General features: G+C 41.7%; 1 protein-coding gene across 1 annotated transcript; it reads right to left on the minus strand.

Moving 5' to 3' along the window:
* Positions 1-13,544: 13,544 nt before the first annotated feature.
* CREB5 (cAMP responsive element binding protein 5) lies at positions 13,545-233,960 on the minus strand. The gene is made up of 11 exons (XM_050891560.1): positions 233,949-233,960; positions 229,631-229,702; positions 226,386-226,479; positions 217,247-217,368; positions 185,101-185,273; positions 82,770-82,896; positions 80,509-80,619; positions 22,241-22,564; positions 16,705-16,932; positions 15,590-15,698; positions 13,545-13,793 (listed from the first exon to the last, which is right to left on the minus strand). The coding sequence occupies exons 1-11, from the start codon at positions 233,958-233,960 to the stop codon at positions 13,630-13,632; spliced, it is 1,536 nt and encodes a 511-aa protein (XP_050747517.1). The 3' UTR covers positions 13,545-13,629.
* Between the last annotated feature and the right edge of the window lie 24,242 nt (positions 233,961-258,202).

Raw genomic sequence — 258,202 nt, forward strand, 5'->3', positions numbered from 1 at the left:
CTAGACCTCGCCCAATGTGCTATGGTTTTGCAAAATGCCAGATATTAGCAAAACTCCCTTTGCATTTAGTCTCATAGAGCATACAGAGTAATATTTCTATATAAAGTATTGTGATATTGACTCTCATATTTTTTGTAATTTTAATATTGCAAGTGTCAATCAGGAAGGAGATTGTTGCCTTTATTACAACTAATATAGAGCAAAACAAAGAACTTTTTAGAAAATGAATATGCTCTGGGGAAATTCAATAAATCTTTGTTAGAAGAAAAAAGGTCTTATATATAAATATATAAAAGCTTGCTGTGTATTGTGCAAAAGTCGCTTACTGCTAAAGGAGTAATGCATTGTAAATCAACGGTGGGTCCCATAGCACATTATGGCATATTTTATTGGGTTTTTACCTTAAGGTAAGGTCTTTTATTAAGAGTATATAAGAGCACACTCTGCTGAATACCTTGTTTTTCACAGTGCTCTATACATAATGGTTTTTTTTTATTTGCTTCATTAAACATTCCTGTAATTAATGCATTTAATGGGAATCCAGCAGTAACAAATATAAAATTTATTGTGGTTTTAAAAAAACCCACTTCAGTTACTAGATTTTCCATTAGCAAATGGCGATGACCAAATTCCTCAAAATATTTCTGCACTCACCCCAGAAATCTCCTGCTAAAACAGGTGATGTTTTCAACTGTGTAATGGGAAAGAAATGCCACATAAATAATCCTTGTGAAGGACTCAGTATAAATGTAGAGGGAGAGAGCACCAAAAAGTGTCTTTAAAATAATCCCCAAAACCCCCTGTTTCAAGCTTGATAAGAAGACGTCTGTATTAGCACTGGAGCTTGCCGGGTGAGTTATTAGGTGTTGAAAACCGTCTAGGAAGTCTGACCCATCAGAATTTGAATGTAAAAGGCAAGTGACAACTGAATACATGAAAAGCCTTAGAGCCCAGTCCCAAAGCCCTCCTTCCCCGCCTGAAAAGCCCGTTTATCTTCGGATGAATAAGAGTTACAGAATTAGAACCTAAGGAAAAAATCGGTGGTATCCGTGGCCAAGGGAATGTCTCCCTCCCACCCGTTTGATTAGAACCATGTGCAAGTTTGGCTAATGAGACTGCAGGGCTTTCCCCTCGCCTCTGTGGATGATTGTGGCATTTTATTTGAGTGCCGATATGGTTTCCCATTCCTGTTCCTCGCAAGCTTTTGGTCTGGGCAAATAAAAAAAAGAGATGTCAGAACAGGAGAATCTTTTTACAGCGTATAAAAATCTTCCCATCTAATCCAAGAGGAAATCGTAATGTGAAGAACATTGGTGTTTTAATGGCCTCCTAATGAGGACGAGCTTGGCCAGAGCTTTGAAGAAGACAAATGGAAAGCAAAACAGCTCATTTCTCCTTCAGGGCAAGGATCATGATTTCTAGGGAGAACTGCATGGATATGCCTTCAGCAGGTAAAGCTTCACCTGCCTGAAGTCTCCTGGCAGGGCCCTGATGTACGGGCTGTTGGCAAGAGCAGGAAAGGGGGGTAGGAAAGTCGGGGGCGTGCTCACATTTTCTGGTTTCTCTGTCAGTCTATTCCTCTCTGCATGCTGCTGGGAAAAATGAAGACAATTATATTTACCTAAATCCGTGGGTAATTAAGGCACTAAATTAAAGCCCAAGAAGCACTTGAAACTCTCTGATGAAAGAGCCCGTACACGGACAGCACGCTTGTAACGTAAGGTACTGGGGATACACAGCAAATATTCTGTACAGCCACAGATAGGTGATCACATCTAATTTAAAAGCCCTCATTATTCCCTCCTGACAGGCTTGGATGTTTGCCTGCCTAGTTCCAAGGCCAGCGTCGACCCATTTAAAATTAATATTTTTCATTCCTCTCTCCGCCGCATGCATTTAAAAGCTGTCCTTGGCTTCCCCTCCCAGCTGCTGGCTCTGATTAGCCCAGCAGCGGCTCACGGGGCTCCACTTTGTGGCACCGGTGGGATCCTACTGCTCTCATACCACGTTAGAAGCAGAACTTTCCTTGAAAAGGGACTGCTTTGCAGTGGCTTCAGCAAGCCAAGGGGACTTAATTTCTGACTGGGAAAAATGGGCCTTTCTCATCCTGTCCCAGAAATGAGCTGTGAGTGCCAGGGCTCCGTTCGGTGTCGTGCTTCCTCCTACGGCACCATCCCTTGGCAGGGCTCAGCCCCATGCGCTCCGTGCGCTCGGCCGGGGCTTGCAAGGGAAGGAGAAACATTTTTGTGAGAGGCATCGAAATGGTACCTGCTTTTGCTGCTGCAAAAAGGACTTAGTGCAATTCTCCTTAAGTGACATGCGGCATAACATGGCAGAGGAAATTGCTGTCATGAAGATACGCCTGAAGGCCTTCCTAAGCAATTAAAAATGTGGGTTCTGCTCTGGAAAGCAACTGTAAAAAGAAGAAAAAAAAGCATTGTTTTAATCAGCAGCTTGGGTTTTCCTCTATCTGCAGAGTGAGGTTTGCTGACTCTTTGAAGGCAGAGAGCAGGTGATGTTTTAAAGCTACTTTTGGCTTCGTGGGCTTTGGAGGGGAAGGACAACTCTGGGTGAAGCCTTGCTGGTGGGTCAGCACCAGAAGTGCACTCAGGTGGGTAAACCTCACAGGGACAACAGGGCAGCACCACCGCCACTGATGGCACAAGCTGTGGACACCATCTCACTCGCGTTCCCATCTGGTGCCCTGGGCACAGCCCGGGGGTACAGCTTCACCACACAGCAACTCAAAAACATCTTGGCCATCTCCACCTCAGTGCCTCCCCTGTGCTCTGCTCACTCCCTGCCCACCCACCTGTGGCTCCTGCCTGCCCTCGCGGGGCTCTGCACGCAGCGAGCTGCATGGGTTGCCGCACCAGTTTGCTACACTGGCAACGCGATCAATACCTTCTGCTGTGTTTCTCCCTGTTTTTAGTCAGTCAGATTGGCTTGAGGACAGTCAGGCAAATGACAGGAGCTTGGTTTAGCTCAGCTCTTGCAGTGTGGTGGCAGGACTCACCTGCAGCACCAGAGCCAAGCGGGTCAGTACAGTGGGACCCCCGCAAACCTCGCTGCCAGCGTGGCTAGGATGCTACCACATTGTATTGCTGTGGAAATGTGGGGCTGTGGGTGTCCTTGCAGGCCCTCCACCTCATCCCACGGAGTACTAGCAAAAAGAGGTAGCAGGAACACCTTCGCAGAGAGCTAATAGTCCCTCAGCTATTTTAGGGGATTTGCTTAGGATTGCAGGAATTGGGCGCAAAGGGGCTGTCAGTGCAGCTTGCACCTACTGCAGCTGAATGATAAAAACTTTGCCTCTAAAGGCAAGCCACCATTGCAGCAGGACAAAAGCAAAGCTACCACTCCCTCATCCTCCCCATTCAGCTTGTAAAAACTGCCTGGCTTTAACTTTAATTCTGACAATTTAACTTCTAGATCAAAGTGCAGGGAATAGCTACAGCAGAACGCCGACAACAAAAAACCCGAGCCAAAACAACAGCCGGTGTTGTGATACCAAACACAATCCTGTGTAACCGGAGTCCACAGCCATGTCCCACTGTGGACGGTTCCTTTTTCTCATCCATGGCCATGTGTTGTCTTTGCAGCACAGCTTCTTGAAGCTAAGAAAAACTTTTACTAAGCTGGAATTGGCTCAGCCACCTTATAACACAGAATGAAAATGATAAGTGAAACAAAAGAGAAAATGCGAGGAGGATATAGAGTCCTTCCATACAAAGCCTCCTGTCTTCCTATGTGATCCATTATAATCCAGAGGGCCCCAGATTTAAGCTAATCTGTTTCTGCCTTTATTTATTTTTTCTTGACTCAATTTCCTACATGAACTGGCCAGTTATGTCAAGTATTTTTCTTTCTTTTAAGTTCACTTGCTGTCAGCTGAATGCAATGCCCAGTGAAAACACTTGCTGACCTGCTGTGTACACACATATGCACGCACACATGCACACATCTCTACCATCTGCATCTATATATATCGTCTATATGTATCTATATAATCTATGTCTGCCTATCTATATCTGCCTGTCTATATCTATCATCTATATCTGTATCTAAATCTATATCTATATCATTTGCTTTTAGAGTGGGGCACACAGGTTGCAAATTCCTCGAGCCTCTGCAAAATATGCCTTCGAGCTCCCCTCTCTTTTGGGAAAAGCAGCTGCCCCATTGCTTCTAGTTCAGGCTGCTCTGGCTTGCTCTGCTGGCAAGTCCTGGGGGAATGGGCTGATCAGGTTCACTAATGGTCGGGCTCTCGTGGTATTTGCTTACCTAACACAATCAGAACACGCGTCTTAAATATTTTATCAGCTTTGCGGGGTCATTCTCATACCGTGGCATTGTGTTGCACTGGAGAATAGAGCAGGCTGGAGGAAAAATGGTGCTCAAGAGTGCTGCAGAAAGAGAGTTTTAAGCAAATGGCAAGCACTAATGCCCTGCTTAGAGCCACTAAAACAAATGTCCCTGTTGCAGCAGGGCAGATCGGAGGTAAAAAGAAGTTAGCGCAGTTGCAATAACAAAGCAGACCAAAGAATTGAGCAAATGGCCCCAAACCCTCAGTTGCTGTCTCTGATCTGAAGGGTGGTGGTGGTCCTGGTTTAACTTTGATCCCTCCTTTCTGACTCTTGATTAATTTTTTTACTCCCTTGAAACTAGTTCTCAGGAAGTTTTGTGTTTAATCTCGTGCTTATTCCCTGTGGGCCAAGCTCTCGAATGACTGTGAGTAAAACCTTTCTGTAAAGAAAGCGGGTGCAACAGCATAATTCTGGGGGTAGTCTCAGAGCTGGAGTCTCACGTAGTGGAGCCTCAGCAGCCAGTAGCTATTGTGGAGAGGAAAACTGGTTTTACCCCTAAACCGGCCCATTGCCTGCCTTCAGCCGGGCAGTGCTGACTCCAGGGTGGGCAGGGAGAGCTGAGAGGTAGGTCTGTACTGCAAGTCTTTGCTAGAGCTGTGGGTGCTGATGGGGGGAGCATAACCAACCGTGCCATTTCTGAGACTGTCCCCAAGTGCTGCATGTGGGGAGATTCCCCAGGAGGGGGTCAGACTTGCTTTGGCTCTTTTGTGCTGAGAGACAGTGTGATGTCAGAGAGCTTTGCATCCTTGCATGTTCATTGTTCCCTCTATCCCAGTATTTTTTAAAAATCACCCCAAAACTAATAAAAAAAGCACTCATGTCTGCCTACTTCCCCATCCCCCTGCTGAAAGGTTTCTTTAGCACAAGACCACTTCCAATTTCTCAGCTCCTGTCTCCGTTTACACCTGGGGTCCTTTGGGTTTGACCCCCGCCCCTAGCCCCACACCCCTTTTTTTGGGAGGTGTCTGCTTTCTCCAGATGGTTGTTCCTGATCTGTTATGCTGCCTGCTTTTTGGCAATGCCTTTGGGTACATACGATGCCCTCCATGCTAGCTTATCATCCCTACCCAAACTCTGTGCTACATTGCCATTAGTTTTGAGTGTCCTTACAGCAAGTAGCTGAGGCTGCAGCCTGTGTTCGGGAGAAAGCTGGGGGCAGGTTGAGAGGCAAAGCGGGTCCAGCCAAAGCACGAGGGGCTGGTGTGGCAGGGGGAAGGAGTCTCTCTGCACCACTGCTCCAACTGATGTAAGCTGGGGCAACCCTCTTGCTGATGCAAAGCGTCCTCAGCTCAGTCTAGTTCTGGCTGCATCCCTGCAAAGGAGAGAAGGAGCATGCGCTCACACTGATTCATTTTTTCTCTAATAATAACTTTGTTATGATGTCCAGAGCAGCCCAGAGAGAGCAATAGTAACAGTGGACTGCTTGGAAGAGGAACAAATATTGCGATCAGGTTTGGGAAACCATGAATCAGCTGTAAAGGGCAGTGTTACCTCAGCCTGAATACATCTTGCTTAGCTCATACTGTCAGGTGTAAATATAACTGTGTGGACAATAAAATAGTCCTGTGATATGCCTTCATGAGAGGCATCTATTTTTACAGATATGATGATCCTCTTTCAGTATTTGGTCCCAGAGCAAGAGCCCTGCTGTATAAACACAGGTTAAGCTGTGGCATGACAGCACTGCTTTAAAGGTGATGCAGGAGTATATGGCCTCAGAAATGGCTCCAGCTAATGCCATGCCTTGATGTTTGGGGAAAACATCTGCTGTACCCCCTTAAAGAGGGAGCCATGTGCGTCCACTGCCCCATCTTCCAGCTTTTACAAAGGGAGAATGGGAACAGGGGCATGGCTCTGCCTTTTTCCTACCCATTTTAGGAGGGTGAATGCTCTTGGCCAGATTTAGCCTCTTGAAAAGCAGGGGGAGAGCAGCAGAAGCTGTGCCCATGCCAGGGCCTCCAAGGGAGAAACACGGTCATGCCGCATGGGGCCAGTCTCCTGCAGCGTGACACTGTGACAGAGCACTTGCGGGCGGGCTGGTCCCCGTAGCCGAGACTGCACCTCTCAGGTATCGAACCCCATCGGGTCAGGCCATCGCTCTGGGACTGCCAGCAAGGTCATCAAATTGCATTAATCTAAACCTGGCTTTCCCACTGGAGAGATGGGTCCATCCTGACTAACTTTAGATTACAGTTTACGCACTATTGTGCCAAGGCCTGTATTGGACCAATTTATAGTGAGAAATGAGGTTGGCAAGATAACAGGGGCATCACAATTAGAGCTAATTAGCCCAGCAGGAAATCCATTTCCAGGCAGCTTTTGGCAAGAGGTAAGGTTGGCGGGATAACAAGCATAGAGTGTATTTTGATATAAGCACACTCCAGCTGCAAGGAAAAGTAAAATAACAGCTTGTCTCATCCTTATGCGGAGGCCTCACGTCAGGCTCCACCACGTAAGTCTTTTTGTTTGAGGCTTTGCAGCCTCCCTGCTTGGAAAAGCTTCAGAGAACTTGTTCTTGCAAAGTCACCTCAGCTGCTGGAGGGCAACGGTGGGCTGTAAGGTCTGCACAGCCTCTTGCTCCTACTGCCAGACAGGAGGATGCCCAGCATTGTGGTCCTCCTCCGATTTCGGGGGAGATGAGGGATTGCAGCTCAGAATAGAAATCACTGACGAGTAGCTTGGTTTAATTGCAGGAGTTATCTATACCATAAAATGTGCAGGGTATAGACACAGCCAAACTACTGGAACTATTTGTATTTGAGTGCTTTATTATATTGGAATTGCGGTGATATTATTAACATTTGTACAAATGCACAAAATTCCTGTCTCTTCTAGCTAGAGAGAGATGTAAAAATCTGACCTAGTTGAACAGTCTCAATGAACTCATTGTCCATTTGTAACAATAATGGGTTCACAATGCAACAAAAAGCTTAACATAAAATTAAACATATTAAATGCTGCAGCAAGTATTTACACTTATGTACCAAAAAAAAAAAAAAAAAAAATTATCTCCCTCCAGTAAGGAAGGTGGTTGCTTTACAGAATAAAACAGACAAACACAAAACCTTTGCATACAATACAAACAACCTCAAGCCCAAAACTTACTGTGACAGCACCTTTTTTTAATATAATATATATATATTTATATATAAACTTCGATAGTTTAGGCTTACTCCAAGCAGTGCTAAAAGTTCCTTAAAACCAGGACAACGGCAATAGTCCGAAGAAGCAACGTTCACCGATGAGTGCTACCCAGTGTTTGAACGGAGCTGCTACAGAGAAGGGTACAGAGCTCACGGCCATGGGCTGGGAAATACTTGGGTCCCAATGATAAAGTCCTTGGCAAAACTCTCAGTGGCAATTATTCAGAAGAGCGAATACACTTTTCGTGCAAAATAGTTTGTCTTGTGGAAGCACGGTAAAGGTTGTCTCTGACAGGGATCTCTTTGCAATCTCAGCTCCGAGGGGTGGGGAAAACATTTCTCTGGAATTTCCTAAATTCCAGCAAGGAAAACATTTCCCTTGAAATGCCCTAACAGCCCTCCCCCGTCCCTCGCTTCCTGACACGGCTGCAAAGCCAGAAGGAGCTTTCAGTCTTCATTCAGAAGGCTGTTGCACAGATTTTTAGTCAAGAAAGAGATTTGGCTCTAAGAGTCTCACGGCATGAGATGGCATGCTCTTACCGTGGGCTTCGGGAACAGTTCCACCAGGTGAAACTTAACATCACTAACATTTAATTTGCATAAATATAGAACTGGAGATCCTGAATCCCAGGTATTACACATTGGTCTAAACATAGCAAGTTGCAATTATTGATTCCAGTCCAAGGAGAGCCTGGGAAAGGATCAGATTTCCACTTAGAGAATCAATCTTGTCTGTGAGTGTGTGTGAACACTGACATTTTTGGCCTCATGCAGTTTAGGATTTGCTATAAAGTCATTTTGAAAGCTATGGAAAACCAATAATGGTAAGCAATTTAGCTCTTAAGTGTAAAGCCACTTATAAAACTGAGATAACTGTAAGCTCTGAAAAAAAAAAAGAGGTTACGGATGTAAACAGTCTCTTTTGTCTTTGCAGTAAGATGATTATTTCAGATGTTGAAAAATTGAACAATTTTTTTTTTCTTATTCTTTTTTTTTTTTAAAGGTGCTGTCCCTAGTCAAGTTATAAGGCAACATATTTTATTGATTCAGAACTCTAATACATAGTATGGCCACTGTTATCACTGCAGCCTTGCAGCTACCGTGAGTTGGACAACAGTCAAAGTGCATGACAATGCACAACAGAGCCAGTCTCCTGACCTTACGATATACAGGACACTTTGGTTCTCGGGATGAGAGATTATAAATGTAGCTTAGATGCTGCCTCACACACTTTGCATAATAAAACATTTATATGCTGTCATGAAGAGGGTGTAAAGTCTAAGTCACACTGCAGACTGGCTGTTCTCAGCTTCTCCGTTCGGGCAGGTGTGAGAGACAAGTTGTAGATATGCCACCAGTGAAAGCATATAAATGTATCTGGTGCAAACCTTTTACAAGAGTATTTATAAATGATTCAACAAGGGAGAGCAAGAAAGAGAGTGAGAGCTAAAGTGCAATTTTAAAATAATATAAATAATTGAAACGTAGAAATAAGATACTAATTAGTTGTAACTGGTTTTGTTTTATAGGCACAGTTTAGTTTTTATGTCTACAGATCAATCTTTTTCTCTTCTTCCCCCTCCAGTAATTTTCTCTGATGTATAATGGAGTTTCAATGGTCTAACTCTAAGGAACACTGCTCAGTAAGAGGACAGAAGAGGCAATGATAAGGCAGTATAGTGCAACTCACTATGTGATATTAGAAAAGAAACAAGGATGGGGTTAGATCTTCGGTGGTGATGTATAAAATCAGCCTTAAAAAAAAAAGGGGGGGAGGAAAAAAAAAAGGACAGGCTTTCCAGTTATATGTTGACCCGTGCTTTCTAAAATGAGAGAGCACATTTTCCAATACAAAGGAAACAACTGAAGGTTCATAATTTGTTTTGCTGTTACCAAAAAAAAAGAAAAAAGAAAAAAAAAAAGCAGATGCTGCTTTAAGGAAAACATTTAATTCTAGGAATTTCTGTACAACTGACCTCAGCAAGCTTTTCCATCTTAGATGGATAACTTCTGCTTGAGACCCTGGAAGATTAAGATGCACACACACCTAGAGTAGTTTATTGCAAAACTAATATTGTAACTTAAAAAAACAAACAAACAGATTCTGTACAAGAATACTGTTCAAATGGAATGTGTTAAAATAACATTTATTAATAAATACTTTATAAAATTCTATGTGAATACTAAATTAATAGATTCCTGTTTTAAAATTGCTTTGGTCCTCATGAATTTTCATAAATTCACTCTATACGCTTTTTTTTTTAAAAAAGGTATTAGCTGCTAAAAAGCACATTTTGCCTAAACTAAAAGGCTAGTTTTCAACACTAAATATTGTTGCTTAAAAAAATATGAATCCTCAAAAGTTGGGCATTTAACAACAGTTATAGCTGGCTTGTTAGTTAACAGGACAGAGTCAGTTAACACACTAAATCCACACGCACTGAGGCACTGAACCATTGACTTTCCACTAGTCAGAAGACGGGCAGCAGACATTTAGCTTCATAGCAGGAATTAACTCCCAACAGCATGAAATTCTCCATAAATCATCATCATCATCATCATCATCATCGTCGTCGTCCTTATAAAACACACCATGATAGCACACAAACTACTTGTCTCCCACAGGCAGCGTTATGAATATGGCTTGCATAAATTGACTCAGGGAGGAGGGGCCGGGAATGAAGGAACCGGATCACAGCATCGTTTCTTTCCGAGCAAAGTATTGCAGTTGTCCGTGGCTGAGATTTCCAACGTGCTTCCGATGTCGCGCGACGAGAGATGCCGTCCGCAGAAATACCTCCTCCTGAGCAAGGCGCCGGCCGAGGCTCACCGCCCTGCTAGTGCCCGGGAGAGCAGGCGAGGGAAGCGGTCCGAGTCATCCGCTGGCGACGGGCTGGATTGGTGGGGCAGGAGGAAAGTGGAGCAGTCTCCAGTAGTAGCTCGTGGAAAAGCAGGATTTCTCCTCGACGGAAAGAGCCCGGGAAGTGCATTTAGAGTGACGTGCTTAGGAAGAGGCCACTGCCACCGACCGCGCAGCAGAGGGACATCCCGGGGACAGAGGGGCAGGGGCTTCTCCCGCAGCCCTTGCTCAGGCAGCCTCCCGTGCCTGGCCGGACCGGCAGCTTGAGGAAAGGCTGCAGGATCACCCCCCTGGAAAACAAGAGCATTTTAATGTGGAAGCAAATCTGATGAATAATATAAGGTGCCTGGTACGGTTGGTCCTTTTACCGATGATATAGCCGATATAAATATGCTGTGTGTTGTCTTGGCCTGTGAACCTGCGACAGAGTTACAAGAAGCAATAGCAAATAGCTTTTCATCCTTTACTTACTTCCACATCACTAGCAAGGATTATACCTAAAGGCCAATAGTATAGAGAGGAGACATTTCATTGTAATTACACATTTAGGCCAACATGTGTGGTTGGCTTGCCTAGTTAGCATTAAAAAAAGAAATAATTGAGCTATATATAATACACATCAGTCAAACTGTCAAGTTGCTGAATTTAACAAAACTTAGGCAAGGTTTTTGTATTTTTTTTCTTTTTTTTTTTCTTTTTAATGTAGAGGCTTTCAGTTTAACAGCTAAATATTTTAATTGAGGAGACTGAATAAAATGAAGCTAAACCGTAATTCTAGTGCAGTGTAGCTCAACTGGGTATTCTAATATTACCAACAACTTTGATTTTTATTTTTTAATGTATTTAAGTGCTACCCATATAGAGGGAAAGTTTTTAAAATTAACCCTGCGATGGCATTTTCTTTTTCATAGTGAATGATGAAATTCAGACACAGGGGAACTGCTTATTTGGTTTTTTTTACATAGTGGATACTCAGCTAGAACATTTTGCTCGACTGCATATTTGAAAAAAGTTCCCTTGGGAGCCGTGATGAAGCAAAACCATTTAGCTATTACAACTGGAGATTAAAAAAAATTATAGATTCAGTATTTAAAACACTTTAAAAGTATATGTTTGTCTAAAATATAATAGAAAATCCTTTACATTTGTATTTTTCGTAATTTTTTTTTGGTTCTTAGACTATATAATCAAGTCAAGATTTACACTGTACATTAAAAATCATCTTCTTTTGAATGTATTTGCATAAATGGAAAGCGAGCTGTTAAAGAAAAGAATACTGATAAAAAGTTAGTTACCAAGATAAGAACTAATTCGGAAATGAATGATCCTCAGAATTTTGCTTTCCCTTCCAGGTGGGCCCTGCTCCTTACGGTGCCTCATGCTTCAGTTGTTTCACTCTCCCTCCCGCACAGAGAAGAGCCACCCTTTTAAACCCACGACTCCTCTAAAAACCAAAGACACAGTCTTAGAGGAGGAGAACTTCGCTTCAGAACAAAGCGTGTTCAGGGCTAGAGGATTTGCCGGGAATAACGTGAATTAGCTTTTGCTATTAAAGATGCAGCTCAAAATGTTTGAGCATTTCTCACCAGCTCGGAGCCCGCTCCCCGGGTAGGCAGCGGGCGGTTTTGCCGCTGACAGATTTGAGAGCAAAATCAGGTCCCAATATACAGCAAGGCAGCGTAATTAACTGGCATCATCTCCGTCTGATTTCCCCATCAATCACTGGTACCACTCGGGGATGCAAATCAGCTGCGCTGAGGGGCAGGCCCAGAGTCCAAACAAAAACCTTAATTGTGGCATAAGGCTCTTTTCCAGACCCTCTTTGCAGGACTGAATTTTATCCAGAGTGCAGTGGGATTTGCCATTCTTGCAGCGCTTTTTAGTGGCTGCATGCCTTCTAAAAATTATTTAGCGTCCTAATGAGACAGTTCCTTACCCGTGGTAAACGGGCGTTAAGTGCCATTAAAGTCAGTGAAGCTACACTGCTGTCTGCCAGCTCGGAATCGGTCCGTGGACGCTTAAAGGAACGCCTGCAGAGAGCAGGTCTTTCCCTGGGAATTAAAAATGGCATTTTTCCAACTGGTCAGAACCGTTACGCTGATTTGTTTCTCATTTATAGCCCGTGAAACCTGAGGCTGTTAGCTTTCGTTGCTAGAACAACGCAACAGGGTTAGGGAACAGAACTTTTCCGAATTATTATATCCTACATGGATTTTTCTATGTTAATGACTGGCAGTGCAAAAGAATTGCTGTGATTCTCAGGTGTTGCTCGCTACGCCTGTACTGCACCACAGAAGCTTACAGGGCTGCTAGCATCAACACAGCTGGCTCTCAATCCTGCTTCACCTGGGGCTGCACTGCTTTCGCCTTTCGCTGTTTATTAAAAACACTAAATCAGGAGCATTTCTACTTTTCAAAAGTGAAACGCTCAGCGCAGCCCAGCTGCGGGTGAAGACCTAGTGAAAGCAGCAGCTGCGCTGACAGTTTTTAGGTGGGCTTGAAGTTTTTGCTTGTTCATCACCGTTCTTTGAGAAAAAGAGAGGGAAGCGAGAACGCCTTGGAATGAAAAAAAGCAGGAAAAAAAATCTGGGGGATGAAAAGGGTTTGGGAAGGGAAAAGGAAGGTGTAGGAATAACTGGAGGAGAAAAAGGCCAGGGTAGGGGAGAGAGGAGAAGGGGGAGAGCTAGACAAAAGCGCACGTTATTTAGGCTTGATTTTGTCCTGATAGCCACATCCTACATAACCGCTTTGAAAGAGGCTCTGAATGCAAGATGGGGTCTGCTGATAGCACAACGCTAACTCATTTTTTATTATGCTGTCAGCAGATGCCCTCTCTCTATATTTATAGCCTAATTACTCCTAGTTACCTACGTATGACTCTGTTTAATACTTTTCATGCCTCACGTTGGCTAACAAGCTGCAGTTTAACACAACTCCATATTTCTGAGGCTTCAGGCTAGATTGGTGAGAAGGAAATGTGACTATGTACAGAAACAGTTAGGTTTATAAACAAGTAACTGGTACCAAAAAAACTGGAGAAAGCACCAAAGCATTTCTCAAGCTGATAGCATATTAATTGCATAACTCCCTTTTATGTAACTAAGTATAAAAGACATTTTAATAACTATAAAAATGAAAGCCAGAGTCTTTCAAGAACTGAGGAATCTTCCAGGCTTGAGTTACGGTTGCAAATGTCCTTAGCACAGAGGACGCTTTGATACGCTACCACACTCCCCTAGCAGTTTCTGATCAACCACTTTTAAAGGATGGGGTTGATGTCTGTTCTGTGGCTGGCGAGCTGGGTGAGAGTGGAGCTTCCCACAACGTCGCTGACGGAGGAGGAGGTCGTGATGGTGTTGTGCTGGATGACTTGCTGCTGGGAGCAAGCTGGGACCGGGCTCGCGGGAGGACTGCTCTCAGGACCTGGGAAGGGGGTGAGGGCACAGAGACAACACACATTCATTTTTCCATCCGAGTAACAAGCCCAGGCTGGGTGACACTCCTGGAAAAGGGATGTACTGCTACAGCAGCAATACTAACAACCTGAGGCATGCACAAGTCCCAGAATTTCAAAATACACAGTTATCCAACACTCCAACACTCTCTGTCTTCTGATCTTTTGCAGGTTTTATTATTACTTTTTTTTAAGCCAGCTTCTCTGATATCAACCTGACTTCAGGGGTGGGACCTTGAAAAAAGTCCAGGACCTTAATGATTATGAAACCAATGTCGGGATAAAAAGTCTGATATCTTAAGGTCTATAAAATCAGTTGGGATGCTTAAATGCTTTATTTGCTCCAGCAGGAATCAAAATTAGAGTGCAGTGCACTGCAGCACAGAAAATCTAATTCAAGCAACAGTTGATAGGCATGTAATGCAATTATGTATTTTTTTCTTTGAGTACTGTTAAAGAGCCAGATGCATAGTGATGCAGAGGAGACAGAAATGGGCTCTATTTTAAGAGAATGCCACAATCTAGCAAATATTAACCCTGAGGTTTTTCTGAGCTGTTCTAGAGCCAAGCAAAGAATTTGTCCCTAAATTACCACACTCGTAAAATGCATCAACTAGACAGAATCAATTCAACATCTCCATTAGAGGATGTCCTGGTTTCGGCTGGGACAGAGTTAACTCTCTTCTTAGTAGCTGGTACAGTGCTGTGTTTTGGATTTAGTGTGAGAATGATGTTGATAACACTCTGATGTTTTAGTTGTTGCTAAGTAGCGCTTATCTTAAGCCAAGGACTTTTCAGTTTCCCGTGCTCTGCCAGCAAGCAGGTGTGCAAGAAGCTGGGAGGGAGCAGAGCCGGGGCAGCTGACCTGAACTAGCCAAAGGGGTATTCCATACCATGGAACATCATGCCCAGTATATAAACAGGGGGGGTTGGCCAGGAGGCGCGGATCGCGACTCTGGCATCGGTCAGCAGGTGGTGAGCAACTGCACTGTGCATCACTGGGTTTTTTTCCTTCCTCCCCCGCCCCCCTTTTTTTTGTTATATTCCTTTTCATTACTATTATCATTATTATTATTTCATTATTATTATTGTTAGTATTGTATTTTACTTTAGTTATTAAACTGTTCTTATCTCAACCCACGAGTTCTGCCTTCTTTCCCGATTCTTCTCCCCATCCCACCGGGAGCAGGGGCAGGGGATGGGGAGTGAGGGAGCGTCTGTGTGGTGCTTGGCTGCTGACTGGGGTTAAACCACGACAGATGAGAATTTTTTGAAAAAAAAGAAAGATAAGAGTTAAAAAAGAGTTAACAAACCTTGAAAACCTGCGTCACACCTGGTCTGCGCCACTGTCAGAGCACAGTACCATTTTCGCTGGAGGGGACTGTAATGTTTTCCTTTTTAACTTTCCTTTTGAGAGTTACTTTAAGGTTCTGGCAGCGCTGCACCCAGGAGGACTCTTGCAGGTTTGGAGCTGTGAGTTCAAGCGGGATCCTCCACAGGGGAGCAAGCGTCCATCCGTGTGCATCTCCTTGCGGAAGGGAGGGGTGGGGAAGGCTAGCTCTGCTGTGTGGGATGCAAACCAAGGCTTTTTTGGTTTTGAGCGGGGCTGGATAAACAAGGGCAGGAGATTGGATGGCTCAGATGATGTTTGAGAAGACAGGTTCAAGTGGTAATTATGACCGACAAGGGGTTCTGGAGGGAAGAATTGGAAACTTTGCTTTCCTGTGAGGAGTGTGGAGACAGTGCAAACATACCAGCTACTTACTTAGATATCCTTGCGATTCTTTCTGCATAGCTGTTATCGGACAGTCTTTATGTGTTAACAATAACTGTTTCAGCTGTGCTACCTCATTTTTCAGCATGGAAACCTCGTTCTAGAAAAGAAAGAGAGGGTTTGGTTTGCCACAAAGCTTAAACCAGGCTCTTCTGCAAAGTTTAAACCCAAGAACACAGAAACTGCTCCACAACTTCAGAAGAACTGAGCAAAAATGGCACTCGGTGCTCATGTGCTGGGTTTATGTTAACATTTGTCCGTGACAATATTTTATAAATTCTTCTGAAGGCAATTTGGCTTCCAGATTTGGTGACATAAACTGACAAATGAACTAACTTCACAGCACCAGAGATACTAGAGGCAATGTTTTAATCCACTTGGCTCTCTGCATCAGGACAGGGGGGCCAGAGCTGTGGGGGCAAACGGCAGCCTGCCGTGCTCGGGGGCACGGTGGCAGGGCTGCTGTCACCTACAGCGCCGCTACGGCTGGCACCTGGGTGCTCCTCACACCTCAGAGTGTGTTTTGGGGGAGTATGTTTTGGGGGAGTGCCATTACGCAAATGGCCTTTCTGCTCTTGGCAGCACACAAGCACACCTCTGGATGGGGCAGAAGTACTGTGCCCACCATAAGAAGGGCAGCACTGTAAGAAAGGCTTTTATTATCATATTCAGGGTATTTTCATCTATCTATTTCATTTTGCTTACTGGTAGACTGATCCAGTTACGCTCCTATCTTGCTGGCTTTGAATGAGGGTTTAGCTACATGCCCTGCTCTGAAGAAGTCTTTTACAGCCGAGTTAATGGCACTTCCAAAAAAATCCCCACAAAAAGCAGTGACAAGAAAAGAAAATAAATACAACTCCATCTAGCGAAGGCTTCTAAATCCCAAGACAGCTTTTTCCTGGCTTATCCCGCTAACGTGTAATTATTTCTTTAATTGAAGCACACACATCTTGATTAATCGACTTTGATTATGCCCGCGCTCCCGCTAGGAGCCGGCTGTGCAGGGGCAGCCCCGAAGGCGGCGAGGGCCCGCCGGCACCGCCAGCCCCTCCAAGCACAAAGAGCCCCTCTGTGTCCTCGGGGGTGCAGACAGTGGCTCGCACCTGAAGCTGCATGTTTGTCTGGGTGAGCTCTTCTGCTTTCTTTTCCAGTGACATCACCCAGACCTTCCTCTTCTGTCTGCAGCGCGTGGCGGCGGCTCGGTTCCTTTCCAGAAATTTCCGCCTCCTCTCATCCGGGTCTTCGTCCACCACCCTCCTCCGGCGACCTCCGGTCGGCTGCGGCGGCTGTATCGTCTGCGTGGGCTGCATCTGCTGCGCCGCCGGCGAAACCTGGTGGGGAAGAAGAGGTTTGGCAGGGGGTGGTGAGGGGGGAAAGTTACAGAGGGGGATGCTGAAATGGGAAGGGAAATCTCACATGCTCGTCCTGCTCCCCGGCGAGGTCTGCGACAGGCGCAAGTCGAAAGGCTGCGCCAGATGCCAGTGAAATTAGCTGCTGGCAAATCCTTACCGTGGTCAAAGGGGAGATTTTTTTGAAACGATCCTCTGAATATTAGTAGGGAAAATATTTTTCCCCTTACAGTTAGTTATTAAAAACATTCACTTAGGTACTTTCTCTGCCACCACCTATTTCAAACCTGAAATGTCAAGTTTCTCTCAGCAACTGTTTTAATCAAAGCAGAGGACTGCAGTGGCCTTATTTCTGTCTCTCCCTCTTCCCTCCCCCCAATTGCCTCAAAAATTTTAGGACATTTCTATTTCACATCCTCCCCCATCTCCATCTCACGCTTTACCACCTCTGGAGACAGGAGCTGCAGCGCTCTTTGCACCTGAGTGGAGCTGGGAAGCTGCGGGCTGGGATCATGCAAAGCCAGCAGACCTCGGTGCCCCTCAGCTGGGGGCAAAAGAGAGGATTTAGGTACCTGAACTCAAACTTGCATTTTGGTATCCCTGCACTGCATGGAGAAGGGATATGCCCCTTATCAGGCAGTTCCATTTGACCCCCGTGGATGCTATACTCCTTTTTATTCAGCACCCTGGCTTTGACAGTAGAGGCACACCACATCCAGCCCCGCTGCTACAAAACTAGAAAAATATGTATTTATGCTTTTTCAAGTGCAGGAGAGTATTGATCCTGCTCCTGAGAGTAACTGGCCCATGCCATTACAGAAAAGGCGCGTGGTGGGGGCAGCCCCACGTAGTCTGTGCTCCGACTCCTGGGCGGATGAAACACATACCCACGTCCCCGTCAGGAACCAGCATCAGACTTAACGTTCAGCTGCCTGGGAACAGCCAGCTTTTGGACTGCTTTCCTGCCTCTCTGTGGCGCCCAGGCCACGGGGCTCTGGACTGCGCTGGGGGCTCGGGAGCCCGTCCCACGGGTCCCATTGCTCAGGCCCAGCGGGAGCCGCTGCCACTGCTCACATTGCTGCCGCCGCTCCGACACAATATCTGGAACAATCTGGAAACCTGAATTGTTGACTCAAAATTAACCCTCTTGTTCTGGCAAAGGCCCAAACCTCCAAGGTGCTTCCTTTTGACTCCAGGGAGTGGACGTACTCAGCGCTTTGTCAGACTGAGCCCTGAATTTCAATTGCAGCAATTAACATGTGTTTGCCTAACACCTCTGTCTGTCTCAATTAAAATGATACTATCGTCTTGCGAGGTCGATTTTCTGTCTAGAATCTCGCCACAAACTGCAAAGAAGAATTTGCTCCCTCCCCCAGCTGACTTGTGTCAATTAAAGTGGCAATTTTACGTGTAATTATTCTGTGCATCTGATAACGCTTTTTGCATAAAGCTGAATTTATTCCCAGCTTTATGTTGCACAGTCAGGGAATCTCTCTCGCAGGAGCAGAAAAATGTTTTAAAAAAATAACCTTCTAAAAATAAATAAGCCACCCTGCACTTTCTGACTGATTTTTAAAATTTCAGCTTGCATTAACTCCGTATGTTTGCTGGTAAAATCTCCGACCCTCCATCCACACCTGGGGTTGGAGTCCCAGGGCTACGGCAGCTGCAGTGGCTGCAGCCGCCAGCACCACACAGGACCGCCAGCCAGCACCGCGCAGGACCGCCAGCCAGCACCGTGCAGGACTGCCAGCCGTGGCCCCCGTCCCCGCCAGCATCCCCGGGCTGTCGCCGGGAGATCGCTGCCGAGGGATGCCAGCTGCTCCCCGTCCACCAGGGCCGGGCACACCGCCTCTTTAGCAATATGTCTGAGTGCTGAGGCATCAGAAATCCCTTTTAATGTCAACATCTCATCAAAGGCCTTTCATTTTCTCACATACAACACCTTTCCAGACTTCAGAGGTCTGTTATTTATATTTCCGGACACCAAAAGCTTTCCTTATCCCATTTCTCTCCTTTTTCATTCAGCTTTAAAAATTCTTGTTTCTTAACTCAGTGCGGTCTGCTACACAGGCAGAAAAAGGTAACTATACAATTCCTTTTTTTTCCCCCTCATATGGTCATTTTCTCCTGAATAACTAGGGAGTCATTTTGTTTTCAGAATGTACCAGTCAGTCTTTGGGCAGTCAGAGCGCGTGTTCAGAACAACAAAATCTTCTCTCCATCTCTGGCAGATATTAATTATAAAGGTTGCCATTACATCACTAATAATGTCACGTGGGATTATTAACTGACTCTTACTAGATAGCTCTTAACCCTGAAATCTGTTAGGCTATATCTTAGTAACTGTCTAAGCATCATTCTCTAGCAGGATTTCGCTGCCCTGCCTAGGGACATAAGAAAAAAACTGAACATATATTAAAATTGAGGTTAATATTTTTTTTAGAGGATGCTAATCACATACCCATAATGAAGACAAACGTAGGACAGCTAAGAGAATGAAACAACATCCAAACCCCTACTCTGCTTAAGCTATCACTCCGGCAAGTTTGATAGGAAGAAACCTTCATGGGACCAACACAAGAATAATAGTATCATTTTTGTAGTAGTTGAGGCAACATAGCTACAACTTGATAAAATATCTTGCTTTCTCAGAAAGGTACCTATCAAAAGGTGATTTCTACTTTTATGCTTGATCCAATATTTTTCTCTGTTCTTTGTGACTGACCACAAAACTAACACCCGTTTACTCATTCTACGAAAGCATAATTCATTGGGCTCCTGTGTATCAAAATGGTAGCTGAGAAGCACGAAATGATTCTGACATTTCAGAAGGGTGTGGTGTAGACTAACAACAGTCTTGGCACGGGAGCACACGGCTTACAGCAGCGTGGACCATGCTGTCATTTGGCAGAAGGTTTGGAATGGAAGAATCTGGCTCAGAAGAATAAGAAGGTTAATAATTAGTAAAACGCACCATAAAATTAATGTCTGCTGGAGCAATGTGACCCCCAAAGAGGCCATTACCATGGGGACTATGGATGAGCTTAGAAAGTAATAACCATGTGGTTATTACTCAGCAAACCCTTCTTTTCTCCCCACTAATGCATCTGTTCAGAAATCACTATTGCCTTCACATCATGAGAGCAGACGCGCAGCAAGAACTCTGCTGCCCGGGGAAGCCACTGACCCTAGGATTCATACTCCATCACCCTCCGTTCCCATCCTCTTGGGGACACTTACACCTATGGACAAAGTGAAGACCTCCTTGATCCCTGATGGGGCTTGTTGCCTCCAGTGACACGCTGTGCATGGCAAAGCTCATCTCACTGCACAGGCCCAGCTCCAGAGACTGTGTGGTGCTGGGACACAGGGTGAATCTGACATAGCTTTGTGGCTGCCAGTCAGCCCACATACCCTGGTGCCCGTATCTCTTCTTGCCCGCCTACGAGTCTTTGGGGGTGCCTAGCTAACAGGGAACACAAAGCACAAGAAGTCTAGGCTGTACTAACTGGAATGAGTGTAAGAAAGACACGGACCTGCTTGAGCGGGTCCAGAGGAGAGCCACTGGCTCATTGATCTTATCCTTAAAACTGGGAGGTTTGTTTTCTCTGGTAACTGTTTTCTCCTCACCTGTTAAAAGTGGTAATATGGATGTTTTGCAGCAGTGCTCCATACTGTGGCATCTGACTCCCTCACCTGCATTAACATGTTTATCCTCCCAACCCCTCGGTGAGGTGTCAGTACTATTACCCTTGTTTTAAAAGTCTCAGAGAGGTTAAGTGACTTCCTCCATCTCATCCATGGAGTCCTCAGTCTGCTAAGCGCAACTTTATCCTTACTCTCTCATGGATGTCCAAGACAGCCATTAGGTTACTTTTGGTTTCTCTGTTATGAGATAATGTCTTTTCATTGGAGTTTTTAAACAACTCCAAGGAAAATAACTTATTAACAGATGGGAAAATAATTGAATTCACAAAGTAAAAACTGAACTAAACTTAGGAAAGCTCTGGACGTCTTCTCACAGGGGAGTCTGCCGCTCTCTTATTTAGACTGTTTCTCTAAAGCTGACAATTCATTTTACATTAGCAAATGCTTTAGGGAAATCCCATGTGCTTGCAGCCTCTGCAATAATAAAGCTAGATGTTAGTAAATAGTTAATGTTGTGGGACACTGGGATGTCAGCCAAATCCTCTCATTTTCTTTAATGTTTTCTAAGAGCTTGTCTGAAAGGTATTTGCAAGCAACACAATACTTCACAGATTGAACTTCTTATGGCTGGCACTCCTCTTTGTCCTCATTCTATGCACTGCCTGCTTGTCCTCCTTAAATTTGCTCCCCAGACCTGACATGTTACAGTCACTGCCCCCAGAGCTTTATTTTTCTTGTGCAATCCTGATGCAGAAGCCTATCATCTTAAGACATCAATAGAATTCCTCTTAAAAATGACTCTGCTGAAGTCCGTGCTCGCTAGTTCATTAGTTCAAGAAACATTCAGTTCAGATATCGAATTATCCAATTGCTGAAGCCAATATACCTGGTCCAAAAATTGAGACCTCCATCTCATCCAGTGGAGACCTTCACTGAGTTCTCATCATCTGAATCCAATTCAAAATTGCTTTCCTGATTTAAATCTCTCTCCTTCGACTGGCTTCACCATCTTTTTGTCCTGTCACAACATCTACCAACTATTGCCTGCACTCTCAGCTAATCTTGGCTTTCTCTCATACTCTGCAGATGGGGGCTCCTATCCCCTTCACAGGGTCTGGATCCTTCTCCTCTAAGCCAGTGTATCTTACCTTAGAACTACCTCTACTATCTCCAGTCTTGAACACACCCCCCCACACACACCAGTGCCATTTTACTTCACTAAAGATTGTGCTATGTACTTCTGCAGGTAGAACACATACAGCTCTTTAAATCTTGGCCTGAGAAGTTCAGGTTCAGGCACATTAAGCAACATATATAATATGCTAATCTCCATAATAAATCTCATCCATAAAAGGATACGTGGCAAGTTGCAGAGCTCAGAGCACTGAAAAACCTTGGAGCTCCTTATAAAGTAAGATATTACAAACGTCTAGCCAATTAAGCAGCAAAACAAGTTGTTGCTTCACTCCGTTTTCTGAATAAAGTTTGCACTTCCCCACTACCGGTGGCAGACATTTATGAGTAGCCCCAGGGGCTTGTATCTAACAAGACATGCATGCAAGAAGAAACAATACAGTGATCAGGCTTTAACTCCACACAACAGCAAAACTCAGCGATGCAGCATGGCATGAAGGTCTACCTGTGCTTGTCCGCCTGAGTGCAGCGGGGGGTGCGGTGAGGTCTGGTGATGTGCCGGGTGTGCGTGAAGGTGCGAGTGAGAGTGGTGGTGGGGATGATTCTGCTGGTGATGAGGCTGAGGATGAGGATGGTGCGCCGGATGCTGGTGCTGATGCGGGTATGAGTGATGAGGTGGCAGTGTCTGGTGCTGATGAGGATGTGAGTGCATATGATGGTGTGGCGTCTGGTCCTGCCGCGAGCTCATCATTTCCATCATGTGGCCCATGGTGTTCATATTCCCATTCGACATGGCGGCAGGATGATGAGTCAGTGCTGCCTTCAGTCTCTGGAACAGAACAAGACAGAAAATTCAACATTCATACATGATGATCTGAGCAATTAGAAGAAGATTTCTGCTGTTGTAGAAATGGCGCCTTGTCCTGTGTTTTGAGATTTATTTAGTTTTTTTCTTGGTGTTCCCTTGATAGAAGGCGTCTTATTTCAGTTTGAGAAAGAACATATTCTTGGGCCCTAATCTAGTTTTCCACTGTAAATATGTAAAGACATAAACATCTGAACTGAAATTTAACAGTTACACATTTCCTACTGTGCTGCTGAGGAAAAATAACTGGCTCTCATCCTTTTCTCTTTGGCCAGCTCAGTGGTGTTAGATTCATCAAGCTTGTATTCTTGCAACTTTTAAAAAGGAAAGTCTGATTAAAACAAAGATGAAACAAAGTTCCCCTCTTGTTTTTACTACAGATATTATTTAAAAGACTCATTGATAAATATATGGCACTGTTGTGTTTTTCAAATTCAGGCTCAAATATATTCTACAGTTGTATTAGCACCCAACCTGTTCTTTCATCAGAAAGACAGGAAAATAATGAGGGTGGCCTCAACCTGACCCTCTTTCTTTGCTAGAAAGTTCAAACATCTGCTGTGTTGTTATCGCATGCTAATCCCTCTCTGTTTTGTACTCCTCGTGTTTTGTACTGTCACTGGATTGGGCCCTGGAGTCCTGACCAGGGCAAAACTCTCTTTAATATCAATTATATTCGTTCACTTTTACCCAAACACCACCAAAGGGCAATGGGAAGGGCTGCCGCATTTTGGACTGCAGGACAGGGCCCTTGTGTACTAAGGCTATGGCTGAAATACAGAGAAAGAAAGGTTCCCTTTCAGTGCAGTTACAGGGTCATCCCAAAGCTGTGAGCTGTACTGGCATACAGATACCTCGCTGGTGTCCATCCTACCCTTGGACTACTGAAATCACCAGTGTCTTAGAAGAGTGTGCCAAAGGTAGAGCCTGACAGATGTCAGCCAGGAGAAGGGCTCCTTCCAAACCCATAGAAACCTCCTTCGCATCCATGGTTCTGCGTCTTGCTCAACATAGAACATTCTTTACAGGCAGCCACCCAAGACCTCTTAACCTCTTACATTTTTGAAGAAGTCAACGTAAGCTTGGTTTACTCTCACCAAATAATTAGTCAGCAGAAAATGGTAAGATAAAAATGGAAGGAAGGAGGTCCACGGTGTCACTTGATGCCAGACTAGCATGATCTGAATAACCCATCAACTAGCTTCACAATTCATTATCCAGCCAGAGGATATAATGAATAGCAGATAGCTCATCAGTAAGAGATGCCACCTATAGGACAGGAAGCAAGAAACAGCAGTGGTACAAGGAACAGAGGTGTGCCTTTCCCCATACCAATATCTGTGGGTCACAGATGATGGTCAGAAGATCCTACAAGCCAACGTGCTATCGTGCAGGAGAGCAATGACCAGATTGAACTGGTCTTTAAAGCATCATTGTCTTTAATGCAAAGCGAGTGACTGCCAGGACACTCAGAACCTACAGATGGGAATTTCAATCTACTTTATATTGAAATAACATCTGTCTGTGCAACTCCACTGCAAGGCCACATGTAAAGGCTCCTATGTTCAAAGCTGCTACCCTATTGTTTTGGTGCACCTGGCAGTGAGGAAGAAACAAATTCTTAAGGAGAAAAAAAAAGAAAAATATTAGAGAAAAAAAAGAAGGTTGTGGAAGGCAAAAAGAAGTAACAGGGTCAATTCAAAGTGTCATCCTCTAATTTTTATATCCCACATGTTTTTGCAGACTTCATGAAGGTCATTTCACTGAGACATTCTAATAGATCCGTTAATCCAAATTTGGTGGCTTATTTCACTAACGATCAATTGGTTGAACAAGACTTTTAAAAAAAAAGAAAAGATACATTTGCAAAACGCATCAGTGCCTCAGTTTGCGTGAAGGAAAACTAGACTGATGACTTTGAAGAATTTTCCTTACGAAAGCCTATCAAACCATGACCGCACTACGGCATGTGTCACAACCTGATGATCTTCTCAAAAAGAGATTGAGGCAACTATGGCAGCGAGGTTAAATACCTCCTTCCCTACCTCAGAAGTCAGAACAGAGCTCAATCTAATATCAATAGCAGTAACCCATCCTGGGTATAAAATGTAGGATTTGAGCAGCTGTTGGCCTTAACATTTCTGAATTCAAGTGCCACCCTGGTTACTGCAAGCAGCACTTCACAATGCTCAGAATAACTGGTGTTACCCAGGAGTGTATTAGGAAAAATATGGAAAACAACACATGAGTAAGTCAAGTCGTTCTGCACGTCATTCTTCTTCAAAACTCGCTAAGACCTTTTTCATGGGGCTGAGCCACCACGCAGATCTAAGCCAAAGCACCACCAAAAGCTGTCGTAACTTTGTTTTCTGAATGAAAATGCAAAATAACCAAGCTCTCATTAGCCAGCAGTTTTATGTGATGAATACCTAACAAAATCTACCAATGCTATATTTGTCAAAGACCTCTGAAACTCAACTACAGCATGTCTTATTCTAAACTGCAGACTTTCAAAGCCAAAAAAAAAAAAAAAGAGGGGAAAACTTAATCTGCGAATCAACTTTTTTTTCAGCTGTAAAAACTGTGGCTTATTAGTGTGGCGCGACTTCAAGGAGAATAAATTATTTTGTTTTCTTTCCATAGCCCCTTCTACCACATCCATTTATTTGAGATAGCAAATCAAGAGAGACAGTGAGAGGCCTGACATGCAGCTGGTTTCAGTCAATAGGGGTCATTTCCATTTGGTCTGTGTATTTTACAAGCTCCTTGTTCACTGTTCCCAATGGGAGGGTGGGCCAGCTGCCCTGGATCCTAGTCCTGGTAAGAAACCAGCTCTCTACCTCATCCTGTCCCAGCGCAGCAACAGCCATCGCCCGGCCCTTGCCTCCCTTTAACTTCGTGCTTAGATCAGCTCCGCAGCAGCGAGAGCCTTGCCCTGCACACGCACCCGGAGCAACATTTATCTTCCATTAACCAGTCGCTGCTGCCCATTAGAAACATTTGGGGAACGATAAACATTTTTTTTTTCGTTTGGTCTTCAGCGAGATCAATTGTTTTGAATGTTTTAGTTAGAGCACAGGGAGGGAAAATCACCAGAACTTGGTGAACTCTTTGCATTGAGTATGTGTAGAGCTGGAAGGGCAGGCTGCATTTTTGTTATTGTTCTTTTTATGTGTGCTAATTGCAAACAGCTGTTTTAGTTTAGTGTCAAATAAAATGTGATGGCATCAAAATTGAGCTTACTGGACTGACTACATTAGCAAATCCCCTCTAGAATGAAACGATAACCCAGAACCCAATCCTGCGGCCGTTCAGTTTTTCAGGAACTCTGTGACTGACTTCACCAGAGCCTGCGAGTACCTGGCAGTTCACAAATTGGGGCCGAAACAGAGGACTCACTACTCAGACCTGCTCTCACCAAAACCTGAAATTTCTGCTAACCTCAGTGGCAGTGTTTTTTAGGGCACAATCCCTGTTCTCTCCCTTTTATAGTGCAATTTTCAAAAAAATCCCCACCAACCTCAAGCCAAGAGAAAATGCAGGTGCTCATCTTGCCTGGCTTTTGGCCCTTACTGATTTTTTTTATTATTTCATCAAAGTAACGTAGTGACCAACACCAGTTACAGCTGATTTCCACTCGAACATGACATTTCCATTAATGGCTGTCAGTGACACAGACAACATGAGAAATCTTTCACAAAGAACAGCCTGCTTTGCCTCTGATCAAGTGAATAAAGAAAATTCCCTTTTGATCCTACAGGAAGCCAGAAGCACATAAACTCTCATCTTTGATGCTTAGAAGGAAATAGAAACAGTGGATATTAATGCACCACAGGTATGAGTGTTGTGTTCCGTGTGCTATTGCTCATGGTAATGCCCCTAATTGACACATTTACTCTGAAGCCACCCCATTGAATGTCATATGAAGTTAACACCTCAAAGAAGTTATCATTGTACCTGGAATATTGTTTTTTATGGAAACAGACAGTTTTCACAGTGCTTCCTCCATCTACAGCCTGATATCATGGTGCAGTAAATTGCTTGACGTTTCCTTTTATCAGCATAGATCATAATTTATTTGCTGAACATCTCTGGGCAAACCTTAAGTCTGCCAAAAATCGGCTACAGGCATTTGAGATCATGAATGAAAAATAATATCAGCTTCTGTAACACTTCTGCAGTTCAGGATCTTGCTGCTTTCTAATTTTTCTCTATCATGACATGTATTTCAAGGTTGCCTTGGTTTTTGCCCCACCTTTCTTTCTCCAAAATTGCTAGTGAAAAACAGACAGCATTTTTTTCAGTTTGTTAGAAGAAAAAAAGAAAACCAAAAACCTGTAAATTTGGAGGTTGCTTTTCCCACAAGTAAAAACTCAAATAATTTTGGGGTTTTCATATGTATATAAATATTTATAATATTTATAGCATGTTATATTTATAGTACAACAGGCTACAAATATTAATTGTATACCATAATCTGTATATGACAATAAACTGCAACTTTCTCCCATTTATTCCTCAGCAGAGAAATGACAAAAATCTCCTCCAATTTTACAGATGTTATTACCTGAGTGGTCTGTGCTTGCATCAAACAATAGGCTATTATATCATCCAGATGAATTTTAGGTTGGGACAGACAGGGAGTGCTGGTTTTGAATAGGATTGAATTGTTCTGAATAAGTATGCATTGCTGCACTCAGAAAAAAACTCTCTTCCCCTTCTGGTCTGCATGCCCAAATCCCACTGAACTAGAGAAGAGAGAAGACCAGCTGTAGTATCAGCTTAATGTCTGGTATATTCTTATCAGGAGATTATATCAGACCCCTGTAGGCAGATGGAATATGATCTCAAAGAGATTTTCTTGCACTAGTGATTGTGATTCTAGTCCCTATTATACAGGGGTGTAATAAGTTCCCCACAGGGGACAGAAGAGACTAGAGAGGGGTGGGAAATCAAAAAAATACAGACATCAAGCATCCCCACACATCTGCAGTTAGGTAGCAACCTCAGGGTAAAAGTCTTGATTAGCCAAACTTCATGGCAAGCATACCATTGACTTCAGTGGCACTAATACTGTTTTCTCATCTGTGATGGTCAAGTTTTCTTTTTCACTCGTGCTCCTCTAAGCATCATACCCAAGATGAATACACGGAGTTAAGCCGGTGGCAGCTAAAGCTGCAAACAGAACTTCACCCAGCGTATTTCAGAGCATCATACTGAATTTTATCCTTCCCTCCAACTATGACTGCGATGAGAGAACTTAAGCATAAATGTCACTCAGGTCTTTTATAGTTGGCTGCTTACAAGCATTTCACAGTGTAAATAACAGAAACCACTCTTTGCAAATGTTCCACTCACATTCATAAAAGCAAATTGGAGGCGATTCATCTCAAGCCAATAAGTGAACTGCAGATACTTAGGAGCACATTTCAGAGACTGGTGATTAGAAAGTCTCTGACGCCACATTAAATGCTTGCTCCTACATTTCTTGTGCAGTAAAATACAGTCCTGCATATTGACTGAAGGAGTAGTGAGAGGTGTGCAAAGGACATGAAATCCAGAACCGAAGTGACACATTACACTAATGTAAAGAGAAAAGGGGGATGCATTTAATTCACAACTCGCCAGTAAACAGCGCCAAACTGCTAATCTTCTAATTATTCTCAGGCTGTTTGGCAAATCTGAATTATACTTTTCCCTTCCTTTGTGCTTTCTTCTCTACTTAGTCGGATTTTGTAACAACACGAACAATGGATCGTCATCCAGCCTACAGTGCAGCTTAGCCTCTAATAAAAACAACAAATTTGCTCCCTTGTCCTTCCAAATGCAAACTGAATTAAACTTCAGCAGAAAGCAGCGAGAATCAACTGCAAACAATCAAAGCGGCAATAAAACTAACAGACACCATGCTGCTCAAGGACGGGTCAGCTGCAAGAGCTGCTTCAGTGTCCCTGAACTCGGGGCACGGAGGAGCTCCGAGCAGCCACGCTGCCCGGTGACATCAGTCCCAGTGACACCTCTCCAGACGACTACTAGTTTTAAGTAACCCAATGCAGGTCACAGCCAGGGTGGCCCAAGGGTACTCTGCCAGAACTGCCATCTTCAGGTGACTGAGATTTCACTGAGAACGGCCACGGCTCCAGGGACAGCAGAAAACACAAGTGAGTTTACATCCCATCTCCACCCAGCAATTTCCTTCTGTTCATCTCAAAGCACCTTGCAAAGGAGATAAGCATCATTATCCTTGTGCAATGCACCACCTTTTTAAGGATTAGAGATAGAAAAATACTAAATTCTCCATTCCTATTCTACACGCATTTTTAATGAACAAGTAAATTATAATCAAGACAGAAAATACACTGAAAGTACGGTTTGTGCTTCTCACTATATACTATTTCCTGCATGAATCATTTCTCAATGCAGTGTTAAACAACTGGATTTGATTTGCACAGGAGTCAGGAAATGTAAAGTTCAAAAAATCAAACCCCTAATTCCCACCAAGTCTAAGTCAATCTCTGCGTGTGTATCCATGACAAGGGATATTTAATTATGTAATCACACAACAGACAGCAAAGTGATTTATTACTGGCAAATGGCGTCATATAATTTCAACATACAATACCAATGGAAGGATCCAAAAAATACAACCAACTTCTGCCTGATTTCCCTTCTGTGTGCCAGAGTCCAAAAGGAAAGCTGCTACTTAGCTGCTACCTACCCCTGGAGAGGCAGGTTTCTGACAGCAAAATGCCTGACACTTTGGGAATTAATTGCCTGTGCCTGCTATCAGTAGGCAGGCACATACCTAATCGCCATCCTAATTTTCCAATTAGACACTCTTTTGCTTAGTTATTCTGCCAGATTCATCTATGGGATATTCCCATGCATGCTAGGTTGTCACCTGTGGAAAACACAGAAAAAGGAGGTGACAATAAAATCACTCAGTGTTAATAGCACCCTGCAAGGCAGTGGGAAAACTTGGGCTTGGGGGGACCCGAGTCTGTACTGCCCATCTTCCAGATCTACTCTCTAATGCCTGTGTTACAGCTCATTCCCAAGCTGAAAGACCACGGACTCTTTCTTCACATTGGACATAAAACACTTTGGCAAAGCCTCTGGCAAAGGGGCTGGAGCTCAGGTCTTCCTCACTCCTGCAAGCAAATGCTGTAACCAGGTTTCCAAAATCATGTTCCCATCTTCTAGTACAATGCATGTGGGAAGTGCTTGTACAGTGCTTGCATTGCTATATATATATCTTGCCTGAGCACAGTGAACATTTATGAATGTATTAATTGAGAAAAGTGGGAATGGATTTCAGAGGAAGTTTGGGGAATTTCCTATACAAGCCAGATACAGAGCAAATCCTCAAACTGGAGCACTCTAACACTAGAAGGAACACTGTGGGTTTGGGTATTTTAATCTGTACTCAGAGATCAGATGGCATTAGCACCGCAAAAATCTCTCTCTGCAGAATACTGCTCTGAAGCCTCGAGACCCCTTAAGGAGTTTCTTGCCGAGGATGCAAGTTGCTTGCTTTCCTTTCTCCCTCTCACGAGCATAATATATACACCAAGGACATGAGAAAGGCAGGTTCAAAGTCTTTCTCTGTCAGATTTCTGAACTTTCATCACCTACCTCTCACTAAGGTTGATTTTGATTAAGTCATTCATATTCAAAGAAAAATGCCATCCAAGTATATAAAACTTGGGTGGTTTTTTTTTCCTTCACTGGTGTGATTTTTGAATACTCGTTTTTCCTGGATTAAACCCAGCACATTTAAAGGGCTACTAGCAAGCCAGAAATGGGATACATGTGCACTTAAAAGTGCTTTGATTTCATCCCAGATGTGCAGTGCTCAAGGGCGTACACACACACACACACGCACACACACACTGACTGCGTAGAGGATACGATCTGATCTGTAGATTTTGTTTCAAGATTATACCAACCAGACTCTGAAACGTAAAACCAAAGCCCTGACCACTTACAGCCATTAGGGATCCCAGGGCTCTTTGTGAAAGAGTATTGATGTTCATTAGCCTATTGGCCTGACTGGAGAATTCAATGTAGGTAATTAGACATTGTCTCATTGCCACGTAGTTTCAGGTGAAGTTATTTTTCTCCTTCGTTTCTAAAGTTAAGTGATGGCTGAAACATATTTAAAGCATTCATGGATTTTTTTTTTCTGAAGAAATGACTAGAATTTGAAGTACAGTACAGGGACATATAAAATGAGAATGTTCTTATGGGATATTTCACATTTTTTTACAGCATCTGTCCCAAAAAAATGAAAATAACATTTTAATTCAGCAGACAGCTTTCAATTATCTGCCTGTGAAAACCTAGTGACTAGTGACTTCTTAAATACACGCACTTAGGTGTGCCATGTAGTACATAGATACAAACCGTAAAGAGTGTGAACAGGTTCATTTAGTGTCAATTTTCACTGTTATAAAATAAATATAATCTATGCTGAGAGTTATCTGCATGGATATAATGAATATTCAACATTCAAACCGTCCTTTTACATCCTCATGCAAGGTCTCTTACGCCCTCCCACCTTTCCCCATATTCTCCCCCGACTTCATCCCTCAGGCTGCTGCCCTCCACCGTGCCCCCTTTGTTCTTCACCTGCAACGCCATCCCCCTTCGCCCGTACGCAGCTCCAGTTGCTGCCTTGTTTTTCACCACCTTGCATGTATCAGCTGCTTTTAAACAGCAGTATCTTGGGTCAGACGCATTGAATTTCAAAGCTACTTGAGGCTCCAGGAACAGCAACATTTCAACCCTCTACCAGATATGAGCTAGCTACTCTATCAGTGCCACGAGGTTTTTTAATACACTTTAGGATAGCTACAGTGTGAAACAAGAGATAAAAAGAATCAAACGCCCAACTATTCTTTTTTATTGGAATTAGTGATTTACACTAATAGGCTTTACTTTGTGTTTGAAGGGGCTAGGAACGCATCCCCACACACTTCCCATGGCTCAGCTGACAAGCAGTAACTTACTAAAATGCAATATATCAGTTGCACACTCTCTTGCATATGGTATGCTTACTCTTTGGCAATACTGCTTTTCAGAGCAACGTGTCAGAGCCAACCAAAAAAACAACCTTCCCCAAGGAAGGGAAGGATGCTGCCTGCTTGGTAAGCCACTGACTCATCCTGCCATTTCTGGACAGCTGGATTTGGCTTTCCTACGGCACGTACCACAGGATACAGAACAAATTTGCACAGATAAGGGGGCTGGCTAGACCCACAGTTGCGATGGCTGTCACACGAGCAGGATTTCCTTTTCGGCACTGAGTGACAGGTACAGAGTGTCCTGCCTCGCTTGACTGTGGACTCTTCCCTGTCCCTCCTGCCCAAGGGAAAGAGGGCAGAAATAACCACTTAAAGGCAAATTTCTGGCAGAGGTGCCCTGCCTGGGGACAGGCAGGCAGAGGGTCCTTGCAGCACCCTGCACCCTGAGGGAGGCAGAACGGGTTGTGTGTCGGGTGAGCATTCCCCACAGGGATGGGGTGATGCTAGACCCAGACACCTCCCCATGTACCAGAAGCAGCTGCCAGGATCGCAGGAAAAGGCAATTCCTGCATACTGGTTATCCATCCATGCTCACTGTCCTTCACAGCATGGACAAGTCTTCTGAAAAGCACGTCAGGGATCCAGCTGCTCCTGCTATTGCCCTACCTTCCTTTTTTTAATATTTGTGTACTTCTACTGAGTGTGGGAGAAAGGCATAAATACCGTCTTGTTTTGGTGCTTAACACATCTTCCTGACTCCTCTCCAGCCTTGCCGACAGCATTATCCATCTTCCTGACACCACCATTGTCTGATTCATTTGACATATGCACTAGAAAAAAATGTCATGTTCTGAACAAGAACATAATGCTGTGATCTCATTCCCATCTCAGACTCCTCAGCGACTCCACAGCACTTCCCATTTCTTGCTGCTTCAGAAAAAGAGGGACTGGGAAGCTTTTCCAGCTTGCTCACTGGGCAGCTTGTAGAGGAGATGCGGTGAGGGAAACCAGGCCAGCAAAGGCACACAAGCACTTACGAAAGTATGTTGGAAATCAAGGTAATGCCACAGAAACTTCAGCTATTTACCTCCTCCCTAGAGTGTGAAGCAGCAAAATCTTTCTCGTCTCCTATTACTTAGGGCTGTTGAGGGACTCTACATAGATATGTGTTATTTCCAAAAGGGAACAGCACTTTGAGAGGTGATGGCAGGGACTGTATTATGGAAATCACTGAGCCCTTCTGTCTCACCATTTTCCTCTCTTTTGAAACAAAAAAGCCTCATGCACTACCCACCTCTGTGACATTCAGGACTAAGGGTTATGGTGAAGTTCCCCCTTTCAGCTGGCACGCCAGCAAGTCAGTGTAAGGCTTCCTGATACCTTGCCTCATAGAATCACAGAATAGTTTGGGTTGGAAGGGACCTTTAAAGGTCATCTAGTCCAACCCCCCCTGCAATGAGCAGGGACATCTTCAACTAGATCAGGTTGATCAGAGCCCTGTCCAACCTGACCTTGAATGTTTCCAGGGATGGGGCATCTACCACCTCTCTGGGCAACCTGTTCCAGTGTTTTACCACCCTCATCGTAAAAAATTTCTTCCTTATATCTAGTCTGAATCTACCCTTTTTTAGTTTAAAACCATTACCCCTTGTCCTATCACAACAGGCCCTGCTAAAAAGTTTGTCCCCATCGTTCTTGTAAGCCCCCTTTAAGTAGTGAAAGGCTGCAATAATGTCTCCCCGGAGCCTTCTCTTCTCCAGGCTGAACAACCCCAACTCTCTCAGCCTGTCCTCATAGGAGAGGTGTTCCATCCCTCTGATTGTTTTTGTGGCCCTCCTCTGGACTCCCTCCAACAGGTCCATGTCTTTCCTGTGCTGAGGACTCCAGAGCTGGATGCAGTACTCCAGGTGGGGTCTCACCAGAGCAGAGTAGAGGGGCAGAATCAGCCCTGACCTGCTGGCCACGCTGCTTTTGATGCAGCCCAGGATACGGTTGGCTTTCTGGGCTGCAACTGCACATTGTTGGCTCACGTCCAGCTTTTCATCCACCAGTACCCCCAAGTCCTTCTCGGCAGGGCTGCTCTCAATCCCTTCATCCCCCAGCCTGTATTGATACCGGGGGTTGCCCCAACCCAGGCGCAGGACCTTGCACTTGGCCTTGTTGAACCACATGAGGTTCACATGGGCCCACTTCTCGAGCTTGTCCAGGTCCCTCTGGATGGCACCCTGTCCCTCAGGCGTGTCAACCGCACCACTCAGCTTGGTGGTGTCTGCAAACTTGCTGAGGGTGCACTCAATCCCACTGTCTACATCACTGATGAAGACATTAAACAGTGTCTCCTCCTGTTTGGTCTCACCCCTCGTTGCCCCTTGTGTGCGGCTTCTGTCTCGGCCACAGGAGTTCACAATTTAAGGGCAATTAAGAGGTTGCTGTGCAGTGGCAGCTGAGGCACAGGCCGTCTTGCCCCAAACACGTGCCCCGCGGTCCCGCAGCCTCCATTCCTCTTTCCCAGCGAGCCACGGGAACGTCAGCATCCCACTGCCGCCTACAGCTTTAATAACCCATTAGCGGCCTGGCCAAATGAGTTACTCTCTCACGGCTACTTCTCTTTGGAGATCTGCCAAAGGAGAAAAGACAAGGAGCGAGGAGGGTGGAGGCAAACCAAATCAGGAGCTTGGGTGGACAGGGGAAGGGGAAAGTGGGGAGAGGAGTTGGAAAGAAAAGGCTGAGGCAGATAATTTTTTCATTATTTCCCTGCGGTTAAAGCATTGACAGATAATTTATCACACATTTTGATGGTGCTCCAGCTGGCAGGGAAAAGAGCTATCTGTTTATTAATTCAATTAGACTGCTTATTTATCAGCGGAGGGTGAGAAGGTGCAGTCACAGGCCAAACTGTGCCAGTCTCAGACCGCCTGCTGTCGGGCTGAGAGGATGACCGGGAGTGGGAACATCCCGCCCCGGCTGCTCCTGCCAGTGCACTCATCACTGCATTATCTCAGGCCTCCTGAGGTAAGAAAAGGAAAAAAAAACACCAAAATTTAACAGCATACATGATGCACATCAATGAATGCGCAAGGCAGGCTTACAACCGGAGCCGCACGGCTTTGCTGCCACCAGGTCAGTGCCCTAAAAGTATTTGTTATGTCTGACATTCTGCCCAGAACTGATTTTTTAATTCATTAAAATGGATGAATACACTTTGAATTTTGAGTTCAATGGGGAAAGTGTTCAAACCAACCATTGTGGTTTAACCCCAGCTGGCGACTCAGCACCACACAGCCGCCATACAGTGCCAGGCTGCCGGAGGGGGTAGGAGATGGCAAGTAGGGTGCTGCCCAGGTAGCCACCAACATTTGCGATCTTTGAAAAGGGGACGTTTGCGAGGGAGGAGGAAAACAGAGTGGGAAAAAAAGGCTGGCCTTGGCCATAGAGAAATGCCCTGAACTAGGAAAAACATTTCGGAGGGCTGGGATAGCGGTGAGGCTACAGCAAGGCCTCCCTCCTCTCTAACTGCTGGCAGGGTTAGTATTGCTTTGGTTTTGGGCAGCGCCAGGTATTGCTACAACTTTCCCTCGGCTCTTCTTCAGTCTGCCCTGCTCCATCCATGGCCCACTTCCTTGCTCTATGGGGCTACCTATCTAGGACTACCAGGTTTCTCTCCCATTCACTAAAGAGTCTAAGACTTCTGACTCTTGAGGCTCCAAATTCTGAAAATGTTGTGCAAAATGCTCCTTGGAGCTATCTGAGCTGAGATGTTTCTAACAACACAAAATATGTGAAAACATCCACAATGATGGAGAGCAATTTCCCTATAGCCAAAAAACTCCCTTAGCTTTAGAAACTGCAGACCATAATTTCTAAGCGATTTCAACGCTGTCAGAAACAGTGTTTATTTTTCTCTTGCTGCTTCTATAAACCATCCGGCTTCCTTTTCTATCACACATAAACACAGTTACAATATAGATGCACTGGCTTCCAGTTCAGCCCTTAAAAGACACTGTGTGGCTTCCCATTCATACAAATAAGTCCTGTGACGCTCTGACTTAAAAATGAGACTGCTGACAAGCACAGAGGGGTCTCCTTGGGATAACGCTAGGACGCACATGCTCTCAAATGCTGCTGTCGTTACTGTTCCCATTTTGTTCCTTCACTACCGGATGTTTAAAGAAAATTTGCATTTTAAAATTTATTTTTTTCTTTTCTTTATTTCTTTAGAGGCATTCTTTCACCTTCTGAAATCTTGCAGGATGTTTCAAGGCAGGACACCATATCAAATTAGGATGGCAGCGAATGTTTCCACTGCAGATGAGCTCACAGGAGTCTTTAACAAAAGGTTCGCTAGAAATGCATCCCCTCCGCCCCCCAGCTCCACGGCCAAATTTGCCTTTCAGCCACTCCTAGCTGATGATTAGTTTAATATTCTGAACCAAGATCCCACCTGACAGATGATTCCACTACCACCGATAGTTTAGGCCACATATCAACATTTTATAAATTCTTAATTTTCTCACTGCAGCCATATTGAACAGTTTTGTGCAAATGAGGCTTATAATTACCCAGATAAATCAGTCCAATGCAGTATTTCTTAGGATCTTTCTCAATTTTCTCCCTGGAGGATGGGATCCCATCTGCTTCGCTACATTCAGGCTAATTGAAGGGCACTGACTTTTCCAAATGGATTCATTAATTACTCTAGCCAGATTCTCTGTGAGGTTCTTCGTTCAATGGGTGACACTTGGGCTGTACTATACCATCCACCCATGTTTAGCAATGTTGCTCTGATTCTCAGCTACGAGCTAAAACATTTGCAGATGCGTTGGCAGGAACGGTTCTGGCCTTAACTGTACAGTGTTACAAAACAAATGTAATTCCGCTTCTCCTTTGCTTCTAATTTAATATGCATTCAGAGTCTATAAATATTGTAACCACGACTGCTTCAATATGTTTTACTCCTTGCCATCATAAATATAAGCAACTGCCCCAAAGAAGAAACCGTAAGTTACAGGTATTGCATTGCCAACAGCAGAAAAAGAAGAGAAACAAGCATTTACTGTCATGTTGCAGAAAATCTGGTATGTGTGGCAGCATAATGTGAAATTAAACTATTAAACTTAAATGCAAAGCTGTCCTATATAATTCTGGGCCTGTGTAGATTTTATTTAACACAGCAGCAGCCTGGGTTTTCAATAAACTCACGTGTAATCATATTGCTCACTCAAACATCTGGCAGACACCAAAGAAAAATAAAAAGCCATCTAGCAAAGACCTAACTTAGGTGAGGAAGGTGGTGGTGGTAATCTTCAGATAGGAGCAGGCAGAAGGGAACCTGCCAGCAGTCGCAGAGTCTGGCTCTGCTGGAAGGTTTATCAGCTTTCCCCAATAGCAGGCACAATTTCACGCTACTTACTTAAAATATTTTATATTCCGAGCGCTTGGTTGGTTAATTCAGGTCTATGAGGCAACTGGCCTGGGAATCGGTGACACAATCTGCTGTGAGCGAACAACAAGCCTTCACGCTTTCCAGGAATCCCAAAGCATTTTGTAAACATCGGACCCAACTGTGGAAGTTGCTTGGCCTCTTTGCATGGGGCCATGCTGCCGCACCTCACACTGTTTTAAAGGTGAACCCAATGTCACTAAATGTGGTGGGAGACCCAGTTTACAGATCAGTGAACTAAAACTCTGAGATTGCCCCAATATCATAGAAGCCCTTAGTGGCAGAGCCAGAAACACAGTCCAAGAGCTGACTTGCTTACAAACAGGGAACAGTCCTGCTCCCTTTAACTCTTTCCTGCCGATGATACTGCAAGTCCCCAGGATGCAGTGAGGGTCTACCTTCTTGTGCCTTACTAGAGGCAATAACTCTGCTTACGTCTATGAACAGACAATAGAAAAACTATATATATATACATTTTAGCTTTAACTATGTGGTCGCTTTGGGCAGTTAATGTCATCCAAACAAAAATCTAATGATACAACTCATCTAACAAATCAGTGAATGTATAATTCTTCTCACATAATGCGCCCCTGACCTAAACAAATTACTCAGATAAGTAGATCATGTACACAGGGATGTAGATAGGGCCATGGGGGTGTATGCAGGGATGTACTTTGCTCTACAATTCAAGAAAGAATTTCTCTTCTCTGCCATCCTTTCCTTCTTAGCTCAGCAGCTGTGCTTCCCCAAAGCTCTGACAAAGATGGACTTGATAAGGAGCTTCTTTTTTGGGACAGAAAAGATATCTCTCACAACTTTTCCCTCTGATTGCCAGCTTATCTCTTCTAAATGAGGTACCCCTGCTCTCTCAGCAGCTAATAAATTCATTCCTTCACTGGCCAGTACAGCAAGCTACGCACCTTCAAAGAGAAAGTCTGAAGCAACTCTGTCATCACCTGGCAGGACAGAGTTATTCTGAATTTGAGTGGTTGGCTATTTGATTTTTTTTTCCCCTTCTCATTTTGTTTGTCTCTCATCTCTCCCTGGTTTATAAACAACTGTTCAGCGGTCAAAAAGCAGTTCATAAATTGTTCACAAAGAAAAGTAAAGCTAAGCAAGGAGCCCATATCTTTTGCTGCTTATTTGTTTTTTTCTCCAGAGCCGGTGCTGGCAGACGAAGCGCGGCAGGCAGGCAGGCGGGCAGGCAGGCAGGCGGGCAGGCAGCCCCCCGCCCCTGCCCTCCCCTCCCGGCTGGATAGGGGCTGGCCCGGCAGCTGCAGGGGAGCTACGCTGATATATGTCAGCTGAGGACCTGGACCCGTCAATCCGAGTCCATGCCAGCGCTGCCGGTTAGCACCGCATCTGGTTGTGTTTGAGTTCTCAGAAGCCAGCCAGAGACATTTTTGTTTAGGTTAATATATTTTATCACCTTTATGACAGTGAAAATCTATAGCTCGAGTGCTCCAGTTCTTAAGGGGGGTGTTCAGGACCTATGAATCGCAAGGAACGTTTTGCAGCAAGAAGGACACTCCATGTGTTTTGCAATGTAAGAAATCAGTCTAGACATTACCAACTTTTAAAAAACAATGTTGAAAGCAGCCTGCTAAAACTTTTCTGAATTATTTTTTAAAAAATTCAAAAACAGCTCCACATGCTCAAATGAACTTGATCATGAGCCAAAGACAGTAAGCTAGTCTCGGCCCTAACTGCAGCAGTGTTACACCTTTTTATTCTGGAGCTGAGGAATATGACATATTATATACACCAGTGAATTGTAAAGTAGTTAATTTTCTGTGCAGCTGATAGGAGTGATCGATTGGGCTCACTCCTTACAACTGCCTCACCTTCTCCCCTCTCCCTCTCCCTTCTCCCTCCCTACCCCAGACATGGCTCAGACCACAACTTCCATCAAGTCACATACGCAATTTTAGTGAAGAGCTTCACAGGACAGCAAGCAGGGCTTCGTGTTTGCTCTGTATTTAAGTATTACAGCCAGTTTTGCCCTGCATGGCTCTGAATCAGACCATAATATTATTTCCTATCTCGAGCCCTTTTCTGTTGCAGTTGCTTGAACTACATTGCTATTTTATTTCACATTACGTTAGAGGTGGAGGGGAAAATGTAACGGGATTCAGTGGCAGCTAAAACTGCCTGCAAGTTGTTTAAAATTTTCCCTAATTCTTTCCTGTCAATTTTATCGGCATCTTTTTCCTGTTATAGTAGCATTCTGAAATATTTTAGTAAGATTCAGAGACGACCTCACTCGTTTAACATCTTTATTTTTTTAAAGGAGGGTCCAATATAATTTCACCAGTCTTCAAAGTCCATACTTCCAAAACGCAATTTTTTCCACTATCTTCTTCTGACTGAAAACCATGGAGGCACAGGTGAATGTGTCTTTTTGACCCTAAAATCACTGTATTTTGAGTAAGAAGTAACGTTATCAAGAGCAACATGCATCTGACAGGATTTGCCCACAAAAGGAATAATAATGATTTATTTTAAAAGTGTTTTGTAAACTGGTACATGCTTGGGTGGACCAAATTATATCCACTTAAACTAGGCATATACTAGTTTAAACTAGAATTAGACAAATCTCAGTAGCTGCTTCCAGAGGGTATTATTATTAGCCATGTTGATTTAAAAATGAAACTCATCTTTGTCCATATACTAGACATACTGTGATTTATTTTTATTTGGTCTTTTCCTCCTTTTGATTCTGAAGGTTTAAATTACTGGAAAATAAGTAAGAATATAGTTTGAAGTAACAAAATCTTTGCCCATGATGTCAAACTACACAGCTAATGTCGCAGCCTATCTGCAGTGTAGCATCTGACATGAATCCTACTTTCTTCAAAATTTGTTTCTCTCACACTGTGGCAAAATAGGATAAATTAAATATACCACAGCAGAGATACTGGAAGAATTCACTTCACGTATGCAGTTGTTGCCCTGGGACAGCTGAGTAAACAGCTTGCAAAAGTCTGTTTGAAGACTGCCAGCTAGTTACACCCATAATTTCATCTCTATTAACAAAAACAACTCAAACTGTCGCAATGCCCCAAGTTGATTACCAAGCATCTAAATTATAGACTGTTGCTTGAGTAACCCTCTGCAGCAGCAGGGGCTGTGTTTTGATACCCGTTCAATACTTCCCACCTTGCTGATTAGTAGAATATCCATCAAAACCAGCAAACGCATAGGAAAAGATACAGAGAGGTTTTGGCAATATTATCCCATGACTGACAGAAAAATAGTTGTGTAATACTGTTCAACTCAGTGACTCAGAATAACAAGTCTTATAAATATGTCCTTCTGAGCTGGATATAGAACAATCATCTGGGGAATGAGAGAGTGATCTGGGGGAAAAAAAATCCACAGTAACTGTTTTTGCAAATAATGCCACCGTCATGTTCAAATAGCTGGTGTTTCTGGTGCGGTGCTCAAGACCGGATTGGCGACACGGATACCTGCACGGGCTTACTAAACTTCAAAGTGATGTGCTGACAAAAACTAGAAGGCTGCTTGGGCTGTGACACCAGAACTGGAATGGAAAATAACAGCTTGCTGGTGACCCTCTTACTGGAAATCTGAGAGTCCCTCACTGAGACTACCCGAGTGAGTTATTCTGCACTAACATGAGGATCAAAATATGGCCAGAAATCAGTATCAGCAGCTCTGCTTGGTGACTGTAATGCACAAAGCACAGGAAGAGCTGACCAAAGCCTTCACTAGCAAAGAAGGAAACTCCATTACACACGTCAATCTGCCAATGGAAATAATCTGGAGTGGGGGTAAATACCAAAGAAATACCTGGGAATTATCAAAGAGTGGCTTGAGTAATTTTCCAAATTAAAGTGATGGCTTTGTAGGCTTTTTATACTTCAGTTTAATTTCTGTTCTTCCTTTTAAGCTTCATTAATCAAACCAAACAAAAAAGCTTGTACGAGGACTCCATGGATTCACATCAACTTCAAACTTTGGTCTGTTGACTCTGCTTGATGAAAAAAGGCTTCACTAATGCAACATCACACTAAATTATAGAATCAGAAAATTAGACCAAGGGAACCCAAATTTTTCTTTGTGGAAACAATATGATGGCTACCGTGCAACGCAGCAACACATACGTGCACTGCAATACATTCAGGCATGGTATTACATGTAAGCACGTTGCACTACAATACATTGACATCTGCTACTGTGAATGTACCAAGTCCTTTGTAACACATGAAAAATTGGGGAACTGCAAATATCATGTGAGCCATATGTTGGGAATCCCTGATTTCAGCATTGGTTAACACAGCTACAACATAAGCAATCTACGCTTCAGCAAAATCTGAATGACCATCACTCTCAATGTTTGTAGCAATTTCCAGTTCTTTTGATGAATAGCCCTTATAAAAATACGTATTTTTAATCATACTGAGTTTGATTAAGTTTTTAACTGCAAAAGGCCTGGCAAGATGAATGAAGACTTCAGACAAAGATTTAAAAATTATGCATTCAAAGAAACATGCTCCCTCCTGTTCAAATTTGTCTTTCCACATTGTCTTAACATATTAAGAAATCTTAACACATTAAACAGAAATTGTGCAATAATTTTAGAGATTAATGACAAGAGTGGGAGAAGACAATGACTTTTCTTTGAGAAATTATCTGGAGGCACTTTGCCTCCAGTCTCCAATTAAAAAGAAACCACAGAACACCTTTTATCTTCCCCTATTTCAATTTCTTCCTCAAAATACTGTGCTAAAGCAGTATCCCGGACCAAAAAACAGGAATGAACTAGATAACGTGAGCAATCTGGGTAATAGGCTTTACGTAGTCCACAGAATTTGAGCATGATTGTGCTTATTTCACAAAAGCTATGTCGGTGTGCATTACACTCTGAATTGTATAGACTATATGCAAGAGGTGCAGCAAACGGAACAGAATTATGTATGCCTCTGTGTGTATCATTCCCACCAAAACCAACTTTTTTGGCTAGGTTATGGTTCTCCAATACAGATGTCCCATGCAAGCCCAAGCCCAGCCCAACGTGCCAGCAAGCATCCCAGAAATTCAACTGTTCATACTAATGGTGTGACACAGAGTTTATATGCGTTTTGCAGGTCACCTTGCACATTGCTCTGATGTGGTTTTGCCTTAGCTTTGGAAGGACAGTGAGATACGATATTAGATTGCAAATGATGATTGCGGCGTTTAGAACAGTGAAGGAGAATGGGTGATTTGTGTTGTCAGTGATTGTGCATAGAGATTACAGAGGTGAATCGCTGCATATGTGTCTGACAGTAGTTGAACTGAGTCTCTCCATCTTTCCCTTCATGCTTTTATTGACTGGACTCAAGATTGTACATTTGTGCACACACCCGTGTGTGTGCGCCTTATTCATTGTACCCCCTCTGACCTGCCCGCCTGTAAAACCCTCCCTTGTGCCCCCGTTCAGCCCCTCGCAGGTCCCTGGGCAGGGCTCCCGCCATCTCAGCATCTCATCCTGCAGCTGCTGCAAAGCAGTTCAAGGTCACTAGGTGGACAGCAGGCTGCAAGCACAGTGTGTTATTGCTACCATGGCAGTTCAAATGGAAATATCTGCGAGGTTCTTCACAAGCCCAAAATTTCCATAAGGTTCACTTCCAAGCGAGTATAGAGTATACGGATGGAGTATGAAAACAACGGGGGCGCTTGGTAACGTTTATAGTTGTTGTGAAGGCAGCAGCTGAGTGAGAGCTCAAAGAGTTGGCACAGGATCTCCTCCTCCTCCTCCAGCCTAGCAAGGAAAAGACATTACAGGAGCGGGGGGGAGAAGGTGGGGATTTACCACTGCGGAGGAGCTCAGCGCTTGAAGAGTTACGAACTTGCCGCCCATCAAGGGTAGGACTCTGCTGTTGGACACAGTGACTGCAGCGAGTGAAATGATTAACCAAAGTTACAAAATAAGGAAAATAAGGCACCAAAAAGCTGTGACCCACCCACTCAAACACATATGTGAAACTATAAATCAAACACTAACCGCCCAGCAAATTGGCAGTTGGCACTATAACGTTACATGCAGTGCCAGCTGAAGGCTTCCTTATATGTTTTGGGTTAACTTTGTTTTTTAAGGTCTTTGCCACAAAAGAAAAGCCTTAAAAATATACGTAAATGCAGCTGAATTTAGGACAGGAGAACAAGAATAAAGAAACTCTAAGAGAGCAGCAACGCTACCCTACCGTCTATTGGCTCCCACCGTTACCTTCCTGTAAAACCCCGGTGAAGAAACTAAAGGGAATTGGGTTCAGCGTCTCTGCCAATCTGTCATTTCAACAGGAAGCACTTTCTGCCATGCAGTAATAAATGTTTCTTGCTGGCAAATTCACTTTTTTACCACCTCTAGCGTCTCACTAGGACTGGCGGCAGACAACTTCACCAAACCTTAAAGCCAGCCTTTTATAACATCTACATAGTGTCTTCTATCGTAACAGCATTTAAAAAAAAAAAAAGCAAACCTTTTAAGTTCTCTCTTTCCCAGTGCCATTGGTGAACTTTAATGAGATTTGTGGTCCAAAAGGCGAGTTTTGTTCTGAATTTCCTACTGAATATATTGGCAAAACAACAGCTGTTGTACAGTGCTAAGACTGTCTCCTACCCACCCCCTGCTTTGGCACCGCTCGCTTGGATGTGTTGATTCATACGTAGGAGAAGGGGAAAGCACTGGACCCACTGGCTGTAGAGCGTAGGAAGGAGGTGCGTCTGCCAGCAAATCTCTAGACTTTGATCACTCCTACTTATTTGCCTCTGTCTCCCTGCTGCACTCATTTTGCCTACAGTCATCCCACCTTGGCAAGGGTGCTTGCAAAATCTCATAAGCCAAGCATAGTCAAGCCTAGTTAGTATAGAGATGGGAAACCTCCAAGGAAAACCTAGCTACCGCAGGAAGATATCCAGCTGGCATGCTGCTTTCTTTTTTAGCAAAAAACAGTCACCCAGCATTGCGTGGTGGGTGAGGGGGCAGGAATTCGGTGGTGCAAAGCATTTTTTCCTCTCTTCTTTCAAACTGAAGCCTGGTTCACTTATAATCACTGAAGGACCGTAAGAATTCACCTAGAACAGTTCCATGAAAAGAGATATCCAGGTGAAAATCTAACCTGATTTGTATTCTACCTCCTTAAAATTATGCCTGCAAATCCAAAACACACGTCCCCCTTTCCCATTTTAAGATAGAGTGGATTCGATTCTCTCTCTAAGAAGCTACAACATTTCACCTCAAAGGGTTTTAGTATAAAAAGTCATTCAAGCTCGCTAAAGGCTTCGGCATGAAATACAACACATCTAACTCTTTTTGCATCTCGTGTAGTCATTTGGACCCATGTAAAATGCAACATCCCACCATCTGAGCAATGAAGATTGCATTTTATGTAAGTGGAAATAGTCAATGCCAGATGCCCATAGAGTGAGACCCAGTATGTCCTGAAGAAGTGTTACTCAACTGGTGGTCTACAAGACATCAGAAGGTGGTCCTTGAAATGCATTGGAGACACATACACATATTCCTGTGCAGCTGGGAGGTCAGTGTCTATAGGCAGGACTCTAGCTGGGAGTCAGTGCCCGATTTGTGTTAGTGTCTAATTAACATGTTTGTAATTAGAGCAACAGAACTGTAATTTCACAAAATAATATTTAGTTTAGAATAAGTGTTGCATATCTCATCTATCACACCACGGCCACCACTGACTTCCCTGCCCCACAGCTAAACAACAGTGGGATGCAACATTATCTACGGAGTTTGTTCGTAACAGTGAGATGCCCTTCCAGTTTAAAAATGTGAAGAATCACTGCTCTCCAGAAACATTCAGGGGATGCTTTAGTAAAGGTTTGTGTTCTTGGTTCATCCCACCAGTATGAACATCTCCCATTTTATGGGATTTGCACCTCTGGGTTTCTGTTCTACCACCCACAGTCACTGTAATTTCCTATTACTTCAGCATCCGCCCACGGGTTCTCTGAACCATATATTGGGCTCTTCAGGCACCATGACAATACTGATGCATAATAATTACATTACTATACATTTGCATACCCACCCTGCCTTCTCCAGCAACTCCTGAGCTGGGGCAGCAACAGATTTGAGCTTTACCAAGAGAGTCACACTGTGACCAACTGAGGATGCTACTTTGGTCCTGGTGGTGTGCAGGGGACGCGTGTACAGAAAAGCCCAGCACTGTTACCACCGCATACATTTTCATTTCCATCAGAGTGGGAAACTTTTCATTTTCAGCAGAGCGTGACTCAGAAGCCCACTTCTTGATAGAAAGGAGTCTTTAATTTTGTTTTTGTCTAATCAAAACCATGCAACAGCTACATTTCACCCAATTTGCTCAACATCATGTGAAAGTGTTTGCAACTGTAAGCAAAGCATTAAAAATATCATGAAGATTAGCAAGGGGAAGATGGGAACAGCCTGGCAGGATGGTGGCTGACAGCTGATATTTATTAGGACTGGATGGAGCAGTAAGTTAACAAAACCTGCCACTTCAAAACAACCAAAACCAAACATGTCCCGAGGATCAGAATCCAAACTGGGAAAGGGAGGGGGTGACAGAGCAGGCAACCCCTCCCCGCGACTGCTCTGACAGCTTTTGCTTTGGGATATAGCAAATCTTAGCACACAATGTACCAGAGCCTCATTATTGAAAACATCACAGCTTGCTGAGCGTACTAGTACATATGAAGTTTACAGTAACTCCATATTCCTGAGGAGTTCTCAAAAATTTGACTACAGGGCTTGTATTACAGACCTATTGTCAATAAACTACGTATTTAGTATGCCAGGGCACCTAAGACAACCCAATCCCCTTCAGTCTAACACAGAAAAATGCTAAGCTTGGGAATTATAATGATATTATCACTGTTGCTGTGTAGTAACAGGGGAAAATACTGACTTTCAGTGATCTCAGATTGTTAAAAATCTGTGAGTAATTAAAATTAATGTGGAAATTTCTGCTAGACTGCTTAAGAAATAAAGAAGCTCCTTGCTAACACTGCTGACTCTGATGATAAGTTAAAAATTTGCTGAGGACATCAGACCATGAGAAAAAGAGACAAAAAAAAATTAAAGAAACAGCTTTTTTTTTTCAGTGGCACATGCACAGCCTGTCACGGGCTGGCACACTGTCATATGCAGTATCGTCTTTTAGAGGCTACAATTTTCACTTGATCTTTTAAAAAGAAATATAGCTAGAATCCCAGTTGGGGGAAGAACGTTGATCATAACATGCAAAAATGAATAGAAATAGAACTTTTACTGAGTGATACTGCAAGGTTATTTAAAAAATCTTTTTACTGGCAAATGCTGTTGGTTATAGCCAAATCTTCCCTTCTGTAGAAACTAAGAATAAAGTTAGAGGTAATATGTTAATCTAATCACTCCACATGAACCAAAACCACAAAAAAAAATAATTCTAGCATTTCTTGGTAAGATTTACCCTCATAAAAATTATTTGATCCAATTTTTAAATTTGTGCTAATTCATTTGGAAACAGTGACCTGTTTCTGCTTCCATCCAATCAAAGAAAAAAATTCCCAGTAGGGCAAGGGTTGAACCATTTTACTTTTAAGTTTATTTTTTCTTGTTGTATTTAATGTTCTAACCAGACGTCCTACAAAATAAACTACAACAAGCTTGTCTGGACATTTAATAAGGGCCAGATTCAGCAAACACCAGCTAGTAAATTTAGCATTTAATGGGCACAATTTGTTGGCCCTATTTTGTAAAAAGAAAGACGCATATTCAGGGAAGGCTATTACATGCAGAGATGTCTCAGAAAGATATTGCTAAAGTGTACATCAATTTTCATTTATATGGTTTAATTCTTGGATGTGATATCTTTATTGTGTAGAGACTTGCACCATTTCAACTTAACAACAACTATTTTTGAATATTTCCAAATAGATAATTTCAATAGACTTATTCCATTATAGCATTTTCAAAGTTCCAGGCTGTGTGGAACTGGCCATGAAAGCACCCAGCTAATGTGGCATTGAGGACCTGATCCCACTCCCCGTAAAGTCAGTGGAAAGACTTCAGCAGCACTTGGACCAAGCCTGTTATATGAGGTGAATGAGTAATAAGAATAATACACAGAATGATTCACATTTAATAGGACTATTGTCAAAATACAATGCAAGCAGGAGTTTCGGATCCCTTGAATGTCTGTCAGTGCACGTCTTTTCGCCCGATCCTCTCTCTTTATTTCTTACTGCAAACTAGATGGCAAAGTAAGACCAAGAAGCTGGCTGCAACCACCGCTGATCACCAACAAATGAGCAAACACACAGAGTTAAGGGTGATGCTCCCTCCTTAGCCCAAGCTGGGTTTTGCAGATCTGGGGGGTGGGGTGGGGTGGGGAGGTGGGGTGGGAAGGGGAGTGCCGGGGTGTTGCACAGGGCCAGGACACAAGGTCAGACCTAGGTGTTGTGGGCAGATGCTCTGGTCAGTACTTTGCACATATGCTGCCCGCACTGCCCCTGGTGCAGTCTGGTCCTCCTAAGTCAGTCCTTCAGTCTCGTGTTGGGAACACAAAGACAATGATAAAGTTTGCTCAAATCGGGGAAGACTGCAGAACCAGGCTGAAGAGGCAGTGTTTTCTCATCTCTCCTGCTAGCAAACGTGTTTGCCTCTGTGAGTCTATATCGCCCCAATCAAAATTAGTGCTCCTATGTGCCACAGTGTCTGGGCAAATGGTAGTAAAGCACAGCTCAGCTAGAAATTAGATCCCGGGCCAAGAAGGACAAATGCATAAAATGGAATTGGTGTAAGAATCAATCTGTTCACCCACTTGCTTTACTAGGATCAGAGTTATAAAAGAGACGGTAAAGAGCTTAAAAGGGACTTTCTGAATTCATTTAGGTAGGAAAAGAGTAGGAAAAGAGAGATTTTCATCACTTACATTTGAAGGAAAAAAGAGAAATTAAAAAGGAAGAACATAATCAAGTGCATTGCAATGGATATTTAACAAAGACATTCAGGGAATGACCGCACATACTGCAACTTATTATATTGTTTTGATTTTTAAAATGTAATTTTGACAATGCAATTGCTTTAACTGTCTCTAGTGATAGCAAGTGCTTATAACTATTGCTTATATTACAGCAAGAGCCCTTTTAACATCTGAAAACAATAAATAGAGCACTAAAAGGCAACCTGTGCTTTCAGCTCTTTTTGATTTAACAACCCCAAACAGCACTCCAATGAGTAATACTGGAATAGCCAAAACCTGACATTATCTCATGTTGTTGCCATTGTCTAAATGAATAGTATATGCTGAATTTTATAAAGAGAATATGAATAGTAACAGACTGTATAAAATATTTATCTATGATAGAAAAGGTAAAAGCCACATGATACACAAATGGGTAATGGTGATTTATATAATGCTCACTGAGTGTAAATGACCCCACTAAATCTCATTATCCTAAGTATAGGTATAAATTCCTAGGTGACAACTGAAATGTGGAAATAGCAGAAGCATTATAGATCTCCGGTCCCCAATTACTCTAGGTAAAGTATGAAAGATTTTTTTATTAAACGACAAAAGCATCAGAGAAAATAGCGAGTAATATAGTAGGTAAAGACTTTATAATCTACTGCTTTGAACTTCTTTTCATATTAACAGGAAGTGAAATCTGGGTCTGAACTCCACATAATAAACTTGACTTTGTTCCCACTGACATCAGCTCCAATTTTGCTTCCAACCTTCATGGGAATGGACTAAGTGAAATAACACATGAAACAAATTACTCTAAATATGTATTTACCAATTGTTTTTTAACACAGCCTTTCTGAGGTGCTGAGAAGTAATAGCAGAATTACTGCTAAGACTCTTAACAGTGACAGTGACTCTTAAGGATGTATACTCTCCTGCATGCAAGTGCATGTATAGACAAACAGAAAAAAACGTAAAAATTTTAATATAAACCTACAGCATTCACTCTCTCTAAACTCAGAGACTGATGAAACACCTAGAACTTCAATGAAAATGAGTGTGCAATCACATCATACACCTAAAGCAGACTCTGGCAGGAATCATCTCTTGCACAGACATCTTCCATATTAACAGTCAGGTTGCACAGATGTAAAATGTACCAGTTTGGCCCATTTTATTCAGCAGCCATCCCATAAAAATAGGATTTATCTTACTTCACTTCCACAACAAGAAAATTTGTCTAACCCTGTCACCTAAGCATCCTTTATAGCCTAGGCAAGGGACAGGCACTTCCAGAGAGCGATTGATCCCACCTAATTTCTGACATTTCTTTCATCCCATCATGCTTGGGACATCTGCACTTGAAATGCAGCAAGTCAGAAGGTGTGCCCAGCTCTACAGCAGAGAGGACTAAGGAGGAGGACCTGGCAACTACTATGGTCAGTTATAATTTGCCTGCGTTCGCAAGCACACAAGTTTGTACAGTCCTTCTGCATTGTTGTCTAGCCTGATTCATTTTGTCTACTCTTGTAAGTATCAAAATTTCTCCTGAAGTTGACAAATTAAAAGAAAAGGGAAACATGTCTCTTTTTTATAAAAAGATGGTAACAGACATGTTTTTTGTGTTTCTTTCGTATAAATGAGAGAGGAACAACATCACTGGGTTTCAGTCTATATCAAGCCTGATACGCATCAGCCTCTCCCCTCCTCCCCCTCAAAATAAAGCAAGCAGTGATATTTTCATCTCAGTTCATATCACAAATATGATCTGAATTTTATGTATGGTAGAACAAATCCAGAAGAATTGCAGCAAGGCTGCAAGCATGTAAAACCAGGGTGAGACCAAATTTTGTCTCCGCGTATGCAAGCGGGGGTGTAATCAATTTCTATATACCTGAGAAGTTCAAATACAAGACACAGCTGCCTCACAGATGCACTCAGCAACCTCAACCTATATCCCATGTGCCACTGAGTCGATCTGTTAAGATCAGGATAAATACCCACGAGAAGGTTGCTTTCAATTAAAGTGCCCAACGAGCTCTTCCAAGTAGTTTTGAAACGGACACAAGAGTAATTCTTAAATTGAATTCCTTTCCTGGGTTAATTGCATTCTCCTGAATTAGCCGCCGGCTATCTGTATCTATACCATACAAAGTTTGTGAAATAAACATCCAAACTCCCCATTTACCATTCTGGATCTTATATAAATAAAGCCCTCTTCATTTAATCACACGGATTGTTTAGGTTGAATTAGTCAAACCAATAATCTGCAGAGGTTTATTCAGCTCTGGCAATTACTTATCAATTTGCAAAGAAGTCTGGGGAAAAGAAAGCAGGGCGGGGGGGTGGGGTGGGGTGGGGGTGGTATGTAAACAGATACCAGGGCTCTTCTCGCAATTCCAAAGGAAATTTGGGATTGCAAAGGAGAGTAGAGATCCAGCCTCCGGTAGGGGCTTGGGTTGTAGAGCACCAACCGCTCTGCTGAGGGACCGCTCAACCCAAGCAGCGTTACCACGATTTCATAAACCTGGACATCGGTCGGGCTACGCAGAGGTAGCAAGGTGGGCGCTGGCTGCCTGTGAGCTGGCTGTGAGTCAGGGCACTACTGTCTGTCAGGCAGTGCGGAGCGAGCGATGCTCCAGCCAGGGCTTGCAGTCAGTTCTCAGAATATGATTTCAGGGACCTGCCAACTGGAGCCAGAGGCCAAGTCCCGCTCGGTTGACGCCCAATTACTTGCAGACTTTGCCTCCCTCGTTTGATTCTCCCTCGAATCTCCTCCCCCAGGGGAGGCCTTAGGTACAAACGCTCCCACCTGAGCAGATTTGAAGGGAAGGGCCGCGACGGATTTGTCCCCCATCAGCTCTTTTAGCAGCTCCCTCCCCACAAGCAAGCATGCTGCCCTTGGCACGGTCCCCGTCATGACTGCACGACAGCAGATATAGGAGACGCCTGCTGCTTCAAGACCTCCCTAAGTATCCCCAAAAACACTAGCAGGGTCCCAAGGACAAGAACGCCCCTCTCTAACTCTGCACTGCCCCACCACCGCCCTCAAACCAGTGCCCAGCACTAACCTCACAGAGGTCTTGGAGCTCCAGTGAGGGGAAGGGGCAGACACGGGGCCACCGAACCTCCCTCCATCTCCCGAAGGGAGAGTTAGTGATCAGGGAAAGGCAAGGGATGACCACGGTCTCTGTTTTTAATAAGGCAGAACTCTTGCTTAAGAGGAAATCGTTTTATGGACCATCTAGGCCTGGTCTTGAAACCTTGGCAACGCAGCGTTCTAGACCAACTTTCCTAACTTAAACCTTTTGCCAACAACAGAGATGTTTCCATGAAACAAAAGGAAAAAACACACCTCATGCATAGTTTAAAGTCACTTGTAAAGGGAATGTTTTTGGCTTCTCTCCCAGTTACTCAATATGTGAGCTCTACGACTTGATCAGAAAGAAAAAATAGGGGAAGAAAGGGCAATGCATTGTAGTTACATTCCTGCTTTTGCCTTTTGGGGCTGTAAGAAAGAACAATTCATAATTGTTCCAAATAACTGTTGTCAAAATACTTTCCTTTTTTTGGCAATGTAGACATTAATTAATTACATCTGTGTGATTCGGGGGGGATCTCTCACTTGCCTGTAATACCTCCGTTACTTGAACTAAGCATCGTTAGAAAGACATCAGCCCCTGTAATTTGATTTCTATGCTGGTATTGTATATTTATTCAGTAGCTTTGCAAATACAGTTAAGCTCCCTTGTGTTGGAAATATTATTTACAGAATGCCTTATAAGGGAACAGTTTGAACTGATGTATGCAGAACTGTGTGAAGTCAAGAGACCCAGAGACCTCTGGTTGAAAACCAAATTAAACCGCTGGCGACATCTGCATAAGTTCCCCGGTTTCCCACCTTGTCTAAGCTCTCCTCGGAAAAAACCTGACCCAGGCTAAATCCAAAAGTCATGAAGAAATCCCAAGTCCCAATCATCTCAGTCTTTTCACTGAAAGAGCAACTAATGCAGTGTCCTCTTAGGGCAGAGGCCCACGGAGAGGGAGGCAGAGGGACGCAACCCATGCTCAGAAGGTGCCAATGCCCTCCTCGTGCCTCTGGGAAAGATACCAGTAAAAAGGAAACTGGAATGAAATGGTTATAAATGGCAGTTAACACCAGTTAGGGAGTAAGATCTGCTGCTCACAGGGGTCAGAATTAATCTAAAATTAGGGTCAGTAGTCTAAAATACGTATCTAGATTATTTCTGCACAGGGCAAACCATCCCACATCTCAGGGATGAATTACCCCCTGGAAGTGATTACAGCTTGCAGGAGGAGTTTAGTCCAGGCTGAATGAGACAGCTAATGCTAGGTGACAAGAGGCACACCTTTCATAGCTCAGCTGGCTTCGACCCTTAGACTCGGCAGTGACAAGTTCCATGTCCCAGTACCCCAAATTACACAGTCTGGAGGCCCGTGCCATTTTAAGCAGACATACGTGCCATAAAATCTAACCTGACATTAGCCTGCACGACATGACCTGATTTGCTGCTGTGCCTTAGCGTCCTTGCAGGCTGACATGCTTTAATGCTTCACGCTGCCAAAATGATACAGTAGCTTTTATTAACAAAGTTAATGCCAATTCATGACAAAGAATGTTAGAACTATTACCCATACTTAGTTGAATCCCTTGGGAAAATATCTGAACTGTTTTAGTAATTAATGGCTCACCATCATGCAAAATGATAACAAAGACCAGGAAAGCTTGCATAGGAAATCACCCTTGAAATAAACTTATGAGGAGGTATGTTTGTTGTTCAAAACACATTTTCCACAAATAAATCAAAACAAACCCAGAAGTTCTGCGTGGGAGGGGAGGAAAAGGGAGGGGGAACATATCTGGCGTTTACACATTGAAGCCCATCAAATAATGGATGAGGAATCAGAGCTGACATCATGGCATAACCAACAGTCTGGGACCTATTTGCATGTGGTTAGGAACTAAATTCTCCTCTGCTGCTGATGTCATTTGACAAACTTGCATTAGTGATGTGGATTGGCAGGATTTCCTTTTTTTCCACATAATAAACACCCATGGCATGCCGCAGGCCTACGGGAACCTGGGCATGTCAGGAACACTGCAAGGATGTGAGGTATTGGAGAGGAGAACAATTCACACTCCGGGGCTGCACATGCACAGGCAGGGAGCGATGACACCCACTGCCATCCTCCGTATGCACCGGCAAGCACTCCCTCAGCCCACGTTCAGCAACAGCAAACAGCGTGACATTTATAGAGTCAACGTATTTAGTAAGCAAATACTATAGTTAGTATGCAAAAGAAACAAACGGGGTGATTCCTCTTTCACCCCTCCAGGCAAAATAGCTCAAGCCGCATGAATGCATAGAGCGTGTAAACCAATTAGGCACGTAGCGCAAAAGCTGCTGTGGTATCCGAATACCCCTCTGCATGACATCGGAGCAACCAATACCAATTTACAGTCACATTTGCTTTCCTATGCAATTAAATGAAACAGTCTTTTAAGTAAAAAAAACAGCTAAAAGTAGAATTGAAGTTTACTGTGTTTCTTGTTTATTTATAGCTTTATTTTATGCATATGTACACAGTGTCTATATACATTTTTTCCAGCATATACTAGAATTATACACTGAAAGCTTTAAAACATCCTGACTGCTTCGATTTCAGTGTACTGTGACAAGGAAAAGCTATGTAATTAATCATGCTAATTCAAATGAGAATTACTTTTTGGTTGAACTAGTGTTTTTACAATTGCCTCCAGACTTTGTGCTTTTCATTAATACTATTAGCGCTATGGAATTACTTACTCCTCATTTTATATACGCTTTTCTGTAAGTCAACTAACAAAACTCATTAGTAGCTGTGAAAGAGCATATTGATAGAATAAAAATATCTAAAATAGTTTTGAGAATTCTCAGGCTGAACCCTATATATCATGGGGTTTCACTTAGTACTCCAGGCCCTTTTCCCTAATATAAATAAACTTATGTAAAATTGAAGGTTTTTAAACTTGCCTTTAAGAGACCATACACTTCCTGAATGAACCATTTTTAAATTACACATAAACACATGTAATCAATCTTTACTACGCAGCTAGGAATTTAGCATATGGTTGGGGGGGGTTATGTTTTTATTTTTTTAAAGCAGGCACTTGGCACTTGTGGATGAAAACGTACAATTAGCAACAATAACCTGGACTAAGGCAAAAATCAAACTTTACAGTATCCTGCAATGACAGCACCACTGTAAGAGTTAAATAATCCAACAGCAGCAGCTATACCCAGTGAGGCCTAGGCAGAATTTGGATTAACAGCTTCACAAAAGCAGAGCAAAGGTGGGGAACATTTTTTGGGTTTGTTTTTACTGTTTTAAAGATTATGGGGCAGAACCGCACCTGGAGCGAGTGGACGAAAGCGCACTGAAGTCAACCAAACAGTGACAATTTACATTTGCCTTGGGAATATAAAACCACGTATAATTTGCAAGAGCGGCTGAAGATGTTGAGCATATCACGCGCGACGTTTCCGAGCGCTCCCCATTTCTGTAACACTCTCGGGTCTTCCCAGACCACAGGCTGCTCAGCTGTGTCCCTAGCAGGGCTCTGAGCTGCGGCAGGCAGAGCTGCAGGGCACACAGGTGGAACAAGGTGAGAGTTCTCCAAGCACCCCTGGGATGAGCTGGGGACGACGAGTTCACTGGGATTCATTTATAGCTCGTCCTGATTGCCTGGAGGTGGGCTAGGCAACGGAGACCTCTGCATCGGGGCCAGGGGAACCAACCCTGCTCTGCTCTGTGAGCACAGAGACTCGCCAGTTCCCATGTGCCTCAAATCTTTCGGCCTCATCTCCTGCTCCACTGCCTGGGGGCACCAGGGTCTCAGGGAATTTCATCTGGGCAGCACTGTATTCCTCACGCTCTGAAATTCACCTGCAGCAGCTACCTGACCTGCTGACAATGCAGGGTGTTGGAGCAGGAGAGGGAGAGGGACAGGAAGGTTACGCAGCAACCAGGCACCACTAAAAGACATCGTATTCCTGAGCAACAGCCTAATACCCTCTCCCACCATAGGATCAGTGTGTTTGGAGCACGCCATCACACAACTCTGCACCCGCATGCCTGCTCTCGTCCCAGACCAGCATAACACAGCCTCATGCGCCCGATTTCCAGGGACTTGAGAGGTCTGCATAAATACAAGAGCAAATAAAAAGGGGGAAGCCGAAGGATGCTAGTACACATGTTTAAAGTAAGATTCCTCGAGGCTTCGTCGAGAAATGCATGTAAAAATTCTATGGAGTTTTATTTTTTGGAAACTGCTATCCTGCAGGTAGAAACAGATAGATGGTGCAGGAACATCACAGACCAAGATATAATCCTGCTCCAAATTACATTCACTGATCCTGTACTAGCACAAGGGTGATTACACCGAGGACAGGCAGGTAGCTTGGCTGGGACTGTTTGGTAGACAAAAATCATTTAAATTGCCCTGGACAGAGGCTGTTCCCAGTAACACCAGTTTATCCATCTCCACCAGCCCCCCCCAAATGGGGCCCCTCCTGAACTGCCTCTTTGTAAATTTAGTTCTGTATTCCTAATCCATTAGTTTCCTCAAAGTTTAATTACTTCAAGGTTCAAAAAAAGGAATGCGTGCAAAGAGGAAAAAAAGAACCTTCTTAAAAGTGAAATCAAAGCTGCGGGAACAGCACTCAAAGCTGAATATCCCTGTTTATTTACAGAGCGGGTACAACACAGACAACAGCAGTCTGAGCCCTCCCTGCTACTTGCCAGCTTGCTTTAACGCCAACTTAGGAGGACCACCCAGGCGAGGGTATCGCAGGCTCGGTGCCCACACAGTCTTTGGCCCTGCTTCTGAAGCTGCCAGCAAAGATGCCAATTAGGGCCAGCAGCGATTTGGACACCTGTCTGCTCTGAACCCACGTAAGACCACCAACTAATGCTTTACACGCAGGCTCCAAAAGCAGCTATCACTTTCCAGCTCGACTTCTGTGGGCTGGATTTGAACTACTGACCTGGAAGCAAAAGGCTCATTTATGCTCGGGCTGCAAGAGCCTGAATTCCTCCCCCTCCACTTTCCGACTCTCAGCCTTTCCAAAGTCAGAAAAAAACAGGACACACACATTTGGGAAAGCAGCAACGGCCACCAGAAAATATAATTAAAGCATAACAAGGCTGGGCTTTAAAATGCATATTAAGACAAAGGGAGGTTTTGGCGGGAGTGATGATGATGGGGGAGGAGAGGGGATGCTGACAGGTGGCCAAGGGCAGGAGGAGGAGGAAGGAGAGGGAGGGCAAGCCGAGTGCCTGCTCCTTTCGGCAGCCCTGCAAGTTTCCTCTTGCTTCTGCCCCATAACATTTCCTTTCCTAGAATAGAGTCAGATGCAAGTTACACCAAAGGACAGAATTGGAAAGAAGCACAAACATTTACTCTTTTGTGTTGCATCTACTGTGTTCTCCCAATAAAAGCAACTTGTGCTGCATGTCCAGCTTCCAGAGACTGAATGTGGCTTATTCGAAACGCTACCTGGATACTTGGTTTTTGCCCACATCTCTCCGGACACCCTTTTCCTTTTGCAGGGTCTTTACACATCATGCTTTTTTTCTTCTCTAGTTTCTGCTTCATTTATTCCCCTACTTCTATGTCATTTTTCATCCCACCATCACTCTCTCTACCACCTGGGCTCACATCTCTCCCTCCCTCTCTCCTTGTGCTGCCACAATCCCAAACTCCCAGCTGGGGCAGAGAGGGTGAGGAGAAGTGCCGATGTTAGTATGGCCAGACCAGGGCAGGCCAGCAGCAGCTCTCAGCCTGCCATGTGCAGCTCCAACGCTTATGAGTAAGTAAGTAAGTCGGACGTTGCGGGGGCAGGAAAAACAGAAATCATTTTGGTGTTTGGGGCATGCATGGAGCAGAGATAAAAGAGCCTCTGAGCTCCTGTTTCTACAGGGAGGACACACACACGCTGTCCTGCCTGGCAACCCAGAATGAGCAAGGTCTTGGCTCAGGTAACCAAATAATGGCTAGTTTTCCCAGGGAAAAGGCTCTCCAAACTTCTCTGTCTGCCTCACCAGCTCCTACCTGGTTTTCCGGTGCTGGGCAAAGATGAGGGTACCGAATGAGCAACGAAGTCTTTCTAAAACTTTTACGATTTTACTTTGATAACACTTGTGGCTCAACCCACTGCCTGTGAGGTGAGGAAAAAAAAAAGAAAAAAAAAAAAAAGCCAAAATGGGTGAATAAACCCTGGTGTTGGCTTGATCAGAAGCCTTCTGCAGCAGGAACATAGTACTGAGTGTCCTGCTTCCAGAAACATCAGATGGCATATCAGTCTGACCTCAAGGTTATCAGTGGCTGCCTGAGGGGAAGAGTTTGATAGGTGAGATAGAAACAGGCCACTCTGGTAAGTCTGGGTCAAGAAGAGTGGTGCATTCACTGCCGCACAACATGGCAAAGGCGATCATGAGCAAGAAGGTATTTCTATTTCGGACAAATTCGTTGGGAACTCATGGAGCCGCACTGGGAAGCCAAAGCAGCAAGAGGTGGCATGGGATTAAAACAGAGCCCCTTTGGCTCCCACGCTGGGTGGTGAGGCTGAGATGGACAGTCTTGTTTGAAATAGCAGCTGCTCCAACGCAGGTTTGTGAGCTTGGAGAGCCTTGCGGAAAAAGGGCGAGAAGGGCTTGCTCACTAGGCAGGTTTTTCCAAGTTCTCAGAGCTCTAATTATGATGGTGGGCGAGGAGAGGCGATTTGCCAGTGTACCCTTGGCAACTTGTTTATATGGCCTTTAAAGTTAATACAAGGAATAGGTAAAATATGAACTGACATACGGATTTAGCAAATCTCGCACACCTTCAAACGCTGCTTTGCTATGTCACCCTTCCACTGCCCAGCTCTCAGACGCACGCACCAGGATATGCCATACTGTATATTTGTAAGAGTTCCCACTAGGTACAAAGGTGACGCCAATAGGAAGCCATCAGTCTTTATAAAGTTGAGTCATTTCTTTTTAAAAGAATGAGGGGGAAAAAGTCCTTTGATGGGCCAAACACTGCTCCCCCTGATGCTGGCATAAATCCTGAACATCAGTGAGTATTACAAAGGGACTGCTCAGGATTTACGCCACATAAGTCAGAGCAGAATGAGGCCTGATAACTGTTTATTTTTTTAAAATGAAGGCTTTAAAATAAACCATATGGATTTTCACTTATATTAGATGTGTAAAGAGGTCTCTGAAGAGCAGTTTGTAAAAGCAGAGGAAACCATATACTGTGCATCAGACCATACAGGAGAGCCAGGAATGCATCTAGACCCCTGCGAGAGGCATTCAGCTCTGCAGGCAGTGCCCGCGGCGACTCTGGCTCGGGCAAAAGCGCTGTATTCCTTTAAGCACAAGCTGGTGCACCATGTAGCAGAGAGGCTGTAGATTCAGCTGTGTTCTTACCTCACTTTCCCTTCTGCAGTGACCTCATCCTGTTACAATGCTACTATTCATGCAGATGGGGTGGAAGACTGCATACAAAAGTTTCATTTAGGCACATAAACATGAATATTTAGCCTGTTTGATTAGAAATGAAAGCCAAATACTTCTACTTTTTGCAATCTGGGAGAGACTTTTAGATTTTTTAGTAATCCTGATTTTACAGGCCAGCATTGAAAAACAATATAATGAACGACATGTAATAATTTCTCTGATAACCATGTTAATATCCTTGTCCTCGGTGATCCCACCGCAGCTTCTTTTGCTTAAAAATATTAATGAGAGAGGGAAAGAGAGCATATGCAAACATGTACCAGGAGAAGATAAAAGATTGATTAAAAAACCCCAACCCTGATTCTGATTCTCAGCAAGTGTAAACTGATGTTGCTGAAGTCAACATAGCTCCATAGATACTAGATTTATTCCTTGCTGAATCTCTAACCCCAAATGGCTAGTAATATATATGCTATTTCACTAAGTGGTTACCATGTCCCTCTCTGTGACTCCCAGGGTTTGTAACCGTGCATAATGATAGTGATGAACACTGAATATTCCACCGTTGAACTTTCTGAAGCTCGGGGGATGAGTGCTTACTCATGCCACTTGTATCAGTCACCTGGCTGGGGAGCCTCGGCTGTCCCCAGTCCCGTGGTGCCACCAGAGAACCATCCAGAGAACCTAATGTTAGACTGTAATTAGCTCTTAACCTAAGTGCTCCACTAACTCTATTAGGAGCTTTGGCTCCTGATTTAGACAGGTGTCTCAAATCGGGCTACGTAAATAAACCCCAGATAGTTTCCATAGCTAGACCTGACACTCCACCAATTTCAAATGAAGAAGATGAGCAATTAAATCCTTTTGCACCCTATTTCCTCTGCTCGGCAGTTCTCAGCCATAGCTACCTCCCTGCCATGTCAACATCTCAGTGTTGATTCTGAACAACTCCATGGGGTATAGCTGACTGTATCTCATGTACTTGGGTGGTTACTACTACAGGGCTTAGGTGGTCCTATTGAATTCTGCTGCCCATAGTTTTTGCTGTACCTCTTTATAGTAAAGGAGTTTCTATCACATGTTGCTCTGTATAAGCAATCACACAACACAGCTGGTGGGAGCAAATTGCAGCAAAATAGGACTATTTACAGAAATTGTGACACTTTTCACTGCTCCAGAGTAAAAGCACTCCAGTTTTGCATGGGTGTCCAGTAACACTTTGAGTCTAAGTTCAAATAAACACATCACAATTTACACACATAGTGCATTCACTATGACAGCTATTCATGTGTGGCCTAATCATAAACATATTACAAGTAAAAGGAACGATTTAATTTGACTTGGGTAGTCCTAGGGGTTGTTCCCATTACTGAAACATAATTTACTTTGGCGCTCTTCAAGTGAGCCCTGATGCCTTTCTGTGTTCACCTCACCTTGTTGCACTGTACGTGTCTTTGCAAATTCCCATCCTCCTTCAAAAGTCACGTTTCTGCCCGTAGCTGAGATGATTGCTCTCAAGTTTCCTCCTTCCCCTTTAAAAGTTTCCTTGTTTTACATCCTTCTTTGATGGTCTTTTACCTTCATCCTTCCCAGCTCGTTAAAAAAAACAGAGGAGTGAGTTGAATTTCTGTCCTGTGAGCAGTTCGGGAAGGCACAGAACTGTCCACCACAACTCGGGAACTGAGGTCTGTCAACACTTCATGCGTTGCTGACCAACACTGGCTAGGGAATCAGCAAAATATTTTGCTGCTCCTCCCTGCTCTCCATCCATGGTAATCTTTTACTCCCTTCCTAACCAGTCTTGCATCCCTAGACAGCCCCATCAACATCTGGAATCTACCCCATTCTTTGCAGCCAAATCCCAATGTGCGGAACCGCCTCAGGTTCATGAGAACATTGCCCGTATCAAGATAAGAATAATGATACGACCAAGATAATGGTTAGCTCCCAAATGGGATCTTGATGTCCATGAAGACTAGCACCCAAAGCAGACTGAAGCTGACAATGGCTAAACACCAATATAAAATATCCTGGGAAAATTATCTCCTGTGATTCACCTGCTAAATTACAGCTCTTATATCTTGCACTTCCTGCATTTGCAGTTTTCCCACTTACTGTCAAGGAGGGACGGGGTTATGATGAGAAAGGGGAACAGCAGACTTGGACTCTGCAAAGCAGATCTGAGAGAAGATTTTTGCTATAAATTTGCTAGCCAGTTAATTAAACACATCTTTACAGGGATCTGAGTAGCTATTAATCTCAAACCAATGATGTTTAGAATTTTACAAGCAATTTGGTTTGATAATTTACACAGACTCCTTCAGCTGTCTTGCTGAAGCAAATCCACCAGTAGCATTTATGAATTCACGTTTCTGGATGGATTCTGGATCACTCTTATTCCGGAGCAGTGAAAAGTGTCACAATTTCTGTAAACAGTCCCATTTTGCTGCAATGTGCTCCCACCAGCTGTGTTGTGTGACCGCTCGTACATAGCAACACGTGATAATAACTCTTCTGTTATAAAGAGATAGAGTCACAAAAACCCCTCTTCCTTTCATGTTTGTCAGCGTATGCTGAGGTGCTGAGGGACACCTAACCATGTGGTATGCGTTGCAAACCAGGTCTCCTTCTTCACTGGCTAGTGGGAAACGTTCACTGGGTCCCTACACACGTTTTGGCATCTGGTAAAGGTTTAAGAATTCCTCATCTTCCACTCAGAGAATCATCTTTCAAATCAAGATGAACTCTCAAAAGATGACAACTCTGACCCAAAAAGCATTTCAAATGCTGCACTTGCAGAAAACTGATTGTTGCAAGATTCCACTGTGATGATTAAGCGAATGTTTGGGAAGACCCTGAAAACTGCAGAAAAGAAAAATTTGGTGTTGTTATTCCATGTAAATTCATCCCCGACAGATTAGATTTTACCCAGTGGCATTTTCAATTACATGCCTCAAATAAGGTTTTAATTTAGATTTAGTAAGACAGTTATTGCATGCTAATTAAATACTAATGGATTATTAAAAACATATTTTCTGCAGGTTTAACAATCCCGTAGTAAGCACATCTATGTAAACCTGAATACACATGGTTTTAATCAGTCATTGGAATTAAGTTAAAACATAATTGCTGAAAGTTGAAGTATGTGATTGGACTCAAGAAGACAATTACAGTATGTCTATTACACAAACATGGATTTGATGGAAGAATTAATAGGCAATAATTTTATTTATCTGCTAAATAATGGTATTGATTTAAAAGTATTCATATGTCATACGTATTAACTGTATTTAAATAAAAAAAGGATACAGAAGAACAAATACATTGCATTAAGCAGACTCACACAAGGACTGGTCACTAAATTGCATTTCTTTTAAAAACGATTCTCGGCTGAAAGACATTTCATTATTCTTAGACATAGATTTTTGCTTAGAAGTAGTACAGTGCACTTTTTATATAGTGTCTGTTAACAAAAATATATCTTTATCACTTGCCAAGAATGATGTCACATTTTTAGTCTTTGGCCAATTCCTTAGCCAATTGGAGTCTACTTCTGAAGCATGTAAAACTATTTATCTTTCAAAAAATCTGGCAATCTCATTGAACACTTCTACACATATTGATGCATTAGGTACCCCTAGCAACCCTGTAAACAGAAAATAATCTGGAGGATTATCTTAACTAATGAGATAATTTAGTAATTACAGGTATTTTAATTAGCATTGGTAAAGACATCCTTAAAAAAATTTTATTGTTTAATGACCAACCATCCTCTGTTGCTCCAGATCACAGAAGTTACAGTAACAGGCTGCCCCACTGAAGTCCTTACCATGCCTGAGTCCATGCCGAGAGGATACGGGCACCGGAGGAAGCCCTCATCACAATACCTTTAATTAATATTTGGAGCTGTAGAACGACAGTTACGGAAGCAAACTATACGCACTGAAACTATTACCAGCTTTTTAGGATATTTTTACATTTCTCTGCACTATTGACACAAGCCTGCAAATATAAAGCAATCATCAAGCCCATCTTTCTGCAATGCAGGGATTACCAGCATTTGTTAATCTATTCATACTTTCTGCTCTTGGCAGACCCCTTTCCAAATCTTTCGCAGAACCATCAGCTTGGGAAGGGAATAATACCCCTTTAGTTGCACCAGCACAGAAGTGGGAAGGAGGACTTTCACAGCAGGAACCTCCTGTTAAATACCTTGGCACAGGAGATGCCAACATAGCAGTCAAAAACTAATCACATGAAAAAGGAAAATTAATTTGGTGGTCTCACTGCATACGCCAGTTGTGAGCACTTTAAAGCTGCTCTCTGGTTCTATGCTATGGCAGTAGGACAACCGCTGGAAAAAAAAAAGGTGTTGCAAGCCAGACTAGAGGTACCTTGGCAGGCTGTGTGGGTAAGCTTGCATCGCTCCTGCCAGTACTACAATTATTAGATGCTATCATCCCCTTGCATTCACTAGTACATGCAAACTTTTAAAACAAACAAGCAAATCAACCACACAATGAAGTAATGGGCTGTTTTGCATCTCTCCTGGCATGGATACAACCTCATTCATCTGATAGCCACGCTACTGAAACCAAAGCACAGAAAACTCAAAGTCAAACAAATGAAAACGCATAGACTTATTCTTGTACTCACTCTCCCAGACAGCGCAGGAAAGGAGAGACAGTACAGAACATTTGCAGCGGTATCTATGGGATGACAAGCACTTAAAACCATTCCACAGCACAAGCTCAGAGCTAGCACTTGTGCCAAGTTTCAATGACATGCTTCAGTAACACGAATTGCTTACTGTTGGGCTTCATTTAACCATCCTGTTTCTAGCAGTTCTCTGAACTATGGATTCTTCTCCCCGAGAATACAAAAGCCCAAGGTATGAGTTCATTGCTAAAGAACGAAAGCATCTCAGCAGCCCAGGCTGCCTGGTGATTTGCTGAGCTCCTCTGCGCCAGTTGTGAGTTTTCTTCTAATTTAACTGTTAAGGTTTAAGCTAAAAAGAATCCACTCAGTGAAGCACTCTATCTATGCAAGCATGATCCTAATCCAAGCCAGGAACATCTCTCAATAAGATTTTTTTTTTATTTAATTGAGGAAAAGTAGTGCTCCTAAAACACTAGTGTTTGCAGTAAAGACTGAGTTTATTTGGATTTTGTAGAAACGCTGTGGTTTGGTCTCACCTTTAGGAGAGATGTAACTAAAGCACCTTTTTTTGCTTTTTATGAATCACTAGACAGGCAACAGGCTTTTTCCCATAGAAAGCCACATTTGCCTCAGTGCTCCAAAGCAATCTGTAAAACTGGCCTCTATCACTGACTAATTATTACTGTTAAGCAAATGTTTTTCTAATGCTTATATCTGAAGCCATCAGACAAACTATAATTTGTGACCAGCCTTTGTATTTGGTAATAGCCTAACGTGGTGGAGTCAGAATCCATTCATTAGCTCTGGCAGGCAGCTCCAGCGTTCTGTGCAAGGAGCAAAGATTAATGCGGACATTGTACTCGGGGTGGCCCTCGTACTGCGAACCCCATGGTTTCAGCTTCATTTACGAATCCAGAAATCTTTTTTTGTTTGCTCAGGAGTAACACTGTTAGTGAATTAAAGCAGTGATATTTGTAAAGAAACTTAACCATGTAAGACAACCCTGATTTTTACATTATTTACACATAAACTATGATATTCATCGTACTTAATTTAAATTATATGCCACTAGCTGTTCCCCATCTCCAAAAATGCACTGGGACAAATTTTTGATTGGAATGTGACTGACAGGGGTGGGAAAGGAAATGTTCCAACTTAGTAATGTGAGTAATGCCTAAATGCGAAATAGTAGCATATTCCCAGAAAACCATTCAGAACTGATGAAATTCAGGAATATCGTTTGCTCTATCTTCTTCAAAATAGGCAACCCTGTAGTAAGATGTACTGTACTTTCCTACATTTCCAGTTTGCACTTTGTGTTGTTAGCCAACAGTTTATTTCTGGCCTTTTGAGGTGGTTTAATTTATGTCATACTTTTCATCCTAAATATTTGTTTCTTATTGTAAATTTATCTTTTGACAGCGAAGCTCATGCTGACAGGGAAAAGTAATTTAATCGAGTAATTTAAGGCTTGATTCCCCAAACTACTTGAGCATCTGCTTAATTAGATTCTGAAATCACACTATGAAGAAGCACAAAGACTCGTAGTCTAACTGTGAACTGGGATGTTTATTGTCTGGGTTCTCTATGTTTTCATTTCACTCTATATCTGCCATCTATTAGCCAGGCACAATATGTAAATGTAAACATTATCTGAATTGAACTGTAAATACAACACACAGTTATTCTGAATTAAAGTTTAGTAGATTGCAAGAAAATAAGATATCCTGAGAATACGATGCTTAAAGTATCCCTGCCTTTTGAATGTATTCATTTAGCTTAAAAGCAAAACAGAGATAGTGTATCTCTTGCAGAGCTCATCAATGACACCAGACAGACTACCCAACATGTTTTCAATAGCATCTTCTTTTACTGAAACAAAAGGACTGAAGAAAAAGAAAGCATTCAACTCCACTCTTCCTTCTATATAGAAAATATGTATTCTCAAAATGCACATCATTTGGAAGGAAATTGTCAGGAAATTATGAGTTTGTCCATAATTTCTTAAATTATGTGTTTGTTCATAGTTCCTTTATGTGCAGAATTGACAGGAGTTACACCAGTGTAATAAATTTACTTTTTCTCTTCTTTCTTCAAAGCCAAAGAAGTTAAATTCCAGTCACCGTTATGGCCTCAGGGAATCTAGGGTTTCACTAACACAATAGCAGTGAGTTTAAAAAGTCTAAGGCACCCCAGGAAAGCCACGAATAAATGTCAAAATATCCTATTTCTCTACTGTGTATGTTTCTCTATCTCATAGTAGCTTTATTTCAAGTAAACTTCATGTACAGGTTCCTATTCCTTTGAACTCAGTTTGCATCACTAGAAGTGCATCTGTAAAGTCTAGAGTCCTCTCTGATTGTCCTACTGCATGCACACCCCCAACAGCCCCCTGACCCTGCACATTAAGACTCCCCCCATCCTAAACAGCCTCCCCTGAGGGTGGGGAATCTTTCCATTGCTCAGGGTAGAATTAATGTGTTTGGGAGGCCAAAAAACCCCACACACCTTAGTGATATCCAAGAATAATGCCTAAAGAAGTAATAGCTGCATCCCCCGTGGCCACATGAGATGACATCACGGGTCCTTCCAGACCCGGAGCTGCTGGTTCCCCTGGGCCCCGCCGATTCAGAGGTCTTCCTGAATTGAACATACAAGTGATTTCTGCCCTCCGAACATCACCAAAGCCATTAATCATGACCTCATGGTACACACAAGGAGGAGAAAGAAATAGAAAGTGCCAAACTTATCTTTTAAGTGCCTTTTGCTCTTTCCAAGTATTTCTAGTAGAGGCAAGGCATTTCTTCAGTGCCTACTTCTCCACTGTTCTTTTAGCAATCACCAAAGAGACTATATAAATATATATATATATGTATATACATACACATTATTATAGAATGAAAGGTAAGAGGACTGATCTAAATGCATCACAATTCAAGCAAGCTGAGCTTTTAAGCCGATGAGGTGTCAAAGCCTGCTCAGCGTTTACACACTGTCAGAGCAGAGCTCGGAGCATAGACTTGCTCGGGAGCATAGACAGGGAGCAAAATTAATCTGGGAGGACCACATGTCCAGTGAAGTTCATAGAAAGGCTTTGTGCATGCCACAGTGCATCAATAATATACCTTTTGTTAGATGTAATAAAGTCTTGGCAAAGACAGGTGATGACTCAGGAAGCACAAACAAATATAGAGTCTCCGAAAAAGTAAGCAAAACAACTCCAGCCAGTTTCAAATTTAAAAGAAATATTACCAAAATCAAAAGCAACATCTGGCAACTGGTTTCCCCACCACCCCAATTTAATTGTGACTGTGCTCCATTAGTGTTTAGAGATGGCTTTAGCAAAGTCCAAAGGCCATCAAAGACAGACAGTTTGGAGCTCCTACCCTCAGACAACTCACGGATCATTTCTCCCCTAAGGAAGCTTTTGAACATAGAGTAGAAACACTCTCTACGAAGTTTCCAGAATGGAAACCAAAATATTTCTCTGAGGATATTTTTCCTCTACTCTTGGGCTGGTAACCTGATGTGCACCTTCTCACTTGAACTTTCTTCTCCGGGTACTGGCGTGGGCACAGCCTGTCGGGTTGCTGACCGCGCAAGAGGGTCTCAGAGCAGCCGAGGTGGCTGGCTCACCTCTGAAGGCAATGCAGGCAAATCTGATTTATTTTGCATTTTAAACAGACCACAAACACGGACACAAGAAGCTACCACATCTCAGCTGAGGGAACAGATTAGGCTGTTCAGCCTCCATCCTAAGAGAGCGTCTGACTGCCTTAACAAGAGGGCTCCACCACGCCGCATGGGTGAGCGCTGAAAACCTGAGACTCTGCGGGTGCTGTTAGGAGCTGACACAGGAGGTGTTAGCCTCGCCTGTGCTGTTGGGTCTCATGTTGCAAAGGGGGTGGAGATGGCAGGCAATGTGGAAAGCAGTGGTCAGCATTGGGCGTTCTTCATCTCCTAAGCGTTGCTAATGCATGGTATTGCAAACAAGGTCAAATACGTGAAGTCAAAGGACACGGTTTCTATATGTTCTGGAGGGGGCTTTTACAGTTACTCTAACTGAAAATGTGGCTTTTCATATTCATTTGAAGAAAACAACACACGTACTACTAATAACTTAGAGTCATCAAAAAGTACTAGGCTATTAATTCATCACAGTGACATGTCTCAGTAAAGCTTTGGAGACAGAGAGAGAAATACCAGTGGAAGACAGTCAGGTTTTATGGCGGTGGTGTTCCTGGGCCAAATTCATCCTTTGTGAAACTGTGCTGACACCATTAAAGACACCCCGCGGATGAATTAGACTCATTACATCTTACATTACATAATGAGATCTGTATAGGGGAATTTCTTACAGTTTTACTGCTACAGCTTCTAATGTTAAATAGGATTTGTACATCCCTAACTTCAAATGAAGTTTCCAAAGTATTTTAAGGCACACATCACCTAGACTACGTAAAAGTAATTTATGAAACAGGTTTCCAAAACATACATGCTTCGGTCTTTGGCCCGGGCTGTTTCACAGCATTGCTATCCGCTGTTAAATTGCTGTCGAAGTCCCACTCAGGACAAGACTGCACTTCTCAGCTGGAAGAAGTGAGCCCTAAGAGATGAGAACATGAAAGCTGCTGATACCTTGTGATCTCCAGAGAACAAAAAGCAAGTACGGTCCCCATGGCCAATGATAAAATGAGGCATTCACACACTGAAAAACTCTTCCCAGCAAAGCCATCTGAAGCCATCTTCTTTTAGGTACCAGAGAAATAAAATGCAAGGCACAGGACTTGTCCTTCCCACTATGGGTTAAACCTGGGTAAAACGGGGTACATCCAATGAACCTGAAGGAGGAGGTGAAGTAAGACTGCCTGTATGGTTGCAAGCTCTGTGCTGCTTTCGAGCCTCCAGAATAAAGCTCAGCTTGACATTGAAAAGCTTTGTAGAGGTTGGTCATTCTCTCAAACTTGACACAGTCATAAATCTAAGGCACTGTGCAGCCAGGCACAGAGTTGTTTTTTTTTCCAGGATGAGAACACATCTGAAACAACACGCTCAGACAGTATGGTATTATTTACTTACAGCTGAGCTTAGGAGATCGGGTAGCAGCCTCAGAAATTATCCCAATTATTTGAAATTGCAGTATAGTGTAAGAATTCTGTCAGGAGAGAGAAGTGCAAAAGGCAGAGCAGTGGGAAAAATTAAGATGGCTTTTTTTTTTAATAAAGCAAAATGAACCAAGGCAAGTATTCAAAAATAAGTTACTAAAAACCATTTTATAAACTAGCTTTAAAATCTCTTAATAGCATTAGCTTACCTTCTGTTGCGTCTGAAGAAGTATATATGAACCAATAATGTTCTCATGAGATTTCATTACTGAAAAGGCTCATTAGAAAAGGCATTAAAATACTAATTACCTCATAAACTATTTAGTTGTGTACCCACTGGGATAGTACTTACGAGTGCTCAAGCTCTTCATAGATCCAGCTAATCAATTAATGCTCATTACAACCAGAAAGAGTATGCAGACTGCAGCATGCAGGAGAAATAAATAAGTCAGAGGTTAGCAAAGAAAGTGACTTGGCTGTAATTGAGCCTTCCTTTGTAACACAACTGTTGTCTGCTACGATTTAATTTTAATCAGCCTTTTTGGTACTTCTGGTAACGTGACTCTTCTCGGCTCAAGAATCTCAGCTATTGTTATTGCTCCTTGAAGTACATAATTTATTATGGGAGATGATACATCAAATGCTATGTGGAGATTCAAGTGGACAGGTATAGTGTTCACTGATACCATGCTAACATTACCTACTGGCTGTGTAAACGAAGAGGAGAGGGGCTTGGGGGTGTGTCTTGGGTGGTTTTCTCCTTCAAAGAAGAGGAGCAGACACAGAGACACAGATGCACTGCCAGCTTTTCCTGCACATGCTCCCACAGAAAGCAAAGCCCAACACCAGCGACTGCCTACCCTCCGCCAAGGCTCGGGAAGGGGCAGGAGATGTCTGCCGGTGAGAACTGGGCTCTCACGGTGTTTTACAAACACCATGGGGGAAGGGGTCCTGCTTTATGCCCCGCAGAGATGGCACATACGCTCCTTCACTTCAGGAGCACCAGGCCTGCGGACCCTCTCTCCTCACCGGACATGGTGGCCCAGTATTGACACTGGAAGTGCCTGGAGCCTGGATGGAGCCTGCTGGGCCCCTCTCCTTGCCTTTTGCCTAGGCCCCTGCAGGGAGGCTTCTGGCGTATGTGCTGTCACCATTAGCCTTGTGTGGATAACAGTCCATCACTTGTGATGCTAACATCCCACTCAGAAACAAAGGATGGAGATCCGCCTGCAGGCAGCCCATGACTTCAGGCAAATGCCATTTCCCAACCACGGGAACATCATGATTTCTCCTGTCCTCTAACAGCCAGGAGACTGGCAGTGTGTTTCTGAAAGAAAGACACTTTAGGAAATGTAGCCCTCAGCACAATCTACAGCATCCCTGGTTAAAGACATCCAGGACTTAATCCTGGTTGCTTATCATCCCCTTCACACATGCAAGTCAAGAGAGCTTCACTTCTGCTTGAGACCTTAAAAATCTCTGCCGAAAGGTCTTACATGCTCCAGAGCAATGCATGTTCATGGTCTCTGTTGTTTTCACTGTGGAGGGGACAAACCAAAGATGGGAACTAGTAAAGTGAGGAACTTTAGAGCTACTTCATCCAGCTGGTCATTGCCCAGGTTGTGGTGGTCAGGAGCCCCATGGCTAGCCTAGCTCCTCATCTAGGAGGGAAGCACATGCTGGATGGGTACTACAAGTCACAGCTATGCTATTTGGATTTTTGTGGGTAGTATTAAACTAGCATCATATATACCAGTTTTACTAAGACTAGCAAAGACACATCTTGAATTTTAAGTGTAGTAGCAAGGGAAGTTTTACTTTTTAAAATTTTAAAATGGGATCAAGCTACCTTGTTTTCTGAAATGAAGGATTTGGGTATCCTTGGATAATCCCAGTAACCACAAATTTCACCAAGGGCAATTCATTCCTATTTTAATTCTCAGCAGTGATGCAGTTATATACCACTTTTCGCATAAACCCTAGATTACCTCTGGGAACTCTTTATGCAACTAATTCAAACATTGCTTGGATCAAGTTTCCAATCAAACTAATCCACCACTAACATCATTTAGAAGACTGACAACTCTCTGCAAATTGATGTAGCAGAACAAATTTCCCATTCTTCGTGCAAATGGTAGTCATCCTAAAAGGCAGTAAGTGGTTTTTGGATAACACACCTGAATTTTCAGTTATTTATTGGTCTTCAACATTCTGAACTATTTCAGGAAAAGCAGTTTCTGAACAAAAGATAAGGTAATGCACAAATAAATAGATGGACAAAGTTAGCCAAATAGGCATAGATAAGATTATGCTTGCACAGCAAAAGTGCATGGAATGAAGGAGGAAAAAAACCCACCAAAACCACAGAAAAGAAAAAAATTTACACACATGCACATGTGCACAAACATGCACACCTGCAGACATCTGACCAACAAAGCTGGAGCTCTTCAGATTGTTAGCTGTTACTATCCCCTACCACTGCCTCTTTTTTAAATGAAGCACTCAGAGAGCCCAGATTTTGTACACATCCAGATATTAATGTTTTGGCAGGATTTTTTAATTTAAGAGGATTCCTAGATGATGAAGTTAGAGCAATATCTGTTACAAAAACCCAAATACATAGTCTTCTCTCTGACACACACACACACTGCACACCAACACCAGCCTTCAGAGCAGCTGCACACATCCATCAGATGGAAAGCAGATCAGGACTTCACCCACTCTTATCCTGGGTATCTCCTGGCTGCTATGTTGGCAGCCAAAACAAAGTTCACGCTTAAACTCATGCTAAAGAGCCTCTGTTAACAGTCAGGGAACACAGTCCATCCTCTTTACATATATTTCTCCTGAACCACAAGCAGCACATAAAGCAGACTCTAGTCAAATCCAGTAATGATGCTAGGTATTTTGGGAAGAAAAAAAAAAAGCAAAAAGTTGGCACAGTAAGGCAAATGTCATACTTTGGTGTATAGTGGTGTTCTGTCAGAAGCCAGACATATTAAAAATATTTACATAATTTAAAATAATTTGTACAGGTCTAGTAAAGTCTATTTTGGGCTTTGGGCTTTAATAAAAGTTTAAACATTTGCTAGATCCCATTGGACTTCATGTGTAACCTTGGCATTTGAGGGCAGTATTGAGGATATGCCATTACTAAACTTTTCATATTAGTATGAGTGTGAACTGAAATACCATAATAAAAATATAACAATATTTCTTGCGACTTGAAAACAGCCATGGACTTTATATGTATTTCCAGATGGGAAACTAAAAATGTACTCTATGTTTGCACATGTATACTCAGAGGTGGCTTTTAGTCTAATTTAAACATTCCAGAATAATGTGGCCTAAATATAACAACATGAATCATCCATCAGTTTCAAAGAAATATCTGGCAATTTTTCATTATGAATCATTAGGGACAGGTACCAATACCCGTCACTGACTGATACAGGAGAGTCAAAAACTCCCAGTGATTGCTTGGTATGATGAATCAATTATAAAGATCTCCTGATATTATTTTGGGGCTTAGAGAAAACAATTTATCTTTAAATATTACGTAATGAACACCTATAGGAAGCAGAGTTGAAAAATTAAGTCACCAAAAGTTCATATAAGATGCTGGAAGAGTTGGCAAAACACCAGCGTGCAAAAAGAAGAGGCAAATACGTACTGTAGTCTAAATAAAAGAATAACATTAAAACCAAAAGCCAAAACCAACAAAATGCTTACCTGGCAGTATCAAACTGTGGAAGGGCCAGAGCTTGCCTAAAGGAAAATTTTGAGATTCAGAAGTATAAACTAGGTCCTCAGTTGATGCAAAAACCACACAGTTCCTCTGAAGTCAATGAATTTATACAGGTTTACAGCAGCTGAGGATCAGGGCTAAATTTTAAAAGTAATCTTTGACTATACCAAAAATGTTGCCTCTGATTTTTTAAAGCTAGAGGAGTGTGAAATTCTATTTTAAGCTGCTTATGGGGCTTGTTTCCTTTCTGAACACTTATTTTAGAAAATTAAAATGGAGAGGAGAGGAGAGGAGAGGAGAGGAGAGGAGAGGAGAGGAGAGGAGAGGAGAGGAGAGGAGAGGAGAGGAGAGGAGAGGAGAGGAGAGGAGAGGAGAGGAGTTGAGCTGCAGTGAAAAGGTGGCTATTTTGTTTTAAATAATTTCCAGTAGACTGAAAAACAAAGCTACAGGAATCCTGGCTGCTGTTTTTCTATTTTACAAAAGCTTTCTCTTTTTTTACAACATAACTTTAAGACCAAGCTTTCATGAATGAAAATGTAATATAATGAAGGTAACAATCCTAAATTAAAGCACTTCCACACTGATATTGTTACTAAATGAAGAATTTGATACTATCTTAAAATAAGATTTTTAGAACATTTTTCAATATGGTAATGAGTTGGTTTCAGTGTGACTTTAATATATAAAATAGGAGAAAAAATAGCACATCTATGACTAGAAAAGGGAGGTTTTGCATAAATTAAATTCTATTCCTAAAAGACTGACAGTGTGTTAGTCAAATCTTTAAAGTTCGTCTTTAAGTGGTCAAAGTCCATGTTCCTCCTGCCTCTGCAATACTAATGGGAAATGATTCCAGTGATATCAAGTATTTTGCTGTCTTCTTTGTAACATAAGTCACTTAAAATGCGATAAACTAGCTAAAGCAGGGTAACTTGGAGGTGCCCACATTGTCAGAGAAATTGCAATCAGTCCTCAGCACATGAGCAACAAGCTGTGAGTAAAGACTGCTCAGGTCCCCCTGGGGGGTCCGGTAAGGTGGGCTATGCAGTAATTGTAGTATAAGGAGGATACAGAGCGCAGAGGACATGACCAACTACACTACATCCCGTGCAGTCTGACTACAGAGCACATTTGGGAAGATTATTCATAGCATTTCATGCACTAAAATCTCAGATAAACATTGCTGGCCAGCAATTTGCTAGTAAAAACTGCAAGTGGAGCAAAGTTTGCTGTGTAAGTGTTTCCAGGGTGGGAGACCCAGCCTGTCCCAGTTTTTAAATTACCTCCTTGATAATTCTCCGAACATAAATAAGAGAAGTTGCACTAACGAACATCTGGAAGACCGTATATAACCCTCCCACTGCTGAAAAGTGTCACTGGCCATATCTGACAGAAGAAACAACAAATGCTGTGAGCATTTCCTCAGACTGAACACAGCTTGTAGCAGTATTTCAAATATGCCTGTGATCTTAGAAGGAGCTCTACAGGGGTATTCGTTAGTTCTGGTTTGGATATGGTTGACATTATGTGAAAGTAAGTGCTCTCCTGAGATTTCAGTGAAAGCCACGATGCCAGGGAAGCTGATCTCACAAGGCTTCCATCATCTCAGATGACAGAAGTCTCAGAAGATCAGTTAATTTTTGTCATTCTGAGCCAAAATCTCATCAGTAAAGTTCAGGAAACTTCAGGGGCATTAAATCCAAACACCAACCGTCACCTTCATTTGGATTTGAATCCTAAATTTGAGCCTGCACCCCCTGTAAGCTTGAGGAGTTCAGAGTCTCCCCATTCTTTCACTAGTCCTGAAAAAACACTATATTTCAACAATTATATTGATATTACCAATATTAATAATTAATATTAACTTGAAAAAATACATATACATAAACTCTACTCAGACAGAAGTTGTGTTTTCTGGAAGTGGCAGCCAGAAATTCTTCTGTGCTTGTTTCAGCTCTTCCACTGACAAATTGTGTGGCCCCTAGTGAGTCACTTCACTTTTCTCTCTCAGTTCAACAGTCTAAAATTATTTATCTCACAGGAATGCTATCATAATTAATAAACTACTTCATTAGCTACTGCATAGTTTTTAGAAAATGCTTTTTAAGCCTGTCCATAAAGAAGAGATTTATTGCCATGAGAATTTTGCTTCCAGCTCTTGTGTCCTCGGTGGTTAAAATATGGAGCTGGTAAAGTGTGTAACACCATCCCCTCCGCCCCAAAGCCCATCGCTTGTCATGAGATGCACTCGTACATCCCAAGCAAACGCTGGGCTTAATGTGCAAAGGCCTGAAGTGCAAAACGACTTCCATTATTCATGGCTCTTGCAAAAATCTTGGAAAGTGAAAGCTGTACATATTCCAAGCAAAAGACTGAAATATATCTATGCGAAGCAGAACTTCCCTGTAACGCAACCTTGTTCTTATTTTTATAATTTCCTTTTTCCCTGGCTTCGCTACCATAAGGACTTGCTTTTACTTGCATCAGCTCCCACTGACACACAACTTCACACAAACAAAACCTTTTCTGGGAGGGATGGATCGGCACCAAACAAGTCACCCTCATGTATACGGATGCATCTGACTTAAGTTTCAAAACCTTACAACACACAAAAGCCAGCAGTTCATGTCTTGGGCTACAGCAAGCAAATATTAGGATTGTATTTCAATTATTGCTATGGTTACAAAATCAGGGTGGACACTGGAGGGAAAAGGAGAAAGAGAAACAAATCTACAAAGACGGTAAATCCTCTGAGGAAAGAGAGGGTGGTGGAGAAACAGAGGGAGAGAGAAAGGGTGAGGGCTGGTGGGTGGGGGAGAAAGCGAGGTCATTTTAACACCCAGCAGAATTAAGGCAAACAAAATAATAAAAATCCAAGTTTTTCTAGGGAAATAGTGCTGATAAGATCACCGCAGGATAAAGTGACACAAAGAAAGAAAAATGCAAGGAATTGTTACAACTTGTGTCTGCAACAAGCAACGCAATTTGTATGCACTCGGGAGAAGCGAGATCAAATATTCAACACGTATTTGCAGCAGCTATGAGTAACTGAACAGGCTCGCTTCTCTATTGCACTTATTGAGCCACTGACAGCTTAAGAAGAATTAGTTCCTACCCAGTCTAGTTCATAATCCAGCATTTAGGCATGACGGGTACAAGGTCCTGTTTCAGTAAACAAAATAAAATATGATTAGCTTCACCCATCACGATAATACCTTAATCCACAGCAAGGCATACTGTCTGCAGGCAAAGCTACTGCCGGGGGAGGATTTTAAAGCATAGATCAGGAGCACACTGAAAGGTTGGCTTTGGGGACTTTAAAACATAAGCGCAAATATAACAGGAGATATAATTTCAGAACAGTGAGGTTTGTCAACAGTTGCAGAAGCTCCGTGTTTTTTAACTATTTAACAGTCCCTTCCTTGAAAACATTTCTCAGTTACCGACACAGGAAATTTTGTCACAACTCTTTTTTTTAATATTAGAAGGCTTCACTTTGCACATTTTTTTTTTCTTACACTGCTTTCATTTCTTTATTGTGAAGGACAAGATGAGCAATTGCTGTTGAAAGCTCTGCAGAGATGCGACATTCTTCTTTCTGCTCAGTAGTCCAGAATCCGTGCGAAGAAAAGCCTTCTGGCCCTGAAGCAATGCGTCTTGCTCCACTAAAGCGACTCCTTTCCCAGACAGCTCGATAGAAAAACATGGACTTCAAACCGTTTATTATATTTAACGAAGTATCTTCAGTCACAAAGTGTTAAGTAGCTAAACCTAGAGCTTCAGTGGCTCTGATCCTGCCTGGACTGCCTACGCCAGCCTCCTGCCTGAAATCAGTATGGCAACCTCGCAGACTTGGGTCCAGAGCTGGCACCCAGCGGGATGTCCTTCCCAAGGCCACCAGCTGTCCCAGGATGCCACTGCTGCTAGGGCAGCGCTCTTGTTTCCGCATCCAATGGCTGCTGCAACGGCTGAGCCGAGTACCAAACCGGGGCCGGGGGTAAAGGCTTACTCCAGCCGTTTCTCCCTTTGCACCAGTTGCACCATCACAGCTCACAGGCACGGAAATGCACGTCATTTGTAAAACAAGAAGCAGCGGAAGACTCCATCCAAACGCAGACCCCAGTCCGCATCCGAGGAAAGCTGGCCACCTTTGCGGCCAAGCCGTTCCCGCTTGGCTGACGTGCCGTGTTTCTGGAGAAAGTGAGCAGTGCCTGTCTGACAGCCATATGAAATGCACCCGGGTCCCCGTAGCCAGTCCTGCCTTTCCGCTGGGATGGAGAGCTGAGTGACGCTTGGACCGGGATTTTCACAGCCACCAGTAGGATCTGGACCCTTAACTCTCATTAAGTTGAATAAAAATTAGTGCTGATGACAACTGGCTAACCGCAGTTTCTTTCACCTCTCTCTTCCTCCTCCACCAAAGCTGTCCAGCATTCTTAGGTAAATTATGAGGCTCAGTTAATATGGATATTTTACCATTATAATTAGAAACATGCTCATTACTGGTTTATTACTTTTCTTTTCTGATTATGTTTTCACTCTTACATCGAATAGACACTTTCAAATTAATTTTCTGTTATTACTATTCCTCATTATTACTGTTCAACCTAGTAATGCGTACAAGGCAAAACCAATAGCCCACAACCCTATGTACTTCTGATATGGAAATAATTTCTTTTCTTTTTCAAAGAACCATACAGATTCTGTCAGGAAGGCAGGCACAGCCAAGCCACACATACTACACTTTATTTAATTTTTATAAAACTACATATCCAGCAAGGGGCAGATGGAGAGGGTAAAAGAAAAAATTAACAGGTCAAATTGAAAACTGTATTTTTAAGTTCAATTATTTTCATTGCCAGCCTGCTTTTTATACCTCCTTTCAGAGCTCATAAATCTCTACAGGTAAAGATCAATGCCTTGCAAAATTCAAATAGAGAGGCATCAGCTCCACCGAAAAGACCTGCTATCACGCAGCCTTCCAGCGGTTCAGCGCACGCTATTTATCTTTCACCCCGGTAATCCACACGGTATTGCACTTCCGAGTTATAAAACCTTGAATACTCTGAAACTGCAAAACCAAACTGTATGTAAGCAGTATATTAAGGCAAAGGCACCACCACCAATTCCGAGTTCATAATATTCTCAGCCTACTGAACCACATGTTAATATGCTACACGTGCTATTCTGCAAATTTTTACCACGTACACTTAGAGCTATATGTTTCCTCCACTTTCCAATGCAATATATTTTAATACAAAATCAATGTGTGTTTTTTGGTGGGCAGCATAAAGGTTTTATCCGCTCAGCTCTGAATCTAAGGAGAAAGCAGTATTGATTTAGATGTTCACTCATTCATTTACTAGGACAGTTTTAAAGCATTAGGTGATAACCTAATTGAGAGGCACACTGTGAGGGAAACTGAGATTGTTGTGATAAATTAAATCAGTTCTGGATGTCATCTACAATACTTTAATATTTGAAGGAACATTCTCCTGAAAGAATTAAACAAGGAAACAAGCATCATGGGTGGCAGAGTGTGGCTTTCTATAAATGCCAGGTAATACAAGCTGATTAAAATACGTATAGCTAAATAAATTGCTTATTATAGAAAAATAACATTAATGCAACACATATTCTATATGTGTCTGTAGATGTGCTTGTATATCAGATAATGTATGTATTTATCAGACTGGCTTCCATTTCCTACTACAAACTGATTCCAATCAAGGGTGTGAATCTTTTGCCATCTATCTGCTTTCTCTAAAAAGCTGGGATCACACAGCATCCATACTGATATTATTTATTCATATTTATTTTACAGAAGCAAATTAAGTCACACGCATCACCAAGTAGTGTTACGACTGCTGCATACCAAATCACGCTTGCATTGCTTAGGTACATACTTTCATGAGGCCAGAAGGATTTGGTCTCACATCTGGGCCTCACATCTAGAGGAGCCTCTCCTGCATTCTCTCATGTAGGCACAAAGAAAATGCCATGGATCTGGATGGCTGATGAATCAGGCCCAAAGTCTCCCAAACTTCTCCAGTTACTACAGTCATTAGCTGCAAGCAGCTTAGATGACTGCCTAGTGTTCCACACATATATTCTTCGCAGAGTGGGGCCAGCCAAAGAGAACATAGGCAGTGCTGGATGCACCAGCAGTAATAGCATTAGCAGAATCTAGGGAAATCTGAAATTCCTTCCTAATGCAGGACGCAATCGGTAAGGTACTAAGCACCCTCGTTTTCGACTTTTTTTAAAAAGTTGCCAGAGTATGCAAAGTCTCGTGCTTTGAGCACGAAGCAAAGTGAAATAGTTAATAATAAGAACAAACATGCCTGTAATACAGATGATTCAGATTTAAAATTCATGAACTTACATGTAAGAAATAATTTTGCTCTGAGTATTTCCTACATTTTTTCCACTTTGTCTTCATGTAGAGTATTGTTAACAGATTTGTATTCCTCAAAGCAGTGGCTAAACAAAGGGGCTTTTTATATTACATGTGTACTCAAACAGAAACGGAGTATAAAACTAGCATATAGAATTTAAAAAAAAAACCCTGCCTTTGAAAAGAAGAAAGGTCCTGGAGCTCTGAATTATGCCTCTTACTTTTAAGAGTTAATGCGTGTAGATTTTTTCCACCTCTGGAAGAGTGGCAGAAAACCTCTGAGAAGCAAAGGCGCTGCTTGTTCACCATACCGTGTTTTGGAACCGATAGCAATTTCTGTCTGAAGGAACCGTGCCTTCATACGTTAGGTTTAGGGACAAAACCTGCTTATCCAGATTAAAAAGTAATTTGTATTAATGTGCAGTTTCAGCTATTAAAGCACAGAATTCTCACTACATGCATCAATAATTTAATCTTGTTCTTAAGTAGCCTCACACTTCCAGTAAAAAAAAGACAGGGGGGTGTGGGGGGAGAGTAAACTACAGAACCTTTAGTCCCCAAAACAGATGCCAGTTTTAGATTTATTCAGCCAAGGAGTATTTAGCTTGGCTCAGCTATGCTTGTGTTGAAAAAACACTTGCCTATTCCAAAAAGTTTTTAACAAGCTTTGCTGCAGATGCTGTTGCCATTTGGCATGTCACCGTCACTGTGTGGTACAGCAGAGAGAGAACTCTTGACCACAGGTTTTCCTTGGCTGGGGGAGCCAGCGTTTTTGGCTATCGCTCTTCTTCTGGCCAACTGGCTGCATGTTTACGGAGTGTGGTTTTAGACGGGGTGTTAACAGAGGTTGGGTTAACAGCCTAACCCAGACCAACAGTGAGGCGAAGGCATGACCTATCCAATCTAAGAAAACAGAGATAGAATAAACTCACATATGTTGTTACTCTTAACCCATAGTCTCTTGCATGCACCATACCTATAGACAGGAAGATATTTTTCTTTGCCTCAGGATAGATGACAACAACTTTAAAAGCTGTACCAGTCATGCAAAGTAGAAATATATAAACACATGTGGTTGCTTAATCTTTGTCGGCTTGATTTCATTCTCTCACTTAGGACAATTTTACCTTGGCGAAATGCCACTGAAAGAAGTTCAATGAAGTTACTCCTGTTTTCCACTATGATGAGATACCTTGAGAGGATAAAAACCCTACAGAGTTAAACTGCAAACTTCTGTCCTCATATTTCCACTAGCCAGCAAATGGCAGTTCTGAAACTGAAAAGGCCTAAGTGTTTCTACATTGATGAACTCGGTTCCAGGGATATTAGTGCCGAATACCTCCATGAGAGTGCATACAAAGCTGGGGCAAACTTACAAATGCCCACTTGCAGTTTAGTTTACCTACATTAATCCTATGCCAGTACATACACCTGAGAAGCCTTGACCTTTTAAGACAATACAACAACTTTAGAAAACACTATGACATTTGATTCGTATAAATAAATTATTTTTGTCCAAATTCTGACTCTTCTTTTTGATGACAACACCTTTGTTGCACTCAAGCAAAAGAAAATATCCCAGTTTTACATACATTGTTCGGTCTGCTTTTCTAACAGTGCCGTTACCCTGACACGCCATGCGCCTATCCGGAAAAAACAAAGACTGTGTACGCTCCCTCCACATCAGACACTTTTTACTTCACTCTTTATTAACTGACAACTTTCTTTAAGCCAAGTTGTGGAGCACAGACACCATCAGAGAACCAGCCAGGCCATCTGCTTAAATTCTACTAATCTGCACCAAAAATCCTATTTAACACAGTATGGATCAGATAGCCCACCCTTCACTTCAGTTCCCTCTCACCGAGAGTTCAGCTAGGACTAGGAACATCTTTAAAGTTCATAGACACAAAGGCAATTTACTGCAGCGTATTAAAAAAGAGTATAACATATGACTAAGAATGAAGTAAGCAGTGTCTGGCTACATCCCCCACTGTCTGAGTAACCAGTATGCAAGAGCAATATAAGAAAAGAAAATATTTTTTTTCATTTTCTCTTTTTACCATTTTGGCTTCTGAATGCATTGGGGGGACTTGAGGTGAAGCACACGGATTATTGAGGTTCGGCCCCTGCATCCCCATGATGTTGGAGTTCATTGACATTTGTCGCTCCATCTTTTAAAAGAAAAAGAAAAAAAAAAAAGGTTTGAAAACTTCTGGAGACATTTGCAAGAATTTACACTCGGTTTCTATTTAAAAGGACTCAGCTTTATTTCTTCAAGTCATGACTGGAAAAATAACAATCTGTGTTGTGAACTGCATGTGTGTATGCACGCAGGCGTGTGTTTCATCAGAATCGGCCCTGAAAACTCACAGCCAATTATAAAGAGAAGGGTTCTTTACTAAACAAATGTAGCAGCCACCCAGGTTTGCGCTTTTTTGTAATGATTTTCTCCCTTTCAGTATAACAACACTCGGAGTTAAGTGGTTTTAAAAGCATCACTGTATAAAGTTGTGGCTTCCCCTGTCAGTGCAGCCCAACTTAGGTTGTTAAAAACATAAATAAAAATCTACAGTCTTGAGTATATGGAAAACAAGTTGGCTCTTTTTCCTTCACTCTGACTGCTCAGCTGAGAAGACTTTTCCATATGTCTTGTAAGGGAAGCTTTCATGTACTGCTGAGATAGCAAAAAACAAAGCAGAACTCCTCCTGGCTATTCAGAGTCCTTTCTGCAAGCTAATCGCACTAGGCTGGGAGGGAGGGATACAATTTTCAAACAAAACCTAATGGCAGTAGGGCCTGGATAAAATAATTTCCTGGAGTGTCTTCCCCGAAAAGAGGCAAGCCCTGTTACACTGCCAGTCATTGGCAGGGGTGATAAGCAGGGTTACGGTGCTGCTTTCAACCGGAGCTGAGCATCCTGCCTTGCTTTGGGCCATCCCCTGAATCTTTGGCTCATACAAGAAAGAAGCTTTTGGATCCTTCTGAGCTCTTCCAAGCAGGGGAGCTATTTTTTGTGCCCTGTGGTGAGGTATTGACTCCCACCCTCCATGATCCCAGCAAGAATAGGTGCTGGGCCTGGGGGAGAGGACAATATCCCACTGCCCGCTGGTGGGGAGAAGCTGCCTCCACCAGGGTCCCTCACCCTCTCCATGGGGCGGCAGCAGCTCCCACTGCCATCTCCCCTGCAGCCCTTTCAGGAGGGCTGTGAGGCAGGAGCTGCAGCCGCGGCAGCCAGCGCTGATAGGGTCTGTCTCGCCTCCATGCTCACGTCTCCGGGGATCTCAGCCAGAGAACATGTGCTTGTCTGCAAGCAGAGCTGCCCAAAGGGCTCCCTGGCAGCAACTCGCAGCTCCTGAGCTTACACTGAAGCAGGATGTTTGCTCCATTTCAGGTTCCTTAGGAATAATGCCAGAAAAAAACTGCCCACAGTGCCATGTCTTGTATTTCTTTTGTTGAGCTTCCTGGTTGACATTCCAGGAGAGCCTTATTGACAAGTTACTAATTAATAACTTATTAATCACTGCTCAAACAGCAGCCAAACCTGAATCTTTGTAGCCCTGTGGAGTGTCCCCCTTGCTTCAGCAAAGCCAGAACAAGCAGTGCTTTCCTCCCTCCCATGGTCGATCGCTCTCAGGTTGTCTTCCAAACTCAGCATCATGGAACGAAACAGAAGCTTCTCTTTTCCCATTCCCCTCTTCCCCGTGCCATCCTTGCTCATCTCCACCCCTAATCTGCCCAAATGCCCTATATAGAAAGGGTTGTTAAAATCATTTAAGAATTTGAAGTTACAATTGCAAAGCACCCCTTTGTCTCCCAGAAGATGGGAAATATTCCCATCTCTGCAGAAATGAGTGGAAGACGAGCAGCGATCATGACCAAATTCTAATTAAGTGCAAGTTACCAGTCTGGAAAAGTAAGTCTCATTTCTTTCTTGTTAGCTGGTTATCTCCCACAAACAAGAGGATTACTTAGAGTTCACTGGCATAACTTATGTACATGGCTTTTCCAGTTTTATCTGACTTCAGAAAAATCTTTTTGTTCCAGCACAGACATACTGATCTCACCTACATGACCAAGTGTGAGAACCAGAAATTGTAGTCACATGTAAACCGTTTCTAATCACTCTCACACTAATTAACATGCCATTAACTGCCCCAGAAATACTCTTGTGTAAGATCAAGCAGTGAAAAAGGTCCAGCTTCCTGAACTCATTACACTTTGATCTTTTAGAAAATCCAGCAGACTTTCACCTCTGCATAGGTTGAATCGAGCAAAAAACCAACCTTCTTCCCCACAAAAAAACCCAAACCAAAAAACTTACAGGCATGAGTACAGCAGAAGATCCAGGCATGGTAGGGTTGGGCAGGGTGCCAGGCATAGAGGCAGGCATAGGCTGTCTTTGTCGGTTGTGTAGGTGCAGTAATGAAGACAGAGAACCTGGGACAGGCCTAGGAGAAAAGGAAAGAAAGCTGTCATGGGCTACGGAGACCAAAACAAGCCTTACCGTGCCAGCCATTGCTAGGCACAGGCAACTCTAGACAAGCAGGTGCAGATAGCCAATCCAGCATTTGTCTTCTCCTGCATAAATCAGTAGAACAGAAAGTTTTCAAGAAACAGATGAATCACCTTCCCTCTACTATTTATTGGTTAAAGCACCAGTATAGTTCATCTGATAGAACATGAAAGTAAACGTAACAGCTGGTCTCAGCCTATGCACCTCTGCATCTTACAGTGGCTAGCAAAAGACTTCTACAGACAAAGCAGGAAAAATTCCTGGCATGCCACATCAGTGCATTGCTGTAAATTCAGCCCTTGGGAACAAAAATACCTGGATGATAGTTTTGCAGACTATGACAGAAAATTAAACACTCTTAAATTAATTCTGAAATTTTATCACCTGTAAATAAACTACTCTAAAATGAGTATTTCATCTCGCTCTTGATATTGTCTCCTGTGAAACTCTACCAAGCCTTTGTTCCAAAGCGAGGTTCCTCATTGTACCAGTTAGCATGTCACCAGGGCACAGAAAATGGAAAAAAAGAAAGAAAATTAGGAAAATTACATTCAGATTAAGTAGCTTGTAAAGGCAAAAAGTACGGACTATAAAAAAGCAGAGTGAGTTATTTTGACAAAAGGACTTCAAAAGATTTAGAAGGGTTTTTCTAAGTACAGCACAGGGAACAGAGTGCATGTAAGAAAGCAGGCCCACTCACAAAGAAGAAGAATCATAAAATTAACGGATTAGACAAAGCTGGGACTACTCTTTGAAAATAGCCTTTAAGAATGTGGTCTTGAAGGTTAGTTAAATTAATCACGTTTTGGGGGTTTTTTTTTAGTTTTGAAGAAGGTATGAGTTGCTTGAAGTTTGGGGTAAATATAACTTGTTACCTTTTCAAAAAGCATGAAAATAAGAAAGCTTTCACATGCAGTGCCTCAACAAACATTGCTAATAATACAAGTTAGTACATTAAATTCTCACAGAGCAGGATGCTCTGCAGTATACTATGCAGTTTACACTGTTTATTAGGAGAGATACCCCTAAAGGTATGAGAAGGACCGGAAAGGAGGAGGCATAGTCTGGGAGCTTGAAAAGCCTCTGCAGAGGGGAGCATGGAAAGAGTCTAAAGACGTTTGGAGCCTCTAAACATCAGGGTTGACTTTCAGCCTTGCAGAAGCATCCTTTGCTTCAGTGACGAATCCACAGCTAGCCGTGAAAGCCTCAAAATTGGGCTGGGCTGGTCAGGGAAGCAGAGTCATAACCTCAGAGCTGCGAGGGGGAAGACAATCGCTTCTCCCACGTGGTCTGAACCGTGTCACACCAAATGATGGGGCTTTACTTCTTGCCCCTCCAACTGTAAGTGATACTAGCAATCGTGGATACATATACCCCTCCTCTAACTTTAGCTGTCACTTCCATTTATCTAGCAACAAGCAAAGAGGCCAAAGGCTGTGAGCAATGGGATTCACAGACAAGCCGTATGGAGGACACAACACCCAGGCTCCCAAAGTGGAGGGGCCTGTCTCATGGCAACACCAGCTTCTTCTGACCTACAAGTCTCATCCTCTTCTGCCCAGAGCTCAAACCACGTAATCCCCTCTTCCCTAAAACTCCCCAGTATTTCCCATTCTTGGACTTTCAGTCCTTCAACCCTCCTCACTTCAAGCCCTCTCCCCCCAGAAACATTTCTGTCCCAACACATGCCACCTCAAAGTCCTTGCCCTGCCTACTCCCTTGTACCCAGACACCCCTGCTCCTCCCACCCCTCTGTCCTCAGCTGCCCACTCTTTAGCAGCTGCACATGACTGAACCCATCCTTTTGTCTTGGTTCTCCATGGAGAGAAAAAGCCTGTGTTTTGAAGGATGTTTTAAAAATCTTGCCCGACACATACAGTACTTATTCAGAAAGGGGAAAAAAAAACCCAAAACAACAACAAATGTATCTCAGATACAGACAAGAACCTTTTCCTATGCCTCCCTGGTTATCTGCTGATGGAGGAATATGATGTACTTTACATCTTCATACCCCCAAATAGAAACTCAAGACAACGTCTCTCAAATACGTGGTGTAACCCTGTGAGAGGGTGCAAGAAGCGCTGTGAAGGAGCATGAATCAGCTTCTGGGATAGGGGACTCTATGGCCAGCCCAGCACAAGGCTAAGCCTGGGAAGCTGTGGAGGTAGTGTAAGTGGAATGGATGTAGTGCAGAAAAAATGAGCTCAGAAAATACACTTAAAGTACGCAGCCCCTGACCCATCCTAGTCTCCACTTAACACAGCTGCTCCACGTACCAGCGCTCATTCACACAAGAGGACTGACGAATCTTTAGGACAGGGTCAAAATAGCACAAAAAGCAGATTCAGTGATCCTTTGAAAAGAAAGTGAGGAGATACCAGGCTGAATGTGAGGAAGAGAACGATCTCAGTTTGGTTTCCAGAGGCTGTGATGACCCCCACAGCAGAGTCCACTTCTCACCCGCCCATCCTCACTGCAATTACAGCCCTGCAGAGCAGCAGACAACAAGCTCAAACAGGTCTTCTCTATCTCATACTTCGAAGTCCGTGCGACAGCCGCCAGACAGAAGGGCTGAGACCACCACGCTGAGGGGGGCTGAGAAGCAGAACGGAGTGTGCTGCAGCCCCTGCCAGGGACGCACCCTGGGCTGCCTACCAGGAGAGCGGGCAGGGAGGAGCGGGCAGGAAAGGAGAAAGCGCTGATGTACTCTCACGTCTGTCCTGGACGAGACTGAGGTGTGCGCCCACTCGCCCGCCAGAGCTCTGGAGCCCTCTGGGTCCACCGGCTTAGACACAGCCTACGGGAACTGCGCTGGCTAACAGGAGCAATGCATTCAATAAAAATATCACTTGAGTTTTCAGGGGGACCAAAGTAAAACAAGTACCATGACAACAGACCCCTCCCCTTTATTTATTCTGAGACTGTCCCACATACATACCCTTTGTACAATTCACCAGTTTCATAATAAGCTTAGGTGTTAGGCTGCTTGACAGAAACTTATTTTGGCCTGACCTATGCAATTTGTGCAAGTGATTCTCAAGGGACTGCACGGTTTGAGTTTTGCTTATATGTTCCAGAGCCAAAAGAATTTCCAAAATTGCTTTAATGAGTTTGGGAATATGGGACTTGGGCAAAAGGGAATTATTGGTATTTATTAAAATGGCAAAGAAGCTTCCTTGCTGTCCCCAGTTTCACCTTTAATGCTGCTTCGCTTTGGGGGTCTGCATATGCTTTACACGTAGCTAGAGGAAAAAAAAATCCTCAGTACTTCAGGTATTTTTTCTTGCTACACTCTTTCTAGTCTGTTCCCAAGCGTGTTTTTGCAAAGAGGTGCAGAGCAGTCAGAGAAACCTTGTGCTTCAAGGTTGACCCTCTTTGTCGAAAAGTCTGCACCGCTCCAGCCACCAATAAAAGTGCTACATAATGCACACCAGATTCCGCTCCCCATCGGGGAAGCTGACATTGGCCAGTACTCATGGATACGTCTGTTGCTTCCACACTGAATACAGGTCATCGATTAGCATGTGCTCGTGCGCGCTCACTCACACAGAGCTCAGGAAACGTGTATGGCACAGAACCGTACAGGCTGAGATACTCAATTTGTCTAAGACATCTTCTCCTTCCAAGGACAACACAATCTCTTTTGTTGTTGCTTTCTATCCTGCAGCAAAGAAAGTCAGTGAGAGTTCATAATTGTTATTTTTAATGTTGGACACATCGACTCTGCTCCTCTCTTTGTAAATGCTGAGGAGGTGCTGCCTGCAGCCTGTCAGTCAATATTGCTGACTGAGGGATTTTAATACCTTGGCACCTGTGTTGCTAAATAAATAAGGTTATTGGGCAAACAGCCCACAAATAAAGGGCAGATAAGATAGAGAACTGGCAAGTGCTCAACCTCACTGAAAATCTGGCCATCTGTGGGGTTCTTCCCAAATTTAAGAATTTTCATTGTGTTCCAGCAGGAGCCTGCTGTTGGACATGATGGGGTCTCAGTCAGCATTTGTACACTATCTCTTTGGGCATACGTGGCCTGGATGGATAGCGTTACAGTGGCTTAGTAAAATACCACGTGTTAGCCAAGCTGCTGTAACTGACCACATTGGCTCCCCTCCCTCTGCACGGTCGTGCTAACACCGTGAGTCATCCTTACTAACATTTAAACAGATGGGCGGTACCCCGCTAAGCCATGGTGACTCGATCATGTTCCATCATATGACTCTACCCAATGATTAAAGATAACTCCACTAATGTAATCAAATATCTATGATACATACGTCGCTATGTGCCTTCTTGATTAATACCATATTCTGTCTGCTATGATGCAACACCTATCTGACCCAGTTTTCTAGATTGTCTGATGACTAAACACTACATTCGTCTATTAAAAGACTAGGCTTCCCTTAACTTGTAGTCTTCAAGGACAGTTTCTGCAGATGATAATTTGCTGCTGAGGTCTCATAAGATTAAGTTCATACTGACCTAGACCATTCAGGGCTACGTGCAGAAGGACTGATGCTATTTAAAGTATCACTGCAGTATGTTTTCTATTATGGTAAAGCACTCCAGGTCAGTGGGTCTTACCATGACTTCTCTCCTGCTCCTTACTCTCCTGCATGTAGCATTCATGCAAGGTCAGCGAGAATACCTACACCACAACCCAGTTTGTTCTACTTTAGTTAGCTCTGGTGTGGAAAAAGTAAAGCCGTAAGTATATGGAGTTGCACTGGAGCAAAGGAACTCATCTCTTGACTTTCTATGGCCTCCAGACCCAGCCAGTTCACACAGGAGCAGCCCACAGGTGGCTGGCTGTGCTGTGGCAATTCGCCATGTTGGGTCAGCACTGGCTTAGGGATTTCTGTACCAGGCTCCAGTTACGCAACACAGACTTGCCCAGACTTTCATCATTTTTATATATATGTATGTATATATATGTATGTACATATATATATATTTATTACAACAGTGCCTAGAAGCCTTGGTTTAAAAACTGTGGGTGAGGTCCTGCCCCAAAAAGCTTACAGACCAAGGATAAAATGAGGGAGAATGAGTGGAAGCAATAGGGAGACACAGGTGAATAAGGCAGCAATGATACCATTATGACCAATGTAATGAGGAGCAACCACTGCATACCAGCAGCCTGGATCTTCTCAAGGTATGTCAGTATGTGCATGTGGTTTGGGTGGCTTTCAGGCTGAAGAATCCAAGTAGCCTACCATGCTGAGAATGAGCACAGTTGGCTATGGTCTACCCTCTGAATGTCTCATGGACAACCAGGTATTGTCGCAATTAAACTTTTCCTTGCTAAAAAGTAAGTTCACTGGAGCGTGTGGTTCTATAGACCAGCTGCAAACCGCTTCCACAGCAGCTACTGAGGCCAGAGTGCCTGACCCAAGTGCTGTCCTTGGCCTTCAATATTTGAAAAATTCAGTCAGAGGGCAAAGACGTGGGGGGGATGTTTTAACCTGAGAAAAGTGTACTGACTGGAAGGGTTGCCTCACTTATTGCTGGTCTTCTGTTGTTTGATCCACAGTGCCATTATTTAAGCCTATCAATCCAACTATAGCTTTCCTCATTTGTGGCCCATTATTTGAGGTGCTCCCTCCCTCCAAAAAGCAGGGCAGTTCTGTCTAGTTTCAATTTATTCATTTGTCATTCAGAGGAGGAAAGAAAAAAGAAAGGAAAGCAACAACAAAGCATCAGACAAGTACTTGGAATACCTCACATAGTTGCAGGGACCTCACCTGACCTGCCGTATACCATGTTTACCAATGTTTTAATCACAGCATCACCAGAGAGCCAAGCTTTCCAAGAAGTGGGAGGTTTGTGTCGCCAGGTTTTTCAGAGAGCCAAACCATATTCAAGGGAAAACAAAACTGGCACCTAAAATTAATGGCTCCCTGCCAACGTAGTAAAGATCCTTGTTTGTATTTCTCAGACAATTCAGACATCTGCATGATGTGGGTAGATTATTATTATCAGTAGCAGACATTTATACTGTGGTGGTGCCCAAAGGTCCCAGTCGGGACCGGGACCTCATTGAGCCTGGCACTGTACAAACACAGATAAGAGACAATTCTTACACAGTGTGTTTACAATCTAGAGACACAAAACAGATGAAAAGTAGAAGACAGAGATAGAACACACAAGCAAATAAATATGCTAAAGAATTGGAGAGAGTTTAGTGGCACTCGTCTGGTTGCTTTTTTGTTTCTTTGTATGTTTTTTATTTAACTCGTATGCTCAGAAATGACAGGACCGAGGAAGTTTGCAAGAGGAAGGGAGTAACTAAGATTGAGACACAGGAAGGGCAACACTCTAGAGAGGGAAAATTGTGGCTCATAACTTAGAGGATTTGGGGAGCATCCAGAAAAAGCTATGCTTTCTGTAGAGATTTTTAAACAGAGTGTGCATATATTTTCATATATGTGTTACCTTAAGGTAGTTTCCCAATGTTAGACAAGAAGAGATTTCAGTCTGGGAAAGAGAAACTAGCTGATGGTAAAGACACTGGCAAAGTGAAAGTGATGCTTGACACTGTAATGAGAAACTGGAGGACTGAGATAAGATAAGGCTGAGCTGTGAAAGTCTTAAAGACAAGAAGCTTGATTCAGAAGTGAAGGGAAAGCCCATGTAAGTGTTTGAGGAGAGCTGGCACAATTAAGATAACAAGCTATACATTGGCACAGAGGTAGAAGGAATTCAGCAACAAGCACCACAAAAGGGAGCAAGATGCAGCATACAGGTATGAAATGATATGGACAAAGTCAAAAGCAAGCAGAGAGATGTTACTTCTCAATTCGCATATCCCTTGATGTCATGTGAGAAGCTGTTCACTGGGAACAAAGTAACTCCATCAGTAATGCATTCTTGCTCACTTGCTTTAATTCGCAGGGACAGAACATCTGACTGAAGGGAACAAATAAGCGGGGGGGGGGGGGGAGACAGGGAATGGATATATGTACAGTAAAATACTAGAAACCTGTGGAAAAATGCCTCCAAAATTTGTTAAGAATTCTGTACTTTTCACCCGAGCTTGTAGGAGAAAAGCCCCACAAATCAACAGCCCCACTGCTGTAATGTATTTAGTGGGCCAAACTCTATTTAAAGATTTAGTCAATGATAAATCTTGCCTTTAGAAACTCCAATTGTGCTAATGCCACCTATATTTCCTGAACACATGTTCAAGGAACCTCTGCAAATTCAGCATAAGTACAAGGACCAGCAGGTCCTTGGAAGCCTCAAAGAACCCATTAACATTTGCCTTTTGGCTCTTACAGGTCTTAGAAACTGCTGGTTTCAATCTTCCCTTCCCTCTAAATATTTCACTGGGTCTTATTGCCTGACCCATTACAAGAAAAATAAGAAAAGCTAGAATGGTTTCTTAGACTATAACCTCCTCGGAGAAGTTTATGTTCTGCACAGTGTTATGCACACAGCTGGAACTCACAAATGATACGTGGAGGATAATGGCATAGTTAAAGCAAAACAAGGAAACACTGCAAAAGGCAGGTTCAAGGGATTATAAAGAACTAGCTCATATAAAAACACATTCTTGTAATAAAATAAAAAAGTGGGATAAAAACAAAAAACTGCAGCATAAACATGATTTGATCATAAAAGCAAGCAACGATGTCAAACTGATTCCACTGTCATCATGGTGTCCCAGCTCAGACAGGACCAAGCTTAATTCTTCAGGAAAACAAATGATTTTGCATCACCACAAATAAAGGTGTATCAGTTTTCATTGAAGAAAAAAGGTAGCAGTAATACACAAATGTACCAAATGGCAGCTGACTTAAAACCAGGAATAATAACAGCAATAAAGCTTACACAAACACTTTCTAACGTGTCCATTCTTTTTAAGGGTCGGGCTTAAGACTCCAGCCTGGCAAGCAAATTCAAGAAAACTTGAAAATTTAAGGCTCATTGAGGAAAAAGGTCAACAGGTTAAACAGCTGGAAAGAAATCCAACCCCAGCATCCAGACAGAAGTGACAACTGAACACCAAGTAACTCTTCTGCCAGGTTTGTGCTACCTAAAGGTGCTGGAGCCTTCAGTTGCTCAAGTGACTCCATTCACAAACACGTTACAGCAGTGCAAATGGCTTTTATTTGACCTTCATAACTTTGCACCTGAAAAGAACAGGAGGTTGCAAAAAAAGATGGAGAAAAAGCTCCTTTTACTCTTAAAGGGCTGAGAGGGTATTTGGAGAGCTCTCCGGGAGTACTCACTACCAACAGATCCCTATACTGGAAATGTGGTAAAACAAATTTCTCAAAATTCTCTTTCTATTTACCCTTATTATTTGGACCAGTGCAATTTAATAGAAATACTAAGATAAAACAGCTTTGTAAACCCTGCTTTATAGTAAAAATGAAAAAAATAATCTTTTTGAGGTGATTTATTTTTCCTTTTTTTTTTGTTCTTTTTTTTTTTTTTAACTTCCCAAACAAAGCAGAAGTTTGTCTCTGAAAATAAGACGGTGAATTACAGCAAAGTCATGAAAACAAAGAACCAACAGTTTCTCCAGTGCAGGCTTGTTACCATGAGCTAATAATTCCAGACTTTAAGCAAGCTGAGCCTCTTTTTTAATAACTGCATGCCTCTAGGCAAAGTATTTCTACTAAAAATTATTGAGGCATGGAACAAGGCAAGGTGTGTGAGCTAATGTTGGATTGTTCGTTACTAAACCAACTCCTATAGCAATGAGCCTGCTCTGAACTGACAGATTATTTCTCTGTATACACTTGTATAAACATACTGCTTAAGGTCGAAATCTGTGTAAACTTTCTTTTCAATTAAAATGTCAAAGATGACAGCACATGTTTTCACTGTCCTCCACAGGATGATGGATGCTGCGGCAGCAGTTTCATGCCCCTGTGTTTCGGAGATGTTTGCCTGCCTGCATGTCTAAGAAAGATGTACTTGCTGATCTTCTCACATGCCTGCAGGCAGACAGGACTGCAATGGAGACCTTACGCTTCGGATGACTTAACATCTCTTGACTTTTTCTTCCTCAACGTCCCCTCATCTGCCCCCACACCCAATGTTGTAAAAGTTAGAGCAGGAAGGTGGTTGTGCCCAAGGAGGTTGGAAAAAGGGTACTGATTTAACACACCAGATTGCTACTTAAGTGACAGGCCTTAAATCCCAGGCTGGTTTCTGATCATGGCCAATTCACTTCAGGCACCTAACTTAGGTCCCCACAGAAACACAGTTGCTGTCGTAGTCAACAGAAAGACACAGTGCACCCCAAAAGGAGCTTCCAGCAATTTTTCAAAAAAAAAAAGGGGATTAATCTGATTCTTTACATTTCTTCATCGCCATGTCCGTGAAAATGAATAAAACTTTATCCATCAGCTTCTCATTCATTTTCATCAGTCTAGGGCTTGTACAAAGCCAAAGACAGTGGCTCCAAAGGTTGCTGGGTCTCAAGACCATGTGGCAATACCACTCATAGCACACGTAGCCATAATGCTATGGTTGGACCTGTAGCATTGATTTGGTCACAATTTTGCCAGAAAAAGACTGACTAATGAAAACAGTCTCAGTGAGAGAAAACCACTCCAGCATCTGCCACTGGCAGATTTAGTCTGTCTAAAGCTGACAAGAGACAACTGTGCTGTATGCACTATGGAAAGAGGAGTTTGCCCACAGTCACTAGTGAGGAAAACAAGTAGGTGTATACATGTGAGATGATTTATTTACTGAGATCTAAATTCTACCGTCAACACCAAAAATACTATAAAAGTAACACATGATGTAGAAATCTTAAAAAAAAAAGACATTATTTAAGAAAATACAAACATGATTTCTTAAACAAAATACTAAATAAGTAAAATAGAAAATTAGAAGCTTGGAAAAGCCTCAGATGAGATAGGAGATCAGTGGCAGACCAAAGTCCAGCTCTTAATCGCATCCTTTAACAAAGAATACCATAGAGATACTCTGTGCTTTTTAACACTCATGGCTTCCCTAGCACTTCTGCCATCAGCACATGCTCCTGCGATGCCAAGCTCTCTCTACAGCCCAGAGAAAAGTTAGCACTTGTGCGTGGCCTACCACGGTCACAGCCCCAAACGCGCTCAGTGTCTCAAAGCTGCTGGTTGTTGTGGGGCAGGGGGAGGAGGGCGAGGAGTACGTACATTAGCGTGTGCTCCCAATTATCTGTTTAGCACATCACCTCCAGGTGTAAAAATATCTTAGAGCTGCCAAATAGCTATATATCTTCAGTGACCCTCTTCCCACCCCCAACCCCCTTCACTGATTCCTTTCAAACTTTCATAAAGATCAAAACGAATGTATGCCATTTCCTGGGAGGAACCTGTGCAATGCACGCGCTTCATCTCTTAAACATGCTAAAAATCCCAACTGACAGCTGTACTAGTACAAATGATGAGAAGCACGGGGAAGAGGTGAATCTCAAGGCAGAAAGAACAAAGTCGTGGAGAACTGCTGCAGCTGTACTTCAAGAGAGATCAGCTCCGAGCCAGTGTTGTCTGCTCTCCGTTATTTAAAGAGCTCACGTTGCCTTCTCTGCCTACATCTCAATGGGAGTTACCACTGATTGAGAGCATCAGTCGAGCAAACAGGAATCCCAAACTCATCTACAGCATTTTTTACATAGCTAAGGCAAATTTCACTGAAGGGTGGAAATCATGTTAGCTGCTATTTGCTAATAAAGTCCCCCAGAACAGTCCCCCTGAACGGTGTGCTCCAGAAATGCCCCATGGCAATGACAGAAGCACTACAGATAGCGGCTGCTGGAGATTTCAGACACTTAGATGCCGACACAGGCCAGCAAAAGTTTCCAGCAGCGTGCAAGGGGAAGAAGTGATAGCTAGTAAAGGCCATTGTCCACTCATGTGCAACCACAGATACATGGGAAAATTTCTCTGCCTACGCATGCATGCACACTAAGAGAGACAGCAAAAAAGAGCAGGCATTGAAAAAAGGTTATTTTATTCTTGCAACAAAGTGTATATTGTCATCGTAATTTCAGTCACTATCTGTGCCCACTCCCTCCCTTTTAAGTACTTTCAATCATGAACCTGCAGCTAATTTTGAGGTTGGAGTTCATTTGTTTTCACATCAATGCAATTAATTTCCACTGGAAAATGCATCTCAGGCATTCAATCAAAATAGGCCTAAAATAATTCTGAAAAGCTCATCTGTCTCCAATCTATATAATGTTTTAAAAATTGGATGCATGCCCTGCAATAACATTGCACTTCACAAAGCTTAAAGCTCTAAACTTGAGGGTATCAGTTACATTGAAACTGTAGTAAATTAAAACATCCAGTTTCTGGTTTGCATTGATTTATAAATATCGACAAAACTACTATTGCAGTCATTACCACTTTGAGTGCTCAGAGTTGAATTTTCAACAGTTCAGGGTTATTTTCATTCTTATTGTGGCTACAGTAGCCTTTCAAGTTATAGATCAAATTCGAGGTAACACGTAAATCTTAAATCTTAGTTTTAAAAATATGCATACAAACCAGCCAATACTTATAATAAAAAGCAGCAAGTCTAAGTGGTCAGTAATGTCAGATACCAAGCACATTTTTTTTAGACTCTCCAGCTTAAAGCAGAAAGGATACTTACTATTATGAAATGTTTTAAATAGAAGCAAGTGGAAATGGGATAACATATGAAAAGGCAAATATCTCTAGGTTTTTTACTGGGAATTTGCTGTTCTCTTTTGAATCATTCTTTGGTATGAGAGAATCAGAAGCGTATTCAAAACTTTGCTCCTAAAGAGCTTTGCACATTAGTCTACCTGGTGACCTTCAAAATGTGCTTGTTTATGAGCAAAATATCACTGAGGAAATATAAACCTGAAAAATAAAGAGAGCTCATGAGCTGTAACCCAGTTAACATAATAATTTGAGAAAACAATAAGAAAAGCATGAACATATCAACAGCAATAGAGCCAATTCTCAATGGTGTACAGCACACAGCTTTGCCAAAGACAATGGATTTAAACCAACTGGGAATCTCACTCATACGCACACATGCACGCACACTCCATAAACACACAGCATATAACATGCATTACATCTAGTTGTAAAACAAGCTTTGACAGTGATCTATGTCTTATGCTTCAAAAGAAAACAAAAATCCCCACCTTACACCTTGACATCTGTGGACTACTAGCAAGGAATTTCTCCTGACCCCTGGTGGTGATTAACTTATGAAGTGAAGCAGGAGGATCACCGTAATATTTACAGCATTTCTCCTGAAAGCACTGGCCAAATTCTACCCTTGCTGCTCTTCTTGTTACCATCACTGAAGCCAATATGCTGATCTGCAATCCAGCTTTCCACTATTCTTTGCATTCATCATATTTGCCTTGTGCAGCACGTACAGTAAAGTTGAGAAAGACAAGGAGAGGTTGATCCTACTGTGGCAGATGTTCTTTTGGGCATGATGCTCTTGCCATTGAAGTTCACAGGAGTGCTGCTAATACAGTCATTTAGAACAGAATCAGACCCATAAAAATGTATGACACCTATGAAGATATTTTCCTAAATTATACCCTGAAATGCCAACTCATGCGTGTTAATGATACACTACATCGCACTAAGAAAAAAAGTTTATTTTACATCTTTACCTTCCAATTTGTACTGATGTTTCTGGTTTAGTGTTTCACAGCTCTTTGGGCGTTTTTTATTTTATTTTTGTCTTGAGAGACATGTTGTCTTAAAGAGGAAACATTCTCCCAAACCAGAACTTTGTGTTGAAGATTAAGACAGCATCCACTGCACCAATTTGGACTAAAGGGCTTAATGGTCAGTAGGCAGTCATGCAAAAGCTCAGGTCATCCTGTCAACTTCTAAGAGTCTGCAGTATGAACTAACACAGTTAATTTTTTTTTTCTGATTATTTATTTCATGTCTTTAACATGAACTGTAAGTGTTCACGCCTACTCCATGAATAGTTTTGGTTTGCACTGTTTCTTTTTTCCTCCACTTTCTCTTTGAGAACCGCTGCTGAAACAGTGCTTTAGCTAGAAAAGTGCCATGCCAAGGGAAGTAATACAGCAGCATTATGATCAGCAGAGTCAAAAACTGAATTAGGTGAATTTTGAAACTCTGAGGGTACTGGATAACTTTAAGATTTTGCACCTCACAGTTTTCAGCATTACAATTCAGAAAGGAGGAATCATCTTTGCATAAAATAGTTTAAAAAGACCAGGCTGACCAGGCTAGAAGGACCTCTGTAGCTGCATTTGCACGGTTGAAGTAATGCCACTCGTCTAGACACGGCCGAACTCTCCCGTCGACACACAGGTCTGAAAACAGCCCTTCGAGGAACATGAGCGTCTTTTCAACTCTCACTGACTGCCCGATGCTGCAAAATCGAACTCCAAAGTACCGCTTTTCAGTGAAGTGCCACTATAGCCATTGGAATCAACTGCAGCATTTGCATTAAGAGTTTCCAGATTTAAACTGTGGGAACGGGTACCCTGGAGTTGTCAGTGGAAGGCCTCTGACAATGTAATTTGTTTCTGCTGCTGGCCTGACAAAGTCAGAGCATGTTGACATTTAAGAAACATTAGTTGGTTTTGTTTTTTCTTTTTTTTTTTTTTTTTAAACTGCTTGGAGCTGTTGGGGGTGCAGAGGAAAAGGACTGTCAGCTTCGGAGGGGGGAAGAGGCAGAAGAGGGAGAATGGAAAGGAGAAGACGTGCCCTTTTCTAGACGTCTCCTATAAAATAAGCAAAGTGTTTGTCACACACATAACCCTGAGACACGCCGATACAGCGCAGGTGAACATGTAAAAAAATGTTAACTTTACCTAAACAACGAAGTGGCAGCTCTGCTTAGTTTACAATAACATCAGATCTATTTGATTTGGCCCACAGGCAGCCAGACATCTGACTGATCTGGTTAAAATATCTGAACAGTCACATAAATAGGCCTGGTCAAAGCCTGTTGCATCACCTGCATTTATTTTTTACTGTTAATATTTAGCAATGGAAGAAAGATACAGATCTGTGCTCTATACACTTGCCATCTCCAACAGTATGATCTCAGCTCAGAGAGCAGCAGGAATTTGCACAGCAGTGAGTATGGCCGATTTCCAGGGGTCGGAAGCCATGGCTTACTCACTCTGCTCTGCGTTTTCTGTTGTCGTTCTGTTTCTATTTTTTAAATAGGAAAGGCAAATATGATGAAGGTAAAGAATAGTGGCAAAGTCAGACTGCAGGTCAGCACGTTTTTGGGTTTTCTCCCCCTGGTCTCTCTATTTTGTGAAGCATGGATTTAGCCCTGGTATTAGCCTACCAGATAACAAGTCCTTAAAATGGCTCATACATAAAATTTGATGAGAAACCGAGTGTTCAGGAATAATGATTCAGATGTGTACCTTTTAGACCAACACGGAAATCTGCCTTTATCTCTTTCTTTATAGCAACAAACCATCTGAATCAACAACATTACACCTGGCATAAATGTGGCCCGGTCTATGTAGAATATGTAACAAAGGTAATCTGTGGCTCAAGAGAAGAAAATGCAGCAGTATATATGCAAGACGCTTTGCATTTGGCAGACACATACAACCAACTGTTCGTTCTTCAGCTTGTGACTATACATCTACTGGGATGTCCCCCACCCCTGTAAACCTTGCTTAGCTCCTGGTCTTATTTCCACTGTAGATTTAACCCTAAGCCATGGATAAGCGTAGTGTTTGGGGTTTAAAGTGAAGTGTCATTTAGTATCATTTCTGACATCTCCATACATTATAATGAGCTTCTTTTTCACAGGGGACTTGGGATCTGATTTTAATTTGTGGTAGGGTTATGGTCACAATAAATGTCTATTTCAGATATTCATGAGAAGTCTCTAATGCAAATGGAAATAGAAAGTGGCTGTTTTCTTGTAGTTTCAAAACCATGTATGTAAAACACACAGTACAGATCTGTTCCACATGCAAACCCATTATTGATCCACCATTGCACCCTGGCTCCTGCAAGTTTTATAGCTTGCATAATAAAAGAGCAGGTTATGAAATCATTAGCACCTCAGCTGAGGCTGCCACAGGGATGCCCCTCTGTGTTCATTGTGAAACGTTTCTTTGGCAGCTGCATCCTAGAAGCATATTTGGATGTTGTTGCTTCAGTATTGTCATACAGAGTGGGAAGTAAATCAGTATTTTTATGTTCTGAACTTAAGTGGGGGGGAGGTGGAAGTCTCTCTGGTCCACTTCTAGGCTAATTCTCCCCATTTACACATGCCTAATTCTAGGCATGAAGACCTCTAGGAAGCCCAGATGTCTATAATCACACTCCCAGCCCTGTGCAGCCAGCGCTGCCAAGGACCTGGGCCATGCCTAGGGAGGCTGGAAGAGACTTCAGCTTTGTCAAACACCACGCGTTCCAGCTCCCCTCATCCCGCGGGCAGCCACTGCTAGCGGTGCTTCAGAGCAGCCCAAACACAGCTGAGGGCTGCCCTCCCCTTGGCTGGAGTCCTGGCTTGGGGTACAACGCACAGCCCGTTGGCACTTTCTCCTCCATAAATGCAAGCTCAGGTGAAACTGTGTTAGTTCAAGCAGCTGAAGCCAAACTTGCTTGCCCCTCCATAGGGGAATCCATGTCCCCAACAGAAAGAAACAAAATCCACTGCTGGTCACTGAGCAAAGCATCTAGGGCCCTTTGGATGTTCCTTATTCCAACCTTGAGACCCTTCTTGCAAGGTTCAGAAATATTTGTGAACCTTGCCCTTGCAAATGAGCAAGGTAGCACAACCATGATCTGGCTCGAGGACAATTGGTGGCCCTAAATATCTAAGAATCCGAATCTAAGAAAAGGTGAAGTTGTGCAACTTGAAGGAAAGCACTAGCACCAGGTGAGGAAGGGAACTTGTTGGAGGCAGTTAAATTTTACTGACTTGAGCCACCCAGGGATCTGGTCCACTGGTATTTGCAAAACTGAATTCAATCAGTTTTAGCAACTGCATGAGATAGAGCACCCAAAGAAAGGACCCATGTCAGGTTCCTGAGCATTAAGTAAAGCTAGGTTGTGTTGCTGTCTTTCTGAATCAATGCACTGGGTCATGATTTAAGTAACTGAGGCACTGGGGCTTTTTAAAGCAGCATAAGTAAATAGCTAAGCTTGATGTGATATAAAAAGCACCACAACAGAAAGGAGAACTTAATGTAGTAATGAAAATCACTTACCCTTAATCATCCCTGAGACAGTGTTTTTACAACGCTACTTGATTTATTCAACTAGCAAACATGCCTCCTTTGACTTTTCTAATAACAGGCCATCTTAGCCATGCTTGTTGGGATTTGAGTTTGGTTTTTTTTAATCATCATCTCAAGTGCATTATTTAAATGTCTTTGATGCCTTTTCTTTAAAAGAATTTGCTAAGCAATAAATCATATTTATTTGCAAAGAAGACCAAAAAAAACCCCAAACAACCCAAAACATTACTAGCAAAGTTTGCAAAAATAAGAGGTTTGGTCACAGGTGTGTAACCAACGTTGCACATTTCTAGAGCACATTATTGCTTAAAGACTTACTGAAGCCCACATTCATTGCTGCTGACAAGCATGCCACTTAGTGTACGAGACTGTATGAAACGTTGTTTGCTGCGTGATTTACGATGGTGCCCTTACACTAAATAGGAAGGACTGTAAACTACCTGTGCTTTGCTGAGCAGCTCCATGCTTCCTCTCGCATGGAAGGGCCTCAGCTTTTGGAAAAGCTGGACAATTTCTCAAGTGAGTACACTCCTGTGACACTGAGGCTAGCCAGACCACAAACTATTTTATTATGTTGTGCAAAAACCTATGTGCAAAAAAACCCTCTTTAATTAAGATAGAGCAACCAGCACTGCGGTTGTAATTACCTTGGACTGCTTTACCCACGGGCATAATGAAATAAAATTGGGCCCTCTATATTTTTGTTTTTAAACTAAGTAAACCCAAATTAATTTATTCAACTCAAACCAGACAGGTTTCTCTTTAAAAGGAAGGCATATATGGTTGGAGGGGCTGGTGCAGGAGGCAGAATGACATGCAATGATGACTGTGAACTGCAAACTGCTGGCAAAACATTTGGCTTGCCGTTGGTCCGTGGCCAGTATTTTCCTTTGTTAATGAATCCCACATCTTTTCTAAGTTAAGCATTTTTTCTTCTCCCCCCTCATTTTATTTGAAACATATTTTAAATATTTTTGTTTTTATGACGTCGTGGAACATGATACAGCCCCCTCCTAACCCCGAATATGGGAAAATCAATTAAAATTTTGACATTAGAAGCTATGATATAAACATATGGTTCAACTGCTCAGACTTTTTTTTTTTTAAGCAACGTATCAAGGATCAGCGCAAAGAGAAATAACCAAATGAGAACTCCACATTACTGGATAAAAATTATACCAGCTGAAAGAGTATCACAGCCAGAACCTTGCTACTCACCAAACACAAAAACCTCTGCAAATTTGGCAGGTTTTGACAGACTTCCTCTTAGACTTAGGATTACATATTTTTCATTTGTGTTCTTTTCTGAGGAAAATGTCCATTAAAAAAAAGCCATCCTGCATGCTGTGTTTAATATTTAATACATATTGTCTTACCCAAAGGACCTTCATTTTATGACTTAAAGAATGCAAAACCTTAAAATGGAGTTTTATGGGCTTCCTCATTAACTTCTGACTCTTCCCTGAACAAAATAGAAGAAAAAATAATTCAGAAATTTCCCATCAGAACAGAAACATGATTTTCAAATGCAATGATCATTTTGGGCGTCGAGTCACACCTGCCCTACTGACGACCAGTCCCCAGGACTACGTGACAATGAAAACCCTTCCAGCTCCCTTTGGTATTTCAAATCATCAAAACCCCAGACAGACAAAATGATAAGTCACTGAAACTCCAGGGAATACAGGCACCAAACAGAAGATTTAACTCTTTAGGTCACTATGCACAAGGTTCCTGCTGAAGCAAAAAGCAGCTCTTTCCCAGAGGTTTTGCAAGATTGGAGACGGTGTTACAGGCAGCTTAAGTGGAGAGTTATTTTTAACCCGTCACTGGTGAGAAAACAAGTTTTTTCAATCATCTTCTATGGACATCTAGTCTCCAATCCTGCAAGCATCTAGCTACATGAATTTACATGCCCTCCTTTAATATGCTCAAGTTTTACAAACCTTGCAAGATTTCTTCAGCCACTGTAACTCGTAGCTAGTTCTACCGATGGCAGAGATGCCGACAGTATAGCACAGTGCATTGCTGGCTCTGCAACCCACACTGGGTGAGGACAAAGATACACTGGAAAAAATTAAGTTGCAAAAGCCTTTTCCGCACCAGCCCCCTTACTTTTCATAGCGTGAATGGTGCTGTGCTTGTGTTAGAAATGCTGAAAAGCTTTTTCTAGAGGCTCCTGGTATCAACTCAAACTCCAAAGTTATATGAGGACAGAGACTTCAATTATCTATAGAGTATGCGCGAATTAAATAAATACACTCTCTCTATCGTAGTAAATTCACTTGCATTGTAACTGACGTGATTTATGCAGAAAATTGCAGCCAAGCTCAAAAACTAGAGCTGGACTTTTTTTTCCCAAGTCAAATAGAAAATTTACCAAAAGCAGCACTTTCAGGTTGACCAAAATTATTAAAGTCACTAATAAATTGTATTTAATAAATCTTATAAGTGGAGAAGAATAGATATTTGGAAAAGCAGAGTTTTTTAACATTTCTAAATGTTCCAGTTTGAAACGCCATATTAATTTGGAAATTTATCTAGCTCATTTTAAGGAGTTAATTTTCTTGTAAACCTGAAAATTTATTTGCTCTTTTTTATTTGCACAGAATTATTAAGAAATTAAGTCATATTGAGTTAACCTAAATTATTATTTTTAATTTCAGTCACTAAGTCAACAAGTTTGTTATTCACATAGAACTAGTTACCGTTACAGCTCACCTGCCACAAGCACACCAATGACACAAAAGAAACCTTAAATCTGTCAGTTTTTCTTCATTTCCTGTTCTATTAAAAACAACCTAATATTCCAACTCATTCCCCTCTTTTACATCTTCTCTCCTGGATTTTTCCTAACTGATTTTAACAGCTAGTTAGAAACCTGAACATCAATATTGACGTATTAATGAAAAACAGAACTAACACTGATATTTTCAAAACTACCTTACTTAAAGACTGATTAGGTTCATTAATAAATTAACCAGGGAGGAACGCTGTTTTCAAGGCAAAGGGAAAATAGTATATTCTACAGGAAAGTATGGGACTTTTTGTTTTGTTTTCCGAGGGGATTAGCTGTTCCAGCCAGGAAGTTTTTACCACACGTCCAGATTCAGTGATTTGCTCCTGGTCCGACAGTGGTACAAAATCATCTTTGACATTTACTGAAGCGTCAGGCACAGCACTTTAAAAGGACAAAGCTTGTCTTGATTACAAGAAAAGAGGACGCAAACAAGGTGAATGCATGACAGTAAAGAACGTGCCAGCAGTATAGCGAGAGCCAGGCTGTATGCTCTAGGACTGCACTTTTTGAAACTTCATAAATATGAACAATATCCTTCTCTAAGCCTTTTAGCTCAAGACAAATATAAGATTGAGTCAGCGTCACCGCACAGGCTTTTGTCAGTGAAAACTCATGTTCAGTGACTGTTCCTCAGTCTTTATGTTATATTCCATAATAAATTATTAATTTTGCAATAATAAAATAACTGAGCATGCAGAATGGCAAGACACGATTTTACATGTGATAGTAGCGACAGCATATTGGATAGTCATTAGTTAATGGACAAATACGAACACAGGATAAGGTATACACGGAGTTCATTGCAAAAAGGCATTAACGTGCCGTTACTTTTATAATGGGAACAGCATTTGCTAGCTAAGTTCCTGTAAAACATACCTTTGAGCTTACAGGATATTAGCAAATGGATCCCTCACATAGTGATGGGCAAAGCTTGTCTTCTAGTTTTGCAAAATATGCTGAAAATTACCATTACCATGAGGACCCAGAACTTTTGCTTGTTATTGTTTAATTCCCCTATTTTTGCAAAAAGAAAAAGGGAGTGAAAAAAGTGGTACTTTAAACAGCTGACTGGTTTGGAAATACCTCAGAGATGGATTTTCTCACAGCATTTTAGAATCCTCTTGCAATTCTTGACTATAAGCAGAAAATACAGATGCTTAGTCAAGCAGGGAACAAGACTTCATTCAGCTGTCTATAAACTGAAAAGATATCTGGCTTCATTTTGGCTCTCATTTCAGCCAAAAACGACTGGTTGTCAGGATTCCTGTTTTATCTTTGCGTGTTTATCAGGCATCTCCTAAAACTTAGGTTACTGTCATTTACAGTGGGAAAGCCAGGAAATGAAGCCCCTTGAAGTTTTATTCATTCTCTCCCCAGTAGCAGCAATTCAGAGCCCACAGTTACACCTCGTACATGAGGTGCATACATTCTTTACTTCTCAAAACAAGGTGAACACAAGCAGGCACAGGATATGCTTGAGATGACATTATGTTCTTATCTCACCATTTGCTTTTCTTATTGCTTTTTCCTCATCAAAATTCTTCCTGCTTCCCCACCCTGTACAGATAGCCAGTGCTGCCATCATTGCCCAGTGCAGAACCAGAGAACAGTTTCAGTGAGAAGGCACTTCTGAAGGTCACCTTGTCCAACCTCCTGCTCCAAGCAGGGCTAAATGCAATATCAGAGCAGGCGGCTGGGGGCCTTTTCTAAACAAAGTGTGAAAATCTCCAGCAACGGAGACGGCACCACCTCTCTGCAGCCTGTTGCTGTGCCTTTCCACGCTCCTCCTGGAAATTCCTACAGGAATTTCTCTCGCTGAAACTTGTGACTGTTGTCTTTTGCCTCCACGCTGCAAAGCGGGGCAGACCCTGTCTCCTCTGTAACTACCCTGTAAGTAGCTGAAGGCTGCAATTAGATCTCCCATTAGCCGCCTCTTCCCAGGCTAAATAAACCGAGTTTCCCTGCTCTCTGCTTCTCCTGATACTCTCTCCCTTCAACGCAGGGAAGATGTCCGTAATGGCATATGTCCTCTGTACAACTCACCCACCTTCCTCTGCTGCAGTGCCTTAAGTCTTTGCAGGCTCACCCAGGAACACGTGCGCAGTTTTGAGGTGCCCATTTGCTTGGAGTTATTCAACAGTCCAAACAGATTTCACCCTGAACTGCCCAAGACTTTGGCCGGGTGCAGAGATTTTTTATTCTCCCCACAATAGAGAAGATCTAAGTCCTCTGGGGATTGTTTGGGTGAACCCAAATATCTGACCCTGAGCCAATCAGTTAATTATTATATCTAATGTTTGTCCTCTTTAATAATTACTGTGTGCAAGAGACACATGCCAATGCAGATGTGCCACCGAAATCCAGCGCTCCTGTGCTCAGTGCTACATGGGGAAGCAGCAGACTCATACCTTTCCTACACCCAGCTCAATCCGATCTACACTCAAAAAGTCCTCTTACTGGAGCATTGCTTCTTTAAAATAAATCTCCCCGAGACAAAGAACTATCTTTTAAGGAAAAAAAAAAAGGAGACATTAGATGGAGTTGCTGCTGGCTGTGCTATCAGTCAAGAACTTGTCTCAGGCACCAGGTGAGACCGAAGTTTAAAACTCTGGAATGTAACACGTGCAATTGCCAGAGTATTATTGCCTGTTTTATCATTTGCTACTCTTCACACTTTCTGGGAATTTTCCCCACAGAAACGAATCAGAAGTAACAGAAACACTTAGAAAAGACACTGGCCATCAAACAGAAAATAAAAGGTACAAAGCTTAATCATCTTTCAGTGTACAGCAAGTGAGAAACTGTTACTCTTTTTCAAGACCTTTTTTAAATAACAAAAAAAAAATATTTCCCAGGAAAAACAATTACCAATTTGGAAAGGAAAGCATTTTCTCTTGAAACAATTCCCAATTTCCCTTGAAACAATTGTTATTTGTCAAAAGCCCAAATTTTAACAATTATTGAACCTTGTTGGAAACTTTTCAATCAACCGCATTTCACCTTTCTAAATAGATCTTTATAAATCCATGCTTTTCCAACTAACTCTATACTCAGGTTTTTTTCTGTAATATTCATTTATTTTCTCATTATATTTTTATAAATGTTGCTGGTAAGGTTTTCTACTTTTCCTGAAGAATGCTGCAGCTCTTTCATAGGGCACTACAAAGTCTTATCAAAATAGTTTAAACTGAAAAATGGCTAAATTAATTACTAAAAGGGAATTTGCTACATATTGTTTGTTCATTCAACATATTACAATATCTACTGAATTGCAGTAACTGCATCAGTTTTAGCTCTGAATGGAAAAAGTTCCATACTGCACAAGATTAGCAAGTAAAAAGCCAAACAAAAGACTTACTGATGCACAGCAATGTCCCCCTTTAACTGTTGTTTAAATTTTTGCCCAAGATTTGATTTTTCATTCTGTAAAAACTTGAAATGGGAGGTAGAGCTGAGGGGTGCTAATACAGTTTCCATTTCAAAAAGAGAGAAACTGTCATTCAAATGTATATACCTACATCACTGCCTTAAGTCATGCAACTTGGAATCTTATTCATGTGATAAATTCTTTCTGATAGGATTGCTTAGGAATAACAGAAGTTAATTCTGCCTTGCAGCCTCAAATATATTTGGAGGGGAGGGACACTATATACACATACAGATCCACACATACAGAGATTTCTGTACTAATCTGCACTTTGTGCAACACATCCCTGTTTCATACGAATGGCCACAGGAGATACTTATCAACACTGGATTCCAATGGCAAGGAATCTGTTGGTTCAGGCAATCCATCAACTGAACATTAATTTAGTCTTTGATTTTTCAGCCAATCTTATTTCCATGTGAATTTACAAAAGAAACTCACTTATTCAAAGTATGTCAGAAAACTAAAAAGTACTCAGAGCAATGAGAATTCCTGCAGTCCTGTGAGTGACAGTACAAGAGAAATACAGCTCACATCCTTAGCTGCAGTGAAAGAAAAGTTCACTTCGATTTGGAAACCAAATGACAACAAAGAACACAGTACTGGAACTTTTTTTACATGATACTGAGTGCCCTTAAACTGAGGTCAAGGGAGGATCTGGTCTAGTAAGTTTTTTCTGTTCTGGTTTTTAAGACTCAGTTTGGAAAAAACTAGCTCATGTTAAAACTGACATATAAAATTACTGGTGCTGATGGGCTTTTCCAGTGTGGTAAAACATTCTACTGGTATTATTTTTGACAGGGCTTGTGATAACTAGTTGACATTTAGAGAAAACGTAATGAACTTTTATTATTATTATTATTATTATTATTATTATTATCATTATCATCATCACCATCATTATTATTTTGCTAATGGGCACAGATTTATTGATCTCCAGAAAATAGCACCCATCTGAAGCACATTGTCCGTATTCTTTATGGTCATGGAGCAGCACAAGAGCTGTAGATATCTGCAGTAAAACCCTCCATCTTGTTATTTATATGAATACATCTTGTATTCATACTAATAAAGAGCTTTAATATGTTTGACTAATGGCTGCAATTTGCAAAACATCCTGTGATGCTCTTGAATGAAAGACATTATAGTAAAATAAAGACCACCACACAAATACAGCTTGTGCTGATCTGAGAGACTACAATTCTCACTCTCGACTAGTAGTTTTTACCAAGACAATGGCTGGTTTTATTATAATGTGCAGAAATCTTCCAGTAAATTAAAATTTAGATGTTTTCAGTACAGTTATTCATTTTAAGACAGGAAGCTGATGTTACAAGGAAACATCAGGACATAAAATAAAGAATGGAAGTGGGGATGGAATAAACAGTGTTCTATTAAGTAAATGATACTTTCCTGGCTCTGTCAGGATCCAAAAGCTCTAAAAAGCAAAATGTGTGTCACTGGGGCTGAAAAATAATTCATGATATCTGACAATCAAGGCCTTAAAAATGTGTTTGGAGGAAGTGGAGAGGGAAGATGGCAAGCACCACAACACAGAAATTCCATGCCGCATTTAAAAACAAACACAAGCACCCACGTAGAGAGGAAATCACCCGTTAACAGGGATCCAAGATTCATCAGTCTCTGGATCACTGTGGCTGAACAAGTAGTTTTTCAGGAGGGCACAACCCAAAGCTAGAGATGTTGAAAAATAAGTGGGTGCTCAAAGGAATGAAAAGAGGATAGTCTTACAGATTTTATCCAGAGCCCATCAAGGCAGAACTCCCATTCACTGCAATAAGCTTTGGATCAGGTTCAACATCCAAACGTAGTCCTCCCTCACTAGAATTGGCTGGTCACGTCGGAAACTGTTTGGGCAAGGTACCCCACCCATAAACAGAGCGCTCAGGGAGAATACGGTAGTAAGCAACAAATAATTTGTCTCTTTGCCAAGATTCAGGGCTGTGTCTCCTACTCGTTCACCCTCTGAGACAATAAAACGAGGGCTATAGTAAGGTAATATCTCTGAAGCAATCTAAGAAGGAATGCCACATGAATGAGAAGCAAGAGGATAAGGGTTCCTTCAATTTTGATGTCGAAAGTGGAAGAAATGAGTAAGGGATGGGGTACAGAAAGCCACTAGCAGATGGATGCAGTGTTTCCATCAGCTCTTCGCTCTGCGATCATGTAAGTAGGAAGAGGAATAGAAAGGAAATACAAACCTGAGTGTGGAAAGAGAGTTCCACTACGGGAATTGCCACATCAGCTAGGTGGAAGACAGAGATATGCAAGTCCATTTGCAGGAGAAAGAGAGCATAAACACAGTTAAGTGGATATTAATGAATGCTAAACAAGGATGGCAAGCCTGCTCTGAACTTACAAATCACATCCGCATTAATACCAAATGAGTTCATTAAGATTAACATTATTATGATGAGTATCAAAGGGATTAAAAGAGATTATGGCAAATAAGAGAGTCAGATAGGAATGAGATGTAATTACCTTCATATCTGGTTTATCTATAGCTGCAGAGAAAGACCCAGCATTCAGTTCACACTGGAGGAACCTAACTCACATTTTGATCTGAAGTGTAATTTTCGGCAAAGCTGATCTCAACAGTTTGGGCTGAACGTGGCCCAGGCATGTGCAGGACGAACAAAAGAAGGGTGGGAAGGCAAGCAGAGAGACACGGGGAAGGGCGGAGGCGGCCCGCTCCTGTCCCAGCACCCTCACCCAAGTGCAGGAGGCAACTTGGTCTTCATGCCCCTCCATGTCCAAAACGTGACGTGAGGCCAGCCCTGCCACCACCTCTGCCCAACACCTGGCCTGCTCTGACCCCAGCACTCACCACGCCAACTCTGAAAACTTCATTGGGCTTCACAAATATCAGCCAAGTCTTCCAAAAATGTTTAAGGGAAATAGTCGCACTGTAGAGCTAGGAAAATTGAGGGATACAGGGGCAGAGGGATCACACTCAGTGAAATAAAAATAAGCTCTCTGATTTTTACCTCTTGCTTTTGTACCGCAACTGCAGAGCCAATTCTTTTGTGCATGCAGAGACCAGCTAAGGAGCACCAAATTATGGCTTAAAATCACACAGCTTATAGAGTGGATATTCTGCCAATGCACACATTCAACGATGCAGGCGGAAATGTTACTTGGGATCTTTGTGGGGAAAATTTACTGGGACTCTTCCAGCCAGGCTCTGCTCTGAGCAGATTGCCTTTCTTCACAGGCCGACTGCGCACGGTCGGCTCTCCAGTGCAAACATCACTTCCCAGCTCTGGTGTGTTTGGCCTCTGGTTTGTTTGACAGGTTACATGTGCTTCTGAATATATCTTCTGATGCTCATTTTCACAGCGCTGTTAATGTTTCTCTTGGCTGCTGTTTAAAAATTAGGTCCCTAAAGATATCATCCTTCAATAAGAAAATCCTCTTGCCAGAAGACCCGGCTTCAAATGTGTTGAGGCTGACTGTCAGAGCTGTTGACCTCTGACCATGGAGCTGCAAGTCCACAGGCATACCTGCACATTGGCTCCAAGGTAGTGCAAGATGGGCAGCTAGCAGTGGAGGAATCCAAAAAGGGCAGCTACTTTCATTTTTTTGTTGTCCAAGATGAACGTGCATTTCAAAAGCACCTGTCAAGCACAACCAGAGCTGTCTGGCTCTGTCAGGACAGTTATACCTCATTAATTATACGCTTTGTTGCTTCAGTAGGCAATATACATACATACACAAACACACACACACACATGTGTATGCATATGGAATTTACAACTGCAACTTTTTGAAAGAAGCCTTTAAAACTGTTTTTTCTGTGGTGCTGTGTTGAAATCAGTTAAGCAGCAAAAGTAAATTGGAACTTAGAGTTGCAACGCACTTCTGAAAGGAAGAAGGATTTGCATCTTTACACCCTCTACCTAACTTCACCAAGCACAAATCAGCAGGGTGGAGAAGATGAAGTTGCTTTGTGAAAGTCGCGAGCACAAGGCAGGGTCATCAGTCAGTCCACACTGACTAAAGCACCAAGATGTTCTCCTTTGCTGCCCTCTCCGCCAGGTGAAATGTTAATAGCTAGTACCAGACAAGCGAGACTCCAATTCCCTTTGGAATGCAACCCGATGCCCAAAGACTTCCAGGCCACGACGCACAGCATATTTTATATGTATTTTTATAAGAGAAATAGCAAGGATGCATTTCTGTGTAGGCAAAGATGGAGCGTGACAGTCTGTCATCCTCTGCCCAGTATCTTGCCAACATGGCTAGACACTATCCTAGGACAACACTGACGGACTTTTCCCGCACAAAGTCTCCAGCCAGAAAAGGCAGGAAGGGAAAGAGTGAAGACAAGTCCACCCCAGCATCCGAAGCGGGCAGGCAAAGGGAAGAATCTACACTGCTTTACGCTGATGGCCCATGGAGCTGCACTTCCCAACATTTCTAGGAGAAAATATGAGTCAGAAATCCTACGGGAACTCCTGCAGCAGCACAGCTCCCTCCACAACCCACGCATCCTCAACAGAGCACTGCGCAATCTAATCCATATGGTATATCTGCACTGCAACGTGGGCCAGGGCCGGGTGCGGCCTTACGTTAGGCTCTCAAATGATAAAAGTTTGGCACATGAGCAATTGTTTGTGCTTGAGCAGTTGACTGAGGAGCTTGGAAATCAGGGCATTTAGGAAAAACCTGTGAGTAAAGTGCAGGGACGTAACAGCCAGACACAAGATGCCTTTGCAGAGGGCTACCAGAGGGAAGGAAGGCAGGAGCTGGTCACGGGCTCTTGTCTTGTTCAGACGGAGATGGGGAGGTTTTGCCATCACCGCAGAACACCACTGTTTGGTATTTTGCTCAGTCAGGCCACAATACAGGTTTTAAAAAAAAACACCAAACCCTCAAGAGTGTGTTTAAGGCTATCTTTAGTTAGCCAAGCAAATCTTTGGTCCACTGCTGATCCAGTGGACACGAATACAGTGCTTCCCTCCGAGACAGAAATTCCCTGAAGGGGGCACTTCCAAGAGCAGTATCTTAGGAGCAGACAGCTCTTGACACAGAAACCTGATGCAGAGCTCCTCCGAGCAGAACGGGTATCCTGAGGACACCAACACACACCTGGTATCTCACATTCATCCCACATCTAAACACAAGCAATGCCCGAGCAGGGGCTTAGTCAGAGTTAAACTCTGTGTGGCCCACCCTAAGGGTAATGTACTCACAGTGAACTTGGGGAAGAGGTACCTTTTCTCCCTTCCCCCCAGACCTAGAGGCTGTTAGCTACGTGGAAAAAAGACTAAAAGGTCCATAGGGAGACAGACAGACTTAATAAGACATCACAGTGCTCTGTCCTACAAAGGAAACCCACGTGGGCAGATGCCCCAAATCCCAGGTAGTTCTGGAGAGCAGAACCATGGCAGGAGGGGGATCTGCCATGCAGGGTCGGGACCTCAGCGGTTCCCCAGCTGCGAGAGAGCAGCCCATCGAACAACCAAGACGCCTGGGGCGAGCTAAGGATCAGAACGCTGCTGACAAGTGTTAGCAATGAAACACCACGGCTCCTCGGGATGAGCTCTGCAAACTGTCTCCCTTAAATGTTTTATTTTCTACAGCGGATTTCCAACAGTAGGAGCTTTTACTCACTCTGCTAGGCAGAGGCTGAACTGCTCTCTTCGTACAGTTTCAAATTCGCCAGCTAGACTTGAAGAACCACCCCTTTTTGCCTTTGCCTTTCTCTTTTCTTTTTGCTTTCTCTGGGCTTTTTGTGAAAGAGACACCCAGTTTCAAGCCATTTAAAAAATATCAAAAAACGCTGGTGTAAAATAATTTGCAGCTGTGATAATATCACATTTTTTAAAATACTGTAATATAGTTTTACTTTTAATAATAAAAGATAAAAAAGGGGAGTCTGTGAATAATTAGAGAGTGCAGTCTGAAGCCAGTTACAGTCACTGCAATTGATAATAAACTTAAAGCCCCTTGACAGCAGGTAAATGCTTTGCAACCCTGACCCCCTTCCTCTCACATTACTTAACAACCCTGCAGTTCCAGCATTACATCACCGTCCAAGCGATTGGTTCCTGCATTTTAACTCTCTCCCTGTCTCCTCCGATTAGGAGCAACACAATGATGGGGAAAAAAAAACAAACAACAAACCACCAAACTTCTCTCAAGTTTGCTGTGCTCCTTGTTTGGGTTTGGTTTGGTCGAAAAACCAACTTCTGCTGCTAAGAGTCGAGGTTACACGCACTAGAAAACAAACTCTGTCGAAGTAGAAAACAGAGTGGGAAAGGGGGACTAGGGAGGGGAGGAGGAGAGGAGGAAGAAGGCGAGAGGGGGAGAAAAGTATATAGAAATCAGAAAAGGAAAAGAAAATTAAAAACAAACCTCATGGACATCACTGAGCCTGAATTCCCTGCTGAGGTGCAGAACATGAGAGCCCTGGAATGAGTGTATGTAGAACTTGAGCCAAAGCTTAACTAGCCCGAGTGAGTCATATCCTTCCCATTTGATTCCCGTCCAAATGATGATGTAATGCCCTGGCCCTCTCCCTCGCTCGCTCCCGCTCACTACACTACCTCCCTCCTCCCCTTTTCTCCTTTTTAGCTCAGTGCTGGTGAAGTCACCATTTAAATCTGGCAGAGCTGAAGCAAAAACTTCAATGTAACCAAAACAGCCCCAGGCCAAGTTCCAGACGTACTGAGACTCGGTGGTGCAATTGCCATTGGAAACGAGTAAACAGAGAAAGAAACAGTGCCGCCTCTGAAGGGCCTGCGCAGCTGCCTGCCGGATCACAGGAAAACCCAGGGACGGGGCTGACATGATTGACTGGGGCTGATCAGAAGATATTGCACACAAACGCGCTCGCTCCCGAATGCCCGCATGGTCCGGGCTTCAGGGAGATCCGGCAACTGGAAAAGGAGGAGATCAAGCCGGAGACAAGGAGGGCAGCGGAGAAGCCGTGAAGCGGATGCAGCGTGTTTGTGTGGGTCTGGGGAGAATGAATAGCGCTGCTTTTACAGGCTACGTGTTAGACTGGGATTTCTCTGCCTTAGCCGCGCAGGGCTGGAATCGAGCCCCGCGTTTTTGAAGGATAACTACGGGGCTGTTTCTTGGTGCGCCTGCAAACATACAGGTGCAAGGCACGCTCTTTCTCCGCTACTTAAAAAGTAGCAGAAAAGCCCCAAGCCGTACAGCACTGCAAGCTTATGAACTAACTCACTGCGGTGCTGCTGCTATTGCCTACCCTGCATTTAAAACAATGCCCTTCTCTTGTTTATCTCCCAAGTCTGATATTCGTGATTTTTTTAAGGATAGAGAATCTTTCTAAGTGGAACTTGTAATAATTTTTCGTGTGCACAAGCATAAGCTATTGTGGTGCGAAGCGCTCTGCTGCATGGTATTGCAGTTTCTAAGTCCTCCTGATACTAAATGCTACAGTGACTGTGGCTGAAATACCTCCCATGTCCTCCCCACAGAGGGTTTTTTCACTGTTCATCGCTCACAATTAATTGGAGTCAACACAGTACAAAACAGTTGCTCCGCAAAAGAATGCAAAGCCTAAGCAATAATAATAATACTATGTGAAAATGTCTAAGCACACATACCATCCCTCAGCAATCCCAAGACTTAACAGTTTCAATGTCAAACTGCAGAAATGTAAGCATTAATGGCACCTGAAACGCTGGAGAGGTATTTAAAAGTGTCTCCTTTCTTTATCGATCAAGAACTATTTTACAAAGTCACTTCACCCTGTGTCTCAGAGTGAAATTCAGTTTTCCGACAGTCAATGGACACACCTATCCCCCAAAATTCAGAAAACAATGGGAAAACATGAAAGCCAATGTGTTTTCTTTTCTTCCTTATCATGATGTGAGTTTATGGAAAAGCAATTTCTATTGCCTAGCAGCACTTTTTACCAAGCAGGTTTGGGGGGGGGGGGGGGCGGATTCATTAATTCATCAAATCAGCGATGCAACAGAGATTATTGTAAAGTACCAAAGTCTCCTCCTTATGGTTATATGGTTATAAATTATCTTTAGAATATATTTCTATGGATCAACGCCATTAGCTTCAGTCATGGTTTAGTCTTGTATTCAAGTAGTTTCAGTCATGAATTCAAATGATTTTTGTTTAAGGTATATATGATTTTTACAGACAGAATGAGAGGAGAAAACCAAGGGTTTATCCTATTCAATTAAAAAAACACAGTTCTCCGCAGCAGGCTGACCTGCTGGATGACATCCTCAATTGATATTGATGTTGCAGCCACTCAGAGTGACACCTTTATCAAGCAAGGCAGCTCTGAATTAGAGGTGATCAGCCATAATTATTACTGGCGCCACTGAAGCCTGTGGCTTGACAGCATCAGATGTGGTTGTTATAAAGTTTGGTCCATTGTGTCAATGGCCTGTATAACTCATTTATGTCTGAATTACCAGATATTGATTTTTTGTCTTCTGTAATGTAATAAAATAAAAGTTAGATCACTCCTAAAGCTTTCTTTTAATTCCAGCCTTGCTGATAGTTTCATTTTAAGCTCAGCCCACTTCTCCCTCTCCATTTAAAAAAATGTGACTTCCAGCCCTTTTTCTGTGCATGTCTAAGAGGTCATCTTCCCTCCCTCCTCCTTTTTATTTTGTCCTCTTACATTTACACTGCTGGATTACATAGGTTCTGCTCATCCAGTTATGCCGCTGGCATTGCTATAAACTTTGTCATGGCCCCAGGACAGATCCCTGGCTCAGAACAGCTTCAAACGGATGGGGAATGTGGCTACAACTGAGGCACAAACTTAAATCCCCAGGCCCACCTTCGGAAGGAAGGAAGCTGCCACCAAAGAGAAAAACGATTACCCTGAGGAACCCAGGTTACCCTGGGGCTGCTTGTGCACATGCATCCATTCCTGCAGCCTTTGTCAGTGAACCAGCGTCTTCTCACTCTTCTGAAACCCACACTTCCACCACCCTGCTGTATTCAGAGCAAAATGCAACCAAAAAGATGATGCAGGAGCTGCAGGGTAGTTCATTGTCCTCCTGAGGCTTCAAGTGCTTGCCTGGCAACTGTGCTCTTTGCAAAAGAAAACTTTACCAGAAGCAAGAGCAGACCCATTGTCCATCTGTGAGCATCTTAATCAAAATATTACAGGAGTGACTGCGTTTGTATGGCAAATGGCCATTTTAATTATTATTACCTTCATAGACACCAACTCAGAAGAATTAAACTGCCTTGAAAACAGCCTTTGTCTTACAGAAGATATTTCCAGGAGTTAAGAGCATTTTCCGAAACGAACAAGAAAGATCCAAGCAGCCTGAACTGCCGATCATTTTTAAATGACGTGTTTACACTGAAGTCCCATTTCAAGAAGCAAACTGCTTTAAAACAGAGCTCATGCTCCAAAGGAGTTAAAAACTTATTTGTGCTTGCTGGTGGGAATACAAAAAGTTCTTTCCAGGCAGGTATTTCCAAGGCCTATTGATTTTTTCTTCCCCCTAACAGGAAACACTGTTTTCCCATTTTCCTTCCTGTGACAGACCAGTTAATGATAAAGAGTGTCCTGTGCTCAGAGGAAATTCCACTTGCATGCAAGAGCTCCCTCTTTATCTGTTTACTTGTCTGTCTTTTCTTTCTCCCCCCACTCCGCCCCCATCCTTAAATTTCCATGTTCAGCCACGCTCAAGAATAGGGCTGTTGTGAGGAGAGTTGTGGGATGTTTTAATTCTAATGGGAGCCTTCTTCAAAGTAGCGCCCTGGCCAGCACAGTTATGACTCCAGCTTAGCTGTCTAGTTCAGGAATGCTTGCAACACCCTCCCTGCAGCATGTTTCATCCTTGGGGAGAGGGTGGTGGGGCACACCGCAGATGTTTGGTGTAACAGAAACTTGACAAAAATCACTGCTCCTGCTGCAAGTTTCCAGTCTGAACAACCAGAGAGCTCTGAATTTCACGAGCCCAAATGTCAGAGCGCACTGGGATTATCTCAGAAGTGTATTGTAACAAGGAACTGGGTGTACTACAGTTGAGATTGCGGATGGACAAATCATCAGTTCTACATGCATTTTAGGTGAGTGTATCACATACAGCCTTTGGGACTGACTTGTGCCTATTTTGATCAGTGGCTCAAAGCATCTGCAAAGACCCTGTGGATGAAAGCAGTATAGCCTGATTATTTTTTTCTCCGCTACTTGGCTCTTAAAGAGGCTTGATTAAGAAAATATTCTGTAATAATGGTCCTACACTCAGGAAAGTCTCATTTTCATTCTGACATTATTTTTCATTTCGACATTATTTTTCATTTCTAACCCAAGAGCCTTACAGTCCCTGTGGAATTAAAGAGGCCAGATAATTTCAGGGTTAAATAAGCTTTAATGACTATCACATGTATGGAACCTTAAACCTAGTATTAAAAATTATTTTTTTAAAGTGGCATCTCTTCCTTTTTTAATTTAAAATAACCATCCAGGTGGTTTCCTAAGGATTTCTTTGCAAATTGCTTCCAGTGAACCTTTTCAGTTACAGACCACTGCAAACCCATGTGGTGTTATTCAGTGTTCAGTTCAACTTGGGTGTCCCATGTTTTCGCAGTGGACAGAGGGACTGTCTGCACAAGTGCCTGCACAGGGAGACTGTGAGGTCTGAGCAGGCGAGCTGTCACTAGCAAGGACATAAGAATGTATAGGTCCACCAATTTCAGCAGAACTAAAGTAAGGCGAGGTTAAGAGTGGATTTTTCAAGTTGCTCATAAGATAACAGGACGCATGGTCCTGTGTCACTTGGGTGCTTCAGAAAAAGCCATTCTCCTTTAAGGAGACTCAGATCAAAGTGCTCAGCATTGAGCTGTGTCAGAGGTAGAGCTGGTTTTTCTGTGAGCTCTCCAAATTGTTATGAAATAGAGTATCTGGAAATATCCTTTGCGAGAACTGCCCCAGTTTTCTTGTGCATAACCACTGTAAGAAACTGGATTGGACTAAGTCTAAATGAATCCTGGAACAAAGATCTCCCTTTCTCACTCAGATGCACAAACATGCTGCTAAGTTAGAAACACACTATGAAAATATTTAAGGAAGAAGAACCAGCAAGAGTTTGGGTCCACCAGCTCTGGAGACAGGTACTCCGTGACAATCCATGCAGATGTGCAAAGGGCGTGATGGCTGGGAGACCTCCCCACAACATTTTTGCAATGAATCTTAACCCAAATCTTCAAGAATGATCTCAAGATAAGAAACCCTACCCCGGTGACAGTCTTAAGCATGTTAATGCCACTTGGGATCATGTTTTTTGTGCCGGGGACACTCAACCACCAGGAAATGGAATTGCCTATTTATTATATACTCTCCAAATAGCTGTGGGCCAGTGATGAGCAGCTGACCTGGAAGTAAAGAGCTCTGTATCCAATTACATATCACTGAGTCACCCAGTCCGAGTAGCCAGCTATTTTATTACAGCTGTAAACCACAAATACCTAAGACAAATAACATAGCAGTTTATGCAAAATAATAAATAATGCTTTACATTTCCGTAGAACCTTTCACCCTGAAAGATCCCAAAGCACCTTGCAGGCCAGCCATAAAAAGTCATGCAATGCAATCACCCTTGACATGGGAGATGGCAGCCAGCCAGCCAGCAAACGGCACAGGAGTGCAGAGGGGAGATGTTGACTAAGGACAGAAGTAAACAGCTGCTATTATTTAAAAACTGCCGTGTAATCTTTAATGTTCATGCATAATGAACAGGAGGTTCCCTTCCCCCAGTGTGATTCTAATTACTCTAATGGATAATTAGAACGTGCTGGTTGAAAAGTGGAGCCACTGCTATTTTTAGAGTTGCTTGAAGAAGCTTTGCCATCCATGTACCCTAAATATTTTGACGCTAGATCTCAGATATCTTAATTTTTAGTGTGAAACTCTACAGGCTTTATCTTGAACCCAGTTTAAAACTTGTATCACATATAGTCACATCTCAACTCTTGTAACAGGAAAAAGAATCTGGTTTTTATGTTCTTTCCCCATTGTGCTTCTAACAGACAGAAAAGTAAGCTGAAATTGCAAAATCTGGATTAAAAGAGCAAACTCATATACTGTAATTAAATATGTGCTGTGAAGCACAGTATGGTAAGCACCGAATAATAGCACAGATTAGCTCTAAAACAAATTTTAGTCTTCCCCTAAACTGTCTTCTTCATGCATTTTTGTTAGCCCTCATCTTTATTTTTCAGCATGATAACAATAATTAATACTCTAATGAAATTTAAAAAAAAAAATAGGCAAAGATCTGGAACTCAGTTCCAACTGGAAAAGGAGAATGCTGGGACTCAGATCATCCTCATTACAGCAGTGTAGATTTATAGTGCTAGCTGATGAAAACATACACAAGATAACTTGCTTTTAAAGATACGTCCTCTTTTGCTAGTAATCCAGCTGATAGTACAATATTTCCTCCATGAAAATGAACAGCTATAACCGACCACTAGGAAATGTTTGCTGGACTCTTGCTGGACAAACTGACTTAAGCTTTGAAGTTCCATCAATTATGGGCAGCCAAGTAATTCTGCTGGTCCTGGCTCATCCTCAGGCACAGGGTTTACACCATTCAATCACTATCAGGATGATGAGAATTCATGATCCAAGTGGTACCATTTTTAACTTGGCTCTATCCAAAGATCTGAATTTAATTTACATCCAGCATCTTGACACCTAAACTCCAGCCTCTTTTAGTACAGATTAGAATTTTTCAATGTTTTTTAAAAACCAAAGAAGTCTGCAACACAGAGACTGAGATGCGGCCACAACTAAGGGCCAGCCTGCAATTCCCTGTTTGCAGTGACGCCCATTGAAGCATAATGTAATGCAAAGTTTCCAGCATAACAAGTCAGCCATAAGAATTAAACTCTATTGTTGATAACATAAAGCTATTACATGATTAGACATTTTATTTTAAAAGGGAAAAACTATTGTCTTTTGCCTTTTTTTTTGTGATGGGAGTTCGACAGGAAATCCTAGTTCAGTTTCCTTCATAGTAATGTCTCCAGTCACAGATTCACTATCTGAGAGATCCTTTCTGAAATCAGATGAGGTCCATCTGTACCCACTTATGTTTTTAGGATTTACATAGTATGTTTAGTCCTCCAATGCTTTTCTTCTGGAAAAGTATGGCTATCTATTATCTCTAAACATATTAAAAACAAACAGACCTCTCACAGACACTCACACAAATCCTTTCAGGACTCTGAAAGGAAAGCATCTGCATTTTACTGACATCAGAGTCAGAGTTACATCACCAGTTTTACTGTAATGATAAATGAAAGAGAAATTATTTCTAACTAACTTCACTTCCACATTCTGTGCTGCAAGATGCCACTTTACTTTTAACACCAGTTTCTATGAATCAAAACATACAGCTTTTCTACTCTTGCATCCAGAATAAAAAAATCTAGCTACAAAACATGCATGTACACTGAAATACCCAGTGGGTAAGTACATATTCCACACAAACTGTGCCTACTAGATTTACACATGGAGCAGTCGTCTGCTTGGATACCCTCTAATGCTAGCCTATTCCTGCCACTGTACAAAACCGAATGGTTGTGCTTGTCCTTAGTGACTGCAGCCCATGTCAATGAGGCACTTCTGTAAATTCTGTATTGGAAAAATTGCACTGGCATGCTGGCTTCCCTGGTGACTTTTCACATAAGGACAGAAGATTAATTTTCTGTTGAAAAATGAACCACAGTCAGCTCAATTTTAAAAACCCCAACAAACTAGACATTTAAGTTGTTTAAAGGAAAAAAAAATATTATGGAAACAGGATAAACAGATTAAAACCATGATGACTAACTCATCTGAGAACCTGCAGAGTTCACTTACAGCCCAAGATTCCCTCTAACGTAAGTGGACACTTCTGTGAATATAGCTGAATAGTTTTGATACAAAAGAAGCAGCGCCTAGATCAGTTTCCCCACTTAACTGGGATGTGTCCCTTCAGTTTTTAGCCTTCCAAACCCCGAGCCTTTACTGTTTCTCTCTTGTCTCCCCAAAACTTTCCCTTTTTTCCCTCCTTCCAAGTAGCGTAAATTTAATTTCTTAGGATTTAGAAATTTTCTACTGTCTTTGTCCCTCATGTTCAAGCTTTTGTGCGTTAATTATTCTGCATGGAGATGCCAATCTGAATTCAGCTTGAAGCCACTTCGGGGCTTATATATTCTTGTAATTGCTTCATAACTGGAACATATGTCTCACCACCCTGCACGTCAACAGTTGCAACATAATTTTCTCTGGCTTTTACCGATGCAATTTTACCTCTTTCATATCTGTCCAGACTCCTGCTGCAAAGACCTTTTTCCCAACCCTTTGTGTTGAACATGCCAACTCTCTCTGTGTATCCCTTAATCAGCTAAGTCTTTCCTTCTGAAGTTACTTTCTTTCAAGACCCTTGGTAACCAACCTCCCCCCACCTTCCCTAGCATGTTTTCATCAGTATTAAAAGTTAGCTCCAAATCAGTCCACCATGCCAGTCTAAGACCTCCCAATGCCTCTAGAAAGCCATCCTCCTGGTGCATCATTATTTAAGAGCACTAGTACCTAGGAAATGAGCAGACCACCACAGAAGCTTGCTGCCACTCCATGACCACTTACCACTATCCATAAGCCCTCCTCCTACATAGCCGTTTCTGGATGATGAGCTCTCAGCTGCTTCTTCTTCTTCTAGAAATTTTTATTAGTCCCCCCAGGCACAGCCTTACATTTTTTAATATTGAATTTCATTCCATTGCCATTACCTCAGTACTCAAAGCTCATCCAGGTTTTTTTAGGTTGTTTTTTTTTCTTTTCTTTTCTTTTTTGTCTGATATCCAGGTCCTTCTCTGTATTGCCAATGTCTCCAAACCTTGCGTCACCAGCAGTACTTGTTATACTTGCATTACCGTCATTAATGAAAACACTAAACAAAATCAGGACTGTACTGAACATTGTGTAGCTCCACAAGCAGCCTCCTCCAACCTGACACTTTCCTTTTCAACACCACCCGGTTCTTTCCCCTCCAGCAAACCCCGTTTTTAAGCATGCTGAACGAAACCTACCTGTCCTATTTCCTAGAGCAGATTCCCCCACATTAGCTGTAGTTGTTGAGCAGTCCACAGCTGTCAGCAGCTTTTACTGACTGGAAATTTGTCAGCGAGAATAACAGTGCAGGACAAAGTTTACCCTTATTTACTGATTCACTCCCAGCCCTGCCTGAAATTTCTCTTAGCTGACAGAGTGGGATAAGCAACCTTTTGGAAAGTTTTGAAGAGGAGAAATGTTTTAATTACAATGGAGATAAGTAGTATTAATACTACTGAAATATTTAAGCAACATTTCAGATGTCTGCTGACTCTCAGCACTTTTATCAGAGGAATTTTGCATCTGTGCCCCACAGACCTGAGAAGCCCCCTGTGTCACTGCGTGCCGTTCTGCTCCAGTTATGCTCATTATTAGGCAGTATCATTATGTAGACTTTTCGGTGTTCCTAAAAGGGATTTCAGGAATGCCACAGCAAAAAATAGATGGTTTGTTTACTTGATTAATGCTGTGATCTATGATTACAAATCTGTCTGCTGTTGCTTTCACAGGAAATTATTTCAAGAACTTAACTTCTGGGTGTTGCTTAACATCCAGCACCGACTCCACTATAAACTCATACACATGATTTATCTGGTGGCCAGCATGTGTGGGAGGAAAGATCTAGGAGTCTGAAAAAATTCTTCACTCCCTCTAACTTTCAGGCCATCAGATGTAGAAATCTAGACTGTTACACTCCTATGCCTGTTTGTAAATCCTCAGCCAATGCAAACTATTAATATTGAGCTAAGTGAGTGCAAAATGAAAGTGATTAGGCACATCCCTTTTTTAAAAAATTTATACGCACATGTTTTACTAGCTCTAAACGTTAAACCAGCCGATTACATCATACCAACACAGTGAAAATGACTCCAAGGTAACCTAGGAAACTGTTTTTACTAAATAACAACTAAGTTCCTTCATTTAATCTCAATTCACAAAAAACCGCAAGTTTAGCTTAATCTCCCTTCACAGCAATCTCATGCTGTAATTCCACGCTGTCTGTTCAGACCAGCTGGGATGCTCTTGCCGTCAGTTCGTAGGGCAAAGCTCTCCGGGGACTGCAGCAAGGCTTTCTCAGATGAGGGGCCCTTGTCTGTTGTATTTGCTATTCTTGGTGGCCTGCCAGCAGCCCCAAATTTGGCAAGGTTCAGAGCACAAGCTACAGTTGGGTTGCTTGATGATCCTGAATGTAATTATTTTTATTGGTCGGTTAATATGTTTTCACTTTGCTGTGTTTTAATTTTGCTTTGGTTGTTCATGTTGGCTATTCTGTGTCTCCAGCCTAAAGAGACATAAGGATGGGCAGCCATCACAGTCATCATCTAATTCTTACCCAGGACAGCTCATATGGTTCTTGTTCCTCTCTGTTTTGGAGGCCAATTCATGAAATCTCTATTCGGTTGCATCTGATTCCTTAGTTGGTCAGCATTTTCAGAGTGCTCAAACAAAAAGGTATTAAATACTTGCAACTACTCTTAAAGAGATTCAGTCAAACAAGAGCTGATCAGGTAAACACAAAGCAAAACCAGAATTAATTCTGGGATGTGACTGATGTGATTTCACCTGCCTTGCTTCTGTGCTCATAATACGCATATATAGGGCCATATATCTCACACACACCTAGATAAAAGATATTATCATACAGAAAGCATTACACATATATTCTAAGTGTGACTATGTAAAAAGATAAAGCTGACTTAAAGGAGTATTGCAGGATGAATTACATTAAAACTTATGTTTACAGTTGCATCTTCATTTTCATTCTATCTCCCTTTTTTAGATATTTTTAAAACCTTCCAAAACTTTCCCTTTTTAGGCTGAAATACTGCAGGCCTGGTCTTTGCCAGATAATGAATATTTTAAAAAATATTTCCTTAAACCATTTTGTCTGTCTTTTATAAGGACAGTGAAAAGTGTAAAGAGTCGTACAGTCAGAAACTCTGGGAACTGAGAGTTGAACTTTGCCATGAAAACACTAAAAAAATGCTTTAGAGTGCATTGATAAAAATTAGATTTTACTTAGTGAAGCCCTTCAAAGTTTTGTTTTGTTTAGGCCAATTATGTTTTCCACGAGTTTTCTTGCTAAGCTTTAAATCATGCACCTAAGAAAAACAACTCTATTTTTCATTTCAGCTAACCTGGCTTCCATAAAAAATTTATAGGGACTAAGAAAAAGGTCTGTAAAGTGAAGAGTGCTAGTGAATTTAGAAAGAAGCACAGATGAGAGACAGCTCAGCTCAGCTCGTTCACAAGAAATGTTTTCATGTAAGAGCTTTCTGTTTTGTCTTCTTCACACATACATTTGATCTAATCTGTTGGCTCTCGTAGTCTACAATACCAATTTTATTCTTCCTGTTCTCACTTACTCAGCCTACTCTAGGATACATCTGTGACCTCCCTAGTCCTTCTGCTCCCTTCCACCCCATCTCTTCCCCTGCAATAAAAATACCAGCCCCTTGAAGTCTCATTCTTCTTTTTCCTGAGGAAAAACTCCCAACTCAGTTCACCAAACCACTGCTCTTCTTTTTTCAAATCCCACCCAACTCATGTCCTTCATATTGCCTATCTGCATTGAGCTAATAAGCAGCAAAACCAACACAAGGGACCATCTGAGTTATCTTCTCTGCCTAAACTTATTTCCATTGAGCTAAGCTTTCTTTCCTGCATATGAATCTGCTCTTGCTCAGTAGTCTTGCCTCTCACTCAGTAGTCTTGCAAACAAAATTATCTCATTTGGAAACAGGCAGGCCCACTGTACCTTTACAAACGGCTTTAAAAAACATGTTTTTAGCATGTGCCAGGTAACGTTGTAGGCAGCAGGTAGAAAATGGACTGAAGGGTCACAGAAGGGATATAAAGAGAATAAAATAATAAGGATCCTTTTTTCATCAGAGTAGTCTTAATGACTAAGAAAATACAGAATTCAGATGTTTCACAGTCTAAACTGTTGCTAAAAATGTTTTTCAAACATTTACCACAAGGTGCCAGCAGTTCTTTAATGGTTTTTTTATTTTCAATTTCTGCTGTATACACTCAAAGCAGGGTTACAATGAGGCAAAGACTTCAGACAGGGGAGTCATAAGGGGTATTAATGCCAGGATCAGAGACCTTTCATAGAGAACAAGATCCCAGGCATATACTAGTATCTTCAAAAGAAAAAAAAAAAGATGGTCAGGTTTAGTAATTTGTACAGAGGTATAAAGCGTGCCAGTTTGTGGTGGTTTGGGGTTTATTTGTACTTTTGAAACCAGACCAACTATACTAGTGCAGCCTATAGTGAGGATACTCAGCTACCAATGTCTGTTTTGCCTAGATCTGATCCCCTACAAAAATTAGAGAGAGGGAGTGAATTCCTTATACAATATAGCAGCAACCACTCTCTTCAGGTTATAACCCATCCTAATATTGGGAGACTTACACAATACTGCTGTAAGCTACCTACTGGAGGGGGGTCTCTTACCTAGAATGAGAATATGAGGTGTGTTATGCAAAGCCATCTACCATTTGTAAATTTATTAATAATAAAAAATCAATAAGGACTTACTGCAGTCAAGTGGAATTGTATTACAATTAATGTTAGCTGGATAGTGTTGATCCTAGTACTCACTACTATTAGATTTAAACAATCATGTTGGTGGAGATTTACCAACATTTAAGTATCAAAGCCAGACGTTCAACAGTGAAATCAGAATAATTCAGTACTAAACCAGCAGAACTTAAAAGAGGCTGCCTTCCCAGTTTGTTTTATTACATTTTCAATCATATAGCTATAACATGAAAGGTTATCATAAAAATTACCTGAAAGTATCCATACCTGTTATATACACTCCATTAAGTCTTAATATTTTATACATATGCAGCTCTTTCCACTCAGAAAGGGTCACAAAGCAATTTACAAACAATATACGCAGAACTAACTTGACACATTTAATGCAATATGGTCTCCCTTCATAGAGATACATGACTAAACATCCCCAATGAGTAATATGGCTAGCAGCCATAACAGCCTCAGGCTGTGATCTGGTCTGCTCTCATAAGCTAAACAGGGTTGGTCTTGGCCAAATGCATTTGGGAGCCCTCCAAGGAAATCCCAGGGTGCTTCAGGAAGCAGAGCTGGTGATTCAGTAGGTGGCACACTTCCCCTGGAGTCAGCACTGAACCAACCACTCCAAGGGAAACCTTGGTAGGTGCAACACAATTAACCAAATGGGATTTCAGGCAGGATCCCTCAGCTGAGACTGGTCATTTGTCACACTGTCATGACTTATTAGTGATGCTATGGATTCTGCAATTAAAAACAAAGAAGTCGCTGCTGAGCAGTCCTCTCTCTGCAGAGCTCCTTTAGTGTGGAGAAGTTGAAAGAATTTACTTCTAGCTTTTTCAGTTGCAAACATTTTGTTTCAAATGGGAACCATCTGTAAGTGCTGCTGGGCTGCTTGGTCCTCACCAATACCAAGTGAATTTTTTACTTCCTACCCACATTTTTAAACATAGGTGTGTGAATCCTTTCCTTGCATCAGTAGGTCCCATCTGAAGTACCACATCTACTTTTAGGTAGTGTTCCTAGCTAAAGGTGGGTCAGCCAGAGAGAACCCTTTGGACAGCTAGATAAATGCTTTGAAGTCTAGAAGACAACTAAGGACAGACTGAGCAAGCTGGTTAGTCTACAGAAGACAAGACAGAGGGCGGACGTAATACATTTTCAAATACACAAGAGGCTGCTGAAGACAGAAAGAAGAAATAATATCTTTCTCCCTATCTATATTGAGTAGAACCAAAAACAAAAGGAGCTTTTATTTTTGCATCAAGGAGGGTTCAGGTTAGACTGAAAGAAAAATTTGTCTCAAAGTGAATACAGTTAAGCACAGCAATAGGATGTGTGCTCTGCATTTCTGGAGGTTGTCAAAAACACATTAGAGATATTTCTGTCAGAAATGAGGTAGATGTTACTTAATCCTACTTTGGGCAGAGGATTGGACGAACACTTGAAGTCCCCTCCAGCCATATAGCTCAATGATTCCATAATTTTTATGAAAGCAAAAGATTTATAGCTTTGGCATTACAGATTTCTTCCTATTTATATTAAGTTTAAAATAATAATAATTCCACCTCACCACAAAAAAAGCCTAAAACACATCACATTTGATAGCCTTAAAAAACTGTGCCATGATTTTAGGGGGATGACAGCAAAAATTACGCATTATTAAAAATTGTATGCAAAATGAATCTTCTGATCCTGCTCTTCTTTTGTATAGACATAACCAGAGCTTTCCACCATTCTTTCCTTGAAAAGTCACAGAGAAGAGCTGAGTTTCACATCTGAGTCAATAAGCAATGCCATGAACGATGAAGAATCTACTAACACTTGGGGAAGTGTCAAATCATTTTTTATTTAAAGAAGAAAAGGGGGAAAATAGGGGGAAAGGGAAAAAGGAAGACATTCCCTGAAGCCTAAGTATGACCTCAACAAACACACCAACTTTTCCTGGAGGCTTTCTCATCAATTGGGTACCTGTTTAGCTGCTGAGTTCAGGGCAGTTTGGGTCTCCCCTATGGAGCATAAGTTATGGTGCTGGTATTAACTGATAACCCTTTTAGCTGATGGGGCCTCTTGCACCCTGCATTAAAAAAGCTAAGGATGAACGTAGTCCCAGAGAATATATTGCTAAAGTCCAGCTTAAACACCCTTGAAAATTCCTTTCCTTTCCCTGTTTGTTTGGGGTTTTTTTTTCTGTTTTGAACAATGGCAAAAAAGTACAAAGCTACTCAGTAATTTCGGTGATCTGGGGGAAAAAGTTTTTGCCAAGTTATTTTTTAGGGAAGGCCATGTGGGCAGATCGTTGTCACATTGGAGAGAGATGAAGAGGCAGCATATACATATAAGAAGAAGAAAGGTTTAACACAGCCTGAGCAGTACTGGCATGTGGCCCTGAGAAAAAACATGCTTTTGGGTCAGGATGCTGAGTACAGGGGTCTGGGGCTCCAGAGGGGAAGCCATCCTTGGTCCTTTGATTGCTCCCCATGCTCACGAGAAAAGGACCTCATTTCCTGCAGTAAATATATATACTTCAAAATATTCCTGATCCCTTCAACAATTCCTTTTCTAATTCGGAACTACAATACAGCCTCTCAGGTTTTGCTTGGCAACATGTGTCAAAGCAGAAAAAAACCCTCAATGTCAGTAGATTAAATTTCTTACAAACCTTAAAATGCATTTTTCCTACAATTTAGGAAAACAGTTTCAAAACGTAGATAGGACGACATGTATCTGCTAATTGCCTTTGTTAGTTTGCAGGCACATAATCAGATTTGTTAGAAAAATAGCCTCACAGGAGAAGGCATCGTTTATTCTTCAATGAATGGCTCTTAACTGAGATTTACAGTACAGACAGATTACAAGCTTTACTTTCTCCACAGAAAGAAACAAAGAATGGAGCCCTTCTAAACAAAATATTCAAACAATTCAAGAGCCTAAAGAAAGAAAAGTCTCTCTTCTTGGCTAGACAGTTTTGGTACCTTAATGACTATAACATTTTAACAGCTGTGGGAAAACTGACATTAAAAAAATACCCAGCCCAGAAACATGGTCTGTGTACAACATCTTTGAGCTCTTATGTTTTATTAGCAATTTGGATTCATTACTGTTTTAAGGAGGAAGGAAGGGAGGTAGATGTTCCTGAGAGCTGTTTCTCTAAATGTATTAACCAGAGATTTCCAAGCACGATTTAATATAACACAACCCAATCCTCAAAAACTAGCTAAGGGGTGAGATGTCACCATTTATCCCTTCATTGAAATTCATGCTCCGACACAAGAGGTCAAAGCAGGTATTTGAGCGATCTTCCTTATGAAAATGAGATAACCTCCTTTCATCCCAAAGCCTGCTCTGATCTTGCTCCCCCTCCTCCCTTCCAGCCCGATGCTAGGCGGCAGCTCACGGTTACCACACTGTCACCTTCCTTTTGAATTATGATGCTCTGAAAGAGCGCTGTAGTATTTAATAGCCTGAGATCACAGGCTCTCCTGACACAATACTTAACCAGGTTCTGCCTTTCTTTCAGTGTGCTCATTATTTGCACATGGTCTATGACATCCAGGGAGAATATGTTATCACACAAGTTCTCTTTTCTCCCACTGTTTGTTCTTCCATTGTATTTATCTCCCTTACCTGACAGGTTCTCGACTGTGCTGTCAATTTTGTCAAAAAAAGAGCATTAGTGCAGATTTGGGAGGCCCTGTTCGCTAATCTTTTAGGAATCCTAAGGTGCCCTTTAGGATTTAAAACAAACACTGAAGCCTGAAAATGACTTATGTTCTGAAGCTCAACAGCCACCTCCTGATTATCCCATTAGAAATCCCTCGAAGTCTGTGTTCAGACTTCATCAGTCTCAACTAGTCAGACCTCAGGGTGGAGAAATGGACATGATGAGTGTTCAGAAATATTGCACAGGGAGACATTGAGAGAATGTCTTGTGGTAAGAGAGTTTTAGGGGAGTAGTTCTGCTTAATTACAGCCATATTGAAGCTGTGCTTTTGGGAGGGATATAAATAAGGTAGTTAACAAGCTGAGACACAAAATGCACTTCTTTTGCCCTTGTAGACTCTGAGATCCCAATTTTGTTACACTTAAAAGGGTTTGTTATTTTCTTTTTAATACCTAGCTTCCTCTCCCAGCTCTCTCCCTTGTTAGGACAGGACTGAACAGCAAAATGAGATTTTATTCTTTGAATATCTTATAAATTCATTTTTTCCCTAGGAGGAAGGCCAGCAATTATTCTTTTAAGTAAGCCATACAGCTGTCTAACCCAGAAAAATCCTCTCCTTTTAATAACAGTTTACATCCAGACCGTGGGTATTATATCCTCTTGTGCTGATCAGAGAGCCCTTCAGGGAAGACCACAGCTCTGGATCAAGCAGCATTGGTGATGCCCTGAGCAGGACAGTCCTAAAAACACCGAACGGGTTTAGGAGATGATAGTCCACATCCAGAGGAACACCCTCCCAGTGCAGCAACCCATGTATCAGTTAACAAACTCAGTTACTTTTCCAGAATATAAATGCCAGCTCCTGTGTCAATGATAGTTTAGGTTGTTACATTCAGCTTCTTTCAGAATTATTTTGCAGTCTTACTGTATACAGTGTTAATTTTCTAGCGTATGCTAGATGCTTAAATATCTGAAATAATGATCTCTTTACACCAGGGGGAAGTTCTGCAACTAAGGTAGTCAATAAAACAGCTCTTCCTACATTTATCCACAATACCTTCTTTTTGTGTGCACGCCCACACTCCCTCAACTGAACACATTTTCATAAATGAGAAATGTTTGCTCCTCTGGCTTCAACAACTATCCCCAAATTAGGCAAAGGATATAAGATCTGACATACAGACTGTTATTTTAAATCTTCCACCTCAGCTTCGAATCGGCAGGAAAGAGTGCTTCGCAGCAACCTTCCCTGTAAACCTCCATCACGCACCTGACTAGCATCTGCTTCAGTACCCTACAGAGCAAAGAAACAGATGACTTCAATAGGGCATTGAATTTGCAGCCCCTTGCAGAAGCCTCTCTCACTGCTATCAGCCCAGCCAAGTGGCATTACAAAGTCCGTTTCCCCTCCTTTGATACTAAAAAGTTTTCTCCTTCACTAATAGCTAGAGAGACCTTAAGTATCATGCTCAAATTGCCCTAATCTCACTCTGCTCTCACCTTTTAAAATCACTGTTAGTGGTTGGCCCCTGGCAACACAACAGCATTTTAACTCAAACTTCCATGCAATAAATAGCTCAGATTTCCTTTAAAAGGAACACATACACACAACAGACTAGGGGTGCACAGAAGTTTTATACATCTAGCAGTTTTTACATATTCCACTGTTATTCATTTAAGGTTGACCAAGTGGTCCTCAGGGGATGGCATGCACAAGCATAACATTATAAGTGTTAATAGGAAACGGATCTGAACAAAGAACCGCATTTCCCCATTATATTGTGTTTCTGCTTTAGTACATCATGTTAGTTTCCTTCACAGCTGGCTGGTTTGCCTGTTGTTTCAGGGGCAACTATCATTTGCTCACAACTTTCCTTTTTTCAGTGTATTTTATATGCACATATAGGCATGTGGGATTCTTGCTTTGGTTTTAATACAAATGGCTTATCTTACAATGTGCTTTGGAAAGCTCGTAACATAAAATGGGTAGCAATTAAAAAATGACAACAGAAAAATATGACCTGTGCTGCCATGCTAGAGAGAAAAATAGAGTCCAGTCAGCATAAAATGTGATTGGAAATATAAATCAATTAGTTGCTTATTACTATAAACAAAATAACCAGAAAGGTGCAAGGCAAGTTCTTGCTTTTTGTAACTCAAACACACTTCAATAATGTTCTGTTGTTTATGAGCCCTTGAACTAATTTCCTCCCTCCCAACATGTATGCAATTTGCCCTACAGAATAGCTTTACCCTTCTAGTGGCGGGGGGAAAAATTCCTCAAAATAAGCACAAAGAATACCAGGACATGCTCTTTGGAAACTGCCTTGTGGAAAGTCAGACTAAATCTCCTGTGGACATATTTTTAAAGACGCCAAAGCAGTCAGGTAAGCGTGCACGCCCCTGGTGCTTCTGCGGTTTTGTGGACAGTCACTTGTGCAGGCAGTGATGGAGTTCACGCATGGGAACGCCACTGCCTGCTCCTTCTGCAAAAGCAAACGGGGCAGCATGCCGAAAATGCTTCCAACATGTACGAAATGGCTAACATGGATGTACAAGACCCAACTATATACTGACAAATCAATGGCTATGCTTCCACACTTCAACATACGATGTCTCAGTTAAAACAAGCATCTTTTTTTTTTTTAAACTCCAATGTTCTTGTACTTGCTGGGTTTTCAAGAAATAGGTACCACCCTTTCCCATTGCACTCTGCAGTGAAGTTACACCCAGAGCATGACGTGACTGTAATTACTTTCTCCCAAACGTACACCATGTCAATGTGCAACTTGGAAAAGAGAAAAGTCTTCCTTATTCTCAAAGATTTGCTAACTAAATAACACCACATTTGTAGTACCACATTTTCATAGGAGAAAGATTTATTTCAGGCTCCAGAAAAGTTCCACCGGTGACAAAAACTCCCAGGCTCTTCAAAGCAACATTCAGTCTCTCAGCCTTGTTTCAGCTTCTTTAATACACGGTAAAGTCCAAGGTGTATTCTTTCCCCCACGTTCCTTGCTTTTAAAGATCTATTTTCTAAATGAGGCATGACTCCTTTCAGGATGACAGCTTGTGAAAATCACTTTAGGGTACGTTTTCCCTTTTAAGGAAGCAGCTTAGCCACTCCTTTATCCCCAGAATATATACATCCCATCCCTGCGGGCAGCAGTTCTCATCAGCAGTGTTTCCCATTCCTCACATCTGCTTCTGAGAGAAATCCCAGCCACATCAATCAGCCTCATACATGCACAGACTAGGCAAAAACATTTGTTGTGCTTTCAGAGCACAGTATCAGGAAAGATACTAAGTTATCAGAAAAGATATTAAGCCAGAAAAAAAGCATTTCATCCACATTGTCCACTAGACACCACGGAGTCTATCTCTGATCTCTAAAGAACCCACGCTAATATTAATAACAGTGTGGGTAAGGGATGGTTAAAAATATTTTACTAAATTTGGGGAGAGGGAGGAACCTTTGAAAACTAGAACTTTTGTAGTTTCTCATTTTCACAGAAAAAGTTTGCTTTCCACAAGAATGTCCTGATTTATTTCCCCAGCCCAGCAGAAAATTGACACTGCAATACTGTTGGGTGTTGAATGAGAAGTCAGATATTCCCCTCTGAAATTTTTGGCTTTATTTTACTCCTGAGAAAAATAAATTTTTCATAGAAATAGATCCCATGGTTACACCACTCTGCTGAGACAGCCTGGTTGATACCACAGCTCAGATCCAGCTCAGGAAACTAAACTCTCTGGCATAAGTTCTCCTAAAATTTCTAATAGTTATTACTTGAATACCTATTACCTGTCATGTATGCTACTTTGGAGCATTAGTGATGCTAATAGTGATCCTATTACAGGGTTTGCAGCACCAAATTGCTCATATTTCAATGTCAAAGGGATCTTAAATTAAGCATGCAAAGCTCAGCTGCAGTTTGAAAAGTGTTTTGGAACCTGAAGTATGTAATAGAAGTGCATGGAAAGTACAGTAGAAATTTGCACTTAAATAAACCAAAATAATTTTCTTTTTCTTTTAATATCAACAATCCATTACACTAGCAACTAATCTTTAGATCCAATGGTTTGACTATATTTTTTTTTAATACATTTATTTTTAAAAGAGCTGACATGAAGCTTGCTTAATTACTGGTGGAATGATTCTAGAGTTCACTATGATTTTAGTGAACTATAGAATGGAGAAAGAAGTGTTTTATGGACCTTTCTAAGTCCCTGTAACCTGACAGAGCAACTACTGATCTGCCTGCTACGAAAGACATTCAAGCTGTTGTGTTCATTTTCAGCAGCTCAAGGCACTTCATTTTATAAAGAATAAGCAGCCAAGGAGCAAGAGGTTAGTGGAAAGAGGTGGCAGTCAATATTCTTCCTCTTTTCCATTACGTAGTCAGCTAAAGGACCAGGTAAGATAATTAAGGAGATGATATGGTATGCAATGCATTGCTTAATTTTCTGGCAGTTAAACCTGGACTATATGGGTGATGAGTTAAGCCCAGGACTACAGTTCAAGTGACTTCAGCCCATCCTTAACTGCAAACTATACAATAATCTCACTGAAGGCACACAATCTTGAATTTACCTATAAAAACAATCTTCAGAGCAGAAAATGTAAAGGACACTGGCAACTCAGGAAAGAATACTTTCAGAAAATTAATAAGTCTTTGGCAAGCTGTCTATTTATCACTACAGTTGATTTATTGTACTTGTTGGAGGAGCTATATCATATGGACCATCATAAGAAAGTAAAGTTAGGCACCAACTTTTTAAGAAACAAAAAAACAAGGGATCAAATTCAGAGATGCTTAACTTCCTGTGTAAATCCTAATGACTAGAGCCACTGATTAGAAAGTACATAATTGCAAAGTTTGACAAATAGAATTTGGTAGCTTCACATCCTAGGCATTATAGAATCAAAATCCTTTCTGAAAAGTCCTCTGAACTTCATACATTCCTCAGATTCAGCATTACAAATTCTCAAAAAGATTCTCACCTTACAGGACTTAACATGAGCTAAACTGAGCATAAAATCTCATTCATACATTTTCAAGAGGCCTCAGTACCTGCTTTAAAATTCTGCCCAGAGCCTTGGTAACTACTATCAGGCACTTTGCAATGTAACAATGACATTTTAGGAGAAGAGCTATAGGGAAGAAATGCAATTACAAAAACCCCATGTCATAGTAAATTTTCAGATCTCAGTCTTCTATGACCTCTATATTTTTAAGGCAAGAAGACCTCAACAAATCTCAAATATGAATTTTGCAAACTTAAGAGATGAGGTCTTTTTTACACACACACAATACATCACACTAGATTTTATTGTGATGATGTGCCTGTGTTTCTACAGTGACAGTTATCTCTATTTTTATGATATGCCAAAAGCACCAATATCCAAGCCTACTTTCCCTACGAGCATGTCTGTAGTTCCCCAAACCAGGACCTGCTTTCCACTCCCTAACACGTTGCCTCTTTTTACCCATACCCCTCAGAAAGAAGCAATACCTTTACGTGATGCCCAGGGACAAACCACGCAGATTACTTTTTTTCAAAAGGATCCCCTGTGACGATCCTAATCACAACTATGAAGCACATAAACACCACCACATGTAAGTATGCATCCTAGTTATTCCCAGTGAGTTCTGTCTGTTTTGTGTCAGACGCTGCTTATGTTACAGGTTCTTTAGGACAGGGGCTGTCTATATCATATGTCTTCTACAACACTAAGCGCTCATGGTGTTCAGTACACTTAGTATTACTTATACTTAAAATTTGCTTACTGCAACTGCCCTATTTTAAGAGACAGTAAGCACAGCACTCACACACAGTGCCTAATTTTGGCCTTCTAAGTCTACTCAGAAATTTAATGACTATTTTGTGAATATATGCATACCCTAAAGAAAAACACAGGCACACTAGAATTTAATTTGTTCTTTACTATCTCTCCCAAAAGTTGATTTTCCCATACTTGCGGCTGCTATCTGTGCCCCTTTTACCTCCAGTTGCAAGACAGCTGTCAGCTTCTTCCCCTAACCCCAGAATCGAGACTTGATATGGCCTTAACATTACCTCTTGTTTTAATCAGCTTGGAGCCTGAGAAACCCAGCCTAAGTCCTCCTGGGAGCACTATGAGCTGCTTGTGGGCCAGTGGGCTAGACCTCATCTAGCTGTCTATCTGATACCGTCTTCTACATTTCTGTGTGAATCAGTGCAGACGTGCTCTTTTTGGTGCATGCCAGAGTCCTCCAGCACAGCTGTGAGATCTGAACGATCTTTTATAAAGAAGACATAGAGTGGGTAAAAAAAAAAAAGACACATGAAAAGATACACGTGCACGCACGTGCACTAGGTGCAGAGCAAAAAGCAGTCAGGGGCCAGGCATGACAAGGGGGCACATTTGAGAAGTATTTCCAAAAGCGTTACGTATAGAAATTGGCAGCCACTGTTATCCATGGCTGCAAAATGTTCTGATGCAGTCTTTGAAATTGGGCTTTCTTTTGGACTCATAGTACACGAGATAATCAATATGTCTCAGTACAGGGAAGCATGCGGTTGGACAACTGCCTACAGAGACAGTGGTGAGCCAGAAGACTGGCATCACATTGTATTATTTCATTAGCAGTAACTACTGGCAGTGCTCAAGCTGCACATGACACGGTTGTGTCCACGTACCTTATTTTGTGCCTGTTCATTAAAGAGGTGATAGGTGCAGAGTGAACGATGTCAGCAGTAGCTGATTTAAAAGCATGAGAAGAGTGATAAGCCAGACTATTATACCTGCTCAGTAAACAGCCCGGAAATTATAACTAGCAGTTGATCATTCTGCTCAATCAGTGTTCAGCGTGTGCAAACAAAGAGATTTACAAACATAATAAAGCAATAAAAACATCTCCCAGAATATTTCAGTGAATGAGCGTGTGACTGTGCTAACAGCTATGCCAGCATATATCCAACCAGCCGGTTTAAGACGGCTGATTGGTTCCACTATATTACACAGGAGACTGGCCAGCTAGAATTTTGCAAAATGAATTATTCAAGCAAAAACTCAGAGCCTCAAATGACAACGAACTATCCCACCATCACCATAACATGCGACAGACGCACAGTCCAAACCAGACCTCTGGATACTAAGGGTAAAATAGTAGGAGGTATGAATTGAGGCTCTATTTTAGATCATTTACGTATTAATCTGGCAAGCTGTATTTGAAGATCAGTGTTCCGCTGATCCTTCATACTAGTCATTTATTCTGCAGGGTATGGAAAAAAGCCTAAGCTGCCAAACAGGTTGCACTGCAATGATGGGGAATCCTTAAAAAGAAAGAGAGATTGAATATATCTCAGTACACAAAACACAAACATGAGCTTCATGTGTACTGATAGCTGAAATGCCATGTCATAAAATGACAGTAAAGAAATAGCTTAGACATGGCAAAAAGAACTTGGTTTTAAAAGTAAATATTTCAAGGTGAAAAGCTACACTGATGCCAGACTTGGATTATTTTGGGATTGGGATTGATCCAAGTAGTTCTCACCATAGTCTTGGATTAAGTCTCTACTGCACTGACTGTAGCTCACAGAGTATGCCGAGTCGGTTTGATGCTATGTAGGTCAGGCTCTGTAAGCAACACAGTCATGACAGTAGAGAGGTTAGTATGGACTACTCGCTTGACCTCCATGCGGCACAGCCTGCAGAGACGACAGGAGCTCAGCCAGCCTGTTGAAAGTAACATGAACCACAGAATGGATGTTCCCAGCCCGCAGATAACAGTCATAGTTGGACAACAGCTGCAAATAGTGGAAAAACAAATCTCGCAGTCATCACAATTCATAGCCTAGACGGTCTAGTTAATTAGCCCAGATCTGATGGCCAACTAAGTCCTAACAGTTATCAGCCTCAAGGAAATCACAGCATATGAAATTATGATTTCATCATGTTTCATTAGGTACTGCATTGCTGTGCAAGATCACATTTTTGGCTTAGTGGCCTCCTAGGAAAACCCAGCTGCTCAGTGTTAACAATTCAGTCAGTAGCACTCTACCCTCTGAGTCAAAACTGGCTGAATGTCAACTGACTACAGTTCAAATCCTTGTATTGGTATTAGGAGCTCTTTGGCAGGGCTCTGCAAGATTACATTCGAAGTCCACACCACTAAGAGTGGCACTTACGCTCTTCCACCATCATTTTTCATAAGACTAACGATTAGCACTTTATTCTCAATGTTAAGTACCAGTTCAGATAACTTTTTCTCTTCACAGAATCCTTCTGTAGATAAATTAGATACAGTATTCCCCTTAATCCCAGATTTTAAACTGTTGATGTTGACTGGCCTACCATCTCCTGTGCCACAGAGTAGTCACACAAGGCTTGCTCTATATAATACTAAATAATTGAAAGGACTGAAGGTGAGGGGTGGGGAACAAAGTAAGTTCTGCACATCAGATGGAGTGGACAGCCAAAACTTACACATGAAACCTCCCACTGCTCTACGGTGTTTGAATACCAGAGTGGCAGACTGCTTTTCTGCAAGGCTCCTGTGCTATTAAGCTAAGCTTACCTTGACCCAAACCCAAGGCAAAGTGCTGGGAAAAAGGAGAAATACCATTCCTTTCAGCCTCATGCTCCAGGCCAGATGCTCAACCATCAACAAAACATCAACTTTTACCTGTGCGGTTGAAAAAAGGAACAGGCAAAGTAGCAGGGCCAGCTACACGGCTGTCCTGGAGTGCAAAAGGAAGAAGTCTGACACACAGTAAAAGCAAAGAATAAAACCTAGGCGGGAACCATGCTATAATTCACCCTAAGATACATCTTTGTCAGAAGTATAAATCTCCTACTCCTGTCAAGAGTTCAATGCACAGCCCAACTTGTATTAATATCACATGTGTAATTGATTGGGTCAAACCTCCACCTGTTGCACACGCACTAATACATACAGGCTCACTAATTCCCCATTTCAGTGCAAGCACAGATGGAGCCCAGTAGGCAGGGTTGAGGTAACTGCATATGTAAGTTACTTGTGCATTTGCACATACATTTCTTCTGTATGCAGTCGCAAACTTTTTTGATTTTAACTCAACCCAACAATGAGAATTTTTCAGGAATTCAGTAAAATATCCCGTCAAATATGTTCTTTCTTAAATAAAAATGCTTTTGTCTCCACAGCTTTTTTTTTTTGGAAACTGAACAGCGTTTGCTGTCTAAGTCGCATAACTTTCTAAATAAGCATGTTTTCTTCAAGTCATAAATAATGTGAAGGGACATGATGGCTCAAAGCCTTATAAATGCATGTGTCTGTAAGAGGAGCAGAACAAGGAAGTATTTTTTTTCTCATGATAAATTAAATGAATTGGAATCATGGACTAAAGCACAGTAATAGAAAAGGGATGTGTAAAGGTATCAACTAAATGCAAAACTCAAATCCTTATTCTCTTCTGAATTCAAATAAAATATCCCTTCACTGTGTAAATCCATAGCTGTGATTATCTGATTAGCATAATCTACAGTGACTGAATGAAGAAAACAGCTACAAGAAAACTCTGCTCGGAAGAAGTAACCCAAACATTTGAGTAAAATTGTTGTGAAGTAAAATAAAAGAGTGCAGTCACCTTCCAATTAGACTTTCTAAATGAGAAGAAATGCTTTCAGATAAGCATCAAACAGGATTATAACAGAAGATCAAAAATATGTCATGTGGGAGTTTAAAAGACAACTGGTAAAAGGGCAATTAAGCCATATAAAGATGTCTTACCTAGATAAGCGGGCATGTCAATAAAGGCTCACTATATAAACATCAAGACCAACCATACAAAAATAGGGTTAAATGATTGCATGCCTTTATTTTAGAATGCTTTGGTTTATAGAATCCCACCCCCAGTCTGGTTTTGTCTTATTTCATTTGACCAGTAAAAAAGCTGACCTTTTCCTTACTTTTTTTTACAGATTCCACATCTGTAGGTATAGCTTATCTTTTTTGCAAGGTTGTTGATTGATTTTCTAAGCACATAAATAATTTTGCTCTTTTTTCCTAGTTTAGAGTAGTAGCAGAAATACATTACAAAATTAATGGAGGAAAAACACCCAAAAAGTTCAACAGCATATGAATGAATAATCTTGGAAACAGAAACGAGAGATATAAAATAGACAGCAGGCTACTTCTTTTTTTTTTCACTTGCAGAAAGACAATTTTTACAAGTTAAATTAGCCGGTGGGTGGGTTTCCCACTGTTCCCTGAATTCAGTAGAAGTACCCTCAGAAGTGAAATAAAAAAAATCATAAAATGAAATAGAAGTGCTGTGGAATTAGTGTAAAATGTGTTTCTTCGTTCACAAACTTTTACTGCCTATATAATTTCATGCAAAACAAAATGTATAGTATATTCTGTTTCTCTAATAATAAAGTAAAATAATAAACAACAAAAAATTGTTAATAGCTTCTTCATACACAGAGTGCCAATTATTTGCTTTTCTCATTTCTACTGTTAAAAATGAAAACATAAAGTTTCAATACTTGGTGCTTTCAGAACACTGTGTGCTACTCACCACTGAATGTGATTTGATGCAGATACTAATGAGCATGTTTCATTCAGGTCCAAACTTGGACAATTTCATACAAGCTTAACATTACTCAAGGAAATATCATAACTGAAGTTAGTTAATAAAGCAAAACAATATCAATACAAGTGCACAATAAGTACCACAACCTTTACCATCCCGCTAAATATCAGTGCAAGTGACTAATGGAAAAATTGGAGTCTCTCATGATATTTGCTTGGCACATGTGGAAAGATATTTATTGGAAAATAAACTTATTTAACTTGCACAGGACATACTGCCCCTCTTTCTTAGGTTTTGCATATAACGCATGGCAGATGAGTTTGCATTGTGGCAGACTTCCCCAGCTGGCATTAAAAGATATCCGGGATCCAGGCACAAGATGGAAAGTGGGCCCTAACATATACAAATAGGAAGAGAGATGAAAAACCATTTAATTGCAAATCCTAACTTGAAAGAAAAAGTTAATTGAATGTGTTTTACTTTGGCACAAAAGGTTAATGTTAATGGATAGACACTTTTAAACCTAGAGGCATGGCAACTGTCTGGGCCTCTTCAGCACAGTAAGCGTAATGTCTTATAGCCACTATACCTCCTACAAGACTGGCTTGGCTGACATCCTTTGATATCACTACTGATTAGGTCTGCTTTATGCATGTTCTCCAAACCACGATCCTTCTTCCAACTGCTATAAGCCAAAGGCCTTGCCCTGCTAAAATAACACTGCTCCGGACCTAGATGGACTACTTCAGACATAACAGGAGACAGATTTCAACACTTGACTAAAGGATATCAAGTAAATGGAAGGTGAATAAAAACTCAAAAAGACCACATCATTCTCAGCTACTTTGATTGTAAAAGCACACTGAAACCGTGTCTTCTTCAAGCTTTAGCAGTTAGATTTCTGCTGGCTACTTAAAAAACAAGAGCCTTCACCAGGAAGCGACAGCACATACTAACCCTCTTTTCTTTGGAAAGCGTAACATAATTCCCTATCTGTAGGGTCTTCAACATTCCCAGGAGCAACAAGAGAGCAGGATTAATCCTGCCTTGCTTCAAGAAGACAGCTATTTCAAAAGACTATAAAACCAGCCCTCCAGTCTCCACGGTCTATTTGGATGCAACAGCAGCTGGGCAGCCAGAGGAGTCTGTGGCAGGAAAGTCTCCTTCCACGTCCTTGCTGAGCCAGTGGAGGAGACGGATTGCAAAACGACACAAAATAAAATCAAGAGTAGGGTCCTCTCAAGCGAACAATTCTTTGTTTGCTTAAGTGCCCCCATCTTGGTGCTCTGACTCCTTCCCGACAGAGTTTTCCAGCAGAAACAATATCCCTCTGACAGGCAGAAGACTGTTTCCTTACCCATTTCAGCAGCACACAGGCTGCTTGCTCAGCTTGCGCCATGACTTCCACTCTATTATCTCTACTTTCCTGTTGTTTAGGGAAACATGCAACAAATGCAAGGTTAGGTCTGCACGGACTACAGCCCTAATTTCCTTGAGTGAACTGACAACTGTTAACCTGAGGGAAAGCACACAAAGTGAGGGCCTTCACAGTTTGAAAAAAACATATCCGACCACCTCAAAGTCCAGCTGCACACTTCAGACAACACTTGCAGTACAAGAGAGTGCTAGATTCACATTGCCATTTGGGGAGTGTCCTTCAGAGAGGGAACGTTCTTCCTCTAGCACACGTGAGACGTGGTGGGGCAGAGCTCCTCAAGCTGCTGCCGTTTCTGCATTCAAGAGGGAGACGAGGCAAGAGCATCTTGCCTGTCCCCGCTTTTAAGGTAGCAATTGCGCCTGGCTCTCAGGAGGACTGCACAAGGTCTGGGAAGGCTCCTTACACCTCCCTCGCCACCGCGCACCCTTGTAAGGCCAGATGGAGGCCAGCTCTTAGCTGAGGATTAGCAGTGCTTAAAAATAGAAGCTGAGACGTGCAAACAGACTGAATTATAACTACGAAATTCCAGCATGAAAAGAAAGTGTCAGCTGGCAGTGCTGGAGCTTCGCTGTATGGGCAAGAAAGGTGTTGGAATGTCAATCCAAGCATCATCTCCCATCATGGCACGTAGACAAACAGCCCTGGGAGCTTGGGATGTACTACTGTAAATGGCACTAGAGACTGCCATGTATAATGCTGCCGCATTACAGAATAAGAAGGTGCTCAGCAATATGAGGGATGCACTAATAATCCTCCATGACGGCATACATTTAAATATCATTTTGACACAGACAAAGATGAAAACCATCAGAAAAAACTCATGCAGCTGCACCACAGGACCATAGCTGCACCATAGCTGTGAATACTACCCAGTTTGTAATTGTTAATAGTTTTTACAGATATATAGAAGTGCAGGATGCCTATAAGGCAAATAATCAACCTAATTTTTACCTTATACTAACATAACCCCATTGGCTTCAGAGGAGTTCCACCAGGCGCACATCAGTGTGTTTATTATTACTTATCTTATGGTGGTGTCTACAGGTCACAAACCATGAAGACATGAAAGAAGTATTCCCAACTCCTGACCTAAAGCAAGAGAGAGAACATCTGGCTCTCTGACCCTACCCTCAGGATTCAATAATCAAGAAGCCAGAGGTCAAACTGGGAGCAGTACCAGAAGCTAAAAATACTTAAAAAGTAAATAATCTGTTTACTCAGTATGGATACTTATTTGGCTTCTTCTGAGGTTTTAGAAACAAGTGCACTGTGTCAATACACCATTTGAGATTTTTTGTTTGAATTTAAAATATTCTGTGATAGTAAAGTTCACTTTGTTTCAAAATGAAAATAAACATTCCCCAGGATAGCAAAAATGCATCTGGAAGTTGGTATCCTGGTCTGAGTTTCGCTCTTATTAAAAATGGATAAATGGATATTTGTAGAATATGAGCATGAGAAAATAGTACTCCAAGAAGCAATAGCACAGGTGAATTTCTCAAGTAATTCTATTCTCTTTTCAAATCTTAGTAGCTAAGCTAATAAAAAGCACTTATATTTAGGCTTCTATCTAATAATTGAATGCAAAATTTCAGTTCTACCTTATTAAATATGGCAACAGATACACTTTGGTATGTTATCTAGACAACTAGAGGGGAAGTACTCTTCCATTTCACAATTCACAACATCTTGTTCTCCGCAAGCAGCTTGATCTAATAGTCTTTGGTTACTTGCAATTTATGGAGAAGACTTAGCCCTTGTGTGCTATCCTTTGAAGGAAAACAAGGCAAGCTTTCTCCACAATTCACATTTCTGGTGTCATACTGGAAAGACAGCGGCATCAAGAAATACTGTGAGGATGGCAGCTGAAGAAGTACTGTCCAAGGATTATAGCTGCATTTCAAGAGATGCCGTTCTTTTTTCATCTACATGTCTGGGTTCTTGCACAGGCAAGGGGTCTTGCAGTAAGTCCAAGAAAACTCTTGCCTCGCAGTCAGCCATGTCTTGCATAGCGACACCAAACCAGGAAACAGGGAGTGGCTGATCTAAACTTTGTGGTGTCAGTATGCAAGAAAAACTGGGATCCATTGTGAAGAGTATGCCCTCAGGTGAACTGAAGTCCAAGGCTTTCCAGGCTTTCTGAGACCAAATGCAGCTTACCCCATAGGCAAGAAAGAGAAAAGAAGACAACACAAATGGCTATTAAGCACTGAAACCTATCTGCAGCAGGGGGGAGACTTTTTTTTAATCTACCAGTTCATATTACCTTGGGCTGAAATCACACCAGACTGCAAGGTCAGGGGTGGCCAGTAGTTTAACAGATGACCTTAAAAGGGGCTATGTATTTTAAGAAATGGCAATGGTGATCCAACAGGTGCCAATAATTCTTTCTCCTTCACTGAGAGATTTTCGAAGGATCTCACTGACCAGTTTAAATTGCCTCGCTGGTATTTGTACATGGGAAGTATAAGCTCACACACTAGAGTCTCAGGGCTCAGCAACACCCTTCCACCTCAGTTTGTCTTAGAAAAATAATCATCTTCTGCTGAGGAATGGCTTTCTAAGACCTGTGAGTAGTTAACTTAAGACATGACTGGATATAAAGACTTGTAAATAAACCTCCCCAACAGGTACTCAAACAAGTCCTGTGTTGACAGAGAGTCTTTCTTACAGATGAGTCACAAAACATTTCTAAGCATTAAGGAAATGGCTGAAAGCAGTATTACAAAATCCTAAACTCCTCCTCAGTCTTTACGCACCAAATTCACTAAGTCCTGCCTGAGTAGGGGTCTTCTAAGTAACCCTGTATAGTGTTTCAGTCCTGGGAAAGACGGTATATAAATATCATTATTATGTAACTGCTCCTTCAAATCTGGACAGCTCTCAAAAAGATGTGAAGGGTAATTAGCTCATCTCTGTGTCCAGCTAATCTCTTGGGAGAAATCCTAAGCGGTACAAAGCACAAGAGACCATCTCCAGCATTTTCAACTTGAGAGCACTAATGTCACATCTGATTAAAGTGCCTAATTGTTCCATTAGGAGATAATTATTGTCAGGCTGCTGAACAAGGTGTTTGTTTCCATAATTGTTATACCTGGGAAACTCTCAAATCAAATTACAGGTTTGAGATTCAGAAAAAGCCCTTTGTAAACCAAATAGTAAAGTAAAATTTCAGCTTGACCTATAAAAAATGAAATGAAATAAAAAACACAAGTCAGTAAATGCATGATTCTGTTGTGCCAAACTGTATGTTAGCATTAGTAACAGCTTCTCACTTTCTGGAGTTTTAATTATGACTCAAGGGACTGGGAAAAAGGGAGGGCGGGAGAGAATGTAACCTTTAACAGCCTCACTGGTTGCTGTCCCTACCTTTACTGCTGTTGAACTAAAAATCTCCACAGGCTAAAATTCCTTACATTGCAAATAAAATAGTTTTTCCCTGGTTTTTATCAGCCCGGGTCCCACAAGGAACTGACAGCCAGTTTATGTCAATGAACAAGAGTTATTGTTTTCAGATATTCCGTGTTCCCCCCCCACCCCCCGCAAAAAATTGTGAGGAACTGAAAGCAAATGTTACTAATAACAAACAGAAGGCCCCAAGGTTGGGGGTTCTACTAAAGCAGCATTTTGGGGCATAACATATGGTACGAATAGGTTTGTGGAAGATGCTATTCCACTGTACTTCTTTATTGAAGTCATTCATCCATGTCACTGATGCTAGACCTACCACCATGAATCTGAAGTGATGTGATCAGACTGTCTAAACCTCCAATCTTTCTTGGAGTCAACCATCTAGGAAGGGAAGGAGCTGTGGATTTGGAGGCTGAATCTCAAGGAGAAGATAACACCACACTTTCTCTCTGCCATGCTACAGTAATTCACAAAAGGTCTGGAAGAAGATGGGGAAATTCACTTGGGCCTCATCCTGTCAGATACTTCGACTAAGGTGCTTGATGCTTGCAAAACCCACCTTCAGACTCTTTCCCACGAGATGGAAAGCAAATGTAAATATATTAAAATATTAGAAACTCTTGTACCAGATTCTCACATCTGGGAGCAACCTCCCCTGCCTGGCTCACTGATTTGGCACTACTGATCTTGTAAGATACCACTGTGCCAATCTATTTAGTTTGTGGACGAACAAAGTAAGAGAGTTCACTGGATTTCCTGTGTCCCTCGGTGTCCATCATAGTGAGACCAAGTGATGATCTTCAAGTAGATCAGTCAATCAAGTCAGATTCAGTCAATCACTGTTATGTGATGCATGCAGTACAGTATATAAGCAACTGGGAAGCCTTGAGGATGTGTTCAAACCTTTTGGGAGACAATTTAAAAGAGATGTTTCAACTAGAAGCAGTTCAAATACTGAGTCTAGAAAGTATTGTGACTCTTACAGGCATAGCAGGGTTGCTATTTCATTGACTAAGCCCTGTTTCCAGCAGCCACTAACACAACACAATGAAGTAGATAATAAGTCAGGAAGATGACTGATCTTAGAAAAGAAGAAGGATTAGAATAGACCATAGTAGTACGTGAATGTTTTCTTTATGTTTACTGAAACCCCCAAATTATATCCCAGGGAGATGTTTCAAGTTCAGCAAGGAAGGAAAAATCTCTGGTCGTTTCCCTTCTAAAGCATTTTAAAAAGATGTTTGAGCTGGTTATGACATTTAATTGAGTCTCCCAGAAGCTTGTTCTTGAATTGTGACAAAACAACACTCTTGCTCTTCCCTCCATCCAATTACTTTTCCTTGTCCTGCAGAGTGTGGCCATCTTATCTCAAGCATTACAAGCCATATCTGAATGGGAGCCATATTCTCAGTACAGATACAGAGAATCTCATGAAGGATCACTGAAATCTTATAAAAATTATTACTTGGTCACCACTACTACTTTGAAAGATGACCCAATTTATTCCTGAATTCCTGTCTCGGAGGACTAGAGGTTCAACAGCTTATGAAACCTTGAGGAGCCAGAACAGAATGAGAGATGACATGATCACTGGGCAGGGAGAATTTTAGGTAAAATTCCTATTGATTTTCAAAGTATATATGCTTTTATGTACCTTCAGCACCTTTACTTAAAATGCCCAGAATAAATGAAAGTTTTCACCATTTTTCTACAGCATTCAGCCTATAGATTAAAATAACAAAACACACAGTTTTCAAAAAAGGAACATAAGTTACATCTTATCAAAGCTTTTTAAATGCTGCATAAAATGTCTTTATTCTCCCAGATCAGCATTCAAAAGATAACATGCTAAAAAAGAAAGAGAGCTCTAGAAAACTCTGTTCATCAGTATTAGTAAAGTTGTCAGTTAACTTCAGATCTGCTAGTAGTATGTCACTGAAAGAATTTCTTTGTTTCTGCAGTGTTATATTTTTAGATGTATTGAACAATTGTGAAAACAATTTTGCAATATCCTCCCCCCCTCTGAAAAATGCATATCTGTTTCCCTATTTTTTTAAAGAGACAGCGTTGAATGGTATCATTTCAAAGGCAAGAGATTTTAATTAAGAACAGAAAGAGAGAACTGTTGGGATGGCAAAGTTTAATATGAACAGAAAGGTTTGCATTGCTCTAATGAAGAAAAAATTTATATTTGCACACTATACCAGCATAAATTTGAAGTGATAAAATTGGGTATAAGGAAAAATCCTAAAGCTCTGCCTAGGAACTCCAGTAAGCCCAACAGGAAAAGCATGCTACCATATCAATAAAATCACAAAATTCCATGCTCTAGGTGAATAAAATACAAAAGATTAAACAGACTGTATAAACAATGTAATATATTTCTGAGTTTTAGATTTTAAAAAAGACTTTTCTGCTAACAAAGGTGAATTTTTTTTCCTGCTGTCTCAACAGCATCTCTGTTAGCCAGCTGAACAGTCCTATTTATTACCATATATCTGAGAGCAGCATGTTTCAATGTAAGTGGAAATGTCAGTCAGTGTGTGGCATCGCGGATCAAAGCCCTGCCTTGGTACATGTACCTTCTCATCTCTTCTCATCGGGGCTTCCAATTTGAGATGGAACAGAACGAGCGCGAAGTCAGCTTCAAACAGATGTTGTAAAACGTCTGGTGGGAACAAGCTCCCCTCAGGAGCAGTCAGATTGTGTGGAATAGCATCTGTTAACTTTCATTTGAAAGTCTCCACACTGGAGAATCAGAACGCAGCAAAGGAAAAAAATAACAGTAATGGAAGAGATGGAGAAAAGGAAGAAAAGGATTGTGGATTTTATGGTGTGTGGGTTTTTTATTGAAATGCCTGTTTTTCCTAGCTTTGCAATATTCAACATACAAAAATTTATTTAAAAGCAAAGATATTATTCCATTTGAAAAAGGACCGGTGGTTATAGCAAGTAAAAACATGCCCCAGAAGTAGTCATAAGGGTTCTACGTGTATCTCAAATTTAGAGGACTTTAATCTTTCACTATTTATGTAAAAACCCAAATACGTCTTCTACTTTCATTTACCAAACAAGGCTAAAATCCTATTTAAGTCAAGAATAAGCCAATGTCACCAAAGTAAGCGTATGTGTTAAAGAAACAGCTTTTTGTAGTATGCCAGGAGTTGAGTCCACTTGTTTTAAGATTTTTTCACAGGTATATTTCCCAGCAGGTATTTAGGTGTGGATTACATCCATTGGATTCACACACAAAGGAACAATCTGATTCTAGATCAAAGATCCATGAGCATTGCTGCCACACAGGAGCGATTCCTTGTGCCTCTTAACCCTCGTATCACTACACAACTCATTTCTATCCTATCTTTCCATCTTCCTTGTTTAGAAGCTTAAATTTTTCTGTTGCCCACTGTTTTGGTTGCTGATCTTTGTCCAACTTTGAAGAGGTGCTTCTAGCTCCAAAGCAAGCATATATGGTAGCACTTTAGGACACTGGAATCAACAGCCATCTCATGTCAGCTAAGGAAACAATCTGTAAGTCTGTTTTTCTTTGCTACTGGACTCTCTCAGCTCACATCAATACCATTACTAATCAGGCCAAGGCATACATGGATATTTGACTTTTCTGTCATAGAACATCATTATAATTTGATACATACAGAAACACAGATCTATGCATCTCAGTCAACACAAAAGAAATGGAGCAATTGAAGTTTTAATGACATAATGAGAAAGAAATCCCCCAGCCAAGAGGAGAGACAGTCTAGCCATTTCAGAGAAAAAGCCTAAGCTATAAAATAAAATTCATTAAATTCCTTTCCCTCTTGGCAGTTATACTCTCAGTATAAAAGATAGCTGGGAGACCTAAGAAACCCAGTTCTAAACAGTCTTAATTTTGGGGATGCATAACCTAACTTTGTGTAAACCAAACCTGAACTAATTTCCACCTGTGGAAGATCTTACCCTCTTTTCCTCTTAATTTTAAAGGCCATTGTGGTGGGTTGACCCTGGCTGGATGCCAGGTGCCCACCAAAAGCCGCTCTATCACTCCCCTCCTCAGCTGGACAGGGAAGAGAAAATATAACGAAAAGCTCATGGGTCGAGATAAGGACAGGGAGACATCATTCAGCAATTACCGTCACGCACAAAACAGACTCGACTTGGGGACATTAGTTTAATTCATTACCAACCAAATCAGAGTAGGATAATGAGAAATAAAACCAAATCTTAAAAACACCTTCCCCCCACCCCTTCTTCCCAGGCTTAACTTTACTCCTGATTTTCTCTACCTCCTTGCCCCGAGCAGCGCAGGGAGACAGGGAATGGGGGTTGCAGTCAGTTCATCACACATTGTCTCTGCCGCTCCTTCCTCCACAGGGGGAGGACTCCTCACACTCTTCCTCTGCTCCAGCGTGGGGTCCCTCCCACAGGAGACAGTCCTCCATGAACTTCTCCAACGTGAGTCCTTCCCACGGGCCACAGTTCACAAACTGCTCCAGCATGGGTCCCTTCCACGGGGTGCAGTCCGTCAGCAACAGACTGCTCCAGTGTGGGTCTCCCACGGGGTCACAAGTCCTGCCAGCAAACCTGCTCCAGTGTGGGCTCCTCTCTCTCCACGGGTCCACAGGTCCTGCCAGGAGCCTGCTCCAGCGTGGGCTCCCCATGGGGTCACAGCTGCCTTTGGGCATCCACCTGCTCCGGTGTGGGATCCTCCATGGGCTGCAGGTGGATATCTGCTCCACCGTTAACCTCCATGGGCTGCAGGGGGACAGCCTGCCTCACCATGGTCTTCACCACGGGCTGCAGGGGAATCTGCTCTGGTGCCTGGAGCACCTCCTCCCCCTCCTTCTTCACTAACCTTGGTGTCTGCAGGGTTGTTCCTCTCACATATTCTCACTCCTCTCTCCAGCTGCAATTGCTCTTGCACAGTTATTTCCCCCCGCCTCCCCCCTTCTTGAATATGTTATCCCAGAGGCGCTACCACCGTTGCTGATGGGCTCGGCCTTGGCCAGCAGCGGGTCCCTCTTGGAGCTGGCTGGCATTGGCTCTGTTGGCCACAGGGGAAGCTTCTAGCAGCTTCTCACAGAAGCCACCTCTTGGTAGCCCCCCTCGCTACCGAAACCTTGCCACGCAAACCCAATACAGCCATTCATTTCAAACAATGGCTTTTCCCAATCATTAATGGTCTTTGTTGAGCAGAACATGTGGACAAGGACGTATAATCACAGTACTGTATCTCAGTTTGGCCTACGATAACCTTCTTTTTCTTAAGGCAATAATAATACTGCAATAAATTAAAATCCATTTGAAGTATGCTTGCTGCAGGGTGCTTAGAGTAGGCGGATACAATACCCTAAAGGTATTAAAAAGACAGAAGCATACTGGGGGGGGCTCCATAAACACAGCTGTAGCACCTCCTTTCAGTCAAGAATTCAACCCAGCACTAGCCAGACTGCTCAGCTGCAGACATCAATGTCCTGTCATTAGTCAACTTCAGGAAATATTCAGCATTTGTTACCCAATCTGCAAAGACAGGAAGTAGAGGAAATGGAAACGCTGCGGGAGGGAGAAGGTTCTGCACTTTAGTAGGTGATGGAAAACAGTAAGAACATTGCTGCTCTGTTTGTTCAATCTAGTCATCTAGGGACTTCTGGACGAACAAAGACCTTTATCTCCTTTTGTGGGAATAAACATTGCAGAGACAGAATTTGAAGACAAGTTTTGACCTGAGGACAACATAAAGGAAACTCCAGAGCCAGGAAATGTAAGCTGTGTTGCTGTCTTCCTCCAAATATTCAATGTTTTAGACTTAGCTCTACTTACTGGGAGGGATACAGATCTAAAGCCTATTGAAGTAAGTGGAAAGACTCCCATTCACTTCAACAGGCTTTAGATCACAGCCGGAGTAACAAGACTCAACCACCACCACCACCTCAAAAGCTGTCCACAGTTTGAAGATGTTAAAGGATTTTTTCCCTAAGCAAGTCCCAAAGCTTATTAGCGATATTCTAGAAGTACATCACAGACAGAAAAGGATCACAAATATTATCAAATGGATCACTGCAAAAGACAAGGATAAATGCCGTACGCTTGAAGCACTAGCACATGGGTGGTAACTGAATTTTGACCATTGAAAAATACCACAGTCTAGGAAAGAACAAAATCTTCTTTAAAGAATTCACGAGCTTCCTACCTTTCCCTCTCCTCCATTCCCATCTCCCACTGCCTACAGCCCAAAATACAGGCAACCTTGTAAATACATTAACTTGTTTCAAACTTCAAAGAGCTTTCCCTTGCTCAGTTATTTCTCGCATCCTAGTGGATCTCCTTTCCATTGCCCTTGTTTAGAGTTAAATTTACTACAGTTGCTGGCTTATAGCCCTGACGTCCTTAAACCTCTGTGATTTTCCTTGTAACTCAAAAATTAGTGTAGCATGTGACAGAAGGCATTAATGAAGTGGGGGCAGGAACGACGGTGGTCACACTACTCTATGAATGGCAACCATTGCATCAAGGAAGCTTTAGTCATCTGAAGGGGAAGCTGAATTGCTTGTTGAGGGATCTCAGTTCCCATTTTTAATTGTGTGGAGGGAAGGAGGTGGTTGTGGTAGGCCTGCTGGTGTATGTGAGAGGCAATGGTGATCAAGAAGGATCCCTGGATATAGTTGCCCACAGAGCACACATCAGAAGTCCCGTTTCAAGAATTCCAGCGGGCCTGATCTGCAGAGGCATCATCTGCAATTTCAGCACAACTCAATGAAAGCTGCAGGTGTTCACCTCCTTTGGAAGTCAAGTCCCTAAATACAGATTTGGGAACCCTACGTATCGCCACGCACACTTTTAAAGTAATTCATCAGAAACTGGTAAAGAGATAAACAGCTCCTCTCAGGCTCTGCTGTCAATTCAAATTCAGCTTGGATCAGTAACAGCTGGACAGCAGATTGATAACCTCATTTCAATGACTTCTCACAGAGGCAATGCTATAATAGGCATTAATTAGATTCTCTTGTGGGGATACACAAAAAGACTAAAAGCCTGGAGAGAGCATTATCTCTTACAATTAGCTGAAAAGAGCAGAGGGAGTAAGCTATAGGGATAGCCTAAGGACAACCCCAACTCAGCCAAAATTCCTCTTGGGTTATCTGTGGAGCACGTGTTGCGTGATGCCCAAGTGCTTCATTCTAACCCCACTGACCGCTTGTCAGCATGTGGCAGCTCCCAGCATGGTCCTCAATCCAAACATTCGGGTACTCAGTACCAGGACAACTAGAAGGGAATAGTTTCTGTGAGAGCCAGAGGGATTGCAAAAGGCTAGTATACAAGAATGCAAATCCATATGTGCTCTCCCTCACATGCTTAAAGCATATAAAAATCTGTAAGCAAAATTTTTGTAGGTGTTTTGTTCCTTTCTTTTCTAAAGAAAACAATTGCTTTCAAAAGTCATATTTATCAGACAAATGTGTCTCTACACTTCTGTTCATGAGGAAAAGGCATGGCTGGTTTTATTTCCTTCTTTTCCTTCCCTTTCTGTTTCTTTCTTCAAAAAAGAAAATACAAACTGTTGTCTTTTTTCGTTCCTTTTTTAAAAAAAAAAAAATTTACCAGTTACAGCAAGCTCAGGCTGTTGATCCTTGAGTGTCTCTCTGGTATTAAAAAAGTGTTCACAGGTCAAGGCTGAAGCAATTGTTTCCACAAGAAGAGGTAAAATTAGATTGTCTTGCTGTTATCCTCTTAGCGTATCGAGAATAACATTTTAAATCTAACATTAACTTGTGAGAATAATAATAAGATACACCACCAGGATACAAGAAGTTATCCTTACATTTTACTTTTGTAGTAACTCTTGTTGTAAGTAATACAGCCTAGGATAACAACAACTTCACCTGCAGCAAGCAGGTGCCCTTCCAGAAGAACACTACTACTAAATACTGTTACAGCATTCCTCACACCCTTCAACAGCACAACACCCTCAGCTAAAATAGAGTGAGCGTCACAGGGTTAGGGTTTTTTTTTTTAAATCAGATGTGTACATGTTTTTTCTCCCCAGTGGATCTACCGCACGGCATGATAGTTACACTGCCTGTATGAGATCCAGCAGACAGAAACATCCAATCACGTACCAGCATCTGGATGGGCCTTGCCTGAATGTTAGGGGTCTGCAGTAGGTAGGTCCAGGGACTCCCTCCTTTTTGACAGTAACAGCATACTGTTACTTTACTGTGCATGCTAACATCTTCTCATTATTAACTTCTTAAAAAATGCAAAAGACAAAGATTAAAGCAAAAAAAAAAAAAAGAAATAGAATATTAAGGGGAATATGCCAGGTAGTAGAGACGATACATCAGTACAAACTCTCTGCAGTATTAACTGTCCTTCCAAAAACCAAGAAACATCAGGTAATGTACAAAGAAGCATTAATTAACCACTTCCGTCAGGTAGGACTGAGTGAGCACAGAGTGCACCACGGTGCTCCCAACCCTTCCACTTTTGAGTGGAACAACAAAGAAAACCATCTTCAAAACTGCTAAATGCTGAGTGACGACTCTATGACAATGTGGGGTTTGATTCAAATTCTTTCCCCCCACACCCATCTCCCCTCTTAGAAAAAGAAAATTCACAGAGCAGATAGATAGGAGCAAAACCTTCCACCCCCAAAGAAATTACCTTGTATCTAGGAAGAAATGCAGCAAACAAAAACTTACATGCCTCACAGGACATGGGAGTGTCTAACTTTGCCCATTTCTTTCCTTAAGCTGATCACAAAAATTTTGCAGAAGGGTGCAACAGACATTCAAAAGGCATGAAACAACTGTCAGAGGGTCCTTATATTAAGATTCAAGTTGAAAGGGTATTCCCTCCAGCAGCATATTTCGGTTTGGAGCCATCTCTTGATCAGAAACAAATGCTCCCCATAGAATCTGTTTCTTTGAGATTCTAAAAATAAATTGATCTATAAGTGACTGTACTGTAGCACAGTGAGTCAGATCAAGGAGTAAGAGCCATTTTTAGGCTATGAAGTAAACCTTACCCTGAACTAAAGGCAATCTCTGTAGACAGAAGAGACACGTTTTCTCAGCGTAATAATCTGGGGACATGGAGGAGAGGGAGGAAAGACAGAAATCCTTAAGGGAGGGGAGGAAAACCAGCACCTCTGACCAATGTCTTGCTCTTCTGTGATGAAAATGCAGCAATAGTAGAAAAAGATAACAATAATTATAAATAAGAATAATAACAAATAAATCAAAAGTTCTTTAAATTCAGTTAAAGATGAAGATACAGCGATAAACAGAAGCGATGCTGTGGCAGGAGTTGCAACATAACAAGCACAGAGGTGCATGTATGAGGCAGAAGCCATGGGAGACACAGGGGGGGCAATCTCTCCAATTCTGACACCAGCCTACGGCTCCTCATAATCCTTTACTTTATTTCTTGGCTGTTAGACTGTGAAAGATTTCCCTCTCCTGTCTTAAATAATCCCTGTTCAAAATGGGCAGTAATGTGTGTAAGCAGGATTTCAAGCACACGAAGAGGTTAGCAGAAGATGTATAACCTGGTTCATGCTTGCAGAACCTCACACCTTTTTACACCTTTCCTGTGGCAATCATTCCAGTATAAGGAGCAGAAATCAGGCATTTCCATTTTTACCACTTACACAGGCAATACCAGTATTAAGAGGCAACAGCTCTTCAGCTTTATTAGGTTAATAAATGGAAACCAAATCTTCTGACACTTGAGAAGTTATTTCTGTTATCAAGGCACATCTTGTTTCTACAACAAATCAAAACTGTATCTTTGTTTATCATGATATGGCATTTATTACTGTTATAGGAGACACCATAGTACACCTGATAATTACCAGAAAAGAGTGATTATTGCATGTGACTACTCTGTGACTCTTGATTAAAAGGTGCTAGATCATTCGGGTTCAGTTTGTAGAATCGTGTGTACTTTCAAAATCCAAAACACCCCATTAACTCCACAAAGATATTTTTCAGATCACATAACATGAACATCTGCAGTTCGTCCACAGCAGACTGTGGCACAGTAGTTAATATATTACTACCTTAAAAATAATATTACTTAATGTGTTCACTTATAAGAAAAAATATAATTTCTCAATAAATAAGGGTATTGGAAACTTCATGCGACATAGCCAGTTGTTGATATATATGACCTGTAGGTTTAAATCCAGACTGTTTTTCAAAGACTATAAACTGAAATATTGTTGTCTGTAGTTGAAGAGCTATATACAAGTATTTAGAAAACCACAAGGGGGGACCAAAAGAGAGAGAGAAAACAAAAGCTAGCTTAAAACACCAACTTGGCGCAAGGTCAGATACCTTCCTCTCAAGTGCAATTCTCAATCAGGGAGTGATTTTACCGCATGTTAAGTATTTACAACCCAAAAGAAGTTTGCCAGAAGAATCACCTCTGTCAGACAGGCCAGCAGGATTTTGGTTTAATATAGTTTGAATGCTGCCAAGTGTTTGCAGGATAATTCAGCATCTTTCTGTGCTGATGTAAGCATAAATTAAGCATAAACTTAAGTGTAATTATACAGCGGGAAGTGTTGAATGCTTCATTGTGAATTAAAGCAACAGGTGCCTACCATATTTACACTAACAATTATTAAAACTTCTAAGTTCTACAGAAAGGGACCTGAAAACTGTGGCAACCTGTAAAATTTAATAAAGAATTCTTCTCAGAACACAAAATGTTCTACAGGCCTGATTTTCATATATATTTAAGTACCTTTTATGAAGCCAAAATGGTGTAAATGGGACATTAATATAACAGAAATTCCATCCCATAGGTGAATTCTAAAATTCTGTAGAGAAGTCACCAATCACGATTAAATGCTACACTTCTTTGAACAGAGGTTTTGTGAGAAATATTTTTATTATATCAGGTGCAGATTGCCCTTCCTTGGTACATTTATTGATGCATACTCTATTTATTACAGACTTATTTTTGCAAGAGAATTTTTAATTTAACTTTTGAAGTATGGTGTTAAAAAGAAAATCTTACTTTTTGTTGTTACAGCTGTGACGTCCAACAGCCATCCAGAACGCAATTAACATTAGTTCACTTGCAGAGAGCAGAATGATTAAAAAACCCCCAGCCTTCTTGATCTAACTTGTTGAGAGCAGATACGAGATATGACTCTGGTAGCTGGCATTAAGATTTTGTTCATATCTGACACCCAATACAGGCTAGATAAGTCCAGCAATTTGGCTGATTTCCTTGTATGACACCAAAGCAGAAGAAGGGTTTGTATAATAGTTTATTGGCTTCGCTCACAGGAACAATGCGGCCGTCCAGAATTCTCTCGACATCCTCAAGTTAAAGCATGTGTGAAGTTTTAATGCTTCTTTTACTTACAAAAAGGCTCTTGAGCACTGGGTAGTGCCAATAAAAGAATACTAGAACTAAAAAGCATTTGCTAAGGAACAATATCTCAGCAACTCTGATCTACAGATGACATGGATATAGTGATGTTCTGCCAACAACAAACAAGCGGCTCCCTCAATATTTTCAGTCCTGATAAAACCCCTTGAGCTCAAATGGATTTTGGATGTCGTCTCCAAGTCACACTAGCGGAGACATCCCACAGCTCGCACAATGCGAAGCTCCTCCATGCAAAGGCTGGGCCCCCTCAGCTCCCACATTGCAACTAATTCCCATATTGTTTCCTAAAAACCATCCTACATGCTCCTGTCACCTAACTGCTAACCCAGACCCTGCGGTTCCCCTAGACTCCGGTGTTCAGAAAGGCGATGTGTACCACTCTGGTGCGCATATAAGATAAATGGGCCAGACCTGCCTCGGTGACAGAACAGGATGACACCTCCAACAGGGAACTATCAGCAGCATCGACGTGTAAGGACAGTACACCGTGTAAGTGCTACAAGTGTTAAGTGTAACAAGCTCCAGTTGAGTAGTGGCCATTTTCTCACCTAGCACAGCAAAAGCCACAGAGCTGGTAAAAGGTACGTCCCATGGAAGAGAATGCGATGTTGACAGGCTTCTGAGAGTAAAATCGCAGCAAAGTCTGTATGAATGGTTTGTATGTCTTCTATTCAAGACAGGCTGCAAGTATTCTCTCTCATTTTCTCTACAAATGTATTGTATTTTGTACATTGTTTCCCATAAGTAGTAATTTCCATTTACTTCAAAGGATTCTCTGCAGCTTGCAATTCAATGATACAGATATATACACAGAAAAGAGGGGAAAATACAGATGTCTAATTCTCATTTTTAGCTGGGACAGTTTCACTGTGTCAAGGGCAGCACGTAGCACTCCTTGACTGGTTGTAGGAGCTGGAGCAACCACTAAAATGTGTGAATGTTATTGTAACACTTAGGATGTCATAGGCCAGCTAGAATCATACCAAGTAAAATACTAGGTTTTATTGCCCAGTACATTAAAAGCCATAATCTCCCACAAACACTTACACAGTTTGGCACAGAAACAGAATTAACAACAAAGTAGAGGCCGCTTTCTTCTGGCATCCAGTGTCAATTTACCTACAAATACACCCTGTGCATCTCTGTACATCTAGGCGGGTGGTGGGAATTAATGTGATCAAGGGTTTTCTCATGTCTACATCCATGGGATGTCTTTGTTGTATGAGCATACTGATTTTATACATCTCTTCCAATTGTTTCTTCTCTCCAGAGGATGAAGTAAAGCCTTGGAAACATATCTCCATACTATGGCCAGCTGCTTCAAGAATTCACATCCATGGATTCTTTGTAGAATGTCTGTCTGATTTTCAGAGAGAGATACTTTCATGGATATGAAGGAAATGGATACACAAACACAACTGGAAAGATATTATAGGTAGACTGTAACCCAAGATTTGAATGTAGCATTCACTGCTCCCACATGCTCTCCTCTTCACACACACTCCCCCAGGAACACATGCATAACTTCAAATGCAAAGTTTATAATTTGGCTTGACCTCTAGGATCCTTAACACTCTTGATCTTGAACTCAGTCAGAAGCCAGTTGTGGGCCATCATAAAATTACTACCCACCCAAGGAGAAATGTTACTGTACAGGCTGTGCATCAAACAATAAAATTAAAAAATACAATTGCTCCGCTCAAAAAATCCATCTTCCTAATATGTCTGCCCAGCTGTCACACAACAAAACTTTTAAAAAGATTAGTTTTTCTGAGACTGTTTACATTATCCAAGCTCTTAAACAGATTTCTCTCTCACCAAATCAGATTCTAATCTGATATGCAGATATCTCTTTCCTACTAATGGTTACAAGCACTTCTTCAAACCCATATGGGAAGGTTACCAGCACAAAAGGTTAACACTTTACATACACCATGATAAAAGCATGGATCCCTCCTAGGGCAAAAAAGCCAGAGTTCAAAACCAGACTATACTGTTTACCTTTCAATAACCCTGTGAGTGAGGGCAGTAGTAGTGATAAAAAAAAGCATTAACTGTACCTAACAGTGACCAGCAGAAGAAAACAGCACTAAAGCTGGACCAGATAGCCACAGGGCGATAACCCACAAGTCACGAGTGTCCCAAAAGGGTGCAGGGCCAGGATAATGTCTTTTAAGCTCCTCAGGCACAGCTGGAAAGTCTTCACTAGGGAAAAGTACATGGTAAGCAGCATCATAACCACCACAACAGACCACTGGCAACCAGCAGAGCTGGAATCCTGCAGAGCCCTCCCAGGCTTAGATGGGAGGAAAATAGTTAAAAAAATACCTCTTACTTGTCCATCCTGAACTGCACTACAACGTCTTTAGGTGTCGTCTATCTGGATTTTGGCAAAACCTATCCTGCTTTCCCTCTGTGATTTTGTGAAATAAGGGTTACAACTCAGCATGGGCAATGAGCAGAACACCATGGAGACTAAAACTCTGAAGAGAGAAACAATCAGTTAACACTAAATACTTCTCAAAAAGTCTGCACAGAAGCCGAGCATGCAGAGAGCTTTATGACTGCAGCATGTCTTTGCTCAGTATTCACAAATATGGGGAAGTAATCATTATTTATAAAAATCCCATAAAAGGTATCCATTTTTTTTTACTCCATAAATGAGTAATGGCTCGATCATTTAGCACCCATGAGTCATAAGTTTTCTCTTGTAAATAGGATAAGATCAAATCCCATGGCAACATGTTCAGTCATATTTAAGTCTTAATTGTATATTTTTCCCCTTTCTTCCTCTGCCTTCCACCTTTAGAGCACTCTCTGCCCTATACTATTCTCTAATTTACAAGGACTCAGTCTCATCTACAATACATCAAAACACAGACCTCAATTTTTTAAGCAAGGACGTTACGGAAAAAAAAACCAAAACCCACACCAAAACCCTTTTACTGGAATCCTCATTCAAAATGCTCACTGTCCTGCTGAATTTTTATGCAGTAATGTTCCCCATTGACACACATACTAGGAACACTGACATATCAAATCTGTTTGGTGGGATTTTTTGTTGTTGCTGTTATTTCCCACCCCACCCCTGACCAAGGGAAAAAGGAGAATTGCCTGTAGGCTTTAATCATGATACAGTACACACAGGCTGCTAGTGAGATACTCTGTGTCTGAAAGGTAATAAAAAAAAAAATCTTGAGAGAAAATATTTTGGATTTCACTGCTCCCTTGCTATGTCTATGCTTTGGGGAAGAACAACCAACAGCCACATTTATTCAATGCCATTTGAGCGGGGCTGAACACACAAATCCCATTATTGTTAATGGGATTTGTGCACATAATTCTGAATACTTTGAACACTCTCCCGTGAAGTTTCTCCCAACCCCTCAAGAAGCAGGAACAATTCTACGTTATTTAAACATAATCTCACTGACAGGTAATTTTGTGACACAAAATTTATTGCTGGCTTGTCCTTTGAGGGCATGTTTCACCATTAATGTTTCCTTTTAAAAACTCCAGCATACATTAAATGCTCATACCAAGCTTCCTGGTGTTTTCCTTGGAAAATCTTGCTTTCTGTGGTATTTCGCATTATCCAAATCCCTCTTTACTTCCCCCTCCTCCTCTTCAAACACTCAGGACACCCCTGAAAATGAAATATTTGATCTCCAAAGACCCTACTGGTCAAATATTCTTTTAAATAAACCCTTTACAGTATTCACCTATTACCTCAGACATTCATGTGGTATAAATTTTAAATAAACGTCTACCAGCTTGCAATTGATCAAGTGAGCTAGAGGCCATGAATTTAACATGACTATTCCTGCAGGCTGCCTCTTACAACCTACCATTTGCCACTAGACTTCAATGCAGTCATTAACAAAGCAGGCCACGGGCTCACGGTCCTACAGGCTAAAAGGCTATCTCGGATATCAAGATACTCTGCTTTGGCTTTCGGCCCTTCTGTAACACAAGTGGCTTTAGCTCATCTGCATTTATGTCAGTGAGTCATTTGGAAATCTCAGACATACCTTTGAGATGGTGAATTGCTGAAACAGGTCGTGCTACCAATTAACATGAAAAACAAAGTAATTTCCTACATGCGAACAGACGATGGGACTGGAAGGAGGAAATTAAAAACGCCATTATGTCACATGGCCCAGCAAGGCTGGAGCACAGCTATTGCACAGATCACAGTCATAACACATTAGAAACGCACAAGCTAGGACTTGATCACGGAGGTTTAATGTACATCATCATTACCTTAGAGGGAAGGCTCTCAAGTTCTAATAAGAAAAGTATCTGATGAGATGAAAAGTTAAGAATAGGACCTACGTAGCTAACTTAAAATACTTGGGGTGTTCTCATGGCCACAGTGCTGGGAAGGGTTTCAACGAATAAGGCTTGCGCTGTCACTCTGCCAAGGATGTCCAGCGTTACTCTGAGACGAAATAACTGAAATCAGCAAATGGTGCCGGCATGATACTGTACATGCAGTCTCTCCAAGAGACCTCCTTCTGTTGTTCCCAAGGCTTTATGCCACTGCAGTTCCTAATGAGAGGTTTGCTTAACTGCTATCAGCACTTTCAATTAAAAAAATATAAATTTTGCTTAAAGGATTATTATTAATACTATTAAGAAATTGCCCCATGGCACAAGCCATTCATCGGTTCAACACTGTGTAACCAATTGACAAAAAGATGGTGAGGTGAGTTAAGTGTACAGTGGCACAGGGAAGGACTTGACTTCACCTGCAGAGAGGACAACTCAATGAACAATACAGAAAAACGGGATTTCTCCCAGATCTTCTCCCAGGAAAGAGCAGAAAACAATACTCCCTTCAGTAGAGCATAGTTAGAAGAAAACAGTCCCATCTTCTAGAGTACAAGCAAGACCCTCATCAGTTTGAACGCCTCATTTCCCCATTGCCAGCCACTCTTGATAAACAGATCTGGCAGGTGAACTGAAAGTCCTGCCCATGTAGTTCTGCCGGCTCTTGCCCCCACCAGTGTGCATTGCTTCTCTGCAAGACTTGGAGGAAAACTCCGGTGTAATCCTACCTCGACGTCTCTGCTCCTGCTGCCTGGAGACCACTGGAGAGTGGAGGATAGAGTCCTCAGGCAAAGTATGGTACAGGCTGAAAAAGCAGCAACTAATGTAGGAGAAAGATTTTTACAGGCTTGCTGCTGGGACTCACATTGCTGCTGATGGCTTGAGGAACAGCTGCAGCTTCTGACTCTCAGAAATGCTGGTACAAGCTTTCTAAGACAAATCTCACACTGGGCATCAGAGCTAGATACAGTTGATCTTACTAGACTGAATTCAAGCGAAAATCTTCCACTAACACAAATGCAAACAAGGCTAAGTCCACAATTTATTAGAAAGACATAACACTGAATAAACAAGTAAAATACAATATATTTTATGACAAGGTGTTTTCTCCCTTGTGGGAAAAATTATTTCCAGATTCAAACACATCACAGTAATGTACATTTCTGCAGTAAATACCATCTGAGGATCTTAACTGCAGCCTGCTGGCAAACCTGCTTTCCAGAAATCTTTGCCTTTCCCATTTAAAGGGAGTCCTAAAAAGCTGACTCCAGAAAATCACACAGTATTTCCACTCTGTATCATCTTGATCATCTCCATCATCACCACAAAGCTATTAGCACATGCACACACACATGCAAAAGCACACCAACACACACACATGCATAGGAATAACTAGGGCAATGGAAAATATGTTCCATCTTTGCTCACTTATTCCATATACAGGCTAATTTCTAAACCACAGGGGAGCAAATGTTCTATAAAGCCCTCTTATCCTACAACTAAATACCCTTGCTAACGAAGAGTTAGCAGCACAGCCATCACTATCAAAGCACTAACTTTTAGATTAGTAGCAGTTGGCGACTCAGTCATCCATTTTTCATTTTAAGGAAACCTTTTTAAGACTGCACTCTTATTTTCAGGAGGACTATAAATGCACTTCTCATGTTTTTATTTTATTTATTCTGCCCTGGGGATTTGGGTCCCTCTTTGCAAGCAATAAATTTTTCTTTAAATCTTTTTGGTAATAATATATTTTAAAATGAATCGGACAAGGGGAGCAAAAACGCAGGTCTCCTCTCCAAGCGTTTTGGCAAAGCATCACTGCTACGCGGTGTTTGTAATCAACTTGTGGTCACTAAGCACAGTGCTAACAACCTCCGCAAAAATGGAAAGCCACATGTGTCAAAACATGGTTTTCACCCCTCCGCTGTGTGCCACCCCCACCTTCCACACACAGCCACCTTCCCCTCACCACCATATAAATTAGTAAGGAGGAAGGCAAGACGGAAAGACAGACAGACAGAAAGAGACGCTACGGCAGCTTTTAAAATTGTTGCTGTAAAGGATTTATCTGAAGGTCTGAAGGGACAGCACTCAGTACTTGACAGAATGAGTTACAGCGGTTAGTGGGGGCAGGAGGAGGAGGAGGAGGAGGAGGAGGAGGGAAAGCAGCCTGGGAGGAGAAAACCTCCAAAGTCTCGTGTCTAAAATGCTCTTGGAAAATTTCCAGTTACCAGTTCAGAACAATGTTGACATTTAGCCTTTTTCTAATCAGCGTTGCCCGTCACCCAGGGCAGAGATTCTTGCTGTATGACGGAGCAGAATGCAACTGGCAGTGGCGTCCTCCCGCCGGTCTGCTCCTCTCTGCCCACAGCCACCACCCACCAGCACCCAACCCAGCACCCCTCTCCCACCCCACGAGTTTTAACTCCCCAACAGCAGACTGGGGCACACAGCGGCTGTGGGCTGGGGCCGATGTGTACAGTAGGGTACGGCACAACAGTAATAGCTGCCTGCAGGAGACTAAACCACTGTTGATGCTCCACAGTCGGGCTCCTGACAGAGGGTAGGGCAAGTGGAGAAAGGTCTCATTTTGAGACAGGTTCTGTTTAAAGAAATTCAGTAGATGCTGTAAACTGAAATATCTCATATGGCAACCAAGCCCTTAAAGATAGATTCAGGTACTGGATTTTACTTTGACCAAAGCGATGTTGCAGAAACCTGCAGTTTTACTTGTTTATCAGTTTCTGGCTTTGAGCAGAGAAAAAAGGAAAAAAAAAAAGATGACAGAACTGCAGGAAAGAAAGTATTTAATTGCTATTAATAACTGTTCCCACTATTTACAAATCAATTCAACACTCTTAGACCTCTGACAAGTTCAGTGTCATTCACTGTGCAGATCACAGGAGCACAGCGCGAGGCTGAGCTACATCATGTTTCGTCCATCATCACAGCACAAAAAACCCCAGCTTGGCACAAGCTAGACCTAAGCTGCTGTCAGCTCAGAAACATCAGGACTGGAAAAGGTCAGAGAGCACTATGGAACTGGCACTGATAGAGTGAGATAAGGTATGCTGCATAGTGATAGCCTGCCTTAGCTATCACAAAAGCAAGGACAGTAGAGAGGGAGGAAAGCACTGCCGGCACAAGGCAACGTGCTCTGCAGCAGCTGGCTGTCACCGTGGACGCTTAGGTACCAATCTCACTGACATGTCAGAGGGAGTTCCCGTGCAACGGCAGGCAGAAGATTTTGCTTTCTTCATCTTTAATGCAGATACCCTGATTAAGGACGGTAGTTAAGCAGCTGACTGATTTAAATTCAGTTCTCTAGCCGCAGTGATTTCAACTGCATTAAGTTTGTTCATGTGGAAGTAGATGTGACTATATGAACATCAAATTAGGTAAACGCAGGATTAGGGTTATGGCTCAGTAGACATAAGTAAGTTCATTTTCAGAAGTTATTTAGGAATATAATCAACTAATTTTCTGTGAAATTAAAAAACTTTTTAAAGCATTGTCAAACGTCTCAAGAATATCCTTCAATTCAGTGTTTTGAAAGACCTCAGGCAGTGAGACTACTCACGAGTAAGTTTGTACATCTTAATTTCTTGCAAAACAGTAGGATATAGCTCTGAGGCAGTAAGTTATTTCAGCATGGGCTTCACTGCAAGCAGGTAAGTAGAGCTGCAAAGTCAGCAGAATGTGTGAAGTTTGCACATCCCAAAGTATTTACAGTGTCCTGATGGGATGTCCTGAAACTGAAAACAGCTGATTTCAGCTGCATCGGACCTGGACATGGACCTAGCTCTGGGAAAGTCTGGAGGGGAAAAAGCCCCTGTGACAGATAAATCTGCTACAGCCTCAAAAATAGTTTTGACTTAAATCTTACACCATTTTACACTCCTTTTTTGCTCCCCTTTTTCTGACAAGTTTCAGCCCATGACAAAATTCTTTCAAAACCTTCACCAAGCTTTTGACAAGCAAGACACAAACCAAAAACAGTGTGTCCAGTTAGAGATTTCAAGGCAAAACAGTGGGTATGGTTAAGGTTAGAGAAACAGTGTTAAATGGGCAGTGGTGGTGAACAGGGGAGAATGAAGTATTGTACTGGCTTCGTCTCATGCTTCAGACATAGGTCCTGATGCTACAATAAGCACCACACATGCCAGTCCCAGACTTGGGCTTTGGGGAAGGGAAAGAGTTGGTCTGAAGTATGATTTGAGAGGAAGAAGTCAGCTGTGGCAAACTCAGTCGCAGTTCAAAAATAATTCTTTAGAGGAACTTTGGTTCTTTAAAATACATTTTTATTTTGTTCCCAAATCGGCCAGCAGTTATCAAAGTCACCATTTAATAAATGGTCCAGAATTCATCTTCCATTTTCCAAAATTTAAACGAATAATTTAGCTACATTCTGCTCAGCATAACATGGTTTAATTCCCACATTTTCGTCTCTTCTAACTTTCAGACTTATCAACCTTTTAAGAAGCAACAAGAACAACACAAAGGAAAAAAAGCACATTAAAGGCACTTGGAAGAAATCCACATCCTGATTCCAGCTAAAGAGGAAGGACAGACATGAATGGAGAAGTAAAGCAGAGGGGGTTCAGGGAAATCTGTCTAGGACAAGATGAAGAAATATAAGAAAATATCTATGCCCCTATGTCAGAACTGATAAACAATTCTCTTGACTAGTGACATAGCCCAGAAAATCCTGTGTCCTGTGCTATTTTGTGTTTCACAGAGCACATTCTGAAGAAAAGACCAGCAAGACTGGTTTGAAAAAAAATATTGTGGTAATTCTGCTAAACCAAGCTGCCAAAGAAAAATTCATTTATTCAGCACAAAATGTTCTTTCTAGGTGCACTGCCTTTTAAAATGCAGATGCCAGTGCTCAGCTCTCACAAAAATGGATAGTCTTGGTAAATTTGATTATGGCAACTTGCTCCACAAAGAAGGATGTAGTGTGTAACAGAGAAGTCTTAGCTATGCTGAAACCAATAAAAGTTTTGCCAATAGCTTCACTGGGACTAAGAACCAGCTGAAGAAGTTGACTTCCAAATCATTTCTTCAATAAAATACTGAGATATTTATTAGGTCTACATCAGTTATCCTCCAAACACTCCACACGAGTTTTAACACATACATTCATTAAAAAAGAAGTATCAATTTGTGTCCCAGCCAAATTTTTTTTTTACTTTCTTAGTGCATTACTATGCGAACGCTACACACATGGGACTTCGCTTTTCAAGACTTTTCCAAAGCTGAGAGGTGGAAGCCTTTTACCATGTGTTCGCTAGCAGGCTGTTCCTCCCTCCCTCCCTCCCACCCATCCCCAAGGGCCTGATGACTCTCCCAGTCAATTCCCCTCCAGCCAAGGGAGGTTGGACACGGGTCCCTCAGCAGCCTGCCAGTGCCAGCGTGTCAGCCAGACCGCGTCCCTCCCTGCCCAAAGGGGCAGGCTGTGCTCAGCTGCAGCACTCCAGCCATCCTTGCGCCAGGGCAAGGATTATTTACCAGCTTTTTTTTTTTTTTCTTTTTCTTTGAAAGAGCACATATTAAAGCAGGGTCACCATCTTTTCCATTCCGTCATCTCCTGTGGGTGGAAAGCTCCTTAACTGGGGTAGGCAACAGGAACAACAAAAAGCAAGCACCCAATTTCAATGCAATCTACCTTTCACACCAATGCGGACAGCAACAGGCTTCCAGGAGCGTGCCAAAGACCTTGACAGTAGCTAACATCATTTACACTTCTCCCTCCCCGCAACTGCAATTTATCACTGTTAAATACAAAGAAAATACATACACATCCTGCACTTATAAAAATATCAGGAGTTAAGAGGCACCAGCATTTGTAACACAAGCGAAAGTCTCCATGATTTTCTTCATACGTAAGTAATTGCTGGAGAAAACAGACATCCAGGCAGCAGCCCTTCGCCCAGGCACAGCTCACTTAGTGGAGATGGCTGGAACCACCAGGAAAGTGAACCCAGAAACTTCACTGGAAGGTCCACACCAAAACTGTAGAGTGGCATCGTGAAATCTCAGAGTTAGGTCAAACTATTAAATATATTTTTCTCTATCATTCATCTATAATAGTTCATTTGGTTCTGCCTCTTGCGAAAAAGATGTGAAAAGCTACACAAGCAGAGCTGGAAAGTAACCACGGTAGCGAGACATGTTGAGGAAAGAGGTAACCAAGTACTGCCAAGATGATAAAAGACTCTTTCCGGCCTTCCATTATTATCTCTTCAGTTCGAATGTTAGCATTATTACTGTGAGCCTCACTATGTCTTTCTTTTCTTCACATACTGGCTCTGGAAGACTTTAATGCTCCATTTAAAAAGAAAACTTACATTACTAGCCCTCATGGACACAGAGAAAACCTTGACAGCATGACTTGAAAGCATGTCTCAACATACCCCCACAGGATGAAAAACCAGATGTCAAACAAAAGGAACACCTACTTTATTATCAATTTTATTAATGTTTGTGCTTTACTCTTGATTAGAGCCAGAAAGATTAAAAACCAGCAATTTTTTTTGCTTTTCCTAGAGAAATGTTGGGTCACGTTTTCAAGATTTTTCTCCAATTGTAAGGATTTGAAATATCTTGAAAATGGGAGATAAACATCTCCTACAGGTGCAGAAATGTAGAAGCTGGCGCTTCACTAAATGAACCCCAAATTGCAAGATGTGCAAGGAAATCACTTGTGGGCAATGCTGTGACAAGGAGTACCCTAGTTTGGGCACCCAGCTCTGGTGTCTTTCTAGAGCCCCTACATTCTCAATTTTTTTTTTTTTTTGAGATCTTGCATATGAAAATGTAATAGCTATTCTAATATTGTTCCCTTTATTGGTAATACAAGGAACAGCAACAGGCTTACTTTGAAAGAAGAAAATGCATGTTTTGTAAAGCAGTTTGCAGCAGTTATTTTCTTTCTGAAAATAATGACATGACTGAAAGTTTCTAAAGTCTGTTTTATGCTTACATTGATATATAAACAAATGGCTCTTCACGGTGTCCATATAAAGCAGACAGAATAGCAGCAGTGAGGCCAGATTCAGGTCCAGAGCGTTTAAATGACCCGGCGACACAACCAGCCATTCCAGTAGCCAACAGCAAAGCGGTACTGCAGTATTGCAGCCTGTATTTACAAGCTCCGCATCCATTGCGCCATGGCTCCATCTAAGCACGAGCTCTTCTCATACGCTCATGCTGGTTTACTATTTCTGTACCGTACAGAAATAGACAATGGACCACATTCAATCTTATTGTTTTTTTCTGTGGGCTGACTTTGGCTGATTTTGTTGCACTATTGGCAATTTTACTTATCCAAATATAATAAGGAGTGAGAACCTACATGATTGATAGCAGTGCTCATTGAAACACTAGCAGTGTTAGGAATTAGTGTGTTCTTTCCCTCCTTATAATGATCCAAAATTCAAGACTGTGACAAAGAACAAGCACGAGGGAGGATCTGGCTCGTGCCTTCCTTTTCAGCAGATGCATCCTTGGGAATAATTTAAATATCATATTTCAGCCTTGTTTTGCACACAGAGTACAGTGGAAAGTAACTGCTGTTTTTGTATTGAAGGCAGGGGGTACGGTGGGAGAATAGTTTTGCTAATCCTTCATTTCAGTCTAGCTGAAGCTCCCTATATCCATGAGCCCAGAAAGGACTATTGCCTGCTTCCCACGCTGAATGACCTGACTCTCCGGGAAATCTTTGAACTGCATTTCTTTCAGCACCTCTCTGACATTGCCTTTTGGCAAGTTGTCCTAGCTGAGTCCTAGTGTATTATAAACATTGCATTGGGACACACAGGTTTCTACAAAAGGAGAGGGAGGCTTCCTTCTTGCCTGGATGCCTGAGCTCAGTCTCTGATTTTATGTGGAGGGAGTGGTGATAGGGTGGAGGGTGAGAACTGATAAATGCGTATGGCTGTGAAACATTTGGAAACACTTGAGCACGAGCACTTTTCCGTTCTTACCCCCTCTGCTGCTCTCTCCCAGCACAGAGGAGTGGTGGGTGAAAGGCTGAGATGAACTCCTGAAGTTTCCACTTAGTGAAGACAAAGGGACAGTTCCAGGGAAAGCCCAAGAAAACATCTTTCTCAGCTTTTTTCCCTTCCTTTCCTTTCCCCTTTTTTGAGCTCAGTCATCACTCCATCCTATGAAAAGGAGTTTGGACTCATCGTTCTTTCCTGCTCCCAACATAAATCTGTTTACTTACTGCTAGTCTGAAGCGAGTGTGTCAGTCCCCTGTACCTCAAGTGCATGGGCCCTGCTCCCCGACACTTAAAACTCTGCCTCCACACCATCCCTCCTAAGGGACATAAGGGAAGAGGACATTTCCCTGCTGGGTGGCAGTGTGGTGAGTTAGCCTTAATGCCCTCCCTTCTCCAGAGCTGGTGCTTGGCGTGGGGTATACAAACTCACATCTTTCTGTTGTTTGAAAGGAGTGAAGTGCAGCTGCCAACATTTGGCTCTTATACCCAACACATTCATCTTACTACAGAGGTTACAAGTTCACAGAGTCCAAACAAAGCTGTCAGGTAACGTGTTCACTTGAACCTTTCTCTTTTTTGAGTTTCTTTTTTGCATTTTCCTTTCTCCCAATTCTACATAAAAAAGCATGCTTAACAAAGCAAGGTGCTAGACAGCAACATTGCATCTCTCTCTAATCTACGGTGTCGTAATACGTGCAGCACTCACAGACAGGCAGATACGGGTGCTTAGCATCCCTCGGGGATGGAGGAAGGGCTGCGCAGTGAACCAGGTCTTATATCCTGTGGTACAAGAAAAGCCCCCAAATACCCTAATGTGGAAGCGGTTCAGTAATTTCTACCTGGAGTGTATTTGAAAAAGATAGGAGAGACCTCACTTTAATCTCTTACTGGAAATTCAGGGTCTGTACCAGTGCAGCATATTCCCCCTCTCCCAGGCCAATGTGCACAGTCAGCACCGAGATTCACTCCAAGCCTCGGTGGGGAACTTGAACCCCTTGACCTACTGGCCCAGAGAGGAGAGTGCAACCAAGTCCCTCTGACAATAAACATAGAAACTATTAATAAGATTAACTCTCTGGCACCAGCAATCCCAGCATCTGTTTTAGACAGAAAGAGGATGCCTGGTGAAAAGAGTATAGTGGTGACAAAGGGTTAAATAAATGTGAACTGGGCAGGATCCTGCTACTTGATTCTTTTCCATTGTTTGCTGATGAGCTGCAGGCGCTTGGCTGTGCAGAGAGAGAAGTCTTTAAGGGGACCCAGAATCTGGGAATACACTGCTTTTAAATGGGGAAAGCTGATCTTTAGAGATAGTGTCCCTCGCCACTTCATTTTTTAATACTTCAAGGCATCCATATTTTATGTAATCTCAATTTTAATGTCAGCAAAACTTGATTACAGAACCTCTAAAAGTGAATCTGCAGAAGAGGACAGTGCAGTCTCCTTGTTTTAGTAGTCTTGAAGAAAGCAGGGGAGGGAGGGACTGGCAGCCAGCAGGCTAGAGGCTGGCGTGGCAAATAGGTACTAAAGAAGGTTCTCAAACTGGTGTAAATGCTGCGCAGACTGTTACCTGTCCGACTGGGGACATCTTTGAAAGGGTGCCTGCTAGAAGGGGATTAGGACAGTGGAGTGCTTGGTCCTGTTCCTAGAAGCAGCAGCCTCGTATTCCAAATTTAATAGTAGAAGTCGTGAAGGGCACAGAATTAAAGCTGGTAACCCATAGGGAATGTACTCGCCTTCTTAGATTGCTACACTTTCCTAGAGGGACACCAGTAAAATAGACGGGGTGACCAGCAAAGGCACTCTGACAGCCAGTGTGTCTGAAAGGTCAGATTAGATTGAGCACTTAGTCTTTATCCATTAGCAGAAGCTAATAAATCAGGGAGACTAGCAATCGCCAAGAAATAGCTGCGTCTTTGTAACATAACCGTGTCTTAAACCAGATTGAAAGGGCTCCAGGAAATCTGAGGGCTCTAGATAATACTCTAGATAATGTGAGAGCTGCTTCTCAATGACCTGTTTGATAACCTTCCCCACATAAGGATGTTTACGGGCTGGGTGGCAACTAAGATGTTTAGCTATGCTGAGATGACAACTTTACGAGGTAAGAAAAATAGCACAGTGTTTTATTGTTGTTGTTGTCGGATGTGGGTGCAGCTTTGAAAGGTTGCTGCAGCAGTTCTGTCAATAGGACTTTTTGGAAATAACGATTTTTCTGGTTAGGCCCCAGGCTGCATTAATTGTTTGGAGGGTGTTATTCTTCATCTGCTGTTAATAGCTTGTTAGAAAAAACAAAAGACATGAAGTGTTCTTGGAGCAATCTGTTCTAAGAGCCTAGAAAGTGCACCAGGTGAAAGTTATTTTAGAAAGGTTCTTACTTTGAAGGGCTGCTGGACAATCTAGTGTTTGTGTTTGGTGTGTCCCTGCTCACAGAAGCTGGGTATTTTCAGGGTATGGCATAATGGATTTCCTCTCCTACACCTTTAGCTTGGTATTCTCATACCCTAATGAGAAGCTCACGTTTGTTGGTATGAAAGCACATGCAGCACTTCTCTATCATCTCTAATCACTAATCACCTTTCCAGCTGCCCTGTGAGGCCATTGCAGACTGTCCATTGAAGGCCATGGAGGAACTCTCGTGGAGTTCAGCGGGCTCTTTCCATTAGGAGGAAGCAAAAGGAGTTCCTCTGGATGTATGGGGAACCTTAATTCTCTTCCTTTCTAAAATGCTTTGTCTGATTTAAATAGTCTACATGGATAGGCCTCTAACATTTGCTGTCATAGTGTTACTTTTATCTGTTGCACGTCTGACTCACCCCATGGAAGGAGGGGGGTTAGGGAAGTGTATTGCTTTCATTTTACTTCTGTTTTACAGGCAGTATGCATGCTGGCAGTACTTCATAACTTTCATTAATGGAAAGGAATTAGGATGGAAAGCTTCCTCAGAGTCTGTCTGCCACTAAGACAGTTTGCATAGCCCAGTCTAGGGAAAACAAGGAAAACACACACACAGAAAAGATGATGAATGAATGGATACCTTCTAAAGAGATAGGTGAAAGCATGTAATAGATTGAAGACAAGGGAGAGGATTGTAGGCTTGTATTTCTCTTGACATAAAACTCATTTTTTGAGTATTTTTAGAGTCTTTGGGGGCTCCTGTAATAGAATTAATTAACCGGAATCAGAAAAGAAAAAATAACAAGCATAATACTTTTTCAAAAGAAAAATCAGTGTTTGCAGGATTTGTGAATGTCTGATTCAACATGACATTAACAAATTTATTTTAATTGAGAAAGAAAAGAGAGAGAAAGAAAATGAAAGTCTTCCTACACTTGAATATGTTGAACTGCTTTGAAACAAATCTTAATGTTTATTAGCTCTTGTTTTATCTGGATTTTGGAAAGTTAAAGGTTAAAATTTTGAAAAGTTAAAAGTTAAACATAACTTTTAGTTATGTTTCTTGTGTGTATTAGCATTCTATTGCCTTTACAAAATAGGTCTGATCATTAACTCCCATTTCAATTTATCTTCTGCAAATCATAGAACCATAGAATGGTTTGGGTTGGAGGAGACCTTTAAAGATTGTCTAGTCCGACCCCTCTGCCATGGGGGAGACTAGATTATCACAATGTCTGGAGAAAGTCTAGTATAAGCATTCTGATTTTTCTCACTCTGTTTAAAGTATCTTCTGCAGTACATTTTAGCTTCCAGGAAATTAATAGTACATTATTTTAGAGATGATTACATAATACTAGCATTCTTCTTTATTTCTGTGGCAAAGAACTATATATTCAGAAAAATTCCTGATGTTTAATTACATCAAATGTTCAAGACGTTGTATCAGAGGAATCTATTTACTTTCTGCTCCTGTAATACCTAAATTCCTTTTAACATTCCTGTAAGGTGAGGGAGTATTTCTTTCCATATTTTACAGTTGGTGAACTGAGGCTGAGAGAGGCCAAGAAATCTGCCAAAGATCATAAAGAAATCAGTGGTGAACAAACCAAAGTGAACTCTCCTAGGTCCAGGCTAGCATATTAATAATTTCTGATGTTGCTTTCTGTCCATCATCCAACATCCACTTGATTTCATCTACTCTTTGATGGATTTTCTGTTGTTCTTATAATCAGAACTTAAGTGTTTTCCCAGTTTACAGTGTCTGTTCTCTAAAGAACTTGACAAAGTCTTCTGTTTTTCTTCATTTCTGAGTGATAGAGGGCAGTGTTAGAAGTAGCAGCCATTTTCCCATTTTAACCTTCCCAGGACATACCCCTCTTTCCCTAGTTCCATGCAAGCATCTTGAACTACCCTGCCAAGCCCAGTATATAACAAAAGCGAGAGAGAGCAGGGAGTGTGTCCCCTTCCACTCCACCAGTTCTGGTCCCCACACAGTAGAACAGTCTCTGTGCATTGGTGCAGATGGAGATTTTCTTCCAGTCCCACCACTTCTGAGAATTAGCAACGGCAGCCCCAGCTCCCCGCATTAACACTTTGAAACAGCTTGCATTTCTTGAGCAGTACACCAGCCACTGCTTGGGAATGATGATACAAGGGACATTCCTTTACAGAAAACAAGTGTTTTGCTACATATTGAACTAAGATATTAAAAAAAAAAAAAAAATTAAAAAATCAACACAGATCTTTCCTCTCTTAATTGTCTGCTTTCGGAAAGTAAGCATGAGAGCAGATCTTCAAGCTGTTCACCCCAGGGAGATGAGAAGAGCTTCTGAATTGCTGTCCGTGGAAAGAACAGCAGTCACAAAAAAGTCTTGGTGATACACAACCTTAGGTTTCAATCAGGCCAAACTGAGGGGCCCGTGCCTGAACGTGCTCTCTGCCACATCAGCCCCAAAAGTTTACAGAAAAGGCGGGGGACAAAGACAAACAGAGCGGCCAGCTCTACATGAGGAGCGGCGAGGAAAGCTGTTATACACACAGACACATCAGGACAGCTGTTGGGAGAAACGAGCTATATCCATTCAGGCTAGCAGTCGTGCTCCGGAGCCAGGAAGCTGGGCTCAGTTGCTGATAGCCAGGTGGCTCTGTGCCAAAAAGCGGAATGGCACGAGGTTTGCATTTCAGTGTCTTGGAGATACTAGGAAAGGGTTGGGGCCCTAGGAAGTTTTTCCTTTGGGAGAGAATATAACACAGACAAGAGCTGTGGGCCTGATCTCTTTCCCCAATGCCATGAAGACCTCCCAAAGTCCTGGAAAATCGTTACAGAGCAAAAATGAGGAAACTGATCCAACTGAATGATCCTGGTGCTAAGCAAGCCAGTCATTTTGTTCCCTTTGGATGTAAACCACATCACTTTCCTGAAGTTAGATGCAGGGCACAGGCACATTTGGCACTGTCCACCTCCAGCCAGGTCTTCTGGAGGCTTCAGGACTTTCATTCAGGCTCTCTGTTCAGCAAATAGAGAAACTGAACACATACCAGTCTGTACCAGTTGAACCACTATTTGCTCCACACATAAGGCCTGTCTAATGTCAGTGAGCAAGGAGTATTTGTGAACGAAAAGCTGCACACACATCTATTGGTTTTAAGAAAGGGGACTGCAAATAAAACACCTATTTTCTTATCCTCACATATTCCTGCTCTTACTGTGCCAAGTATTTTAAATGTCAGCTCCTCAGGATTATCTCAGAGCTGTATGACCAATTCCCAAACTATGTGCATCAATGGGAATATCAGTGGTTCCACAGCACATCCAAACTCACCCTGAAACACTGCAAATAAAAGACTGTGGGTTTAGGATTGCTTTTTAAACCAAACATTTATTTTAAAAGATAAGAGAATGGCTATTGTCGTGCTAAAAGCTGAAGACAAAATTACTATATATGTGGTAGTTTTTAAATATATCACTCATTTTATTTCTTTAAGAGGAAAAAAATTTGGCTGTAGTTGCAATCAGTCTTAATTCATTCTTTATTGCTGCTCTGGTTCTGTGTTATTTGAGCTGGTTTAACTGTTAAAAGCGTTTCAAATGTTCACATGGTCTGCATTAGGTTACAGAATAAAAGTAAGTACAGCCCACCAAATGTAACTTTCTGAAATGTAAACCACATGAATTTGATTTCTTTGTGGTACAACTTTAATTGGGTTCAGAGGTCTTTCGGTCTTACCTGTCTATCTGCTCTCTGATGGCCCGACCTGATAAAGCTAATACAAAGAATCTGCGAATGTGATCCAAACTGATTACGCTCAGTTACAGTACATGGCTTTATTCTTGACAGTAACGGCCCTTTAGCCTAGTTCATTTTTAGGCTGCAAGTTGGAACCCTGGAGCCACCATTGAACTGGGAGTAGAAATGTCACAACTTGTAGTAAAAGATATGTCCCCTTGCAACTCTGCAAAACTAGAGAACCTGAGGTAAAGAGAGCATCTAGGTGCAACTGTAAGTGATCACGTATCCTAGAAAAATTGCATGAGCATGTGTACATACGTGTGCCTCGCACTGTCACAGCAAATGTCAAAACAGAGAATGCATCCAACACACACAACATGGTAGAGAAGCGACTGCAAACAGAAATTACAACAAAGCCTGAAATCTTCAGAGACTGATCTTCAACTGATTTCGGATTGTTTGGTTTTTTTTTTTTTCTTTTGACAATACACTGTGTTGCCTTAATGACAATGACTCATCATTTGCTCATCAACTCTCCTCTCTGTTGTACCGCGTTGTGCCATGTGCCTTGCTGGAGTGAAACAACAGTACTGCTGCTTCCCATCAGAAAAGCACATCATATCTCAGCAACAACAAAGAAGGCACTGTACAACAGGTATACTCACCTCGTATCCTGTGACCCAACTTGTAAACAAAGACCTGTATCAGCTTGTGGGAGCAGATCTGGAATTAAGCAGACAGCTCAGGAGAAACGTAGGGAGAAAGGGAGCAGTGTGCTGAACTACTAAAAGTCCCTTCACCTGGGTAGCTTGTTTTCTTGGTTTTGGAATGCACAGCCTCAATTTTGAAAAAGTAGCATGAAAAAGATTCATAGTGCTTATAGTTCTTGGAAGAAGACACCATAGAAAGGAACACTCAGCAGACCCAGTAATAATATAATATAACTCAATATTGAAAATTACTCAACTGAAACCTCTACTGCAATTCATAAATTTCATTCAAGTAAGTAAATCATTAACAAGTAAAAACATTACAAGTCATCATCTAGTTCAGGCAAATTACATTCTCTTTTCCCCACTGGAAGACAAAAAAATTGACTTTCAAAGCCAATGTAGTAAATTCTTTTAGGTTAGTATTTTTCATCCTATTCCCCCAAAGCTGTTGTTGCCTTTGCCATTTTTCTACAGTTCTATTACAGAGCACTGTTCTGTACTGGTAGAACTGTTCTCCCAAATAATTTCCACCGGTGAATATACGAGCACTAAAAAATGAGGTCCCTTAATTAGTTCCAGGTTTTTCCAATAAGCAGTGTTGGCAATATAGCTTTTAGCTCTCTGTCCATCATACAAATAACAAGGCAGGGCCTGTAAACATGGCAGGGGTGTCTCTATTTTCCTGTTCGTATAATGGGCAAGCAGGAGGAGTAAGAAGGAAATGTATACCTCAGTGGTGGGTTTTTATTGTCAACATGGAATAGTTTTTTTGGCTTGGACTCATTTACACTGTCTTCAAGGATACATCTTACAGCTTCCCAAATTGGTCATAAGGAAAATTGAACATTTCCAAGGACGTTTCCTCCAAAACAAAAATTGATTTTTTTCCCTTGAGGTTTGAAATGTGGTTTTTTGCTTTTGTTCTCAGCCCCTGTTTTCTTTTATATATGGGTTTTTGCTTCCCTCTGCATTTATGGGTTCTGCTTGGGTCCAATATTGTTTCTAGCATTTGCTTTATAGGAGTTAGGGCCCCACAACCCTTGATGTTGCATTAACATGCAACAAAAAGCTCCATGCTACTAGGCTGTGTACAGAAAAAGACCAGACTGGAAGGGACCCCAGCTTTCCCCACAGAGAAATATAGTTTCACTTGATGGCTTCTGGAATGAACTTTGCTTATTATGTTTTATATAGATTTTGAATAAATCCTCTGAGTCACAAATTTCTTATTGGAACAATAGAACTATATAGAGGCCAGGGGAAAATTTGGAAGAAAGTACGGATTTTCTTCCCTGTCGTGGAGCCCAGAATCCATATCTTTCTCCACATCCATTTAGTATGGCACAAAGGGAACTCACTGACTGCTTTCCTCCAGCTTTCTTTGCTACTTCACAGTAGAAATATTATTCTGCTTCCTATTTTATTTCCCCACAGATCAGAAACAATTCAAAGACACTCTAGGTGTCTTTCCTCTGTGGGCCTGGAACGAACTGCAGAGAAAGAAAAAACTAAAACAGACTAAGAAGGAAATTAATTGTAAAGAGGTAGTTTTCCACACGACTCTTCCATTTGGTGTATGTATTAAATGGCTGATCGTATAATCTACTGACCAATGTATTTTTAGTATGGACTTAGTTTAATAACTGTGCCATGTAACCTCAGACAAACAAAACCACTTGAAACAAGCACAAATTGAGAGAAATAATAAGAAATTGGTTCAAATTTGGTCTCCTTTGTTTACCAGTTCCAGTTCATGTCTTCAAATGTTGTAGCAGTATCTCAACAAGGATCAGCCATCCATAACAGCCTGTTAACAGACCTTCTTGTTTGACTGAATATTTAAAAACTACTGATGCCTTTTGCCCACTTTCATAATGCTCATTTACATGTGCTGCCCAAAAAAGTTACATCAACAACTCACAGCGATAATGAATTCATGAAGTCCAGCACATCCAATGAGAGATTCCTTCAGGCACATTAAGTCAGCAGTTCCTCTCTCCAGGGGCAGTTTCCAGTAACAGCGCAAAAACACTTGCTGAGAACACAAGCTTTACCCATGAGTATGTCAGGGAGGCTTTCTGCATGCAGCTCTGCCCAGATGCTCCGGGAGAGCATCACCATTCAGATCTGTGCATCTCTTAAACATCTTCCTATGCAATATGTGGGACAACCCTACTGCATGTTACAAGCCAGGGACACGTGGTATGAGAAACCACCTGTCAGAAAAGGAAGCCAGATATTCAACTGTAGCTAGCACTTGCTTCCAAAGTACTTGAAGGATCAGAGGCCCCCCCAGACACCACCTTGCAGCTGAAGTGCAGTGGCATGGTCGCTCTCTAGACACCAGAGGCAGCAGCCTATCTATGACAAGCAACATCCGCCATAGGAGGACTAATATAAAGGGAGAAGCTTCGATGAGATGTTGTAGAAATGCCCAGCTACAGGTGTGAAAGTGGATGCCCACAGCAGTGTGAGCTTCAAGCCCAATCAGCTAAGATTTAACCAACCTGGAAACCCAATTCATTACTCTTTAAGAAACTTCTCATTATGTTCTCTATTTGTATTATTTTTAGGTCATCTTGCTTTCAAAGGTGGGGTCATCCTGTCTTTGTCTGGGAAATCACAGATATTTCTGTGAGGGGGAGGGGGGGGAAGAAAAAAAAAAAAGAGATACGTTTAAAGACATCCAGGCCCTAAATAAAAATGCTTAATGCCAGGAATGCTGAGAAGAAGAACAGAACTCTAAACGAACACTGAACAGTCTTCACGGAAAACTGCGAATTCCTCAACAAATACAATGATACCAAAAATGTCAGGTTGTACTTGAAGCCACGCCAGGGATCTTTAGGGACTATTGGATGTACATAATCACTCTCAAAACTGCCATGAACTGAACAAATGGTTCAGAACAACTGCTCTGCTAAGAAGTCAGGATTAACATATCTGACTTCTAACCAGGTCTAGAAAATTTTAAGTTGCTTGAAGAAAACTTATGAAGACCAAAAGCTACTATTTTCATTAAAGAAATCATGGGACTAGAAGCACCAGAAGAATTTCTGTCTAGGATCATTTGATGCTAACCGTGCCTTTTTTTTTTATCTCACTAAAAAAGAGCAAGAGATTGGGGGGGACAGAAAAGTATAAAGACACAAGCAAGAAAAGGTAGAAAATGAACAACAGGCACAACTTTTTTCTTATATCAAATGTTTGATATGTACACGCTGTATTTCAATTTGTAGGGTTAAAAAGAGGTAAGAATGTTACTTTGAGCCCTTATATTTACAGCATCGGTCAGCCTGGATGCTATGGTTAAAGAACTAGATAAAAGTAACATAATATAAATCAGAATTCCCCAGGAACTATATACAATTCTCTAAAGACTGTCAAATAAGCTAGGAATTTGGATTTCACTCATTTGGAGAATTGTCCACTGAAAACATTTTATTACCTTGCCAAGTTTTTATGGACCCTATCAGAACAGCTGCGATTCACTTCACTTGCAGCAGAGGAAGCTGGTAATAGCTCAAAGATTACCCCCTTCATTTCATAAACCAATTAGGACCTGGATTCTACAACTGGAGTAACACAACCCCTTCTTTTACTGGCAAAATTCCACTTCATTTATGTGAGCTCAGAATAAAGGTCTCTGTTGGCAGAATACCGATGCTCGTAGCAGCAAATGTTTCTAAACCACACTCTCCTTCTTCCAAGGAACACTCTTCCTGCGATCATCAGAACAAACACTTCTCAATCAACCTGCAGGTTCTGTCTAGCCACCAGTTCCTTGTTCACCTCAGCAATTTTTTACTAAACATTGCTAAGAGAATTTAAAATTATTCTTTACCATGTGGAACTTTGCTAGAACGTCTCCAAAATGACAGATCTATTTAAATTATTTTTTCCTTCTAAATCAAGCATCATTTCATTTGTTTAAAAGAAGTCATTTTGGTGATGTTGTCATCTTAGATTTATCTATGCTTTTGATTTAAATTGTATTTTTGGGGGTTGGTTTTTTTTTTTCCCAGATGCATATTTGGCCTGTCCATAAGTATAAATAAAACCATATATATGCCTTACATGGGACCATACTGTACCACTGATTTCTAAAACTCAACTCATCAATTAATAGGGAGGCCTGCTTTTACAGGTGGTAAAATAGGATCCATACACTTTACGCATAGTCTATAATTTCTGTGTTTTCCCCCAGGCATTTTTCTCTGAACTATTGTCATTGGTTTCCAGCCAGGTACCAGCTTAAAAAAAAAAAAACAAACCACCAAAACATTAACACTTTACTAACTTATAGTATGTTTTTATATCCCTTTGAAAGCGTTCAAAAATACACTGGCAAGACAAATAATGTAAAATCGAGGTGGTTTCTATTCAGCACGTCAATGCCAATTCCCTTATTGAAACAGATACAAACACAACTTCTTAGTGAGCAACTAAATTTTTATCAGAGTTCTTTGCACATAAAGCTGTTCACTTTTTACTCACTCACTACAGCCATTGTGCCACCCCCAGTGAACATTTAAGCCCTTCTCTGAACTGACATGGTGTGAGGCAGCATCCCAAAGCTTGCTATTTCTCTGGAACCTGCAAATTACTCTCTTAAATAAAAAGAAAAGAAAGAAATAAAAAAAAAGCCTTACACCAAACAAAGTCTATATTGTTTGAGTTAGTGTTTTACTGCGGCTTAGTTACCTGTCAAACAGGCTGACACTTGGATAAAACACATACTGGAATCATGCATCAGGGCATGTTAAGTGCAAACTTGTGATGAAGAGCAGAGCTATGCAATTCGGCTGTGCAGAGCTCTAATGATCATTTCTGGTCTAGGAAAGCTTGATCTGTTGCATCAAACCCACTGCAACTCTGAGATCCTCTTCCATCCGAAAATGATTTTACATCTGTTTTAGTTCAAAGAGTCATATAAATCAGAAGCTCTGACTATAAATTTTGATGACACCTTTAAAGAAGATTTATACAGTGTGTATTATATATATATATACGGGAGGTACGTAAGAGACACCAACCACTAAAATTAAGCAATCAATGCTGTATTCTCCACGTTCTGTATATCATATTTAAGTCCTATTTATGACTTACTCTGATGTGAGAGCCAACCTGTGCCTATGAAAGCTCGGTATTTCTGTTCAGATACAGTTATGGGCGCAGTACACTATTCTGACCTCGCTTTCCTATAGTTCTTGGGCGGGACGAGCTTTCCAGAACGCAAATGTCATGATCCATTTCTTAGAAACCACTTATATAAGAATTGGCTTGAGTGTGGTTTCGCTGCCTATCTGAAACAACCATCAGGAGAGGGAGAGGGCTGGTTTCTCTTCACAACAAAACACAACAATCCTAATAAAGAGTCAGTGGCCAGCAAGTCACACAATATCCCTGACACTTTTTTTTGGTGTTCTTGCTGTGAACAAGCAACTTTTCTAATAAGTTTAGGACTTCTGTCAAGTAGAACGTATGAGGCATAAAATACTGTGTTCATTAATAAATTTAACCAAGATGTATAACAAGCGCATAACTTTCAGGATAATAGTTGACTTCAAGTCAGATAAGAAACACACTAAGCTGTCTCCATTCCTGGTTGACAGGCTATTTATTACCAGGCTAATGATCCTCCTTTCAGTCCCCTGAAAGTCATCTTGATATATGTCAGTGCTTTCCAACCCCTCCCTAGACCTTACAGCAAGAAAGAGTTTTTGGGAAGGCACGGGAGTATGTGGTTGGGGATAGAAGAGAGATGTCATGAACAATCACCCCTTTGTGCTGTGTCTGACACACAGACCGGTGCTGTTTGCTCTTTTTCTTCCTGACTCAGCAGTGACAGGAGAGATTGAGTCAGCAGCTCCTGAACATGCCGATGCAAACAACAACAGGGGAGGCTGGGGAGCAGACAGTGCTTCCAAACGTCACACGCAGAGCGGCACGGTTCGGTCTGCAGGTCAATGTGTGGACCTGGGCAGCAGCTAGCTAAAAGGGATGAGACGGCTTGAGAGGATCCATCTGTCAGACTCCATTTTCTCCCACATCACCCTGTCTACTAGCCATAAGCTATGAGACAACTTGTTTCTGTGAATGGGTCCCCTGTAATAATTTCATAAGTAATTCACCTGAGCTTCCCAGAGACTTGTGGCTGCTGCACACATGTGGCTTGGTGGGATTCCATGCTAAGGTTGGCCGAAGTCAGTGTAGTAGAAGGGACTACAGAAAACATGTCTTAGCATAAACAGAAGTAAAAGAAGCAGGAGCACTAAACAGGGAATAAAGCCCAACTTTGAGTACAAAGACAGAAAAAATATATATATTTGGACAGAACAACACTGTCAGATGCTCTCTCTTCCCACCTCTCCCTTTTCCTCCCCTTCCAGTGGTCTAACTGATGTTCTTACATCCTGCGCAACCAAGGCTACAGAATGGACCTGATCAAGTAACCGAGAGGTCATTTGATACTTCAGCTCTCACTGCACATTTCTTCTCATCTCACAACATACTGTGGTGCTTCAGTTCAAATACATGAGTTGGAACAGAGGCTTTTATCCCAGGTTTCCAGGAAAGGGAACTGGTCTTTGAATTTAATAAAAGCACATCATTCCATGGCCTCTTTGATGCCACACACTCCTCCAACTTACTAGGAGCTTAAACAGAGACTTTCTCTGGCATGTACAAAGACCCTTGTGAGTTACCAGCCTATTTGAAGTGCCTTCCAGAACTTTCTGGAAGGGTTTCTGCCCATGAATGTCTCTTACAGGAGTCTTTTCTGTTTCCTCAAGCTATAAAGGATGACAGCAGGATACTCTAAGAACTCAACCAGCAGCTGCAGTCTCAGATAGCTTGCTGCTATGGTAAAACTCCTGTGCTTGCTACAGAGGAGCCCTGTCCTTCTGCCATCTCGGGTCCCTCAGATTAAGACTACAGTTGAGAAGTTTTTTTCATTTTCCAAATCCCGAAGGCCAGTCACAATGAGTCTGCTCTTCATTGTGTCACCGAACCTCTGTTAGTCCCATTACATGCAGTTTTCATGACCACTCCATTTCCCATGCCCCTCTGTTTGGAAAGCATTCAACCCCATGAAAAGATGATAAACTGGAAACAGAGACGTATGGCATCATGAGAGGAAAGAGAGAGGAACAGGAAGGAAACACATAGGTGTTAAAATGAATGCTGCATGTGGGGACTGAAAGGCTGTCCTCCCACTGGTATCATGATTTTTTGGTACATAAAGGCACCAGAGGCATCTTCCAAACCCCTTTTGTTGCCTTCTCCTACCTGCTTGCATTTCACCAAATGTGGTTGCAATTTCTCCCTTCTGATGCTGTGCCAGAAGACCATCTTATCTTGATTAAAATGCTCTACAACACTTTGAAAACAGATAATCTACATCACATGGTTAGTGCTCTATGTCCACTTTGGAGCCCGAGTTCACTGAAACTGGACTCACATCCCCCTCTCCATTTAGTACAACGTTAACAACTTGCTGGATCTGTGACAACCCTCAATCCTCTCATGTTCCCTTTCAGCTACAGAGCTGTACCAATGAGTTTCAAGCTGGAATAATTACTAGCTACATCTGCCACTTGCTTGAAAAACAGCAGCAGGTTACTTTCTCCAGGAACGCTGAGCTGTTAGGCTGCAGCCACCTACAGTCTTTGCTGGTCTGAAAAAGACATCTTACCTAGCAAAAGACATGCCCAGATAAAGCAACCCGAGTACTGTGTTGTCACCAATTTGTCTGACCATAATTTTCACATACATTGCTGAATACTCAGTCACTGAAAAAATAGTTATTTAAAAAAAGAAGACAAACACTGCTATTGTACAGTCTAGTTCAGAGTCCCATATCTTGAGCTGATTCAGCTTATCTGCCTTTCTATACCTTTGACAAATGTATGTCTTATATCATTTTTTCTCCCCTTCCTCCATATGCCCTACTGCTTTTCCTCCATGTATCTTATCTCCAAATGATGTGCTATTAATCAGCCACAGACACCCTTCACTGCGAAGTGTTCCTCAACTGATTTTTCATCAGCACAAGTAGTTACTAGTTACAGCATTCCTCCCACATGCTAAAGGCTTGGGGGAGAGGGAGGAGGGATGGCAAGGAGGTTAGAGACTGCCTCGCCACATAAATACTATCTGGGACCTTTATACCAACCTGCCCGTTTGCTGTAACGATAATGTTGCTGTTTGTTCTCAACCAAGGTACATGCTGGGAGGAAAGTGGGACTGCACCCTGTCTTATTTTTTAAGTTATTAACCTTCATGCTCTTCCCTTTTTCTGATTAATCTGGCTGGATGCCTGTTCAGTAGTAGCTGAAGCTTAATACCTGAAACAATGTGTGTATATACACTGTGCCAGTAAGGCTTGCCCAACAACACTCATTCTGTCATGTTTTCCCATGCCTTGTGTCAATATCTTATTTTATATACAAGCCCCCAGAGCCAGAGTAGGGGATAGGAAAAAAGAGAAGCACGGAGGGAGGGGGAGGGATGGAGGGAGAGGGAGGAAAAAGAGGAGAGAAGAAAGTAGGGGAAAAACTACATCCCTCGGGAATGCCAGCTGCTGTGAACTCGCCCACTCCTCACCATGAAACGAGCTGTGTGCGGGCACAGGTGGGTCCCATTCTCTGTTACTGGAGCACAGCCTACGAGCAGGGTCTAAATGAAGACTTTCATTGCTGTTCCCTGTTTTCATTGGAGTAAGGCCATCACAAACATTTGCAGGTGGCTTGGCCATAGTCTGACACTAAAATATTTGTGGTTGTGATAAAAATCAGAATATTGCTACAAGATGGTTCTGTATAACCTTTAGGGCTTGATCCTGCTCTTACAGAACTAGCTCAATGAGAGTTTTACCCAGTTGCTCTCTGCTGTTTTTAATGCTCATTAAAAGGCATATTCCCTGGCACAATTCTCCATGGTAAGGACTCATCTACCCTTTGGGGCAGCTTCAGATTTTTTTAAAAAAAGGGGGAACCCAACCCAAAACCACTGATTTGAGCCCCTCAGAATTTGGGCTTGTTAAAAAGCTGAACCATCTCAACTTTGTAAGGCCACACCAAAACCACCAAAATTTGCAGAACTCAAACATTTTCTGAATCCATCTGGATTTTTCTTCAGCTGCCTAATATCAAAACCATTGTCCAGTCTGTATTCCTCGTGAATGAGTCTTGGATATAATTCTTAGCACGTTTAGAAGGATAAGATGAAGATAAATGGAAATGACAAGATATGTTCTTTGAATAAATAAAACAGGCACCACAGGGAAAAGACTGAAGGAAAAGACGACAAACAACAAGGATGCTCAACACTTTGGCAAGTAGATGAAATCCAAAATGCAGCAATTATCTCCTAGGACACACCATGAACAAAAAACAAAACCTCCTAGGAAGAGGGAAGAATGGGGGACAGAGTATGCTGGAGGTCACACCATAAGTCTCATTCACACACCAGCTCACACAGAGACTAAAATGCTGACAACTGCCTCCCAGTAAAGCAGCTTTAGACTCAGTAAACGTTTGCGTGATTCAATCACAGGGGAGAATTAAGATATGTCATGACAAAGTTTCCCAAACAAGACGCTCACCACTGACTAGGAAACAGGCCTTTTTATCCTCAGCCCCTCCAACTTTGGAGATTCTAATCACCATGGCCCCGAACCAAGGCAAACCTAAAACCTGACTGACAGGGTCTTGCAAAACCACATGCATTTTTTTTCTCATTATATAGAAACAATTGTTTGGAAGCCAAGTACAGTCCCATATAAAACACCTCACTACTGAGTATTAAAAGTTGTTTAGGGTTTTTTTTTGTGTTGTTTTTAATTAGGATCATAATTACCACTAGACCTATTAAGTCACAATTTGAACAGTAGCTTAATCATCCTTAACCCAAATAAGGACATTAGCTGTTTTTCTTTCTAAAACTGAAACAAAAACTGTTTCTTCCTCCCTCCCTCTCTCCCAGCCCCCTGTCTTTGAACAGAATGGGACATATATGACAACAACTTTCTTGGATTCACAGGCGAACGGTATTGCATGTGAAATCTCAGTGAGCACTGTGTTTTGTCAATATGTAACATATACAAAAGCACATCTATCTAATATGTTTACTTGACCCATACTATCAGATTTCTATATTAAGAACCAAATCCTGAAGTAGCAGTAACAAGCAAAGTAGAGGAGCTTTCCCAGAAGCACAAAACTGGGGCAGTGGATGGAACCCATGTCCTGTACGTGGCCGGGTAACCCTTATGGAGCAGTCAGTGCCACGGGCCATCCCTGCCACCATGGCATGGGAGACGGAGAGCCTGTGGTCTATATCCTGCCCCAGCCATCAGGAATATTGAAAGAAAACTCAAGAATAACTGGATTTTGAATTTTCAATGTCAGGATTTCACTTTTTGGTTTTACTCTGAAGAGACTGCAAGTTGCTCATCAATTATTTAGACAATGACTGGGGACAGAGACTGCTTTTGCACTTATCATATAATGGATGTGACCAAATTACAAATGACAGATAATGAATCTAGACTGCTGCTTCATTCTCAGTCCACTGATTTATCTTTTTATCCATATGTTTTCATGCATAAAACGCCCCAAATTCTCAGAGTTGTGTGACAAAAACCTGTACCCTCAAACCATCTGAGCAGTTTCTCTATAATTAAAAACAAGTTATTGTGACTTATAAGGACCGCATGTTTGCTGGAAGTAACCGAGTGTACAAAACATGGATGTTTTTTTTCACATAGTTCTCCAAACATGAGCACACAATTGATATTCAAGCCAATACAATAAGCATCCATACTGTTAATTTATGGGAACAAATATGGATCCATCATCACAAATTGAGCAACTGTTGACAGAGGTCTCTGTGCCGAACTCCATTTATCTTGATGGTCTTTTTACTTTGTCATCTAGCATTTCTCAGTTAAACAGAGTACGTAGGAAATAGCCCAATCCCACTGAGCACCCAGAATTCCCGTTGCAGGAAGTGAAAGGATCAGCTTCAGAAATACTCTTTCTTCCCAGAGCAGTTATAGAAACAACATGAACTTTGAACAGAAGCAGATAAAAGCAAAAAAATGGATGGAGAAAGCAGGACTTCCCTGCAAGTACAGCACTCTGCCCCTTTTGAACTAAAGTGCCAGGTGTGGAGTAGATGTAGTAACCTGGCCATTCCCCCACAGTCTGCAACACATGTTGCAGGGGTCCTTGCTGCATGCTGGCAGGATCAAGTGCAAACTCTGTAACGTCAAGAACCAGAAGGACAACATCTGCTCCTGCATGCGGCTGAACTTTAAGAACCATGAGGACAACATCGGGTCCTACATGCAGCTGCTGGAGCCAGAGAACTGAAGAAATGAGAAAATGGAAATGGACTCACCCAATCTGTCGATTTGTGGAAGGTGCTTGTGTAATGACCGAACTGGACTGTGGAGATGGCATGGCTTGTTGAATCACAACGCTGGTGTCGTGGTTTGGCATCCTTGTATTTGTCAGCTGGTGAGATCCAGGTCCTGCCATTGCTCCTCCAACTGTGTTATGCATGGAGATATTCTGTGAAAAGAAGGGAAATGGGAGATGGTGGAGGAAAATGTAAAAGAAATAAATGTCTTTTATCTTGATTTTCTGTTCTATAGGAATACAATTAGAAATCTGAAAGCATCAACAATATGAAAAGTTACTGGCTCCTGGTAGATCCCAAGTCAACAGATCTTGTTGTAACCAACAACAATAAAGAAATGAAAAATAACTATTTACTTATACAGGGCAATATCAACGGAAAAACACCCGCAAGTTGACTAATTACTCTTCTGTGATTCTGACTAGTGATTTATAATGGGGATATTTAGCACATATTCTCCTAACTGAACACGACATATATATTTTGTTTGAAAATGACTTCTGTGGTGAGTGCAGGGCACCTTGATTTACTACATGGTTGTTTACTGTGTACTAGGTCTGCTTAGACTGACAAGCAAATCAAGTTTTATAGTCCCAAAGTAACAAACAGTACATGGTATGTCACGAAACAGCCATTTCTATTAGCCTCCATATATTTTGTAGAGCAATAATATCCCAGAGGCCTAGAATAATAGCACTGTATTTGCACATATATAACCTTTGCTTCAGGTAACTTGGAGCCCTTAAAAAGTTCTTTAAAAAAACAAAAGTTCACAGATAACTCATATCCACAGAGCGAACAAGCCACGAGAGACCAGGATACTACTAAGGAAGGAACCATGGAATAAAACTTCTTGCCTATTATGCCTGCACACACAATACACACTGCTGCTAAACCGCAGGGTTTGACTTGGCCCGCATTTAAAAACAAACAAAACTCTCAAGCCAGAGATAACCCACAGTGTATACATATGAAAAATATGGTAACCTTGAGAGCATTATTTTTCCTATCAGGCATCAACGTGCGGATTGTTAGCAGTACGAGGAAAAGAAACTTTCCACTGTCACCTCACGCTAGGCTGAGGAAAAGGGAAAACCACACCTTTACATGTACACTCTGCCACCAAGACTCATGCAAAGCACCTTCCTGACCACTGCAATACTCAGGATTGAAAACTAAAGTTAAATTTCATTCAAAATTCCAATTTATGAGCCAGTTTGTCTAGGAAACACATAAAAACCACAAAATAATGATAGATAAAGCTGGTGAGCAAGGAAACTCAGAGCTCTGATCAAATGTGGAGGACAGGAGAGGCAGACAACATACTGAATCCCAGACCTAAAAGAAAGATTGCATTCTGAAGCAAAACAAGAATAAATCCTTTAGACAACTTTCCTCATGGAAAAGGAGCCAATAATTAGAGGACCCACACTGAAGGCCTTAGCTGTCATCCCCCTATCTCCCAATTCTTATATATTTCAGGTGATTTCCCAGGCTAATGTGGACACAGGGATCTCTCTGTTTCTTTTACAGGAGTTGTTCCAGTCTTCGTAAACATACAAAGAGGCAGAGCTGCTGCCTACAGCCACATGGTTAGACCACTCACCCAGTATGAAGAAGACCCAGCTCTGAGTTCCTCTTCCAGTAAATAATTTACACAGTATGAATCAGGTCCAGCAGCTCCAGTATTCACTTAGGAGCATGGATTGCAAGAGGAAGCCAGACCAAGGACTTTAACTGTAATTTTTCATAGCCCGGTAGTATGTCATGACCATCAGTCAATAAGAGAGAATAACCTTAGATATATGGAATCTTTTCCAAAAGAAGTTCTCCCTCATCTACCACATTCCTATTAAAATGTCGCTTCTTCAATGGATTAGTGTTTTCTGATGAAAAACTTGTTCTGTTTTAAAAAAAAAAAAAAAAATACAGCCAAATCTAGTTCAGGATTCGAAACTGCACGGACTTTTTTGATCGTTACAAGATTTTGCAAAACCAGGTCTAATATCTATCCATCTGCAAGTAAATCTTTTAGTGCTATCACTTCCTAAAGCTTCTCCTTTATATTAACTGTGTGTGTTTCAATTAAAACCTATCAATATATGATATTTACTTGTTTCAAAGTTCACCCTCATTTAATTTCTCCTTTACACTGCCTCCACAGTTTCTGAATCCTTCCAAATATTTCTGTACTGCCTATTTGCTTTCAGCAGTATATTTATTAGAGCAAATATTAAATTGCAAGACAGGTATACAGTACTTGTACCTCTGGGTCTATAGGGCAGCAACAAAGAAGAAAAGTACCAGTCACCCACAATGAGTTTACTCTGCAGTGCTGCACAACTGTTCCTTGCCATTGCCAGCACAGATCTTCTGCCTGCAGGCGCCTGCCTTGCTTCCAAAGAGGGCTGTCTGCACAAAGCCAGAGCATTGGCATGAAACTGTCTAGGGTCCAGAAAGAGCTACAGACCACCGGTCTGCTACATGGGAGGATCTTTAAAGGAAACATGGATGGTACCATGAGTCCACAAGTCCTCATCTGTCATGAGCTTTCGACAAGTGGTACCCCAGCACTTGCCCAGATTTTGACTGTATTTTGTTGTACCATTGCAGGGCAGAACTTAAAGATTTAATATCATATTCCTGTGCTCCTAGATTCAGTATTTCCATTTTCTTCTCCTTCTCTTTCCCTTTTCTCCTATAATTCCAGACCTCTCTAAGGTACAAGCAGTATGAATTACAATGGGTATGAAAAATTTTGTTTGCACATGAGACACTGTAATTGTTAGCTTACATGCATAAACTTGTAATGCTGTTTCAAAGTTTTAACAATTTCTAATAAAATCTCTTTTCAGAAAGTAGGCTGAATACAGTACGAAAACCTGTCAATGCATCCAGATGTCCATTCTTCTCAGTAATGCAAGCGCTGTTGTTGGGCAGGAACTATACCTTTATACTACGCTGCCAAGAGAAAGCCTAAGATTTCCCAACAAAATGTCAAACTCAGCATGACTCTCACATTCATAAGAAAAGGATTTGGCAATCTCAGAATAATTTACATCGGTGAGATGCTTGTGAATTTACAGAGAAGTTCAAGCAAGTTCATACTTAAACGACAATGCCTATGCTTTGAAAGATGGCAGGAAGGTAATGCAGAAGAGATCTGACACTAAGCCTGTCTGATCTAGTCATATGCTTCATGACATGCAGAATGACTATATCACCAGCACAGCAAGACTAGGCTCGTTGCATGTGTGATGCAGACGGTCTTCAGAACTCCCAAAATGGCCTTGCTGTGTTGAGCTCTGCAACTGATTCTGAATGGATCTGGATAGGATATTAATGAGCTCCTTGCAGACTTGACTTTGGGCCCTTATAGAAACAGGACAAATTCAGCAACGCTGGCTGAAACCAAGACCTCCACTTTATAGTTGAATTGTTTATTTGGCTAGGCTGCTTCCAGCTCTACTTTTAAGGAGTTCTGCATGCTCTTCCACCAGGGATCCATGAAGAACATCTCACTTTGGCTCCCCTTTTCATTCTCCTCCAGCTCTTAAGCCAATGGTTAAGATTAATTGATACTAGGTGAGGAGCTCCCAGCACTCCAACTCAGAGAAGTCAACAGGAGAGATGACGCGGACAGAGCTCTCCCTCTGCTTTTAACACTCCCAAGACCCACCCATACTCTGAGAGAGTATGACACACACTCAGAGTTTTCTCACAGATCTTCACAACTGTCCTTCAGCATTAGAAGAGGGCATATGAGCTTATTATTATTAAACCATTTTATTAAACTGAAACTAAATGTTCACACAGGGAACAGACCACCTGCATGCCAGGAGCTGTAGAGACACGAAAGTCATCCCCTGCCCTTAAGATTCATTTAACAGAACTTAATTAAGACCCAATAAATTAAGAGGAATTTATTTCCTCTAGGACTAAATTTCATCCTTACCATAGTTCCCAGTCAATCCCACTGAAGCAGAAACTAGGATTATAACACTGAAGAGTTTTTACAGAAATGCTCCCCTTGCCCATGTGCTCATACTGTACTCTCCAGCAGTATTTAACATGCAAATAAATAAAACAAAAAACAAGCCATATCCACAAACCACTTTTAAATCAACATGCTCATTCTCAACCTTTCCAGCTGCAAGAGGAAAGCGAATGGATTATCATCAGCTTGACTTCTCCCCAGTTACACTGTATTCCCCATTTTAGCTTCAGACTTTCAAGAAAACATTTGAGCATTTTTCACCCACATGCAACCATTTAACTTTGGATAGGCAACACACTTCTTTTTTCTAAAGGCTAAAAACTTCTTGAAGTCATGCTTCCATGTTCTGGTGGAGAGGATTACACATCACTCCACAAGAACACACACCCTGTTGGCAAGCACAGCAGAGAAATGATGGCTCCGCAGACACAGGCAACATACACTCCATGACTCCAGGCAGTCACCATTTCCACTAAACCCCAATTCTTCCAGAGAAACACCCATCCATGTCACACGGCACCACCTGTACCACGCATCTCCATCTACTGAAGGCAAAGGATGAAGAAGATGGATCCGTCCTTTACAATCCATTGTAATATTCTGAATTTCAAACAGAGTTTGTTTGTGGGTTTAAACTATAAATTTCTGAACCAAAGCCAGCTTCTATTTTCCTACTATTCTTTTTTAACTGTGAGGTTTAATGAAAATTGCAAATACCAGTTTTATACAAACTGAAGACTCATTCAGGATTGTTCTGAGTGAGCTTTTAGATCAATAGAGCTGTCACCTATAACCAATTGTACATAAATATATTTTGCAGACTATTCTATAAATTCTAAAGTCAGAAGGTATTTGCCATGAAAAAACGAGAGAAAAATCCAATTCATTTCAACAAAGAAAAAAGCAATTTTTGCATTTTGTTCTGTTTTCTGAAAAAAGTCATTTAACTATATTTTCCCAAACAGCAACTTTAAATATTTTTCAAAGAATTCAAGAGGAAAGGCATCAACTTTAAAAAATAAAATAAAATTAAAGATAGAAATCAAACGCACAGCAATATTTTAGAATTTATATAGCCTAGCCTCTCAATATATTTTAAAAAGGATAAATATTCTAAGCTGTCCCACTTTCAGGCATTTTACAATTTATGAGGAAAGAAAACATGTATTTTTAACCTAAAGTCTTCTACAAGGCTCTACAGACACACAGCATTCAGGGCAACCAAGAGACACATTTAAATGGCAGCTACATGTGCACTTTTAAGAAGTGTACAGTAGCATCCTGCCTGATTATGGAGATCATAACTTCACTATATAATACACACATGAGTGGAAGCCACCAGTGACACACTCACCCATTGCACATGCTGCTTACACAACCAAAGAACCTGCTGGCTTAAAAACTTGGAAGACATTGTCATAAAGAAAATTATAGACTAAATGTGGCAAATAATGGCAGGCTTCAAAATTATTTTAATCATATACAATCACCATCAAAATTACTGAGTCTCTATGAATTCTCTCCCGACAGAAGAAAAAGATCATCTCAAAACAAAAGCTATCAAATCTCCCCAGAAACAGCACCAACTCATTTATTTTCTCATTATTCAGATCAATGTGTAAGGAAAACACCTCACACCAGCCTATCAATCACAACTGTTTCATCTGTTACTAGCATGCAACATCTAAACTGTCGTAAGCACAGAACTAAGCTTGCTGTCCACCCAAGGGCAGCAAACTTAGCAGAGGAACTAGGGAAGAAAACGGAGGTAAAAAATGAATCAGATTACTAATGCAGTTGAAGGATTACAGCAAAAAAGAAAGTCTATTAAGAAGATTTACATTTTAAAAAAAGAAAAAAGGAAAAAGTTCCATTATGCAAGAGATGGGAGAGAGTAAACTTGGTGGAGACTGAAGTGGAATACTTTTTCTTTTTTTAAACTGTAACATCTGTATAGCTTGAATGAGAAAAAGCACTAAAGCAGAACAAAAGACAGAAAAGAACTGTTGGAAAATGCTGTGTAGTAACATTAAGCATAGGGACAAAGCACTAGGAAGATCTTAGACTGCTAAAATCCATTTAACTCCCTTACTTAGCAAGAGGTATGAAGTCACTGAACGAGGCTGACACATAAAAATACAGAACTGATGCCAAAGGATCTATTCCTCAAAACATTTCAAAGAAAGGCAAATGCTCACTTAACAGCTACCTGATAAAAATGGCACATTAAAAAAAAAAAACAGGCATGATATATCCCAGAATGTGGAAGGGCTCTTCCCTGCCTGCAAGCCCCATCTAATGTCTGCCCCTGAACTGGATACAGCTAGCTATCTACACAATGCTGGAGATTCAAAGGCCAGGAGCGGTACGAGTGTATCTGACTTCTTGAACCCCAGGCACCACTGCTCAGTCAAATGTTATCATCCTGATCTCCTTAGGGGTAAAAATGTAAAGAAAAATTAAACTCCTTACTCAAAAATGACAAGTAATGATAGGCAGATGGGGGAAGAAGGGAAACATTGCTTTCACTGAAATCGTAAAGCTTTGAATCTGTACTTATCAGTCTCGGCCACTGGTTTCCAATTTTTTGGATCACAGACCTCTGTCAACCCTCTGAATTTCTCACAGAGCACTCTGTGCTCTTATCATAAATTGTGTAATTAAGGCAAGATGGTTCCACAGACCAGCTGCAGATGACTTAGCACAGCTTTGCGACCACCAGCAGTTCACAGACCAGAGTTTAACCGCCGCCCAAATACTGCTTCAGAGCACCGTGACTAGAATTTCTTGACAAAAAAGATAACATTTCTAAAGGCATCTACGGACTTCAGTAGCCCAGGTCCTTTTTTCAAAACGTCTTCAGTCTTTTGGAGCCTTAGTGGACAATTACTGTTAATTAACAGATCAGACTTGTGTACTGGGGCTGGCAGGAGCTTTGCAAAATTTTATCCTAAATATCTATGCTGGAACATGCAGGGAAACTTCCTTTTTGCTTTAAGTTAGGATGAACTATTCTTAAATGTAGACATGCTGGCTGCTCCTGAAGAGGCACAAACAAAAAAACCCCTCATAAATAATCTTTTTATCATGTTTTCTTTCAATAGCTGTTACTATGTTATCAGAAAGACTTTCTGAGATGATACACTGAGTAATACAAATGAAACCTCAAGCCTGCTAATGTCCAGCAAACTACGTAGTGCTGCTAAGAAGCATGGCACAAGACACAGGACAGACATATGAAGTGCTAAGCCAGGTATAAGCCATCGCAAGGCTGCAGCAGTCACCACCATAACTTGAAGTCTGAAGGGCCCATTTAAGCACTACTAATCCTCTTAAGGCCGCTGCCTGAAGGGTGACAGCCCTGCACAAAATCTCCGCAACACAGCTCATGCTGCGGGCCAACCCTTGACGTGCCTCCACTTGGCCTCTGCCCCTTGGGTACCTGGAGTGCACAGCCACCTCCTCTGGTCTCTTCCTCACACCTTCTGGGGAAAATGCACGTGAACTTCTTCCAGGGGCAAGTTAAGCCTCCCTGCCTGTCCTCCACTTTGGCTGCTGGTTTAAGCAAATGCTCTGACTCCTCTGATACTATGAACAAAATGCAGGAGATTTAGAATTTTTGGTCTTTTATCTTAATTTTTGTGACATGATCTAATTACAGACATTCAGTGGTGCCCTCTAATTACCAGTAGAAATGAATACTGAAAGATCACCCTTGTCTTCCACGATTCCCTCCCCTCTTCCCCCACTACCCTCCTCATGCCCTTTTCAGCATGTCTGTCCAGACTGTGGTTTTGACATATGAAGCCTTCTTTACATACACAGTAAGTAATATATGGTGCATACCAGATGTACCCACGATAAACCATTTACTAGGGGAAAGGAAAAAAGTGATATAAAGGAAATGCAATGAACATATTTTAAAGGAGAAGGAAATTTTGGAAGACTGGTCTCACCAGAGTTTGAAAGGAAATAGCTTCTCTATGGGAAAAGATGACATCAGATTGCATGCTTCTGTCTTGAAGTTTCCTACAGATATCTCCCATTTTCCTCAGGGTTGCTTGTTTCATACACAATTACTTGCCCAAGATAGCCATTTAAGCAACATAACACAAAGAGCTGCTTCTGTTCAAATAAATGTCAGTTACAGTAAGTGTGCATAGCCCAGTTTGGGTCACTCAGGGTGTTTTGCACTGCTAACACCACACCACGTCCTGCTAATTGGGAGGCTGCAAAATAAGAGGAGCATAACTGGCTTCCTGGCTCTACCCAGTTCTGTCATACTTTATGCAAAAGCCATAAACTGACTATTTCGTTTCTTCCAAGTTGCCTATTGTGACATTTATAAACAGGAACCTGGCAGCATGTCAATGGTGCAAACTGATTTCCTTTTCTAAATACAATTTTAAAAAGCAAATAAACAAGGTTATGCCTGCTAATGAAACATTATATGCCATGCTGGAGCTAGTTTTTCTGAAATGTATTCTCTAGAGCAGATGGAACACCAGTAAACACAAAACAACAAACCCTTTTATAAAAAGCATGTTTATAAGAAAATACATTCTCCATAGAACTTTGTCTAAGGAAAACCTGGCTTATATCTGTAATGTTATCTTGGAGAATCAATTATGGTCCCATTAGATCGCTGTAAACAAGGGAGCTTGCCATGAATTTCAAATGGAGAAGCGCTAGTAAGAAACTTGAAAAGGAAGAAAGGAGATTTGCCAGTATACTTACTAGGTGTAATTCCTAGAGGCCTCAGTTGAAATCAAGGCCTTATTGTGCTAAAATCTGTATAGATACATTGATGGACTACACTTGCCCACAAGCCTTAGAGTCCAGAGACAAAGCAAGGAAAGAGGAAGGAAGAAAGAGAGAAAGTGATTTGTGCAGCCAAAAATCAGGACTCAATGGAAGGGGTCTTTTTTCCAAGTCCAGTGGTTTATCCACTATTCTGCAATGCTTCTCTGCATATAATACTTACATATGAATTCAGAAAACCAGGAAATTTTAAATAAATAAAAAAAACACATGAAAAAACAGTATTATAAGCTCTACTCTGAGTTTTTTCCAGCACTATCATTTCATTTCTGTAAATCAGACAGAATGCACGTACAAAGTGGGTACTCAAAGAACCTTCTCAAAGTAGGTGCATGTCAACTTTTGCAGGACAAGCAATTAGACATCCAAAAGCAGCTGCCAGATCTGGAGGCCAGTCAGAGGGTAGTTGAAAACCTGGCTTTCCTTTCTTTATTGTAAGGAGTTTTGTTTTTATCCATCGTGAAACAGAAAGCTGGGGGGGCGGGGGGCAATCCTCCAGGAATTGCTTTAAACAAGCCTTTGATACCGCTAACTGAAGGCACTAGGCTTTTCAACATTATGCAAACCATTTATAATCTGTTAATAGCAAATTCAAAGAGACAGCACTTTGGCATTTAAATTTGTTATATTTTATTTAAAGCTTCTTTGAAATTCTCATCATTGATTTCACTGGCATAAGTTATTGGCATCATGCATGAGTTACAGCAATGGCTGCTTGACTGCATTCAATGACTGGAACATTTTTTAGACAGAGCAGTTGGTAAAGGAGAGCAAGGATGGTAGCAACAAAACAGCCAGTGATTTTCCATTCAGGCAGTTTCAAGCAGAAAACCAGCAGGCTTAACTTTTCTGCTAAGAAGTCAAGTGGAAATGCTGCTACCCTGGTAATAAAATGCATCTCCTAAATATTCTTTTAACCCCAACCCACTGTGGCAGCTATGTTGGGCCAGGCTGGCTAGTACTACATGGGGACTAAAACAAAATGCTGGGAAAGGTCCAGGAGTCAAGGCCAATGGTGGTCTCAAAAAGCACCCAGACCGACCATTTGCTACATACAAGGGATCATAGGTCTAACCAGTGGAGTGGGTTGACAAGTGAACTGGTAGGAAAATAATTTTGATCAGTGAAAATCATACAAGGAACACCAAAGCATCAAGCTGGGATCAAGTTAATTTACCAGACCTCCTGGGAAGTAATCACAAAGGCAAGCATGCAGTTTTGCAGCATCCACGATTGTTTCAGCCAATTTTACGTTGATGTTTTGGGAGAGGAGAGCTAGTTTAGTCTAGATCTTGGACTGAAAGAACTTAGAGAATTAGGTTCATCAGTTGGAAGCATTCAGACAAAATTCATAATCTTTGTAGCCATGAGAGTTTAAAACGTTAGGGTTTAGGAAGGCAATCAGACGGTCTATATAGAAGGCAAAAAAGTTAAATACACTTGTAGCTAAGAAAAGTTCACTTCCAGTGAGCACAGCAAGGGCTACAGACAAACAGGTATTACAAGAAAGTATTCTCTGAATTCTCAAAGACGTTTCTGACATTCTGCAGTCTGGTTAAGGAGAAACACGCTGCGCTTGTCCATCTCTGCCTTAGTTTCAGCAGTTACCTTCTGTAGTGGAAGACAGGCAGGAAAAAACACTAACAAGACTAGGAGAACAAACATGCTTAGAAGAAAGAGAAACCAACAGTGGTCCTCCTGCAAAAAACAGGGTTGACTGTCCATTGATGAAGGCGTGCGACTTTGGTCTTAAAGCACAGCTTTCTGGGGATCGCTGAAAGAAGAGCTACTGTTAGCAGGAAATAAACCAAGTAAGCAAGCTGGTGTGGAGTTGGGACATATAGCTTCCCAGGACTGGGACAGCAGAAGAGATCAGAAATATAACTCCTTGGACTCCAAAGGTGTTCTGCAGGTCAGGTACACCAGGAACTGCATAGCCGTCCTTTTCCTCACTCTGCTACAAATTTACTGCATGACTTTGAGCAAATTACTTCACATTCTTCTGCCTTACATCTAAAACAGGACGAGTATCTTCAACAACTATAGAGTGCTTGGAAGTGACAAGAAGTGAATAGCTTTTAGAGACAACACAGTATACCTAGGAAGGCAATATAATATAGCAGTGACAGAGCAGAAGGGTTTTTTTGGTAAGAGGACAACTCCACAGGACTTCAGAGTAGCATGCATTTGAATATCAACCTCACAGAAATGACAAGAGATCATAACAAAGATACTTTAACCAATACAGAAAAGAGTTATATGATGAATACCATTAGAAGAATAGCAAGACAAAAGAACAGTTCTTTAGTGACTAGAAACAGGAGAGCAGAGAAGGACATGTAAATTAGTAAAAGCATAGAATGACTGCATGCTCAAGTCCAGATAGCATTGCAGCATCTATTCTTCAGAGAAGGGGAGCTCATCGTCGGCAGAAAATTGGATCCAATTAAAGCATTCCTGGCTGTACATCCAAATCTGGGCACTAAAAATCGCAAGCCATTTTAGAAGAGTCAGGCTAAAAATCTTACTGAGGGTATATGGCAGTGGTGGTGGAGGGGGTGAATTCTCAATTGTAAAAGCAGGACACATTTGGCTCAGTTTCTTTTCTGACCAGAGTAAATGGAAAGAACAACAAACAAGCTGCGCTATATTTGATAATGCTACCAGACAATCATCCAGATGCACACGCTTCCAGTCATGCTAATTAAACGTGGTGTGGAGCCATCCTGGGGAAATTACATACTGTTCCTTTAGAGTACCACACGCTTCTGAAATGCCTTGGTGAGACCTCACTTCACCTGAGGAGCCACAATGCGCATTTTCCTAAGTAATAAACAATTGGTCCTCCTGTAATGGTGTGATCCAGCCAGCCAGCCAACTTCATATAAGGAGGCAAAACATAATTCAGGCAATGGAAAGCAGGAGTTTCAGCTGAGCCATGAACGAAACAGGGCAGGAGTACACCCTTGAGGAACAACCTAGCTGCATATGGAGAACTGTTACTCTAACGGAGTGCCCTTCTCCAGCAGCTTTTGCCTACAAAGTGGATGTCAGTGGGATGTTTACAACCAAAGCAACTTGATACCCTAAAGTTGAGGGACAGAGGAGAGGGTCAGGAATGCCAGCCTGGCACGAGTAGCACCACAATCCCATTCTCAAAAGTGGCTAGCTAATAGGGTATCGGCATTAAAGAAGAGCATATTACCCTTGAACACAGTAACAACACTGCTCATTTTAAATCCACCTAACTTACAGTTAGGTTGGAAGTTATTACTACACAAGACTCAAAATACAGCTGCTGTGGAGTCGGGAATTGCTGTCTGCTTTTTCTTCATCATCAGAAGACCACAGAAAAGACCGTGCTTTGGAAATCCATTTGATCACACTGTCTAAGCACAAGGAAATAGGTTTTCCAGTAAGATAGCACTCTGAAGGTGATTCTGTGCGCATTTTAGCCTGTCTGCCAGTTCTCTAGGAAAATTACAGTGGCAACTTCTGGTCACAGACAGTATTTTAAAGACTTAAGCTGAAGATAGCTGCTAAATAGAATAACCTTCAGCATTCCTGGTGATCAGTATGTAGGAAAAGGCAATGCAACCCCCGTGTGATATTCTGAAAGCCATTTCCCAAATATCTCATAACTGAATGCTTGAACTCATTTCAAATACTTGGCACAAATGGTCAGATTTGAGATCAAAGGCTAAAAAGCCAGTGCTGTTTGTGCCTCCATGCAAGGTCTCCTTCAAAACATGGGGCACCATCTCACGTTTCTGACACACAGTTGTGAAAGGGTTTGCAAAGCTGAATCCAGTGAGCCTGGATTGCTAGAGCTGGCCCAGAATTTTGCCCAGAGTTTCACACTTTCAAAAGATCCAAACAAGAAAGCTGATAAGATTGTCTGGATTTACTAATTGTGTCCCATGTAGTAAGACCAGAAATTTTAATCCTCCCAACAAGATTTATTAGGTATTGGCAGGGATGTGTATGTAAGTTTAGCATTCGGAGAAAAGCTATTCAACAGAGGAAGACAGAAAAAAAAAAAAGAAAGATGTAAACTCAATGAGGTTCAAAGCAAAAAAAATGAATAAAGATTTGTGTGATAGTAGAGAATATTCTTTGTTGTTCTTTTAGATGATTTGCTTTAAGGCAGAAATATGATAGTCTGAATTTTAATAAGATATGGTAAAGAGTCTGTGATGTAGGGAGTCCAAAATTATTATTCTTCCTTCAAAAAGGACAGACAACGTACTACCCTACAATACTTCGTCTGTCTCTTCTTACAGTAAACATTGCTAATGCTCCTGGAGAGGGGCTGACCTTGCCAGCCAATTACATTATGCTAATTTGTCTGTTACTATAACTCCTACAGAGGCATTCACAGCTCAAAGCAGGACAGAGATTTATATTGTCTCTTCCAAGCTGCAGACTATGGATGTTAATCTCTCTCTCTCCTTCCAGTTACAACTCTACATGGCAATATCTACATGCAGCGCCACTGCACATTCAAAGTGACAGTTATTGCCAGCTTTATTCAACTTAAAAGACAAGCCGTAGTCCTACCTTGCCCTTTTAATAACTGTCACTCTATCTAAGAAAGCATATGCTTGGTAACAGCTGTTTTCCTATGAAAACATATGGTTTCTCATATGCTTTTGAAAACACCACAGGAATGTATTCGCTTGCTAGACGCTAGTGCCATGTCACTATATCAAGCAACAAAATCATCGAAAGGAACTGCAATACGTTTTCTATGTTATACTCATGTATTACAAAAATATCTATTGTTTTAAAGCAACAAAAAATCATCCAGCTGAAAAGATTCAATGTAAAAATAAGGCTCATAATTTAGGAGTTACGTGCACTACAGTATTACTTAAAGATGGGATCAAAACATTGGTCTTCTACAGACATGTAGCAAATAGCATGCTTCACGCAAGCAGTTTACAGTTCATATTGTATCATGAAAAAAAACCTCATGAGATGTGGCTCTTCTAACTGCTGGAAAGATCAGAAGCTTCCCTAACATCTTTCAGTTGAGATATGATAAACAGAGTATCAAAAACAATTGAGTCACAGGAGTTTATAATAAACTACTGCCCATCAAGTAAACGACAGTAATGACCTTTACATGCTTCTCTTCCTCTCTCCATAATATTTAGGGCAAGCTAGGAGTATTCGCATGGCCAGTCCCACGTCAGAGGAGATACAAAGAAGCTAACTTGTTGGGCTACTTTAACTCAGATGTGTTCAGTCTAGGGCCAGGCTAAACTGAAAGCTAAATATTTTGGCAAATAGAAGTTCCAGCTGTGGTTCTGAAACTGATTTCAACATCAACTGACATAGAAACTGACATAAAAATGCAGAAAGTTTTCCAAGTGTTAAAAAGACAGACAGGGAAGTTACAGGTCAGCAGGGAAGGAAGAAAAATGCAAAAACGTGGCTTATGAGAAGGTCTTACAGAAATTTCCCATTGGCTCTAAAATAATTCCACTGGGATGTTTGTAGAAAAGAAAGAAAAAATTATATTCAATCCAGTTTATGCTCTAGCATCAACATCATCAAGAAAACCACCCAAACTTTACTGCAAGACCTTCTGAACATACCAGTATCTCTAGGTGGTATTCCAGTACTTCTCATATAACTTCAAAAATTTTACACCTGTGTCTTTATGGCAGTTAAACACAGGGTCACAACAAAAAAACCCCCGTCACACTGAAACGTCAGTGTTTTATTACCTATTAACAGTGAGAGGGCACACACAGAAGTCCAGACAAATCTGTATCACTGACTTTACAATTTCCAGCAGATCATGTTGCGCTATCGCCTGCAGTTAACGCCCCGAGCCACAGTCTACTTTTAAGAAGGTGCTTAAGCACATGATGCACAGAGGTCAGGAAAGCCAATGAACAGCAAGAACTGGTGAAACTCCTGTGACAGCTTGAGGTATGGCCCTCAGGCGTCTGGTCGGCCCCTTTCCACGGGTTATGATTCCCTCCGCGCAGTCTGTGAAAGGTAACACTTGCCTGGTGGGCACATATGTCGCTATGAGGATCTAGCATTTTGCAACCTACTGGCAGATGTGCAATAAACCCATACTGACCTTTCTAAAAGCAAGCAGCAACCAAAGAGTTAATAAGATGCCCTGGGCATAGGAGCCTTAAGAAAACAAGTTGCTTCCTTGTGCAACCGTTCCTACCAGTGAGGATCTAACGCACCAGGGACAAACCTAAAAAGCCCTCAGAGGAGATTAATACAGGATGTTTCGCTTGGAACGTAGGAACTGTGTCTGAAAGTTATATAAGCCAAGGGAGGGAACGGAAAGATACCCTCACCTGACAAAAAGATGCTTTGCAGTTAGCAAATAGAGGTATAACCTTGTTAGCCTGGTTAGGCACCACAGGGAAATTATGAAACCAACTTTCAATAACAACTTCATAACAGCACCCAGTGCTCTCAATCCCAGAAGGTAACTGACAGCACCTTTTGCCTAAGGTGACTCTTTCAAGCTCAAATGAATAGCAAGGTCAAAAAGCAAAGAGTCGGTGTCATGGAGGCAAACAGTTCATATGGGGCACTGGTCAGATCTGCAAAGATTCAGCATAAGAGCATGAGGAAATCAGATTTGCTTCTTTTTCTGTACACTAGAGGGAAGGGAAGGGAAGGGAAGGGAAGGGAAGGGAAGGGAAGGGAAGGGAAGGGAAGGGAAGGGAAGGGAAGGGAAGGGAAGGGAAGGGAAGGAAGGGAAGGGAAGGGAAGGGAAGGGAAGGGAAGGGAAGGGAAGGGAAGGGAAGGGAAGGGAAGGGAAGGGAAGGGAAGGGAAGGGAAGGGAAGGGAAGGGAAGGGAAGGGAAGGGAAGGGAAGGGAAGGGAAGGGAAGGGGAAGGGAAGGGAAGGGAAGGGAAGGGAAGGGGGGGCATAAAATAAGGTACAGCCTGCCATTCATAGGTTTCATATCCTGCCAAAAACAACAGTCAAGTATTCTCATTTGACTTCAATTTGTTATCCATAACTCCAGTTCTTCCCTAGAAAAGAAAAGGAGGAAGAAAAGCTTGATTTACAATACATGTCCAGTCTTTCCAAATGTATCAAATAGCTTTGTGTGATAACAGGTATTTTCATAAGGCACAACAGTGTGAGAAGACTTAAATGTACATACAACAAAAATGAAATCCACTGCTTAAGATACCACACAGCACATAGCTTAATAAAAAATAATAAAAATATTTATAGAATTATATTGTTCACCTACATTTCTCTTTAGAATCAGAACATTGGCTCTTCCACGAAGCCAGTTAATTTGCTGGTAATGATCAACACATGATATATTTCTGAAGTCTCCAAAATTTAATTTTCTACTCATTTTCCAGCTGGTGAACAAAAGGAAACTGCTCTTCCTGCATAATTAACTTAGCGTATACTCCTATCATGAACAGTCTATACAAGGCTATATCTGTACTATCTATATGACAGTCTCATCTATGATCTTGCTATGCAGGCAGGCAAAAAAAAAAAAAAAAAAAAATCACACTGCAGACTCCCAACAACTTCAGCAAAACTCACCTCGCACTAGAAGTGACTTAAGATTATCTCATTTTACATACATACATATATCCTCTGTATTAAGCAACATTTTCAAAGTATGTAGTAAAAGGAGAGCACAGTATGAAAGTATTTTGAAGCTGAAGCTTTCCAATCATTTCAGTGGGTTTACATGAGCAAATCTGGTCCCTTTGTGAAGTTTTTAAAATTTCGCCATTGCAAGTATAACTTCTGGTTATCTCTTTATTAACTATTACTGGCAGAAGTTTATCTGCCTGACAGGAGAGAGAAGGAGCATTTAAAATTATCAGAGTACCACATTGCTTTACATCCCAAAAGGGGTGAGGGTGTCTAGCTGGCACAGCTCGTGGAATTCGAAGTGACAGGGATCTGATCCAGACAATATCTGTACAGACAGCATGTTAGGTTCATTAGCTGCTCAGCTCTTTCACACTGTATTAATAGTCTTTGAATGCATCAACTCTGGAACAAGCAGAGATTTTTTTATTTTCTTGGAAAACATGCTGTGGTATTAGGTTAGTAATTTAATCTTGTTGGCAATATAATAGTTATGGTATAATCCCTCATGTTATAAAAGTAATTGCCATAATCATAACCTACATTCAATTATTTCTTTTGCTACAGTGCAGCTGCAGTGGTTTCCCACTCCCAACCTGCCGTCCTATCGCTGGGGAGACAAGAAGGGGCAGAAAGCAGAGCTCACAAAACACTACTACAGCCCATCCCTCTCCCTTGCCTAATAGCAAGTGACTCCCCATCCCAGTTAATAAAGAGCTCCTTGTCCCTCCATTATGCAGTGTAATCTTTAAAAGATTACATTCTCATTTGGGAATGAGCCAAGAGCCAGTGGGAAATTCTCTAGTAAATTGGATAGGGAGACAACAATATGAAGGGCAGCTGGATGGGAGCACATTTTTTTCAGGGCATTCCTATTCCTGGGGCCCTCCGGCATTGTTAGAAGTCCTGCAGTCTCGGCTCTTTTCACTGCTCTGTTGTCAGGATAATGCTATTCAAGAAGAAGGGGATACAGATTAGCTGGTTTGAAGATGGAACGTGAGGAAACGAATATTGAAAAGTAGTAAGAAAAGAAGGGGAAAGCCCAATTATATTTTTAAGTCTTACCACCTTACATAAAAACAAGGGAAGAGCACTCCGTTTTAAAACACTGTATCAAGTGTATCAACTACAATAGTAATATACGGGTTTTTTCTTCCCCAGCTGTCATCAAGAAGGCAATTCAAGCACTCCATCACTAATAGCATATTAAGAAGTATTTTGAAAGGAATATTTCCCTCACTGCCTCTTTTCCCTTGCCTGCACCTTCCAACAGTTGCATTTGCTCTGTGGAACCTACTTTCCACCCCCCCCTACCTGTGATCCAGGATGGAGAAAACCAAAACAACACAGGGCAGGCAGCCCTATCCCATTTATCCCTGTCCAGGGAAGGATGCAAGTGAATAAGAAAGGCAACTGGATTTTTGTTGTGGATTTTTTTTTTTTTTTTTTGCTTTTGGGGTTTTTTTGTTTGGTTGGTTTGGGGTGGGTTTTTTTTTAATTTTTTTTACATATATATATATAACACACACACACACACTTTTATTGTTCTTTAAAAGTACTTTCTCAAGAAGTCACACAAATTTATGTATCCAGAAGACTGGATAGGTGCCTCACGTTTATTTGGTCAATAATGGCATACACATACTGCCATCTTAGTACCACATTTTGTTACAAAATACAGAAATCTCATGGAAAAAAAAAAAAGAAAAAAGCTATAACAAATTACCTTTTTTTTCCTTTCCTGTAACGTAATTAAGTTATTTATTATGAGGAAGTAAAAAAATAGTTGTCACAGCAGGGTACCAGAAAGATTGTTTTTACCCTTAAATTAGTGTTCAACCAACTACAACTTTCTTCACCTGTAGGACTCAAGTAACAATACCTACCTATAGTCCATGGGAGGCAGTAGTTAAAACACCTTAAAATAGAGGATTGTTTGCAATTTAAAATCTTAGTGTTGGGAAGTCCTGATTCAGCAAACTATCTCTATTCAGCAAATCCCTACACACATGCTTGAAGTTAACCGCATGTTTAAGAGCTATTGAAGTACATGGATTTTGGCCCCATTTCAGAAAATCAGTTATATACACATTTAACTGGCTGAGATGGATGAAGCAAAGAAAAGAAATTGGGATAAGAGAACTGTACCTGAAAAAGATTCCAGCCAAACAATAATCCACAAAATAAGAACTTATGTGCAGAGGTGTAATACACTTAATAGCTTTCCTGGTTTTCCTGAAACATATATGTTGGCATTTACACTTGCATGAGGTTACTGTATTGGAACAAAAAAATAGCATAAATGGGAGAGAACTATGGTAACTTTGTCATTAGAGAAACAGGCCTTACATGGATGTATACATCCCAAGGGACATACACATAGATCTCAGAGATAAGACAGGAGTGTGATGAGAGAAAGAATGTTTTATAAAGACCACTGAAAGCAGAAACAACAGCGTCCAGGCTGACTCTCCCTTCCTCTTTTTCAGGGAAAAACTATTCTAGTACCCAGCATCAACTGAGCATTTTCATGTCTCCTCTTCTCTTGTACAGCCGCATCCCTTGACATCTCAATTCAACATTAAGCGGAGAAACTAACTCAATTTCCTTAGCTTGGGGGGGCGGGGGTGGTGGGGAGAAAAGGAAATTATACTTTTCACGCTCGTCTATCTCTGCTCATCCAGTTCTGCTAACAAGTACATCACAGGAATATTTTAATACCCCACTTCTCAGAAAACAAGGAACTGCCTTTTTAATGTCTGCCTCATGCGAGTGCTGTTCTTTCTTTCTTTCATTCATCTTTCTCTCTCATTTGTACAGCCTCATGGTAGCCCCCCTCAGCTTTCTTCATATCTGAGTAACATTACTTTTCCTCTTCTGTGTGAATTTTCCTCTCCATTTTCCCCACCAAGTCCGACCTGGGGTAGGAATAAGTCCTTTATATAAGTAAAAATGAAAGGTACCTTTCTTCCTTTCATTCCTTTCTCCCCTTCATCAACCCGTACTTTCCCCTCTTCCTCCTTTCTCTCCCCTCTATCCCATACCATGTTAGGACATCAGGGAGGGCTCTTCCTCCACAAAGGAGGAGGGACTGGCAATGTACCTTATTTTTCTTTCTCCCTTGACAGGAAAAGAAAAGGTACGACTGGGGCAAAAAGAAGCTGCCAAATAGAAGCCCAGACAATCTGCAGATGGGGCAGCTTTTACCTTTTCTTCCAGGTGCCATTTCTCAGTGACAGTGATGAAGCCAAAAGCCAGCTCCCTTTCTGTGCCTTCTTTGAATTTCCCTGTGCCTTGATAAGTCCACAAACAGGGAGAAAATACCACCCTCCACCTCAGGTGAGGGAGGAAGGTGAGGAAGAGCAAGTGTCTCTTAATGTAGGAGGGGAAGCCACGCTGCCCACACAGACACACATGTACTATAATCTCTGTTGAGAAGAAGCTCAGAGACCTACTCAACTAACAACCGTAGAGTACTTTTAGCTTATTGAAAGGTGCCGTGGCATGGGAATCAAGCACCTCCATCATCACACACATTACACTTACAGGCTACACAGCTTAGAGTTTAACATTGTACCTTAATGGTTTTTTACTGCAGCTCCTTTTGCAGATGTCTTTTATTTAGAAAGGGAATTTCTAACCTTTAATAAGAAATACTGGAGCAAGCTACAAATAATGAAAAGGGAGAACACAAGGCTTACACGACAAGCCAACAAATTTCCCTAAACACTACATTGTACATTTTTACTGAGACTCACAGAAAAATCAGCGAAACCTTCAGAAAACAAATTTCCAAATAAAAACTAGCATAAAATCAAAAGAAGCAGTAGTCATTTTCAGGAATTCCAAAAGAAAAAAAAAAAAACAGCTTCTCCAGGCTCACAACAATTTTCCTATCCCCATTAAGCACATTTTTCCATCAAGAAGATTTCTCTTAGTAATAGTATGCCACAAATGATCATTAGGCAGCAAAAACGGGTCAGGGCAAGGATAACAAAGATGAAAAGAAAACTGCTGAGAGTTCACCTCTGCTGTTTATTTTGAGGCACACTTAAGATTCGAGTCGGACTATTCTAATTGTATTCAAAGATTTAGTTCTCTAAAGAACATAAACAAAACTAGCAAGGGCCATCAGCCAGAATAAAGCTTTCCTCATAATCATAGAGTAAGGTCAGCTTTTGTTTGTTCTTTTATATGATAATCTCAACTCCTCTATGTTGACTTTTTAATTTTTAAAAAAGGAGAAAATAAAGTTTCTTAAGACTAATGGCCTATTTCTGCAGGGGCAGCTTTTTTAGCATGCTCACATATCTTCTAGCTTCTTTTGGCTGTGCTTTCCTTATCAAGTATTTTTAAGCTTTTACACCTAATCTAGGTTAGTGTGCTCTGGTTAGCAGCTTGTATCCATTGAAAGGCGAGGCAATAATCCATCTAGGTTTAGGGCATTTTCATAGAACTGATGCAGAGCTGTGTCAATTTTAATGTCATGCTATGGAGAGTGCATGCAGCTCTCTTCACTTTAGAGGATTAAAAGTGACCTCTCTTACCAAAATCAATAAGGGCAGCTTGCTGTGACTAATAGGTTGTAGAAATTCAAAAGAGACGGTTTGTAACACTGAGTTCATTCTCCCTGTGTCGCTCCCCACCCAGCCCCAGACTGGCTGGCAAAGCTGCACTTTGACATGTACATTCACATGGCGAACTGATGTCTGTTCCCTTCCCAGGGACCAGACGGAGCCATACACAGTTTACTCACATTTCAGGGAAGAAAGCAAGCTGATATTTATTTGATAAGAGTGGACTTTGCAACTTCTGTAGAGAAGCATGTGAGAGAGAAAGTAGAATAAGGAAACAGTTAAAATGTACTTTTTTTTGCTCCCTAGCATGGTTTTTAAAAGGCCCTATTTTTACATATTATCAGGACATCAACAAGTACCCAGATACCTCACATCACTTAATGACCACAGGTTTTTTTTCTAGGCTCTGAGCAAAGGCTTTTCTCCCTTCAGATCTTTGCCTAGTTGTAATAGGCTAAAAATTTAAATTCCATTAAAGTCAATGGAACTGCCCCAGAGATGTATGAGGCTATACATCCAACTGTAGCATTCATTAACTGCCATGGCATGTGCTCAGTTGTTCTGGCTTCTTTCTTTTCTCCACTATTCCTTTTGTTCCTCCTAAGTACTTCAGATTTAACAGTCAAGTTTGGGGGCTTTTAGAAATACAGTAATTTCGTACAGTACTGGAAACGGGTCATGCTACAGAGTGCACACAACTGGTGTAAAGCGAATTTTCAGTTTTTCGGTTTCACATTTTGTAAGACTAAAGAATACCAGCAACTCAGATCAGGATCTCCTACCTTACGGTGAAAATACCCGTACTCTCCTGGATGTCTCTAATTTCCAATTTATTTTCCTTGAGGTACAAATTAAAAATCCTTACCCACGGTTCATAGCTTCTGGACATTTTCTCCACATAACAATCACCATCATTGTCTTTATGCCAAAAAACCAAGACTTGGCTTGGGGGAGCAAGGGAGAAAAGGGGCTGAAGTGGTGGGAGGAACCCAACTGTAAAGGTTTAGGAGTCCCTATGGAGGTTTATAAATAGACGACTGCCATGTGCAAAACGTGAAAGAAACCCAGTCAGCATAAGAGCTGTTGCTGTTTTGAAATCTTCTAACTACATCCATTTAGGCAGTAGACAGAGTTATAAACAAACAATAAATCAAGAAATTATTAGCATTTGAATTTTGGCAAGATAATAAAACATGGAGGGGTATAATCAGCAAATAATAGGAAAGATCTGCAAGCGAACCCACCAATTAATAATAAATAGGACTTGGCACGGAATAACTTCACCAATGTGGATCTCATTAGATGGCCGTGGAACCTGTTCCCGCAGCAGCCCTCTCCGAGTGAGGGAAAGGTGAGGTAACCGAAATGTCAGTGCACCCACCCCCTCGCAGCTCTCGGGCTCCAGGATTGTAACCACCTGGGCCAAAATGACAACCTTATGCTGCTGTGAAGGCCATGCCACGGTTCTCCAGTCTTTCACCGATAGGTTTCCTCGTCTCAGCTTTTGGACCTTTGCTCTGCAATTCCATCTCAACAAAGGTGACTGAAAACACGCAGCTTCGCTCACTCTGGAGACCAAGAATCCCTCTCTCCTCTATTCACCTCGCTTTATTAATGATACCTCTTAAAGAGGGAAATGCCCCCAAGCAAGCGATATCACTTAAACAGATAAATAGTTCGCAAACCAGGCAGGGGGAAGGGAGAGGGGGAAGAGACCCTGCTTTATTAGACTAGAAACAGACACACCATATTAATACAAAGAATCAGCATATGGTTCTAATAGGCTTTCTTAAAATGATTTATCAGCTGTGATTAAGCCCTCGACCAGCATGTCTATCTTCATAAATAAAGTAAAAGTGCACCTTGCTCTGAAATACATCAGCGGTATCTTATTACCTACCCAACCATATAGGCTGCAGTCCACTCTGGGGAGCAAAGAGCTCGTGTTTAATAGCAGAGCGTATGCTCTAAAGAGATTGCCAAGATTTAGGGGCTTTACCTAAGAGATAGACTTATAAAAACGCCACTACAGGGAAGGTTTATCCCTTCATCATGTGCCATCCAGTCCATGTTGCTGAAATCTGAACTGGTAACAAGAAAGCTGTGCCATTAAAAACATTCATAGGAAGACCAAGGCAAAATGCACAACTATGCCATGTTGTTGTGAAAGAAATGTCAGAATGAAATCAGGCAGGCCTCCTTTTTTGGGGGTAGCCAAAATATACAAAACATAACAAAAACCCAAACATTACAAGAGGGTGAGTCAACTTCTTTGGGACAGAGACAATAAGAAGCAGAAGGAAAGTGGACTGTCCTGACTGAGCTCTGCAGGATGATTCATCAGCTGGAATTCAGAAGAACATGGAAGGATTATGGTTAGGGAGGTTTAGCTCAATCAAAAACGTATGCCCTCAAGAATTGCCTTTCTGCATGATATAGGCACTTACTGCTGGAAAAACATTCAGGTCTTCTCTCAGACTATGAGGATCTAAATCCATAAATCCACTCAAACACAGTCCATTGCTACAGAAGAAGATAAGACAGACCTGCCTGCCAGTAGAAGATAAGGTGTTGTACCGGCAGCAATGATCCTAAGTTAAAGCCTATTCCTCTGAATGTTTCTGCAAGGTCATGTCATGAACTCTGTTGTCTTGACAGCTTTTCTGCACCGTTATGCAGAAAGTGTCCCTTTTGTAACACAGTTCAGTGCAGTAACTAAGTGCCTGGAATAAGTGCCTGGACATAGATACATGCTCGAAACACGACTCACAATGGGAGGGGACTGAAGTGCCAACTGCAGAATTGTCATATAGAATATAACGTACCACCCCACATGTCTACCATGAAAGCTCCGCAAGTTAAGAAAAGCAGTTAAAATCCAGCAAGCCTACCCATCTGGAGAGGAGAGCAGTCTTCCTGTCTTTAGCAACACTGAACAACAGCTGATAAATCTTTAACACACATGGTTTGTGGGATGCCCTATGCTGAGGCCGAGGAGATATGGAATCAATCCCAGGCTCTGTCACAGACTTCCTGTGCGATTTCCAGCACGTCACTTGAGCCCAGATCCTTTATGGTAGCTGTGCTGGTTTTTGGCTGGGATAGAGTTAATTTTCTTCATAGGAGCTAGTATGGGCTATGTTTTGGATTTGTGCTGGAAACAGTGTTGATAATACAGGGATGTTTTCATTATTGCTGAGCAGTGCTTACACAGAGTCAAGGCCTCTTCTGCTTCTCACACCACCCCACCAGTGAGGAGGCTGGGGGTGCACAAGAAGCTGGGACAGGACACAGCCGGGACAGCTGACTCCAACTGACCAAAGGGATATTCCATACCATATGACGTCATGCTCAGTATATAAAGCTGGTGGAAGAAGGAGGAAGGGAAGGATGTTTGGAGTTGTGGCATTTGTCTTCCCAAGTAACTGTTACGCATGATGGAGCCCTGCTTTCCTGGGGATGGCTGAACACCTGCCTGCCGATGGGAAGTAGTGAATGAATTCCTTGTTTTGCTTTGCTTGCGTGTGCGGCTTTTGCTTTACCTATTAAACTGTCTTTATCTCAAGCCACGAGTTTTCTCACTTTTACTCTTCTGATTCTCTCCCCCATCCCACAGGGGGAGGGGAGCGAGCAAGCGGCTGCATGGTGCTTAGCTGCTGGCTGGGGTTAAACCATGACAGTAGCTCACTGATTCGCTCCTGCTTTATTTCAGTGAGAGCAAGACACCAAAATGCCTTTGAAGGTGTCTATCAATCTTTTGGGGCCACGCTGCTAAAGATATTTAGGAACCAAAAGAGACAGAAGCCGCTTGCTTGGCAGAACTGTGGAGAGGACCCAGCTCCCCTGCAATTCTCACTCCACATCTGCAATTCCTTCAAGAGCTTGGTGTCTCACTACGAAGGAGCTTTGGAAAACAACATCCTCTGGAATCTGTTTTTCCTTGCAAAAAAAGAGACAAAGCATTTCCCTTCTCCATAGGAATGCCACAAAAGTTAATTATTAAGAAAAAGGAGGTTTTATAAACCAACAGTGAGCCCATAAAGCAGATCAATAACCTCATGCAATTAATGCACATGAAAACTCAGAATAGCCCACTGGAAAAACTCTGATACAGAGTTATAATGTATCTTTACAGTACTTCAATGCGTCACCCAGAAGAAATGCTATGCTGTGAAGATGCTCACATCTTCACACATACAGATGTTATATTTAGAGTATAGGAACTATTATACTGAAATCTTTGAATGTGGGGTGATATTTTGGACTTCGAACTTAAGAGTTTTGAGGTATCACCTTGACAGCAGCTTAACTGATTGATAAAGTAACAGCTTGAAGTTATTGCAATACCTACAACAACGGTACCCTGGCCCTTAAGCACTATATTAACATAAATGATTCCTAGTCTTATTTTGCGTCTGCGATAACATACTCACCTCACCTGCGATAAGATACTCAATCTTAGTGGGAGAATAAGAAGTCAGAGGGACCTTTGACTTGAAAAAATATGGACATTCTTACCTCATGTTTAGACAAATGCAGGGAGAATGTATATGTGTGTATTTGTGATTGCATAATTTAAAAAAAATCAAAATAGTAAGCATTTAAACATAGGTCTTTGCTTCCTTCTGCTGTACAGACTGTCAGTCAGTGAGTCAAAAGTGCTCCAGGAACAGGCTTATGAGTTTGTTGGTTTGTATTACTTCACAAGTGAAATTCAGCTGTTTCAGAGCACTTGCCTCTGAAATGTCTACCAGCACACTATTCTTCTCAATGACCTCACTGGGATTTCAGAGTATTCACAGGGGAAAACTGGAGCTAATGTGACTGCTATAGAGGCAGGGCACACACTCAGAAGTCATACTGTTCTACACCAGCGCACTGCAGCATTGACACCACCTCCCACCAGACCATGCTTAAAAGGAAATGAATCTGCAGGTCTCCTGTCCTGCATTACTAGAAAACTGGACAAAAAATGTATACATATTCTTGAAACAAGGCTCTGTGCTGCACATTAATCATGTGAGGGGGAAAGAGTCAGGTGAGTGCACTCCTTGGGAGGGTAGCTGTTTTTCATAAATGGCCAGTGTTGAATTTGTCGTCCATCAGCCAAGCCAACCACCATAATGAACCCTTCATCCCTGTTCTTCTCTTTCACCAGAGTGCATTGCCTACATTACTATATAGCCTATTGCTATTACAATATAGGCCTCTAAACCCCAAACACTTATACAACGTGCTTTATCAACATACAGATATTTTTTCTTTTCGTATACGGGTACCATATCACCCTTCCCTGTCTAAGAGTCCCATTTACTGCACTGCTAGTTTCAGCTACTGTATTGTCAATGATTAAATGTAGGAGTGAACTTTCTGCTTTAATGGAATGATCGACCAGATTAAAACAAGATATGAAGTGTTTTCTGATATCCAACCAACACAGCTTTTACAGCTTCTCCTACTTGGAAAGTCAGAAAATTTCAAAATGGCATTGGCTGCAGATGACTAGCATGTCTCCCAAGGCCTGTTTCTCCCACCATTGACATGAGCGAACAGGATCAGGCCCTTTTTTTGGTTCATTGGTTGGTTGGTTTGGTCCTTAACTTAAAATAAGCCTCCGAAAAAGAACAACAGCAGCAAACCCCACCAAGTTTGTGCAACACAAGAAATGCTTATTAGACATTCTTATTCCATCAAATTTAGGGCTACTGATTTGGTATTTACTTTTTATCTCTTTGTTGCAATGTGAGAGGTTTCCTTCAGAAAAATACTTAAATCAAGCAAAATCCATCATGTTTTTTCTGTCTGCATACTTTTCAGAAGACAGAGGGGGAAACCTGTGGGCCACGTATACATTGCATAAAGTTTAAACAAGGTGTGGAAATTAAGTGATATTTTCCACCAAACTACACCTGCTTAAAAGACACATTCTATCATTTCCAGCTTGCCTTGAATTAGATCATCTTCACGATAATCATAGGCTACAGCACAGAGCTATGACATTCAGAAAATATTTGCAAGAATTCTCTTCTAGAGATCAGACAGTCACTGAGTTCAGCAGGAAATGGTGAGGTGGTATAAATTAGACAAGTGCATTTTATCTACCTTCTTATGCTGATAGACAGAAATCTATCCTGGTATATACAAGGTAGAAGGAGAACATCAAAGGTACAAACCAGATTTATGCCTTTCAAATATGCATCAGACTGTAGCATCACCCTTGCTTAACACAACTAAACTGAATATTCAGACTTTTTAATAATTCTGTAGACCGAGCCTATTCAACCACCAAATGCCCTGTATTTGTTTTTTGTTTGGTTGGTTTTTTCCTTCACTGGACTACTTCAATTGGCTGATGATACTTTTCTAGCAGTGAGGTGCCTGCAGTGGGATAGTATACTTAGAACAGGAATATTAAGCCATATAGAGGGCTTGCTGGCTATCAGCTTCCTGAACTGACACTGAACAACCCACATTAAAACCAATGTGTAGCTGAGAATAGCTGTTTCCCTGCCTCATTTGCATAGTTTACATATTACTTTGCAGCATTGAGCACTGGTTAGAAGACTTCAAAATTGCAGGATAAGCCTGAGGAAGTGATGCATCCAAATTCTAGCATAAGTAGAATGTGATTTTAAAAATGCCCTCATGTTGAAAATATTCAGCTCACTATTTCAAAATACTACTTGATGGAGTACTCTACATGCTACACTGAGCACATTTCCACTCTTTATCATTTCATGCAGGGAGGTCAGACAAGATGCATTTTAATGAAGCAGGTCCAATTAGTTGTTCAGAAACAGATCCTGACTCTTCCCATCTTTGACGTTATTCCCTCAGACCCAATCTTAATGCTCAACACAAGATGCGACAGCAGGGCCTATCCAGTAGCAGCAAAGGTCATGTGTTTGCAAGTATAACCCATCACAAATGCTTTGGATACTTAATGCTCTGAGCAGCGTAAACCTAAAACCTGCAGCTAGTAGGCTAAGATGGTCATCTGATCTGCCAGCACTACCTGCCTTGTTGATTTGGGTTGCAAATTTTGTCTGGGGCAGAGCTGTCAATTGCTGCCTGCCTCAAGCTCCTAAGAGCTTTAATATTTACACTTTTGCAAGTGGATATATAGTACACATATGCTTTTACCTGTGCAAATTTTGTTGCTTAATTTGACAGGTAGGACACTTGTGTCAGGAAGAGTGCCATCAAGAGGATGCAAGGAGCACCTTTCTCATATGCTTATCGATATTCTTATTGCCGACCTAGAGCATCCTTTGCATTTAAGGAGTAGGCCTTTCTCAGGCAGAGACTTCCAGCTAATATTTGATGGTATAAGCAACAGAGGAGCCAAAACAAACTGACAATCTCACTTCCATTTATAACAACTTTTCTCATTTCAGTTCAGGTCCTGGAGATCATCATCGTTATTATTACTTGAGTCCACTCAGTCCCCAAGCAAACGCTAGCCCAAGTATACTTTAAGAGACAGTCCTTGACAGATGAGCTTACAATCATAAGACCTATCAAGCATGGGAAGCAGAAAAAGACACTACTCCCACTTTACACATGAGCAACTATGGCAGAAAGATCGTAAGAGGTTTGCTCCTGGATAAGCAGCTGGGATATTAATGCAAGTGCTTTCCCCTCAATACTACCTTTCCAAAAAGGCGTACACACAGTGTTCCTAAAACTGTGTATTCAGCACTTCACAGGTAATTTGGTGTCCTGGTTTTAGCTGGGATAGAGTCAATTTTCTTCCTAGTAGCTGGTATAGTGCAGTGTTTTGGATTTAGTATGAGAATAATGTTGATAACACACTGATGTTTTTAGTTGTTGCTAAGTAGTGTTTATATGAAGTCAAGGATTTTTCAGCTTCTCATGCCCAGCCAGCAAGAAGGCTGGAGGGGCACAAGAAGTTGAGAGAGGACATAGCCAGGACAGCTGACCCAAACTGGCAAAGGAATATTCCATACCATATGACATCATGTCCAGTATATAAAGTGGGGGGAGTTGGCTGGGAGGGGCAGATCACTGCTTGGAAACTAACTGGGCATTGGCCGGCAAGTGGTAAGCAATTGCATTGTGCATCACTTGTTTTGTATATTCTAATTCTTTTAGTATTATTATTGTCATTTTATTATTATTGTTGTTGTTATCATTGTCATTATTTTCCTTCCTTTCTGTCCTATTAAACTGTCTTTATTTCAGCCTACGAGGTGGTTTTTTTTTCTGATTCTCTCCCCCATCCCACTGGGTGGGGGGAGTGAGCGAGCGGCTGCGTGGTGCTTAGTTGCCGGCTGGGGTTAAACCACGACATTTGGAATGTCACCAGTCCACATAACCAGTTTAATCACAACAAATTCTCATGGATTATCCATGGGCTCCAACTCAGAAGAGGGAAAGAAAAAAAAAAAGAAAGAAAGAAAGAATGCAGCTAATTGGACTTAATTCTTTGAGTTTTCAAATGATGACTCTCGGGGGGGGGGGGGAAGTGTTTTTCTCTTGCAAGATTTCAGTGTCAAGCTGTGTGCTAAGCCACAGTGATATACTAAAATAAACAAAACTATTTCTTTCAGAGTCCAGAGAAATTAACACGACCAAAAATATTTTTGGAAGAATTTTTTAAGCGGTGAGTAAGATTTCCATGCAGCTAGTCTTAGTCTCCAAGTGTTGGTAGGTCCATTAGGACAATACTACACTGCACTCATATTCCATGGACAGGCTGTTAGAAGCATTTCGTTAGCGATAGCTGCAGCCAGGAGTCCCCTTCTGTCGTGGCCTTTGTCTCTTGCATTTGCGTAAAGCCCTACTGGGGCCCGCTTCAGATTCCTATCTGACAGTCAGTCAGTAATGTAAGAATGAACATACAGCAGACTAATTGGAAACACAGAGCAAATGTTACAGGTTAGCTAGCTAGTGGGACTTTTGCCTTTTTTTTTTCTTTTTTTCCTCTTTTTTTCACCTCTTTTTTTTTTTTTTTTTTTTTAAATGATTTCCCTCCCCCCCATCACTCATTTGCTCCCTGGAGATCACCAATGGCAGCTGCAGGTGTTGGTAGGAAGAGGGCAGAATAAGACTTCCAGAGGCCATTAAACAACTGGAATTATCAGGTAACTCGATGCCCTTGTCTAGGTTTTAATCAGATTGTGCAACTACACCTTGTAAGCTGAAACGGACTCTGCAACATCAAGCATTGCAATCTGTGGCTAACTGCACAGAAGTCCACATCAGTAGATTTCTCCTCATCTCCTACTCCTGCAAAATAAACACCACACAGAAAGAACCGCTTAGGAATCCTCTAATTTGCGAAGAAGTAGGAACATACAGAAATGTTCTCCTTGATTTTGCCAAGTGTCCCCTCTGCAGCACATAAGAAACAAAGTATTAACAAGTTAAATCTAAAATTAGACACATTTATCTCATTACATGGCTGTTTCCTAGCATTTGTCCTGCACACAAAGCTGTGAGGGTCAGTCTGGGCTATTTTCCCAATCCTTGACCAAAACTTGGACTCTCTCCCATTTGTACACTCTTTTTCCTTGCTCAGCATACCATGCTGCAGCCCCTCTCCTCTTCTCCTGTATCTGTCCCAGTCTCTTTCCTTATGAGCCACAAATAAACCATCCCTAGACTCCCTTCCCTATAAGCCAAAACCAAACCACTCCTAGACTCCCTCTCCATATTCTTTCTACAAGCCTCGTCTCTCATTCTGCACCTCAGCAATCAGCTTTACCTCTTTTTTCCAAAAAGCCCTCTTGGGCCTTCACTTTGCAGACCTCAAGATCCCTAAATGCTGCTACCTCCAGATTTCATGAGCCCCAGCAGCACACACACACCTCACATGTATGAATTTTGAGTTGGACAGCAATCACCAGCAGGCAAAGCAAATGACACAATACAGCAGCTATAAGAAACAGTACCTATAGAGGAAGCCCTTGCAATTGGAGGCACAGACACTCCAAAAGGCAAAATAATGCTGAGGCAAGCTAAGGAGAAGTGCCCTCTGGCTTTAGCACCATAGCTGCTTCATGGCTGCCTTTTCCTACTTTTAGTCTATGGTGCCAGTTAATGTTCAAATTAGACAAATAGAGATTACCATGAGAAATAAGCCAAATAACAGAGTGTTCAATAACTGGGGAACTCCTATGGCAGGGGACACATTACCTAAGAATTTCCAAGAGCTCCAGAAATGGGAGAGGGGAAAACAGAGGCACAAAAGGGAACATTGTGAAGGGGAGGCGCTGGGCAGGTTGCTGGAGGGCTGCAGGGAGCAATATGCTCCTGTAGGAAGCCCCACATTACTCATGTGTTTGAGTTCTCAAAAGCAACCAGAACTTCGGATGCTTATTTGAAAAGTTAAAATTTCATGCATTACCTCTTGCTGGCCTCTGTAGTGCATTAAGCTCTTTTACAATTCCTTGAAAATTTTAACACCTCTTTAGGATCCCTCAAAACACTCTAACAATCTTTGGGCACGGGAGTACACTTAACCCCATACAAAGTGGCCTATATAATTCAACCTAAGCTTACAAATATTGAGACTAAAAGAATACTAATTGGAAATGGGATATGTTATCTACTAGGTATTACAAGTTAAAGTTTCCCCCTTCAACATGAATACTTTATGAGAAATACAGAAACACGATAAAGCTGGTAGCAGTGACAAATAAATCCAGGGGCCCATCGTATTGCAGAGGAAAGAGCAAAACTTTTTTTATTTTTCTATGTGTGTAAAGTAAATGCCTCCTCATAATCCACATTTCCTTGTAATGTATTTGAGCAAGTTTGCAATCCTTACTTCAAAGATGATATACTTTTCCCAAGCCTCTCCCTCAAGAGGTGTGTGGTTTGTATTATAGTTTACTTAAAAGCAGAGACTTGGAATCAAACCCTGGCAAACACAGTTACACACTTTTGGAAATTTAATGCTGGTTTTTTGTTGGCTTGGGGGTTTTTTTGTCAACTGTTTCAATACTCTAAAAAGCATGTCACAACTTACAGTGCCACCTAGTTTCTAACGAAAAGGCTACTACCAGGTACTATCTGCTTTCACACAGTATCCTTTAACGTTTCAAGGAATCAAAGGGGGAGGAAGAGTTCAGGGTGCTCACACTCACCCTTTTGTTGTTCTCTTCTTCTTGTGCCTTCCTAAACTCGTGCTCTAGGGAGCAATCGATGTCATTGAAGAGGCCCACTTCCTCACAGTTCTTCAGAAAGCGTGTTGGTGTAGGAGTCTGATCTGAGAATATGACAAGAAATGATCATTGATATTTAATATTAAAAGGAGAGGGAGACAGTTAGTCTTCCAGGAAAAGAGAGGTTCTAGCTAACCTCTCCATGCCTTCCCACCCCTACCACACCATCATTAAAAACAAACCACACAGCACTGAATTTCGACACTATGCACTGCAGACAGCCAGTGCTTGCCAACAGTGTCCGAAAACAGGCAGCAGTCATCATTCAACCAGAAAGATAACAGGCCAGGTCTTCACAGGGCACATAACACAAGTGCATATCCTTAACATGTGCAAATGGTGATTATAACTGCCTATAAACCTCCAATAATAGGCGCATGCAGAACAATGCACAGTGCATATAATAATGCACATTTACACCACAGCATGCAGGTAACTGCTGCAGATATGCACGAGTTAATGCCTTCAAGTGCTTGAAAACCACCTCAAACATACACATACTTTGCAAAACACATCAAGTTAGCCACAGCGAGAAGTTCTGCTTCTAACACAATTTTTGAAGGAGCGAAATGACATTTAGAAAAGCTACGAAATGTTAAACTTTGACTTCAAAGAAGTGTCCTTACGTGTTTTATACCTGAAAGTGTTGATAATACATATAAACCATGAGGTTTGGAGTCAAAAGATTTTTAATGCATGCCTTCATCTCTAGGAATTTTTTGCCCTCTCAGAAATAATTTGGGGAAGGACAGGATTCTCTTTAATGCCACAGGCAGGAGGGCCCCAAGAAGGTACAAGGTTTTCAGCTGCCTTTTCAAAAACCTGCAAGACAGACAAACTAAATTGCCCTGTGGACTGCAGTTTCAGTGATGACCTTAGCTAGTCTTTCTTCAGGAAGTGAAAAATCTAGCCCAAACTTGGGAACCAAGGACTCCTCAAAGGTCATCCTCTGAGGCACCTCCATTCATTCTGTGGCGAGTTCTTAACTATTCCACCTCAGCTTCCCCATCTCCCCCTCAAAATTACAATACAGAACCGTATTAGCAAAAGCAGGGGAGAGTTCATATGGTCCTATCAGCTTTACACACATTTTAAAAAAAAAATTTAAAAAATCCTCTCTTGCATGTTAGTTTCTTCTTCCCAAGCCCCCATTCCAGCTCAAGCTGCTTTGTACCTAATTTTATGGAAAGACTGGACTCACTGTCTTCAAAAATAATCTTCTGCATAGTCATTGACAACTACCCTATTGTTTGAAATTCATTCTTTAAAGAATGAAAACTCTGTCATACTAATCCCAGTTGCCCATATTGGGCCAATTCTGACCTCAGAAAAAAAGCTTCCCACTTCAGTGAGTTCTGGAAGAAAAATTTGGTTTCTTGCACCTAGCTAAGCTGGGTCAAGTTCTAGTATTTCCCCCTTACAGGGAACAGTTACCAGACACAATGAACTTTACATGATCAGCATAGAAACACACAGCAACCCCTAAACAAAAGGCAGCACAAAAGCAATGCATACAAAAGGAAATGCAGTTTTCACTTGGAAACTAAGGGGGAGGATCAGCCTCCTCCATTATAAAGCCAGCTGAAGCCAATTTCCACATGTATCAGGTGTAGTCCTACAGGTTTGACCTTCTCAAGTAATCCAAGGGCAAACACACTCGTTTGCATTTATATTTCTGATGGAACATATTGATGTAACATAAAAAGCAAGTCCTTAATGTTAAAATTCTGCTTTATTTCTTTTGGCTTGAGCATCCTACTTGTGAGTTTAAAGGAAACAAAACTCAAGTGTTTGGGAATGCACACATATTTATCTATTAGTTTTCGCAGCTAACTACCGTATTACCAGAGTTGGAAACATAAGACTTTCCAAGAATCTTGCAAGAACTCAGCACAAGGAGCCGAGTCAACGAGGTGCTGACATTGATGGGAGCTGAGGACACTCAGCACTTTACAGGTCCATATCCTAAATAAGTAGCACCAAACTAATCTCTAGGGTAACCTCACTGAATTCAGTAGATTTACACCAGGGTTGTCTTTGGCCCTTGGACTGGAGTTTGTACTGGAAATGAAGTGCACTAAAAAGCAGGAGAAACAGATTTTATTTCCAAAAAGGATTAAATATTACTTTAGTGAACAACACAATTGCTTTGTAGAAAAACAAAGATAATCATTGCCAAGCCTTCCTGGACATAAAGAGCATGTTAGTATTTCAATGCAAGGCAAATACAGGAAATGTTTTATTTTCAGAAGTGGTATATCCATCTCAAATAAGCAGGGTATCAATTTCATGACCAAGATGGGAAACTAGGGTTTCATAAAGAAGTTGATGGCACCACTTCCACTAAAATCAAAAATCCTAAGTTTTTTTTCCCCAGAGTTGCTTGAGCCCAGAATTTGGGGGGCAGGGCAGAAGAGAATACGCTAACATAGATAAGGTCGTGTTATTTTCCATCAAGGTACACAGCTGATCCAGAGATCAGGCATTACTACAACAGGGTACATTAGGTCAGAGGCAACTTAATGGGTAACAAGGTGGTGATCAGGCACATGCCGCTGAAGTTCCCGATCTGTTCAGCATCTATTCCATGAATGTTGGACAGACCAAAAAAAAGAAAAGTTATCTCAGTGAAGTAAATCCATTTTAACAGTGAAAACAAGCAACCCAGAGCAAGAACGTGACTTCAAATGCACAAAGGCTTCGTTGGCTTTTCTCTGCACATGCTGAAAGTGTATCTTCTGCACCACAAGCGGTCTGAGATAATCAAATGTGTTGCCTACAGTTGATCTTTCCAATTAACTACTTTATTATCTAAAACCATCAAAACTGATAGATTAATGACACTATTTACACCACCTATGTATTGACATGGTGATCTTAAATGACTACCTCAGTCTCCCCATACGGTTACTGTAGTTTCTATGATCCAGAAATCAGACTGGCAGGAATTCACAACAAGATTTTGTTAAAACAGACAGCCCCCCTCTCCTTCCAATCAGGAAGGGAACACCACCAACCACCCAGTCTGAACTCCATCTATAGACCTTCTGGAAGCCAGCTCAGCCAGATGTAAAACAAGAGCCGCCTTTCTGCCTCATCCTTCAACATTCACAGAAACCAGAAGTCCATGAAACCTCTGTGTTTGTATGAGAGCAGAACTGATAAAGATCCAGACTTTAAAATGTTGAGACTTTACATAGGATAGTAGTTACATTGCACATACACTGCACTCGCTGGTTTCACGACTTTAGGGCTACCAAGTCCAGTGGGCTTTCTTTCCTCCTGAGGCAACCAACTATTTTGCAGTTCTCCCAAAACACCAGTTCTCCCTCAGGAGGTGGGCAAACTAGTAGAAGATATTACTCTCAACACCACAGTAATTCTTTTACCTAGATTAGGCAAGCCTTTGTGTTTTAACTGGGAACAGTATCACAAAAGAGACCCTAGCATAAGTTACACATTCAGGTCTCCCAGAATTAATAAAATATTCCTAATTCTCAGCACTTAAAAATGCATTAATAGTTCCAACAGCTTGTGCCTGACCTCACTGTTCCCTGTTGGTACAAACAAACCTTTTGTTGCTATCACCAGCGCCCACAACTATTGCAGGCTCACTGAGAACAGGGCTCTGATTTGTTGTACTTCAGCAACTGGATGTGCCAGACCCATCTGGACCAAATCTCAGACAGAGCTATTACCACTCTAAGCATTCCTGCTGAGAACACGCGTTGTTACTGTAGGAAGCTGTCAGCATGCATGCTGTCAGCCACACAACCCAGGACTTGAATGGCCCAAGCTGCATTTTGAACTGGGCAGCTTGGGATACAGGTCTGTCTGGGTTAACCCTAGGTATCTGGCTATTACACTGACCAGCCATCCTAACCCAGTGCTGTTGTTCAGCATGTAAAATCTTTCCATCCCCAACTGCTACCAGAACTGTTTACTATGCTTTGAGGCATCTATCTCTAGCCAACTGTCACTTCACAGGTGAACCTGTGTCATCTGACAATTACTTCGGAGGTTATTTCTATCTCACCTTCACCACCAGGTTGAACACAGAACCTGTCAAACTTCAAAATAGGCAATAAATATTTTGTTCAGCCTATTATTCAGGTGAATAATCAGCCTCTCTGATGACACAGTCACAGCCAGAAAGGCTGCAAGAAACATTAAGTTTAAATAAACCTCAAAAATGTAAGTGGACAACATAAAAGCCCCAGAGCAAGATCAAATGGTCTCACTTGTGCAGATCCCAAGTCAACCTACTGTATCTTACAGGAGAGGATTTCAGAAGCACTCAGCAATCAGATTCTGACCAGAACCTGATATACTGAATATATTTTTGCTGATGACCATTTTGAAAACCCATCCTCAGTGTCTGAAGTGATGCCTGAAAAAATATATACTATAAGGCAATGGGGAATTTGAAGTCTTCAGTAAAGAGATTTCATTATATATTCATTATGTTTGGCTATGCAAATTTTGTTGTTGTTGTTGTTTGGGTTTTTTTGGTAATTACTGAAATAATAGTCTCAGAAAGGACACTCAGTCTCAATATATTGCTTTCAAAACAGCAGCCCAGGAAATGCCACATTAGCTTGCTATATAGAGAGTTTATTTGAATGCATTTTGTAATACCTTGAATCCTAGAGTTTCATCCCTCAAAGCACGAATGAAAACTTTAAAGCATGATACCAGTTAAGAAAAAACTTTGGAGAACCAAAGGACAGTTATGTGAAACAAGCTTTCACTTTGAAAAGAAAAAAAAAAAGAATTCAGATTCAGTAAGAGATATCTAACAGCACAGCTTCAGAGTGTGTAACTTGATTCTTCATCTTTCTTTAAAAAAAAAAAATGTTTAGTCTGATGTGCAGTAATAACAGGCATTTGGCTTGTTCAGCTGTGGGCTCTGTTGAAGTTATATACTTATCCATGTTATACTTTCACACAATGATAACAAAGTCAGAGTAATAGGGCTAGCGCTGAAACTTGAAGGGCTGCCCATCAAGCAGCCACAAGGAAAGAGGAATGTCCTGAGAAATTCAAAAGGTTTCTTCATTGATTTGGCAGGTTACTTCCCAAGTGCACCAAGAAGCTCAAGGTCACGACACCTCAAGCAGGTGATGGAAGAGAAGAGGAGGAAGAGGTGCGCCCAGTCGTACCTGGTGGGACTGCCCTCACCCAGGGGCTCACAGACGAGGGCTCCCAGGAACTTTAACTGCTTAAAGATACACTGTTTAAAGCGCGGGTTGGACTTTCTGTGGGGGTACACATACTGGGAACAACACATCTATAATCTCTTCTGGTCACTCAGAACCTGACCAGTTAAATTTTAGAAGACTTTTCATTTCATTATTTGGTAAAGCAAGGGACACAGAAGGAAACAAGAAATCAAAGAAAATTATTTTTCCTTATATCCAATCATTATGCACTCCATAAAATTCATGCCTAGACAAACCTCCCTGTGTAAACCACAAGGAGAAAAATATTAAGCCAACCAAAGGTGCCGTAAGTTACCTCACATAGGCATTACCTGGGAAAAGTAATACATTTGCACTACCTGTAGCACATACACTTTTGCATCTAGAGAAGACTGTTTCTATCTCCACAGTGGGCTTTACCACCAAAAATCTAGAGGATTGGATTTCAGTAAATAGAATCAGGAAGAAACAAGGTTTCTATATAGATAATCCTGACCTCTCCTGCATCTGCTAGCAGCACTTTTGGAAGGACTTCCCCCCCCTCCAACCACGGTAAGGTATTGTAACACTCTCTTCCTTCCCAAATCTGATACCACAGGAATTTCAGTGTCCCCAGCTCCCAAAGTTCAGTTCCACACTGCTTTTAGTACTTATCTGGAGGGAACAACCTGTCCCACAGGCAGTAATATTTCGGTGTTAAAACAAAGAAACTTTGACACACAACAAACTACAGAGTTTCAAAGCAATGCAATGTTCAGTTAGCACAACAGCAAATAGATGACATCATTGATTTCAGTCAACCTAACTACAAAGTTTCCTGCAATGATGACTAGCATGCAAAACTTACACAAGATATTCTGTGTTATCTCAAACAGGTCTTTTTTGGCTAGGAAAGATGGAAATGGAAACCATCAATGACTCTCTATCCATACTCATAACAAGACTTTCTAACAAACAAAAACAAAATACATACACAAAAAGGAACAAATAACAATTTAAAAAGACAGAAAAAAGACTGTAATGTCAAATTATCCAACAAAAGAATCACTTGCATTTTAATGAAATGCCTCTGGCGGACTTCCCTTCCATTTATTGTCAGAGAACAGAAAGCTATTTAGTGTATGTATGTACCTGGAGTTTCTGAATTAGTTCAAGAGTCACCAGATTTAATAAAACTTGTTCTTCTTCAGCCAGCATGAAAAAATGGAAGAAAATATAGTGGAGCTAGTTGATAATAAGGAAGCTCTTGGCTAGACATACCTGATAAATCAGCATAGCACCAATAGTTTCAATCAGGTCACAGAACCTTGTTTATTAAACACTGACCCCACCTACATAACAACATAAAACTTTACATATAACATAACTTTACCTCTCACTTACAAACTGATATTTCAGACCTCAGCACAGATTTCACACAAGAAACAAGTTCCTGCTTCCCTTAGTTTCTAAGATGTTGTATTGGTACAAGACCAACAGCCCCTCAGTTTTAGTGCCTACCTCCAATAATAGTTTATAGAAGACATGCTTAGTGTGTGTTAAATATTATTGATATTATACTGACCCCAGACTGGGGATTAGCTGTCTCTGGAAACAGAGTAGATAATTCTAATGGCTACCTGAAAGCATACAGCCCATTATTTTCCGTGACTAATTACTAATAATGAATGGATCAAATACAACACATTAAAAGATAGTATACAACATACTGGAAAAAAGGAGAAAGTCTGACTTATAGGCAGCTTAATAAAAAGAGGAAAAAAAACCCACCACACACTAACACTGCACCTGGCTTATTACAGGGCAATTGCTGCTGCAATTCTTTGAAACTACTGATGACAGAAACAATTTTAAAAAAAAAAAAGTCAAATAAGCAAAAATGCAAAAAACAAGAAGGAAGACATGAAGACAAATGTCTAGGAGAAAAGTCTGACTCTTTTCCCCATATATCATTAATTTCTCATTATGAAATCTAAGAATAAAACATCTTAAAATTTAAGGTATTTAGATTTCCCCAGGGTTTAGGTGGGTAATGAAACAACTATTTTTCAATGTCTCCCTGCAGAGAGTAGATGATCTATGATGCTTCCAAACTAAGGATTTCAAAATGCCAAACAAATCCACCAAACAAACACAAAAAGAAAAAAATCAATACACAGCAGCACCAGGTTGCCAGGCCATTACGGTCAGACACATCTGCCACAGTCTTTGAGACCATGTGCAGCTTTTTACTCTTTCATTACTACAGAGGATCTTCATACACAAAGCACAAAGAACACCTCCTTCAGAAGCAATCTTGGAGCCTTTCTGGCCACGGAATTCTGCATCTCTGTATAATTAGTTGGCTAACTGCAGGTCTAGGGGCCCCACTACTGGTGATAGTGGTGGAAGCCAGTCAAAGCTTTTTGCCTGGGAAAGCAACCCATTGGAAGGAGGAGGACAGCTAAATCATAGAAGTTACCAAACATAAACAGAGCTACTCTACTCAGGGGACTCGCGATGACAGAATATACTCCTTAGAAACTGCCCTTGAGCAAAAGTCTCACCAAACAGAAAGTTGTAACAAAAGCCAGCACTTTCACAGGGTGAATGTGCCCACAGCACAGACGTCTCTGAGCAGTTTCACTGCCAGAGGACACGGCCAAGTGCAAAAAGCAGCATTTTCTCACTCATGCTTGCAAACACAGGATTGTGCAGGCATAGCTGGCATGCAGGCACTTTACAAGCCCTACTCTTCAACGTGCTGTGTACTGTTCCTTTCTAAATTTAGTCCACTATGGCATTTTCAAGTGTAAGAGGAAAATAAAGTCCATTTGAGACAAGGACTGTCTGATTTGCAAGCAATTGCTACCCAATTATGATTTTCATAAAAATGGAAACAGTTTATCCATAAAAGTGTTAGTCTGCTGGAGACCCTTTAATCATGATATATTTGCACCTAAAATGGCACAATTTACCTCGAAGAAGCCCATTTCAAAAGATAAATACCAAACACTGGTTAACATCCACACACACATTTGCATCATAGTTTTTTTCTACAATTACTTTGAAACCTGAAAAATCCTAGTGATATTATTCTTCATAATCCATTACTATAGCCCAAGGAATATACAATAGGAAAGGGAATAGGAGAGGAAAGAAGCAGTAAGATTAAGGCTAGCTTGACCTTACCCAGCACTCACTGAATGCCAGCAAGCCACCAATGTGTGGTTACTCAGACAAGAGTACGAAAAAACTACATAACAAAAAACTACCTAAGAAACTAAAGGATGTAATTGCACATAATACCAAATAACCTCTGTGTATGATGGGGGAAGTGCACAGAGAGATGGTTACCTTCAGGGAGAAAGAGTACTGGATATTACCCACTGGTTTACCTTTCTGGTTACAGCTATTTACAGTGGGCAGGTCTTGAGCCACCATAAAGGTGGCTCATATGATGTGGTCTTTTACAGTTGCTGAAGTGAGCCTGTCAAACTTAAAATAGTGAGTCTTACAGGAACGGTACAAATGCACTTCATTAACACACTCACTGCTGGGCTCCCAGGTGACATGCGCTTAAGTGCCTATATTTCACTGGCATGTTGACACGGGAGTCAGCAATAGAGCTGCCAGCATGGCTGAGGTTCAACAATTTCTCTCCCTCTCATGCCAAACCTGTGGGAAGGCAAAAGAATGGCAGCTGTCTTTTTGTCCAAAGATATGCATTCTAGCTTATTCCATCTCTACTTGTTATTTAATTGGAGCTGGGGCTCTTAAAACCAATCTTGGAGGTATTTTGCCAGTAGCTTTCCAGTAGGAGTCATGCTTTCAACATCATCTGAATAGTTATCTTGACTCTTGAATTCGTGTCTTCTTACCTGATAACATATTATCTGTTTTTATTGAAGGAAACTTCAAAGTCATTTCATGTTTGTGCCTGTGAATCATCAGATGATCCTCTGTTGGAAAACGCTGTTAGGCAAACAGAGAGAGAGAGAGGAAGAGAGAAAAAAAAAAAAAAAGAAGAATTTAATTCTCTAATAAACTTTTGGCATTGGACAGAATTTCAAAAATGAGAGAGAGAAAGAAATGTATCCAGCTAGAAATGTGTCCAAATGGCACAGGAAACAGAATATTTGAAAATGCAAGTGAGTATGACTAACAAATAGCTGTCCTCTACTTAGAAACATATTTGCTGCAGTGCTCTCTGGGGTTGCAAACCGCAAGACTTCATGCGTTTGCTTGAAAAAGTTGCAGACCAACTTTTGGATTCTAAGGGTCTCAGACACCCGCTCCAGCTACCACAGCCTCACAAGTCACCACGTGCCTGAGGATCTGCGATAACTGCTGTTGTATATGCTCTTAGCCCACGGCAAACGCAAAGTAATGCAGCATATCTTAAATCACTTTACTGGATTTTTCTGCTTTTGTGTCTTTCTGCAACTTATATCTGCTGAACAGCAATAAAAATAATCAAATAAGCCAGCCTTTCCCTACCCAAAAGTATTCAGGCAAAATGCATCTTTAATTTTGGAAATCTCTGATACTTTGACTTGATTCAAAGTGGCAATGCAATGGTGCTCAGTCTATAACAACTATTTATGACCCTTTACAACACTAAATTAAATTATTTTCCTTTGTCAAGCAGAGAAGGTGAAGAGATGTGCTTTGTAAGAAACTAATCAGTGTGCTAAGTTTGTTTTACAGTCTGATAACAGACTTCTACAACAAATAGCTTCTTCCAAACAAGACAAAGAAGAGACAAGCTTGAATAAATGTTCAAGCACTTGCACACTTGGGCTCTAAGAGCAGACTGGTTCTGTTAAGTTTCCTTCACCAGAAGGTGCATACACAGACCTTTGCTACAAACTACTGTAATAGTTTTAACAGGGTTATTTCAGGACTAGCAAAGGCCAAAAGTTGTATCACCAGGGCTTGAAGAAAAAAAATAAATTTTAAAAGCAGCTTTTTAAAGCAACAGGTACATGGGAGACTGTAAAAAAACTGGCAACAACAGAGTTAAAGTGACTTAATGCTTTCAACACAGTATATTCTTGGCTAAGTGAGTTTGCTTGTGGCTATAGTATAAATAGTTGCAGTATGTTACACCTTCTGAGAATCTCTCTAAGCCCATAGACAAAGCAGCATAAATAATGGGAACGAATTCTCGGGGGGGGGGAAATCCCAAAGATCTTTTCCTCACTGTGAAATCCTGGTTCATTGCTTACTCATCTGGAAGAAATGCAGCACTAGAAATTTATGTTAAGAACAAAGGGAATATGTGAAAGACCTTGCTCAATGAAATTGTGAGGGAAAAAATCCCACGTTTTGTTCTCGTGGAAATGGATTTTCCTTCATGGACACCATGCTCTGTCTTCGGGGTGAAATCAACCAGCTTAAAGAGGGCATGGGGCAACTGAGGAGAAGCTATTCCTCCAGCCCAGGCTTCTCTGTCTTTTTTGTAAGTCTACCTTCTTCCTTGTGCAGAAGCTCAGCTCCCTCAGCCCTCTATACACATCCACACTGGCTGATAGAGAAGCCAGTCCCCAGACAGCTTAGCTGGATAGCAGCGCTACACTATGCACTTCTGTCAAGTCCTCATTTACAATAAATGGAGGTCATGTTTTGAAATGGGAAATTAAATGTTTTTTAAGATTAAGTCACACCTACATTGCTTGTCTTTCCAAATTGTAACAGCATACAACCAAACCTGCTCTCTGAACACCTAAATGAGCTTGTTTGGATCAGCTTTTCCTCCACTGAGGAAATTAATTAATAGCTGACATGAAAACACTCAATTCCACTGATTTGAGTGGAAGTTAGTTTTAAGATTCAATAAAAAGGTAAATAAAACTTGACTACAAAACTCAGATACTTTTATTCTACCTCTGTGACAGAATGGTGAAAGTTTAACTCTGCATGTGGAGATCTGAAGTGACAAATCCTCGATCAGAGGGACAATCCAAAAGATGCACTCTGACACCTGTAGAAAGGCTCCCACTTAGCGAAACAGCAAAGCTGCTCGGCCAGTTGTTAACCGGACCTCAGGTTTCTCCCTTTCCTTATTTTAGCTCTTGGCAAAATCAACACCTACACTCCAGTAATGGTCACCCATCATTCCACCAGAAGAACCTAAAGGGTTGTAAAAATGTTAGCCAGCTGAAAACTCCCAACATACAGTTAAAGCAGGGAAATATTACCCTCATTAAGAGAGAAAGACTCTGGGAAATGGGTAAGCTAAATCACTTAAAACAGATGCATACAGGAAGCCTGTGGCAAAAGCCCAAAAGATGCCCTTGCCTGAAGATTTTACTCACAAACTCTCGTCACTAAACCGAATTAGGGTCGGAAGCACCCACATGGAACTTCCCTCATCGCTGCATGGGAGGGAATTTCCCTTACCGCTGCAAAATCATCGAAAAAACCACACAAATCTCAATTCAAAATCTCAGCAGGTAAAATCCTTGTCACTTCAGGTTTTTTAAGATCATTAAACATCTAATGTTACAGGTCAGATTATACCCTCAGAGAAACATGGCAGATCACCAGTCAACAGGAATCCCAAATGTACATCCTGGGGCAGAATTTATCTACAGGCTGCATCTTCTATAGAGAATATTTAGTAGGAAGATGTCTCAAAGATTTAAAAAAAAAAAAAACTAATAACATATCATTGTATTTAAGTATTAAAAAAATAAATAGTCAGGAGGGTTACCACATCCAATAGGAAACAATATATTTCATCGTACATCTAAGCAGAAGACAAGGCAAATGTGTCCTGCCTAGTGTGTCATCTCTTGCTAGCCACTAAAGGAATTTGCAATACCTGCCTTGAAACATTAGGCTTGGGGATGAGGGAAGGCACAGAAGCAGCTTGAGAAGCACTTTTACCAACTCATTTTTGACTGGCTGTTGTATTTGCTTTAAATATTTTGTAATAATATGTTGTGAGGTAAGGAGGGAATGGAGGGGGGAAGGACTCAAAAAAAAAAAAAAAAAACACCACCCAACCAAAACCCAACACACATATTATAATTAGACATGCGTTAATATATCAGGAGGCATTATACAAGCCAGAGCTAGTGCTGAGGACTCAATTAATATCACTGCTGACTCCACTCACCTGTGAGCAGCCTGGGGCACTGCAGACAAAAGGCCTCTCCTGCTCCAAGTTCATCTTTGATTCCTCATAAATCTACATGTTAAAAGGGGGAGGGGGAAAGAAAGGGAACCTATGAATATATACATTCTAAACTTCACACATACATGCAACATACAATCGTCATGGTTTGTGCTTTTATTTCAAACTCCCAAAACAGACCAGAACAAAGCTTTTATCCTCAGAGTGCTAAATTTGCTAATACTCAGCTGGCTCCCTATGGTCTAAGTTCTTATTACTCCTTCCTGAGCACATATTTACTTTGAAGGAAGAAAAAAAAACCATTAAGCTTTCACAGCAGAAATTTGCCTTAGAAAAAAAGCATATGTTCAGTGTTGTTATTAGATAAGACCGTGTCTGCTCAGAAATATCTCGAATTAAGGGTTTTTACCTTTCCTTCTTCAGTTCCTGCTGAACAACATTAAAACCAGACGTCTAGGTTACTTCTGAGAAAGAACTCACTTTTTGAAGTTCTTCAGCCATACTGTTTGATATTAATAACTTAAATACATTACATACATGCTCTCTATACACACAAGATAATCGTGCATCCCCATCCTTTAAAAGGTCAACTAGATCCTCAGGAGCTTGAGAGGTTAAGTTTTGCCTAGAACTGCAGCTTCCCCATAGCAGTTCCAGTCCTGTAACCTTGAACTAAAGCCAGGGGGAGAGCTCCCAGGTCTCGAATAAAACTGAAGGAGGAAACATTCGCCCTCAGAACACAGTAATGCAGCTGAATTTGGGTCAATATTACAGCAGTGTCCCTGACCAGCATCAACAAAAATAATTTTTTAGTAACATTCTAGGATGTAAAATAAATAAGTCACTTCTTTTGGAAATGTTTTGAGCATGTTGGTACAACTGGCATTATAAGCTGGAATATAGTAGCTGACCCACCTTAAAGCATGACTTCTGCTTACATTATGCCTCAAATCCCTTAAAATTCAGCCTCACCGCAGTGCCACTGAGACAAATACCTGAGTTGTGTTTGTGTAATTTTTTCATAAAACAAAGAGAAATATCTTGGTGGAGAAGCAGAATTTGATTTTAAAACTACAAAAATCCACAGGACAAGTGCTAAAATTACTCAACCCTATTGTCATTTTTTAAAACTACAATTCATTGCTTCCTATTATCAGGAATATCTTTACCACACTTACACTTGTTATTAGAAAAGCTTTATTTTCAGAAGAGTTGCAAACAATAAATACACCATTAAGCTGCATATCAGCCAGACCTGTACTTACAGCTATTATTTTCAGTACCCTAAGTTTCCCAAAAAAACCCAAAACTTTTCAGTGATAACTTTTTCTTTTTGATTAAAATTCATTCTGGTGGACAGCAGTAGCCTGACAGGATATTTTCCTACTTGTGACCTGAAGAAAAAAAAAAAAGCAGCAGACCACACTTTACCTGACTCCACTGACTCCCAGAACCAGCATCCAGAAGTGAAGAATTTCTATTTTTATTTGCCCTTTAACCTCCACAAGGACACTACCCCCTAAATGTGATAATTAGCATCAACTGATTTTCTTGATGTGGACATCTCTACCAACATCTGGCCTGGGACAAGTGATTTATTGCACCAAATACAATCAGGCATCAAGAAAGACCCTAACTCAGGACTAACCTATCTATCTACACAAGGCTAGAACTGAAATAACTAAAATTGTACCTAATTTACTCCTTTAAGATTATTCATATCCTGTTTTGATTTAACTTACAGCTATGTTAAACTGAAATAGGATACTCATAATCAGAAATGAAAGTGTATGTTCGCATAAAGGCTTATACTAAAATAACTAAAGGTGTTAAATTACTTCTAATTTCAGTTATTTCGGTTCCAGACTGTGCATAGACAAGCTCTTCAGAGGTGAAGTAATAAAAATGCTCTGAATTACGCTATTCTGTCTGAAAGAAACAAGCAGCAGAGAGATAACGGACTAAACAAACAAACCCCTGCAAAAACAAAACCAAAACCTCCAGCTAAGTTTGATTTTTAAATCCACCTCTATTTATGGGACGTGAACCCGGGATGTTGTCTCTCCTAAAGACCTTTTCACAGAAAGAAAGAAAAAAAAAAAAAAGCTATGTGTGGATAATGAAAGGCTTTATCTGACATCTCAATTACTCCTGCAACTGAAGCACTGCCAAAGGTTTCTGTTACCCCTTTCTCCCCTCCTCGGGGGAGAGTGACAACTGCATTTTCAATAGCAGAACAACGGATGAGACTCAGTTAAAGAAAACAAAATAGTATCAATTCTGGTCCCAAGTGTTCAAGTGAATTTCAAAACATTACCAGGAATTATTTGGAGTTTGTTTTCTTACTGAGTATTGCCAGTCTAAGACTTTCTTCCCCGCCCTGAGCTTGAGCTTTAGTCCCCAAATCCATCAGTGCACGCTCCAATAACAATTAAATGATTCTCAAGGTTATCTAGATAGATAAGCATGGACTAAGCACCAAAATAACATACTCAATGAGGACTAGAATCCTGAGCGTGGGGATCGACTCCAGGAAAACATGGACTTGGGTTTTATTCTCAGTACTTTGAAAAGGTGTCAGATTCAACATCTAGTCATTTACCACAAATGTACAAGCAACTGCTGGTTCCCATGAGAATCACTCTTTGCAGACACTAAACTTAAAAAAAAAAAGGTAATAATCCAGAATGGCTATATCATGTGTGCCCTCCAGGATACTGTCTAGCATAACTTGACCCATATAACATGTTACCAGATAGCACAATGCCCTAAAGACAAATTGCACCATGCAGAATTCATATTTACGTGTGGTGCTATCACCGCGGTTGAGACTGTAGTACTATTGACTCTCTTACAATAGCAAATGAGTGAAAGAAGCTGCCTACTACCTACAGTTTTTGAGAGGGTATCTGGTGCTTGGCTATCTTACAGCAGTAATTCAAGCTTTATGCTTGAATGTTGACCAGAAACAAGCAGCTGAAAATCTGGGCTGTGAGTGTGAACCTCCTGCATCCCCCATTCCTGCTGAACTCCGCAAGAGCTGCGGATACACAAGCAATGCAGGATCTCGCCCCAGGTTTGCAGCAGGATGCGAGCTCTCAGGAACAGAGGTGTTTTGGTTGTGCACAGCACAGTTTGCCGGGCATCCTTTTCAAGATGCAGGCATGCACCTTCCATCCTTCAGTTCAGGATACAGACAGCCGTACACAGCCTCTGGCACACAGTTCGCTTCACACGGCTCGCGTGTCGCTGGGCCACACAACCCACATCTCCTTTTTCCACAGTGTGTGCAGGTGGTTCAGCATACATGAAGGAAATAACGCAACCAATGGCAACATTTCAACTTCACCTAATAAAAATAAATCACAGCAACCTTTCCATCTAAATTAAGGTGCTTATTAACCTTTGGGATCTTAAAAATTCAAGTTACACTCATGCACCTTTCATAGTACATATGACTGCCGCAATAATGCGCATGAAAAATATCAGGCAAATCTGTGATGACTGAAAAGTTAAAAAATTGCTCAGGCCTGAATTTTTTACTTCTGTTATCAATAGCTTAATTTATTGCAACTTTGTGACCTCTTCGAAGAAACAAACAAGGATTATAAATATAAGCGAGCACTAATATTGATATGTCAGCATTAGTTCTGATATTATTAACAATAGGCATGAGTGCATTATGCAGCAGAAAAGGGGGCTGAATTTTAATAGACATGTTAACAACATCTGTCAGCATTTATTGCCCTATTGTGACCACGTAAAGAGCCTTATTGGCAGAATGTGTAAGTGAGGAAATCTGCTACACTGTAGCACTGAAATATCACTCTGCTCAGGAGAAGTTAAGGTATTCTAATTAGAAAAATAAATAAACAAAAAAACAGAAGAAACATAGAAAGACTTCTCCAAGCCATGTCACATGGAGGAGAAACAAGTTCTGCAGCAAGCCAAGATTGTCTTCTATTCCTTGATTTCTGCATAAGATACTTATAAACATTTTTTATTATAATTAATAAAACTGTAGCCCACAGCGAGGAATGCAAGAACATAACAAAGAAATAAAAAGCAAACAAAAGAAACAAAACCACCCTCAGAACACAGCAACAAACTACATCCCCTCTCAGCAGCATCCAGAGGGAAGTACCCCACGTCCTCAGGCTCCTCAAGGAGATTTTGCAGAGCCCCATGATCATCCTTTCTGAATCAGAAAAATAGTTCTAACATCTAACACCAAGAAAGCACGCTTCTTTCTGTCTCTCTCTCCCCCTTTTTAAACTCAGCAGTAATCTTACTGCCATACTGGTAAAAACATCAAGCAGGCTTGTTTCCTGTTTCAATGTTATTCTTGAAGTGGGCTGCAGTAAGAATCTGATTTTCATTGGGCTATTATTATTTGCAGCTGCGCGACCTTTTTAACCCTCTTTTAAAAGTGACATTTCAGCCTTCAACCTCAAGCTGTCTAAATGTTACAAGGTTTTCAGTCCTCTGATTAACAGTGAAAAAGAACTGACGGGGAGGTGTATACAACAATGTGCCTAATACAGGTCAGTGCACCCATCCTGCCATTTGCACAAGTGAGTAATTACACTCTTATAAGCAACCTGTTTGTTGAAATTAATCACCTGAGCACATGCTTGCAAGACAGGTTTCTTCAGCCTGGTGTGACCAAGGCTGGTCACACTGAGATTTCCAAATACAAGTACAAAATACACAGTTGCTAGCGTTAGCAGCAGTATGCAGAGACACGAGCAATAAATGAAGCATCACCTATTTTTTAGAGTCATGGCCAAAACGTATAAAAAGTGAGAGGAGATGTGGTTATGCTGCACTTGTGAATATTAAAGAACCCCATCAGTGTATGCAGCATTTTAAACTGCTAGTCGTGGCTATTCAGTACAGCACTATTTATAGATAATTATGGTGTTATTACAGATGCTATTAAGACTTGTTGGTTTTAGAAGTGTAGTACATGCAGGGTTAATGCCTACGGCTGTTCCCAATATGCCCTTGCATGAGCAAAGCCAATTTTAAGTATCATTGCACCGAAACGGTGCATGGTGTTTTTCGTCAGCATGGGCTGTTCAGTGGAAGCGCTTGTTTTCTAAACTAGCATCATGCTTTCCACATGCACACATACAGGGCTCATTATCACAGCCCTGCCTGCTTCGGCTGCTACAACGAAGGGTCTGTTAGCATTTCCATTAGAAACCCCCTCATTTCAGGATTAAAGCATTTCCAAATGGTTCTGGATGCTGGAAAGCAATTTGTGTCTGGAGTCCCCAAGAAGGACTTTAATATGATGCACATTTGAGCTGGGGCTCGAGCCCTCACTGGTACTCCAGTGAAGTTTTTGTGATTTCATTTATGACATTTATATGTGGAAAAACACTCAGCTTGGGCCTTTATTCATTTGTTTTAAAAGAAGAGAGCCCCATAAATCTTTAGGCAGAGCCGAGTGCTCTCAAAAAGCGGTTGATGTGTGAATTGCCTCCACAGCAAGCAGCCTTCGGTCCTTTCCCCGTGGTTGGCAGCACTGCCGCCCAGCAGCAAGCACCCTCTGTGTGGCATGGGGTGGTGCCTCGCTAGTAGTTAGCCCCTTGCCACCTATGAAGTCACTGGCCACTGGCATGCTTCAGGATCATTTGCGAATGGAGTACCAAAAAGATGCTTGTTTCATGCTGCCAAACACCTCAGTTCTTTTTAAACAGCCACTGGGTTTGCTTACTGCCTGTCTGAACAACATCCAGTGCTGGGAAGGCTCCCCAGCAGTCCTAAGGTTTTGTCCCATCTCCCTCTCCAGGTATACCCATTTGCCTCCAGATCAGCTGAGGGAGAAGAGTTTTTGCTCCCCCGCTCAGTATTTGGCCGCTAAAAATCACTGTTTCTGTTATTAAGGAAAATCAAATAGCTGCCTCCTGCCTTTCTTCTGCTTATGCAGAGCTGCTTTCTTCTCAAGAAAGAAAGAGCAGAACTGGGGATAACTAAAAAAAAAAAAAGGGGGCAAAGATAGGAAATTTCAAAAGGGAACAAGAATGAAGTTTGTAAAACTCTGGAATTACGGGGGGGGGGGGGGGCGGGGCGGAATAAGCGGAAGAAGAACCCCAAAGGGGCTGGGGGCAAGGAGCCACCAGTGGAAATGGAAAACAGAAAGAAAGTGGAAGTGAGGACTGCAAACCACTGAGGACTGGGCTGAGGAAGAGGAAGGGAGTAAAAGGATACCTCTGAAAAAGAAACTCAAAATAGAAAGCAGATGACCTACTGCCTTCCCACGTAACAGCAGCATGAGAGCCCAACAGTGTATGTCATCCATGCAAGGTAAGAGTATTTAGTAAAGGGCACAATTTGTCCTCTACACTGGATGAGCTGTATCTCAAGTCCACTGAAAGTGCATGAGTCTAAATGATTATTCTACGCTTGTTGGGCTCTCCATTTCAGTATAGGAAACCCATCATGGATTTACTTAGTATAGAGCAAAAAGATTTGCTGTTTTACAGAAAAGACCATGGGGTTATTAAGCACAGGCAATAAAAGACAAAAAAAGGAAATAGGAGAATGGAGGTGGAGAGATAATTAAAAAAAAAAAAAAAAAAACACAAAAAAACCAGCACTTTTGAAAACAGTTCATGAAAGTTATCTCAGCACAGAAATATTCTATAGGAGAAATCAGATCTTTATAGGGAAAGATGGCTATTACTTCAACTCTGGAAAAACACTTTGAGGAATAATGTGGTTATTTTGCACTCCGCGATTGGCCAAACAGGGCTGGCCTGACCTGGAAGCGGCCCAGGCTTGTAGCTGTGCAACTGTCCCCCACTGATGGCATTTGCAGAACAACCCTAATACCTGCTCTCCCTAGTTACAAGTCTAAAACGACACGAGAGACCAGACTAACCTCGCTGACAGCACAGAGGTTTGCTCAACAGAACAGGCAGCAGCAGCAGCACAAGCTGTAGCAATATAACCACGAAGTCAAGCAATGCAAGGAAAAGGCACTATTCGACAATAAACATTTTGTACACAGGCAGACAGAAACAACACCTGTATCACTTCTCCATTTTCCCTACGTGCAATTTTTCTGCTAGCTTTTCAGTGCTGGAAATTCAACAGCTAACCCAGACCTACTCAAGTAAAACCAGTATCTGGGTCTACGGACTTAACATGCCAAATGTTAGGGAGAATGTCAAGTGCCTCTGGGTGGTCAAATAGCATCAGAATTTCATGTTTATCTCAACATGAATGAATACTGTCCTTGCTCTTCATCATCAGGAATTCAACTTAAGTGCTCACGTTAGAAGGCTGAGTTAGACTTCTGGATCTTGGGAGGAAGGGGAAAAGGGGGGAAAAGAGGGGGAAGGGCTATGTTAAAGCAGGATTCAAACAGATGCTTTAAATTGTCTGCTACAAAAGGACTCTCCACTATCTATCTCAAAAGTTTCAACATTCAGACTCTTTTGATCAGACGCATGTACGTGGTGATAATATCTGCCCTTACTTAAGTCACTGTCCATGTCACAAATTGTTCTTCACAAAGGGAGGTGGGGGAACTGCAAAACTACTGCAGTAACACAAGTGACAGGAATCTTGCTTCAAGAGACAACCACTAACAGCATTTTAAAGGAAGAACATATTTGCTCTGTTCCTTATGAGCAAGTCTTGGCTTCTCCCTGTTTGGGACACAGTCCCTTGGGGCACAGAATACGCACACAGAAGTTAAAACCACCATTAGCTGAAATCAATATTTACTACCAAACTCTTGAAAGATTTAAAGGAGAAGACACATGCAGAGAACACCATTCCAGGCTCTTACAGTCGTTATTAACATGGATCTGATAGCAACCACTCTCTCTCACTACTGATTTTTAGTGGGTTACACACTTAACAGCACTACAGTGCAATATTTGATGCCCTACCAAGTTGCTAACAACATAAGCACAGTCTGCTTAAAATTATATCTGCAGTTATTTTCCAGGCAAAAGGATAAAAAAGAACAGAAGATGCTTAGCCTGTCAGACAGTCTGCCCCAATTTTCACTCATCTCCCACAGGTTAATAGTATTAAGTGAGGTGGGTCCTCTGTCTTCTACAAACCCCTTCACAAACACAGCCCCATTCACAGAGCTGTAGAAGTCGCTATGCTTCATGTCAGTGGTTCCTATGCCAAGACCATTATCGTGGGTGTATGAAAGAAAAACAAAGAGTCTTCAGATCATCTTCACAAGTTAAGATGGTTCATCATGCCTATCGCTGTGAAACAAAAAAAACCCCTACTTCAAGGAAAAAATTCAAGTGTTATGCACTGGAGAGGATCTCCAGGAAGCCTGCAAAGGGCAGAGAAGGCAACTGCAACTGTGGCGAGAGATGAAGCCCATGAAGCAGAGGGTGTCAATGATGAACTCCCAGTAACATCTGGCAAATAAGCTAATCTTTTGGGACTTTCCAATGTTGGCAGATAAGCGTGTTGTCCGTCCTTTCAAAGGCTGACCTCATTTCTATCCTTGGGTTAATGGCATGCAAAGCTCTCTGCTACACCAAAGCTACACTTACTTTTTTCACTCTTCCCCCCGCCCCCAACAGTTATTATTAAACACAAAACAACTTTGCCTATTGTTGTAGTTTGCATACAATTTAATCAAGAGTTTTCCCTCCAGGAATAATATTGATGGAAGGTTTTGAAGGGTTGTTTTGTTTTTTAAGTGTACTGTAACTGCAGTATGCTAATTGCTTTGGTTTACGATACACAAATAGATAAAAGAATTCACCTACCTTCCATGCAAATAAACACTTGGATTTCCAAAGGGAAGGAATAAAAAAAAAGAAAGCATAAAAGATATCCTGGGGGAAACAACAACACAAGGCTGCTTAGCTGACTTTCATACCAGAAGCAGTTAGGGGCTTTAACACGAGCTTTGAAAATTCTGCCAGCCCAAATTTTCCTTCTGGTTTATTATATAGAATAATCCCTAAACCAGAACTCTGCAAACCAACTTTATACATTTTATGGAAACAACTCTGCAATTCTGTATATTTAAAATAATTTTAAATTAAGGTTAATCTCGCTTTTTACTTTTTTTTGTATCGTTAACATACAAGACAGCTTAAGACTTTCATTACCTAGAAAAATGAGGCCATTAATAACTCAGCTACAAGCCATTAATTATTAACTTTCACCAATTTTTAATTACAATTTTTAAAGATTTTTTTTTTATTGGAAACTTCTCTCTCTTCAAAATGACCAAAAAAATCCTGAATCAAACCTTCAACCTTCACTGTTCTTAGTATAAGATAAAATCCTCTCTCTGCTGAGAACACTGGCAGCCCGCACGTCCCCTCAGGCAGTACTCAGCATTAGAAAGGCTTAGACATTAAAAACTAAAACCTGCTCTTTTCAGCCCTGACAAATCAAGGGCAGGCTGATTTGCAGCACTTTAAACTTTGTACGTCCAAAGCTACTGGCAAGCTCCAATACATACACCTTATCTTCAGACACTTAGTTTCTCACGGTCATATAACGAGTTTTACTAACAGCAGCTTAAGAACTTATTTCATGTGAGTTTCATTTGGATTTAGGATTCTCCATATGTTTTTTAGGAATACAAAGATGGAGTCATCCTACTGTTAAAATACCTTCATTAAAATAAAAGGGTTTGAGTTTTGGAACCAGGTTAAAAAGCTGTTTCCAAATCATCCTTACTATTTGCATTGAATATAGCACAGCGCAACTGGACTTCAAAAGGGCAGAACACAAGTAAAGCAGTAAGCAAGGATTTGCTTGAACTAACTAGTAACTCAGAAAAAAAGATACACTCAGAGAAGCTGCAGATATTAAAACAAGAGTTTCTGTATTTTGGTGGCCCACTTACACATTACAACGAGCTCCTTCTGGAAATTTTTTGACAGACTGGAGGCTTTCATCTTATCAAAACAGTTAAAACTATGGACCAGAAGAAAAATTCACAAAAGTTAATGAAAGACTTTGGGGGGGGCAGGTATTTTAGCCTCAGGCTCCTGGAGTACCTGAAGTGACATCACTAATCATGGGACGTGTCCAGTGCAGGTATCATCAACAAATGATGTCCTGCTGCAGGCAGAGCCCTCCCCAGGGCTCTGAAATGAGGAGCCACTACGGAGGCCTGGAGCCAAGTGCTGCCCGGGGCAGTCAGGCTCAGCGCTGAAGCCCTCTCCTCTCCCCCCACTACACAGGCCACCGGCACAGAGGTCCCCGCAACACTGAAGGACTCCTTCCAGCTAGTGCTGGAGCGAAGGCTGAGGACCGTCTGCCCTGGCAATCCAGGTATCTGACTTGGAAAGAGCACAGGACGGCCCACAGACTGCTTGGCAGACATCCAAAACAAAACAAAAAAACCAAACCATTTTGTGCTGCTCCCCCCCCACCTTCCCGCAGACCCCCCAGCTTGGCTCTGGCATCCCCCTCTGCCCTGGATGTGTCCGCAACCCTCGGGTCAAGCTTCTCGACCATAAAGGACTGGACCCAAGAGAGGGGCTAACTTTGATGAGAATCCAACACAGGTCTTCAAAGAATTTTGTGCAAATATGCGCCTGCTCTGAGCACAAAAGCAGTGATCCCTATCTTCCCCACAACTCGGCCAAAAGCGGGAGTGCCCCAGAGGTACTCGTGAGGGCCGGAGGCGCTCCTCCAGCCTCCAGCACTAAAGACGCCCTGCAAATACATTTGCTACATGCAAGAGACAAACAAAAGTCTGCCTCCCTCTCCATACCCCAGAACAGCAGTTCAAACATCAGCATCTCAGAGGAGCCCCAGCATAATCGGAGGTGCCCATGCCCAGGGCTGGGGCTGCCCTGCTCCCTGGCTGGGGAGGTGGGATGGGTCCTGCCCTGACACCCCAGGAGCTGCCTGTGGTCCCAGCCCCCAAGGAGACCCCAGCCCCCATGGTGCCTGACATACACCTTTCCTGGTAGTCTCTGTTAGAGGGTTAAACAGCCCAAGGCACTTGTGGGAAGGCTGCTCAGCTGCTGGTCCCTTGGGAGCACTCCCACCAAAGCCATCTAGGGTTGGACCCAGGGCTCTGCAACAAACGCAGACAGGTACAGCTTGTGTACTTCCATCTAAACAGACCTCAAGCCCTACCTCAAGGAATGAGAGACTTGGGATGCAGCGGTAAAGGGACATAAATGCAGGCATTGCTCCACTGCCAGTTGACAAGCCGGGGACATCCGAGGCAGGTTGCCACTCTGCTCTTGACTAATACAGCTGCCGCAAAGCAAACTGCTACCCATGGTTGGGCAGGGGGATGAGTCTGCTTTCCAGAATCAATTGAAACAGCACCCGTCATTAGGCAAATGCACATGCAAACTATGGGAAACCCTCCCAGGAGCAGATAGGCAGCAGAGAGATCTGCTCAGCAGGCACTGAGGGGAGCTCTGCACTGCAGGAGTGAGTGTGCGTGTCTGTGTGCACGTGCGTGCAAATCTGTGGGGTAGGTGGGAGTGTGCAAAGGGACATTTCTTTCCCTCCTAGAGGGCTGCAAGTACCTCTCAGCAATACAAAAGTCTCCAGAACTCTTCTCAGAAGACTGCTGGACCACATTAAAAAAATCAGCCTTTCTGGCTGATGGATTATTGCCTCTGTTAAGGAGGCAGTACATCAAAATGAAACAATTCCCAGCCAGTGACTAGCCACAGATTTCTGGCAGTGACCAATCCATAACTACAAACAAGAATATTAAAAACCAACACATATGAAAAAAATATTACTTTTCCTAAAAAGAAGGAGGCAAAATAAGGAGAAATTCTCTGTAGGCTGTACATTCACAATCTGCGAACAACTCACAGCAACTTATAACATGCTGCAAGCGTAAAGCGGTGAAATTCAAACATCTCTAAAAACCACAGATTTGTAACTTGCACTTATGTAAATACACAGCTTTCAAGCCTCAGCCATCCTGGCCATAGCTCTTCTGGGAAAAATGAAACAATCTTGGCTGAGATTTTCAAGAGCAAGTGGCAATACTGAGCGCCTCCAGTTTTTAGGTGTCCAATCAGAAACACTTTAAAAGGCTTCATTTTCAACTCATGCTGCACACACCCTCTTCAAATCATATCCCTTTAGGGAATATTTATCTTAAAAAGTAAGCAACTAAGGAAGGGTCAGACACATATACACATTATTTTGTTCATTCTTCTCTCAGTATTCTCTCTGACATGAAGACGTAATACTGTGCCAAAATTATAGACAAGAGGCTAAAGAACACACATTTAAAGACTGATTTTTTTTTTTCAACAGCGCTTAATGATGCCCAAAATCATAATTAACTGCAAGGAGCTTTAAGTATCTTATATCTGTAGTTTCATCTGAAAAATCCTAGCTTACATGATCTATCCCAAGTCATGCAAAGTTGGTGGCAAAGCCAGGAAATAAATATGTATATATATTTATAGTTACAGTGTACTGCTTAACTACAAGATCATTATTTTGGGACTGGACTGCATAGACTGATCTCGCTTTTTGCATTTTTAATTAATATAATTTATCTCATTTTGAACTAGGGTGCAGAGAGTTATGAATAACGAATTCTTTGTATGAGAAGTTAAAATAGAATTTTAAAGAACTAAAAAGCTATCATCTCAACATATAATTGACTCAGTTTCTAAAAAGAGGATTTCATATATAGGCTGTTTTGATGGTCTAGCAAGCATATGAATACATAATTCCTTTGTGTGTCCCCCCTTGCAGGAACAGAAGATCACTGAGATTTGTACCAGGACAGCGAAAAAATACCCTTATTTTGAAAGTAATCAGAATGTAAGCGTTAACATTCCCTAATAATATAGATACTATAACCCACTACACAAAAAACCCAGAGAGCCATGATCTTTGCATACAGAATCACTAACCTTATTGCCATCTATATGCCTGTACACCAAACATGCTATCAATGTCTTGTCTCATCTGATCAGATCTATCTATACTTCAGAGTTCCTATGCTATAGAGGTAACATAATGACAAAATAAAGGTGTAATTGAGGTGGCAGAATTCCTGTGAAAGCAGATTTTACAGGTTAGCAGTATCAGTGACTGCATCCCATAAAGGGATTACAAGTGCGGGCTTCGGTGTCTGGAACTGCAGAGCACTTTTTGAAAGACGCTTTCATCCTAAGCGCTTGACAGACCCTCTCGGTGCACCGTCTGCCTCCGATCAGGCACCTGAGGAGGGTCAGGAGTTCTTCTCAGAAAGCCGTATTACTGCAGGATACTTCTTTCCAAGTATATGCTAGCAATATGAAGGCCATTAGGTCTGTATACTCTAGCTGTCATAATTTTGCATGACATACCATCCAACATTTTTATAGGTAAGGCTAGGTATTCCTCATAGAGAGAGCTATTTATATGAACAGTTTTGGATACTGACTAATGCTTTTGCATTTATCAATGCCATAAATAGCTTTTTGAATATTAATTCCACTTGATTTTCTTTCAGGACGGTTAGCGGCAATTATAAATAGGTTCTATTATCTTCTCATGTGTCAAAATGGACAAAGAAAATGCTTAACACCCATTTTGGTTGGATCACCCAAATAATACAATTCTTTGCATAATTCTGCAGAACAGAAAATGTTTGGAGAGCATCAAGAACAAATGGGATTATTGTGAGTCTCCTTCCAAGGACTACCATCCACCTCCTCTAGCAGACTCCTATGCTACACGTCCCTCCTTCTCCCCTCATGTTCTCCTTTCTCACATACTGTCTTGGTCTCACGTGAAGAAGCCTCTGACCTTGGACCATTCATTTTGCATTTACATACATAACTTTTTGTTTTACGCATTTTTGTATTACTTCATAGCATGCATGTGGCTGTAGTACACAATGTCTTAATGAACTTTTTGTTGTTACAGTGTTTAAAAAAATGAAGTCCTTCTCCAAGGCACTTTGATACTACACCAACACCTTTGGTATTGTCTTGGCTGGACTTTAGACCTAAGGAGTTGGCTCCTTTATGTAAACAACGGTAAGAAAAGAAGCAGCGAAATATCCCTACTCATGAAAGAACATCTGGGCTAATGAACAAATCTAAAATACAAGGATCTCTCCTGGTGTCACTTGACAAATAACAAATAACATATGTTGAGATACAGGCTGCACCTTCTATTTGAAGTTAATCTGGAAAAAATTTTACTGAGCATTACCTAGGCTATAACAGACATAGAAGAGCACAGATAAACACATCGAAAGCACATTTCATTTCAATTAATTGCTTGTGAGAAGTACTCACAGGTTGTCTAGCTTCTAGCACCAATGCTTAGCTCTTTAAGTAGACTCTACATTTTTCTTTATAGACTTCAATCTTAGGCGTACAATGGAGCAAATGAATCACTTTGGTAGGTAAGTATCAAAGCAAAGGAAAAGAAAAAAAAAAATCAGTCATTGTGGTCCTTCACACTAACAAGAAACTTAACCAATGTACTTCATTTTTTCAAGCAAGTTCTGTCTTCTTTTCTTAATGGCTTTCCCTAGCAACCTCATTCCCATTCTCCTATTTTCCTACTAAAAAAGAAAAGGGAAAAGAAACTGAAACCACAGTGAAAAAAGTATTTTGGGGAGGGTGTTTGTGTGACAGAGTTCAGGGGAGAATCATGGAAATATTTGGGGTTCATCCTCAATGCAGTCTCTAGGGAATTTTGTCATTGCAGATCAGCTCTTCTGTTCACGCACGTGACACAACTGACTATGAAATCCATTTTGCAGGAGTTGACAGGGCAATGTTAGTAAGCCCATCACAACTTCCAGACAGAGAACGCAGTCCTGCGACTCAAGCAGTGAAACCTCATAGTGGTGAAGTTCCCATTTTCAAGATCTGTTAGAGAGGTCATAGTGGATATGACTCTACATTTGGGGGACGGGCAGCAGGAAGCAAAGAAAATCAGACTACATGTATGCTGGCAAAGATCCCTTCTTTCCTTCATCCCTTTTCACAAAGCCTGTATAGCTCGTGCTTTTTGATGGAAGGCTTTAATTGTGTGATAAATCATAGCTGGTAAAACAATTATTTCTAATTTAAATCAAATCCCTTTTGGAGGGCTTTACCAGAACAGTTGTGCCTGCAGATCTCCAGTAAGCAAGCCTGGATAGCAAGACTAGTTCAGCCACTTGCTGATAGAGCATGAATGTGAAAACGCATATCCACCATGGACTGTGATTTTACAGTAACTTTTAAAGAAGCACGGCTAGAATATTGCAAGACTACTCATTTTGGTGTGTGAAAATCCCTTTGGTGTTTTCCAGTTAATAAGGATGAAAGGAGGGGAAAAAAAAAAAGAGACCAGAACATGGGAAAAAAATTATAGGGCTGCATAGGCAGCCTCGAAGGAACATGGATTGAACAACCTTTGAAGTACCCAATTCGAAAATGAGATCATATGAGAATTTTTTAAAGCAATAAAAGTGAAGACTCAGAAACAAGTGTAAGTTACAGCCTGAAGTGCTTTATCACAGCTTCATGAACCCTCTTCCATAAACCCTAGTAGTTTTAAAAGTTTATTTACTTCAAGGCAAAAATTGAACTGATTGTGGGGGGATGAAAGGGAGGGATCTATAGTTTCCCAGAGGTGTGTTGATAAATAAGGCCTGCATCTCATGACATCACAATCGTTACAGAAGGAGAATTGTCTCCTGCCAGCTTGCAAGGAGGCTCGGGGATAAGAACAAATACCAGTGCCTTACGTGCCTCTTCAACAAAACTCCTGCCCTCTGGAGAGCAAAGCCTTCAATTTAACAACATGCCTATAAGTATGTAAAATCACAAACTAACTTCTAAGTTTGTTGCCTCAAAAAATTATGCCTGGGCTAACGGTACGACTCTGCTGTGCCACACAAAATACCTGAGCTGATTCTGAGGGAACATGCCTGTTTACATGGCATGATGCAGAGACGGGCACAGATAACTAGCTCACATCGTGGAACTAATAGCAGCACAACATTGCTCTTGAGCTAATCAGCCATGTCTTTCAGTGGGGCTAACTAATCCACACACAATACTCTGCTGATGTGGATATGCCCCTTCCAGATAGAAATCTGCCCACCCATGCTAATCTGAGAGGCTTCTGTTTTGTATGATGCACACATAATCAACTTGACTTTAACGATCCTCAGCATCTCCATCTCAGTCAATCATCCCAGACTTCCTCCATAATCAACGGAGAGAAATAGGCACATGAACACTATCCACTTGACGTAGACATCCATACCGAGACAACAGGAATCATGAGATAGAATTGCCAATTTCTCTCTACTGACTCTGAAAGAAGCCTGGAAGATTAGCTCAGACACCACGTAAATGCCTGTATGTGGTCAGAAAAACTTCGGGTGTGGAGGAATGGGTTACCACAGCTGTCTGAGCTAGGATAACGCTGGCTGCCTGTCTGTACCGTGCCTTTAAACCTATGAATGGCAGCACACTGAAAAAAAAAAAACCGCATGACTATTGCTATTTGTATTCTTAAAGCAGAGATTAGAGAGAAAGTGATAGGTTAAGAAAGTGTCCAAGATGCATCTTTTTTTTTTTTGCAACCAGATCGTGTTTTGCTGCCAACAGAGCAGAAGGCTGGCTCCAATCTCCGCACTTCCATTCATGTGGCACCTCCTGCCCCCGGGACCGGCTGGAATTAGCAAGAGGAAATATCCCGCACCATCTCAGGGGAAAGGAGTGCTTTGCCCTCTGCACGGTGACCTGCCTGATCACGTAAGAACAACCCTCCAGCTGAGTATGTGCAGTCCTTCCTTAGGTGGAAAACAACTGTGATGCAGGACCCCAAGGCAGGGTGGGGTGTATCATGCTATGGGGCAAACCAGCGCAGAGACTGTCTAAGCCACTGAAAACAAGGCATGTTTTCTCATCCTTCTTTCCCCAAACTCCATCTGTGTTCAGATAATAGCTGTAAAAGATATCACTTTAGATACCGATTGAACTTGTATGCTATTGCATACAGAAGTTACTTTTAAATAGATTTAAATGATAACGTTATCAATATAACTTGTGTTGCGAAGCTGTAACAAATTCGTAACACTTAATTTCTGTTTCCAGCCTCGTGGTTTGGCTGCCACCAGGTTCTTCAAGACCCAAATTTTGTACCCTACACATGCAACTATTTGTTATGTAGTTTTAAAGTAACCCGCAGGAGCCCTGGGAAGAAACATAGCTAGGCAGCTGGAGGAGAGAAATTGTTCAGCTCAGAGACTTGCTCAGAGCCATTTACAGATCTGTCCAGACTTTACAAATGAGGTAAGAAATACAGATTTTAAAATTATACAAATGCTGAACCATTTGTTTTGGAAGATTTAGCAAAATGAAGCCTTTAAATTCAGTTCTTCAAGTTATAAAAGACTCCATCCGGGGCAGTTGTTATGGTAGGTTGACTTCATCCTTTAAGGCAACTTTCCCTCTGTATTCCTAAGCCCTGTAACACCCTGCAAGCCCCAAGGGCACCCCTAGAGCAATCTTCGGAGGAAGAAAGACAGAGAGAGAAAGTTGTCCTTGGATTTATTTAGCGAGAAGGAGGCCAAAGCTGGGACAGGGAAAAAGGTTTGCATAGAGTCAGAGCTTCGTGGATTTGTAAAATCATCCATGCACATGGAATATATTGAACCTTGAACCTAAACTAAGGTCAAGCAAGTTTAAGGCTTGATACAGATGTTTCACAGAACTCTGGTAAATGAAGGTGAATGTTACTGTTAAAGCAAGAGAAAAAACAAGCTATAAAAATGGTTGGTCGATTGTTTATTTTTCTTTTCAGTCCATTGTCGAGTTTACTTTGTCCCCCTTAAGCCCACCACTGGTATTTCCTGCATCTGGGTGATGACAGCAATCTCTTATACACCACATAAAACAGATTTAGAAGTTTGAAAGCCACTCCTGGCCTGGTTTCTCCCCGGAAATATATCCCTCCCGCACAAGGGAATATTTGCATTTTCCTCATTTGTCTTTAATTTATAAAAATACTGATTGCATTCTGGTGCACAAATAAAAAAAAGATAAATTCATTATAAGTGAAGTGCCAACCCCTCCATAACCAGTGAGAGAGCTTTTGAACCAAGATTACTTTCTTTTTTTTAAATTAAGTTACAGAACAATGCAAAGAGAAGTCCCTCAAGGAAAATTAAACATAATGACTTTTAAAAAAGATACTATGATCACTTGGTTTTAGCCAATTACTTTTCCTCCTTTGGCATGAATGTGTTTGAAACGGTGCTCTGAAAAGGGGCCAAGACCTTCCAAGTGTTCGATGCCATGATGGAGCGTAGGCCAATATGGAAGAAATCCCCTTTCCAAGCAAGTTCTGACTAACAGCGATAATATTATTGGCTCTGAATCTGGAATGAGTCTCAAGATTTGGCAAATATAGGAGAAATGCAAGTTTGGAAATAATTTGGAAAAGTTAAAAACTTTTAGATCCACAGTAAAATAATGCTGTAATAACAATAATAAGCACTTTTCAGTTGCAAAGAGCTTAGCATAAGTAAACTTTCAACATCAGAAGGTACGGAGGTGGTATTTTCTCTGTTCTAATGACAGGGCACATGAGCAAAGGGACTTCAGGGGAGAGATGGCATCAGTATCAGAACAAATTAAAACAAGAGATGATGGGCCATGAAGTCTTGCATTCAGAACAGATAAAAATGAGAGGCTTCAAAGTTAAAAATTCAAGGAGGGACAAGTTTGCAGAAAAGACAGGAGCAGTGTCAGTATTTTTGGTCTTCCCAAGCTAACCACGAGTAAGAGGGTTGCAGGATTAGCACACCTGCTTCTGTAAATCAGCTTTAAAGCTGGTTACTTCGTTTTCTCCACGTTCCCACTGAAGTCCCAGGAATCCTGCTTCCAGTTCCCCACTGGTTTGCACCTTGGGTAATCATTAGTGCCCTGATTCATCAAAGCGCTCGATTGCATGCTTAAGTTTCAGCACACACAAGCACTCTCAACTCTCAATTATCCACGGGTGGTTTAACCAGATTCAGTGGATTAACTATGCTACAGACAGAGAAACACTGTACCTGGTGCTACACGGGGCCTGTGAGGCTCTGGCAGGGCTCTGAGGTCAGGCTGGTGGTTCAAACGCCGCTCTCCTGCTTGAGCTATTATCATGAGACCAACGCAGACTAGTTTGCACCGTATCAAATTTAGCCCCGTAGGACTCAAGAGCACCAGGAAACATAGTCCAAAGACACCTGAGTAGCTCTGCCACAGCCAGGTCTGCATCAGTGTGGTTCACCGTGGATCACGCAGACCTGGACTGCCCTGCACTAAATCACCGCAGCATCCCTGCACCAGGCCATCCAGGGCATACCCAGTATGTAGGGTACCCCCATGCACCTGTAGGCCAGGAGATGAAAAGGAGTTGATTCCCATTGACTTTATTAAAACTGCCCACAAGTTCAGAAAGTTGAAGAGGTATTATGTAGGATTTTGCATTGACAAAAGTAGCAGGCTATTTTTTATTTTTTAGTATCTCTAATATCAATAACCAGCATCCAACATACTAAAAACATGGCAGCACCAGCCTAGTGGGATAGTTGCAAGGGAGAAAGTTAAAAGCAAAGACACATGCAGCTTTTAGAAACAGAAAGTACTGGCAACATGAAGAGATTCAGGCTACCAAAAAAGTTTGCTTTTCAGACAAAATGCACTGAACAGTCATAAGAGCAAGACCCGAATTTGTACAAATTTTTAAATGCTTTACTACTTCATTGTCCCATCATTGCCCCAGCCTAACAGTGAAGAGTATAGGGAAGAAATAGACAAAAAGTGAATGAGAAGATTATGTTTAAAATGCTGGAAATATTGGAAAAAATTATAAATTGTGTACAGTGAGTTCTGTGACCTCAAATAAAATGATACGGTAGAAAAAAAATCCAACCTGATGCCATGAGACATTAAGAAGGAATAGATGCTTGCATTAGAGAACTAAGAATGCAGCCATCCACTTCAAGTTTAGAGAGACAAAAATCATTATTTAGGGCAAGAGCATTTGTAGAACGATCAATAGAAGGAAACAAATTTAACCCAAGGTAAATATCTGCAAACAACACAGGCAGCTGAATTACACAGGGAAAGGATCAAAATGATAAATTCTAGTGAAGATTAAGTACATAGAGACACATTTGAAGAATTTTGAAAGCAGAACAAAGACAGACTAACTGAGATTGCTGGCACCTTGATCCCATGCACAGGATCTGGAAAGCATCAGGAAAGGCTGAAAGAAAAAAAATGCACAGACTATGGACAACTGTGGGAAACAGAACTGCTTTATACACTAATGCTGCAGTAATCCTGGAGAGGGGGGTGAGTAGTTCATGTAGTTGTACGGGCAGTGATTGAGGACAGAAAAATTCCCTATAAGAGGAGAATATATGACATGTAACTTAAGCAAAGACTGTCTGTGTACAAATACTATACAAGAAAACTATCAGCTATATCTGCAACTGTGCCACTGGATCAAACAACTAGCTAGATTCCAGCTGGGTTGCGGAGCCAGCTGCAACACGATCACTGCAATTGTGATGAGCAGCAATATTAGATGGGAGAAATGTGACCGAGTGCTGGTGATGCACGACGCTGCCAATAAGAACATCATGAAGCAAAAGATGCTATCATTTGGCATTTATAGTAGATGACTCACAGGAGTACCACCCACCGCTGGGCAACGGGGCAGACCAAGACACTGATTTGAATGCAATACAACACCACAACTCCTTCATCTAATAACCTGAGGATGAATAGTCACTGTGGGTCGCGCAGTGCTCTGGCTGAACACATAAGCTAAGTTTCAAAGACAAGAACACCTAGAAAACAAGGTAGAGTCAAGCAAAAACAAGCTAAAAATGCAGAGTTTTTCATGCTTTAGGAGAGCTGCTGAATCCAGCAACCCTGCAAAAAGGCACTGTACCTGTAGAAACTAGTAAAGACTAGATCAGCCACCTTAGCAAAAAAGAGGAAAAAAAAAAATCAGAGGGTGTACACCAATTAAAAAATGCTGAGAAAAAAGGTACAGTAAAGAGGTCAAAACCCATTAGCACCAGCTGAGGCAATACTACCAAGATATATCCAGGGCATCGTTGTTTATGGTGATAAAAGTAGGTCTGGCACATTGCCTCATCTATTGGCTACCAAATATAAACACCAAGTGCACCAGCCTTGCCTACTGTAAATTGGACCAGACATGAGAAGAGACTCATGCCTTAGTGTTGCTCTCATTGTAGAAGATGTTAAGGAAGAGGCATTTCAGGACTGTAAGAACTGGTTTCAGTTATTCCTAAACAGAAGTGGAGTAGGAGGCTGAGAACTGGTAAACTGAAATGGAAAAGCAATACGACTTCCTGCTTTGGACATGGGGACTCAATGCTAAATCCTAAGAAATCCAAAACCTCCAAGAAACTACCCAGACACAAGCGGGCAGAGTGTTTGACCATCGTTCCAGATTTGATATGCATCAGAGATGTGATGCTTGTACTCAGTTAATATCCAGCAATGCACAGGGAGTGGGGGTGGCAGGGAACCTGGAAGTCAAAGCCTAGATAGTGAAAACAGGCAAAGGAGGCCATGAGATGCCAGCTCTAAGGCACTACAAGCATGAGGAGCAGCCAGAGCAAAAACATGAAGAGGGAAGCCCAGGAACAGAGCTAGCAACCCACAGACTTCTGCTAGTAATGCCTAGCGGACACAAAAAAAAAAAAAAAAAAGAGCATGTCAAATTGAGAAGGATCTAGCAGCTAAGACAGACTAGAGCAATCCCAGCAGTTCACTCCTAAACCATGAACGGGCGCCTGGTCACCAGTCATAAGTGAGCAACAACCCAGCCTCCCCCAGATAAACAAAAAAAACCCCAAACCCACTTGTGAGATCACCCAAGTGACTACAGCTCATGCATACAGTTTATGTGCACCTGGATTTAATGATAGCCAAAGCTGCAGTACTCCTGTAAATAGCTATCTCACTAAAAGTAGCTTCTCTTAGCAACACGGTGTCCACCCATGTTAATACCCAGAATATTGTACATGAAATACCCACATGCTCTGTAGTGGCCACTGCCCCTTCACAGCAGGAGTCTTTTCCCTGTTTCCCAGTAGTATGTTTTGTATAGAAGGGGAGAGCTATAAAACAAAAGGGTTTCTCTCACAGTTGTCCTTGTTGTAGCCAAATGCGTTACCATCATAGACCTACTAGCAACTGGGAAATCAACGACAAATACTGCAGTCATTACTCTCCTGTATGTACTGCACTCTATGTACTTGTTTACATGCTGTACTTGTTGGTATAAATTTGTTTACATACTTTTGTATGTAAACAAATCTATTTCCTACAGTAAAGTGAATAATTATACCTTTTCTTGTGCATTGCTAGAATATAAAGTTTCTTAGGTGTGTTAAGGGTCCTTATTGGTGTATATGGTAGTACATGCCATGAAAAGAAAACTATGCAGAGCAACTAAATATTCACCAATAAAAGCACTCACTACAATTGCATAAAGTTTTTCATAGAGAGAAATCTGGCCTACAGCAGCAGTACATAGGTCTGAAGCAAATAATACCTTTCACCAACTAAGAACTTACAGCTCCAGCTGACCACAGGGAGAGCGGTGTATGCCCAACACAGTACCTTCAATTTTCAATCATGTGCCTGACTTCACTTTGAAGTCTCACATTCAGAGTTAACAAATTTCCATGTATACTAAGTAAATAACATTACCAAAAGTACATACGCACATATACGTAGTCTGCTAGAATGTCAGATGATACATATTCCATGTTCAAACTGGGCATAGTAATAAAATATGCAAATTACTTCACAAAAAAAAATTAAACTCACTAGGAAAAATTTTCAATCATTTTCAGCATGGGCCAGCTGTTAGGATTGTAATTAGACTAAAATGTAGGTGTTACATGCTTCAGAGCAGCAGTTATGCAAACACCAGCAGTGCAGCTGTAGGCTGGCTCCGGCGAGTCCTCTTTGCAGGAAGCCAGGACTGTACGTTGCCAGAGCTCCTTCGGAGAAAGGCTTCCAACACTGAGCAAGTGGGTGGTGGATTTACAAACTACAATCTCTTGACGTGAATGAATAACGTGACTTTACACTGGTGAAGAATATGACCCCCTCTCTATCCCACATATTTCTACCTCCCTCTTCTCCAGAGCTGAACCCTGCAAGCAGACTGGAGTAACTGCAGCAGGTAATTATGTGTTATTATTGTTGCATTAGAGTGAGTAGCTATTCAGTAAATTAGTACGTGATATTAACTAACCCTATTTGTTTGAAGAACACAAGAATCAGCCTCAAAGTAGCAATTAACAAATTATTCCTAAACAGGTGTCACTTAAAGAGTAAGTCAGGCTATCATTTTTCTGTAATTCACCAGTAAAACGCTGACTTCTTCCATACAGTAAACACAATTTAAGCAGATGGTATGTTCTCAAAAGGCACGAGACCTAGACTTAAATAAATCAATGTTGTTGGATGTGAAGCCTTACACTGATAGTCAGCAGAATTTGTGGAGCATCTCCTTAAGATTTAGGAATGATTTACTACTGTGCTGAGAGAACAAGCCCAAGATCTAAATCTTGCTGATTAAACTCCATGCACTCCTGGGGAAAAAACAGAGATCTTGTTTGTCTATACAAAATAATCACTGACACCTCTAATGCTCTGTTCTTTTAAAGAGTAGCATACTATCACAAAAATACTGGGATCCCTGTTAATGTATGTAGTATTTTTAATGCCCCATGGCAGAAACACATTAATTCGTTGCCTTTTAATCTTGATCTTGCAAACGCTCGGTTCTCTGTGTAGCTCCGCTGCTCTTCAGAGAGATTTATATACATCTGCCTTTGAGTCCCTTGAGTTATTGCATGCTTGCATATATGAACCAAACAGACAGATTAAAGATTTTGCTTTAGACCAAGCATTGCTGCAGAAAGCACAGACGGAATGGATGTAAAATTTACATAGGAGAAAAACGCTCCGAGTTCCTAAAATTAACTCAACAGCTGTCTTCATAAGCCACATTTCACTGGGTTGTTTTGGGGTTGTTTTTTTTTTTTTAAGAGAGCTTTTTCATAGCAGGTAACATTCGCCTCTGAAACAGCGTTGATCAATTTTTGCGCGCGTGTTCGCGTATACGCTTCAGGCTCTCGCAAGCATCGTGGGGGAGCCCATCCCACAAGCTCCCCGTCCCCGGGAACGAGAGAAGCCGCCGCTCCAGATGCGATGCGAGAGCCTCTGCCCGGGCCGGGCCGGGCCGGGCCGGGCGGGGCGGCGGGACCGGCGCGGGGCTGGCGGAGCCCCGCCCCGCCCCGCCCCACCCCGCCCCGCCCCGCCGCCAGGCGCGGGCTGGCAGCAGCCTCTGCTGGTGAGTGCGGGCAGGGAAGCGGCCCAGCCCGACAGCGCGGGCACGGGAGAGGGGCTGCGCTCACCACGCACCGGCAATCTAGCCGGGATTTAACGCTGAGTCGGGCTACGCGAACCGAGGCTGAGCATCTTTGCGTCTGGGGGGGGGAGATTGGCGGGGGGGGGGGGGGGGAGTTACACAGCATTAAGTACCGGCAAAAGCACGCTCGCAATGGTGAGGAGCGATAATTTGCTTCGAAGCGCTATGATTTTCTTCCTTCTGACTATTTAGAAAAGAACAGGAGAAGTTCCTCTAGGTTTTCAAACTTTCATCTAAAGAAACCTGTAAAAGGTAACCAAAAACTATGTTTAGTGATGTGAAGTGCGGGCAGATGCGCATAGCCTGCGGTCACTCTTGAAGAGCCTAGACAGCAAAGACAACCAATACCGACTTTACTGGATAGACTGCAACAAATTACAAAATATACATATTAATTTTTTTTTTTTTACAGAAACCACATGACTGAGAAGAAAAGCCCTCACATAGAGGAGGAGAAGATGCCCTTATATTGGTTTGAGGCAGAAAAAAGCGCTAGAGCCCACTAGAAGTTGCTGGAAAGTAAACCCAGTCCCTAACACCAACACACTCACTTGCTGTCTTAATTTGCTGGTGTGAAGAGTTGCTGAGTGAAGATCATTTTCCAATTGATGTGATCAGTATAAACAATTTTAGCCTTCATTACCCACTATGTTTAGTTTTTCATGAGAGTATTTTTCCAAGCCTTTGGAAATGCAGAAATTACAAGCATCTTAGAGCAGAGTCCCAGCACAACAGCAGAAACAGCAGCAATCTGATTTAATACCGTACCAATTTACTGCAAGATTTTTTTATCCAGCTGGCACAGGAGAATCACCTAACCTGAATAATTTATTCCATAAGAAATCACAATCACTACACAACCAGGTAAAGAGAACGTTAAAAAATTAAAAGCGTTCAATCATCTTGAAAGAAAATTTGTTCTAATAGGCAAAAAGTTAAAGTATAAACAACAGTATTGTATTGTAAATAGTGTAACAATGTTTACAGCCAGAAAAGAACTTGTCTTTTGACACAAAACACCTTCACTGACTTACTGATTGATCTGAGCTCGCATTTTCCCTTTGCTTTGAAATTAAAGCCAATGTTGTTTTGGAGTATTCTTTTCATGATAATAAAACCTACCTTATCTTATGGCAAATGAACTTTATCCTGGAGATGTGGGAGGGGCTGAGAACATCACTGATTGGGAAATATCACATTTCCGCACTTTCACCCCTCTTCCAATTCACCTGGGGCTGTTTCCTCCGAACTTTTTTCAGCAGCCTTAAGAGACACAGCACAGGAGGCCACCAGAAGACGCTGTTCTAGGAGCACAGAGCTGCTCTCCTTGTGAGCATGGCCTGCTAGAAAGGAAAATCCCATATTCCAAACTGGGTCTAGCTCATGGGGAAGGAATATTCACCTACCTACCTCAACTCCTACCACAACTGCATACCTCCGGAAACCTGCAAACACCCCTTCTGCTCTTGTAAGCTGGTGTTTCCTGTTAGAAACACTGTAGCACACCATGTTTAGACATAATTTTGATGACCCTAGATTTGGGGGAATTCCCTGATATACGTGCCACAGCTCGTGCTCACGCAGGGAGCCCAGGCAGACCGCTTACCGAGAACGTTACAGGAAAAGGAAGGGCAAGGGACTTGCCTTCCCCCTATCCAGCAGGTACCAGTGAAGGGAGGACAGATGCATCTTCCTCAGCAGGAGCCAAATGAGTGGCAAGAGCTAACACAGCCCAAACTCTTGCTGAAGAGCCTCAGCTGCCAGCAGGTCCCAGGTTTCTGCTCCAGCTGATGCAACCGGAGCACGTGGTCCACCATCACTTGAAAAAACCATACCCACGGTGACACGCAAGCTCCCAGCTAGGCTAAATAGACCTCTCGTTTCCAAGTTTGAAGCAAAACTTAGAATGAAAGCAACGATTTTGGACAGAAAGCCCTGTAGCTGCTTTTTTTTTGGTCTCGTCATACCTACATGTGGAGGGGAGGCAATGAGCTGTGAATTTCTCAACTGCTAACAGATTTGTAGCTGTAATTTCATATGCATAAAGTTGACCGTCACACAGGTACCTTATAGAAAATCTAAAATGCATTTAAATTGAACTGAATTCTCCCAGCCAGGCTATGCACAAACAGAAGTTAACAGTCGAGAGAATTCATCTTCTCAGTCACCACACCCACAAGGATTCATTAGGCCTTTTCCTTTTTGCTTTTACCTCCTCTAAACTTCTTTGACCTTTACCTACCACTCCAAGTACTCACTCTCTCTGTATTTACAGCTTCACAGTCTTCTACATTTAATAAGGGGTTTGGTAGTTCAGCGGAGAGACTTTCCAGCCACCAGACTGGGGGCTGGACGCAAAGCTGCGTGCCACCTAGAACTCGGCTAACAGAACTGCCAAGCAGGAGTCTGGTTTTAAGTGACAGTTTGCACATCGTGCAGAGGCTTCTGTCTCGTCTGAGGCAAACTGTACAGTCCATGCAAACTCGCCTTCCAGCATTAATGCAACAAGAATGGGACATATACTGTTTCTAACACTGATGATATTTGAAAATCTTGAGTAAAAGGAAGCATGAAAGCAGATGTGAAGAGAGAGAAAGAGACAGCGTCAGCCTTTTTTCTCCCACACTACAGGCTCTGCATCTTTTTTTTGCAATTGTACATGGAATTCCCCTTTAAGTCAGTGCAAGGTTTTACACTGATGAGCAGAAGGGCTTTTGTGGCTGGTTTGGGGGGAAAATAAAACAAACAAACGATGCACATACACAAACTTCTCTGACAGAATGTAAATCAGATGTTATTCATCAACTGTGAGTTATCATATCAGAGTCAAAATAGGGTAGAGAGGAAAGTAATTCCTTTCTATTCTGGTAGCACCTTATGTTGGTGGCTGGAATTAAAAAAGCACAAATCTTAATACTAGGATTGTTGTACTAAACTTGTATTAAGACTTAGGTTTACTGTAAAAGGTCAACAGTTTCTAGCAGGGATGGATTCCACCTGCGGAGGCTGACTTCATGGCTTTTTTCAGAGCCTCCACAAAACCCAAAGGCTTTGAGAAAGAAGCAGATTTCACCCTGCTGTTGGCTAGCTCGACCCTGGCTCTACCCCACCTCCTGCCTCCGAAGCCCCCACTAGACAGTCTTCATCTCTCTCACTCCAAAAATGGACCAGAAAACTGGCTCCCAGCTCTTCCACCTCTCTATTAGTAAGGAGTTGTTTATCCCTCTCCTGCTCTGCCACGTTGATGCATCAGTCACCTTGGTCTCATTCTCTAGGGTTCAGTCTCAAAGAAACATTCTGCAAACACCTGCTCATCTGAGCAAGGACAGAGCCCTTACTTTGCCCACAGGATACAGCTTTTAATTTTAACACTTAAGCTGAAGGCAAATTCGCTCAGTAAATTACTAAATGTCCAGCTACAAAGAGTTTGAACCGAAGGGGGAGATGCAATTAAAAAATAAAATCAAAAACACCCCCCCAAAAAAAATCAAAAAAGGACTTGTCTGCATGCTGAAAAAATAAAGAGTGAGTTTGGGAAAAAGGAATATGCCACGACACTCCTACATGTAAATTCTTAGTGAATGAATTTTTGGGAGGTTGCTGACCTGGGAAACAAACAGAACATCAGGAATCATAACACGCCGAGGAAACCTCTTTTTCATCTTGCAGAAAGTTGTTTTGCCTTAGCAGTATATATTTTAACCTCTATGTGATCATACTGAAAAAAAAGCATTACTTCTCTTCATTTTTCATTTCCTTGTTTGAAGCAAAAATAAGTAATATACATTTCACATTTACACCCTGCTCTCCCTATATACCTTTAGATATTCTTAAGACAGTTATCATGCCTAATTTCTGCGAAGGGCTCAGCCCCAGCTGCCCGTGCCATACACATACGGTAGTCATGTGGCAATCGGTTCCCATTAGGTAAATCAAATTTAAATTCTATCCCAAGACAGAGCACCTCAGTCACTGGCTGCATGTGGTTAACTGATAGACTCTGGACAGAAAGTGAAAGCTATGTTAGCAACAAGTTAGCCTGGTTTTCACTGTCTGGAGATGAGAGGAAAAATCCTTATGATTTATTGTTAAGCCTCAGATAGTGTT

Source organism: Gymnogyps californianus, chromosome 2 (assembly GCF_018139145.2).
Source record: "Gymnogyps californianus isolate 813 chromosome 2, ASM1813914v2, whole genome shotgun sequence".
Taxonomy (NCBI): domain Eukaryota; kingdom Metazoa; phylum Chordata; class Aves; order Accipitriformes; family Cathartidae; genus Gymnogyps; species Gymnogyps californianus.

What these genes read in the sequence shown, in the direction of transcription:
- CREB5 (XM_050891560.1), bottom strand. An exon ending in TGCATTCAGAAGCCAAAATG is followed by an intron (nt 22,565 to 80,508) that starts GTAAAAAGAGAA and finishes GTTCTGTTCCAG; the next exon opens with AGACTGAAGGCAGCACTGAC. An exon ending in ACTCAGGCGGACAAGCACAG is followed by an intron (nt 16,933 to 22,240) that starts GTAGACCTTCAT and finishes CTTCCCCACCAG; the next exon opens with GTTTCGCCGGCGGCGCAGCA.